Source organism: Pholcus phalangioides, unplaced genomic scaffold (assembly GCF_987345545.1).
Source record: "Pholcus phalangioides strain wild (caught in Gottingen) unplaced genomic scaffold, Ppha-v1.0 ptg000007l_1, whole genome shotgun sequence".
NCBI classification, from domain to species: Eukaryota; Metazoa; Arthropoda; class Arachnida; order Araneae; family Pholcidae; genus Pholcus; species Pholcus phalangioides.
This window is the reverse complement of record NW_028301600.1, coordinates 33,083,876-33,310,166: the sequence shown is the minus strand read 5'-3', so window position 1 is coordinate 33,310,166 and position 226,291 is coordinate 33,083,876. Positions and strand designations below refer to the sequence as shown.

General features: G+C 36.5%; 2 protein-coding genes and 4 non-coding genes across 7 annotated transcripts; 1 reads left to right on the top strand and 5 right to left on the bottom strand.

Moving 5' to 3' along the window:
- Nucleotides 1–1,360: 1,360 nt before the first annotated feature.
- LOC149085206 (PH and SEC7 domain-containing protein-like) lies at nucleotides 1,361–150,262 on the bottom strand. 2 transcript variants are annotated; one of them, XM_089233069.1, is made up of 15 exons: nucleotides 150,019–150,262; nucleotides 102,678–102,744; nucleotides 83,910–83,963; nucleotides 75,228–75,593; nucleotides 69,930–70,842; nucleotides 65,181–65,374; nucleotides 60,889–60,947; nucleotides 47,200–47,333; nucleotides 44,912–45,008; nucleotides 39,444–39,525; nucleotides 35,518–35,588; nucleotides 30,838–30,995; nucleotides 18,225–18,372; nucleotides 6,474–6,617; nucleotides 1,605–1,971 (listed from the first exon to the last, which is right to left on the bottom strand). In XM_089233069.1, the coding sequence occupies exons 1-15, from the start codon at nucleotides 150,199–150,201 to the stop codon at nucleotides 1,720–1,722; spliced, it is 2,922 nt and encodes a 973-aa protein (XP_089089195.1). In that variant the 5' UTR covers nucleotides 150,202–150,262; the 3' UTR covers nucleotides 1,605–1,719. The 2 variants fall into 2 exon arrangements, with proteins under 2 accessions (XP_089089196.1, XP_089089195.1); XM_089233070.1 differs by lacking the exon at nucleotides 102,678–102,744 and having other exon boundaries at nucleotides 1,361–1,971; nucleotides 150,019–150,198.
- TRNAT-GGU (transfer RNA threonine (anticodon GGU)) lies at nucleotides 88,222–88,295 on the bottom strand. Its single transcript has one exon. It is a non-coding gene; the product is annotated as a tRNA-Thr (tRNA).
- TRNAT-GGU (transfer RNA threonine (anticodon GGU)) lies at nucleotides 88,501–88,574 on the bottom strand. The gene has a single exon. It is a non-coding gene; the product is annotated as a tRNA-Thr (tRNA).
- Nucleotides 89,115–89,188, top strand: TRNAT-GGU (transfer RNA threonine (anticodon GGU)). Its single transcript has one exon. It is a non-coding gene; the product is annotated as a tRNA-Thr (tRNA).
- Nucleotides 150,263–194,792: 44,530 nt separating the features above from the next.
- Nucleotides 194,793–213,591, bottom strand: LOC149085204 (UBA-like domain-containing protein 2). The gene is made up of 3 exons (XM_089233068.1): nucleotides 213,163–213,591; nucleotides 212,891–212,971; nucleotides 194,793–195,572 (listed from the first exon to the last, which is right to left on the bottom strand). Exons 1-3 carry the CDS (start codon nucleotides 213,268–213,270, stop codon nucleotides 195,357–195,359), a joined length of 405 nt encoding a protein of 134 aa, XP_089089194.1. The 5' UTR covers nucleotides 213,271–213,591; the 3' UTR covers nucleotides 194,793–195,356.
- TRNAS-GGA (transfer RNA serine (anticodon GGA)) lies at nucleotides 202,485–202,558 on the bottom strand. Its single transcript has one exon. It is a non-coding gene; the product is annotated as a tRNA-Ser (tRNA).
- Nucleotides 213,592–226,291: the final 12,700 nt, after the last annotated feature.

The following is a 226,291-nucleotide window of genomic DNA, read 5'->3' as shown; positions in this document are numbered from 1 at the left end:
TTTTTCACTTTTAACTGCACATCAAAAATGCACTCTCTCTACGTCAACTTCAAAATTTTGTTTTCTACCAAATAGTGAAAAATTTTCCCATGAGGCTGCTCAAAAGTACAAACCAATTGTCATAGCAAATTCCTAAACTTTTATCAAACAAATTCTGCACATTTTTTCCCTGCTATAAAAAGTTATCATAAATCTTAATACTGAAGGCAATTTTTTTTATCATTTAAACCTTCAAAGCTGTTTGAAAACAATGATTTTCAAAAAAAAATTTCTTTAAATATATATACATATATGTAATTATTTAAATTGCAATTTTTAGAGCACATCCAGCAGTGAATTGCAAACTGCAATTTGTTGTTAATAATGATACAGTGAAACCTGTATGAAGCAAAATATCAAGGGACTGAAATATATAATTTTCCATTTTTGATAAAGGTGCATATGAAATCAATCATAGATTCTCTGGACTATTTTTTGATTCCATTCAAGACCAGTTTTTGTCTCATAGAGTGTCATTCTTAGACAGGTTTCACTACATATACCTGATTCAAAATATAAAAAATAGAAAGAGGAATATAAATTTAAAATTACACAAGAGATCACAATTTAGTCTACTCAATATCTAGGCATAATCATAAAAATACATGGAAGAAAAATTATGTGGTAAAGTCTCAAAGACAAGCAAAAAAGAAGAATAAGAAACTGAAATTAAATTGCTCAACCAACAATCCCCCAATGAAAACCCACACATGGATCTATATAATCATTGCAATTTAATTCCAATTTTATCGTTCTTTGTTTTTGCTTAACTTTTGAAAGCGAGATGATGTTCCAAATAAAATTACAAAATATTATGAAGTATAATTCAATATTCATCATAACCCCATAGAGTTAACCACGTTTTCTTTCTCATTTTATCTCACATTTATACATTGCTTTCCTTCATGGTTCTATGAAGGACAAATAAATCGTGCTTTAGGTTATGATGATTAATAATCAACTTGATGAATAAATGCTATTGAATTTCAGTTGCAGAAATTAGATGACTAAAAAATTTGATACTTATTTATTCATCATGCATATAATGTGTATTTAGAATCAGAAATAATCAAGGTAAATAATCAAAAAGTCATCTAATTTCATAGTTTTCAATTAGTTCATTCATAAAATATTATATAAATATTGATAGAGAGTAAATTTAAAAAAATTACTCCAAAATTCATTAGAATTCTTTCAACACCTTGAAAGAAAGTTGCACTGAGATTTATCGTGACCTATACAATAATAACAATGACATCATACAAAAACAAACAAAAGTGCGTCTGACTATTCAAGAAACTTTATGCTTTCTTTTTTTTTAGATTTAGCAACTTTTATTTTTTAAATCCTATTCAATCAAACATCAGTCATGCTTCTCATTTAAGCATTGTGAAAAAAAATTTATAGAGGTGAATCGGTCTCCCAAACAGGATTACAACAGCATGGCACAGCATCACTGGAACTGGAAGAAAATCTGTCTTATGTAAATTTTGGCACATTTTAGTTACATTCACAATATACTTTAAAATATACATAGCATATATTAAATTTTAGCAATTTCAAATACGGTCAAAATATCTATCTGCATTCAAAGAAATTTTTGAAGAGGTGGAAAAATCATGTGCTTTTACTACCGCTTTTCTGGAATCTGGTACATAATGTATTCAAATCACAGAAACACTATATTCCATCTTTTGATACACCACTTCTGTATATAGCTGCACGATAGCTGTAGCGATCAGATAAGCTACGTTTTACATTGCTATTGGAAACACTTGTAACTATCCCGCTTGGCAATGAACCTTGGGCATTATTTTTCTCACATGGCTCATCAACTTCACCAATGGAGGTTTGTAAAAGAGGTGGATCCAATTCAGTATACTGAGCCAATTTTGAATGAAGCAGAAAAGCATATGTCCTGTACCTCTTCAACTGCAAAAAAAAAGGATGGAAAATTAAGAGACTTCACTATAGCATTGCACTAAGCATTGGATATTAATAAATTCACAAAACATTAGTCCCCTATAATAAAAACTAAGTACAGTCAATTTGTGGTGAGTTTGAACATTTGTTTAGGTAATAATTTAAGGGAAAATTTAGAATTTCAATGTACAATAAAACTTGCTTAATGTACAATTAAGGACAATTATTTCATGTCAACTGACTTCGATGTTATTAAATAAATAAATGAGAAAAACATGTTACAGGGATCTGAATCACTGTGTGAATAGGGATAACAACCAGAATACACTTCTTTCCAGAAAATTTCTTCCAATCCAAGTTCATTGCCACTTTTTTTAGAGTTCAATTTGGGAGGGCCATAACCCTTTGAGGGGCACTATATAAAAAAAAATTTTGGCCAAACTAACTTCATATACTCGGTACATAGGACTCATATAAATGTATTTTGCAAATATACTTTTATTTTTATCAAAATCCAGCGAACAACAGGTGGTCGCATAGAAAGCTCTCCTAGGGGTGTAATGCAGGAAAAGCAACATTTTGTTTAGAAAATCCCCTTCCCACAGATTTTGTAGGCCAAAATGATCAACATAAGCATATCGATAGCTGGCACATCTCTTTCAATGGGATGGTAGTGTAAATTTTTCTTCTTTTGAGTGGCTTATAAATTTGTTCGAAATTCTAAATTTTCCATCAGTGGCACTGAAAAAAAATAAGAACATCAAGATTGCAGATGTATCTGACATTGATAGAATTTCCCGAGATGGTCCCACTTATTCCTTGAACTCTGGGTTTTGGTTCTTACTTTTTTCTCCCAAACCATCTGAAATTGTCAAGAAGATCCAGGCATTAGGGAAGTGTATTATCACCAGGATTAGGGGAGTGTTCATCAGCATCATTTTTGTCATCATCCATGCAGTAAGTTTTGTTTTACTTTCTTCATCTGGGGTATCATCAGATGCATTAGACTCCAGATTAGAGGGAAGCTCCGAAATTAGTATAATATTGCTTCCTGTGTACTAAGGAATTTTATAGGCATTTCATCACCAATAAAAGTAATAAATGCACAATATTCGGGGGGGGGGGAACTCAAGGCAAAAGAAATTCCAGAAAATAAAATTAAAATGGTAGAGAGAGAGAGCATATATAGAAAGTAGTCATCAAAAGAAAAAGCTGCTCTAAAACCACTAAAATGAAAGAATGGTTATGTGTGGGACAAAAAATAGCATATGTTGTGTCTTCCATTCTAACCCCCAAAACTCCTCCACAAATACGCATTTCAGATGTTTCAACAATATTGCTGCTATCACCCATTTTCTAGTAAACAAGAAAGAGGGGAGAAAATGAATAAAAACAAGGTCACTTCCCCTCTCAGAGTGGTGGTTTCATACTGACGACACTTGGAGTATCTCATTGCTCTAGGTGTGTGGTGTCCTCAATATGGAACCACCTTTTTAAAACTTCCATAATTTGAATTTAAACTATTTTTAAATTTATTCAATGGCTTGATTTCAACAAATAGGGCAAAATCTATAAAAAACTATCCACAATTTTTGAAAACAAAATTTTTTATTAGGAAATAAATTTTAAAACAAGTATCAAAAATCGAGAAAATGGCAGCTTTTTCACCACTTGCAAAACTGAATCAGTATGATGCTGCCATCTATGACCGAAAATCTAAATCTTAAGCTAGTAAATAGGATTTAAATTATTTCTGTGTGAATATATTAGTTATTTTTTGATGGAATTTTGAAAACATGGTTTCACTATGGGGACACTGTGTGCACCAGAAAGAGATCCAATCATCTGAGCATGCTGCCGAGACATGTATAGACATTATGCCCAGATCACTGGTTAAGGAACAAATTCATTTTATTGATACTAACCTTTTTGATTCTAAGCAATTTAAATAAAAATATACATTTATTTTAGTCTTTTTCCTCAAAGCTAAATTGTTTTTGCTAGTATAACTTCAAGTGCACAGAAGTTCACCCCCTCTCTTTTCCTACTGGAATGTTAACTTCAAAAATGAAGCACAAAAAATATCTAAAATGTTACTGATGAACCGGTTATGAATTTTCCCCACATACAACACACAGCTATGACCCATGCTAATAAAAGAAAGCATTAAAAAAAAACAAGTTTAAAATAAAAGATTCCAATTTTTGGTGACTCTTCAATATCAGACAGCGAACGCAAGGGTCTCTGCCACCGGACTTATCCCGTTGCCGAGATCTCTTCCAGCCCAGCTTCGTGGCAGAGTCTGGAACAAAGTGAGTGTACCTAACAGTCTGAGTGTGTAGCTAGTGTTGTGCCTGATATTTCAGTGCTGCCATCTATACTTCAAATTGTGAGTGAAGTGTAATGATTGAATATTTGTAACGTTGTAGGCCTGTTGTTCTCTGTGGCGAGGCTTTTTAACGGGGAGATCGGTTCGCATTCGTGCCTTGAAATTGGGAACCACAGAAAACCAACTTCAGCCGACCACCACTGTGGGGTTCGAACCCGGATCCTCGCATCGCGAGTCCGTCACTATAACCACTCGTCCACCACAGCGGCTTCAATATCAGACAATGTTCATTTTATTTTAATATTAGTATATACAAAAGGTTAATCACCTACTCTGAGCAGGTTTTTTTTTTCAGGTTTTAATCTATCAGAAACATAGAGTGGCTTCAATATTACCACAATAAGTCTAAAATTTATTTGATGCGATACCATTTCATGATTTACATCTTTTGAAATGAAAACATTTTCAAAATTTATGTCGGGTGTGGGGAATTTTCCCCTGTGGAACCATTCACACCCAAAATAACATGACGGAAAATAAGGTAATATAATAAGAAAATGCTTGCATTCCAATTCATTTCAGAATTTAATTGAACAACACACCAAAAACAACAGCGAATGTCTCGCAAGTGGCTTGATCAATAGTTTCAAAAACGAATTCATTTTAACGATTAAATTTTGAATTCTTTCACAAACTATATTATTGAACATTTCGAATTCAAACCATTTATTAGTGTTATTGCTAATCAAAATTAATTATTATGTATCACATTTTATTAAATGACCAATTTTGCTTATGTGAGAAAAGTAGGCTGTGATCACAGAATGCCCACGTGAAGGAAGTGCTACTTGATTCTGACCATGGCATCTGACTTGAAGCGACATATTTTTTCCAATGTGATTAAAATTCGGTAATCAACCCATGTGGAATCCCCGGTCAGTGTTGATATATAGTGTTTGTATTCATCCTTCCAAGATGGCACCCATAATGTATCCAAATGCTTTAAGAATTCATGGTGTTTTCCTCCTTGTTTGCCTTTATCATTGGTTCTTTCTTTGATTTACCAGGGAAAGGATTATTACTATTCCAAATTGTAAATGTATTTAATTGCAAATGAACAAGATTTGTAAAAATCCAAAGACAAAACTGGAATAATTTTTTGGCAGTATTCTAGTGTTTAAAATAAAAACAAAATAGCTGGGACTCGTGTCTCATCTCTGACCACTCCCAAGGGGAAAAGTCATAAAGCAGTAGATTGCCAGGTAAATTTGGTTTCAGACCCATGCTTCAGAGAGTGCAAACACGATTGCATATTTAGTGCATATTAAAACAACACTAATTCTAATTGGATAACCATGTGCACATATTTCTAAGATGGTCACTATACAATCGAAACCTCAGAGTCAATTCCATTAAAAAATATATATTAATTTCTAATTGAGCCAGGTGCAAGTGGCTTTGTTTGAACTTGAGTAATGAGGATTGGCTGAATTTTGTCATCAATGAAGGTATGCATTCATGGGAACTCAACTCATCAATGCCTTGCTCTATGCTCCATGTCAAAGTAGAACACTTGAGTCTAACATGCTTTGGTGGGAATAATTTTGTGTAAAATAAAATTTCTGGATATGTGATTTCATAAGAGTAGGTAACACATTAAATCTCGTTCAAAGTGTTTCAGGAATGTGTAAGGTGCAGTTGACAAAACAGATTCTGACGGTACATTTATTCAAATGAAATAGAATTACTTGTGAGCTTGTAAAATGAGTCTCAAATCCAAAAAAAATGTTTTATGTTGAGAGGTTAAGGCTGGGATTACACTATAAAAGTTTTGTAAAAGTTCTTTTATAAAACTTGAAAAATGCAGTCAATAAGCGTATTGGTTGTTAGATTAGAGCAAATGTAAGCAATGGGCTCATTGGTTGTTTTTTTCAGGTTTTGTAAGAGATTGTATATCAAACTTTTATAGCATAATTCCAGCCTGAGACTTGTTGAACTTACAAATTACATTAACGCACTAATGCTATTTAATGGGGGACCATAAGGTATATTTTCCATAAAACAGTATTCCTTGTTATGTGATTGCTGGTTAAAGAGGTTTGACAGTGTATGTAATTAAATTAATCCCATTGATCCTTGTTTGATATATTTATTAAAGTGTGAAATATGTAACATTATATACCTCGTACTGCATGTACCATTCTTTCTCCATGAAATCTTTTGAGGAACGTGATCGCTTACTTGTACCAGATGTAAATGAAAGATGTTCTTCCAGCTCTTTCTCCAATTTAGATATATTGCTCTCAATTTCTGTAAGCTGCTCACGCTAAAAGTTAGAAAATGATCATTACAAATATATTACAATATATGTACATGATATCATGGAAAGAATTAAACATTTAAAATGGAAATGGACTGAACATATTGCAAGACAGGACAACAAATGTGCCACGAGTATTCTGAATTGGCACCCCCATGGTGTTAAACGTCCGAGGTGTCCCCAAACAAGATGGATTGATGAGATCCAAAAAGTAGCAGGAGTCAGCAGGATGGCAAAAGCATCAGGCAGAGTAAAATGGAAAAAATTAGAGACCTTCATCCAGCAGTGGATTGAAAATGGTTAATGATGATGGTATGTACAGTAGGTGGTGCTTATTGGAATCACTGATAATTTTATCATTTTGGTATTATCTCTTGCAAAGTACAAGACCAGACATATATCATATTATATATATATACATGGGAAAACCTTGCTTACAACATTGGTGAAAATGCAACCACCTCAGATGTAACAATACTTTTTTTGTCCCTTTTGGCATTTTTCCATGAAATTCCTAGAACTGGAGCTCATCATATTAAGAGAATGTTTGTTTGTTGTTTTATCAGGGTGTCTACCATATACCAAAAGCAAAAATTCAGTGACTTTTTGGTGGCCTTTTCTCGTTTGATAAAATGAACCACAATGGATGTTTTCTTATATCAGTGGTTCCCAAACTATGAGTCATGACCCCCTAGGATGTTTTCTTATTAAAATAGGGAAATGTGAGTGAATTTACAAAATCAAAACATTTGATAAGAAATAAATTTAAATCTTTTGCAGCTTTTGTCTGAGCATGATGATGATGTCAATACATATATATTTTGATCAACTATACAAATCTTTGATGTTAGGAGGGGAAGGGGCCCCCCTTCATTCTCCCATGTATCTATGCTCATAGGAAGCACTATCTTACAACATGTTAGTCAAACTTCGTTACTGAGAAAATAAAAGGGACTGAGGAAATTATTTCACTTAGGCCAGGATTATACTATAAAAGCTTGATAAAAATTTTATAAAACCTGAAAAATGAAACCAATAAGGTTATTGTTACATTCTAGCAAATGTAACCAATTGGCTTATTGGTTATTTTTTCAAAACTTTGTAAAAGATCTTTTATAAAACTTTTGTAGTGTATTCCCGGCATTAGATGCAATTTCTTATTATCAGATAAAGTTTTTAAAACTCATTTAAATGAGACTCAAGACATGTTTCATACAAAGTGGTAAAGTGTGTTAAGCAAGTCCATTTAATGGCACTCAACTGTGCAATCTATTTGCAATTTGCTCATTTTTGCAGCACTATAGTCATTTTGCGCTTCACAATGATTTATTCAAATGAGACCTAGTAACGTGTAGTAAGTTTCTAGCCAATTACAAATGGGAATTATAACCCAGTCCTCAGTAGCATTGAAGCCGGGGACGCTGTGGGTGCTCAAGCACCCATGGTAATGAGGCTTTTCGGATCCCATGATTTTTCCCTCTTTCTTGAGGGACATACAAGGTAACCAATATGGCGACTTCCTGCTCGACTCATGAAAGACACAAATTTAAATTAAAAAACGTAGAAATGAATAGTTTTTTTATATTTCTAATGGGAGCTAGATATTTCGAAAATTTTCAAGTTATCGATCTGCCTGTTTTTGCTTCCAAAAATGCTGTGAAATTTCTGCAATGTAATTTATGGGCCCATAATTAATTTCAAAACATCCTAAACTATATGGATTGATGCAGTTGGATATTATAAGACAATAACTGAGACATTAATTTTCATTTTTGTACTTGAGAAAATATAAATAAAAAGTTGAAATCAATTGTCTGGCTAACTCTGTTGACAGATTTTGTTCCTTTTTTACTTTTTCTTGGCACCACTGGATCTATGTCACTTATTTCCGGGACATACTAGATACACCCCAACTTCATGAACTACCAATGCTTTATCAAGTAACAATTTTAACTCAATGAGGCTTTTTGGATCACGTGATATTTCCTTTTTCTTTGAGGGATATACAAACCATGGACAAAGTAACCGATATGACGACTTCCTGCGCAACTCATGAAAGACACAAATCAATTAAAAAAACATAGAAATAAATCTTTTTTTTTTCTTTTTGATGGGTGCTAGATATTTCAAAAATGTTCTTGAAGTTCAAGTTATCAATCTGCATGTTTTTGCTACACAAAATGCTTGAAAATGCTTGTTATGGAATTTCTTCAATGTAATTTATAGGCCCATAATTAATTTTAAAACATCCTAAACAATATAGATTGATGCAGTTGGATATTATAAGGCAATACAGACACATTAATTTTCATTTTCATGGTTGAGAAGATATAAATAAAAAATTGAAATAAATGTTATTGCATGAATATCCTACTGAAAAGTAGGTCCGGCTAATTATTTTATGTTTCATTTTCTGGGCTTCATATCTCTAATCAAACTAAATATTTCAAAAATCTATAATTCAATTCAATTTTTAAAATTATTGATGTGGTGGTAAATTTCAGCATTTCTACAGTAAAATCAGCAATTTTAACATTGATTTCTATGGGGACCATCCTGTGCTTGTCCCTCAAAGTGATGCTGATGATGATTATGACATCTATTCAAAAAGGCTCATGCAGAAGTGAATCAACACCCTATTGACTTTCCCACTTTGTACAGTTCTGATTGATGAATAATTCAATTATTTTAAAATTCATATTTTCTTTTTCAAACATATACATCAAATATGCTGAATTTTTGCCTAGATTTGAAAATTCCTTCTTTGTACAATAAATTTGTTAACCCTTTTGTGGTCAAGGTAGACTTCACATAGAACCGCATCAGGAAGCAACAGTACTTCATTATTATAACAATCCCTTACGATTGAGGAAGACTCCTGTGAATTCGGCTTCTTAACAGAACTTATAAGCTATACAAAAAAGGCAGTGTCAGACACTGCTGCAGCTATTTTCTTGGGAACGTATATCGTGTATAGTAAATTCAAATTAAATTACATTACAAACCATGGACAAAGTAACCGATATGACGACTTCCTGCGCAACTCATGAAAGACACAAATCAATTGAAGAAACATAGAAATAAATCGTTTTTTTTTCTTTTTGGTGGGCGCTAGATATTTCAAAAATTTTCTTGAAATTCAAGTTATCAATCTGCATGTTTTTGCTACACAAAATTCTTGAAAATGCTTGTTATGGAATTTCTTCAATGTAATTTATAGGCCCATAATTAATTTCAAAACATCCTAAACAATATAGATTGATGCAGTTGGATATTATAAGGCAATACAGACACATTAATTTTCATTTTCATGCTTGAGAAGATATAAATAAAAAATTGTAATCAATGTTATTGCATGAATATCCTACTGAAAAGTAAGTCAGGCTAATTATGTTATATTTCATTTTCCGAGCTTCGTATCTCTAAGTGAGTTCAATATTTCAAAAATACAGAACTCAATTCAATTTTTTAAATTATTGATGTGACAAAAACCCCTCTAAATTTCCGCATTTCTATGGTAAAATCAGTTTTAACATTGATTTCTATGAGGATCATCCTGTGCCTGTCCCTCAAAGTGATGATGATTATTATGATGTCTATTCAAAAAGCCTAATTTGTGACACAGGTCTTAGAATGCCCAGAATTTATTAGGAAACTGAAATTTTCTATAAATAAATCTCAAGACGAGTGAGCACTCACAGGTTAGAAACACTTCTGACACACTGTCAGTCCTCCTGAACTGAGGATGTTTATATATATAATAGCCACCTCAGTTCGTATATAGCACATATTACTCAATAAAATTCAATGCTTTTGAATAGTTTTGAAATTTTTTCTCAAGTTGGCATCAATTTCCTTACTTTTGGATAACCAAAGGCTGATCAATTAAAGTGCTTACATATGATCAAGTTCTATTTAGCACAAGTGTGTACACAAATAAAATTGTGATTCACATGATAAACTGAAATACCAAATGCTCTTGCCTTCTGGTATTAGATGCAACACATTTAAATAGGTCAGCATAAATCACACTCTGCAAATTGTACTCATCAAAGTTGTAACTGCCCTACTTTTGATAAAATCTCTTTGTCGAAATACCTTGAAATTCCTGTTGATGCAAATTTGAAATGGAAAATCCATATTGCACATCTAACTAAAAAGCTTAGATATTTCCTTTCTAGGCTTCATCACATACAAAATCTTGTTAATAATCCTTTTCTACATTCCATATACTATGCTTGGGTTCAATGATCACTGCAGTATGGAATAAATATTTAAGGATGCGACTATAAAACCAATCTACTTCCAATCATAAACATCCAACAAAAGTTTCTTAAAATTTTTAGCTATTCAATTTCAAATAATGATTCCACCGCGAAACATATCCTTGATATACAGCAACTGGTTTTCTACAAATTGATCCTCTTCTCCTGCACAAAAACAAATGTTTATGGTCTGCAAAAAATAAAATGTCTTTGAGAAGATTCAGTGAAATCTATGAAATTCCTTTACATAAAAAGGAAATATTCCATAAAATTTCTTCCATTTAGTGCCTAAACTTTTAATATATTACCTCTTATGATTTTTCAACTAACATACTGTGTTCAAAAGAGGATTGATCCAATTATATATCACTTCAAATTTTGACATTTTTTTTTAGACATGAATTGTATTCTAGATTTAGAACTTAAATCATAGATAAGATTAACTAGACTGCTCATCTTATTGTTTGGTCCTCTCTTCCCCCTCCCCCCTCCCATGATGAATTCAATAAAAAGAACATGGTATCCATAACTTGGCGTGCTATCTTTATACTTGGCAACACGCTCCTTGTTATGCACAAAGGATGAAAAAATTTAGATTACGTTATTTGTGGCTTTTTTTATAACTGGAAATAGAGCATACTTTATTATGCAAGAGAAATAAGTATACAGTGCCAACTTTCACTCATGAGATTCTTAATCAAAATTAGTGCAATAATTCTATTTTTTTGCATCATAAATTTTTTATTTTCCCTCTTATTTTTCACGGTTAAATATGTACGTAGTTCATAATACAGTACATGATTTTATAATGCATTCATTTTTGAGTAAAAACTATATTGGAGCTAGATTAAAAAGAAATACATAAACATTTTCCATCATAGGAATTAATTAGAATTCCTTGAAGCCAGAACCATGGTTGCTCCCACATCCTGCTGCAGGGTACAAGGCTGGAATTTTTGGTGGGCCCTAACAGGATTGACCTATGAAGGGGGGGCACAAAAATTTTCTTTCAGAAATATTTTTAGTTACAACCCTCCAAAAAGAAACACTGATCTAGGGTGATTATATGACCCACATTTCCTGTATTTTCATGTAATTTTGCAATCTCGACTTTTTCATGAAAATATAATTATTTTCTGTATATTTTCAACAAAGCCTATTGAAATTTCTATTCTTTACTGAAATTAAGTATTAAAATTATTTTCCCAATCCTATAAATTATAATAATTATGATTTTAAATAAGAGTATTCATCTCACATATTTGTCATGTTAACATTGATGGTGCATTTTCTGCTTCTTGTAATTTTTTGGCAATTTTAGCAATAATTAGCAATTTTGCTTACATTCTGCATCATTTTTGTTGGCAATTGGCGATTTTCCTGTATTTTTTGTTGAGGAAATATGATCAGCCCACATATATGCTACCGACATTATTAATTCAATAGTTAAAAATATTTTGAAGCAATATCTTAAGCGCAACATTTTGCTGCCAGATTTTAGGCAACATTTTTTTAAGCACAGAAATACCTCAGGTATGCATGACCATGTCCTATTTTGAACATTGTCTTGTAACTCATCATTGTTACTCTACACATTTTCGCCCAAGTGGAATATAGTTTAGAGGGGGTTTTAATTGAGGGGGGGACAAAATTTAATGGCAGAAATTCATACACAAAAAAAAATTCAAGCACTTATAAAAAGCACTTGAAAATTATTATTTTTTCACGGAATGCAATGATTTTTCAAGGACTTTAAGCCCAGTTTATTTGGGAAATAGAAAAAGTGGGTTTAATACCGCTTCAAGAATTTTCACCAATATGACTGCCCTCCATTTCTCTCCTTATGAAAGGAAAAAGTCATCAAGAGGGTGCTAGAACTCCCAATGCTACTGCAATATTGCACATGTAAACAGGGCTTTAAAGACTTGAAAATGAACTTTTTTTAAGGACTGTACAAACCCTGTAGTATGCCAAGCCTCTATTAGTAGGACACTTGGTGAAAAAAAAATTCACATAAATAGTAATACAAAAAGGAAAAGAAAATTTAATTTACTTGTGTGGAAGGTAATTTTGCCATCTTTAATAAAAGTTTCATTGTAACCTAAAGCACTGCAGGATTTCAGCATATCGGATGATTTTTGAAACACTCATGGTGTTCACGCATGTAGTACCCATTAGAATAACAAGGAATTCTTTCTTTCTACTCGTAAAAGTACCCACTCATCACATGGTTAGGTGCAGGAAACAAAAAGCAACCCTGCATGCATGATCTAGTGTTATATTATATCTATGACTCAAATATTTCTTTCTTGGCGTGTCTGGCAATCATGTTTTTACATGCACCATTTTCCCATTTTATGTAACACATGTTCCCATTAGCCGCTTCGGTTGTTGTCTATTCCAAATTTATAATCCCAATTTTCCATATTTTTCTGGCTAGTATTTATATACGGGGTTATTATAAAAAAAACTATCCTAACATATGGGCCCCTAACTATCATACCATTCACAGAAACTGAATGAAATTTTTGCATAAGGTATTTTGAGGTATGCACTCAAGAATGATATGGAAAACAACAGTGTCACTCTAACAGTTACGGTTACAGTGAGAAAATTTCGAAAATATCAAATGGCAACACCAAGTTTTTTGTATTGGAATGCGATCTCCATACTGAAAAACACTAAATAGCGTTGGAATGGCACCTGTAGCACGAAAATCCCCGGAGCTAGGCAAGGAAAAAGTAAAAAGGACTTTGCCATGCACCAGAGCATTAATGTTCGTTTCATTCGTCACACCGTTTCTTCGGCTGAGATCCCAGCCTGATTAGTCCTCCACAAGGTCATGTGGAAAATTTGTGAAACACAATAAAATGCTTTATTTTATGCTGCTTCTCTGTCCTTACTGGTTGTCCTCACTTTTAACCTATCTGCCGCCGGTGATTTTCATGCTACAGTTGCCGTTCGAACGCTATTTAGGGTTTTCCACAATGGAGATCACATTCCAATACAAAAAACTTGATGTTGCCATTTGATATTTTCGAAATTTTCTCACTGTAACCGTAACTGTTAGAGTGACACTGTTGTTTTCCATATCATTCTTGAGCGCATACACCAAAATACCTTATGCCAAAATTTCATTCAGTTTCTGTGAATGGTATGATAGTTAGGGGCCCATATGTCGGGATAGTTTTTTTATAATCACCCTGTATATATGGTCATTATAAACAAATGACTTCATTATCATGAAATAACCATAACTCCAATGAAATAACAACCTTATGTATAGTATTTGATTGCACATGACTATATTTTGCATATTTAAAAGGTATACCTTTTAAATCTTGGTTTATTTTGATCATTTTTGATCAAAACCAACTTCATTCAAAAAATTAACATGCATGCAAATGTAACGAATTAGTTTCAGCAACATCCCGTGATTCTTGCATCCATAATACAGTAGACATGTGGATAACTCGACTATCCGGATAACTCGACATCTATTATTCCCTTGGTTGGCCCAATACTAATTTCAATGAATGGGAAACTCTCTAACTCGACACATGTTTGGCTTAACTCCGCTTAAATCGACTACGACTTTTGTCCCTTTACTACAACTGGTTTTTACAATTGCTCGTATTTTACTATTATAAGAATTTTTTGACATTGTCCATGAGTACTTAGATCATCCTTTGTTTCTTTGTTCTATATGATGAGTCCCTGTTTTGGGCTATGGGTGGGGGGTGTGCGTGTGAAGAATGAATTTTTGAAGCCTCTTGGCTGGCCTATCATTTTAGTGGCGTTTCCAGGACAGGTCTTTCATTCTTTTCATGGTCAAAAGAAGTGTGGATGATCTCTAAAGTGTGGTATGATCCCTGTTGGATGTTGAAATTGTTAACATCCAATAGGGATAAAAATCTTATCTATTGTAAATTCTGATATTGTCTGCTGTGGAGAATGCTTTTGGCAGAACTCGGTTTTATGATTTCTTAGAAAAGGAGTAAAAGAAAGAGCTAAAGCCTGGTTAGATGCTGAATGTGTCATTTGGTTATCATTGTGAGTATCGATGGCCGTGAATGCAATGGCTCCACATGAACTTCATACTTTAACTTTAAAATCAAAAGTTGAAATTTTCAAAAAACTAGAATCGGGTAAAACTCAGAGTGAACTCGCCGAAGAATATGGAGTTGCATGGAACCCATTTCAACATTTGCTAAAAATGAGGGAAAGTTTTTTTCAGCATTTGAATCTTATAAACCAAGCAGAAAACATATAAGAAATCAGAATTCAGTGATGTAGAAGAAGCAACTCTTTTGTGATTCAAATCCCTCAATCTCACTCAATCCCATTATCAGGACAAGAGAAGAAAAGATTTTGCAAAAAATCTAAATTGAGGAAATTAGGAATTGTCCTAAGTATGAAAACTTTTTACAGTAAAAAGTTAATTAATTTTCTTAGATTATTTCTCTTGAAGATTCCTCCCAGATTAAGTGTGAAGAAAGCATAAATAGCACTATGGGTGATTGTATGAACGATGAATTTGTGAGTATTAACTCTGATCTTGTAACTTCAGGACTTTTAGCAGGCGACGATATTCTAGAATGACTCACCCAAAGCAAGTGCTTCATGTTTCGAAGAAATAGAATCAGAAAGTTCAGATGAAGAAGTACCTGCAACATTTCTCCATGATGCACTAAAAACTATAGATGTGATGCGCCACTTCCTACACAGTCAGGAAAAAGCCGAACAATCGCAGTATAAACTGAATAGTGTAGAAAAATTTTTGTTTTCTCTTCGGAAAGAAAAACAAGCAAATGTACTTGATTATTTTTCACAAGGTAAATTTTTTAATACGTTTTGATTCTATTTTGAAACAACCCCGAATTAAAATAAATGAGAATTAACATTCTATCTAATATAATTGTTGGAATGTATATAATTACGTACACAAAAAAGATCGGACAAAAATTTAGAGTGAAACCCTGTCAACTCGATATCCACTTAAGTCGACATGTTTGTCGATACTTTTGGGGTGTTGAGTTACCAAGAGTCCACTGTATAAGCCACAGGCAAACTCAATGAAACATTGGCAATTTCCAGATTAAGTCATTTATTAAAGTCAAAAACACAATTAAATTAAGTTACAATACTTTAATTGAAATACATCATTAAGCAAGAATAGCCATGATCTCAATGAATAAGATATGAACAGATCTCACCACTTATGTTGTTGACTATCCACACAGATTATGAAGATCTAGCTGACTTCTCAGGGGAATCAGACTGGGAATGGTGGGCAATTTGACCTGATCAATGGAAGTGCATGATCCCAGTTCATGAATCAGCACACGTTACTAGCGGGAAGGTCACAATTCACGAGACAGCACATCAATGACATGGCACACACCATCAGCGGGAAAACCACAGTTCATGAATCAGCACATCAAGACACAGCTTGCCAAGACATTGGAAGTTAGTAGAAGGGAAGATAACGTACAGAAGATGATTTCATCACACGAGGAAGATGACGGCCATTACTTTTCATTGTAAGCTCTTTTGAGCATCCCGGAACACTGTACTGCAAAAATGCGGATGTAAATCATATTACGACGATCATCGCTCACATCGAACACTTTGTCTGATTAGAAATATATGAACTCCTCAGACTAGATGAGTAAAATCATCATTAGAGGATAAAGACTATCTGGACCAGCCAGAGTAGTTTAAGCTCAGTAGGATTAGTCACACATTTTAGCGATTAACACAACATTGTAGGCTGTTAGGAAATTATCGTGAAGAGCCTCGTGGCTGCTCTTAGCACAGCTGGATGAACAAAGAAGAAATGCCATGATGTGATGTCTAGCTGAACTATTTATAGTGGAAGTGAACAGGTTTATTCTCTGACCAATCGTCGTAGGCAGGCACTCGCCGTAGGAAGAAACTGATGACGTCATTTAGATGATTTACATACGGACATGTGGCGTTGATTTATGTTCAACATTATTACGTTTTGGTGGCAACAGTCTCAATGAGATGGAGGAAGTTGATCAGGCTCTCCCCATATTATTTACATGGCTATTTAATTATGAGATCATGGAACTATTAAGACGCACAGGAACCTGTGGGTACCTCCACCCATGAGATAAGGCATTTAATAATACCACATATTTTCACTATATATATTTATATATATCAACACAATAAAATATCATGGCATTAAACATAAATAAAAGAAATATAACAAAGAAATTCTTGTGACTTGACCGGATCCTCTCCCGGAGGACTGCTTAGTGTTAATGGAATGTATGAGCCCATAGGGTGATATGTTACACAAACATGACTGTTTAGGATACGAAAAATCGAAGTAGCATTGAACCACACGTATGTGCATTTGAAGTTTTTAAATTATGTTTGGAGAAAACTGTGGGCTGATTGCATCATCAAACATGATTTTGAGAGGCTAGCTCATGAATAGGAGACAAAATTTGTCAAAAAGATTGCATCCTTGGAGAAAACCATGGGACTGGATGTGAATGAGGATGACATTCAAGAACTAGTAGTAGAACATGGCTAGGAGTTGACCATGAATGAACTGATGGATCTCCGTTGCATGCAACAGCAAGAGCTTATGGAGGGTATCTCGTCTGAGGAAGAGAGAAGTGAAGAAAAGTCCCTCACTTCAAATGAGAGTAGAGAGATGTATAGAATGTGGGAATCTATGCAAAATTTTGTAGAAAATAACCACCCAAATAAAGCTGTAGGGGTGCAAGCAATGAGTCTGGCTAATGACAATGCATTTTTTCATTTCCAAAGAATACTAAAAAGGAGGCAAGAGCAAGTGTCATTGAATAGGCTCTTTTTCAGCCACACAAAAAGAATAAGTTCACAGACAACAGTGAATGCATAAGTTATCCTAAACGATAGTCCTCTTCTCTCTCTCATCTTATTTATGTTCAAACAAGCCCTTACATTCTCCTCACCCATTTATATATATGGCTGAGGGGAATGTAAGGGCTTGTTTGAACATTTGACAACCAGTTTTGTGCAAACTGAGATGTTGTTTTTTTACACAAAACAAGATGTACGGTCCTCTTATTTTCCCTGAGGATTTATTTCAGATGTAGTTACAAATCTGTTATTGTTATCAGCAACAACTGGTCTCAATGTGATCATATTAAGCAGCGGGCACTGTAGGCTATAATTTTTTTTTTCATTTGCTATGATTGACTAAAATGAAAGATACATTAAAAAAAAGAAATAAATTTTAGGGCATTTAAACTTTTTTTTCTTCATACCAAGTCTTGCAGAAATTGATATGTTGACATTATAAATAATACAAACTAATACTTACTCCATTTAATCTACTATGTGAAGAGGGCAACAATGGCCTTTGAAATTTATTGTGAGATGAACCAATGCCTCCTGCCAGAGGAGGAGCTGAAAGACTAGCTGCCACATAGTTTATAGTGTCAATCCAACTCTGTAGTTCTTTGTGATCACTATAATAATAATGATAATGATGAGGAATGGTTAATCAAATAAATGGGGATGAAAAATCATAAAAAAATATAGGTTTGTTTTTTTTTTGTCATCATACAATCATCAATGATAAGATCATCTCATAATTTTTTCCCCAAGAAAGAAAAAAACGAAGACATTCAAGGCTGTAACACACATTTTTAATATTACAGCATTTGAAAAAAAAAAGCTATAGTTTTTGATAATACCAAATTAACATAAAATAATTGCTGCACATCCTTAGGGTCCTTCAGGTATTATATGGGCACCCATGGGGGTTTCAAATTTGCTGACTTTTGATGACAAGGCAGGAGAAAGGGTTGGAATGACTACATAAGCAATGAAATTGAAATGGGCCCATATGAAATTGAAAGATGATGTATGCCTTTTGAAAGCATGTATGTAAATTGGAAGGCCTTATCCTTCTGGTACTCACAGTAGAGGGGCCCCAAAACATCACTTGGCCTGGGAGCCACATGATGCTGTAGGATTTTACAGACATGGATTATATAGCACGATTGGAGCTAGACAGGGGCAATGCAGGTTACATGTTGTGGGTAACAATCTTGAACAGATAGCAAATTTTAGCAGGCGGGATGTTCTCAAGGTTTTCTTGGGGGGAAGCATACTTGTGGTGGAAGGTTTGGGGGGGGGGCAAGGGGAATCTTCCTGAAAAGTTTTAAGCTGCCAACTTTCAAAAATAATTTTTAATTAACAGAAATTGATTAAAACAACATACAGTAGGACCTCTGAAATCCAGACTCCTCAGGACCTAGGTTGTTGTATCTGGCAACAGGATGTAAAAACAGAGTCAAGACCGTCCAGTGTGTGTGTTTACGTCCTGTATCAATCCCGGTAGCTGCGTTATGTCTTTCACTATATTCTATACATTAATTATTAATCAAGTTAGTTCTCGTTATGTTTTCATTAATAAATGGTATATAATAATATCGCATGTCTTTCAATCAGCCTCACCTCAGATAAAATAATTGGAGACGAGATAAAGAAACTTCAATTCCGGTAAGCCGCTTTCTCTTTGTTATCAAACTAAGATGGATCCTGAACAATTCGACAAATTTTTGGGCGCGTTTCAAACTCAACAACGTGAATTATTTGACGCATTTTTATCGATGCAGTTAAAGCAACCGGCCATGATTCAAACATTCGATACTTTCGATCCAAAGAAAGAATCTTTCATAATGTATATACAGTGCTTCAAAAATTTTCTTGATATGGAAAACGTGTCATCCAACAAAGAATTGTGTGCTCAAATACTTCTGAACTCTGTAGGTGTCTCTAATTATAATACTTTAGCAGCATTGGTTTCGCCATGCCTATGCAACGTCCCTTATGGGAGTTGCTTGCCCGGTTCGAAATATCCAGTAATTGTAGTGGCAAACGACAAGTGGAAAATTATTACAAATAAACTTTAGCATGAAAATATTATTTATTAGGTTCGAATGTATAAGCTAGACAATTTTAACAGTAGATTAATTCAACATAGAGCCCTCTATTTGACATTGACAGAAAGATACGGTTTCACCGGTTTATGGTCATCAATAGTCAATCTTCTACGCCGATCGGACATCCGATGTTGATAGTCACTTCGGCGTAGTGTATCCCCGTAAGTATCAGTGGAGGTCTTTCGGTTGAGAGCCGGATCGCTTCGATCAGCACCAGGGGGCCTCTCGGTTGAGAGTCGGATCTATTCTAGCAGTGGCCTCTCGGTTGAGGGCCAGACCACCTCGATCAGCTCCAGGGGGCCTCTCGGTTGAGGGCCGGATCTATTCCAGCAGGGGCCTCTCGGTTGAGAGCCGGATCTCCAAGATGTTACTTACTGCACGTAGCCTTGACAAGGCCAGCTGCTACGTTACTTTCCGTCTATCATCAGCAATGAAGTATTTCGACTATGAAGATAAATTAATGCTTTCGATTCCGGACCTGCCGGGAAACAAATTCAGATACTATAAACTATTTCATTTTAAATAACTATTAGCTTATTTTCCCAGCCTAAGGCCAAATGATACGGTAGCAAGACGGAGAACCGTCCAACTAGAGGGCTTCAGTTGAATGAACAAAACAAAGGATGAGCGCCAAGTCAGACCTGTTACAACGTACGGCCAGTATTTAAAGGAAAAACTTCCGACCGCATGTGTCTAAACAAGCCAATCGGCTTCAAGGTCACCTCATCTGCATGTGATCGCAGCCACACGATCACCGCTGCCGATGAATAGTAACAATATTTATGACAACAACAGATTTACGTAACGGCGACTACAGACTTTTATACCGGGGGACCATCGGCACGTTACATGAGCGCAAGTGAGCGACAAAGAGGGAGGAATTTATACTCCCATTTCACAAAAAGTTTAAGACCACATGTCCTCGCAAGGCCTTTTCGCCAACAAAATATCTGATTTACATACTCATGCGTCACTAAATAATAAACATTACAAATAAAATATTACATCGGAATCTGGCAACATGACACAATCCAGAGAGCTGATCAGACTCTCCCAACTATGTAAACAATAACCAAACAAGACAAGCTCGCCTACCGAACGAGCTCACATATGACAAACTCATCAAAACATTCGAAGTCCATCTGTGTCCAAAGAAGAACATAGTAGTGGCACAACATAAATTTTTGTCTACCTATCAGACAGAAAATCAAACAATCGCGGATCATGTAGCAACTCTGCGACAGGATATTATCAACTGTGAGTTTGTGTCACCTTGCCAATGCAAAATGTCTATAGCGGATATATTTCTACGTGTGCAGTGTGTTTGTGGAATTTGGGACAACTCGATACATGAGCAACTTTTACAGTCTGAAATACTTGAATATGATGACATTTTGAAGAGAGCAATAGCTCTTGAAGTATCAAAAATCGACTGTTGCGAACTTTAAAAAAAATCAACAAGTGCAACTTTTGATGAAGTCAAAAAAGTTGTGAAATCCAGACCAGCAAAACCTTACTCGAGTACGTCGCGAAACACAGCTGTATCTTATCCAAGAAGCAAGAACCGCCAGCATTCCAAATCCAGTTCCAGAATAGACTTTGTAAAATTGGGTATACAAAATCTTTGTATTTGTTGTGGTCAAGATAATCACATTGCAAATGATTCAAAACTAATCCAAAATCTCTCAAGTGCAGTGCCTGCAAGAAAACGGGACACCTCAGAAAAGTATGCATTAAGACACTGCTAGGTGAACAGAGCGAAAATCCATCAGAATTCAAATCAACCAATCATGTGTCCAATGCCGAAGCTTTTCGTTGTTATAGTGTGCAACAAATTATCGACATATTTCAACACCACGAGCAACAAAAGTATATAGACAAATATTTCATCATGATCAACATTGAAGGCCGAGAGGTAAGATTCGAAGTGGACTCTGGTGAAGGATTTTTACATTTATTCCATGCGATGCATTCCATAAGCTGAACATTCGAACACAACTTCAAAATTCAACTGTTGCTTTCTGATCATACACTGGTAATGTGTTCCTGCCTGATGGAAAAGTGGATGTGAATGTGGAGTACCAAGAGAAAATATTCTGTGTTCTACGTTGTTCCAAAGGAATATGATGCATTATTAGGACGTGTTTGGATAAGGCATCTAAAAATAAGCCTAGAAGATATCGACTCTCAAAAACCAGCTGATTTGGGAACATTACAAGTTCAACAAACCAACTGCATGGATAACATTATTTCTAAATATCCAAAAATTTTTGAAGAAAAAGTTGGTTGTATCCCAGGTTTCAAAGTCTCATTGCAGCTACGTGAAAATTGCAAACCAGTTTTCCATAAGGAATGTGAAGTTCCTTATGCGAAAAAGTCAATCAAGAACTGGACATGCTTGAATCCCAAGGAATCATATAAAAAGTTGCAACAAGTGATTGGGGATCACCGTTGGTAGTTATTCCTAAACCTGATGGAAATGTACAACTCTGTGTAGACTACAAGATTGGTGGCAACGAGCGTCTTGTCAGTGCCAACTATCCAATTCGTTGAATTGATGAGATCCTGAACAGTCTCCGAAACTCAAAATATTTCTGCCGGCTAGATTTGTTCAAAGCCTATCTTCATGTTCCAGTAGATGAAGAAAGCAGTCAAATTCAAACTTTGTCTACTCATCGTGGAACTTACCACATGAATAGGCTATCTTTTGACATCAAAACAGCACCTAGTGAATTCAACCGAATAATCGACCAAGTCCTTCAAGGGATACCCAAGACTCTCTCGTACTTCGACGATATCATTGTGCATGGTACCACACGAGAAGAATATGCTGGGAACCTTGAACTGTGCCTCCAGAGATAACAGGAATATGATCTTCACCTGAATAAGAATAAGTGTTCATTTTTTCAAGAACGTATCGAATACCTAGGACATACTGTGGAGTTCAAGAAAATTTCCAAAAGTTCTGAGAAAATTAGGGCAATTATGGAAATTCTACGTACATCAAATGTGGAAGCATTACGTCGATTTCTCGGTATGGTCACGTATTATTCAAGATTTCTGCCAAATATTTCCTCTGTTACCTACCCCCTGCAACAACTCCTTCGAAAATATTCAAAGTTCTGATGGTCAGCATCATGTGAAGCAGCCTTTATCAAGTTGAAAATGGAAATATCAAGTGACCGAACTCTAACTCCATATGATCCAAACTTACCAGTTATCCCGATGTGTGATGCTAGTCATGTTGGTATCGCCGGAATCTTGGCATGCATTATTGATGGTCAAGAAAGACCTATTGCATATGCCTCAAGATCTTTGACGAAAGCCGAACAAAACTATTCACAGCTCGATCGTGAAGCACTAGCCATCGTGTTTGCAGTTAATCATTTCTTCAACTACTTGTTCGGAAAACGTTTCAAGTTAGCGACCAACAATCGTCCTCTAACAAGGATTTTTCATCCGAGTTCAAAGCTACCTCTTATGACGTCTGGCCAGTTACTCCGATATGCTAGTTTTCTTTCAGTGTTTGATTACGAAATTATGTTCAAGAAAGGAATTGAAAATTCAGATGCTGATTGCCTTTCTAGGGCTCCAGTTGTGCAGAAAGAGACATCTAGTGACATGGCTATCAACAACGAGATCAATCAAGTGTGTATGGCATCAATTAATGAAATATCGACAGAAGTATTGAATGCAGACTCAATCAAAAAAGCAACTGACTTTGATGAAAATTTATCGAAAATCAAACAGAAAATTCAACAAGATCCTGAACTTTCTTATGAATATACCTTAGAAGATGGAATCCTATTCAAAGAACTGAGAGTAGTAATTCCAAAGATACTACAGAAATCTGTTTTAAATGAACTGCATCGAACACACATTGTGGCATCACAAAAATGAAACAACTTCATCGAAGATACATTTATTGGAAAGGAATCGACAAAGATATTGAACATTTATCTAGATCATGCGAACAGTGTGTACAAATCAAGACAAATCCTTCAAAAGTGCAAGTCCATCCTTGGGACGAACCAAAGGAAAATTGGGATCGCGTCCACATCGATTACGCCGGGTCTTTCCAGAACAATTTTTTCTTGATCATTATCGATGCAAGATCCAAATGCGCTGAAATCATAATATGTCGAAATGCGCCTTGTACATCCTCAACCCTTCAAATGTTATCTGACATTTTCGCTGTGCACAGGTATCCACGCACAATTGTTTCAGACAACGCAACAATTTTTGTCAGTGACCAGTTCAAATCTTATTGTGCTAAAAATGGAATCTTTCAGAAGCTTATTGCACCTGGACATCCTGCTACTAATGGCTTGGTTGAGCAAAATGTACAGACATCGAAAAATCGATTGAAAACAATGTCTAATGAGCCAAATTCAATGCATGCGAAGGTGAGAGAAATAGTTTTTCGATATCTAGCCACTCCATTGTCAAATAGAAAAACTCCGGCTGAAATGTATTTGCAACACAATATCCGTATTCAGTTCGATGCTTTTCGACCCAGGAAACACATTAAGAACACTGAACACACAATCAAGTCTAGACAATTAGGCGTGGGAGACAGAATACAAGCCCGATGTTATATTAACAATCGAACTGCATGGAAACTTGGTACCGTCATTCAGAAATTTGGAAAGCTTCACTATCAAGTGAAGTTGGTTGATGGTTATTCTTTGAAAAGGCACATTGATCAACTGAGAAGAACAGAGGTTCCGAAAAAGTCTCATTCTTACCAACTACCAAATTTAATGATAATGAGAATTCTGATGAACACATTCAACACCAACCCAGATGGCAAGACTTTTGTTATCCAGGAATGTATCAGCAACAACCTCATTACTCCCAGAATTCAGATATTCAACCGCAACCAAGAAACAGCCAGCATGTACCAGTTACAGACCAACCTGATACCCAGCTTCGTAGGTCAACACGGCAATGCAGATTTCCATCATAACTGCTAGAGTATGTTACAGATTAACTGTTCAATTAAGCATGGGAGAACTGTTGTATCTGGCAACAGGATGTAAAAACAGTCAAGACCGTCCAGTGTGTGTGTTTACGTCCTGTATCAATCCCGGTCACGCTGCCGGTAGCTGCGTTATGTCTTTGTCTATATTCTATACATTAATTATTAATCAAGTTAGTTCTCGTTATGTTTTCATTAATAAATGGTATATAATAATATCGCATGTCTTTTAATCAGCCTCACCTCAGATAAAATACAGGTGATTCCGGAATTTTCTGGATTATGGATCAACTTTTGTGTATTTCACAAGTTTTCATATTTAAAACAGCAATATACCTCTTTGAGAACTTTAATTCATATTTTCCTTTGAAAAAAAATTACTTGAGCAATATATACGCACAGGGGCAGCTTTAGCTCACCTGCTGCCCAGATGCAAAACCTTGTGTGCCACTACTAAAGACCTTTCTGGTGGAAGGCTGAAAGGGCTGCAGCTGAGGGGACTCTGAGATAAACCTAATCTTTCACCCAACCGAAGCTGCACACCATTGGTCAACCAACTGTACTTGACCATACATCCTGCTTTTAAACAAACTGTCTTTTTTGGTCTAGAATATTGTTCTTAATTATACCAGCTAGAGTTGAACCTTGTCAATGTCAAAATGCCTACTCTGAGGCTGCCAAGGCAAAAATTAGGGGAATGTTTGGATTTTTGGTGCTTCAGACCCTAGACATGGACAAGTGAGAACCCAAATTCTTTCTCTGCCTTTATTTGACAGCAACAAAAAATTACTGGGTCGGGCTGACATGGCACCAGCCCAGGACGCTTCTCATCATTTTTTTGTTTTTCCACCCTATAAATTTACTATAGAGAGCCCCATGAAAAATCTAACCTAGTGGCCCACCAAAGATCCCAGCTTAGGGGAGCCTTGCCACAGAATGTGGGGACCATGACCAAACCAAAATGCACACTTGCCCCATGTGATAAGAGTCAATTCTTGTTTCCGGTATTATGGCCCCAGGCCCTGCCTGTTCCCCCAAGTTTTCTAAATGTTTACATTTTCAATGTATGGTTCAAAAGAGTAACAGTGTGTGGTGCCTTATGAATTTTTATTATTCTAAAATTTTAAAAATTTATGTATCTAAACAAAATCTTAGGTCGCTGCTCCTTTCAACCTACCGCCTGGGTGCACTGCAGCCCTTGCACCCTTGCTTAAGCCACCCCTGGTTTCAAATCACTTAGACTAACAAATATTTGTTGGAGTAACACATATGCTTCAATTGCGGATACTCAATGTCTAACCCTTCATTATTAAACACACAATATATATACATTATTGCCGATAAAACGCTTGAAATGAGCTGTAGTTATTGTCCTACAGAAAGACCAAACAGGAATTGACCACCTCAGATAAACGAAAGCAACCTTCTGAATGTCAATAAGAGTACATTCGTTTTTAAATTTGCAGAAAGAGAAAAGTAACAGGAATGTGTTTTATTTCTGTGGAACTTAGACAGATATTGCTTGGTTGTATTTTTACACAAATTTAGGACACCTATAAATAGTATTAAATTTTTTGTGAACATCATCAGCTATTATAATGGACACACAAATGACTAAGTAGGGGTCCCTTTCTACATTTTTTTGGAATACCAAATACAAGACAGCTGGTTTGCCTGAGAATCGTGTATCAATCATATCATGGGGGGAGATGGACCTGAAAGGCTGGGTAGCATAATAATAATGCTAATTCATATATATATATGCACATACCGGCTAAGTCATTGACGTTGGGCAACCCCCTCCCCCATCTAGCATAGCCATACACTGCCTATTTATTCAAATGATATTTTATGTTCTTATCAGCATTCAGTTCATCAGCTTTTCTTATTTTATTATTCACAGCAGGGTAACGACTGCTCAGTTAAAACTTCCTTCCTCCTCTGAAGTTCTACTTTCCCCCTGTTTTTTTCCTGGTGAGAGTGTCTACCTTTTCAAAGGAAGAAAAAAGTTTTCCCAGCATTGACAGCACAAAAGGAGTGTCTGCTGTAGGTTGAATCAGCAGATTGTTGACTAGTTTATTGCCCTATCCCCAAAAAAGTCCTATATATATGTTTACTATCGGTACATGTATACAACTATGAAAACTTCAAATGCAGACTCCAAAAAAAAAAAAAAACAGCAAGCAGAAAAAGCACAGATGGTCCAGAATTATTGGGGGTCCTCAACTCCCTCAAAATTATTGGGGACACAAGGGGGCTATATGGTTCTGGCACCTATGTAACGGCCCTAGACCCTGTCTGTTTCCTCAAGTTTTCTCAACATCTTTGTCATCTTTGTCGAGGCATGATCCAAAAGAGTGACAATGCAGGAGGTGTCTTGTGAATTTTATTATTAAAAACATTTAAAAAATTTATGTGACTAAACAAAAGCCTCACTGCCACCCCTTCGAACCTGCTGCCTGGGTGCATACCCCTTGCACAATGCACCCTCACTTGAGCTGCCTCTGGTTTAACAGATAATTGGATTTTAAAACAATTATTTTTAATTTACGTACCGTTACTAGTTATCCATAAAAAAAATACTTCTTTGAACATTTTTTGTAGTCACTGCTCAAATTTAAAAAAAAAAAAAAACTTATTTTTTTCTTCCCTTCGAAGGTTGTAAACGAAAGATTTTCTGATTTCGTGTTCTTCAAATGATATTTGTACTAGTGTTCCACGTTTTAGCTTTACCAAAAGTTTAACTTCCTCACACATACATGACGCATGATATTTCCGTTTCATATCTGCCACAACATTTGACGTTTTTGGCATGTTTGGAAATTCATGTACATAATCACAAGGAAAAAATAGAGTGCTAGGCAAGTTCAGATACACTAAGGTTAACTGTGCAGTGCAGAGAAATGAAGAAAGAAAAGTTCTTTTGATCAAAACTGACTAATCACATTCCTTGAGACATGCAGTTGCCATTGCTCTGGACCAGAGGAAAAGTTCATGAATTGGAGATTTGTAAAATTGAGTGCCGACTATATCAAATTTAGCATGGGGGGGGGGCCCTTTAGCTAGAAATCCTGGAGAACAACATGCGTTTACTTTTATAGGGGTGCTATGAAACATTATTAAGAATTGGCAGTGTCAATCGAATGAAGCAAGTGCATATTTTAAAAATTTAAGAAACAATTTTATGAAACATAATAATAAAGCAGTTAACATGTGAGAAATAAGAGACAGACATAAAAAGCATGCTCCAGAACCGCATAGCCCAGTTGAGTGTGTCTGGCTAACTCTGTTGACAGATTTTGTTCTTTTTTTACTTTTTCTTGGCACCACTGGATCTATGTCACTTATTTCCGGGACATACTAAATACACCCAAACTTCATGAACTACCAATGCTTTATCAAGTAACAATTTTAACTCAATGAGGCTTTTTGGATCACGTGATATTTCCTTTTTCTTTGAGGGATATACAAACCATGGACAAAGTAACCGATATGACGACTTCCTGCACAACTCATGAAAGACACAAATCAATTAAAGAAACATAGAAATAAATCTTTTTTTTTTCTTTTTGATGGGTGCTAGATATTTCAAAAATGTTCTTGAAGTTCAAGTTATCAATCTGCATGTTTTTGCTACACAAAATGCTTGAAAATGCTTGTTATGGAATTTCTTCAATGTAATTTATAGGCCCATAATTAATTTTAAAACATCCTAAACAATATAGATTGATGCAGTTGGATATTATAAGGCAATACAGACACATTAATTTTCATTTTCATGCTTGAGAAGATATAAATAAAAAATTGAAATAAATGTTATTGCATGAATATCCCACTGAAAAGTAGGTCCGGCTAATTATTTTATGTTTCATTTTCTGGGCTTCATATCTCTAATCAAACTAAATATTTCAAAAATCTATAATTCAATTCAATTTTTAAAATTATTGATGTGGTGGTAAATTTCAGCATTTCTACAGTAAAATCAGCAATTTTAACATTGATTTCTATGGGGACCATCCTGTGCTTGTCCCTCAAAGTGATGCTGATGATGATTATGACATCTATTCAAAAAGCCTCATGCAGAAGTGAATCAACACCCTATTGACTTTCCCACTTTGTACAGTTCTGATTGATGAATAATTCAATTATTTTAAAATTCATATTTCTTTTTCAAACATATACATCAAATATGCTGAATTTTTGCCTAGATTTGAAAATTCCTTCTTTGTACAATAAATTTGTTAACCCTTTTGTGGTCAAGGTAGACTTCACATAGAACCGCATCAGGAAGCAACAGTACTTCATTATTATAACAATCCCTTACGATTGAGGAAGACTCCTGTGAATTCAGCATCTTAACAGAACTTATAAGCTATACAAAAAAGGCAGTGTCAGACACTGCTGCAGCTATTTTCTTGGGAACGTATATCGTGTATAGTAAATTCAAATTAAATTATAAATTTTTTGTACAAAAGGCTGTGATGGGGATCTTAGTTTAGGTTTAGATACATCAGCAATGTAAAAAAATTTATAATCCATCCATACTTGACCCAGGTTTGTCAGATGGCCCCCAAGTTGCCACAGCGTGCTTATGCTGCTTACGGGGTGATGTCTCAAGTCCCTTGGTGACAAATAACTGGTGAACTGTTGATCCTAGAGGCATACTTCCAATTAAAAAAGCATAAAAATAATGTGCCACAACCTCAGATATGTCATTCTATTGCAAGGGGTTGCATTAAAATACAAATAATTAACTTTTCATACAGACACCATGTACTTGAAAAACCCAATTGAAAAGTTGTTGCCTTGTGTCTCCTGAGATTAACAAATGAAACTCCATGTTTCTGAGTGAAATATTTGCTGAGACATTCAAATTCAAAAATCACATAAAATGTAAGAAAGAACCACATTAACTAACAGGTATGCTCATTCTACCCTTCAAATGCTGTTCTTCCTTTCATTTTAGTGTTTTCGAATTAAAATATCGAAGCAAATATGAAATACATGTAATTTTTTTTATTGGCCTCAGGAGAGACAGCGCAACATTTTAATTTCGTTTTTTAGAACAGGGTCACCAAAAAGGCCTTTTTTTTTTTGTTTCAATGAAAAAACAAACAACTCCAATACGAATGAAGTATCTTAAATTCCCGCGATATTCAGATACATTTTGTAATTGGAAGTATGTCTCTAAGATTAACAGTTTAACAGTGATATGCAGCCAAGGGATACAAGGGAGCATCACGCTGTATATTTGCAACAGTACTGCACTTTGGTTTTATACTCAGCCTTCTGTTTTTGGTGCCATTCTCTTTGGAATTTTGTGCTCCATGCATTTGTGCCTGATTTTTGTTATTCTGCTTGTATTTTGCCCTTATATATCACTAAATTTTGAAAAAATCTGGAAGTTTTCAAACTTTTTCAAATTTACAGCCTTTTATTTAGTTTTTGAGATACAGATTTTTAGAATATAAAATGAGTTGCAACATATACACTCCTTCTCAAAATGACACTTGATTCACTCGGATCAGACGATTAGTCTCTGAGATATAATCCAGTTTATGGACATCGTGGGCTCACTTTGGGTGCATGTAGATCACGAGAACCTGCTGCCATAAATGTCAAAGTGGTACGAGCACAAACTTTCATTTTTTTCTTTAAAGTGATACCACAATGGCAACGCTATTTCTATTTTAAGCAGAATTATTGAAGTTTGAAGTTACTTTGACAAAAACTTTTGCTCTTTTTGGGGCGATTGCCTCCCCACACCCGACATCAATTTTAAAGATGTTTTCACGTCAAAATGCGAAGGGACAAACATCCAGGGGCCTTCCTCATTGTGACAGATGGCACTATAAAGTACGAACTCTACCAATGAAGTGCCGAAAAACATTTGGACCGCAAAAGGTTAAAGAATGTATTTCAATACTAGGTATCAAGTATAATACATGTATATATATTCACAAAAAAATGTTTGAACTTATATAGGCTATATGTATATATACCTTGTTTGAAACAAATACTCAGCCTGATCTGCTGTTTGAAGACGAAAGACATTCCTTTTTTTTGAATAGTCAGAGGCTTTAGTGGCCAGAGCATGGTGAATTCTTATAGAATTATGCAAGCTATCATACATTTGATTTTTCCTGAATCCATTTTCATCCTGGAAAAAAATATATCAATATGAAAAATGGTGGTCAAAGAATTCTGAAAAGATAAATGTTAAACACAATCAAGGGTTTAACTTACATAAATTGGAAAGTGCACCTTTTGACATTCTATAATACTGATGAAAAACAGACATGAAATTTTTAATTAATAGCATATAGTATTGAAATATTGAAAACGCTTTACTCAACTCAAATTCCACATCATTGGCCTATTTACTGCAAGCAATTTAATAGCATTTTGCGCTTGAAGAGGTTAGTGGTGTCTGGATAGTGTGTTTGTAATTCATATATGAATGTGTCATGCATGTTATGTATTCAGGAGGTGGTGATGCTATCTGTCTTTTGAATTGGTAGTGAGTAAATATTTTATAAGTGATTTAATGTTGTGGTTGCTGTCGCAAGACTATTTTGAATGAGGAAGACTTATTCATACCTTCAAAGTTGGAAAACCACAGAAAAATAAATAAAACTAGGAACTAAAAACTTCAAGCAATTGTACAAACTCATTTAACACTGTGTCATTGAAAAGATTAATTCTTTATATGATACAGAAAAGACAAAACAACCAATGACTGATCACAGCCAATCATGATTTAAAAATTGTGACAAGTGTAACCTACCCCTGTTCATAATAGTAATTTCAGATTATCTTTAATACTTTTTTTCCAGCGTATGTAAAAATTCTCATATCATTGAACGTATAATTGATGCAGTGATGGTTACCCAAAAATGAAGAACATATCTCATTGTCATCATATTTCTCAAAATAAATGCTTGCATATGTAGCGATTGAAGAATGTACAAAAATATTTGTGAGCTTTTAACATAAACACTGCACCTTTCCATGATTAAGTTTATATTACATGTAATAAAAGTTTATGCTCTACTTAATGTCATTCCTAATTCTTAAATTATTAGCCATATTTGAACATATTTCACTATGAAAACCACTTAAATGGCTTACAAACAATGTGCTAGTATTGCTATTATACATGCCAAGGTGTGATACCCCACACCTTGGCATGTACCTTGTAAAAATTCCTCTAGGAATTATTTTCAATGGTGCATGATGAAAAGTATTGTATGTGTCTTTATGCATGGTTCGAATGTACAGTAGAACTTGTAAATTCAAATTTGGTTTATTCAAATTTTGGATAATTCAAACTTCTATGAACGCCCCTTGAGAGAGCGTGAGTTTTCTAATTTAATATAAAAATTTCTTGTTTAATTCAAATTTTTTTAATAATCTGAAGTTATAGGGGAAAAACATGGTTTTTTCATGAGCAAATTTAGTTTGGAAAATTTCTACAAGAAGTCAGACTTTGATTTTTCTAGATAAAATTGTTAAACAATTTTTTAAAGTCAAATAAAAGTTTAAAAATTACATTTACTCTCTCACTTTAAAAAAAAATAATTTAATGCCCATTTTAATATTGTTCCACTGGAGTGCATTGAGAATGCATAGTACTTAATACTGATTATGTTTTTTTCAACATATAGATAGAGTATGCCATTTAATATCTGAATCTTTTTGTTGTCATTATGAGCATGGAAAGAATTGGGAAGTTCCAATCATAATACGTTAATGAAAGTATATTTATATTTCCTTGATAGCATAAGAAATGATAAGCAAAATTTGAGAAACAGTTTTGAAACTAATGATCATGAACTTTTTCTGTAAATCAGGCTTTGAACATGGAAATTCTGCAGTAATGCTGATTCCAGAACAGTGGAATAATGTAGCAGCTAGGACCAATTATTATAATTATAAATTACTAAAAATTGGGAAACAGTTTCATAACTGATAAAATTTTAATAATTGATAGCTGTTATCATGCGTGAATGTTGATGATTATGTTGCAATTTGAGGTCATTTTACAGATCCAGGATAGATTAATTGGATAATTTGAATTTCGGATAATTCCAACTTTTTCCAGTGACTTTGGACTTAGAATCAACCAAGTTCACCTGTAAGAATTTATGATGTTAGAGTTACGTGTACTTTATGTTCAAGAAGTGCGGCCATCTTCCATATTAGAAATAAAAGTGGAAGACGCCTGATCTGCATGTACATAGTTTCCCAAACTTTTTGTTCCATCACTTCTTCATCGCATACCTCTCATCTCTCCCCCTAACACAAGTGAATCTATAGGATTCTATGTTATATACCCGTAACTTCTATCGCCCCCCAAACCTTTCCATCGCCTACCAGGGGGCGATATTGCCCACTTTGGAAAACACTGTGCTAGAATAAAACACTCTTTTTATGCATGCTACTACCCCCCTCCCCCCAAAAAAAAATTGTCACCTCCTTTTATATATTAGGTACTTTTTCCATGCAAACTCATTTTGGTTACTTTATTTTTTTATGAAAATCTTTTTTCATTGTTATTTTAACCCCTTTACATACAGGCTTTTAGCAACAAATTTAGATGATTTTCAGTTAAACTAGAAGAGATAAATCTCAAAAATTGATATTATTGTTAATACATAGGAAATGAATGGGAAAAAGATTTCTGAGGAGCGGGTTTTTCATTCTTTTTTCCTCTCCCAGCCACCCCTCTTCCCTATGTATGTAATATTATATTTTTTACTCATAAAACTGCAGTGAGGAAGAAAAGAAATAACAATGCTGAGATAATGGAAAAGAAAAAAAAGTTTCCATTCACTGGTTTACCAATGAAGAGTGTCAAAAGAAGGGAGAGAGCGTTAAATATATATCTTCCATCCACACATGGCCAAATATCTCGTCCCTGTAAATTAAGGGGTTGAATTCAATTAAAGCTATATTTGTCTCATATTTAGTTGCTGTTCTTACAGGTCTAAATAATTTTATTCCATTAATTTCATTTCACTTGTAATGAATAATAAAGGCTTCTTTTCACCATTTCTCAGTTTCCTCGTCTCATCATTAAATACTTTTCCGGAAGTTGTATGTTACAGTAAACGTGATCAACTGGTTACTATGCATAATCGCCAATCCACTCAGTAAATTTGATAAATTTATCATTTGTACTGGCGATTATGCATAATACCCAAGTATCATTGGTGAATTTGATTAACCCTTTGCCTGTTTTGCCCATGTGCCGTACAGGCATTGTTTTCAGGCCTTCACTGATTTGCCCTTATCCAGTATGGGCAATCTCATTCTCTCATATATTTCTTCTATTTTAATACAAAATTAGTCATATAGATGGCAGTAGTTGTATAAAGGTAGTTTTATTTTTATATACACAACCATAAACTTCCCTGTTAGGTGCTCATGTAGAAAGAAAAGACAACTTCCAGGAAAAACATTATTTTATTTGCAGTAAAAAAGTTGTTCTAAATGCTTAAAATATTAGAAATGTTCATTTTTATAACTTTTTCCTACTTAAAAATGTAAAATAAACAAAAAATGCAATAAAAAAACATTTTTTGGATCAAATTTGGGGAAAAATTAAACTGTTAAGGGGTTATGCTAAAAAATTATCACTTTTACCAGTGATCATAAATAATATCCAATAGTACCCAGTAAATTTGATAAATACTTTAAATTTATTGCTTATACTGGTGATTATGCATAACAACCTGGTGTAATTTATGCATTTGATAAATATGAAAAAAATTCCAAATTGGTCTAGTATGTTTGATAAATATAGTCAGACCATGATATAACAAACTCCCATTTAAGGAATTTCATGATTTGAAATTTGTTAAATGGGAGTTTGTTATATCAGGGTACATTATTAAAATTTGTTAAATATGAGTTCATTATATCAAGGTCTGATCGTAGAATTCATCAAATAGGAGTGAATTATAGCTGAGTCTGATTGCAGAATTTATTAAACAAGAGTTTGTTACATTGGGATCAGATTGTATATGCACAAAAAAACTTGGTTAAATCAAAAAATTTGTTAAATGGGAATTAGTTATATCGGGGGTACAATTGTAAAATTTGTTGAATAAGAGCTCCTTATACCTTGGTACAAACATACAATTTGTTAGATTAGTTTGTTACATCAGGGTGATTTAAGAATTTGTGAAATAGGAGTTAATTATTGCAGTCATTTAAGGGATATTTAGAAAAATTCATCAAAGTTCATTATATCCAGTTCAGACTCTGGCTCACAAGTACAGTCATCTAAATAATAAATCTTATTTATAACAGCAATGGGACAGACTTGTCATATGATAATAACCAGCGAATATGATGAATTTAAGATTTATCGTGTTTACTAACGATGTTTGAGTATCATCCAAAATTGCTGGTAAAAGTGATAAATTTAGGGGAATTTATCAAATTTGCCAAAATAGTCGGCAATCATGTATAATAACCATGAGAGATAATCACATTTATCATAATATATATATCATTATCACAATTTGTAGTAAAGTTTCTCTCATTTTGATCACAATCTTTTCAGGATGTTTCAATTTTCAAAAACTATTATATGAACAAAAAATAAAATCTCAATATGAATAGAATGAAAAAATAAATAAACAAACAAAAACAAAAAAATTAACTGAACTCACTTTGTGCAGATATAAAACCAAATCTCTTAAAGTAGCATAGAACATCTTCCAAGACCTTTTCCCCATAGGGGCTGCAATACAGAATAACACTAAGTGTGAATGAAAGTATATTGACAAAAGTGTCAACAAAAATGGCAGATTACTTTTGAAGCATATTAAAAATGCTGTGAGAATTATAATTCAATTATGAGCCTAGCTCTCAACTGTTTCATTGAAAAAGTTATCAGCCTATCACACCAGGAACTTAAGGAAAGCACAGATTCATGCTCATAAAAACCAATATGCAATTGAAGGCTACCAGAAGTATGTAGCGTTCATAAAATAGTAATAATTAAATTCTTTGTACAGCATATATAAATTTGAAATATTTATTTATAACTTTGAGTATTTAATTTATTCACCACACAAAAATTTACTTTGCTGCAGAATGTTGTGTTTTTATCGTTTGCTATCCTTTTGAAGACACCCCTATGCTATCTTAGCCATGTTGAATTTAACTCACTTTAAGCTATTTAGTCTTACACAATTATTTTGTGTAACCAATTAATCATGTAAAACAATGGACATCTATATTGACAATAAATCATTAAAAAACACCTCATGTGAAAGTTTTTTAGAGGTGTGCCGGCAAGTAAAAGGTACAAAGGTTTTTAACAGCTGGCTGATACGAACATATATTTTGGAAAGAGAGAAAATTCAACTGCCCCTGTGGGGAATTGAACCCACATCCTTTCACTTTCTGGGTGAATGGCCTAGACCACTAGACTACAGAGGCAACGAATATCTCAATCCTTCCTTGGAGCTGGTGTGCACTGAATGGGACCGTACATGGATGGTCTGATCCAACTCAGGCCAAGGCTCACAAAGCTTTGTATGGATAGCGGAGAGTGACATCCTTGGAAAAGTCGCCATCTGGTGGCGTTGTCAGCAATTGTGAGCTTTGGCCTGAGTTAGGTCCAACTGTCCATATATGGTCCCGTTCAATGCACACAAGCTCCAAGGAAAGATTGAGATATTCATTGCCTCTGTAGTCTAGTGGTCTAGGGCGTTCACCCGGAAAGTGAAAGGACATGGGTTCGATTCCTCGCAGGGACAGTTGAATTTTCTCTCTTTCCAAAATATATCTTCGTATCAGCCAGCTGTTAAAACCCTTGTATGGATAGTGAGAGTGACATCATCCTCAACTAAAAGGTATCCTAACATCTAATTACTGTGTACTGTATGGCATCTCTGGGTGTATATATAATCGTCGATATATTTTCTTACGCATAAATAGCATAATCCTTTACATTTTCCTGAGATCTGTGTGATCTGTCTAGGGAAATTTAGTACAATTGTTAGTATTACTACACATCCATGCCTGAACCGAGATTCTGCATGCTAATTAGCTGACTAACAGACTAACATGCTAACCACTTGACTGCCATTAAGCTATAAATGCCTTTTGAAATGATTTACAATCAATATTCGAGAATACATCTAAAAGATTTATTTTTTATTTGACGCAGACTGTGTTTGATATTTTCCCTTTTGAAATACACTCATGAGTAAAAGGATGGCCATGTGTGAGGGAGAGAGAGTGGAATATTTTCTGACTTTTCAGCAATTACACATGTCTGTGTCCATTATCAGCTCTTAGAGAGCAGAATATAGATAAAAATTTTGCCATGATTTAAAAATGGAATAGCAGAGCTTGTATTATACAGTCAAGGTCCATACTTGGGACAGCGGACTTACTTGAGATGATTTGGGACTTTTTTTTAATAAGTTGGTAGCACTGACAGTTGTTGCAAGTTATGTTTATAGCAGATCACCAAGATTGTTTGTTGTGTTAACACTTCATGATTGTTTCAGTAGTGCAGAAAGTGTTTCAAATCTGAGCAACAAATTCAGGACCACAACCAAGTACAACCAAATCAACCAAAGTTTGAAACATTTATCATGACTGGGGACTTTATTATCAATCTTAACGCCAAAATTAGCACCTCTTCACTAAGCTTACCTGTGAAAAATGTTTTTAATCAAAACATTGCATAGTCTGCAATTTTGTTAAAATGTATGTCTTTATGTTTATGCCATCATCAAATGCAGAAACATTTTTCATTCATTTCTGATAATTTCATTTTATAAAATGAAACAATTGGAAAGAAAATATTTTTTGAAAATTAAATAAGATATAAGAAATAACTTTCTAAAGATTTCTTACTTGAGAGGATTTGGGACTTTTTTAATAAGTTAGTAACTCTGACAGTTGCTGCAAGTTATGTTTATAGCAGGTCACCAATTTTGTTTGTTGTTGTGTTAATACTTCATGATTATTTAAGTGGTGTAGAAATAGTGTTTCAGTTGAGAAAAGTTTTTCAAGTATTTTCTTGAAAATTGGTGAGTTTTTTCAGTGAATTACTCAGGTTTGCCTATAGTTACGTTTAGACATGGGGATTCCTCTGATTTAGGGCAATGTTAGGTGAGGTTTCCCCTATAGATTGCCGGCCCAATCTTTCTTTCTTTTTTATCACTGTTATTGTTAAGTACAGCCTGGCTTGAGTAGAAAAAAATCAAGTTTGTCTAAAATTGGGACATTGTCCCAAGGCACTGTTGTCCGAAATTAGAAAATGCATTGCCATTGTTATGTTTTCAAATGCTTACATGCAATGCATTATGTATAATCCAATGCCCCCATTCACACAACTTTTTTTTGCCAGTTTAGATGGGCAGCAGTTCCCAATGCATTTTATGAGAACTTACATGGGTAAAACAGATGTGTTCTCATTTCCTGATGTTGATGACATAGATGAAGTTTCAATAAATGAGATAAAGAGAATTGTAAAACCTCTTAGCACATCTGCAGAGATATCTCCACTTTTGTCCTCTAGCTTTTCAAACATTTCAATATTTTGTTTTTTTGTTCATTCGTGTCAGCCAAAGTCACTACACACATTAACGTTTTTTAAGTTTTCTACTTCGTAAGTCCATTTGTTCCTTTTTTGAATGTGTGCTGTGATAGGTGATATTTTCTTATCAGGGAACTTACTCTCTGATTTTGTCATAAAGGTTGTGACATTATTTCTGATGAATAAAATAATTTCTGAACTGTTTTCAGTCTGGTATTTCCTTAGGACATTTTTAAAAAGAGATTTAACCTCTCCCAAGTTTAAACTAAGGCACTTATACATGAGACAACACACAAAAACTATACCCTCCCAAGTTAGGGTACCCATCCCTAAATTAGGAAAAATTCAATTTTATTTTTTTAGGTACTAAATTGTACACCTAAAATTTTAAATTATCAGTACAAAGAGCTTAGTAACTCTTCAGAATGTATTTTTTCTTCTTCAAATTTTAACGTTTCGTGAAGAGGTTGATTTTTCAGAGCAAAGTTTAAAATTGTCCCAAGTACGGGACACTTTTATAGGAAGAAAGGTCACAATTTCATACCTGAAGTCCAACCTTATTGCCAGTCTTAGTTTAATGCATTGTTCTTTAATGACAATACACCTGGTATGCAACTCTCAATTAATTTTGGCCCATGGGTGAAGGTTATTTTCTTGCCTTCAAATACAAGCACCTTGTTTCTTTCAATAGACCAAGGCATTATCAAAAAATTCAAAGCGTTTAACAGGACTGATTTGCCTGGACTCATATTTTAAGGAATACTGACTTTTTTGAAAATTGGATTGCAGTCACGAGGCAATTTAAATTTTATGAAGTCATAGGGAAGTGCCATGGTGGTACTATATGCCTAGAGTAATTAGTAATTTTTGTCTCACTTAAATAATATTTACATGTATTTGTATGCAAAACCATATCCTGACTTACACAAATTTGACTAACAAAATTTTCATTAGTCCTACCTATCATGTAACTTTGGGGTATTTCTGTATTTCAAAAAACTTTTGAAGAATAAATAGAGTTTCATAAATTCTCACTTTTTTTTCCATGAGGATCGATGCAACATTTTCGCATGACATATCCCTTCTTGTACTCTGATGCACACTCAGGGTTAGGAATCTTGAAAAAAAATTTGAATCAGAAAATCACCAACAAATAAGGAAAATACAAGATCTCTCTTGTATTTGCCTTATTTGCTGGTGATTTTCTGAGTATTATTAGGCAAAGTTCATCTACTCTTCGATAAAATTTTACGCATGATGATAAAATTTTACACATATGGATAAAACATCTAAAATTGATTGGTTTTTTCAATCTTTGGCTTTTTCTGTAATAAAAAATTCCAGAGTTCAGCCAGTTAAGAACACAGTTAAGTAATAGAAAAGTATCCACATGCTATTAACTTAGGTTTTAAAGCTTTTGATACAGAATAAAAAAAAATCTTGTTAAAATAAAAAAGCAAACTGCAGAATAAAAAGTATAGAATTCTAGAGAATATGTTAATCTAGTGCAGGTTCTCAACATTTTTTGACTCACGGAGTACTTTCTGGTACATAATTTATATGGCGGAGCCCCATGGGAACATTTTTAATTTATTCATCAAGCTTACTGATTTATTTTAATTATTTAAAAATACTTATAATTTTTTTTTCAAATTTACTGTTTTTTTATTATCTTTGAATGCACACCAGTTAAGAACTGCTGATCTAGTGTTTCTCAGAAACACCCAGTAAGCGCTTCTTTGTAATTTTAATCTGCCTTTTTTTTTTGAAGGGGGGGAGAGAGGGGAGTTATTTAGTCAAGAACAGCATTTCGGAGGTTAAATAAAGGAATTTCATCATTCAGATAAGCATGTCATGAGTTATTCTTTCAATTTCTGAACAGGTGTTTTGTATAAAAAAAGTATCAAAATGCATCAAAGGAAAAAATTGAATTCTCTTATATTCTGGAAAAGCCTGTTGGCTGACACTGCATTGGGATATTTTATGCAATAAAAAAATGGTTACACAAGCAAAATAGATAAAAGTGTATAAAATAAAAGACATCAGTAAAAAATTGATCAAATTATTGAAAATTTCCTGGAGAAACACCAGATTAACAAATAAATAAGCCAACAAATAGCTGTGTTCTGTAATTTTTATGCTGCTGCTTGCTTTTTGTTTTGACAGATGAATGTAAAAATGCTGTAGTATTAATCAAAACAACAGACAAATATTTTGGTCAGCAGGCAGACATCTGGGTTTTTGAGTACAACAATGGCAAATAAAAACTCATGGATACAACAGGCAAATTGCCCAAACAAGTGGCTGATAGGCCCATAAACAAATATGGATGTCTATTGTAATTTAAGCAACCTAGAATTGAAACAACAATGAAGAAATAAAAGCAATTGAAAGACTTGCAGCAAGAATGGGGAGTTACATTTATTTTGCTTCCATTGAGCCAAGAAGGAGTCAGCCCCTTCCTTTTGCCCTCTTTCTTGCCCCAATTCTACTATGCTGTTGGCTATATCTATTCAGAAAAACAGGAACCAACTGCTGCAGTTATCTTGTCTAGCACCAAACAAAGTAAAATATTTATATAAAGTAAATGTTTTTTTAACAAGAAACACCTGTAGAAATTTCAGAATCATAACAATCAACAATAATTATCGCAATAACACAAGTCGACCACATTGCCATTGCTGCTGAAAAGTTGTCCTTGAGCTGAATGAGGGGTCTTAGCTCTCGTTCAAAATCGTCCTTCCCAGCAATCCGCATTATCATTCATGAAGGATATGGTCGCAAAAACTTCCTTTTTTATCACTGATAATGACAAATCGCTGGTTGAAGGATAGAATCATTCCCGGGGACAAGTAGATGGTCCTGCCCCTGGCAACACCACAACCTCAAATTGTCTCTTACCAATATATACTGGTATCCCTTTGTTAGAGCACTGGATTGACAATGTGTTAATACAATTGTGGTCCATTCTATCCCACTGAAAATTTAAAACAATTCAATCATATCCCTATGGCATCTAAGCTCTTCCAAAGAAAATGGTTTTTAAGTCTCATGTAGCTCTTCTCTGCACAACCCCCCCCCCCCAACCCAAGTCTATCTTTCTGTAGGTATAGCCTCTAAACCTGTGTGGTATACACCAGGCCAGGATGAAACACGACTCAGAAAAGCAGAAGGATCCCTTCGGAACATGAAGAGACCCTTTTAGGTATGGAAACCAAGCATTCTATTTGATTTTTTGACCACTGCAGAAAAATCAAAAAATCTAAACTGCTCATAAATGAGAATTTCCAAATTAATAAGTCTAGTTCCATTCAGAATAATTTTACCATTCAGCTCGTAAGTGAAACCAGAGTTATTTAAACCAAAGGGAGCAGCCAAGACCATTAAATGCTGAATGACATGCTCCATTCATTTATTATACTGCAGCCATATTCAAGTTGGTATGGAGCATCTCCCTATCACTTGGATTTCCAACTACACTCATTACTTTCATGCAGGGCTCCCACTCAAAAAATGAGAAAAAGTAGGAAAACGCAGGACTAAAAAGTAGGATGGGGGAGGGTAACCCCCCTAGACAACATAATCATAGCATAATGAAAAAAATCTCTAAAGAAAAAAAATTTGCAAAAAAAAAAAATCAAATAATTTAAAAAAAAATTATAATTTTGAATTAACTTTTTTTTTTCATAGCACTATTTCAGTTTCCTATAAGATTGACTCAAGCCAAAGCAAAATGATAAATGACTTGGTTACAAACAAATTTTTGGCCAAAACAGTGCACTAGCAACTTCTTTGCTAGTGCACATAATTCTTTGCTATCTCTCCTCATACATATTACATTCTTTTTTGGAGTCTTCTAAAGTGCAGAGCTTGTCAACTTTCTTCGACAATGCACAGCAAATTTTGAAGATGTACGTTTTTTAAGAATGACGCTCCTTCGAGACCACTTTCAAAAGCACAGTGCAAAATATGTCGATTACAAGATCCGATGTAAATAAGGCAAGATGAACCAGATAGTTTTACTGTGTTGTTCATAATTTTTTAAATTTTAAGGTTTTGTTCACATTTTACTGTTCAACGCCAGTGTAATCATTTTTGACAAATGAAGCACTTCTATTTCTAGCTCTTTGCTGAGCACATTGCAAATATCGTTTATGCCTCTTCATGCCTTAAAAATACAGAAGACAACTGAATGCTATTGGGTAGCAGCAGAATCACCAAACCTAGAATAGGCCTATGTATCCAACTGCTTTGAAATGCAAACTGTTGTTTCACCTATTTGCACCATAATTTTGAATAATGAATGTTAGTTACTGTCCAAAAGACCATGAAGTAATAAATACCAAATTATTTTTCCAACCAGACAGAAGTTTTTAATCACTAACCTACTTGTTGAACCCTCAAACTAAGCAAATGAAAAATTAATCAACCAAATGGTCCACATACACCCGCCCCCCCAAATAACCTTAAAAATGATACAATTTCTGCATTGGCAAAATCATTAATTTCATTCTCCAACATTTGTAATATTTGACAATATATCAATGATTTCCTGCTCAATTAAAATGAATTACACAAATTTTGTTGACAGGATTTGTGGTAAAAAAGTAGGAAAAGTAGAACCAAAACTAGAAAGTAGGACAAAACCGAGAAAGTAGGACATTTTACCAAAAAGTAGGAAAAGTAGGACGAGTGGGAGCCCTGTTTCATGTCATCCGTGAATTTGCTAACAATCCCATCAATACACCAATCAAGTTATATACAATACAAATCCAAAGGAAACAAGTAAAATGCCCAATGAGGTGGCTGAAATGAGATGCTCACAAAAATATGGATGACAAATATATCTAAATAGCAACCCAATAAAAGCATAATTATCTTGAAAAACAATAATTATGGTAAAATATAATACACTGCCCATAAAACATTTATGGTTGTCTTATCCAAGTATAGATAGCTTCTCGATTTATCCCAATAAGTTTATTGTATTTCTTTTTCAATGTGTCAATTGTGTTAGAATTCACAACCCTGAGGGTAATTTATTCTATTGTTGTCATCTTTGATGACAACCCATTACATAGATTCTATTTCACTCTTTCAATATTTTACATACATTTCATCTTGTGTTTTTTCTTCAAAAATTTCTTAAACTTTTCAATATGTATGGTGTATCATATATATACAGGGTGACCTGTAAGTGCTAGCACAGCTTTATCTCATCAACTGTCCATCATAGAGGTATGATTCCAATTTAAGAAAGTGCTCAACAGGCTTTCCAAAATTACCCTGTACCAGGGTTTAAGCTACGGTCGCATTTTTTACAAAATGCAAGACAAAATCTTAGAATGCGAAAGTAGTAGCCACTTTTGAAAAAAATGTGTACAGGGGGTACAAAACAAGAAGACATCCAACCATAAATCATTAGCATTGTAGCATTTTCTCAAGCTTCCCCTCCCCCATTTTCCCTTTTTTGCTAAAGAAATTTTCAACTAGCTTAAACCCTGCTCTGTACCAGTTTTAAGAGAAAAAATACAGGCTGTGCTCTAACTTCAATCAGGAAGTTGTTGATCTGTCTCTCCAGGTGCAAACAAAAAAAACTTATGTTTGTAAGTGCAATATTCAAAGAGATAGTTGAATTCAAAAATCTGAGGAAATTTGTTAAAGAACAGTGTTGAATGCGGAAAAAACGTTTAACCCACATTTAATGCTGTTCTTTCCAGAATTTCCTCCATTTTTCGAATTCAAATGTCTCTGTGAATATGGCACTAAAAACGTTAAATTTTTTTTGTTGACATCAGGAGAGACAGATCAACAACTTCCTAATTGGAAGTTGGAGCACAGGAGAATCATAAAAATTTAGATTTTTTTAATATTGTTACACACTGTATTTTCAATCTCAAAACTAGTTCCGGGTAATTTTTGAACGCGTTGAGCATTTTTAAATTAAAAAATATGGAATCATACTATTGATTGATACCCATCTTTGCATCCACAAATTGTTTCAAATTTAGTTTCTTGCCTCGAACAATAACTGATTGGAACAACCTCCCATCGGACATTATTGATTGTACAACAGTTTCCGATTTCTTTTGTAACATCTCAACTGTCTCTTCTGTCAAACTTCACCACCGCATTCCCTTGTATAGGCCTCGGCCAAGCAATACTGAATAAATAAATACCTCTATGATGGACGGTTGATGAGATAAAGGTGATAGCACTTACAGGACACCCTGTATATATATATATGTGTATATACAATCTTCATCTATCTACATCAATGGCCCGGTTCAAAAAGACATGTCAGAAAATTGCATTTTTGAGTTATGCATGCCATGAGAACAGTGGAAAATGCCTCTACATATTGCAAAACAGCAACAACTCCCACCTCTGCTTATACACTCCCTACTTTAATTAAATTGAGTTGATTCAGTTCCATACTAAGTGAATCTTTGAAATGGAGATATCTAAAAACATATAGCTTTAAGTTAAACAGAGATGTATACCTCCAAGAAAGGATTATGACCAATGAAATTTTGCTTTTCATCCTGATATGTTGCTGAATCTTCTAGTGCAGCTGATGATTCATCATCATTATCATCTCTATATATATACAAATATATAAAGTTAGTTTTGAAATGCCCTTTTCATTTAAAAATAAAAAATATTTCAAATAGAAAGTATGAACATTCATTTCCAAAAATCCTCATAGCATTTACACATTTTTTTCTCCAATTTGATCATTTGTTTTTAAATTATTGACATGGAGATTTTTACTTTGCTTTCTTCTCTAAAATTTTTATCTGATTTTGGATTTTTCTTTCCACATGCATTAACCTTACCCTCTTGTTTTCCCAAAAACAAGATGATTTTTAAATAACTTATTGGCCTCCTCTATCTGCCGTTAATGTAGAGATGGAATTTTCATTTCTACATTAAATCCAGCTTACTATGCTTAGTATACAGATTAGAGAGTGAACATCATTCATATATACTCCACACTATGATATTTGTTTAGTTTCAGATTTCTGGATGGTAATTTTTTCATCTCATGTTCTTACTCTTCTTACCTTCTCTTTGCTTGCGTAGGGATAAGAAACTGATCAAATTTTTCATCACAAACTTTTCTACAGTATCCTTATTTATATGCACTGTATATGCCTGTCTTACCTTCCAACCAGCAAATAAGTTCATACTTCCTTTGAAGTTTTCAGTTTGAGATCAAAAAGGTACATTCTGAAGTTTCTTCTTCAATTTTTGAAAACTAACCTAACTTTCTCACAGATCATTGCTTGAGTTAGAAGATCTTCCTTTATCTAGGTGAGAGTAATAAGCAATTATTCCATTACTTAACTGATTGAAAATATTCTTTTCAGAAATGTGCATTGCTCCAGCAGACATCCTACTATCCGTAATCTTCTCTCTCTCTATTCTGTCAGACAACTGTCACAATTGACCAGAGATGTCCAGCAGTCTCTTGCTTTTTTTTCTTTTTGCTGCACATACAATTTAGACATCTGTGCAGAATGACAAAACAGCATGGCACCACATAAAAAATGTAACTAATTGAATCTGTATGGCAAGAACTCTGTGTATATGACACAGAAGCCCATGCAATCGAGTCACATCAATAATTGTTTACTTCACCTATAATTTCTTTCTTCTCCTCTTCTATGCTCAAGTAAATGTGTTTCTTCCCTCAATTTTCCTGTTTCATCTCTCTTTGGACTCGTTATTTTTGAATGAAATTAAAGAATAATTACTCTTAATGTACATTTTAAATTTCTGAAAAATCGCAATGCAATCAAACACAAATGCAGCCCAATAGGAAATTACTAGTAACAAATAATATCTTAAAATGCAATGCGCAAGCAGGCAATCACAAGAAAATTGGGCATCAAATTGCAAGATGTTCAATTGTGAGGCACAACTGCATCAGTATGGTGTAGATGTACTACCCAACAATCTTGTCTAGTAGTCAATCTGAAGATAGCAACTGCCTTGTTTTGTAAGAATTTAAGAAGATGGGTAATGGTATTTCTCCAAGGATTAAGGGTTATGTATCAATCATTACAGTGAGCAAAGTGTTTCCCAATTCTTCTTTCTACGTAGGAAGAGACAGGCTAATATGACATATGCTCCCTACTAGAATGTGCAGTATAGTTGTGCTTTTACATAAGGATATCAATAGGCTCATTCCTCAGAATACAGCAATGAGATAAGATCCACTGCAGCACTACATCAGTTCAAGATAGTGCAATATAGAGTTCGTGAAATATGAGATATAGTTGACGCTTGTTACAATGAACCCCACGCTATAGCGACCATTCAATTACAACGACCAATATGATAAGTCCCAAATGTTTTTATAGAACGACTATCATATATGTTTTAATTTCGATATAATTACCTTCCCAATATAATGTCTATTTTTGACAGGATGAAAGGGGTTGTTATAATGAGCGTCAACTGTATAATAAATTTTGTTCTCATAAGTAGACACAGCTGTCTTCATGCTTGCATTTTTTAATATTATTTATTTCCTATTTTTTAGATATAACTCTTGTTGGTGAATTGTAGATAAACATCAAAATATCTTGCATTAAAAAATTTCTTGAATAGTCAGAAAGAATCAGAGTTCTATGGTTAATAATGCAAAGAACCTGGTATTGTATTGTAATAAATTGCATGAGGCTGACCATATAATTTTTTCAGGGCCTTTGAATATAAAAATGAAATTATTCATGACAGAGTGAAATCATGAAAATAAGGGCACTCAAACAATAACACTTACATAGCCCATTCCAATGGTGTTGACTTGATAGAATGATACAAAGATTTGAGAACATCTTTTGGATAATTTTCTCCATCATTTAGTTCAGCCAAGTTTTCTATGAATTCTGTACAAGTCATCCGTCTTCCAACATTCTTTCACAATAAAATAGTAAAAATGAAAAATATATTTAACTTGTATTATTATTAGTTGCATACAAAATCAAATTCATTCAAAGCTATACATAAAAATTTTAAAACAACATAATATATTTAAGTAATATACCAGAATAATACAAAAAAAATGCTATGAATGAAGCAATGCATATCTATCATCTGTTCAACTGTTTAACCTCTCTTTACACATTTAATTTCTAGTAATTTCATTTATCCATTAGCAGCACCTTAAAGAACTCCTAATTTTATGTCCTCAAATAAGAGAAATACAAAGAAAATGATATTGGTTAGATACAAATTTTTATGCATCCCCTTACTGAACATTGTTCAGCGGTGGTAAAAAAATCAAATAGAATGCTCAGTTTCATTCTCAAAAAGGTCTCTTCGTGTTCTCCTAAAGTGATCCTTCCACTTTTCTGGGGCTTAGTTCATCCTGAATTGAAGTATGCCATTAGGTTTTGGAGACCATAGTTACAGAGGAACATTTACTTGGTTGAGGGGGTGCAGAGAAGAGCCACGTGTTCTCTTGCAGGCACACAGGGCTTAAGCTATGAAGAGAGACTTGATTTTTTGAAAATGTTTACATTGGAAGATCACAGACAGGGCCGGATCAACCATTAAGCAAAATAAGCACATCCTTAGGGCATCAAAAAAAAAGGGAGGGGGGCACCACAAAAAGTTGCTAAAATGTTTTTTTTATGTACAATTTTTTTCCATCATCGAGCATCCGGCAGAAAATCCTAAAATTTTCGATTGACTGCATAGTTGAAGATATTCATCAAAAGGATGGCACAAATACAGAAAACTGATATTGCAAACCAGAGATCATGTTAATGATGAGTTTTTGGAAACAGCATCACGGGGCACGTGAATACTAAACTAAATTAATACAAAATGACAAATTTAAGAGTAATCCATGTTCTACAGAATAAGGATGTGAACTTGAAAATGCTGAAATCTTTGAGTCATAAGCGGATCGACTGCATGGTTTCAGGGGTGTGTTTTACCTTCTATTTGATTATTACCTGTGCGAGACAGTTTCTGCGCCTCTCTGGCATATAAGTTGCACCAGTAAAATAACCCTGAAAACTCGCTGCTGTGTTCCCAAACAGATGAAATGCATCAAAAATTGTTGCCTGGCAGTCAGTGGTTAGGGGAGCTAGTGCGAGTCTCGGTTCGAATCCTGTTCTTTGATGTCTACTAACACCAACAAATTTCCTGGACAGATCCTACGAATTTCTTGGGAGCGTGTGAGGATCACGTTTAAAAAAGAAATCACAGGTTTCTCTGCAAACTATTCAGTCCAATATGCTCATATTTTGAAATTTTGCATAAAAACATTAAAAAAATATATATATTTTTACTTCTGCATAGGCTACAGAGCCTAGAGAAACCCCTTTTGTGGTTCAATCTAGAATTCCTGGAACAGGGATTTCCAATGTAAAACTCTTTGTGGAACCCTTGATAGTTATAAGGCTGTTCTACCGAACCCTTGATAATTATAAAGCAGTTTTGCTGAACCCTTGATGATAATGAGGCTGCTACGAAAACTCAAATTTTTGAATATTTATTTTAAAAAAGTGTGTACCTATTGCCATCTCAACAGCATCATAGCTCCAAGGCAAAATGAAAGAGGGTTTAGGCACCACCTCTTAATTTGTATATTTATTGCCATAAATCATTGTGCCAAATCTTATTGTGGAAGCCCAGGCCTGTAGCCAGAAATTATGTTCGGGGGGATCACTTTCATTTCGAAGGGGACCAAAGTGATGGAACAATAGATTTGGCCATCTTTTTCCCTTTTTTTGGTCATTTTCTCACATTTCGGGGGGTTCCATGGTGTTTGATCATGCAGAACCCCAAAAAAACTGTCACGGAAGAATACAGTTGGAAAACCATGTCCTAGAATATAGGTATGAAGACGCTTTAGTTCAATCTACCATAGAAGTAAAAGAAATGCTAACAGATTGCAACTCAAAAATGCATCTGAAAGAACAGGTACCCAATGATTGATTCACCAAAAATAATGTAATATTGACTGTACCAAGGTTCAGTGGTTACGTTTGAAGCCACTTTATGAAATCTAACAAGCAGTCGATGGGAGAAAATATCTTTAAATGTTTTAAAATATTTTTTTTAAAAAAGTAAAAAAATTTAAGGCCTGTCTTTTTTGGGAAATGCGAAAGAAAAATTCTAAAAACTTCCAAAGATGTGAAAAAAATAAACAAAAATGAAAGATCTTATCAATGATTTGCAAGTTGAAAGTCTCTTCTTTTTTTTTCTATGTCTGTGTTAAAAAATATTTAAACTATTATTCTGCCTTAGATTAGTTTTACTTCTGAAATATAAAATTTCATTTAATGTTTTTCCCCCCCCCCCTTTATAGATTTGATAGTGAGTAAGCAACTGGGGGCACCAAACCCATTTAAGTGGTTAGGGCCTTCAAACATTTTAATCCGACACTGAACACAGTTGTTGGGGGAATATGATCGAAGTGTTTAAAATTTTCAACGGGATGGATAAAATGGACCAAGAGCTATTAATACAACGTCAATCAACTGCTTTGACAAGGGGACACCATTATCGATTGATAAGAGACAATTCTAGGTGGTGGTGTCACAGGGAATTTTCACTAATAGGGTTGTGAATAAATGGAATAGCTTGAATATGGAATAGGTTGTGAATCCTAAATAATTTGACACGTTTAAAAAGAAATACGATAAACTTATAGGGATAAATCGAGAAGCTATCCATACTTAGATGAGATAACCATAAATGTTTTATGAGCACTATATTTATATTTTATTATAATTATTGGATTTTTATTGCTCTTATTGGGTTACTGTATTTTTGATATAGTGTAGATATATATTCGATATCCATATTTTTATGGGCATCATCTTGTCTGTTGTGGCCTTTGTATTTGTATATCTTGGTGAAAATGATTAAATTTCCGATGCTGAAAATGTTTAAAATTCACAAAATTCTCAGATGTTTCATAACTCGACCAGTTCCAGTTTTAAAAAATGTTTTCTTACCCTTGTTTCACGTCCCAAAATCTATCGTGTTACAATATCTATAATAAAATTTATAAATTGAAAGCATAGCAGTGTGCAACCGAAATGAATACATACAAATCCAAATGATGAGGTGATAAATAAAATTTTGAAATTTCTTCAACCTAGGAGGTTGCTAGACCATTACAAATGAATATAACGCTCATAGTACATGGTTGTAAATAGGTGTGGGTCATAATCCCGACAAACGAAATCCCGACAAGTCACAATCCCGACAGACGAAATACCGACAGGTCAAAATCCCGACACGGTCGAATTTAAAAATTCAATTTCGCCGTATAAGCCGCACTTCGCGATTTCTGTCGGGATTTGAATTTCTCGCGGCGAGGGGCGTTGGGGTGCCGATGAGAATGATAAATTCAATCAAATAAATGTTCAAATTTTAATTTCGCCGTAGAAGTCGCACTTCACGATTTTTGTCGGGATTCATGAAATTCTGTCAGTAGTTTTATTTTGTACTGTTGAGACTCCCAAAAAAAATTCTTAAAATTCAACCTCTAAGTTGGTCTTAAGGAAGAATTTGCAGATTACCAAATCCACGCTAGTGAAGATGCGCGTGATAGTTAGTTCCTTATTCATGGATATTCCCCACTTTTTATCATTTCCCCCCCCCCCATAATCATTTTGTACTTCACTACAGACAGAACCCTTTGAACCCGTGCACACGGCAGTGTTGTTCTTGTGGGTCCAGCTCCCATGGCCCCACAGTGGGAGCTGGGGGATTTAGCACAGAGAGGAGAATAACGGTTTATATGTTACTGCCAAAGCCCGAAATTGCCCACTTCGCAAACTGACTAGCCCAATTGACCCTTCCAATGTCCGAAATACGGGCTTTGGCCAGCCTTTTGTGTGTATCTCTATATATCCCTATATCGATGCCTATGGTTGCAGGTTATCGCCGCATTGGAGTATTTTTTGTGACAATTATGGCCATTTATAATTAGCTATAGCTAATCACAATTCTTATGGTTAGCTGTGGCAACTCTAACAGTCAAAGGAATCTGAATATCGATATCTTAGTGATCCATATCTAGGGATCGGCATGTAGGGCCTAGCGAAAGCCCATAATTCGGACATTGGGCGGGTCCACTGGGCTGCCAGTTCGCGAAGTGGCCAACTTCAGGCTTTGACAGTAACATATATAGTGCCCGAGTGGCATGGTGGTAAGATGCTCATCTACCATCGTGAAGGTTGTTGTCAGGGTCCCAGGTTCGAACCCAAGGGAGGATATAGATAAGATATTTTCCCTAACGATAGACAGCGCCTTCACTTCAAACCCATATCACTAATGGCAGTAAATTGCAATATAGCGATATGGCCAGAGTTGGTGTTTGGTGAAGTACACTGCTCAAAACAATTAGGGGAGCACATGGTTTTAACAAAATTACGCAACGATGTATACCGATAAGTAACATAAAATGAATCATCCATAATTCAAAGCCTAGCAGGAAACGGAAGAAGAAAACTTCATATGCAAATCAAAGTTCATGACGTCAAAAACCAGAAAAAGGAGATAAGGGCAGAAATCGGGATGTTGCAGAAACGTCTGTTTTACTGCCGTAACTGTGAAATTCGATTGCGCAGTATTTTTTTTTGAGACAAGGTGACTTGAGGATGTCTCAACAATGTGATTTACTGGAATCCATGGCATGGCGTGTTATAGGCAGACTGGAATCCGGGCAAACACAACGTAGTGTCGCGGACGCTGTTGGAGTCGCCAGAAGTGTTGTTGCAAGGCTGTGGAATCGATTCCAAGAAACAGGAAATGTTAGACGTCGACCAAGGCAAGGTCGGCCATGTGCCACTACAGCAACTGATGACCGGTATGTACGGTTAACAGCCCGTCGAAACAGAACAGAGAATATTACGCAGCTGCAAAGACAGTTGCTCTTGGCAACAGGACGAAGGGTGTCCAGCCAAACAGTACGTAATCGGCTTCATGAGGGAGGGCTCTATGCACGTAGGCCAATGGTCTGCATTCCATTGACCCCACGCCACCGTGCGGCCCGAAAAAGATGGGCTGCTGAACATCAAGATTGGGAGCAACATGATTGGAGCCAAGTGCTGTTTACAGACGAGTCCCGATTCAGTCTGGAGTGTGACACCCGACATGTTCTGGTATGGAGGGACAGGGGCACTCGAAATAACCCTGCATTCGTTCGTGAAAGGTCACAATACAGACGAGCTGGTTGGATGGTATGGGGTGGAATCAGCATAGGCAGACGTACGGACCTGGCTATCATTCGGAATGGCACTTTGCGGCCCGAAGGTATGCAGACAAGATACTGCGACCTCATGTCATCCCTTACGCTGGAGCCATTGGAGATTCCTTTGTTTTCCAGGATGATAATGCCCGACCGCATAGAGCTCGTCTGGTGGAGAACATGCTTGAAGCTGAAACAATACAGCGTATGGAATGGCCAGCGTGCTCTCCTGACCTGAAAGTTAGGGACATGCTCGGACGACGCATTGCTGCGCGACCAAGGCCACCTGTTACTCTCCGAGACTTGCAGATTGCACTTCTTGAGGAGTGGAACAGTATTCCCCAAAGTCTGATCGATAACCTCATCGCATCCATGGCAAACAGGATGTGTGCAGCAGTCTTAGCTGTTCAAGGAGACCACACGCCCTATTAAAACTCATGCATCATCATATCTAAACAGTACTTTTTTTTATCGTTTACATGTAACCAAATTGTTGCCCTAAATCATCTTTTCATATTTTTTCCATATTTTCAAAGAATTAAAGCTTAATTCCAAATTTTTTTACGTCTTTTTTCTGTATTGCGCATTGATACGCCTGTACTATCCTTTGAATGGCAATACGTGGCTGTCTCGCATGGTTTTCTTCACTTTTTTGCTTGCTCCCCTAATTGTTTTGAGAAGTGTAGTAGTAACATATATAAATATATATATATGTATATGCGGTCATCGCTCTCTCGATATAACGACCCCCACACACACATATATATATATATACACACACACGGGGTGGTAAAACTATCGACTGGCCGATAATTACACGCATGATTCCTTGTGAAAAACTAATGTCAAAAAGTGTTTTCCGTTTTAGGATAGTCAGAATATTAAATGTATATAACATTTTGAACTTTTGTGACGTATCATTTTTATAACGGCCAGTTACGTGCCTCACAACCAACGGAAGTTAAATTCTTCCGCAGCTGAGTGTGGTAGGCTTTTTGAAAATGAATTAATTTCATAATGGATTAATGTTATAACCTTGTTATTACGTAATTATGCAATAAATTCGATCACTATATAGGCAAATTGATCACCAGATTTGTAAATTGTTTTGCCAAATGACTTTTTTTTACCTGCACATTGCATTATAAAGTATGCAGAACAAAAATTATGCACAGTCGTCCCGAGCACCAGGGCTGGTATCCTTGTAGGAGCCATGATGGCTCCAAAATACTCGAGGTCGTACGCATTGCCCTAGCTAGTTTATTTATTGAAGGAAGCTCTGACCAGGACCGTCTCAACCGCATGATACCCCCCCCCCCTCCCGGGGCAGGGCCACAACTAGTATTTTAGCCACCCGGGACAAACATGATTTTGATGCCCCCCCTGAACTTTGAAATTCAATAATTTTGCGAAGGACTGTCACCTAAAACTGCTCTCTCCCCCCCCCCCTAAATTTTTCAGCCCGGGGCAGTTGGCTCCTCCCACTTTGCCAAATCTGGCCCTGCCCCTGGCGAAGGGGTTTCGTGGGGTCTTTTATGGCCCCCACTTGATTAGAAACACCCGATAACCAATTTGCATTCTGAATGCCGAAAATTTTGACCAGATCTCATTGTGTGTGTATGTATGTGTCTCTCTCTCTCTCACACACACATGCACACGTGGCCCTTCCGTATATTTTTTTACATTATAAAATTGGTGAATTACTAATAAATGATGAAAATGCTCTCATTTTCATGATTTACGTACCGTAAAAATCATTTGAAAATTGACTTAAACTGAAAAAAAGAAATAACTTCAAACTAATAAAATGTTTTCAATTATTTTGGCCCTCTGATTTTAACCGGGTTCCCGTTGGCCCATTGTACGCCGAATTAAGCCATTGTTAATTGCCAGATTTGTTCGCCCGTGGGCTTCGTGGAGAGTTCTGGTTTTTCTCACAATGTTTGATAGGTTGAATACCCCTGGATTAAAACAGTTGAAATTTCTTTTCACGTATAAAACGGTAAAATTAATTTTTACAGTGCAGTTCGAGGATTGAGTCTTCATTGAAATCGCAAGGGACCGAGATTTTTTTTCCGTTGAACGCAGGTTTTTACTTAATAAAGGTTCAATTGATATAACGTGTGAAATTATGTAACGATCTCTTAGGTAAAATTGAAATAACATATAAAAACAATTTAATTGAAAATAAATAATTTAAAAATTGATGATTAAATTAATTATATTTAAAATAATTGAATGTAAATGAATAATCAGTCTATAATTACTAAATAATGTATTTAAGTTCTGGCAGCACCTCTATAAAGTTCCGACCTACATTGTGTTCTAAAATAACGACATTTACGTCATTTAACGACATTAACAAAAATTTTCAATCAGGGTGTCATTGTCTGTCGCGTCAGGTTCAGGTTGTACATTATCGTCAATGTTTATGTAATCCTCAGCATCAGAACCTTAACTAAGAATTTTGTAAGGAAAGAGCAACATGGTCTTGCTGCCCCTACCACTGTAAAATTCGAAGATTTTATAACGGTCCTTTTGTTCCCACCTAAAATTTGTCACCCCCTAAATTTTGCCACCAGTGCAGTTGTCCCCCTTTCCTCTCTCTAAATAATTCCGGCCCTGCTAAGCCTTGCAACCACGGAATGCACACAGCTTGCATACAATTTTGTAAGTCTTGCATAACATTTAAAAATTCAACCCTTACACTGATTTTTGCTGTTGAAAAGCCTGCTCTTCCGAAAAAATTTTGTTACAATTTCAGAAAGCAACTGCTTTACTATGGTTATGGCTTATCAAAACCACTGCATCAAGTACAGAAAAGGTTTATGCTAATCTAAGGTGTTGATAATGTATAACTCTCATTTGCGAGCATAGATTGAGATGAAAAATTTTACCTACTCAAAAATGTTTACTATTACTTCATAAATTATCCTCCGATACCAGTTTTATATCATTCTGATGGTTATCGTCCATTGATCACCGTGTGTGAAATTTTCCGTTAAAGGATACAATTTTTCTCTCCGTTTCCACGTTAGACAGGTTCCTAAACGGAATGGGCTAAACACCCATTTTTTTTTTTGCATCATTCGAAAAAGTGGAAAAAAAATTGGTCCATATCACCAAAATTTTTTTATTGTATAAAGTTAGAAATATTTCAAAATCATAAAAAGCGAAAAACAAAATGGCGTACACAAAGAATTTATAATTTTACTTAGTTCAATGAAGATATACATTGAAAATAATTTGAAAAATCAAATTTAATAGTTTGATACAGTATATGATAGTATTATAGTATTTTCTTCTTATGCATAAAAAACTGGAGCGCATATCTGCGCTTTGGTGATAATGGCCAGGAAAATTCCGCTCATATATGTGCTTATGATGCAAATGGGTAATGCAGGTTTCTTAATGTGTATTTTGGCAGTGAAGAAATGATGGGAGCATGAAATTTTTCCGTTGAGAAGGCAGGTTTTACTGCATTTTCTTTTTGCAACCATAGAGAAAAAAGTAAATCAGCAAGGTAAACGTGTAAAAGGCAGTTTTTATATAGCAGGGCCGGATTAACCCATATGAAGGCACTAAGCACTAAAGTGATTTTGGTGCCCCCCAATTTTAACTTCAACGCATGCTCCTCCCCCGTGATAATTAGATTTGCTTGCAATTTTCTACTATAAGTATGCAAATTTTGAAAAGCAGATAGTTTATGAGGGGTTCAAAATAATCATTTTGCCAGGAGCCTATGATGCCATGGCTGCTGAGGAGCCTCGAGTGTCAGGAAGATCTCGTGACAATTTGATCTGGTTAAAATTTTGAAGAGAGTATGCAAATAGTGTAGTAAAGGACATACAGGGTAGCCATTAAGAGTTAGTACAGCCTTTGTCTCCTCAACCATCTGTGGTAAACATGATTTCAGTTTGAAAAAAAGCTCAAAAGGTGTTCAAAAATTACCCTGTACCAGTTTTGAGAGTGAAAACACAGTGAGTAACAAAATAAAAAAAATCTAAATTTTTAATGGCCTCCCGTCCTCTAACTTCTAATTATAAAATGGCTGCACTGTATCCCCTGAGGCCAACAAAAAAATTCCAAGTTTACAAGTACAATGTTCGCTAAGATATTTGAATTCAGAATTCGAAGGAAAGTTGGAAAGGACAGCATAAATGAGGAGAAAGAGCGTTGTCGATTAATTTTTGCTGTCCTTCCATAACTTTTCTCTTTCCAGTTTTTGAATTCAAATGTCTTAGCGAATATTGCACTTAGAAACTTGCAATTTTTTCTGTTGGCATCAGGAGAGACAATGCAACAACTTTCTAATTGGAAGTTAAAGGACGGGAAATCGAAGAAAAATTTAGATTTCTTATTTTGAGACACACTGTATTTTCCGAGGATGGTATCACCTTCCGCTATCCATACGAAGGTTTCAACGGTTGGCTGATGCGAGATGAATTTAGGAAAGAAAAATTCAACTGTGCTATTAGTAGGAATCGAACCCACGTTCTCGAGCTTTCTGGATGAGCGCACTAGACCACAAAGGCAAAGAATATCAATTTTTCCTCGGAACTTGTATGCGATGAACAGTCGGACATAATGCAGGCCAAAGTCTGGCGACAGTTACACTGCCACCAGTCCATGCACGGTCCCGTTCAGCGCACACAAGCTCTAACGAAAGATTGAGATATTCGTTGCCATTGCAGTCTAAGGCGCTCACCCGGCAAGTGAGAGAACGGGGATTCGATTCCCCGCAAATTCGATTCCCCGCAAATTCGATTCCCCCGACAGTTTTGAATGTTTTCTTTCCTTCCTAAATTCATCTTCGCATCCACTAATCGTTGAAAAAACACTATTTCCACTCTCAAAACTGGTAAAGGGTAATCCTTGAAAGTATTTTGAGCATTTTTTAAATTGAAACTATACCTCCCCGACGGACAGTTGATAAGAAAAGGCTGCACTAGCATGTACAGGACACCCTGTATAGCTAGATAGGGGTCTAAGAAAAATTTGTTTTACCTGGGGGGGGGGGGATGATGCTGTGGAGATAGCTTTGGCTTACGTTATGGAAATAAAGCAAAATCTCTCAATCCAAAAACTGAGCATTAACGCGAGTTCTTGTTCGAAATTAACTTTGTTTCTCTGCTTTGTGTCAACCATGCAGGACATAATGTCACCTCTCGCACATTCCACTGCATAATACATTTGAAATTAAAATTTGAAAATTTATTTGATCACAATTTATCATTCTCATCGTCGCCCCAACACCCCTCGCCGCAAGAAATTCAAACCCCGCCAGAAATCGCGAAGTACGGCTTATACGGCGAAATTAAAATTTGAAAATTTATTTGATCACAATTTATCATTCTCATCGTCGCCCCAACACCCCTCGCCGCAAGAAATTCAAATCCCAACAGAAATCGCGAAATGCGGCTTATACGGCGAAATTAAAATTTGAAAATTTATTTCATCGTAATTTATCATTCTCATCGTCGCCCCAACGCTCCTCGCCGCGAGAAATTCAAATCCCGACAGAAATCGCGAAGTGCGGCTTATACGGAGAAATTAAATTTTTTAATTTGACCTTGTCGGAATTTTGACCGTGTCGGGATTTTGACTTGTCGGGATTGTGAACGGAACCGGTTGTAAATGCATAGAACAGCTTACCTTCTGTTGCAATTCCACCACAATTAACACATTCAAAAGTAATATAATATTCTGTTGGAATAAATTCAGAAGCTATCCAGCCTTTGATGAACATAACCATAAATTTTATGGCAATGTATTATTTTTCATTGTGTATTTTTTTCATTTTTTTCAGTTTATTAGGAAAATTGCTTTCATTTTGAGTTGCTGTATTTTAGATATATTTGAAATCTGTATTTTTATGGGCATTTCTGTTCTATTTATTTATTATATACAGGGTGCATAGATAACAGGGCGTATGGCACTTTACCAGCAAACCGTTCATCCTAGAGGCATACATCCAGTTAGAAAAAGTATCCAAATAACATACAGTACTTAGATATATGTCATTACTATTGCACAGAGTTGTATAGTTATCAAGATTAAAAAAATATATTTTTTTATACCGTCCCTGGGTGCCCAAAAACCTGATTAGAAAGTTGTTGCCCTGTTTCTCCTGATGCCGACAAAAAAGGAGATATATCTAAGTGCAATATTCACGGAGGTATTCAAATTCGAAAAACAGAGAAAAGTTTGGAATAAAGCTCTAAATGCATAAAATCTGTTTTACAAGCACATAATGCTTTTTTTCCAAAAAACTTCCTCCATTTTTCAAATTCAAATAGCTCAGTGAATATTGCCTTTAGAAACATGGAATTTTTTTTGTTGTCATCAGGAGAGACAGGGCAACAACTTTCTAATTGGGTTTTTTGGGCACACTGGGTTGGTATAAAAAGTTAATTTTTTTATTATAATAACTATACAACCCCTTGCAAAAGTAATGACACATCTGAGTACTACACATTATTTGGATATTTTTTATGATTAAAAGTATGCCTCTAGAATCAATGGTTCACTGGTAAAATGTCATACGCCCTGCTACCTATGCATCCTGTATATATATATATATATTTATTTTATTATTACTGTTTGTTTTATTACCTTTATTATGACCTCATTGGATATTTCGCCTGCTGAATTTGTATTTGTAATTACAATTAATTTCTGCCATTTCATATCAGTTAAAGCCTATATCAGTGATGCTGTAAAAAGTTCCAGTAACCAGAGCAACACTCAGACGATCCTCTAGATTAGCAAACAGGCTAATCTCCTACACCGACTTAGGAAGTGGACAGGATTCAGAGGAGGATGTAATTGGGTAGAAGGTGGCCGAATGCCCCAGCCGGCCTTAACGGGAAAAGAGGTAACTTAACCCACCAGACAACCTCCAAGATAGTGGTGTAAGTATTTTGACCTTTGATACAGGAGGGAAAAGAAGCTACGTAGCTCAGCTGGCCCTTTTTGGGAAAAGAGGCTAATATGCTCACTGGCATATCCTAAGATCTTACCTTGACGATGAACATAAGGGGAAAAGAAGATATTTAGCTCGGCCGGCCCCATAAGGGAAAAAGGCCCATAAGCCCACTAGTTTCCATTCGAGGATTTGTTAGGATGAGGGCCCTACAAGTGGAGAAGTTGGATACCCATGTAGTCAGGCCAATGGGGCCCTGCACGTTAAGAAGACGGATAACTGTGTAGCCAGGCCATAAGGGCCCTACACACAATGCAATGAATATCTGAGGAACTATTGGGAAAAAATTGACATTACTACGAAATGGATGCACCATAAAAGCCAGGGTCGTGAAGCATCCAGATGTCTGCAAATATGTTTTGCGTGTAACTATTTATTGTTTTGATTTACAATGAAGCTCTGGAAGGGGCGGGATGGTTCTGGAAATGGGAGAATTCGTTCGTGGGGAGTGATGTGGATTTTTGGGTGGTCGGGTGGTGGCTGTTGTGGGACTTGGCTGAGGATGTTTAGTTGGGGTTGGGGGCACGAACCTCCTGGTGGTGCCGGGCGGAGATGCTGGGCTATTGTTGGGTTGGGAATGTGAAGGAGGCAGGGTGACGAGAGAGTTGGCGAGGGGCGCCCTGGGGTAGCAACAAAAATGTCAAATTATTTTTCAAGGCATGTACCATTTCTGCTAATGATGAATTTAGTTTACAAGTAACTTTTTATATGAATTTTTTTCTTTTAAATTTTTTCCATTTTACGTTCTATACTAATGCTAATAGGGGATGCATAATACCATTCACATACTGAAAATATAGCAGAAATCATCATATCTGCAATAATGACATCAATCAGTCAGATTTTATTTCAGGTTCCATCCTGATGGGTACATAAAAAGTGAAATAAACATGCCAAAAAATGCCATGTTTCTGATCAGGTCAGATACTATTTGATCATTTTTCACAAGCGTGTCATCTCTCTCTCTCTCTCTCTCTTCTAGAAACTATAAAAAATTAAATAGACTAAATTAGGACTTAACCATAGAATTACACAAAAGAGTAGATAGATAGAAAGAATCACTCACAACCCAGGACTGATGCAAAGTATCCGTTACCTCAAATGAGGCAGGGATGTGTCAGACAAAAGAATAAATTAACTCAATTTTGTTGATAATATGCAACCAGAGGTGTGATGATATTTTAATTAGAAAATGAATAATATTAGAGCAAATTATTATCAGAAATGCAGGACAAACCAAATGCCTCAATTTGTGCATGCCTAATTACCTCTCCATGCAAATCTGTGTTCAAAAGTAAAATGGCACATGTGAGGGTGTGAACAGCATCTGCAAATGAATGAAATATATATAATTAGTAGGGATCAGATTTCTATGACCTAAAAATCTTGAAAATATGCAAAAAAATATGCAATTTATGACCTAAAAAATGAGAAAATATGACCTTTAAATTCAAAAATATGATCTTATAATTTTCCCATTATTTGGTGATTGCAAACTGCAGCCTTTTTTTATACCCACCGAGTGGTTGGTGCGCTAATCACTCAGTGTGGGATTCCCAGCATTAGCAATCTTTTCTGTGGTGATGTCGCCATTTCTGTTGTATCTCCAAGACAGGAAAGGAAAGTTCTGACAAGGACAAACCGGGTATCAAACTCTCATCACCTCTGAACATCCTTTGGTACTTTAGGTGAGTGTCTCATCAACTTGGGCTACCGTGCCCTATTTATCTCAGTTTATTTATTTATTTATTTTTTTTATTATAAAATTCAGTTAGGTGTTTCACCCTGTAAAGGAGTTTACTTGCACTACACTTTTCCGTCATGCACAGAAAATAGCAACACCAGAAAGTTCATTAATCCTTTAGCTATGTCAGTACTTTAAAGTACCACCAACTTTTTAACCCCTGTAATATCTCTTACATACGTTGTTAGGTATTAGTGTTTTGAAGTATAAAGGCTGTATAACCACTTTATGATTATCAGGTGACAGCACAAGTGTGGAACAGCTAGTTTTTTAATTATGTTAATTAATAAAATTCAGTTTGCCTCCGTAAAAGTGTTTATTGCCTTACACAACAGTGTAATGCGGTATAAGACACTTCTTTTGATAAAATGTTCCCTAACAAATGTGTATAAAACAAATTATGGCTTTCTTTGTGATAAAATTAAATATTCATTATTATGCATTATTCAACATGATTGGTATTTTTTTTCATTGTAAGCGTATAATGCTGACAAAACTTTTAAAAGTACTAGGTTAATAATTGTGTACTAAATAATTTTTTGAAATTTTTTTTTTGTTGTTGTTGTTTTAGGCCTTAGTTCTAATTAGAACTAAAATGATCTACCAAAAAATTTACAAAATAATTATTTCATTTTTCATAATGTGATAGACAAAAGGTTAACACTTTCAGTAGACAGATGGTGCTAAATACTGATGTCATCAGATGCTCTTAGAAGAACAAAAATGAGTGAGTTGTTTAAAAATATCTTGAAGATAATTTTGAGTGTAGAAAATATATTGTTGCAGCACACACACACAGTTCTGAAATTTCTTCAAAAAGTACTATTATAGAGGGATTTATCTAAGTAAAGGATATCATTGTACACAGAGACATTCAACATTAGATTAAAAGCAATTCTAATGAGAGATTTACAAGGGACTTCAATGAAGTAAAAGTGGGCAATGTGTGCAGTGAGTTCGAAAAATGTTTGGATGTTGGTAAGAACAAACTGATCAAATTATGAAGGCAGCCACTACAATCTTTCTTCGTGTAAATTTCAATTAATTAAATATGTAGAAGCATAGATGTTAGAACATAGGACACAGAATGGTCTCACAGTAATTTATGTAACATAACCGGCTCCCTTCATGGCATATTCCTTGAATCCTGTATATACAGGACGTTTGACAATCGTAGCCTGTTCATATCACTGGAACCTAGGCGCTGAGGCAATTTGAGAGGGGGCTGAGCTCCCCCCAATAATTAAAAAATATACAATGCACTACACCCTTTCTCCTCCTAGGTACACATTACAGTCCCATATATACGGGACTGGCCACTTTCAGCCCCTCAATAATTCCTTTAGCATCTTTGCCCCCGTCCTGATATTTTACTCATTTTAGCACCTCTGCGTAAAAGTATTGTGATAATATTTTCATATTACATTGTAAGTCAGAAATTTTGAAATGTAATGCCCACTAAATGAGGGTTTTAAAAATGTTCCAGTTTTTATTAATGGATTTGAGGATTTGTCTCGGTTTTGCAGACACCTCATCTTGCCACCCCAGACAAGTGGCGCCATCATTACTGGTCCTACTTTCAGCCAGCACGGCACCAATTCAAAGTAAGTATTTGATTGAAGAATGTTTTGTCTCCCAGTATCTATGAAGTGTGTTGCCATTGAGAGGTACCCATTTCTGCTTACATTTGCAATACTATCATTCATGATGAAATTGAAGTTATGGAATGGAACTAGTTTTTTTTTCTTTCAAAATATAGGTTTAGTTTAGGTGATGACAATGACAGTGTTTATGTCTGGAGGCTCTCTGGTGAGCTGCTTAACCCTGCTTTGGCTGGGAAACAATACACTGTACTTACAGCAGGTGAGATCATCTGAGGAACCATAGCATATGAAAACTAGTCTCCCCCAGTAGTGATCTGAGGAACAATAACGACAAAGTAATATGTTTAGAAGACACCAACGAATAAGGCAAATACACAAAAAATAATAAAAGTCCTAATGCATTTCAACACCAATGGATGCCGTCTTCAGAGGAAAAATTTAACCACTAGTTTCGCTGACCGAGTTTCCCATTTGGGTTGAATACCAAATCTTCACGCTCGGTTGCTCAGCGGAAGAAGTACGTCTGTTCACTTCAAACGTCGTGGTCAGAATGAAGCTGTGAGCCTGCGTGAGATACTAATGCAGCGTCCTGATTGGACATTTGCGGAATAGTGCTATCCGATTGGTCCATTCAAATTTTCTTGTAATACCCACTCGAAATGAATTTAAGCCATGGTGTTGCGATCGGGGATGTAGATTTATTATCGTTCACTAGTATATTTTTGAAGGCCCGAATATATGTGCCTTCATAGAAATCTAGATCAACTGTGGACTTGACTTTGTGAAAAACTCTCGCTTCTTGAAATTTGAATTTGTGGCTTTCTTGCCAACAGTGAGCGGCGATGGTCGATTTTTCACATTCCTGATTCTTAACACAGCGAGAGTGTTCATTTAATCTTGCTTTTATGGGTCTCCTTGTCTGTCCTATATAACCAAGAGAGCAATCACCACATGGAATGTAATAAATGCCCCATTGTTTATTCTGCGGTATAGCATCTTTAGGGGGCATGAAACCAAAGTTTTTAGTGGGCACATCTATGGTTGTTAGATTAAACCTTTTAAGAATCGGTTTGATCTTCAGTGAGAGTATTGGATCGTAGGGTATGACTACACTGCTAGTACTTCTTCCACTGAGCAACCGAGCATGAAGATTTGGTATTCAACCCAAATGGGAAACTCGGTCAGCAAAACTAGTGGTTAAATTTTTCCTCTGAAGACGGCACCAATTGGTGTTGAAATGCATTAGGACTTTCATTCTTTTTTGTGTATTTGCCTTATTCGTTGGTGTCTCCTAAATATTCTTGGGCAAAGTGGATCAACTCTTCCAAAGTAATATGTTCAAGAAATTCTACAGCCCTGTGTGTTCTCTCATGGTGGATCTGGAGACATTTCCTAGCAGAACAATGCTTGACATCCCACAGTAAGGGCATAGCAAAGATAGATTTGAAAGGTTGAGGAGGGGAAGCATGATGATCATGATATAAAGGCTGGGGGGGGGGGGCAGTACGCGATGATGACGAATTCAATCCATACATATAGGCATTGTTTAATACATAATGTATTGTTTTTAGTTTTGCAACTATTTTTAATTGCATTGCTGTATTTTAGAAATATATGGCATCCATACTTATTATGGACATCTTTTTCTCGGCCACCTCGTTGGGCATTTTGCTTGTTGTGGCCTTGTATTTATTTGTATGTGCATAAACATTAGTCAGATTCGTCATTCTTCATCCCCGTATCTCCATCTATGAGTAAGGTTGCTACATTGTTTCGGCCTGCCCAGCTCCTGAATTTATATTCAATAAAACATTTGTCATACCTTACCATCTGAAGTAACTATGAATTTGCATTGCCTAGAGGTTCAGTTGCAGCAACTGTGGATAGATATGACACAAGATACATTACAGGATCTGTATATCTCAATTTTTTCTCATATCTTACATTCAGTCTACACTTGGTCCAACAGAGCCTCTTTTCATGTACCCTATTTTCCCAATGCAGCGTTTTTTGTTTTTTTTTGCTCTGATAATTCTATGATTATTATATTAATTATACCTTATAATTAATATAATAATCACTTATTTATATTAATGACACAATTCTGACAACTCCCGTATGTAATTTTCTTTTACAATGAATATATATCAGTAAACAACATTGCACATATAGATGTATATATATCTTTGTATTACAAAAGGATAAAACTTACCTTGGGACTTGAATGATCCAGGATTGCAGTCCAAGTATCTTTTTGAAAAATGTGTTAGAACACGTTCACGTTCTTGTGTTTCACCAATTAGGTAGAACTGTTTGAGAAACCTCCTTAATGCTCCATCCAATGTATCCTCAGAAAAACTGAAGAATTTCAAATACTCCTCAGCTACAACACGGCTGAAATCATTACTAGAAAAACAAATCGTTATAATTAATATCGCTCTATCGATTTGAAGAAAGACTTAGTTTAGAGAAAATTTAGTTTGTTTTATTAAAAAGAGAACTAGCAAACAAATTTCATGCATACAAAATAATGCTATGAATATTACCAAACTTTATGGTACACTGTTCACACTTCACATTCCCACAAGCTTATCAATTACAGGGAGCCAAGTGTTCTACAAAAGCTTTTCAAGGTTTCCAGTATCAAAAGCTGTAAATGTTTTTATTCGTGTAGTGATCAAAATATCTATACAGTACCTTGGATAACAAAGATAATTCATTCTGGAATCACATTCATTAGCTGAAACACGATTTCCTACAGGTTTCTATTAAAAATTGTTCAATTTGTTATAGGGACTGCCCAAAATTTAAAGATAAATTTTATAAAATACTAAGAAAAAATATAGAAATATAAAAATTGGCTGAAGGCTGAGATGAACTTCACAACTGGTTGAAAGAGAATTTAAAGAAAGATAAGAAACTCTCAAGATACTTTGGCACTATATAAAGGCTGTTGTAACTTCATACATTGCTCGGTACATCCTTTGTCAAGCTCGACCATAAAGGCCAGCAGGCTTTCTAAATTTTCTAATTTGAATAACTCTGAACTTTGGAACGTTAATTGTTTAATAACATGTTAAATAAAGAAATAAAAAATAATTTTTTAATAATTGTTTAAATAAACTTGTTGAGCCCACTTTTTAAGGTGCAACATCTATTTCTTTTGACATGTTTTTATACTACGCCTAATTTACATTCGTAAGAAGGAAGAACAAGAAAATACAATTTTCTTCAAGAACAAGAAAATCTAATATCACAGTGCAACTCCGCCTAAGGTAAAGAGGTCCAAGCTAGATAGAGTTGCGCTGTGATATTAGATTTTCTTGTTCTTGAAGCCTAGCTGTTAATGTCTTGGAGACTGTTTCAACACCTGCTTTGGTGAGCAGTTTTGAAACTTTATTTTGTGGCAGTTTATAAACTGCTTACCAAAGCAGGTGTTGCAACATAATTATGTTATGAATTGCATTTGTTGTCTTAACGCTGATGTTTTCTAACTGTGTGATATATTTTTTTAAATTTTTTTGGAACTGTTGTTTGACTTCCTTTTCTTATTTTAAATAATAAGTGCATTTAGCATGATACAAATGGTCTGTTGTGTTTTATTGTAGTTTTAAAAGTATTTTTTTTATGAACCTAGTATTGCAACTGGTTTGTTGCACTATACTATTTGATTTGATGCTAAGAGTCTTATTGTGTGCACTGAAAAATTTTAAGTTTGACTGAAAAAATTTAGCACTAAAACATTTACTGTAATATATACATGAAAGAATAGATAAACTTCGCTCAAGAAGTCACCAATTAATAAGGCAAATATACAGAAACTACGAAATTCCTGATGCATTTCAACACACAGTGGGTGTCATCACCAGAGGAAGAATATATAATCACTAATCAGGCTGACTGAGGATCCCACTTGGGTTGAATACCAAATTTTAACTCTCATTTGTTCAGGGGGAAAAAGTACATCTGTTCACTTTAAACGTCATGGTCAGAATGAAACGAAGAGCCTGCCTGTGAGACTGATGCATATCCATTTTACAAGCATCCAATCAGGGTTCTGCATCAGTCTCACACGCAGGCTCTCAGCTTCATTTTGACAATGACATTTGAAATGAACAGATGTACTTTTTTCCACTGAGAAACCGAAAGTTAAGATTTGGTATTCAACCCACGTAGGGTCCTCGGTTATCGTGCGAGTAATGATTATATATTGTGTGTTGAAATGCATTAGGAATTTTGTATTTTCCATATATTTGCCTTATTCATTGGTGATTTCTTAGTAATATATATATATAAATGTTATGGCAAATGTAATAAATCAGTGGTTTTGCATAGTCTCTGGATTTGTATTGATGATTATGCATAATTACTGAATTTATCACATTTACCATAACACATATATATGCTACTGTAAATGTTAAATAACATTATTATTTTTTGGCTATAAAAGAAGGGTGATTGTTAAAAGGGGTTGAGCTGTATTAATACTATGAGCAGTGCATTGGGACCAGAATAATATTGCTATATATATGGGTGATTGAAGTTTCCACAGTGAAAAAAGGTGACAAAACGAAATCTTAAGTTGCACAATCCCATGCAGATCAGTGAAAGACTCAAAGGAGATGCTCAAAATGACATCCAAGGGTATCTCTGTATGATACACATCAGCAAATGAAGGACTAGTGTACCCTCCCGTAGACTTCTGATGTCATATTAATCTTGTCTGGTGCAACAAGAATTCTATCTGTACTGCTTGTTCTCACTAGAAACTTGCATATAGCAAGTGATTGAAGGTTAAGTTCTCCAGTAGAGCAGAAATGACGTCAGAAGTGAGGATTTGTGCTTGTTGGATATGTTTCTAAGTTTTACTTTTCTGACACTCTGAGTGGATTGCGGCCATAGGCCCCATTGAAATACTGTTCGTCTTAATGGGTACTATCACCTCTAAAAAATTTTCTAGACAGTTTATGAACACCCTGTATAGGCATTTCACTTTATATATAATATACATGAAAGTCTGCTTCATGAAAAACTTTATAGAGCTCCCTCTAACAATTTGTTATAAAAGGTTCCACCATAGCTTTAATTAAAGGTGATTGTTTTGAATACCATAATAAAAAAATCTTTGAACACCATAATAAAAAAATCTTTGAATACCATAATAAAAGATCATAAAAAAATCTTAATTAAAATATTCATCTCATGCTCTTTTTTAAAAATAATAATAGAACATTATTTAAATATCTGAAGAAATAGTTTTGTAAACTGAAGTGATATCATAACATAAGAAACATCGAAGAAAGTCAAGATGTAACTTCAAAAAAGTGAGCTTCAACAAACTTCAAAAAACTAATGTCAATGATAGGTTTGTGGTACATCAATTCAACAGATGTATAAAGTCTATAATTGCAGACTAAAAGTGGTAAATATGTTAAGTGCCAAAAGCAAAAATCTGGAAATCACAAAAAACTGTTTTCTCACATAACTATACGTTTCACACTAGTGCCCTTTTTTACATGCACTTTTGAACTACTTAGAGGACTACCAAGTACTTTCACATTTACCACGTTATAAAGCATTGCTCATTGGACACTTTAATGTGAAAAATGGTGTTTGAATTTTTTTTTTTTTTTGGCTCTTACATAATTTCCCACTTTGTCTCCAATTACTTATGATGATTAGAGCCCAGATTATATGCATTTGCATATTTTGGCCTTTTCATAGCATTGATGCATATAAATGCATAAAATCAAATAATTTTAAGAATAAGTGCATATTTTTAAGGTTCATTTAAGCTCACTTTTTTTTTTATAATTTTTGCAAATAAATATTACTCATAATTTCATATAACATCAGGTTTTTTTTGTTTTTTTATCTGGAGGTGAGATTTAGTGAATTAATAGAGATGTTTGTAATACTGTATTTTCCAGATGTCAATGATTTTGTTGTAAAGCTATTTCTAGAGATACGTCAAAAATGTTCAATTTTTTTTAGAAATAGTGTCAAAATTCTTTTGTAACTGGTATTTCTTTACTGAGCAGCTACAACAAACTAGAAATTAAAAATGCCTAAATAAAACATATGCAGAAGCAACTTGCATATGCAGAATATATACTGTTATAAAAATTATGTCAATATTGATAATGTTTTATTATTTATCATCTTCCACCTGTAAATAATCAATAATGCATTTTGTTGTGAACCCCTCAAAATGACAATAAACTTGCCTGGTGCGGTGCTGTCATGTTGCCAATGAAACAGAGTGGAGATCGCAAGAATATGCCAGACATTTTCAGAACCTTTTTTTTCTATATAAAGTGATGCCACGACAAATAGTCAGTTTGTTGGACTTCATTCTCAATGCGAGAACTCTTGTTTGTAGGCCACTCTCTGATTAACGTATTTCGTCAAATCGCTGTCTGTTAATACATGTAAAATAGCTGTTCTGTGAGAATAAATCTGTGATGTCCTGAATTTTGTTTCATCCTCTGCTCATTTCAAAGACTTGCGAGAAAAATTATCAGTAACAATACATATGTGGGGATATTTTTTTTGTAAATGCATTAATAGAAAATATGCATTTTTTTTTAAAAACATACTTGTTTTTTTTTTTTACATGGTGATTTATTTAATATATATTTTCTCATTTTTGGTACATATTTCGGAATTTTTAAATTTTTCAGGATATTTTGGCATTTTTAAGTGCATATTTCATCACTTTTTAGTGCATGTATAATGATAATACTTTAATACTATACCGAGCTCTATAATGATATACTTTAATACTATACCGAGCTCTATAATGATATGCTTTAATACTATACTGAGTTCTATAATGATATACTTTAATACTATACCGGGCTCTATAATGATAATACTTTTACAACAACTGATAAGCTATGTAAAAATTCAAGAGAAAAACTGTTGTTTAGTGTTAGAAAAAGTTTAAAAAATTCCTTACTTTTTGCAAAGATGCTTTGCAACATCAGATTTTTTGAAGCCTTCTAAATTATAAAGACGCTTTGCAAGTCGCAATGCAGATGGCACATCAATAGCTTTAGGGCTATAATGAAAGCTGCAAATACTCTCTACATCAGATTCTTCATCTGCTGAAGAACAAACACATTGACATTCATCATCAGGAGTCTGATTATTAATTTTCTGTTCACTGCTCCTGAAATCATCTGTAGCTGCAGATTGGGCTTTTGTGTTGACTAAAGATGAATCACTGAAAGATGAATCTTTTTCTGGCATTACTTTGACATAGACTTTATTTTCATCAATCATTATATTTGTAACACCAACCTGGTTTTTGTTATTAACAGAATTGCTGTTAGACATGTCTAAAACAGTCTGTTGAGCACAGCTATTTTCTAATTTATGTACATTTGTAGAATTATGAACCCATTCCTTTGAGTTCACACCATTTTCCACTTTACCAAAAGCATTAAATAAGCAAGGTAAGGAACTATCATCATTCTCTGCAGATAAAAGCATGCTTTCAGGCATGCTGCAGCTACTTTTCATTGGACTACTCCTGGAACTTGCAGCGCTGGAATTGCTGCCACTATTGACAGCAATTGGACTAGGTAAACACTTATCTTCAGAAGATACAGGAGCATTATATGTCCATACAATTCGTTCATTTGAAGGGCTGTTTGAGGTTGCATTAACCAAATTATCTAATGCAGAATCACTATCATCAATCTCATATGGTATACTAACTGATGAAATATTTGCTTTTTGAAGGCAGTTGTCACTTCTTGAAGTTCGCACATTAGCACTCACCAAAGAATGAGTTTTGTCAACAACTTTAGTATGCATGCTTGATACTTCTTTAACAACTTCATTTGACTGCTTCAGATTATGCTTGCCTGGAAAAAAAAAATATATATGCATATTTATAAATTTTATCAATCTTTTCATATACATATATACAGGGTTTCCACTCTTATCACTGTCCAATAGTGAATTCTTTAACTTTTTTCTTTCGAATGTTGTCACCCATTATCCTAGATGTCATAGATATAAAAAATTTGTTTTTAAAGAGTGAAAAAATTTGAATTTTTATACAATCCCTGGGGTCCTATAAGTTATATTTATTTTTAAAAATCATGCACTGACATGTTGAAGAAAACAAATCCATAATTTTACGAAAAATATTGACAGAGTTATGAAATGTGAATTTTTTTATGAATTTTAAGCATATTTCTTATCAAAGAATGCATCACTCTAGTCAAACTTTAATGCTCAGAGTGCTTCCATCATCCAGGGATGGTCAGTGTAGTAGAGCATGCTCAATCATCCAGGATTAACTATTTTTTAGGACGAAGTTTTTTAAATGACATATAGATGGCATACCCATCTATATTCATTGTTTTTTTCAAAATTAATTATTTCTTTATTTTCTGACTGGTTTGCTTGTACTGTATTAAACGAGTGTGCATTGGTGAGTAGTGGCAGAGTGCCTGTCTACTCCCAATTATTATTTTGTCTGAGATTATGGGTTCAAAACCAGATTACTTTCTTCTTTTTTTTCTTCTACTGTATTCAATTTGTAAGTCTATAAATTTGATTGCCATCTGCACTCATGTGCAAAATTAAGAGAATCAGCACATTATGTCGAATTTATGAAAAACTAGTGGATAGATTTTAATGAAATTTGGTACGAATACACAGTTATAACAAAGAAAGAGATGTACCATACAAAAGTCATAGTACACACACATGATTCTCAGTAAAGCTCAACATTGCAGGAATATCCAAAATCCGCATTGCGAGATAGAATCGAAAATGAATCTAATATGGGGTATGGTCCCCTCTCACAGTTAGACAGGTCACACAGTGCGACGACATACTGGACACAAGGCAGTTGAGCAGTCCCTGTGGTAATTTGTCCCACTCCTGCAACAACACAGTTTTCAGTTCTGGGATGGTTCTCGGAGGGGGATGGAGAGATGCAATTGCCCTCCCAAGAGCGTCCCAGACATGTTCTATAGGGTTTAGGGCAGGAGATCTGGCTGGCCAATCCATACGCCGAATATTCTCACTTTCCAGATAATCGTTCACAAGGTGAGCCCGATGTGGACGAGCGTTGTCGTCCATGAACAGGAACAGAGGGCCAACTGCGCCCTGAAAAGTCGAACATGGGGCTCTAAGATTGCCTCTCTATACCTCCTAGCAGTCACGGAGCCTCTGTCAAACACATGGAGGGGTGTGCTGCCGTCCAACATGATGCCTGCCCAGACCATGACACCTCCACTAGCATAGTGGCCCATTTCCCTTGTGTGGGAGGGATGGTATCAAGTACCAGGCTCTCTCCAGATGAGTGTACGTCGAGAATCAGTGTCCAGGATTAACTCGACCCATCTGTGAAGAGCACGGTGCTCCACTGAAGTCTGGTCCAAGGCTGATGTTGACTGTACCATGCTAAATGCACTCTCTTGTGTGCTGCAGTTAGCGGGACGCAAAAAGCGGGTCTTCTGGCATAAAGCCCTCTCTTATGAAGCCTTCGGGCAACAGTAAACCGTGAAACTCGAGTTCCAGTGGCAGCATGCAGCTCACATGAAATCTGTGATGCTGTAGCAGTCCTGTGGCACCGAACTGAAAGTGACAAATAACGATCCTCATTGGACGTCGTGGCTCTTCGACGACCATGTCCAGGTCTTCTCGATATGGATCCAGTGTCTTGAAACTGTTTCCACAAATTGCAGATGATCCGGCGTAATATCGAGCTCAGTAGCCACCTGCACTTGTGATTGCCCTGCCTCCAATCTACAGACGATTCTCCATTTCATTCCGTCATCCATACGTTTGTGGCTACTCATTTTACATGATAGCTTATAAAATTTACCAAACTCTTGCGAGAAACACTGTGAATGTCACAGAGGAGTATGAGCACACGAATCGTGGAAAACGCCTCGTGCCCTTATCATCCCCTCCATGGTCACAGTTCTGCCCACACGCATGTGCACGCTTACGTATTCGACACTGAATATTTGCATATTTTTTTGGTGGCATTGTTAATACCTTTGGTTCAATACTTTTTGTGAAAATAGTCAGTATGTGCAAATTCTCTTAATTTTGCACACGAGTGCATCTTTCACAAAAGAGAATTGAAACAAATTTTTTTTTTCAATTCTCTTTCAAAGCGGAGAGCAGCTTTTCTTTGACTATTCCTGCAGCCTAAGGGTTAACAGGCAGCATTAAATTAAATTTGAATCACCAACATGATTTTCTTGAGATTCCACTGAATGTTATAAGGAATAATTGCTTCAACTTCAGTTTCAGTTTTTGTCCTGAAATTACTGATTTCTTTAACATGTAAATGCATGACATTTTTTTTTAAAATCTACATTGGTTTTATTAAACAGAAAATTATTTTTTTTTCATAATAGCACTTGATATTTTTTCCAGAATGTTTGAGATTCGAACCTTAATTTACAAAAAGCAGGATATAAATTTATTTAATTTAAATTACCTATTCTTAAGGAAGAGTAAAATTTAATTTCTTTGTTTATAATTTTAGTGTTGTTTCTATAATTATGGGCAAATCCATAAAATATACAAGAAAATTTTTTCATGGTTTTTTTATTGATATGTCTAAACTGTAGGATTAGAAAGGAAAATAAATGAAAAAAAAAAGATAAAAATCAATCTAAGTCAGCATTCTGCCAGTATATGTTTAAATATTGCTTATCAGACCAAGAAATTATATAAATGATTAAATCTCATAAGTTTTCAGAAATATTTTTTTTACTTAACTTACAAGATGATGGGTTTAACATTTGAAACATTTTTTGAAATTCTAAGTTTTTTCGAAGACAAATGGCTATTGGACAATGATAAGAGTTGACACTCTGTATATGCAGATGAAAAGATTGATAAATTTTTTATACACACATACAAAAAGATTGATAACATTTATTAGGTGACAGAAAAATTCTAATGAGAAATTTTTTATGCTACAGTCAAGTGTCCATACTTGGTACAATTCTGAAATTTGCACTGAAAAATCAACCCCCCTCAAAAACTTTAAATATTGGGACACCCTCAACACATTAAAATTTGGAAAAAAAAAATACCTCCCAACTTGAGAGAGTATAGTTTTGTATGTTGTCTCATATTTTGTATGTTGTCTTATATATAAGTGCCTTAGTTTAAACTTGGGAGAGGTTAAATATTTTTAGAAATGCCCTTAGGCAATACCAGACTGAAAACAGTTCAGAAATTATTTTATTCATCAGAAATAATGTCACAACCTTTATGACAAAATCAGAGAATAAGTTCCCTGATAAGAAAATATCACCCATCACAGCACACATTCAAAAAAGGAACAAATGGACTTATGAAGTAGAAAACTTAAAAAACGTTAATGTGTGTAGTGACTTTGGCTGACACGAACAAACAAAAAACAAAATATTGAAATATTTGAAAAGCTAGAGGACAAAAGTGTAGATATCTCTGCAGATGTGCTATAAGAGGTTTTACAATTCTCTGTATCTCATTTATTGAAACTTCATCTATGTCATCAACATCAGGAAATGAGAACACATCTGTTTTACCCATGTAAGTTCTCATAAAACGCATTGGGAACTGCTGCCCATCTAAGCTGGCAAAAAAAAGTTGTGTGCATGGGGGAATTGGATTATACATAATACATTGCATGTAAGCATTTGAAAACATAACAATGGCAATGCATTTTCTAATTTCAGACAACAGTGCCTTGGGAAAATGTCCCAATTTTAGACAAACTTGATTTTTTTTCTACTCAAGCCAGGCTGTACTTAACAATAACAGTGATAAAAAAAAGAAAGAAAGATTGGGCCGGCAATCTATAGGGGAAACCTCACCTAACATTGCCCTAAATCAGAGGAATCCCCATGTCTAAACGTAACTATGGTGCAAACCTGTGTAGTTCACTGAAAAAACTTATAATTTTCAAGAAAATACTTGAAAAACTTTTCTCAACTGAAACACTATTTCTACACCACTTAAATAATCATGAAGTATTAACACAACAACAAACAAAATTGGTGACCTGCTATAAACATAACTTGCAACAACTGTCAGGGTTACTAACTTATTAAAAAAGTCCCAAATCCTCTCAAGTAAGAAATCTTTAGAAAGTTATTTCTTATATCTTATTTAATTTTCAAAAAATCTTTTCTTTCCAATCATTTCATTTTATAAAATGAAAGTATCAGAAATGAATAAAAATGTTTCTGCATTTGATGTTGGCATAAACAAAAAGACTTACCTTTTAACAAAACTGCAGACTGTGCAATGTTTTGATTAAAAACATTTTTCACGGGTAAGCTTAGTGAAGAGGTGCTACTTTTGGCATTAAGATTGATAATAAGGTCCCCAGTCATCATGAATGTTTCAAACTTTGGTTGATTTGGTCGTACTTTGTTGTGGTCCTGAATTTGTTGCTCAGATTTGGCCATATTAAATTCAGTAGAGCCACCATTGGTATTATCACAAGTTCCTTGGATTTCAGGTTCATAAATTGTTTGCTTTTTTTTCACTGAGGAATTATTTTCTATCATTTCAGATTCAACATGAGTCTTCAGTTCAAAAGATTGGGCCATATGTTCAAACAGACGTTCTTTAACAGAATAATCTGAGTAAAAAAAAAATGAGTGGAGTTTGTTTGTATAAGAGAAAATAATCAATTTTTTTGCCTTGCTTTAACAACAACTTAAAAAACTATTACAATGTTAGAATTTTTTTTTAATGTTGTATAAACTCTTAAATAAATAAAATTTTGAAAATATGAACTGACTATTACAGATTTGAAGGAATGCTATGAAATAATTGAAAATGATGCACCATACACCAATAAACTGAGAATATTTCCTCAGATCTTAGCCACAATTGTAATAAAAAATGTGCATAAAATGTATGCTAACTAAATTTAGTTAAAAACATTTAAACTTTAGAATTGTTATTTAACCCTTTCATGGGCTGTGGGATCTATACTTCCCACCTAATGCTTCTTATTACACACTCCTTCAAGAAGTACATATTCCACTATAATAGTTTTGTCTCGCCATTATACAGGTTGGTAACTATCGACTCCCAATAATTACAAGTGATTCCTTGTGAAAAACTGATGTGGGAAAGTACTTTCAGTTTTTTGATTTGACCCATAAGTTAATGAGTTATAACACTTTAAAAATTGATGGCATCACTTCAAAATCCTGCCAAATTCACCAAACATACACAAGCATATAACTTAACGTTTTTTAAACTGAACAATGATATAGCCCTAAAAATAGAGAAAGCAAACCAATTTTTTTTGTCTCTTGTTGAGTGTGTGTGCACTTTTCAGATTTTTGCAGTTTTTGAGGTCATCTGTAAGATGAATGCAATCGGAAATTTTGTAGAAATGTTTACTTGCCATGCGTTAGTAAAATGAACCTCAGATTTAGCAGTTAATCCAAGTATTTTTCAAAACAAATGTTGAATTCAGATTTTTGAAATTTATACCTTTATTCAAAGTTTAAAATTCATAAAATTCTAATGGATGATCAGATATCGGAGTTCACGGTTAATCTTACTGAAACATGCTATATAAACATTTCTACAAAATTTCAGAATTTTTGGTGTAGTAGGTGTATTTTATATCTTAAACAGATGAGCTTAAAAACTGTAATTTGATAAAATCACATTCAGAGCGTTTTTCTTGTTCACATTTACACTATAATTCATTAATTTTTAATTTCATTTTGAAAAAACAAACTAACCCAATCTGCACAAAGTTTTGCATTTGATTTTCACAATTGAATGAAATATTTTTCAAAGTCATGTTTGAAAAATCGACTTCAAAGGTCATAACACCACTTAAATGAATAAAGTATCGTCAACAATTTTGAGATTTTTTTTTTCTAGTTCCAATTCAAAAGTTTTAGAAGATTTCCATGCTACATCACAGCATTTGATTGTAATTCTGCAAGTCAATTGACTCGATTAACACAATAAGCATGTTGAATGAAATCTATCACAGTTATGAATTATCGTGAAGTCTAACAATTACAGTTTAAATTTTTACAGCATGTCATTTATGTTATGAATATAAGTATGAAACAGTAGACTCCCACTCACAACCATATTTAAAACAACAGACAGTAAAGACATGGCTTTCATTTTGAAAATTGAGAGCTGGGGGTGCAGGTAAGTATGATTTTTTGGGAAAAAATTAAGAAAGAAAATACATAAAAGAGCATCTCGAAGGGGCAACAAAATTAGTATTGCCTAGGGCGGTCACATTCTGAAGTCTGTCTCTGTTAAGATGGACCTGGGGCAACCGCCCCTTTCCTGGCATGACAAGAACAATTATTCTTAATTGGTCATTTGTTTTGGTGCAGTTTAACCTAATTGGTCCTTGTACCACAAAAATCACAATCCAATCCAATAATTACGCCCTAAAATAAACCTTCATCTGAAAAATGACCAAGTTCTGTGTGAGTCATGCCAGCTCTGGAATAAATTTCAAAATCATCCAAATATTTCTCATAAAAAGATAAAGTAAAAATTTATTAATATTCAGTGCAATAAAAATCAATTGTAGTCAAGAGGAAATGAAAATTTTTCATTGCAACATGCAGAAATCGGTATGAAAATGTGACTCGATGAATACAAATACAACGCCACAACAGGCAAAATGCCCAACGAGGCGGCTGAGAAAAAGATGCCCATAACAAATATGGATGTCATACATTTCAAAAATACAGCAACCCAATTAAAAACACAATCACAAAAATTATAAACAATATATACAATAGTCTAAGGTTTTCGCGGCCATCATTTGATAAAAATTGTTTTTTCGGGTTTGAAGACCGTCGTCCGTTTGAGTTTGTTCTCAACGTTTCCCCAACACTAGTGGTTGGCATCATCAGGAGAATTGATAAACTGGATCAAGGAAAACTTGACTTTGATCCAGTTTATCAATTCTCCTGATGATGCCAACCACTAGTGTTGGGGAAACGTTGAGAACAAACTCAAACAGACGACGGTCTACGAACCAGAAAAAACAATTTTTATCAATATATACAATATCAATAGAAAAATCTGAAACCAATAATTATTTTGAATATGTCAATTCACAAAATAATTAGTTTAACTGAAAATTTCTGATCAAATCATTGTTATTATTATACTGTTTCCACAAGTCACCTTCGTCAAGCTACCATTTTTGTAATCTTCATCGACGTTTTTTACACATAACTGTTTCGATGAAATATTAAAATAACTCAAAAAATATTGCCGTTTTATTGATCAACATGTAACCTGATTAAAATGACAGTGTAGAAAAACAATCGCATAGTAAACACTACACACTGTATGTACCTTCCCTGAAAAAATTTGACTTGACAGTGAAAGGGAACAAATTACCACATTTTGGCAAAAGTGTTGATTTGGTTAAAAAAATTTGCAAGTAGATCTCATTTGGCTAACACTTTACAAATCTGCTGATAAATTTACCAATATAGTGGATGAAACTAACACGCAGTTACATCTAAGCTACATGTAACAACAAGGTTATAATACCACACTACATAGAGAAATAAAGTGCCAATTGTGAAGGAAGAAAGCCGAACTTGGCTTCTAATGGGATTGAATATTTCATTCATTTTCAAGTGACACAATCCACTGCTGGCAGAAAAATTTACTTTCGTTAGGTGTTTGGCGCATAACTGACAGAAAAATGACACGACACAAAAATTCAAAGTATCACAACTCATTAATTATTCATCTGATCCTAAAACAAAAAACACTTTTCCACATTAGTTTTTCACAAGGAATCACATGTGCAATTATTGAGCGGTTGATAGTTACCACCCTATATGACTAGGACCAATGGTTGTCAGCTTAAGATTGTGAATTTTCAGGGAAAAGAATACTTTTAAGCCCACTCAAAAGTTATTGAATACTAATACATTCAATGAAATTGAAACCATTTCTTTTTATGGTATTATCAAAACTATAATAAATCACGACAAACATTGACAAATTCAAAAGAGAAAAAAAATGACAAATGAAAAGGTTAGTGAAGGAAATAATTTGAATAATTCTTAAAATTTTAAAACTTCTACGTTTAAAATATCAGTAAGAAAATATGACTAATAACTATGAAATATTATTAAATCATGCATACACCAAAACAAATAACTGAAAGTCTTGTTTTTATGGAATTACAACCAATCTGTTGAGTGCTAAAATGCAAATATCTTTACACTTTATGCAGTCAATAAATTTTTATTGTAAGTATTTTCAAAGAAAAATCATCTAGAGGAGAAAAGTCTATTGTTCAACCAAAATAGCGGTTGTGATACAGTGGTAGATACAATACAATACAAATACAACGCCAGAACAGGCAAATTGCCCAACGAGGTGGCTGACTTAAGAACATCATGGATCCCCGAGCCATTTTTTGGAGGCCCTACCTACTACTGCTACACCACACATGCACCCCCCCCCCCGCGGAACCCCCAACGAATCGGTACATGCAGGAATGTGCGTGTATGTGTAGTGAAACCTGACGTGAAGTTTTTTTTGTTTCTCTGTAATGCTTGTTATGTGTAGTGCTGCCATCTGCCACCAGTTTTTCTAACTACGAGTGAAGTATTATGATTGAATGATTTATCGTTGTAGGACTGTTGCTCTCTGGGGCGAGACTTTTTAACAGGGAGATCGGCTCGCATTTGCACCTTGAAGTTGGGAACCACAGAAAACCAACTTCAGCCGACCACCACTGTGGGGTTCGAACCCGGATCCTCGCATCGCGAGTCCGTCACCCGGGCACCCGGGTGACGTGGCAGTAAGATGCTTGTCTTTACCACTGTGAAGGTTGCTGTCATGGTCCCGGGTTTGAACCCAAGGGAAGATATACACTGAAGAGCCAAAAAAACTGGTACACCTGCCTAATATTGAGTAGGGCCCCCGTGAGCACGCAGAAGTGCCGCAACACGACGTGGCATGGATTCGACTAATGTCTGAAGTAGTGCTGGAGGTAATTGACACCATGAATCCTGCAGGGCTGTCCATAAATCAGGAATCAGTAGGAGTAAGAGGGAGTGGGGATCTCTTCTGAACAGCACGTTGCAAGGCATCCCAGATATGTTCAATAATGTTCATGTCTGGGGATTTTGGTGGCCAGCGGAAGTGTCTAAAGTCAGAAGAGTGTTCCTGGAGCCACTTTGTAGCAATTCTGGACGTGTAGGGTGTCGCATTGTCCTGCTGAAATTGTCAAGTCCGTCGGAATGCACAATGGACATGAATGGGTGCAGATGATCAGACAGGATGCTTTGTCTGTACCTGTCACCTGTCAGAGTCGTATCTAGACGTATCAGGGGTCCCATATCATGCCAACTGCACACGCCCCATACCATCACAGAGCCTCCACCAGCTTGAACAGTCCCCTGTTGACATGTAGGGTTCATGGATTCATGAGGTTGTCTCCATACCCGTACACGTCCATCAGCTCGAAGCAATTGGAACCGAGACTCGTCAGACCAGGCAACGTGTTTCCAGTCCTCAACAGTCCAATGTCGGTGTTGTCGGGCCCAGGCGAGGCGTAAAGCTTTGTGTCGTGCAGTTATCAAGGGTACACGAGTGGGCCTTCGGCTCCAAAAGCCCATATCGATGATGTTTCGTTGAATGGTTCGCACGCTGACACTTATTGATGGCCCAGCATTAAAATCTGCAGCAATTTGCGGAAGGGTTGCACGTCTGTCACGTTTAATGATTCTTGTCAGTCGTTGTTGGTCCCGTTCTTGCATGATCTTTTTCAGGCCGCAGCGATGTCGTAGATTTAATTTTTTACCGGATTCCTGATATTCACGGTACACTCGTGAAATGGTCGTACGTAAAAATCCAAATTTCATCGCTACCTCGGAGATGCTGTGCCCCATCTCTCGTGCGCCGACTATAACACCACGTTCAAACTCACTTAAATCTTGGTAACCTGCCATTGTAGCAGCAGTAACCGATCTAACAACTGTGCCAGACACTTGTTGTGTTATATAGGCATTGCCGACCGCAGCGCCGTACTCTGATTGGTTCCATATCTCTTTATTTGCATACGCATGCCTGTACCAGTTGTTTTGGCTCTTCAGTTTAGATAAGATATTTTCCCTAAATGAACTTGAGGCGACCACCAATGGACAGCGTTTTTGCTTCCAACCCATCTCATTAATGGCAGTAAATTGCAGTATAGTGATATGGCCAGAGTTGGTGTTTGGTGATGTAGTGGTAGATAGTGATTGGTGAAGATTCTGTCCCTCCAAAAAAGCATTGAAGAAAAAATATTTTCTTCCTGCAGGAAGCAGTTTTTCTAGCAGTGATTCTGTTTTCAAAATAGGTTGTCTTTCCTTAGCTATTTAGAGGATACTGTTATCCTTTACCACAGAAACATTTGGGAACAATGGTTTCACTGTTTTTTTTGACAAATTTTGACATTTCAAAAGTTTAAAAAAACAAATTTAAAGTAGCCTATTGTTTAAGTCATATTCAGTTTAATATACATGAAAGTTTCATGAAGATTGATCAAAAATTAAATATTTGTATTGAGGACATACACACAAAGTGACAATCCATTTTATATATAGGATGCATAGGTGACTAGGAATATGCAAAGGATACCACTCAAAAAATTAGAAAAAATAAGACGGGGGAGGAGACATACCCCCCCCCCTAGACAACATAATCATAATAAAAAGAATCCCTCAAAAAACATTTTTTTAATTAATTTTTTTTTTCATAGCACTATTTCAGTACTCTGTAAATGACAGAAATGACCTGGTTACAAAAACCATTTTTGGCAAAAACAGGGTGTTAGCAACCACAGATAATTCTTTCCTGCTCTCCTCACTATAAAAATACATTCTTTTTTGGAATCTTCCATAGTCCAGTCTGTCAATTCTCTTCGACAATGCACAGCAAATTATGAAGGCGTGTAAGTTTTTTAAGAATGACACTATTTTGAGCCCACTTCCAAAAGTACAGGGTAAATTACACAATCTGATGTAAATAAGTCAAGGTAAACCAGATGGTTTTTCTACATTGTCCATCCTTTTTTATAAATGGGATTTGTTTGCATTTTACTGTTCAATGGGGCTTGTGTGTACTACACCATTCAGTGCAGAATATCTCAAGTCTAGGGTGTTCACCCGGAAAGTGAAAGGATGTGGGTTTGATTTCCCGCAAGGGCAGTTGAATTTTCTATCTTTCCAAAAATATATCTTCACATCAGACAGCTGTTAAAAACCTTTGTATTGAAATTTTACCCTGAGCTCCACTTCATAAACTGATACATATTTATTGTTTTTCTGGTTTCCAGCTGGTAGATGCATTGCATCAAAAATTACTGGGTTTATTATTTGCAAATTAGTTGTTTCAATTACATCTCATAGTTTGAAATTTTATAGACAAAACATTTTTTAAATTTTTCTGCAATTATTTTTATCTTTTACTTCTGATTTGGCAAACTGATGGGGTCAAATAGATGATCAAGGAATTAATTCAAACACTGATAGACTTCGAGGAGTTTTATTATTCTGATGGAAAGCATGCCTAAAGCCAGTCGCGTGGATAGTATTAAGTATCATGGGTAAACCTGTGATGGTACTAAAATAAAATGAACTAATTTTGCATGGATCAGGCAGACGAACTGTAGATGTGAAAGAATGCACACATGCACTATTTCCTGGTGCTTTTGTATATATATGTGATTACACAGAACCAGAGAGATTTGTGATACACTTATTCTTATTACTTAAGTTACCTTCTTGGAACAGAATATCAATATTTTGGTTTGAGGAAAATGTTAGTCTGCTTCAACATGGAATGCCACCAACCTGCTATGTCGAAATTTAGAGATGACTTCTGTTTTCTACACAAAAAATCATTGTGTCTGGGTGTGGAACTCTGTTGTTCAATGCCACAATATGAACCTGAACATCCCATATGACACATTTTTGCTCTTTGGAATTATTAGGATCTGTGTAGCCTAGTCAGTTGTAATTTGAGGTGTCTTTGTGAGTTGGCATCCACTTTGAAAATGTTTCATCACTGTAAGCAGAACATCAAATATGCATTCAGCTACAAATACAGAGGCCACAAAAAGGCAACTTGCCCAATGAGGTGTTGGAAAGAAATGAGATAAAAGTGCTCATACCAAACTTTAAGAGCAATATGCAATGTGATGAGAGCATAGCTAATTATTATCATCAGAAATAATGAATGTAAATAGTCTGATAAGGAAATCAATTTAATACACAATAATTTTACCAAGTCGCGGGTCACAAAAAATCCCATCATGGGTTGCATGTGGCCCGCAGGCCAGCTGTTGGCCACCCTTGATGTAAATGAAATGTTATACCCATAATGGTCAACTCTACCAATAGAAAAGTTTTACAATATATGGCATCTGCTGTAGCAGCTCTTGAAGGTATGAACTGAGACAAGAAATGTCCAAAGCAAGTTGTTCTCACAATGCCACTTTTTGAGCAAATGATTTCATGTTACTGATGGTGCCTTGCAATTTAAGTCTGCAAAATGGAATGTATGATGATCAATATTAACTTCTAACTGCCCCCTACACTTTCTTGCTTTACCAAACAGAACTCTATTCTATCACCACAGATCCAAGGTACAACCATCTCCAAAAGGGATAGATTTATGACAATATTGACAGGAATAGTCTAGATGTGTCTAAATATATTTGTGATACAAAATGTGTGTCCACTCACTGATATACCAAAATACATAACAGTGATATGAAAACAAGAATCACCCAAATATCTACTTGCACAACTTTTGAAAAAAATCTTTTCTCTAAATGTATAAAGGGCATGAAAATATAGTAACAAAGGTGTGCCAAAACAAAATATAATGTTATAATTATTAATCAAAATTAGAGTGAAATAAGACATACCTCTTTTTACTTTTAAGGTAACATCATCATTTGATAACCTCAGACATTTCAACACTAAAATGAAAATTAAAATCAAATTTAATTGCAATATTAGTTATCCAATATGAGAGTTCAACAAATTTAGAAAAAAAAGTATTAACTATAAAACTACAGTAAAAAAATTTAATGTAAAATTGACTGCATTTTCAACTTCAAAAATTTTTTCATGGAATAGTATAATCCACTTATATTGAAATTTAAGTTACAAAATATACACTGAGAACATATTTTCATACCAATATCTATAGCAAAGGTACTAAGACAAACTCAGTTAATGTGAGTAGTGAAAAAATCTATGAGATGCTCAAAAAATAGAGCATTTGCTCATATTAATCACTACTTGTTATAACTGACAGAAAAAATATATAAAATTAATAAGTAATGTTACGCAAATTAGAAAAATAAAATAAGACATCTTAATAATAATAATAAAATGAATACGTAGCCACTCTTCCTGCAAAAAGGTCACTAATTCAGAATGTGTCTTTGGAGGTGGAAACCTACTCCACAGTTTGGCCTCCAAAATACCCCACAAAGGTTCAATTATATTAAGATCAGGGAACTAAGTGGGCCGTACAAGGTGTTGCAGTTCTCCGACAATTCCAGCAGTATAAATGGGCGAATTACATCTGGGAACACAGGTCGAGAATCAGGGAACTAATATTGCACCATTGAATGAAGATGGTCGGCCAGAATACTGACATAAACCGATGCTTTAACCCGCCCATCCAGGACAACAAGTGGGCCGAGACCACGGCGAGACATCGTGCCCCACAGCATCACTGATCCCCCTCCATGCTTAACAGTAGGAAGGAGACAGTCAACAACATAGGCTTGTGCTGGCGTTCTCCAAACGTAAACACGCCCATTAATCTGGAATAATGTGAACAACGATTCATCTGACCAGATGACATTCTACCATTGTTGTTGTATCCAATGCTTATGTTCATGACACCATGTTCATTGTTTCAAGGCATTGCATGGTGTCACCAATGATTTTGGAATAGTCGCTCTACCTTGTATGTTTGCTGCATGCAGTTCACGGCAGATAGTTTTTGTCTATACACCATCTTGTAGATGTGTGTTCATTTCAGATGTTATCTGGGATGCTGTTATCTTGTGCTTTCTGGCCACAATCCACTTCAAAACCCTTCTGGGTCTATCAGTCATCGTAGACTTTCGGCCACTGTTATGCTTGGCAGATGATGTCTTTCCCTGTTTGCTATAAGCTGTCATTGCCATCAACACACTACTTCTCCCGACACCAACAAGGGTGGCCGTTTTCATTACTGTGGCTCTGGCAAGACAGGCTCCAACAATCATGCCTCTTTCGAAATCTGTGAGGTCAGCCATAACGAAGTTTTAACGCCCCAATATACATCGTATCCGAACGCTATCACCGCTACGACTAGACTGATGTGTGCATATTATTGCCCACTAAGTGAAACTCTTCCACGCTAGAGGGTGGGCATATATGACAGGTTCCCTCGAGTGTTGTTTTTTGCGCAGGTGTTGACATTATTTTGTCCAACCCCTGTAGAAAAAATTCAAATGCTAATTTGTAAAAATTTTTTAGCTTTTAAAAAATGTAATGCTTATTTAAACATTGTTTGGCTGGAATGCATCAAAATGGTGTACCGCTTGATATGAATTGTGTTGTTCAACCTGTGGGAAAATTCCTTCTGAAGGTTTTTGTAATAAATTCTAATGAAAATATAGATTTCCCTAATACTACACAAATAATTAGCAAATTTTTTTTTTTTTCAAATTTCCTTTATTTAAGATTTTTAAACACAGTTACAAAACATTTAGGGGCAAAGCAAGCTTGTGAGCCCACAAAACAATATCCAATACATATCTGTCAGCATAAATAATGAAAGAAAAAACACACATATATATATAACACCAAGAAATAAGTGGCAACAGAAATGGAATTGATAAACAAAAAAATTTGGCATTTAGCAGAGTATGCAAGATAAAAGAAGATTACATTACAATATCAAACAGATAATTTAAATCTTCTTGAGTTTACCACCAAGACTTTAAATTGATAAAAAAAGATGTACATGAAGATTGTTCTTTTATTAACTGAGGAAGTAAATTAAATATTTTGGGAGCTAAATAAAGGAAAAATTTTTGGAAATGAGTTTTATTTGGCCTTGGTACCTGTATAGTATGACGTCTAAATTGCATTCCAGACTTATGTAATTTCAGATTGAGATGGTCACTTCTTTTATAAAACATTTTTAAACTTTTATAAACGTACAAATGTTGCAGAGGGAGTAGCTTTAATTGTTTGAAAAGTGGAAATGCATGCGTGAGTCTATTTTTACTCAGAATGATACGGATGAAGGACTTCTGTGTGACAAAAAGTGAAGAAAGATTGCTGAAGTATGTCCCACCCCAACATTAAATGCCGTAACTCAATCTAGATTCTACTAACGCAAAATAAAGAAGTTTTAAAATGGATTGGGAACATTTATTCCTGATAAAATAAAATTTCCTAATGTTCAGATTTAATTCTACACTCAAATAATTAATATGTGTTTTCCAAGATAGTTTGAATCTAAAAAAATCCCTAAATACTTAAAGGTGTCTACTCTATTTACAACTGTGAACATACAATCCAAGATACCATCTGTCATACTATGATATTTTAGGACACCAAAATCATCGAAAGTACCAGAACCAAATAACATATATTTAGTTTTATCTATATTTAATTTTAAATTATTATTTCTGAACCAGATGTTTATTGAGTTAAGATCATTTTGCATGTTATTCCTCAAGTTGATTGAAGAGCTTTCAGAGAAGAGCTTTCAAAGAGCTAAATCATCAGCAAAAGCAGTGATTTTTTTTCCTTTCATATTAAAGTTACACAGGTCATTTATATATATTAGGAATAAAATAGGTCCAAGTACTGATCCTTGAGGTACACCAGATGTAATTTGTCTTTTAGAACTCAAAACGAAATTTACTTTCACACTTTGAACTCTGTTAGTAAGATATGTTTTGAAAAATTTAAGTGGCACACCCCGAATTCATGCATATTCTAGTTTGGTTAAAAGAATACTATGATTAACGGTATCAAAATCTTTGCTGATATCTAAAAATAATGACGCAACTTTACAATTACTATTATCTGCTATATACACATTTGAAAGAAAATTAACAAGAGCATCCTCTGCACTTTTTGCCTTTCTGAATCCAAATTGGTTCTCACTAAAAAAATTAATGCTGTCAAGAAATTTAATTATTCTGGATTTAATTATTTTTTCTATGACCTTTGAGAAGACAGATAGTAATTATTAACATTCCTTTTGTCCCCTTTCTTGTGTATTGGAGAAACAGTTGCAAGTTTCAGGCACTCTGGAAATTTGCCAGTGATAAAACTTAAATTAAAATAAACGATAAGACATCACTTAAATATGGTGCAATGCACTTCAATGTTATGGAATTAATTTTGTCAAATCCTGACGATTTTTTGGAGTGTAAAGAATTTATTATACTTAATACTTCATGACTATCCGTAGGGTATATGAAAAAGGATTTCTCAAAAAAATTTAAATTTGAACAATTTAATGAATTACAATTATTAGGAAGATCATTGTTACAAAAATTAGAAAAAAAGTCATTAAAACACTCAGCAATATCAATTAGATTCGTTATTTCACCAGTTGTTTCAGTAAAAACCGTGTCAATGCTGCTATATTTATCCTCACCAATTAATTTGTTAATTAAATTCCATTGAGATTTTGAATCACTGTTTGCTTGAATAAATGCTGCAGTATAATAGTCATTCTTATTTTGTTTTATCTCATTGTTTAACATATTTCTAAATGTCTTGAAATTATATCGCAGCTCAATATCAAACGGTTTCTTTTTAATTTCTTTCAATAATCGATGTTTAATTTTAATTTTTTCATAAATTTTTTTCGTAATCCAGGGTTTTCTTATTCTTTTATTATACTTTACTCTAGTAGAAACATCAACACAATTCTTAATTAAATCCAAGAAAGTATTCATTGCCAAGTTTGCAGATTCACAACTTCAAAATTTGAGAAACAGTTTCATAGCTGATGATCAGTAACAGTTTAAGTAAGTCAGGATTTGAGCATGGGTCAAGAAATTTTACAGTGATGGCGATTGTAGAACAATGGAATAATGTAACGGCTATAAGATCAATTATTAATACCATGTGAACATTGCTGATTAAGGAAACAGTTATTTTCCGGATATTATGCTGAGGTGAGCTCGGAAAGAAAAGTCATCACGTCTCCGCCGGGACTCGAACCCAGGCCCTCTTGCATACCGGGCAAGCATGCTACCATCTACACCACTGGAGACACATGAATTTGCCTTCCAAATTTCACGCACTGTGTTGTGAGGCGCTGAAGTAGAGGCATTAGTAGCCTCTCTTAACTTCAGGAAATGGCCCCCGGGTGGGACGGTTTAGAGCGATATAGATGGCTTTTTTCTCAGCCAGAGATATCAAGGAAACAGTTATTTTCCGGATATTATGCTGAGGTGAGCTCGGAAAGAAAAGTCATCACGTCTCCGCCGGGACTCGAACCCAGGCCCTCTTGCATACCGGGCAAGCATGCTACCATCTACACCACTGGAGACACATGAATCTGCCTTCCAAATTTCACGCACTGTGTCGTGAGGCGCTGAAGTAGAGGCATTAGTAGCCTCTCTTAACTTCAGGAAATGGCCCCCGGGTGGGACGGTTTAGAGCGATATAGATGGCTTTTTTCTCAGCCAGAGATATCAAGGAAACAGTTATTTTCCGGATATTATGCTGAGGTGAGCTCGGAAAGAAAAGTCATCACGTCTCTGCCGGGACTCGAACCCAGGCCCTCTTGCATACCGGGCAAGCATGCTACCATCTACACCACTGGAGACACATGAATCTGCCTTCCAAATTTCACGCACTGTGTCGTGAGGTGCTGAAGTAGAGGCATTAGTAGCCTCTCTTAACTTAACCTCAGCATAATATCCGGAAAATAACTGTTTCCTTGATATCTCTGGCTGAGAAAAAAGCCATCTATATCGCTCTAAACCGTCCCACCCGGGGGCCATTTCCTGAAGTTAAGAGAGGCTACTAATGCCTCTACTTCAGCGCCTCACGACACAGTGCGTGAAATTTGGAAGGCAGATTCATGTGTCTCCAGTGGTGTAGATGGTAGCATGCTTGCCCGGTATGCAAGAGGGCCTGGGTTCGAGTCCCGGTGGAGACGTGATGACTTTTCTTTCCGAGCTCACCTCAGCATAATATCCGGAAAATAACTGTTTCCTTGATATCTCTGGCTGAGAAAAAAAGCCATCTATATTGCTGATTAAGTTGGTGATTTGTAGTCATTTTATGGATCCTGATTAGATTAATTGTATAATTGAAGTTTTGCATAATTTGAACTTTTTGCTGCCCCTTAAATTTCAAATTAATGAAGTTCAGCTATAACCAGTTTTACATGTTTTTTTATTGTAGAAATTTTTATAGAAGGCCCGCAGCCAGTAATCCCTGGACCTGTTTGTCGACCTCTGCCCGATATGCCATTGGTATCCTGTAGCAATTGGGTTTCTGCCTCGTCGCGTCGGGTACGAGTTCAATTTTGTGTTTTCCCACCCTCGCTGGCCGAATGGGTCTTGTGAATAGAGACTTGTGTTTCATAATAATTTGCTTCAATTTCGCTGCTTGTTTTTGACTGAGGGTTTGTGCCCGATCGCCATTCCTAATGCGATGCTTAAAAGTGGGTATTTCACAGCGGGGCTGAAAATTCCCCTCAAGAAGATGGTTGATTTTCCATGTGTTGGAATTCTTGGAACTACATCCTGTCTCACCACGGTAATCTCGGTGCCAGAGTCCACGAGAGCCTTAACCAACTTCCCATTCACGTTAACTGAAATCCTTTCAGCTTGCAGAGATGTTCCCGGATGGAACTCCCCTCAGTTGTCTGCCCAAACGATCAAACCCTTGCTACAATGGCTCTTTCTTTTCCTTCTATTTCTGTCTCTGATGTTTGTGCTCTATTTATATTAGCCCTTCTTTGACTACCTCCAGCTTCAGCTGTGTTGCGCTCCGCAAACACAGGGCAGTTGCGCAGAAAGTGAAACCTCGAGTTGCATTCAAAACAGGTAGGCTGCCTCAGATTCTCCCTTAATTGCATCCCTTTTCTACTACCCTCATATGATTTGTTCTCACTGCCGTGTGGCTGCCCTGGTCCCTGTTTGTTTGATATATCTCTCCAGTTTAACCCCCCTTAGTTTCTTCCTTTAGATGCAATAAATGTGTTGCATTCTCTCCCGAGGTCTTAGCCAACCTTCCCCTTGTCGAATACCAATGTAGGACGCTGTCTCTGGATCCAATGTTTGGAACATTTTATCGGCCACCACTAACGCATCGATGCTTTCGACATCCTGAGCCCCTCTCAAACTAATGTAATGCTGCCATTGTGACGCAAGTCTAGTAGCAAACTGAACAAACGTCTCTTCCTTGTTTCGCCTAGCCTTCCTGAAATTTTCCAGGCAGGTCTGGGGAGAGGGTTGATATTCCCTTAGTACAATTGTGTGTTTTAAGTTCATCGTAATCATCATACTGGTCGCTGTTCATGCATGTAAGTAGATTCACTGCCCTTTCTCCAAGCATGCAAATCATAATCTTTGCTTTTGCTTCCTCCGGCACCTTCTCACTAAGAAACGCTTCTTCTAGGCTGGTAAAAAAATAACTCCAGCCTTCGGGCTCTGAGGGGACCTTTACTGTCAGCATTTTCACTACCCTCAAAACCTCATCTAGGGCTCTAGTCCCCCTATTTCCTGTCTCGTTTGGATTACTCCGATTAGCTGAGTCGATGTGCGACTTCTCCATTGCTAACCGCTCCTCGCTTTCCAGCCTAAACTGCCATTCCCTCTGTTTAATCCCCCTCTGGATTTCCTCCCTCTCTAATCTTTCATTTTTTATTGTGTCTAAAAGCACTCTAGCCGTTTTTTCCTCATATGCTTTGCTGTTCAAAATGATGTTATTCAACTCCAATACCTTTGAATCTGGTGCTACCTCTTCTCCTAGCTCTATGGCCAGTACCCTAAGCTCTTCTTTTCGATACTTCAATAGGTAGGACATTCTGCTATTGTATGTATACATATATGCATATATGTCTAAAACATTCATGCACACAAAAGAAAGGAAAGATAACAAAATCTCGATGGCAAAACTGACAAACCAACGATTGAAATTATTCAAGTACACTGTACATATCTAATTATAACGAAGATCAATCGTTGCGATCAACCTTCCCACTTGCCAACAGCAAAAAAAAAAAAAAAAAAATACCGCTTCTCATTTCATAAGTGCTCGTTCTTGTGAATCACTGCTTTTCCTTCATTCACACCTTTCAAAAACGGGGAAAAAAATCTCGCAGAAATTTTTATATATGTTATATATCAAAATCTATTATACCGTCTAAAAAAGCTTTGTGCCTGAATTCCAACATCTAACTTATAAGGAGAGAGAAAAGACTTACTCGACCAGCGTTCCCCCACTGAAGTTGTGCTCCCTCGTTGCTTTCAGGAACTCACTGCCGCACTGACCTACTCAACCAACGTTCGCACCACTGGATACTGCAAAGTCCACAAAGTTCAATGCAGAACCACGATCACACCACTCGATCCTCCGAAGTTCACGAAGTCTGATGCCAAACAATCTCTTCAGATGTGCCACCGCTGCAAGGTTTCACTGTTAATCGTCAGCGGAACCCTTTCTTCAATGAGAGTAAATACTCTATTTCATCATACCAACACGCTGTACTTTTCTTTCTGAGATTTTAATAACTCAGACCAGATAACAAAACAAAACTCATGTGTACAAAAAAAACTACCAACACATTTTAGCCACAATTTCATTGACCATCGCCTTTCTCTTTTTTTTTTTGCTACTTCCAGTAACCTCTCTCTTTTCCTACGTCCGCCCCTGGCAGATTCCGACACCAACTGTCAGTTTTCTCTCGTCTCTTTCTTTTCTCTCCCATTACTGTTCAGTTCCTTTCATCACCATTTCCTTCACCTCCCGGTCGGGGGGGGGGGTGTGGTTTCTCTCCCTCATACCTCACAGTAAGCATTAAGTAATGTTTTCGTTTTTCTTTATAATAATTTAAATTAATTATGTCAGTTGTTTTGTGCTTCAAACTCTGCTACACTTTGCATTTTTGAATCTCGGGAGTTAGAAATGATTTGCCTGTAAAAATTTTTCTCAGGCTTGTGGTTTAAATCCAACTTCAAAATTACTTTTGAATTTTCATTTTAATATATCCTTGCATTGCAATTGTGTTTAACTCATCTGCATCTCCAGCCATTTTGAGCTTCATACCTTTATAAAATTTAATTTTGGTACACTGATAATTAATGTCTTTTCACTGTACATAAATTTCATTTTCCAAACAAAGGTAAAGCTTAACACATAGGTCATGTGAGAAAAATGACTATGCTAAAGGCTTTAACTAGTACATACTACTTCTAAGACTAGTACTTCCAACACCATCTACTAGAGATTAGATAATGTGATTAAATGAGGTTCTGTGAATCTTATCTATCCCCCTCTTCCATGTAACTAACCCATCTGACAAGAGGGGAGTCCAGTGCAATCGACCCTCGTATTCGATCGACAGGTTTTACTAGCAGTGCAACTGACCCTTGTCTGTCGACATAACCTGCATTGTTGACTTTTTCCTGCAGAGATAACATACATTTTGCAGACTGAGGGAAAAGAAAAATCAAACAGGCAAGAGGTGAAATACCTAAACCTGTGACTTGAGTGAAATGAAGTTTCGTATAACATAAATTATCTAACTATGACCCAATTTTTTCCAAACTTGTTATACAGTCAAACTGGCCTCTTTTTTATGTGCAGTTGAACTCAACTATAATAACTGGTTGTAATGACAACTCAGTTATAACATCATTAATTGGTGGTTCTGACTAATTTATATGGAGAATAATGCTAATGGACCTCGCTTATAATGGCAAGTGAAACGCAACAACCTTGGATATAATAACACATTTTTGTTATTCTGTTTTATCATAATTAGGGTGATAATATGACACATATATGGAAAATTTCATAATTTTGCCCTTCTTGACTTTTTCTTATTAAAAAGGCCCTTTATTTTTTAATTCATAACCCTTACTAAAATAGGGAATGGATGTGTGTGTGGTAATTGTGGTTATAAATATCAATTTCACATATTTGTCATGTTAAGTGCTGTCTTAATGCATGGGCTCATCCGAGTGCAGTCAGAGGGCCTCAAGTGCAGAAAGGGTGACAGTGATAATGAAATTGGTTAGCCACACATAGCTATCTCTCTAGCCACATAGGGAGCTCCTGAAAAATCACTTTGCTAGTGGGCCTGCAATTCTGTTAAGTCGGCCCTGGCCATGTTCAACCCTTTTTTTCCTGTGAAATACATTTTAAATCACTACAGATTTGCTGTAGCACTGTATTTTTTGCCAATGGTTATTTATAAGAAATTATCAATTTGTCTGACAATTGGCAGCATTTTAGAGAGAATTGTGTTGATGTCCTGTATTTATGATTTCGATTTCCAGTATATTTCCTGATCAAATATGATCACCTCAAATATGATAAAACAACTTCATGCACACTGTTTAATTGCATCTGAAAAGATTTTTTTACACTTGAAAGGCCTTGAAAACATTGATCTTGGTTATAACGACAGACTTTCACAGAATCTTCAATCTCATAATTGAGTTTCACTATTTATCAAATTTACTGATTTATTTTATTTTTCTCGAGCGGCCACAAAGCCCTTGGAAAATGCATATGGAGCACTGGTTGAGAACCGCTGACCTAGAGGATTCTTCACCATGTGTTAACTTCAGGACTTGACAAATCGCAAAAAAAAATTGAATGGCATCCAAATTTTCTAGGAGCCAAACATATTCTTATTCAAGAAGAACTGCCAAAAATTTTTTTTGACTTTTCTGACATTTGATGACTTTTCTTTATGCTGGTGGAAACAGTTTCATAAATTCTGTAAGTTTTGCATTGTCTCAGACTCCAATTTAACGATCACACATAAAAAATTTCAAGCTCCAATGCTGATATTTTATTCACCATAGAAACCTACGCCTGGGATTTTTCAAGCACCTGCTATTGTAACAAAATGTATTGCACTGCATGGTTCATGTTAATTTAAATTTAAAGTACTTGCAGACAGCATTGATTTGACAGAGAACTATATTCATTAATAAATGATTTATAATTCATTAAATTTTTCGGGCAAAGAAAATTAGCACAAACAAAACTTGAATTAAACACGTTGCTCTCTTAAGAAACTGAAATTACTGAATTTCACATTAGGAATAAAATATATCACAGTTCAAATAGGAGCTTACCTGACCAGAAACAGAATATCCATCATAACGCATTAGATGTTGGGAGTCTGAAATACACATCGCCAACCCACCGAACTGCAGTGTTATGCAGTTTGCTGCTGTTGTGGTCAAGTGGTTATAATAACGGACTCAGATTGTGAGGACCCAGGTTCAAACACAGAAGTTTGATCATAGAGATGAATGATACATCAGGCCTAAATCAGTGGTACCACGAAGGTATCTGCAAATCCTTTTTACAGAAATCCAGTCATCTTTTCTTGGTTTACAAAAAGCTTGAGATTCACTGCTAGATACTGTAAACCCCTAACTGCTTCTCTATAGGGAATATCAACAGGATCAGCTCCCTCCTGAGCTTTGGTGGTTTCACATGGAGTAGCTACTCTCCTCTCTCTCTCTCTCTCTCTGGCTTAGCTTGCTCCATACCAAAACTATGCAGGATTTTCCAAGTATACAGGCCTTGAGATATGAAAATACCCCATTTTCTTTCTGTTGAACTTGGATACAAAAGAACGAGTCTAATGGATCATCAATTATCTTGAACTCTTGTTTCAAATCAATGATCAGCTTGTCTATCTCTGACTTGCTTGATCCAACAACCAGTCTGTCATCAACATAGAAAGTGATGATAAGCATCTCTTCCTCAGTCTTTCTAATAAACAGACATGGATCAGCCTGAGACGGTTGAAAATTCACCTTCGTGATGAACTGCACGAATCAACGGGTGCGCGTGATTCCATCATCATATCCCTCTGATTCTTTCATGTAAATCTCCTCATTAAGAAATCTATACAGAAAAGCTGTTTTCACATAAAATTGATGAAGATACAATTTCCATCAAGCTGCAACACTGAGAACAGTACGCAGGGCATCAAAACAAGCAACAGGTGAAAACAGGTCATCATAATCTTGACCTTTTCTGAGCAAAGCCTCTTCTGACAAGCCTAGGTATGAATTTTCACTAGCTTTCACCTTGTCAATTGATCCGTCTACTTTTGTTTTGATTCGGTACACCCACTTGTTGTTGAGAACTCTATTTCTGGTTGGAAGTTCTGTCAGTTCCCAGGTTTGATTCTGTTCATGAGACATCATTTTTTCATCCATAGCATGGTACCACATTTTTGCTTCAGGTGAACTTACTGCTTCACTATAACTGGTAGGAGTGCTAACACCAGTCAAAGTACTGAACAAGAGCACATAGTTTTCTGTAAGAAAAAAGGTGGTCTGCATTGTTGAAGAGAATACCAACTTTCAACAATTTCTGGCTCTTCTTGGCATTCATCATCAGTCCTCAGGGACACTTGGATGTTGTCATCTTCATGACTGTACTCATCACAATTTTCGATGAAATCCAGAGTTTCTGGTTTGAATGATGATTCTTCACAGAAAATAGCAATACAGTTCAATTCTACAGCATTTTTAGATGGTATGTATACAAGATATCCATCTTGAGCCTGGTAACCCCAACAAACAGTCCTTCCACAGACTTTCTGTCCCACATTCTATGCCTTTGTTTCGGTTGATGAGTAACACCTCACACCAAACACTCATAGACTTTTTAAATTAAAACCATCTGGCTTATCATACCATAACTCATACTGTGCTTTACCATCTACTGGAGTCAGACCTGTGTGGTTGAGAACAAACACAGCGGTATTGAACGCCTCTGCCCACAGTTTCTTAGGAAGTTGCTTATGATGAACCATGGTCCTGGCTGCTTTCACAACAATGCAATTTTCACATTCAGTTGCCCTATTTTGTTCAGGTGTTTCAAACCATACAGGGTTGATAAAAAATCACAATTTTTTTTCAAAAAAAATTAATTTTTTTTATTTAAATACACTCATGTCCATAAATTAAGGATAATTCAAAATCGCACGGAAATCGAAATCTAAAGTAAAAATTTCACCTGTAGAATTATCACACACATCTGCAAGAGTGATATGCAAATTTCAGGAAGCCACCAGATGATGCCGATAGTACGTCACAATGACGAGAGTGTAAGAGAGGGTATATAAGGAATGGTGGCAAAGAAGTGAAATTGTTCACAAGAGTTCTGTAAGGCGCTCAGTGCCATAAGCGAATAATTATGACACAGAGGACGCATGTGGACGATTTTTTACGTGGTAGAATTATGGCCGCCTGAAATGCGGGCGTACCCAGATGGAAGTATCCGAGGAACTTGGAATTGCCCAAAGTGTCATCTCTAGGCTTTGGCAATGATTCCAAGATAACGGAAATGTCAGTAGACGTTACATTACAGGTCGCCCCCGAGTTACAACGCCGAATGAAGACCAGTATTTGGCAATAACTAACAAAAGAAGCAGATGGAGCACAGCATCCGACCTGTCCCGTCAGCTATCTGCAGCCACGGGTACCACAGTTTCAAGGCAAACCGTGTACAGACGTTTGGGAGATATTGGTCTATATGCTCGCAGGCCTGTCAGATGTGTTCCGTTCACGGCAACTCACTGTCGGCAGCGATTAGCCTGGAGTAGAGAACATGCAATGTGGACATCGTCACAGTGGGCTTGTGTGATGTTTTCCGACGAGTCCAGGTTTAGCTTGCAGTCTGATTCACGTCGGACTTTCAGAACGCCAGGTACCCGTTATCACCAAGACAACATCATTGAATGACACCGTTACGGTGGTGCAGCATTGTTCGTTTGGGGTGGAATTATACTGGGTTCTAGAACAGATCTGCATGTTCAAACCAGAACCATGAAAGCCCAAATTTATCGGGACATCATTCTGGAACAACATGTACGTTTGTTTAGGGGTGCCATGGGCACAGAGTTTGTGTTTATGGATGACAACGCCCGTCCTCACCGAGCAAACATCGTAAACGAATGCCTTGAATCTGAGGATATAACCTGTATTGAATGGCCAGCATTCTCACCTGACTTGAATCCGATAGAGCATGTGTGGGACATGCTTGGCCGACGAGTTGCAGCCCGTCAACCACCTCCTACATGTGTACCCGAACTTCGGAGAGCATTGCTTGCTGAGTGGAGATCTTCCCCAAGATCAGATCAATAATTTGATACTCAGCATGCCTAAGCGTTGTACAGACTGTGTTTCATCCCATAGGAGACATACAATGTATTAACCATCATACCAACCATGTAATAGTTAGTTTTTGTAAAGGAGATATTTTTTACAATTGCTCCAGGGAGCAAAAATCATAGTTTTTATGAATGGTATCATACATACACCATTGTTTTTGTTCTTTATCTTTTGTTTAATAAATGGGCTTTATGAATGAGTAACGTTTGTTTTGTTTCTGAACCTTTATTTGCCGGAGCTGGCATGATCCTTAATTTATGGACATGAGTATATATATATTTTTAAATATTGTTTCTTCAAAATTTAAATAATAAATTTCAAATTTAAATATTGTGTCTAAATATGACTGAATAATATTAAATCTTAAACCATATTTTTTAAAAATATAAATCAGACTAACACCAATTTTTTAGATAATATTGAACTTGAAAAATAAAATAAATGCATAGTCATACATGGAACAAAAATGTATTTATATGCATAAGGGGAAAGTTATTGTTAAAAAATTTCTGCTAATTTTATCCTTTATCATGTCCAGGGTTAATAAAAATAGTGATTTTTTTCCAAAAAAATCAAATAATTTTTTTTTAAATTTAAATTTAATTCTTTTTTAAATTTAATTTACTCACACATTTTTAATTAAAAGTTTGAAATATTGACTTATTAGGGGTATTAAATAGTTTTCGTAACAGGTTATGGTTCTCTTATGGTTAGAAAATGAATTACCTTTTTGGGTTAGATAAGACAATTGAACAACCAACGTTATTTGGGGATCCTTCTTTTGCAATATAAACAAATAACGTTGGTTGTTCAATTGTCTTCTTTTATGGTTCTTATAATTTGACTTAATACACAATATTAAGCTCTAAAAATCTTGCTTTAAAAAAATTGCATTAGCATACTAAACTACTAAAAATCCTATTTATCATACCAATGATATCTAAGAACACATCATTCTATGTTTAAAACAATATTGAAATTTGTACTTGATAAAAGAATTCAAAAGCACATATATAGTTATATATGCATCTAACATTCATAAATTTAATCAATTTTAATATTCTGGAGTAATATCTTTATAAAATATCACTACAAAATCATAAACATTTCTTTGAAAAAGAACCACCTTGAATGAACAGAAGTCCTTATTATGAGCCATGAAAACTTTCTCTACGTTGTAGCATAATCGAAAAAGAATGGAGAGGGGATTAGAGTTATGTAAAATTTTAAGTTTTTATTATGACTTTTAAAAATTATTTACTATTTAATTTGAAGAGAAACATATCTTATCTCCCAACTGTGACAATTATTCCCATAGATAGAGATATCCCCCTACTTCCACAAAGCCTGTAGTAAATTTCATTGCAGGGGATAAAAATCTTGTCTATACACACTTAACACTCTCTTTAATGACTTCACTTTCTCTATGGAAGAGAAAGTTCTAGGAAGAGACTTAAGAGACCTCTTTCTATAAAATCTTATGATCTTCTGAGAAAAACTGAATTAATTCTAGCATGAATTAATTCTGACTCTTCACCCAAAAAAAACAAATATCTTTATCACATTTATTTAAATATTAATTAAAGTGTAATTAATTTAAATATGTGTGAATATCTTATTATCTGTTATATATGTGTATCCCATCATAAAAGTTAAAAAAATATATATTATTCAAAACAGGGCCGGTCTTAGACCTAGTGTCACCCGGTGCAAAAACAGTAGTCAGTGCCACCCCCCCCTCTCCCAGGCGCAAATCCAGAGTGGTCAGAGGCAACATTTTTTGCTAGTCATTACTGTCCTGTATTTTATGGGACAGATTCATTCTACCATATTATCAGATTCTTGGTGTGGTGATCGTCCCCATCCTCCCACACCTCTTGGTTGGATATTAAGGGACGAAGAAGTCGGGGAAAACTTCTTCTTGAATGGGATTACTGCTAATTAACTTGTAAACAAGCATAAAAACCCAACTTGTTTGATTTAATTAAGATATTTAAAAACATTAAAAAAGCAAAACGTCACACATTTATGCAGGATACTCATCACAAAAGAACTATCTTCTTCATACTTATTTAGAGTTTTATGGTAAAATTCGTGTAGTGCACGCATCATGTACGGGCTAAGATGATAATAAAAGTGGTTAAATTAAAGTGATATTTCCATATGTGTGTGATTTCTTTCATATTTATAAAACTCATGAACTTCATTTGAAATTATCCTTTTCAGACCCAGTACTGAGAAACAGAAGGGGCAGGCAAACACCAGCTAAAGCACCGGGCCCTGCAATTTGGGCGGTGCAAAGAGCCGAATGGAAGGGGCACTTGTAACTCTTCCTTTTTCTGAGCATAACCATTTCAAGGAGACTCCAAGAAAAGACTGCCCCCGGGAAAGCACGCTATGGCCTGAGGAAGGGGCAGGGCCATCTTAAGAGCATCATGGGTTCACGGGCCAAGTGGTTTTTCTGAAGCCCTACATAGTATATTCTAGAAAATGGAATGGAAATGAAAAATGAAATTTTAACTAGATCTCATTTTCATGAGGCCCCTCTAATCTTGAGGCTTCCAGGCCGCTCCCGGTTGGGCCCATGCATTAAGACGGCACTGGGAAGGGGTTGTTTTTTTTCTCTTAACCTCAGGGACTTCAGCTTTAATTTCAAGTGGTGGTCGACTGAAGTTGGTTTTCTGTGGTTCCCAACTTCAAGGTGCAAATGTGAGCTGATCTCCCCATTAAAAAGTCTCGCCACAGAAAGCAACAGTCCTACAAACAGTACAAATATTCAGTCATTACACTTCACTCACTTCACTTCTGAGATATAGATGGCAGAAAAAAGATGGCATAGACTAAAAAAAAAAAGAATCATACACAACACTAGATACGCACTCAGACTGTTAGGTACACATACTCTCACTGGTTCATTTCATAATCATGGAATCATAATTTACTGCTGTTACTAGAGGATTTTATCAATGTTATTTGATGTTAATATATATTGTCCATTTTGAAAGGTTTTATTAGTTGTATATTTGAATAAAAAGTCCTTTATTTATGAATAAACTTTAAATTATATATTCATTGATAAGAAATATAACAGTTTTAAAATTATTTTATCATTTCAGCACAACATGGTGTAACAAAACCTTTTCTATTATGTTCCAAAGTTGAGTGGTTAAATATAAATAAATAAATAAAAATATATATATATAATTTTTTTAAACCTGCTGACAACTGAACTGCTTTAAATCGAGACAACTTAGCAATTTCCACACAATCACAGCTTTTTGAGAATTTCAGATATACATTAATACATTCTTTCTCACAATAATTACTAGATTAAAAGTATTTTGAATGGTATAACTGAAGTTTTGAACTTGCAGTTGAAAAAATCATAAGTTAATATACTTTGCCAGAGCTCCTTTTCAGAATTTAATTTTTCACCCTAATATTCAGCATCAATAATATGACAGAAATAAGGCATCAAGTGGCATTTTGGAAAAAAACCCCATTCATTCGTGACAAGAATAACCACTATTTGCACAATCTCTCTGTAGCCAATATACAGGGCTGGATAAATGACAAAAAAAATCTAGGTGGCACAAAAACATTTTTAGGAGCCAAAAATTTTTACCCTAAGAAAAGGCTCAAAATAAAGCTTCTTTTGACATTTTCAGAACATAGTAACCCTCTTTTATGTTGGCAGATATGCTGCTATAAATTCCAAGCATTTTGTGCTGCTCTCAGCCTGCAATTTAGTAACTACACAAAGAAAAGGTTTAAGCGCCAATACCAATATTTTTTTCTCTCTCTCTCTCTCGAAGAAGAAGAAATAGGTTTCTTCTGGAAGAAATCGACCCTGCTTTTGACGGACCACGTCTGTCCCATATTATGGGACACATGTATATATGTATCTCTCTCTCTCAAAGAAATAGGTTTCTTCTGGAAGAAATCCAACCCTGCCCCTGCATTTGATGGACCACTTCTGTCCCATATTACGGAATACCTGTAACTTTTGTTGCTCAGATTTTTTTAAACAATTTGTCCTGTTTTTTCAATGATACCTATATACCTATCTGAATTTTCAATAATTATCAAATTTGTAATACACAGCATTTTCATAATATAAATTATATTATAATTTGGCAAGAATTATAAATATTTATCTCGCATATCTGTGATTGTGCCAACTTTTGGCAATGTTTTTTTATGATGTTTTTTTATGGCCGATGTTCTGTATTTTAAGGATTATTATTTAATATCCCAGTCTACTGCATTTTTCTCAATGATATATGGTCATCAGATCATTTGAATATTCTTTTTGTGAAATACATTTTTGTTAACTGCGATTTGTAGCAGCTATTTATTTCCATACCCTTTAGCAATTTAAGCAGTAATTAGCAAATTGCATTTAAAGAAAGAAACTGCAATTTTCGGCAAAATTTAGTGATATCCCATATTTAAGATCACAATTTCCAGCATTCTCCTCGATGATGTATATGGTGAACCTAAGTATGAAGGTATAATTTTATTTAAACCCATATGAATATTACTAATATCAGTTACAACAGGTAAATATTTCTTATCAAGTACATCAGTGGAACACCTCTGATCCATGGATCATAGGTTGAGAAACACTGCTCTAGTGGAAATGAATTATCTTTTGGGTTAGATAATACCAGGGAAGACCAACATATGTCGACCCAAAATTGCAAAAAGGAACCACGGCTAAACACGTTTTTGAACTATATGAAGTTCCTTTATCAGTAGCAAAGAAAGAATAGTGAAAATACTCCTTATAGTGGGAGTTACTCGCTGTTGTAGACAAAGAGTCAAATTATACTGATCTAGTACATTCATCTTCTACAAATTATGCTATGTTTCTTTGAACTATCATATTTTATTTAATGTACCTCATTTATGCAAAACTTTATTTGGTTACCAGACATGAACTCATTTATGAATACAATTTAGTTATGAAAGACAAAAAAACAGCAGAGAAGACGGAAAAATGGGTGTGACAAAGAAAAGTAAAGACCAGATATAATTATGTGAATTGAAGTTAGGAACAAGCAATAGAGATAGAAGCCAGAAAATATGGAAAAAGATTTGCAGAACCAAAGGAAGTAGTACAAATTGGTGCAATGGATTCTTTGAGGCTTCATGCTTTTATGATGAGAAGCTACTAAGCAGCAAGTGTGATAGGAAACAGACTTCTCCTTCAAGCCTAGAGATGATATTAAAAGCATTATGAGCACTAGAAATAATTACCCTCCTTTGTGGTCATTGACAAAACATTCTTACTGTTGACTTCTACAATCACATCACCGGGCTCTAACTGAAAAAACAGAAAAATCATGCATTAAAACATAGTGGGCTAGCTAATTTATGTTTCAAACACGATGCAACATTGATAAAATTTAAAAAATAGCTATGGAATATTTCTTCATCAGCAGTGAACAACCTTGCATCAAATTATGCAAACATAACTGTAGGAGACCAAATTAATGTACAGAATGACTGTGTCACTAAATAAATTGCAAAGCATTCCTCAGATATATATACTCTTCAACACTAATCAATTCAATTTCGATGCATAGAAATTTTCCAGAAAAGAAGTTTGGTAAAAATCAGAAAGATCTTTTATGCAACTGATCAAATGAATTAAAAGAGCAAGATGCAATAAAAAATGAAATGTGCCCATGAACCATCACTTGAAAGAAAACATCTTGGAACAAAGAAGAGAGATGCTGTTTTTGAAAATACTTTGAAAATCAAAGTTTCATAATAGTTGTAAAAAAATTCATATTTCAATAAAACTTATGAGAGCAGTGAGATAATTTTAAACATTCTTTTAAAATATGAAGATATAGTAAAACTTTGTGAGCTAGATTTCAGGTGTTTCGCAAGATGAGAAAAATTTTTAAACAAATTTTGATTTTATAAACAAGCAAAGTCTTGCAATATGTGAGTAGTCATACACTTCTCGTTGCAGTAATACAGTCGATGCTCAACTTTATGACCTTCCAATGCACGAACTGCACGTTTTTACGAACTAATCTTCTGGTCCTTAACAATTTATATCACACCTTTAAACATCTCTCTCATTTACAAACTTTCGATTTTACGAAGTATTTTTCATGTCCACAAGTGTTTGTAAAAACAAGTGCCAACTGTATAGTAATATAAGTATATAGTTAATTTTATACATTAAAAAACTAACAGTAATTTTAAAACATAAGTTTTACTACAGTCTTTTAAATGGAGGCTAGTCTAGGAGGATTTGTGAATAAACATTGTCTGCCAAAAGCCACATGATCACGACTGGGTGTGGATGGTTCTTTTTCTCTCACTGCAGGCAGGGCTCTCTTAAGGGGTTCAGAGATGGGGTGTAAACTTTTTTTGGGAAATTTTTTATTCTTTTAACCCTCTCAATAACAATTATGAGATATCTTGCCTAACTTGATTCTTTGTATTTTGTCCATTACAAGATATCTCGCCTCCTTAAATTATTTTGGCAGTGACAAGCCCAGATAGTTTTTATTATTAGATTCATCTTCGAGCATGTTTTTCATTCCCCCCAATCTGTCGATCAATGGCCAGCAGGCAGAGTTATCTATTGTTTATGTTTTGATAACAGGAGAGGAACGTTTTCGAAATATAACTTTTTTTCCCTTCCCTTTGGGGTAGCATAGGAATATGCAAACAGTGTAAATAATAAAAAAAGACAGTAAGGGAATGCGCCCATATACTATCTATCCCTCATAAGCAAAATTGTTAATTCTGAAAATTTTTTGGGTAAAAATAATTAAAAAACTGATTTAAGTAACTCAACTCCATACCCAATAGTGTTGCAGGTGTGATTGTACTAAATAAATTTTTTCTAACCAAAAAATAATCAAAACAATGCAAATTTCAGATTTTCATCAAAGGTGTCCTAATTTCATCCTTCCTTTCCAGTTATTATCTACACATTTTAGTTGCTTATATTTATTAGTTATATTATATGTGTAATTAGTTTAGTTATAATTATATTGCTTATATATTTATTACTTCATTATATTTATATAATTAGTTTTTTTAATGAGTAAGACATAGAAGTGTTAAGCACAGCGTAAAAAGGTCGACAAGTGATCATACATCAATCGAAATGAATCTAAGTAGTCAGGAAAAAACACACAAGGACGAAAAAACCATAGCCAGATAAAAAAAGTTACTCAAAAAATTCAACTGAAAAAAAAAATTCTATTGAAAGTTCATTTAACTACAGCAACCTACAGGCACTGAAACCTAGGGGATCAGACCACTTGAGAGCCCCCCCCCCCTTCCCTAAGACAAGTCCCTCAGCAATTCATGGATATTGAATGCAACCCTGCATACGCAATTAAAGGTTATATATATGGAACGTAACATAAACCTACGGAAGTAACAAGGATTTTTTTCAGATGTGGGGGAAAAGAGGGTACAAACGTAATTTTGCTACCTTCTACCTTCTTCACACTTATAAAGAGAAAGATTTTTTGGTGTGATTTTTCTTTAACCAAAATTTGCCCCCCACCCCCAAGATTGTGGCCCGGGTCAACTGCCCTGTTCCCCTTTCCCAAATCCTGGCTCTGCTAGACCTCCCAATGTTTTATCCGTATCAGAGCTCCTGAGGCACCCACAACAAAACGATCTCTTTAAGATGCAAGGGTCGTCCTGGGCATGTAAACTATATGCATACAACATGCATACTCTACTGGTACATATGACAGATTGCCTTATAATACACAGACAAAAAGATCGGCACAGGTAAAATAAAAAAATAAAAAATTAGAGGGCGCTTACGAGTGGCAAAATCATCGTAAAGCTGCCATTCTGCGATGCATTTCCGTCGTTTCCTTTCAATAGCTTTCCGTGCTTTAGTGGAACTTAGTGGTGTATTTACAGGGGTTTTAGCGGGCTATAGCTGAGGGTGGCAAGTTCAAGGGGCGGTAAATTTGGGGAACGATTGGTCAAGAAAATTAGTAGAATGAGAGAAGGACGACAGAATTTGTATAACGCTCAATAAATCCGTCTCTGCCCACACAGCTAGAGGCTAGGTCAGTGAGTGACCAAAAAAGTGACCTAGACAGTTTGCAACCACGTGAGAGAGAAAAAGTGTGACTTTTTTGAAGCATGAGCAAACATGTGAATGACCAAAAGAATGACCTACAGAGCGAGGGACCAGGTCAGTGAGTAACCTAGAGAGTGGAAAAAAGTAGTCAAGAAAATTAGACTAGAATAGGAGAAGGGCGGAAAAACCATAAATACCCCCTCTGGTGGCACTACGCGTTTTTACGATTTTTACGCAAATAAACACTGCCGATTTTTTTTAACAGTCGTGTTAAGTCAGGTAAACGTTTACAGAATTCCGCAGTGCAAAAAATAATTTTGGAGTGTGTGGTAACGCAAAATCGACCAATTACTGAAATTGCCCACCCTGTACTTCCCACACCTCAAAACAGGTTTTTGTGCTGCGGAATTCTGTGGGTTTGGACCCGGTTTTAAGCAACACGAAATTTTCCTTCACTCATTTAAATTCTCCGTTGATTTGTACTAAAACCGGTCGTTATTGACATCGTGGCAGTGGCGTCGGAGCCGGGAATGTTCGAACACCCACGGTAATTTGTGGCATTGGGTCCTTACATCCCTAAAATTTATTCAGAAATTAAAATATCCTTCATAAAATTAAACACGAGCACCCACAGGTTCGAAACATTTCAGACGCTCCTGCATCTTACCAGAAGTGGGGCTCAGTTGAAAAATAACCACGGGCACTTGAGCCAGCCTAATTTCAGATTTTTTTCATATCCCAATATTATACCTGCATACCCTTAGGGGTGGGACAGGAGTGCATCAATGAGATATCCCGATATTAGACGTTACCTGACCCTGATATTATTGTTTTTATTGTCATGCTCCGTTGTCGTCCTGCATCGTGTGCTTGTCGCCGTTCATATTCCTTTCAATTAGATAAAAATGTTGCGTCGCAACCGAAATCATTGGTGGTCAGTTGGTCCTAGACCACTGACAAAACATTTGCATCATCCAGAAAAACATGGTAGTCCGCCTAACCAATCGGCGAAAAAAAAAAATTTCCCCGCGGTGATGCATTGATTTTAAAAGAATTCTCCTATGAGAAAAACACCGATCAATCGGTCGTTTCATGTTTTGTCTTAGCCGTGTAAATGTCGAACGATGTAGATGTTTATTGAGGTAAAAAAATATTTAGAGAGCCCACCTCTCTACCAAAATTCAAATATTTATGAACGAAACTGATTGTCATATGCTGCATTATAAGTATGTGCACCAAGTGGTGGTACACCAAAATCCTTTCATTTGATGAATCAATATTTTTCCGACATTAACATGTCAATCTTATGTTCTCATGAGAATTGAATAACGTTTTATTTAAAAAAAAATAAAATCCCGCCCCCGAGAAAATCCGTGTCATTCGGATTTTATCATGTCCGAAGTATAAAATTACATACATTGTTGTTTACACAAATTACATTTTCATTGTTGATTTATTCAGGGCCGGGAATTTTCATCTTAAAAATAACGTTGTATTAGACAGTGGTTCCCAAAAAAATATTACATATTGACTGATTATTCAGGAAAATTAAATAAATGATGATAAAAATTGAATTTTTCAATTCCTAAAAAAATATTTTTTTAATCATATCAATATTTTGACGTCTTATCTTGACTTCTGCTGGCAGAAATGCCACACGAATTTTGCGTTGTAAAAGTTTTTTTTGTGTTATTAGCATGTCGTGCTCAGATCTGATACTGTCGTCATGGCCTCCACATCCTAGAGCAGGGCCCCTAGGCCGAGATCTTTTACGGGCCCCTTTATGATAAATTTATGGCGTGAAAAAAAATGATGAGAATCATCCCGGGCCCTGTCAGCCTTACCCTTGTGGGGGCCATGACTGTCGTGAACACACGACTCAGGAAAAACGTCAAAAAATTCAGTCTATTGTGAAAGAAACATTAATTTTATAGTTGTTGCGGCTGGAATCAATAAGTGAATAACTATTCAACGATTTTTTTTTTCCAAATCTCAAAAAAAAAAAGTAAAAAATATCAAGTTTTCCTTTTTAGTTTCTCTTTTGAATCAATTTAAAAAAAAATGAAGCCAAAATTAAATATTAGCCATAGCCGAAAAGACATTAAACTATAAGCAAAGAATTCATAGAAATTAATTATCGGAAAAATTAATGTAATCAATCACAGAAAATAAACCTAACATATAAAAAACGTATTATCCAATTGGGTGCGGGAAAGTAAGTCGCATTGCTCTGGGGGTGCGGGAAGGGAAAAAGGTTGGAAAAAACTACTATAGAATATCATTTTTTGAGTTATGAATATCAGCTGATTCTCAATCTTTTATCACCCATATGAATTGTTATATTTTTCTGTCTAAACGTGATTGCTTTTATTCCTTACTCCAGTCTTTTTTTGGTATGTCTGTCTTATGAACTTTGTGCTGTTCTTCCTGTAAATGTCTTATTTTTTGCTGAATATTTGCTAAAACAAATTAAAATAAAGGTACATCCATTTATGAGGATATTTTGCTTTAATTATTTCTTTATTAATGTTGCCGTTTCAATGACCAAAAAATAAAAAAACGTATTCCATAATCCCCGCACTTCCTATACCTATTAATCAGTGTGTTGGTTTTTTTTCCTTCCACGCGCTTCGAGAAATCGCAATTCGTAGAAAAACGAAAACTCAAGTTAGGGTGCGATTGTAGTGCACGCGGGTTTCCAGAATTAGAAACACGCGTGCACTATAATCGTACCCTAACCTTGAAGCCAGACAGGTGGTTTTCTAGCCACAATCCTGCATACTCCATTATACTGCAGTCGAACACTCACATTTAGGAATTCGAACGGATTTCAACAATTAGTTCGTAAAATGGAAAGTTCATGAATAGGAAAGATGTTCAACACCAAATGGCATATTATTCGGGACCAGAGGACTAGTTCCTAAAAACTTGTTGGTTTTTGAAGTCGAGCAACGACTGCGGTATGAAGACCACAAGGAAGAAAACCACCATCTTAAGAATACCATTGTTCTCTTAGCAATAGGACAATATTGTGCACTGAGAAGGAATTACTCACCGCTGCCTCAATAACATATCATGGGGGGAGATACGGGCGGGGGGGGGGCAACCCAGCGTATATTTATTCAGGGTGATTCTACACTTGTGTGCAAAGTTAAGAGAATTAGCACATTATGTCGAATTTCTGAAAAACTAGTGGACAGATATTAATGAAATTTGGTACGAATACACAGTTATAACAGAGAAAGATATGTACTATACAAAAGTCATAGTACGTACGCACGCACGATTGTTAGTACAGCTCAATTGGACATTGCAGGAATGTCCAAAATCCGCATTGCGAGATCGAATCGAAAATGAGTCTAATATGTGCGACCTGTCTCTCACAGTCAGACAGGTCGCGCAGTACGACGGCATACTGGACACGAGGCAGTTGAGGAGTCTCTGTGGCTATCGGTCCCACTTCTGCAGCAATGCAGTTTTCAGTTCCGGGATGGTTCTCAGAGGGGGATGGCGAGATGCAATTGCCCTCCCAAGAGCATCCCAGACATGTTCTATAGGGTTTAGGGCAAGAGATCTGGCTGGCCAATCCATACGCCAAATATTCTCACTTTCCAGATAATCGTTGACCAGGTGAGCCCAATGCGGACGAGCGTTGTCGTCCATGAACAGGAACAGAGGGCCAACTGTGCCCCTGAAAAGTCGAACGTAGGGCTCTAAGATCTCTCTATACCTCCTAGTCACGGACCATCGGTCGAACACATGGAGGGGTGTGCGGCCGTCCAACATGATGCCAGCCCAGACCATGACACCTCCACCAGCATAGTGGTCCATATCCCTGATGTGGGAGGGATGGTATCTGGTACCAGGCTCTCTCCAGATGAGTGTATGGCGATAATCAGTATCCAGGATGAATCTCGACTCATCTGTGAAGAGCACGGTGCTCCACTGAAGTCTGGTCCAAGGCTGATGTTGACTGCACCATGCTAAATGCGCTCTCTTGTGTGCTGCAGTTAGCGGGACGCAAACATCGGGTCTTCTGGCATAAAGCCCTCTCTTATGAAGCCTTCGGGCAACAGTAAACCGTGAAACTCGAGTTCCAGTGGCAGCATGCAGCTCACGTGAGAGCTGTTATGCCGAACTGAAAGTGACAAATGACGGTCGTCATTGGACGTCGTGGCTCTTCGACGACCTTGTCCAGATCTTCTCGATATGGATCCAGTGTCTTGAAACTGTTTCCACAAATTGCAGACGACACGGCGTGATATCGAGCTCAGTAGCAACCTGCCCTTGTGATTGCCTTGCCTCCAATCTACCGACGATTCTCCATTTCATTCCGTCATCCATACGTTTGTGGCTACTCATTTTACCCGATAGCTTATAAAATTTACCAAACTCTTGCAAGAAACACTGTGAATGTCACCGAGGAGTACGAGCACACGAATCGTGGGAAACGCCTCGTGCCCTTATCATCCCCTCCGTGGTCACAGCTCCGCCCACACACACGTATACGTATAGGCGGAGATAGACTTGGAAGTCTGGGGGGAGGGGGCACGGTCATTATTTCTGGAGAGAGACGATGATGATGATGATGTCAATTCATATATGCATATATACATTAGATCAGTCAACCTCACCTTTGACGCTGGGGGGAGGGGGTGTCCCCCCTGTGTCTCCGCTGCGGTTAATTTTTTTTCATGTTTCCAAATGCAATATTATTTGAGATATTCCAATTCAAATCACTGAATACGAGGGAAAGAACGACATAAACTGACAAAAAATCTCTCGCTCACATTGTTATCCTTTTACACCTTTTCAGCGATTTTTTTATTTCAAATATCTTAGCACATATTGGGCCCTTACAAGGAAAGGGTCCAAAGGTATCATCCAGAAAAAATTTCGAAAAAATTACCGCTAATTCTACAGATTAAAATGTGCACAAAAAAATATAAAAATATCTAGCGGAATTTTGTGCGTCACTGAAAAAAATTTATAAACATTAGTATTTTGAACGCCAATAGAGGCCAAAAATGAATTTTAAAATCTCGCAACCGTAGTCTCCGAATGACGTCATTCAAACAACACATGATTAGGTTAAGACGCCTTCATAAGTGTATTAAGGAGTTCTAGATTAGGTACAGCACTCCCTATAGTCACTATAATAAGGGTCCTTACCAAGTCGCCTTAGGCCCCTTTCCAGTGCCGTCTTAAGGCATGGGCCCACCCGGGCACCTCAAGCGAAGAGGGGCCTCACAAAAATCAGATCTGGTTGAAATTTTCGAGAAGTTGTTTGGTAGGGCCTCAGAAAAATCAATTGGCCCGGGGGCCCAAGATACTCTTAAGACGGCCCTGCCCCTTTCACACGGAGCGGATGCGGGTCCGCATACCCTTTCACACGAGCACTGGTTTAAATTCGCGCATAAAAACTTTTTCGCAATTTTTGTAATTATTTTTCTCCTTCACCCCTGATTCAGTGCCCATAGGCAGCCTAGAGGCATTCTTTGGTAGTTTAATCTTGAGCCCCATATTTCAAATATTTATATTTTTTAAATAATTTTAAAAATTTAAAAAGAAAAAAAAGTAAAATTTTTAAATTAAATTTAAAAGTTATTGAAGTATGTAGTCAATTAAATATTCGTAATGAACAGAACAGCTTATAATTTTGGTCCCGTCAGTTTATTATGGTAGGTTTTATTGTATAAAATTGTGAAATATGGACAAAAGGCAGTTAAAGTTGCATCTCCATCTCAGAAGGAAACGGAGGGATAGACGTATGTAGGTACATTATATTAATGAGCAGGGACCATCATATGGTGTTTTTAAGGGTATTTATGGCAAATAATTAAAAAAATTCCGTGAAAAATCACTTTCAAAAAGTAGCCAAAGCTGCGGACGAATTCGCTCCGCATCGTGTGAACAGCTCCGAATAAACCTATTTTCAAAACTTCTATGTGCGGATGCGGAGCCCGCACTTAGGTTTTGACACATGCGGACGACGTCCGGACCCGCATGAACATTTCCTAGGTGCGGAGATTTTTCGGTTCGTCTGAAAGGCGCAGTATATTCCAATTGTTAAAACTTCTTCCGGACCCGCGTCCGCATCCGCTCCGTGTGAAAGGCCTCTTAGGTACAGCTAACACCCTGCTCCAACTGGTGTTGGTACAGCAGACAGTGAAAGAAAAAAAACAAATAACTAGAGATATTTTGTAGGAAAAAGAAGATGGAGGAAAGAACAATAGTCTTATCTCCTTCTGAGGAAATAGGGGAAAGTTTTTTTACAGATATCGCCAAGAAGCACTAAAGGTGATAAGTAGCCAACTGTTGTCATTTTTAATAATTGCATTCCGCCGCTAATTTTGTTTTTGTGTGTTTCTGGGTGAGATGAAAAATGTACTTTAATTTTTTCATAATTTTTGGATGATGATACCTTTGGACCCTTTCCTTGTTAGAAATGGAATTGAATATGGAATTATAATACACTTATGGAATTCTTTGTTGGTTTCAGTGAAGACAGGGCAACAACTTTCTAATTGGGTTTTTAAGGACTTTTTTTATTTTATATTTTATTTTAATAATAACACCCTTTGTAATATGAATGGCGTATGTGAAATCAACACGTTATTCGAATAATTTCCCTAATTCGGTTCGCCAGTAATTTGCGGCCAAAGTACTTAAGTAAGGCTAGGCGCATTTTGAGCCAAAATATTTTAATATCAATTTTATTTACATAAACACGGTATTATCAATTATATTTCTCTGATTCCGGAATTACTTTCTTTCTGAACTTTTATTAATTATTGTTTTTTCATCAGTTCCAAATTTACATTCAATGTGGAATTCGTTACGGGATTCATTAATTTCGGAATTTTCATTGATACACTGAATTTTTATTAATAGTGCGATTGTTTTCAAATTTTGAAGTGCCATCAATTCTGAATTTACATTAATTTTTATCCATCCAAAATTTTCATTAATTTTAATAATCCTAAATTTTTATAGATTTTTAGAGAAATCCATTTTTATTTTTCTAATTAGCCTACGAAATGACTTCCCTTAAATTTCTAAATTTGGCTTTAATTTGAAATATTCATTAATTATGATATTTCATCAATTGATGGAGGAATTATTTTTCATTAAATTTGCATTTTAATTATTAATTTCACTAATTTATGTGTTCCACTAATTTAGTTATTTTTTTATTAAATATGAATTTTCAGAAGTTTTGGAATTATTCATTAATTTCAAATTGTGATCAATCCTTTCGTTTGTTTTGACTTTTCATCAGTTCCAAATTTTCATTCATTATGGGTTATTTTTCCATTAATTTCGGAATTTTCATTATTCCAATTTCTATTAATTATGTAATATATAATAATATTTATTACATTTTATCAATTGTGCGATTCATTCTAAATTTTGAATTTTCATGAATTCTAAATTTTCGTAAATCTTCAATTTGTATTAATTTTTATCCCTCCTAAAATTTGCGTTAATTTTATCCATCTTCAATTTTCATTAATTATGTAGATCTTTAGTTTTTTTTAATTACGAAATAATTTTGCTTTACTTCTGAATTTTCATTAATTATGATATTTCATAAATTAATGAATAATTTATCAGAAAATTTGAATTTTCAATAGCTTAATTATTCATCAATTTCGAATTGTCATCAATCCTAATTTTTGATTATTTTTACTTCATGTTTTCATATACAGGGTGATTCTGAAAAGATGGGAAAAACTAAGAGGTAATAGTATAGACCAATACAAACAATTGTCATAAAAGAATGCATGGTCTAACATCAAACGCAAACGCACTAGCGCGTTTCGAAACGGCCGCTCCGCATGACCAAACTCAATCCTTAGGCCGGAGCAGCATGGGTTCCGGAGAGAGCATTCCTGCGTTACGCAGCTCCTCGGGAAGACGGAGTTCTTAATGGACGCAGTCAATAACAAGGAATATGTTTGTGCGCTGGCCCTGGATTTTTCCCGGACATTTGACCGGACTGATCATCCCACATTGCTGGCAAAGCTGATAGAAATGAGTTTCCCTCCGGATATGATTTATTTTATTGAGAGCTATTTGGAAAACAAAGTTTATGGTGAGGGTTGGGGATTGCCTGTCCTCCTCAAGACCGGTGCGGGCCTCTGTTCCTCAGGGGAGTGTTTTGGGCCCCCAGCTTTTTTCGCTTTATGTCAATGATTTCCCTGGTCCACAGCGTGGCTTAATTTCTCAGTACGCAGACGATGTTCTGCTGTTGACAAACTGTCGTGACCTTCAGAAGGCATATGACAATTTGCAAGAAACTGTGGAAGATGTGGAGGATTATTGTGCTGACTCAGATATAGTGCTGAACTCAGAGAAGTGCCACTTCATGTGGTTCCATAAGCGGAAGAGTCCCCCCTCCATCCCAAATCACCAGCTTGAGGTGGGCAGATCGAAACTGAGACCAAAACCACAAATAAAATACTTGGGGGTGATCCTGGATCGAAAATTAAATTTTAAGGCACATGCGGAGCATGTGAAAATGAAGGCTATAAAAAACTTGGGGATGCTGAATAGGGTATACTTTCCGCAGAGTAGATTATCAATCAAAAATAAACTAATTCTTTTTAATAGCGTAATTAGGCCAACCATCACTTATGTCTCCCCTGTTTGGGCATTTTCTCGTAAGGGTAATCTGAGCCTACTGCAGATATTTGAAAACAAAACTTATCGGAGACTCACTGGTGCATGCGCAATGCAGACATACGTAGAGATCTGGGACAAAATTTGCTCCTCGAACAGATTAGGAAGTTAGCGGAATCACAGTATGAGGCATTAAAAACCTCTGAGTTTAGACACCTCTCTGAAATAGTAAATTACGACCCGGCAATTATTATCAGGTACGGGAGACCAATGAATTTGCTCTTTCGTCCCTTGTAATCCGAATGATATGGTGAAAGGCCAGTGGAGCCGTGGTGAAGAATCGTAGTGTTGAAATTTAATATTAAGGCTCTTGATTGAGAAGAGATGATTTTTTGAAAAATGCTGAGAAAATTGCCGTACTCGCGATCGGGGTTGTGGGACTGCTGAGACATTAGTAAGGAATTGTACACGGGAAGTTGAGGGATCCTTTTGGGATTTCAAAATTTTAATATGAAACTTTTTGTGGATTTTTAAAATTTTAATATGAAACTTTTTGGGGATTTTTAAAATTTTTAATGGTTCTCTGATTTTTAAGTGGGTTGTTTTTTGAGAGGGTCTGGTTTCGGTAAAATGTGTTTTTAAATTTTTGGTGTTGACCGTTGGTTTCAAATACTGGTTGGCCCTTGGGGGGGCAATATGGGCATATGGCTGTCGAGTGAATTTGATGGGTTTTTCCTCCCTCGTTAATTGGGGGTTTTTTGGTGACGGCTGAATGGTTTTAATTGGTTCTTAATTAGTTTTTTAAATAAATTACTGGTTTTGTCATTTTAACGGTTTTTAAGGTGCGGTTTTTCCCTTGTTTTTTAAGAAATACCATGGTGTTTGATAGACTGGATGTACTCATAATCTGTTTTGTATCTGATCTCTGTGTACCGGAGGTGTCAGTTTTGTCTTCCACTTACATTGCACACACATTGCACATTCACACACTATACATACATATTAGATCCCCTACGTAGGGCATCCGTGTCTTAAGTCTGGAAGAATGGCCTAAGGATTAGTGCCATGGAGCCGGCGAGCAAATTTCAATTCAGGTCAGGTCGCTCCACAAACGTTAAAAATTCCTGTTGCAATTTATCGAGAGAAAAAGAACACCATGCATGCAAATGAAATCTGGGGAAAAGAAACCGTATGCAAATCTGCGTCAGTGAATAAAAGGCGCGGACGCCGGCCCTGTGATGTTATTCCAGCGTGCAACCACATTCTAATAGTTGTAACGTACGGGATGGCGTCCGCTCCTTTTATTCACTGTGACGCAGATTTGCATACTGTTTCTTCTTCCCCAAGTTACATTTGCATGGATGGTGTTCTATTTCTCCCGATAAACTTCAACAGGAATGCCGTTTCAACGTTTGCGGAGCGGCCGTTTCGGAACGCGCTAGCGCGTTTGCGTTTCATGTTAGACCATGCATTCTTTGATGACAATTGTTTGTATTGGTGTGCACTATTACCTCTTAAAGTTTTTCCCATCTTTTCTGAATCCCCCCGTATACGGTATTTTAATAAATATTTTTCAGCATTCCCGTACTTCATATTTTAATTAATATTATTTCTTCATTTTAATGCCGACTTTCCTGATTAATATAATATCCAGGCTCCGGGAGCTTCCAAAATGCCAAGGTTCCGGGCCCCTGAAATCGTTTCCTTCCACTCTGGGGCCTGCGTCCAGAATTCACGAATGTTTATATAAGGGGATGCGCATCCCCTCGCTCCGCGTAGGGCGTGTCGACGTCATCGCGATCGGATCCGGTCCACTCGCGAACGCTGCACAATTTTGCACCTAGCCTAAGCAACGTAAGCACACTCGGACAACTCAGGTGGTATATGACCTGGGTCAAGTATGAATGTGGATTAAAAAAATTTTTTACATTGCTGACGTATCTTAACATAAGCCAAGATCCCCAACGCAGCATTTTATACGAAACAGACATACAAAATGCTGCACGTTCGAAAAAAAAAGTAAGAAAATTTTAATTTCAATTCACTATAGGCCTACACGATTGACGTTTTCGTGAAATAACTGGGGCATTGTCCGACACTGCCTACTCTTCAGACAAAGCTGTCTCGTCGGAAAACACTCCTGTACAGCTTTGGGGGCTTCTATAGCACTCTCTTTCACAACACCATACATGAAATACATATGCCCACCTTCCCATCCGTGCTGCAATTCACCATAGAAATGATTATAATTGCCAAAATTGCGTTCAACAACAGCTCCGCCTAGCAGTTTATCGCTTCCGTTATGACAACGCATTGTATGACGAAAATCACTTGTTTAGGTATGTTATACAGTCGACGATCGAGTTTATGAATCTCCAATTTACGAACACTCTTTTACGAACTTCTCTTTTACTCTTCTGTCCCGAACAATGCCATAGAGCTAATATCAAAATCCGCTATTTAGCGAACTCTAATTTCTATTACCTCTCTGTTTTACGAACTTCGTTTCCCGTCCGCAATTTTTTTTTTCCATTATGTCATTTTCCCAGCTGCTTCCGTGTTCGTTGTAATCAAAAGTAAACATCAATTCGGACATGTTCTAAGACGAAATGGAGGGGGGGGGGGTGTTGAGTGCTTACCAATCTGTCATCACCAACATGCAGTTGTTTTGTAAATTTGTGTCGGGGGGGGGGGGGTCGAATGTTTCGGGGTGACCATGAAATGAAGATGCGTTGACAGCGAAAGTCAATTCACCCTTTATGCATTGATTGAGAAAACTGGGGGTTGAGAAATGGTATGCATTAGCTTATTGATAAGGCCATTTCCGAGTCGATCGAACTCTACTTTGGTAAACTGTTGGACGTCCGCCTTCCTCTTCGGCAATGTCAAAAAACCGGAAAATATTGTGCTTGACGAGTGAATGAAAAAAAGTAAAGAAATTAATGCGTGAACTCTTACAAAGGCAAAATTTACAAGAAGTGCGGCATTTACTAATCAAAGATCACCAAAAAATCGTTTCTGTGGCCATTGGTTCTAGCAGTGTTCCACCATCCCAAAAATGTTTCAGAAAAGGGAGATTCATGCGAAATGTTATTCTTTCATGGAAACCCAGTTACCAATTTTGCAATGAAGCAAGCAAAAATAAATGTTTTTTGGAAACCTTCAATAAAGGTGAGATGATTAATTTTTATTTCCCGCACTTTTTTATCGTCTCCCATTTACGAACTTTCGATTTCACGAACTAATTATTAAATCCTTACGAGTTCGTAAAAACGAGTTCGTATACATAATATACTCGTTGTAATATTGACTATATTACTCTTTTAAGTTTTGCCCACGAGTGCTGAATCACCACGTATAAAGTCACGTTGAAAAGGAATGAATCCGCCGGGATACGGAAATTTCACCTCCAACGTTTCGTCCCCATTACATTTCACCACCTGACAGTTCGCTTGCCCTGAAAGTAAGAGTGACTGACTATGTGAGTGACCAAGTGATTAGATAAGTGTGGAATTGACTGTTATGAGTGATGACCGTATGTGTGAGTGACCCTACGAATGACCAAAGGAGTGACCTTATGAATGCTTAAGTGAATAACCGAATGACTGACAGCATGAGTGACCATCATTCATATGCTCGCTCATATGGTCAGGGCAGGCAAAATGTCACAGGGCAAATGTCCAACTCAGTTGATCATTCATACGGTCACTAACTTGGTCACTCATACCATCATTCATACGGTCAGGGCAGGTGAAATGTCCAACTCACTTTGGTAAACACTTACGCTTTGAAACTACACTTAACTCCCATGCATCCGTTATTCTTATGCATACGAACTTGTACTCTTTCACCTTTATCCAGGAAGCAGACATTATCGGTGTAGAGCAGTGGTTCTCAAACTTTTGTCACCAGCGGCTCCCTTGCCCGATTCATGATTCATCTGTGGCTCCCCGAAATAGTGTGTATATACACCAGATATATTCCCTTATAAAAGAACCACATTAAAACAAAAATAGGCACACAAATCAGTATCTCCAGCTCACCGCAACGCAAACTTCGGGAACCACTGGTGTAGAGCTTTGATTTCTGGAGAGTATTCGGAAACAGTGCATCTAATTTGATATTTGATGCGCATCCTCCGATGAATGTATAGCTCGGCAGGTGACAGTTTACAGGCAAGTGGTTAACTTCGGTATCGAATGACAGTTACTAACTTAGTCTGCAAGGGCACCACGTTAATTTGCAACTGACGTATGTGTTTAAAAGTCTGTACATTCCTTTCGGCAAGAATCACTTATCATTTTCGTCGCACCACGGTTATTTTCTGCCCATGAGGGCTAATTAGACCGGGACCTACAATTTATTGCCGATTCCGAACGGCACCGGGAGGTTGGTGAGCTAACCCCTCGGTGTGGGACTCTCTGCGGTAGCAATATTTTTCTGTGGTCATGTCACCGTTTCTGATGTACCCCAGCGGCAGGAAAGTTTCTGACAAGGACGAGCCGGGTATCGAACTCGCGACACCTCTACACATCCTTTGGTACTGTAGGCGAGTATCCTTTTCGGAAAGAACGTTTGTTGCTGGGTATCTTAGCGCTATCCATCTTTGTAGGATCCCTCTTTCTGAGCAGTAGTTTGAAAATTCTTGGCTTTTGAAGATAGATGCATTGTCAGATACGAACAATCGTGGGTAACCATGGAAAAACGAATTGCCATTTAGTAGCCTGATGGTTAAATCAGTTGTTGCAGCATTTCTGAGAATGCGAATTTCTGCTCATCTTGATTTTGCATCGATGCAAAATAAAAAATTATGACCTTCAAATGGTCCAGCAAAATCAATATGTATGCGCAGGGGCGGGTAAAGCTAGGGTGCGAGGGGGTGTGGTGCACTAGGGATACAGGTTGTAAGGGATGGCAGCCTAGGCTTTAGTTTAGACACATACATCTTTAAATAATAAAAATCCACAAGACACAATCGCTATCACTCTTTTTGAGCTATACCTTGACAACGCAAACTTTGAGAAAACTTCAGGGAACTTAGGGCCGTAATATTAGAAACAAAAATGTATTCTATCCCAGGGAGCAAGTGTGCACTTTGGTGCCCCACCCAGTAAATTTTTTAGGAGGGGTCAGACACACACGGTCAACGAAAGAATTCGGGTTCTCACTTTTCCACGGTCTGAATTTTTTCTCACCCACTTAATTTCAGCCCTGAGAACCTTGGAATAGGTATTCTGGTGTTATCAAGGTTCCACTCTATTTTGGAGATTTGAGAGTAATTAAAAAAATTCAACTCCAGAAAGGATGAGAAAATATGATGGTTTACCAATGCTGTAATGTGGAAAAAATTATCTGGCATAATCAGGAACGATGAAATAGTTACGGGAGACAGTTAGGGTTTTGGAAAGCCTGGGCATAACAGAGCCACCTGTCAACGAAGAAGTTATCGCCAAGAACAACGACAATCAGAGGGGGAACGGGTGGTTGTAGATGAGGTAGAGGGTGATGGTGGTGCAATTATTGAGGATTCTATGGTTGGGAGAACAGGGTGTGTAGGGGTTTTCGAATCCTGCTGTCTTTCGGGGGGGGGGGGAATAAGCGACATCCGAAACGTTTCTAATAGGCTAAAGGTCCATCTTGTGGGTAGGAGCGAATATTAGTGAGTCTCTGTCAGAGTAAGAATCTGAACTCATCTCCAAACTTCATGAGGAAATTTCCTACATGTGTAAGCATAAGAGGGTTGTCATATTAGGGGATTTTAATTACCCGGGTATCAATTGGGAGAACGCACCCTCTCGATAGAAGGATGTAGGGTAGATAGCAGTGTAGGCTCAATGATTTTTTCGGATTAGTTTCCAATAGGGAAGGTGATATCCAAAGTGCAGGTGTATCATGGGGTAATAAATTCTTCAACGATATTCAAGTGTGGATGATGTGGTCATAAAATTTCTAAAAATTTACGTGCAAGCAAAGCAACAGGACCAGATGATATTTATCCTATGGTCCTAATGAATGTGCTAACGAACTGTTGGGGTCAGTTGCACAGATTTACAGAAGTAGCGCTGCTGAGGGGTATCGTCCCAGCGGATTGGAAGCTTGCTAATGTGGTTCGGATATGGGAAGTAGAGAAGCAGTTTTGAATTACTGTCCAGAGAGTTTGACGAACTCCCTCTCGAAAATTCTCGAAATTATCATCAAAAGGCAATTGATGAAGTGGATAGACGAGAATAACGTCTTATCGGAAAACCAGCATAAGTTCAGGAAGGGGAAGTCTGGTGTAAATAACCTCGTTTGCTTCCAAGACTAAGGCTTTGGGTAAGGGCAAAAATGCCGATGTAGTTTATCTTGATTTCCAGAAGGCATTCGGTCTGGTCCAGCATGGTAAACTCTTGAAGTTTACACGAGATTGGGGGCAACTAGTTGAATTGGATAGAATCGTGGTTGAGAGATAGGTCACGACGAGTTATGATGAACGGGGAATTTTCTAATTACACAGGTGTTAAAAGTGGAGTTCCTCAAGGAAGTGTCCTTGGACCCATACTTTTTCACTTTTTATCGACAAACCCAATTAGGGTATCGACGGAATTGTCAGCAAATTCGCAGATGACTTGAATATGATTGCAGCATAGGTTAATGAATGGAATATGACCTTTAGTGTTGATAAGTGCATGGTTGCTCATTTTGGTTCGAACAACCCACGTTTCACTTATGAGTTGAATTGTATTGGTATACCGGATGCAACCAAGGTCACCGATTTAGGGAATTCTCATTGACGAGCGGTTTAGGTTTCCTGAACATTGTCCAGCGGTGGTGAAAAAAGCGAATAGAATGCTCGGTTTCATTCTTGAAAATGTCTCTTTGCATTTTACTAAAGACATTCTTCCGCTTTTCCGAGGTTTAGTTCATCCTGGATTGGAATATGTCGTAAGGCAGAGGTCTTCAACCTTTTCTTAGTCGCGAGCACAGCCTGTACTCATCATCAAAAGAAGAACGCCGCACTTACAGCAAGTTTGACATAAGAATGCATGAAATTAGGATGATTTCAATCCTTGAATGTAATGTGTACAAGTTGTTCAATTAGAATTGTTGACTAAGTGCTCACGAGCACGAAATCGGATACGAGCATCGAGCACTATGGGTGGTTCGGGGAGCACCATGGTGCTCGCAAGCAACGGGTTGAAGATGCCTGCCATAAGGCATACCATGGAGACCATATCTAGAGTGCAGGGTTTCCCTGACATTTTATCATTTGTAGCAATTTGGCTAATCGGATGAAAGAAGTTGTAGCCAAATGACAGAGAACCTCAGACACATTGGCGCGTCATGTGTGTGTGTGTGAAATGCAGATTCCAAAACACCAGTATCAAGTTCAAGATGGAAAAATAAATAAAAATAAAAATTGTTTAATATAAAATGTAAATTAGACTCCAGAAAATATTTAATTCTCAAGAATTCGCCGAGATTTTTTTGCTGCCCACAATTCAAAAGCATTTTTAAAATTGAATTTTCGCCTGCTGGGACCATTAACAGAAATACTGTTATTTGTATTTTTTACATCGATTTTGTTCCGCAATGGTGTTTTAATGAGGTTCATGATACTGAGGGAAGGACTATCGTTGAGTAAAGGGTTTAAACAATAGGTTGTTTTTCGCATGTAGAATCTTAGGGGTGCGGTATTTTTTGTCTATATGTTAGAAAGGAATGCATATTATTATGGATCAGAATATTAGAAAAAAAATATATTTTTTGTATTAAGTCAGACATTCCATAATTACATAAGACCATGTTTCAAGTTTTTTCAAATTGCAGAAATTACAATCTTTGTCAGGAGATATTTTAAAATTTTTACCTTGTATAAATATAGAATTTTGCAATGTTCTTAATTGAAAGAGGACCCTTTTTAATCGACAAATCAATTTTCGAGAGTATATAATTCTCCGCAAAGATCTGAGTTAATAAACTTGCAGTGAGAATTTCTCGTGCTATTATTTTCCATTGCGCTCAAATCTTTTTGAATATTTCGGTCAATATAAACTTGTAAAATTTGGGGCAGATATTTTGCAGCTATTTTAGGGTCTTGCGAAAACCATACAAATGCAAATCCAGAGTTTTCCAAGAGAAGTTTGAGATCTCTCTGAGGCCCAGTTAAAATTATTTTCCGTAATTGAGTTACTAAAAAAATGCAGATAAGAGATCCTACATAAAATCTAGATTCTGGCATCCTAAGAATACCTATCCAGTATTTAATTATCAATTTTATGAACGTCATAGATAAAGCAGTGTAACAGAGTTCTAATATTATCATATAACCTGGTGTGTATTTTGAGAGATTGAATAATTTTTTTACAAAGTTGCAGAAGCATTATTCTAAAAGTGTTTCTCAATCTTTCTGAAAACAAGGACCAGTAAAATGTCTGAAACAAATTGACGGACCACTTGTGTCCCTTATTACAACAAATTGACGGACCACTTGTGTCCCTTATTACGGGACATTCCTGTAATTTCGTTGTTCCGATATTTATATTACATTATAAATTGGTCCCGTTTTTTCAACGATACTTATTTTAATTTGTGATACCTTGTGTAGTGAAGATACAGCATTTTCATAGTATAAATTATATTATGGCAATTATGGAAAAAAATTATAAATATCATCTCACATATTTGTCAGTTTAATGTTTTGTCCATATTTTTTTTTAATTTTAATTACGATTGGTGATTGTGTTTTCAATTGGCGATGTTCCATATTTTACGGATTACTATTTAAGATCCCAGTTTAACGAATTTTTTCAATGAAGTATGGTCATAATATCATTTGAGTATTTTTTCCTGAGGAAAAGAAATACATTTTTGTTTACTGAGATTTGTAGATCATTTGATAATTTTTGTCGCACCACGGTCATTTTCTGCACACGAGGGCTAATTAGACCGGGACCTACAATTTATTTCCGATTCGGAACGGCAGGCTTGTTTTTTATACTCATCGAGGGATTGGTGGGCTAACCCCTTGATGGGGGACTCCCTGCGGTAGCAATTTCTTCCTACGGTCATGTCGTCGTTTTTCTTGTTGTACCCGTGTCAGGAAATTTTTCTGACAGAACGAACCAGGTATCGAACTCGCGAGTGACACCTCTAAATATCCTTTGGTACTTAAGGCGAGCATCTTATCGTCTGGGCTACCGCGCCGGAGATCGGTAGATACCCTTTATTTCCACACCATTCAGTAATTCTAGTAGCAATGAGATAATTGTATTTAAAACAATAAATTGCAATTTTTGGCAAAATTTAGTGATATCCCGTATTTAGGATCGTAATCTCCTCGATGATGTATGATTACGCTGGCCATATTTGCTCGGGAAACTAGAATTCCAAATACGGGACATTACCAGTTATCGCTAAAAGTAAGCGAAGTTGCAAACTCGTGCTGAAATCACAGAAAAGTCGCCAATCGCGGAAATGAATCTCCACTTGAGATTGCAGTGAATTAAAATAAAAAACACATGACAAATATGCGAGATGAATATTCTGATAATTTGTTGTCGTAATATATTTTTTTTGAGTTGGGAAAATAATTTTATATTCTTTATACAATTTCTACAAATTGTGATAATTTTATATTCGTTGATTTGATGAATAAAATGAATAAAAAGTCAAGTTGGCTTCGTTGAAAATACGTGAATAACTGGGACATTTTTGCAAAAATGTCGGAACAGCTAGAAAAATCTAAGGATCCGTTATGCTTAACGGATCCGCGGCTTTTGCGGTGTCCGGAGCGTTCAAGCCGGCCCTTTAAAAGGCGAGAGAGGTGTGTGATTTTCGTGCCCGGCCGTACCCATATCTGCAGCAGGTCTCCGAGGTGAACAGCTTCTAGTCGACGGGACAATGTAGGTAAGGGAAGTCAGCAAGACGGATCCGTAACTTCGGGAGAAGGATTGGCTCTGAGGGCTGGGCCCGTCGGGCTGCTGTCAGAAACGGGTTCGGCGCTGCACCGGGATTGGGCGAGACCGTATGGCCACCCTATGTATAGTGAAACTAAGTATCAAGGTATAATTTTATTTTAACCCATATGGATGTTATTAATATCAATTACAACGGGTGAATAATTTTATCAAATTTGCGTGCGGACCATAGGTTGAGAAACACTGTTCTATGGGGTTGAGATAATGGATTGACCAGACGGGGAACCATAAGAAAAACTGAGGTTGTCATGGTACTGAACAGATTAAACCAGTCAAATGGAAAGTTAATTTCAGCTCCTGAAAGTAAGGGCCACGGTGCGTTTATTGCGGATGTACCTTTGGCAAGAAAGTGATATTTTGCTTTATAAAAAGTGCCGGAAGAGGAAAAGGGGATTCCAAGATAGGCATAGGAACCAACTGTATCCAGTTTTTTATTTTGATAAAAGACGACATCGAGCTTTTTTACCACCTTTACGGTGTTTTACCAACGTTGACTGAGAGTTTGAAGTCATTGCTGAATTTTTCAAGGATATGAATTTTTATCCTCAAATTTTACTGGTGAATCCACCAAAAATACTGTGTCATCCTGTGAAAAAAGTACAGGACTCAAAACTTCTCCCTGAAGTACACTTGTGTTAATTTCAAATGCTTGTGTTAAGTCTTCTGAGCGTCGGACTCAGGCGGAAGCTTTTTTTGTAAAGATCTACTATAATCAACGCAAATTTTTCACTCCAGATTAACTTCTCGGAGTACTGAGCACAAAGTTTGATGATTGAGTCAAAAACGCCCTTGAAATCAACGAAAACGGTATAAAGCTTTCCCCTCTTTCTATTAAGTTTATTTTCCACAAAATTGTTTAGAACGAACGCCTGATCCATGCAAGCATACCCTTTTCTAAAACCAGCCTCTTCTTATAAAAGGACATTGTATTCACTTAACCAGATTAAGAGTCTTGAGTTTAAAATTGATGTAAAAAGTATGGTGATCACGGGTATTAATGAAATTGGTCTATAGTTCGAGGGGTTGTTAAGATCACCTTCTTAGGGCCGTCTTAAGAGCATCATGGACGTCCGAGCCAAGTGATTTTTCTGAGACCCTAACAGGCAAATTCTTGAAAATTTCAACCAGATTTCATTTTTGTGAGGCCCCTTTTCTCTTGAGGTCCCCGGACCGTGCCCGGGTGGGCCCATGCCTTAAGACGGCACTGCACCTTCTTTGTATATTGGGCAAATAATTATTTCAATCCAGGAGTCGGGTACACTGCTTGCACTGTAAATTTTATTGAATATCATACAGTAGACTCTCGGTAACTCGACACGTGGATAACTCGACTATCCGGATAACTCGACATCTATTATTCTCTTGGTTGGCACAATACTAATTTCAATGTAGGGAAACCTCTCTAACTCGACACATGTTTGGCTTAACTCCGCTTAAGTCGACTCTATGATTTTTTCCCTCCACCACTACTGGTTTTTACAATTGGCCTTCTGTTACCAGTTCTAAGAATTTTTTGACATTGTTCATGGGTACTTTGACAATCCTTTGTTTCTTTGTTCTCTATGATGGGTCCCCCTTTTTTGCATTGGGAGCGGGCGTGTATGTGAAGAATAAATGTTTGAAACCTGTTGGCCGGCTTATCATTTTAGTGGAGTTTCCAAAAAAGGTCTCATTCTTTTCATGGTCAAAAAAAGTGTGGATATTGTCAACATCCAATAGGGATAAAAATCTTGTCTATTGTGAGTTTTGATATCATCTGTTGTAAAGAATGTTTTCGGTGGAACTCAGTTTTACGATTTCTTGGAAAAGGAGTAAAAGAAAAAGGGTTAAAGCCTGTTAGACGCTGAACATATCATTTGGTTTTCATCTTGAGTATCGACGGCCGTGAATACAATGGCTCCACTCAAACTTCACACTTTAAGTTTAAAATCAAAAGTTGAAATTTTGAAAAAACTAGAATCGGGTAAAACTCAGAGTGAACTCGCCAAAGAATATGGAGTTGCACGGAACACTGTTTCAACATTTGCCAAAAATAAGGAAAAAATTTTGTCAGCATTTGAATCTTCTTATGAACCAAGCAGAAAACGCATAAGAAAATCAGACTTCAGTGACGTAGAAGAAGCAACTCTTTTGTGGTTCAAATCCGCTCGATCTCACTCAATCCCATTATCAGGACCAATAATTCAAGAGAAAGCAAAGGATTTCGCAAAAAGTCTCGATAAAGCTGATTTTACTGCGAGCAGTGGATGGTTGACCCGATTCAAAGAGCGCCATGGCATTGTTTTTAGGAAAGTTTGTGGAGAGAGCATATCTGCATCTCAAGAAACTGTTGAAAATTGGAAGAATGATATTCTGAGACCAATGATAGAAGGGTATAAAGATGCAGATGTGTTTAATTGTGATGAGACAGGTTTATTTTTTCGCCTTTTACCTAACCAAACGCTTGCCTTCAAAGGCGAAAAATGTGAAGGAGGTAAAAAACACAAAGATCGTTTGACAGTTCTTTTGGCTGCAAACTCAGACGGTTCTGAAAAATTGAAACCGTTAGTTATCGGAAAATCAAAAAAACCCGCAGTGCTTTAAAAAAGTTAAAACTCTTCCTGTGGACTATGATGGCAACAAAAAGGCATGGATGACATCAGATATTTTCGAACAATGGTTGAGGAAGTTAGATAGAAAATTTTCAAGTGAGAAAAGAAAAGTTTTATTTATTTTGGATAATTGCACCGTTCATCCAAAAATAACGGACCTTTCTGCAATAAAAGTATGCTTTTTACCTCCTAATTCAACAGCAATTTCACAACCACTGGATCAAGGAATTGTCCTAAGTATGAAAACTTTTTACAGAAAATTACAGACCAAAAAAATTTTTGAATTTGTGGATGTTGGAATAGACGCAAAAATTTGTTTTAGATGCTATTGAAATGATTGATTCTGCGTGGAAGTCAGTCACGAGTGCCACGATTCGGAACTGCTTTCGTCATGTTGGTTTTTGTTCCGAGTCTTTGGAAAACGAAAATTTAACCGAAGATTCCACTCAAATATATTTTGAGTTTATATTTTGAGTTTTAAGCTAATTCATCATGCACCGTGTGGGAAAATGTATTTGAGTAGTCTGAATTAAAATCATGCATGTTTCTGTGGAAAAATTGGCAAGTTTTATTTGTTTATTTATTTTCTGTGTACCGTCAATATTTCCATACTGGAAGCGTACCGACTGTTTTTATGCTGGATTTTTTTGTGTCAATAATTACGTTTCTTGTGTAAAAAAATCAAACCAACAAATATTTATACAAAATAAAGCTATTCGAGCGGGGGGAATTTTCCACTTCTATCCTCCCGCCTATGCTAATAATACAAATTTAAACGGTAGGGAGCTTTGATAAACTTGATATTTTTCTCATTTTTTGACTCATAATTTGATAAAAAATATTGATCTTTCGAGAAGTGATCGCACTCAAGTGCCGCGGGGAAAAGATGTAGGGAGTAAAGCGACAAAAATATGAGGAATATTGCCGTAGTTATATTTAAAAATGGCGATATTCACACAACACTATTATTTCTAAACTGTTGTCTGAGCAATGGTTTTTATAATTATGAAATTTTTAATCATTCTTTAATTTAAAAAAACGAAGCTGATTGCGAGTTTCTATTCGATACTCTCTGCTATATTAAACGCCCCCACTATGTATGCTATGTGTTCCTTACTCGCAGCTATATTCTCATCTCGCTTCTCTTTCTTCTCAGTCGTCGCTTTGCTCGCCGCTCCCACTATGTTATTATACTGGTTTTTTTTCATTTGTTCCCCCCCCCCCCTTCAACTTCTTTACCTTTCTCTAAACGTGCGGTTAGGTTAAGACGAGGCTACCATATTTTTCGCCCATTCGTCAAATAGAGATCATCTGAATTTCTTGCCGAAATGTCCCATGGCTTTCGGAGCAATTTGTCAGTCATATTTAGAGTCGCTTTAATGGGAAAATGATCGGAGCCTAATTTATGGATCACCTGAAAATCGACCGTATGAACATACACATTTTAAGACACAATTATATAATCAACTACGCTGGTTCCATTTTGGCTCAAAAATTTATAATTACCTGAATCATCGTGGGTGAAAGCACCAGTTAAGAGAAATAGGTTATCTAACATACAAAACAGATTGAAAAGTTTACCTCTGTGATTTGTAACAAAATCTTTGGAATTACGAGGAATAAAATCATCATTTATGAAGAAGCCGAACGGACACTCGCGATTTGGCGAATTCGATCTTTTATTTATTTGCCAAATGAAACATTTTGTGGCGCAATGGCGATTGGAAGCGCGAACCCTGCTACAGAGGGACACAGACTTGGTTGAACGGATGCAGCTCTTGCTCTACGCGTGCTCTTGTTGGCACACAAGGCTTGAGAAAGACTATCTCTTGAGAGACTCTCTCTTGATCTATGAAGAAAGACTTGATCTCTTCAATACGTTTACATTGGAAAAACACAGGTGTAGGGGGTGGATAGAATGGAAGTGTTTGAAATTTCTAACGGGATGGACCATGAGATACACCATAATCGTCAACTGCTTCGACAAGAGAACACCAGTATCGTTTAGTAAGGGGCAATTCCAGGTTGTCGTAGAAAGTTTTTCTCTAAAGGGTCGTTAATAAATGGAATAGCTTACCACCGGAGTCGTGAATTCTAACACAATTGACACTTTTAAAAAGAAGTATGATACACAGTGGGATAAATCGAGAAGCTATCCATACTTAGATAAGACAACCATAAATTTTTTTATGGGCAGTGTATTATACAGGGTGAATCCGATCTATTTTCTCAAACGAAAGGAGGTGATAGACGAACCCAAGTGGATCATGAAACAACCTACCAACCGTCCTATTCGAAGCGTTTTTGAGTTATGGTGGGCAATCGATTATGGAAAAAAATGCACGAGGTCTGAAAAACCAGAATTTGTGAAGTTTTTCAGAGACCTACACGCAAACTAAGCACATATTTGGAAAGCGCAGAAAAAATCATATAAGGTCACACCAATTTCATTCAAATATCTGGATTTAATGACGAGCTACAGGCGCTGAAAGATTGGCGAAGTTCGAAATCGAATTGTCGCCAAAATTTTTAATCGAAAATTCTGCAAACACCCTTCTAGCTACAATCGGTCAGATTTGCAAAAAAACTTGTCCATTCCACCAGCTTTCGAAAGAGCCTAGAATAAACCAAAATAGTCATCTAGTTCAGGAGAAATTTAGTCGTTTGCTTGCAATACATCACTGAAATCTGCGTTCGTCGTAGTAATTTTAGTACGTTTTTGCGACAATTCGATTTTTCACTTCAACGATCTCAGCGCTTGTAGCTCGTCATTAAATACGAATATCCTGTAGATAAAGATAGTGTCACCTTATAGGATTTTTTTTTCAAAATCAAATTGTCGCTAAAATCTGTAACCGATAATTCCGAATTTTCGTCGAATATCTACTTCGACAAACGCTGATTTCTGGGATGTATTGCAAACAAAAGATTCAATTTCTCCTAAACCAGAAAACAGACATGGGGTTTATTGCAAGCTCATTCGGAAGCTGGTGGAATGGACAAGTTTTTGGCAAATTTGACCGATTGTAGCTAGATGGGTGTTTGCAGAATTTTCGATTAAAAATTTTGGCGACAATTCGATTTTGAACTTTGCCAATCTCTTGCAGCGCTTATACCTCGCCATCAAAACCAGATATTTAGATGAAATCGGTGTCACCTCTTATAGCATTTTTTCTGCTCTTTCCAACTGTGTGCTTAGTTTGCGTACGGGTCTGTCAGTAACTTCATAAATTCTGGTTTTTTCAGACTTGACGCATTTTTATACCATAATCGATTATATATCTCCACCATAAATCTAAAACGGTTTGAAATATGACAGGGTGTTTCGTGATTCACTTGGGTGCGTCTACCCCCTTTCGTTTGGCAGAATCAGATTCACCCTGTATAGTATTAATTACAGTATTAGTTTTTTCTACCGTGATATATGCTTTATATTGGATTGCTGTATTTTGGTTATATTTGAAATCCATATTTTTTATGGGCATCTTTTTTCAGCCACCTCGTTGGGCAATTTTCTCTGTTGTGTGCTTTGTATTTATTTGTAATATTTACATGTTTTATTATACCTTCGATCCAAAAACGGGACATTTTTAGAAGCGGGGCGTATGGTCAATGTCACTTTTTAGAGAAGTGTTCGGCTTTTTATGGATAAAAAAAAAAAATCAGGTTTATCCCAGAGAACTTTAGTCGATGGCGTTTCAGCCTCCCTCAACCATCTTCAGGGGCGGCAGGTAAGCTAGAGCCGCTCTGCGTATGCGTTCCCAACTCAAAATAGGCAGGACGAATACAATATGCAAGTAAAGCTTTGTAGAAGTCCCCAACGTGCAAAAATATTTTGAATTTCGTAAGCTACTTATAGTACATCTTCAATCATCTGGATAGGAAAATTTGCAGATACTAGTCTTTTATTCAAGCCGCATTTGTAATCGACGCACAATTTAACTCCACCATTACTTTTTGGAATGACGACTAATGGTGATTCCCAATCCCTAGTAGGCACTGGAGAAATGATTTCCCCCTCTTTTTGAGATCAAGTTCTTTGTCAACACGGGCTTTGAGTGCATAAAGAATATCACGGCTACTTGTAAAAATCGGTTTTGCATCGGGTCGTAGTGACACATTAGGGACACAACCGAAATTGTCCAAGGCTTAAAGTGAGACCTCTACCGACTCACTGAAGCCAAAAAAAAAAATTCATTCCATAATCAAGACTCTCCAGAAGTTCCATGAACGATTCTATTAGGACAAGTCCAGAGAGAGAGAGAGAAAATGGTACAAGAGTTGCGATGCCTGCGTCGCCCTCAAAGCGCACCACACCCGGGCCCACCTTCAAAGCTACAACGTTGGTGTGCAGTTCGAGAGAATCACCCTGCACATCTTTTTACCGTTACCCAGAATCGACGATGGTGACAAGTACACATTTTACCAAGTGGCCGAAAGCGTATCCCGTTCCTGATCAGATCAAGAAGCAGTGACACTGACTGAAGTTTTAGTGTGAAATTCAGTGTCTCGATTCGGATTCCCCATGCTGATCCATTCCGACCAGGGAAGAAACTTCACTTTAGCAGTTTTCGGCGGCATGTGCAAGCTTCTAGGAAGAGAAAAGACGCAAACACTACGCCGCTAAATCCGAAATCTGACGAGATGATCGAGGTATTTAACAGAACTATTCTGAATCATCTCTCGCTCTCTGTATCCCAGAACCGACAAGATTGGGACTCGAAGTTACCGTTTTTACCACCCTCCTTACCACAGTGAGGGCATAGAGCGACCGGCTGACTTGCGGATAGAACTGCCAGAACGAAAAATTTTAAATGACGGGGCAGTGTTACGAAAATGTATATAAATAGTGATTATTTATCATTTATGTCATTTTCCCCCTGTAAATAACCGATAACGCGTTTTTTTGTAAACGCCTCGAGGTACCGCCAAGTTCGAATGTTTGGCGATAGCTCCGATTCAACAACGTGATGTCAAACCAGAAATGTAAAGATGTCTCTCTCGAATCATCAAGATCATTCTAGAAGGTCTGTTTCGCCCTTATAAGTAGCGCCGCTGAGACGGAACTAAAAATGTTGGGAAATCGTATACGGAAGATACGTTAATTGTAGATCGCATTCCATCTGTAGGTCACGTTCCAAGATCTCTGCTTGTAAATACGTGCAAATACAGTAGACTCTCGGTAACTCGACACCCCAAAAGTATCGACAAACAGTTGAGTTAGCGGGGTTTCGCTCTAAATTTTTGTCTGATCGTTTTTGTGTACTTAATTATATACGGGGTGATTATAAAAAAACTATCCCGACATATGGGCCCCTAACTATCATACCATTCACATAAACTGAATGAAATTTTGGCATAAGGTATTTTGAGGTATGCGCTCAAGAATGATATGGAAAACAACAGTGTCACTCTAACAGTTACGGTTACAGTGAGAAAATTTCGAAAATATCAGATGGCAACACCATGTTTTTTGTATTGGAATACGATCTCCATACTGAAAAACACTGAATAGCGTTGGAATGGCACCTGTAGCACGAAAATCCCCGGAGCTAGGCAAGGAAAAAGTAAAACGGACTTTGCCGTGCACCAGAGCATTAATGTTCGTTTCATTCGTCACACCGTTTCTTCGGCTGAGATCCCAGCCTGATTAGTCCTCCACAAGGTCATGTGGAAAATTTGTGAAACACAATAAAATGCTTTATTTTATGCTGCTTCTCTGTCCTTATTGGTTGTCCTCACTTTTAGCCTATCTACCGCCGGTGATTTTCATGCTACAGTTGCCGTTCGACCGCTATTTAGGGTTTTTCACAATGGAGATCACATTCCAATACAAAAAACTTGGTGTTGCCATTTGATATTTTCGAAACTTTCTCACTGTAACCGTAACTGTTAGAGTGACACTGTTGTTTTCCACATCATTCTTGAGCGCATACATCAAAATACCTTATGCCAAAATTCCATTCAGTTTCTGTGAATGGTATGATAGTTAGGGGCCCATATGTCGGGATAGTTTTTTTTATAATCACCCTGTACATTCAAACAATTCGATTAAATAAAATGCTAATTCTCTCATTAATTTTGATTCGGGGTTGTTTCATAATAGAATCAAAACCTGTAAAAAAATTTACCTCATGAAAAATAATCAAGTATATTTGTTTGTTTTTCTTTCCGCTGAGAAAACAAAAATTCTTCTATACTGTTCAGTTTATCCCGCGATTGTTCGGCTTTTTCCTGAGTGCGTAGGAACCGACGTATCACATCTACAGCGTTTAATGCACCATGGCGAGATGGTACAGATACTTCTTCATCTGAACTTTCTGATTCTATTTCTTCGGAACATGAAGCACTTCCTCTTTGATTGATTGATTCTAGAATATCGTCGTCTTCTAAAAGTCCTGAAGTTACAAGATCAGAGTCAATGTTCACAAATTCATCCTCGATGAAATCACTCATAGCATTATTCATGCTTTCTCCACACGTAATTTGAGTGGAATCTTCGGTTAAATTTTCGTTTTCCAAAGACTCGGAACAAAAACCAACATGACGAAAGCAGTTCCGAATCGTGGCACTCGTGACTGATTTCCACGCAGAATCAATCATTTCAATAGCATCTAAAAAAAATTTTTGCGTCTATTCCAACATCCACAAATTCAAAAATTTTTTTGGTCTGTAATTTTCTGTAAAAAGTTTTCATACTTAGGACAATTCCTTGATCCAGTGGTTGTGAAATTGCTGTTGAATTAGGTGGCAGAAAGCGTAATTTTATTGCAGAAAGGTCCGTTATTTTTGGATGAACGGTGCAATTATCCAAAATAAATAAAACTTTTCTTTTCTCACTTGAAAATTTTCTATCTAACTTCCTCAACCATTGTTCGAAAATATCTGATGTCATCCATGCCTTTTTGTTGCCATCATAGTCCACAGGAAGAGTTTTAACTTTTTTAAAGCACTGCGGGTTTTTTTGATTTTCCGATAACTAACGGTTTCAATTTTTCAGAACCGCCTGAGTTTGCAGCCAAAAGAACTGTCAAACGATCTTTGTGTTTTTTACCTCCTTCACATTTTTCGCCTTTGAAGGCAAGCGTTTGGTTAGGTAAAAGGCGAAAAAATAAACCTGTCTCATCACAATTGAACACATCTGCATCTTTATACCCTTCTATCATTGGTCTCAGAATATCATTCTTCCAATTTTCAACAGTTTCTTGAGATGCAGATATGCTCTCTCCACAAACTTTCCTAAAAACAATGCCATGGCGCTCTTTGAATCGGGTCAACCATCCACTGCTCGCAGTAAAATCAGCTTTATCGAGACTTTTTGCGAAATCCTTTGCTTTCTCTTGAATTATTGGTCCTGATAATGGGATTGAGTGAGATCGAGCGGATTTGAACCACAAAAGAGTTGCTTCTTCTACGTCACTGAAGTCTGATTTTCTTATGCGTTTTCTGCTTGGTTCATAAGAAGATTCAAATGCTGACAAAATTTTTTCCTTATTTTTGGCAAATGTTGAAACAGTGTTCCGTGCAACTCCATATTCTTTGGCGAGTTCACTCTGAGTTTTACCCGATTCTAGTTTTTTCAAAATTTCAACTTTTGATTTTAAACTTAAAGTGTGAAGTTTGAGTGGAGCCATTGTATTCACGGCCGTCGATACTCAAGATGAAAACCAAATGATATATTCAGCGTCTAACAGGCTTTAACCCTTTTTCTTTTACTCCTTTTCCAAGAAATCGTAAAACTGAGTTCCACCGAAAACATTCTTTACAACAGATGATATCAAAACTCACAATAGACAAGATTTTTATCCCTATTGGATGTTGACAATATCCACACTTTTTTTGACCATGAAAAGAATGAGACCTTTTTTGGAAACTCCACTAAAATGATAAGCCGGCCAACAGGTTTCAAACATTTATTCTTCACATACACGCCCGCTCCCAATGCAAAAAAGGGGGACCCATCATAGAGAACAAAGAAACAAAGGATTGTCAAAGTACCCATGAACAATGTCAAAAAATTCTTAGAACTGGTAACAGAAGGCCAATTGTAAAAACCAGTAGTGGTGGAGGGAAAAAATCATAGAGTCGACTTAAGCGGAGTTAAGCCAAACATGTGTCGAGTTAAAGAGGTTTCCCTACATTGAAATTAGTATTGTGCCAACCAAGAGAATAATTGATGTCGAGTTATCCACCAGAAGAGTACCACCTAGCGGGCGAGAAAGTGCACACATCAGTCTAGTAATAGCAATGATAGCGTTCGGACGCGATGCAAATTGGGGCGTTAAACCTTCGTTATGGCTGACCTCACAGATTTCGAAAGAGGCATGATTGTTGGAGCTTGTCTTGCCGGGGCCACAGTAACGAAAACGGCCACCCTTGTTGGTGTCGGGAAAAGTACCGTGTCGATGGTAATGACAGCAAACAGGGAAAGACATCATCTGCCAAGCATAACAGTGGCCGAAAGTCGACGATGACTGATAGACCCAGAAGGGTTTTGCAGCAGATTGTAGCCAGAAAGCACAAGTCAACAGCATCCCAGATAACATCTGAGATTAACACACATCTACAGGAAAGTGTATCGACAAAACTATCCGCCGTGAACTGCATGCAGCAAACATACACGGTAGAGCGGCTATTCCAAAACCATTCGTGACACCATGCAATGCCTTGAAACGACGAACATGGCGTCACGAACATAAGAATTGGAGACAACAATAATGGGAGAATGTCATCTGGTCAGACGAATCGTCGTTCACATTATTCCAGACTAACGGACGTGTTTACGTTTGGAGAACGCCAGCACAAGCCTATGATGTTGACTGTCTCCTTCCTATTGTTAAGCATGGAGGGGGGATCAGTGATGCTGTGGGGCGCGATGTCTCACCGTGGTCTCGGCCCACTTGTTGTCCTGGATGGGCGGGTTAAAGCATCGGTTTATGTCAGTATTCTGGCCGACCATCTTCATCCAAAGGTGCAATATTTGTTGCGATTCTCGACCTCTGTTCCAAGAAAATAATTCACCAGTTCACACTGTTGGAATTGTCGGAGATTGGCTTGATGAACACGATGATGAACTGCAACACTTCGTGTGGACCGCTCAGTTCCCTGATCTGAATATAATTGAACCTTTGTGGGGTATTTTGGAGGCCAAACTGCGCAGTAGGTTTCCACCTCCAAAGACACGTTCTAAATTAGTGACCTTTATGCAGGAGGAGTGGCTATGTATCCCTGCGACTTTTGTGCATGACTTGTATTTGTCCATCCCACGACGGATACAAGCTGTAATTAATGCAGGAGGGCCAACAGCCTATTAACAAAGATTTTGTCTCATTTCGCAGGTGCCCATATTATTTTGTCCAATCCCTGTAGTTGGGGCCCTGTTAATCGATGTACAGTGCTATTTTGGCATCCTAAAATTTAGGTTCGCAGTGCTGAGGTAGAGCACAATAGAAACGACTTAGCGAAAAAAAAAAAATATGAACTAAGACAGTGTACCAGCAAACCCCAAATAGTTCTTTATTCCCACCCACGATCAACTACACCAGTGTTTCCCAAAGTGGGCGATGGAATGGTCCGGGGGGGGGGCGATAGAAGCTACGGGTATAACATAGAATCCTATGGGTTCACACTTGAGTTGAGAGAAAAATATTTCTGAAGGGGGCGATGGAACAAAAAGTTTGTAAAGACTATACATGCACAACCCACGGGCCAAATCATCACCACCTAGAGATAGAAGGCCTCTGCAGTGTTTGCCATAAAAGTCATTCAGACTACCTAGCAAGTTTGCCACATTTTGAAACACAGCATCCTATTTCGTTTCTTCTTATTTTGGCATAGAATATACCTGATTGACTCACAAATACCGCATAGTGATTGGATGTGGGGCATAGAAATCGCTAATTCTGAGCCCGATCATTTCTTTTCCTCGCAATGATGATACTGGCACGAGCACAGGGTTGGTAAAAAAACCGGTTTTTTTGGTTTAAACCGGTTTTTTTGTTTTAAATGGTATTAACATTAAAAACAATGAAATTTCTGAAAAATCATTCAAACTTCCAATAATTAACAAAAATAAAATGTTTATTAATGTAATTAACACTATTCCCACGCTAATTAATCAATAAATATTTATTAAATTTTAACAAAAACCAACTTTTGCCATTTAATTATTTTTTGCTTAACTCAATGGATTACTGTGTGTTTGAAAATTCTTTTAATGTTATTATTAATCATATAATATATAAAGGTTTTTCTCCAGTTACTTTCAGTATACTTAATTAGGAAGCTATTTTGCAAAAAGTAATAAAAATTAGGTGAATATAATGCATTTAATGATGCATAAATAATGCGGATTAATTAACGATGATTTACGATATACAGGGTGATTATAACTAAGGTTCTGATTTCAAAACACTAAAAAAAGAGCGATTGTCAGAATGACTTGAAAATTGACATGAATATTCCTGAAAAAATTCAATTTTATTTGATAAAGGGGAAAAAATACTTAAAAATGTAAAATTAATGACATCATCCAACATGTGGGAAATTTGCTCGCAGAATGGAAACGATAGCCAGTCAAGGCAAAATTATAACTTAATTATAGCATTGCACGAGTCCATAATTCACGGGAAACATCACAAAAAAAATGAAGTAATTGAACAAATAACTACAACTTACTCAAAAAATGTTAAATATGTTGTCCACCGCGTGTTCTGGCTATGAGGTTGAAAGCACAAAATTTTTTGTTCAACAGCAGAATCGGAATATGCCATGGTCATAATGTGGATGTGCTTGCAATTCAGCTTTATTAAACCAAACGCGCCCCCTTTCCCCCGTTCATATTGCTGAGGAATGAGGAACTTCTAACGTATAGGGAATGTGCTGGAGATTACAATTCATCAAAGTTTGCAATCTGACCACTGTTTATAACATTTTGAGGTACCCCCACAGCCAGTAGTTACAAGGGTTAAGGTGCATCCTGTCAAAATGGGTCTTCAGCAGCTGCTTTGCTGGTATTGCAATGTGCATCTTGATAGAAGTTCTATCCCCACACTGATGCTGTGGAAGTGCCGAAATGATGTGGTTGCACAAAATAGATTATACTGCTGGCCAAGTATAGCATCATCTACTTGCACATTTTGCACTTTTTTCTTTTGCGAAAGAAACTTCCATTGCTTCAGGAGTATCCATGCAAATTTTCAGGTCATTCCGATCAGTACTTATTGTATAGTTTTGGAATCAAAACTTAAATTATAATCACCCTGTATATAGCTGATTATTTTTTATAAATTTGTTACTACTATACAGTAGAACCTTGATTAACTGGGCTTAACAGTGTGTGTGTGTGAAAGTATAAAAAAACAACTATTGAATATTAAGACTGGGAGATATAGAGTAGGAGATGTGCTACTTCTTATGGGAATGTATGTGAGGTAATGTAACAACTAGTACACTAGTCTTTGTCCTTTAAGGACAGCTGGTGTCTTTATTGGATTATAGGACCACCTGCCCCTAGCATGATGGTGTCACTACTGTAGCTGCTTCTTTGTGAAGGGAAAAAGAAACCCTGTGAGATATGTAATACACCACTACATTTAGATGTGTGATGCAATCTGTATTCATGAATTTGCTAAAGATAGAGCATCAGAATGTAGCCAAAGGTTAGAAAATGTTGTAAGAATGAGAAGTTTTGGCTTTTATATATAACTTTAAATGACTAAGATACTTCATATGAAAAATATATATATATTCTGGCCACTTTTATGAGACTTTTTGAAAAAAACCACTTATAAAATCTTATGTCATTTAAAGATATACAGTCAGAATGTACCCCAAGGATATAAAATAAGGTAAATATGAAACATTTTGGCTAATAATGAACAAATATGATATTTTTCAGGGAAAAAAATAATATTTAGGCCACTTTTATCTGATTTTTTGAAAAAAACCAAAGTGGTTTTTTTAAAAAAACCAGTTGGTTAAAACCAAGGTTTAAACCATGGTTTAAACCAACATGGTTTAAACCAAACAACCCTGCACGAGCAGGAAATTTTTTTCCCAAAATATTCTGAGGGAAAATGGACTATTTACTTGACGTCACAAGCAGAGTGCGAAGGCCTTCTATCTCTAGGTGGTGATGGCCAAATGTGGGACACGGGCCCTAGGAGTCATCTGATGTGCCTGCGATCTCACACCTAATTTTGTAAGAACGAATCACATTCTCAGATCAGTTCAGTGACTCGCAGCAAATTCACTTAAATAACCTGGGCGTTGTTCCAAATCACTTAAGTGATCCACGGCACATTCCCTACTTCAATTAAGTGGTCCATAGCACATTTTAAGATCACTCAAGTGACCCGCCCTACTTAAATAGATCACTTAAATAGCCCGTCAAGATATGAACATTTTAAATATTTTTGTAAGAAAATTCAAATATTGCAGAAAAAATACCTTAATATTCCATGTTTGAATCATTCTCCATTAATTAAAATGATTTTGAAGGCTAATAACAAAATATTTTTCAGGAAAAAGAGAGACTGACTCTATGCCCCTCACCCAAAGGTAGATCCTGCGAACAAACCACAAAACTTTTAGTAAGATGCCAGTAACTGGCTCTTGGAGAAATTGAGGAAGGTAGTGGAGCATAATAGATCATATACTACTAAGTGATATAATATTTATTACACATAGCATTTTTTAATCTTTTCATCTTCATTTTTTTCTCTTATCTTTTGGCGATTATTTAAAACGGTCTTTCAATTTTAGTATCTGCATTATTATTTTATATACAGGATTCCATAATTCCCCCTTGTTGCATTTTACTGGCCAACCGTTGATCCTAGAGGCATACTTCCAATCAGAGAAACATAACATGTAGAACTCAGATACAGCACACAAGAGATTGTATAGTTATCATTAGAGCCCGGATTACATACACTAAAAAAGTGGCAAAATATGCTCTAAAAATATGCAAATATGCACTTAAAAATGCGAAAATATGCACTTAAAAATGCAAAAATATGCACTTATAAATGCAAAAATAAGCACTTAAAATACAAAATGTGCACTTAAAATACAAAATGTGCACTGAAAATTCCAAAATATGCATTAAACACCCCAGAATATGCATTAGAAATCTTGAAAAAGTCAAAAATTCCGAAATATGTATAAAAAAAGGGAAAATATGCATTAAAAAACAGAAAATATGCATTTAAAAACAGAAAATATGCATTAAAAAAGAGAAAATATGCATTAAAAAAGAGAAAATATGCATTAAAAAAGAGAAAATATGCATTAAAAAATACACCATGCAAAAAAAGCGAATGTGTTTTTAAAATACATGTTTTCTATTGGTGCATATGTATTTCATTTTTACCAAAAAATATCCCCTCATATATATGTATACAGCATATGCAAATAACTTCTACATATTTTTTATTCAGGCATTTTTTTAGTTTTCAGTTTGTTGTAGCTGCTCAATAACGAAAATAGGAGTAATAAAAGAATTTCGACACTATTTCTAAAAACAAAATTAACATTTTGACACATCTCTAGAAATAGCCTTACAATAAAACTGTTAGTAGTCGTAAAATACTTTATAAATATGTATTAATTCACTAAATTTCACATACCGGGAAAAAAAATCGATGTTATGAAAATATTACGAACAATATTTATTTGGAAAATTATAAAAAAAAAAAGTGAGTTTAAGTAAACCTTCAAAAATATGCACTTATACTGGAAATTCTTTGATTTTATGCATTTATATGCATTAATACTAAAAAAGGCCAAAATATGCAAATGCATATGCACTTGCATATAATCCGGGCTCTAGTTATCATAATATAAAAATCAACTTTTTATATGTACATACATCCTCAAAAATCCAATTAAAATGTTTTTTCCGTCTTTCCAAGGGCCAAAAAAATTGCACGTTTCTAAATGCAATATTCGCTGATATATTAGAATTCAAAAATCTGAGAAAAGTTGGGAAGGAATAGCATAAATGAGGTAAAGAAGCATGGTTCATTAGTTTATGTCATTCTTTCCTAACTTTTCTCTGAATTTTGATTCAAAAATATCTCAGAAAATATTGCATTTAGAAACATGGATTATTTTATGTTGGCCTCAGGCGAGGCAGGGCAGCGACTTTCTAATTGGGTTTTTGAGGACAGGGTGTCTGCATAAAAAGTTAATTTTTCTATTTTGATAATTATACAGCCACCTTGCAACATAAATGACATTGATATATATATATATCAAAGTTCTACACATTATTTGAACACTTTTTCTCACTGGAAGTATGCCTCTAGGATCAACAGTTTGCCAGTAAAAGGTGAATTATAGAATTCCCTGTATGTAGGCTACAGAGGCACTAACATGGCCCCCGCATCCTGAAGCAGGGCCCTTAAGCTGCGATCTTTCACGGGCCCCTTCATGATGAATTTATAGTGTGAAAAAACAAAAAAATGATGAAAATCATCCAGGGCTGGAGCCTTGTCAGCCCACCCCTTGTGGGGGCCATGGGCACTAACATGAAGAAAATATTGGTAGGGTTTTAAGTTGGCAGTCGTCCTGTAAATACAGGACTGATGCACAGGAGGTGGAGGGAGTGTGTTGCATTGATATTCATGAATAAGTGGGGGGGGGGGCTGAAATAGCCAGAGCTTCCCCCCAAGGCACCTATGAATATATATATTTGTATATTCATTAGAATTTACATATGTAATATCTATTTATATTCAGCATAGACACATTTTTTGAAATATATATATTACTTCTCTATATTCTTCTCTCTTATAACTAAGATTGCCTACATATACGCAGGACCTAGTATTTTTGATGAGGCCACATGCATCGATTAGGGCATATAGGGAAATGTATTTAAGGAAAAACTTTGAATAAGTATTTTAAATGGACCAAAATGATAATTTCTTCCATTATTTAAATTTTTTTATGAGAATATTTTAAATTTTTGACTGACTTGGGTTCCCCTCTCTGGGTACCCCTCTGTATGTGCAATGGTAGTGCAATGAGTTGCATTTTGAGATTTATACATAATTGCATAAAATATTCTACATGTTTACACTAATAAAAAAAGTTTGGAAAAAAAACCGATGTGTTAAAATTTTTGCTATACTCTTTAATTTAACAGTCTTTCTTTGGGAAATATTAAACAAATTATATCAACATATGTATCTTTGTGTTGTAGTAGTAAACAATGGGAGGAGAGTTAAAACTAATTGAGATCAGAATCTTGAAAAGGGAAACTGTTAAAAGATAGTTGAATAAAGATATTAAAGATATGTCAAAAGTAGATTTCCAAACATAGCTCTGCCACAGAAGTTGCTCTAATGAGTTTAAAACATAAGATTTTTTTTTGTTGCTATGAAAAATATTAAATGATCAATTTTTGTCAATTTCGTATTAATATTTTATGTCTGGAAACTATTAATTTATTACATAAAACCTTTTTGCTGCAAAAATAATTTTATTATGAATGAAGATAATAATTGAATGAAGCAATATAAAGAGACCACAAACAATGAAAGAAAACATTTCAATCAAATGTTTACATTCTTTTTCTAATGGTTAAAAGCATCTGGCGCTGGTAATGTAAACCAATTTTTTGGCTCATTGAGAAAGGTAATCGAGCATAATAGATCATATCACTAAGAAATATAACACAAACTTGATATTGCACGTAGCTAACGTTTTAACAATTCAAAAATAAAATGTTTCTCATCTTTTGTCAATTATTTATGAGATCATCTCAATTTTATTATTTGTCATTGCTTTTGTATACAGTCGAACCCTGATTCAATGTTGAACTCCTTGTTTTATTATATCTTTTTTTTTTAATTCTGATGAAAATAAAAGTAAAACCCCTTTTGCTCGATTTAAAAAAAAAACAAAAATCGTTGATATAATGAATTATTTTTGAATTATCACTAATTCTTTTCTTCTTATTTCTTGTCACCCGAAACCGCAATCCAAAGATTTTTCTTTCCAGGATTTGACCTTCAGCTTTTCTTCAGAGACAAACAAAAAAAAGGGAGACACGCAAACCTTTTTTTATTTTTTAGTAAAAGGAAGCAATAAAGACATTTAGAGTGTACGTGAGAGTGCTTCTGGCAAGCAAAAATGGCATGTCAGGTGAAAAGAAAATCTTTTTCAATTAGCAAAAAAATTACAATTTTGATGGAATTTGATAAAAACGTTGGATCTCATAAAGCCTCAGCTCAATGACTGGGTGTTTCTGCATCAACATCAATGGCAATTGTAAAACATTGCGAAGAAATTGAAAAATCAAGGTGTGGAGAAAGTTCATAAAAAAAAGAAAATCTCTCAAAGCAACCCTCTTTCTGAGATGAAATCTGAACTAGTGGAATGGCTTCACTCTCTCCGTGTCAAAAATGTTGCTGTGAGTGGTTCTCTTATCAAACAAAAGGCCTCGCAACTTGCCACATGACGTAAATAATTTTGCTGCTTCAAATTGATGGATTTACTGATTTAAAACTTGTTACATCGTGCAGAAAGCAATATGTGGAGAAAAGTCCAGTGTTCATGAAGAGTTAGTAACTATTAGAGTTAGTGCAATGATTGGAAAAAAAAAATTGTTGCATGAAATAATTGAAGGATATTCACCTGCCAATATTTTTAACGCAGCTGAGACTGGGCTATTCTATTATATACAGAAGAACAGAACTCTTTGCTTTCACAATGAAAAATGCTATGCGGGAAAAAGAAACAAAATGAGAATCAGATTACTTGCGTGTTGCAAATGCTGATGGATCTGAGAAACAAAAACCATTTGTCATAGGAAGGTCCCTCAATCCACTGTTTTAAAAACATTAAAACATTACAGACTGAATATGATGCAAACTAAAAATCGTGAATGACATCTTCAATATTCATGAAATATATATGAAATCTCTCAATAAACAAATGTTAAAGTTGTTTTTCAGCCTGCTAACTGCACAAGCGCCCTACAGCCACTTCTCTTGGGAATCATACGTTCATTTAAAGTGAACTAACAGAAATTGTTGGTGCAGAAAATTATATTCTCTGTAAATGACAATGAAGAAATACAGCCTAAAGTGAACCTACTGGAGTCTGTACATTTCATTAGGGTATCTTGGGATCTGTAACAAAGCAAATTGTAATGAAGTGTTTTAAGGAAGCTGGTTTCCTGTCGTCAGCAAAATTGAACAGTTTGTTGAAGAAATTATCACTGAAGAAGCTGAATGGGAAACGATTGGCTCTGGAATGAGTTTCAATGATTATATAATGCGTGACGAGGACATACTCATTTGTGATAGAGAATCTACTGAACTCAAATCTTCAAGAACCAGCGGATAGTACTGACCTCGACAATGAAATGGAGTATTCTTCAGATGATGCCTTGAGGGGCATTCAAGCAGTAAAGAAACAACCTGATGCAGTATGATATAGATGATTTTATATTTTCATACCTCCATAAAATTGAAAGCAAAATTTGTGAAAAATCAACATACCAAACAAACTTCTATCAAGCAATTTTTTCATGTGTCCCGACTATTCTTAGCTTTATATATTTTTGCTGATATTCTCAGAAATTGATCGTAACAGCAACCCAAAGAAGCGGTTTCACTAAGGGTTCTTAATGTTTTCTGTTCCACGAAAAATTTTTGACAGTAAGATAATTTCCACGAACCGCCTGCACCAATAAAATGAAGGCCACAAATTCCTTTACAAAATAATAATCTGTATACCGCAATGTACAAACAATGAGTTGATTTAGAATTAAGGACTTACCGGCTGTTAGGCCATGGTCTGCTATTTTTTTTTTATGCTTTGTCCGCAGCTGTGTTGTGCATCTTCAGAGGTGAGTTGGATACTACAGAGTGTCCATGAGATGCCCTTCTTATCAACTGTTCTGGCTTTACCAGCTATAGATTGTTATCACCGGCACTCTGTAGTACCGGACTCGCCTCTAAAGATGGCTGCCTCAGCTGCGGGTGAAACGTTTGAAAGAAATAGCAGACCATGACCTAACAGCCCGATAAATCCTTATATGCCGGCCGACAAAGCCTATGCTGAAGCAAAGAGTTAATTGTTTTCTCATCCAAACTCACAGACCCAAGAAAGTCTCTCCCAGAACCCCTGCCTTTGATTAAGTAAAATAAGTGAAAGTAGACAGAAAAATTAACCAAAGTATGGTCTGGGTAAATTAAAGTAATTTTTTGTTTCTTCATGCTATGAAGTCATTATAGAAGGGCCCATGAAAAGTCTGGCTTGAGGGCCTGCCAAAGATCCCAGCCTAAGGGCCTGCTCGAGAATGTGGGGGGGGGGGAAAGACTCTGAATTTTGAAATTTAAGGAGGTAAAGCAAAAAAAAAATGGTTTTTATATATAAAAAACATGTTATGGAACATTATATATAGAAAATATTTGGATGTTTCATGGGGGGGGGGGCATCAGGATTTCAGAGATGGTTTGATGGGGCATGGCCTATAAAGGTTGGGAACCACTGGTCTAATCAGTTTGAACTCGATTTAATGAATAAAAATGCCTGATATAACTGATTCATTAAATCAGGGTTCGACTGTATGTATATTTCAGGACTTGACAAATGCTAGGTCTTGATTTGCCATGACTAAAAAATTGGTATAGGCACCTAAAATTTCCTATGTGTGGTTATTACTTAAATCAGAGTCTGAGGCAGGGCTGCATCTGGATGCTTTGTCAGCAGGGGAAAGCACACATTTTGGACCTCCTTGTAATGTTTAGAGAGAGGTTAAAAATGTGAAAAAAATTTGTGCTCCTTCTAGTCCAGCATTCAGGGCATCAGAACCGCCTGCTCCCCCCAGTTGCAGCCCTGGTCTGAGGACAATTTTGGAATTTACATTAGAGTATCCACCAATGGGAGGGGGGGGGCACTATATCCTGAAATAGTCAAAATATATGTTACTTTGGACACATTTTGCTCAAAAAATAAATTTTTAGCTCGTAAAAAAATATTCAGAGACCCAGTTTTTTGTGATTTGCCAAGACCTGAAGAAATTGTGTGTATTCATCAGAATTTGGGTCTGTAATATATGTATATATCCAGTATATTCACATATTTTTATATGTGTAAACACTCATATCTCTTATGTAAGACTACCTATGCACTGATTTTACACTCATGTCCACAAATTAAGGATAATGCCAGCTCCGGCAAATAAAGGTTCAGAAACAAAACAAACGTTACTTATTCATAAAGCCCATTTATTAAACAAAAGATAAAGAACAAAAACGATGGTGTATGTATGATACCATTCATAAAAACTATGATTTTTGCTCCCTGGAGCAATTGCAAAAAATATCTCCTTTACAAAAAACTTACTATTACATGGTTTGTATGATGAATAATACATTGTATGTCTCCGATGCGATGAAATACAGTCCGTACAACGCCTAGGCATGCTGAGTATCAAATTATCGATCTGATCTTGGGGAAGTTCCGGTACACATGTAGGAGGTGGTTGACGGGCTGCAACTCGTTGGCCAAGCATGTCACACACGTGCTCTATCGGATTCAAGTCAGGTGAGAATGCTGGCCATTCCATATGGGTTATATCCACAGATTCAAGGCATTCATTTACCATGTTTGCTCTGTGAGGACGGGCGTTGTCATCCATAAACACAAATTCTGCACCCATGGCACCCCTAAACAAACGTGCATGTTGTTCCAGAATGATGTCCCGATAAATTTAGGCTTTCATGGTTCTGGTTTGAACATGCAGATCTGTTCTTGAACCCAGTATAATTCCACCCCAAACGAGCAATGCTGCACCACCGTAACGGTGTCATTCAATGATGTTGTCTTGGTGGTAACGGGTACCTGGCGTTCTGAAAGTCCGACGTGAATCAGACTGCAAGCTAAACCTGGACTCGTCGGAAAACATCACACAAGCCCACTGTGACGATGTCCACATTGCATGTTCTCTACTCCAGGCTAATCGCTGCCCACAGTGAGTTGCCGTGAGCGGAACACATCTGACAGGCCTGCGAGCATATAGACCAATATCTCCCAAACGTCTGTACACGGTTTGCCTTGAAACTATGGTACCCGTGGACGCTGTGCTCCGTCTGCTTCTTTTGGCAGTTACTGCCACAAACCGGTCTTCATTCGGCGTTGTAACTCGGGGGCGACCTGTACTGTAACGTCTACTGACATTTCCGTTATCTTGGAATCGTTGCCAAAGCCTAGAGATGACACTTTGGGCAATTCCAAGTTCCTCGGACACTTCCATCTGAGTACGCCCACATTCCAGGTGGCCAATAATTCTACCACATAAAAAATCATCCACATGCGTCCTCTGTGTCATAACTATTCGCTTATGGCACTGAGCGCCTTACAGAACTCTTGTGAACAATTTCACTTCTTTGCCACCATTCCTTAAATACCCCCCTCTTACACTCTCGTCACCGTGACGTACTATCGGCATCATCTGGTGGTTTCCTGAAATTTGCATATCATTCTTGCAGATGTGTGTGATAATTCTACAGGTGAAATTTTTACTTTAGATTTCGATTTCCGTGTGATTCTGAATTATCCTTAATTTATGGACATGAGTGTATATATGATTTAAAATAATTATGTACTTCTCTTCCTGTCACAATGGTAGTAGAATGTTGTGAGTTGACCTGATATCTATAATTGATTTGTACGTTTTAAAACCAAAACCAAATAATAAAACCACTAATAAGACCAAATTTATAGGACAATAAAATTTTTGTGTAAAAGTGTTTGCTATACTGGTTTCCTTTAAAGTTCTTGTTTGTGAAATATTTGAAAAAGCACTATTTTGATGTATGCATCTTTGTGGTGTACTTGTAAATGATGACAGTTCACACAAAAACAAATTTATATCTAGTTTTCGAAAAGAAAAACTGTTGCAAGAGATATAATAGAACTTCCTTTATCTGAAGCAAGAGGGACTGAAGTAGATGCTAATTTATGATCTGGTCATTTATGTGTAATACCTCCAAGTTTTATAGTCTGATTTTCTTGACCACATATTCCGTAAATTTGATACCCATTTAAACTTGTAATTCTATACAAATCAGTTTGACAAATCAAGAAAAAATTTACGTCAGTCAAATTTCTTGGGAGCCAAGCATGATTTTGTTCTCAAGGAAAATGGTTAATTTTCTAATTGCAGTGGTAACCTGGTACATCTGGGATTTGTCAAGCCCTGTTACAAATCATTTACACTATTTCTTTGATCACTGATCTTGCCTACGTTCTTTCAGCCTGCTCATCCTGTTGAATAATTATTTTTGCTCATGAGAAAAATTATTTTGGTTGTTCCTAATATATTCTTTCATAGTTCTTGTTTGTGAAATATTAAAAAAAAAAGGAAAAAGTCCTATTTTGATCAATGTATCCTTGTGGTGTAATTGTAAATGATGTCAGCAGCTCAAATTAATTTATACCAAGCTCTTAAAAAAGAAAAACTTCTAAAGCAGATAGTTAAATGAAGACATACATGAAGATTAAAGTAATTTTATGCATATAGCTCTTTCATAGAAGTTACAGTTAATTGAAGAGTGATTTGGAGCTGGATTGAATTTCCAGGTATTGTGTGTGTTCTTTCATTATATAAATTTTTTAAATGAATATGTGAGAAAAAAAAACTGTATTCCCACACACAGCCAGAGTTGGAAAAATCTACTGCCTGAGACATGTAAAAATTCTTACCAGGCATGTATTTTTTTCAACCACATGCCCAACGCGGGCACATAAATAACCAAAACATTCAAACTCTTCTTTTTTTGATTAATCAGCAGCAATGCAAGATCAGTCATTTTATGACTCGCTACAATAACTGTATGGGTATGCAATAAGGTGAATAAGATTTTTTTTGTCATAAAGGCTAAATAGAGCATATTCAGGAAGTTTACTGGGGTGGGATAGTAATATGACACACAGTAGAGTCTTGATAATCTGAGGTAAACGAGATTATTGTATTATATTATTATATTATATACAGTAATCTCGGATTACTGTAAACTCGAATTATCTGAAAAACTATAGAAAATAACTTTCAGGAAGAAGGAAACTCCCTATATTTATTTTAAGGTAAATATACCATATACATTATGAAGTAAAAAATTAGGAAAATACAAGGTCCATCCCTGGGCTGGCCGGAACTTATCCTTCTTATCTGATGAAATGGTTGTAACTTGTTTGCTTCAATGTAACTATTCATAATTACTCTCACCTTTTTTCAATTTTTGATTCACAGGCTTCATTCATTAGATTAGGGCTGCCAAGATCCATGTCTTTATAACAGGGGATCCAGCCGCAGGGATCCCATATGAAAATATGATTTTGTTTTTCACTATAAATTTACTATAACCTGCAAAAAATTCTGGCCTGAGGTCACACCTAAGCCACTGGCATAGGGATCAAGACCCCTCCTCACCCCTTTATTCATAGACGAACATATGGGGCAAAGTCCTCTTAAATATAAAACTACTGAGATTCCTAAGAAAAATGAAATAAAATGCATTCTTGGCAACAAACAGGAAGAGTGAGGTTTTTCAGAAGAAGTTTTGCAAAAATTCTAGCACCTCGGATTATCCGAAACCTCAAACTTTCGGAACTCAAATTATCAAGACTCCACTGTATGTAAAATGATCATATTATTTGAATCCTTTTCAGTTAAAGGTATGCTTTAATAACAGGTTGAGAAGAAAAAGGCTTTAATGATTTCCTGGAAGTGCTATATAATAAGGTTTGCTGATGGTACTGCCTAAATCATCGTAATTTAGGAGCTATTAATAGAAAAGCATGCCTTATCTTGATGAATGCGTCTGTGGCATAATTGTAAATGATGCCAGGAGCTTAAAAAAATAATTTATACCTAAGTTAGTACTTAAAACTTCTAGAAGAAATAGTTCAATGAAGATAGCCTTTACACAAATGAATTAAAAGTGATTTTCTAAATATAAGCTCTTCTTTAGAAGTTGCTGTGTTTAGTTAGTTAAATTCACAGGAACTGTTCTTTCATTTATATATAATTCTTCGTGGGATTTTAAATAAATTTTTGAAGAAAAAATGTATTCCCAGCAAATGATTAGATTCACTCCCCCTTAAAGATAATATTGAAGTTTTATATCAAGTAGATCTTTTACTATACCTTGAAAAATTTTCAAGCCTGTGATATTTTTAGAAAATGTGTATATATGTTAATGCCACAGAACTCTGTGGGTTTATAATAACATATGATTTTGATCATATATGGTAAATTGAGATCTATGACAGATCTAGGTGATATTATTGAATGTTGCACGTATAATATGACTCACCAAGCCACAAATATCTGCGGGTGAGTTTCTTAGGACTTCATAAATGACCGGCGGGAAATCACAGTTTTCTCCTCCACAAATGCTAAAGCCATAACCGAAAGAGTCACTCCGGCGAAGTCTCACCTCCTTCACATTACTCTCCATCTCGTAAAGAGCAAACTGTGAAACAGTATTTACCTTCATTGTTGTCCCCCTTTTCCTCCGCCTTTTTAAACCCCCTCCTCATATCTATACATTGAAAATCGGCGATTCGAGCAGAGAATAGCCAGGTAGTTCAAAGCCCTGTATAAATGAACTGACGTTTGATTGATATGTTATGATTATACTTTTATTATTCTTGTTATGTATTTATTTTGTAAATATTTAATAAAAAATTTTTTCATGCAAGGATTCACCATAAAATTGAAATTTTTTTTTTCCCCCTGTATACATCTGCAGAAAGAAGTAGATGTTTTTGAATTTTATGATATTGGTTCTGTTTCGTGACCTTTATTCATGAGTTCCCATGAGGCTTTTCGGATCACGTGATTTTTCCATCTTTCTTGAGGGACATACAAGGTAACCAATATGGCGACTTCCTGCTCGACTCATGAAAGAAACAAATCTAAATTAAAGAAACGTCAAAATGATTCTTTTTTTTTTCTTTTTGATGGGCTCTAGATATTTCAAAAATTTTCTTCAAGTTCAAGTTATTGATCTGCCTGTTTTTGCTTCAAAAAATGCTTGAATAAAGCACTGAGCTATAAGTTTGCTTAGTGGAATAAAGCTACGGAATTTCTGCAATGTAATTTATAGGCCCATAATTAATGAAAAACATCCTAAACTATATGTATTGATGCAGTTGGATATTATAAGACAATAGGGAGACATTAATTTTCATTTTCGTACTTAAAAAGATATAAATAAAAAAGTTGAAACCAATGTTACTGTATGAATATCTAACTCAAAAGTAGGTCCGACTAATTATTTTATACTTAATTTTCTGGTCTTCGTATCTCTAAGCGAACTCAGTATTTCGAAAATCGAGAATTCAATTCAATTTAAAAAATTATTGAAGTGGCGGAAAATCCCAGTAAATTTTCGCATTTCTACGCTGAAATCGACAACTTTAACATTGATTTCTATGGGGATCATCCTGTGCTTGTCCCTCAAAGTGATGCTGATGATGATCATGACGTCTATTCGAAAACGATTGGATATGGATGTGACTATGCTGGTAGGTTTTCTTACTTCTCAGTAGTATAGGCCATATTTCCTCGAGAAAAATACAGTAATTTAGGATCCCAAAGAAAAAGTGACAAATGTTGCCAAAAATTATGCCAAAGATGAGAAAAGTTGCCAATTATTGTTCATCGTTTAACCCCTTTCGAGTACAAGCTATTGACGATAAATTTGAATGATCTGTATCAGATGTATTGGCGATAAATGTGGTAGCCTTGTTCCAGGTTAAAAAAAAAAGAAGAAAGGGAAAGAAAGAAAAAAGGAGTAAGGGTGGGGAGAAACAGTACAGAGATAATTAGATAGAAGAGTATTAGTACACTGCCTTGTTTTTTCGCCCTCACCTAAAAACTTGTTTTGTAGTTTTTTTACTTGTTCTCTTTCTCATTTTTATGTACAGTATATGATAGAATGATTAGTTCTGAGAATAATCCTTTTTTATCATATACTAATCACGTCCTAACTCTTCTCCCCTCTCATGTAATGCCATGGAGTACGAGGAAGGAAAAAGCTGAGGAGAACCACCACCATCGTTATCTCAGTTGCTCGTATCTATTGATCGTTATCTCGTTGAGATATCACGATGGTGTTGGGAGAATGGTGGAGGGGGTGGAACATACACACAGAACTTTGTTTCCTATGGTTACAACAAACCTTCGCGCTGAAGGTTGAAGGAAACAGTCAGATAGATTGAATTTTTTCCACTGGCGTTTGGACACAATATTACGTCGCTGATCGTAAAGGGGTTAACTACTGGTGGGATATAATATGCCACGTTCGAATATATATATCGTATTTTAACGTGTATGAGGAACCCCCTTTTCCAAAAACTGAATCCCAAAAGTACGAGGTTCTTATACATGGATAGCATTACGGTTATTAACAAATTATTCAATTCCTTTCAATTTACGGTGAGAGTGACTCTGATGATGGTAATGAATTAGTTGATATAGCTGATTTGGATGTATCAGATGAGAGAGATGAAGACTGTAATGGTTTCTATGATGAATGAAAGATATCTTTTCTCATATATCTTAAAATAAAAAATACCTTGGAAAACTTTTTCCCAAATTTTAAGCCCAAAAAATCAGGGGGGTTCCTTATACACGTTTAAAATAACGATATATCCCACGAGCATCCCCCCGCTGACTACGACTGGGACATACATGCCCCAGACCGTGGTTCAAAAACTGTTCGATTAAAAAATTCCAAATGCTAATTGTCTCATTTGTGACCTATTTTATTCATTTTCACAGTAAATAGGGGGGGGGGGGTCACATTTTTTAATTCGTAGTCAAAGGTATTGTAAAAAAATACGGGAATTATGATTGTTCTTAAGTCAGCCACCTCGTTGGGCAATTTGCCTGTTGTGGCGTTGTATTTGTATTTGTATTTGAATACTGAAAGTTGTAGTTTTTCACATAGTCTTTCCATAAAGACGTCATGTAATAATCATCAGCACATCACTTTGAGGGACGGGCTACAGACAGGCCTCATAGAGAAAATGTTAAAATTTGCCGATGTTACTGTAGGAAATGCGGAAATTTAGTAGGGTTTTCCTTCAAAGCAATAATTTTTAAAAGCTGAATTTTTTTATTTTCGAAATATTGAGTACGAAGCCAAGAAAATCGAATATAAAATTATTAGTTGGATTATTCTGTATGTTATTATTGTTAATATTATAATATACAAGGTGTCCTGTACGTGCTAACACGGCCTTTATCTCATCAACCGTCCGTCGTAGAGGTATGATTCCAGTTAAAAAAATGCTCAACAGGCGTTCAATAATTATTCTGTACCAATCCTTGTGTTCTAGTTTCCAGACAGAAAGTTTTTGCCCTGTCTCTCCTGATACCAACCAAAAAAAAAATCCATGTTTCTAAGTGCAATATTCACAGAGATATTCAAATTCGAAAAACGGCGGAGATTGGAAAAAACAGTGTTAAATGCGGGTAAAACGGTTTTTTCGCATTTAACTCTGTTCTTTCCCAAATTTCCTCCATTTTTCGAATTCGAATATCTCTGTGAATATTGTACGTAGAAACATGGAATTTTTGTTGGTATCAGGAGAGACAGGGCAATAACTTTCTATTTAGAAGTTAGAGCACAGAGGAACCGTATAAAAATTTAGATTTTTTATTTTGTTACACACTGTATTTTCACTCTCAAAACTGGTACAGGGTAATTTTTGAACGCCTGTTGAGCATTTTTTAAATGGGAATCGTACCTCTACGACAGACGGTTGATGAGATAAAGGCCATGCTAACACTTACAGGACACCCTGTATTATATTATGCATTATAATGAGTTGAATATCCATACAATAACATTGATTTAAACTTTTTATTTATATCTTCTGAAGTATGAAAATCAAAATTAACGTCTCCGTATTGTCTTTCAATATATTCAAGTGCATCAATTCATATAGTTTAAGATTTTTTTGAATCAATAATGACTCATAAAAATTAAATTGAAGAGATTACGCAGCTTTAATTGAAGCATTTTTTTGAAACAAAAACGGGCAGATCAATAACTCAAACTTTGAAAATGAAACATTTTTAAAATATTTGGCTCCCATCCATGGAACCCCACAAGGGCGGGGCTCTAGCCCTGGGTCCCGGGACAATTCTCGCAATTTTTTGCTTTTTCAAGATATAATTTAACTATAGAAGAGCCCGTGAAAAGTCTGACCAGGGGCCCGTAACAGATCCCAGCCTAGGGCCCTTCTCCGGGATGTAGGGGCCATGCTCCCATCACAGAGAAAAAAAAAATCGATTTCATTTCTACATTTCTTTAATCTAGATTTGTTTATTTCATAAGCCACGGAAGTCATCATGTTGGTTACCAGATTCGAAAACTGAGAAAGGGGGACGCCTGCGCGAGCATCCTTTTTAACGTCACTTTTTTTCCAATTTTCACAGCAGATGGCACCACTGTGGTGATTCTTATAAGAATCAGCATTGAGTCTTGTTTGCATCCTTTTTTCTTTGTATCTGTGTGTGTGCAGGGCAGGTAGAATAGCATCCCCCCTCCCACCAGTACACGGCGTTATGCTAGGATTACACTATAAAAGTTTTACAAATGTTTTATAAAACTTGAAACAACAACCAATAAATGCATAGGTAGGCTGATCATATTTGCTCAAGAAAAATACGTGAAATTGGGCTTCGAAATACGGGAAGAAACGGGACACTGCCAATTATCACCAAAAATTATGGCAAAAGTAAGCAAAGTTGCCAACTCATGCTAAAATCACGGAAAAGTCGCCAATCGAGGGATGTGAACATCACTGAGCTATGAGGTTTTTCGAATACACGTCATAATCATCATAAGCATCACTCCTGAGGGACATACACTGGATGATCCCCATAGAGCATAGAGATCAATGTTAAAATTGCCGATTTGAGCGTAGAAATGCGGAAATTTAGTGGGGTATTCCGCCACATCAATAATTTTAAAAATTGAATTAAATCTTTGGTTTTCGAAATATTGAGCTCGCTTAGAGATACGAAGCCTAGAAAATTAAATATAAAATAATGATCCAGACCCACTTTTGAGGTGGATATTCATGCAATAACATTGATTTCAAATTTTTATTTATATCTTCTCAAGCATGAAGATAAGAATTAATGTCTCCGTATTGTCTTATATTATCCAATTGCATCAATTCATGTAGTTTAGGATGTTTTGAAATTAATTATGGGCCCATATAAATTACATCGAAGAAATTCCGCAGCTTTAATCAAGCATTTTTTGAACCAAAAACAGGCAGATCGATAACTTGAAGTTAAAAAAAAATTCGAAATTTCTAGCTCCCATTAAAAAGAAGAAAAAACTATTCATTTCTATGTTTCTTTAGTTTAGATTTGTTTCCTTCATAAATCGCACAGCAAGTCGCCATATTGGATACCTTGTAGGTCCCTAAAAAAAGAAAGAAATATCACGTGATACAAAAGCCTCATAAGGTTTCTCTCAGTGATGAACATCGAGCTTATATCAGTAATGTAAGCTCGATGGATATGAAGCACCACTTCAAACTGCAGTGAATTAAAAAAACAAAACCATGACAAATACAAATACAACACTACAACAGGCAAAATGCCCAACGAGGTCACTGAGAAAAAGATGCCCATAATAAATATGGATGCCATATGTTTCAAAAATACAGCAACCCAATTAGAAACACAATCGCAAAAATTATAAACAAATACACATGATAAAATATTATACAATGCCCATAAAGAATACTTATGGTTGTCTTATTCTAAGTATGGATAGCTTCTCCATTTACCCCAACATGTTTATCGTATTTCTTTTTAAACGTACAATTTACTACCTCCGGGGGTAAGCTATTCCATTTATTTACAACCCTATTAGAGATAATTTCCAACGACACCATAACCTTGCATTGCCCCTTACCAATCGATACTGGTGTCCCCTTGTAAAAGCAGTCGATTGAGGTGTACTAATAGTTCATGGTCCATCCTATCCATCCCGTTGAAAATTTTGAACACTTCGATCATATCTCCCCGACACCTGCGTTCATCCAATGTAAATATATTCAAAAAATGAAGTTTCTCTTCATAACTCAAGCCTTTCCAGCATGGCCCAGCCGCAATGTAGCCTGCTTATATTCCACAAGGGACAGAGCGGGGGACCATGTTTGGTGTTTGCATAACTCAAGCCCGTTCATTGGACCTGAATTTGTACATGTATCCTTTCTTTTCATGATCTATTTTCAGATTCGGGCCCATGAAAAAACCAACAGCGGACAAGATGAGAGGAGTTGGTGTTGCAGATCGCCTGATGGTTAGGGACAGAGTACGGTGATGAAAGCGGATGGCTCGGGATGCTTTCGTTGGTCTGTCTCTTGCGGGCGATCCACCCGGGCTCCTTGGAGGCCGACGGGAGTTTCCGGGGACTTTGGGGGTGTGATTGCCGCGAGTCGGAGGCGATGGGGGCCTCGGCGGGGTTGGGCCCTGTGGCTTATGGGCCAGGGATGCCTTCTGGGACCGGACATCAAGAGAGTTTTTCCAGCATGGCCCAGCTAGTAGGTAATCTGCTTCAGAGCTGTGCAATGTTTGGTGTTAGTATTTGTAGTCCTTTCCGTCGGAGGTCGGCCCGTGGTCTTGGTGGCTAGCGGGGCTTTTTCTTTTTTCCAGCATGGCCCAGTCGCAAGGTAGCCTGCTTATATCCCACAAGGGACAGAGCGGGGGTTACGTTTGGTGTTTGCATAACTCAAGCCCCGTGTGCCAATAAGGACACGCGTAGCTCTTCTGTGCACCCCTTCAACCAAAGTCTATGTCCCTCTGTAGGTATTGTCTCCAAAATCTTACAGCATACTCTAGTCCAGGACAAACTAAGCCTCGGAAAAGCCGAAGAATGACTTTAGGAGAACGCGAAGAGATCTTTTTGAAAATGAGACCAAGCAATCTATTCGCTTTTTTATACCACCGCTGAACCTTGGGACGATACCCTCAGCAACATTACTCCTGTATATCTGTGCGAGTGGCCCCAACAATTCATTAGCACATTCCCTGAGGACCCTGTGATAGATATCATCTGGTCCTGGTGCTTTGCTTGCACATGCATTTTTTAGAAGATTTAGGACCTCCACGTCTTCCACTTGAATATCGTTGAGGATTTTATTACCCCCATGCAACACCTGTATATTGAATATCATTATCTCCATTAAAAACCGACGCTACTTGAAAGCACTACGCATGCCTACATTGCTGTCTAATTTAGACCCTCTTATCGACAGGGGGGCCAACTGTTCCCTTACATCCATTATTGACGTATCTAAAAAATGATTTTGGGTCAGAGCCAATGTTATCTGCCAACCTATATTCAACTTCCTAGATTCCTTTTTACTATCCCTTATCGCTTTCTTCAGCGCTCTTCTTTTATCAGTAAATAATGATATGTCACCCCGTCCACTTTTATACTCACTGAATGCTCTTTTCTTTTCAAGATAAAGGTTACGCACGCTATCCGTGAACCATAGAGGGTGCTATGTACAAACACGCTTTTTTCGAACAAAGGGTATGACGTCTTGCAAAACAGAGGACAGCTTCGTACTAAATTCTTCACATTGACTTACCACCCCGACTGATTCCAACTGGTGTTTGAAAACTTCCGCTAACCTTCCTCTCAAATCATCAAAGTTGGTTCTCCGAAAACAAGGAACCAGTCTTTTGTTATCAACTTTACCCGAAAAAAAGTTACAGTGAAAACAGACGACACGATGATCACTGGAAGAAAACTCGTCCCCCACCGAAACATGTTCAACAAGATCCTCAGAACTAAATAGGAACCAAATCCAAAATAGCAGTACCCCTAGTGGCTTCTGATACATGCTGATGCAAAAAATTATCGAGCACAAACTTAAGAAAGTCCCCTTCATATTGATCTGTAGCTGAAAGATTCTCCCAATCTATACCCGAGTAATTGAAATCCCCAAGTATTACAGCCCTCTTACGCTTACACATATAGGAAATTTCATTATGAAGTTTGGCGATGTAGTTTTGGATGGATTCGGTGGATTGTTTCAATATCACTTCTCTGTACGTTACACTCTCTAGCCTTCAAACATGATTTCACGTATATCAACACTCCACCCAGTTTCCTATCGTGAAATTTTCTCTAAATGGTATCGTAATCTATTTCTCAAAATGGTATCGTATCCTGAGATGTATAAGAAAGATTCATCCCCATCGTGCCCGAGATTCTGCAATGGCTATAAGATCCAAGCCCTTAACAACTGTCATAGTTTGTAGAAAATCTTTCTTATTACCCAAGTTCCTGGCATTAATTAGCACACATTTCAATTTGCCCGGTGATTCAGTGTCAATCGAGAAGCCATCCAAGTCAGAAGTGGGTAATTCCCCGTCATTACTGTTGTAATTATCATTAACTATCATTAAATATATGAAATAAATATTCTTATTTGTAGTCGTAGTTATCATATAATTTCTGAATAGTGAAGATAATTTTAATCGTTGATATGAAGAATAAAAGTCAAGCTGGCTTCGTTGAAAATACGTGAAAAATCGAGACATTTTTACAAAAAAGTCGGGACAGCCAGAAAAAGAGAAAAAAATCGGGACTGTCCTCCTAGAGATAGAAGGCCTCTGCAGTGTTTGCCATAAACGTCATTCAGACTACCTAGCAATTTTCCACACAGCATCGTATTTCGTTTCTTCTTATTTTGGCGTTGAATCTTCCTGATTGCCTCACAAAAGCCGCATAGTGATTGGATAGAAATCGCAAATTCTGAGCTCGATCATTTCTTTTCCTCACAACATTGATACTACTTCACCAAACACCAACTATGGCCATATCGCTATATTGCAATTTACTGCCATTAGCGAGATGGGTTGGAAGTGAAGGCGCTGTCTATCGGTGGCCGCCGCGAGTTCGTTAGGGAAAATATCTTATCGATATCCTCCCGTAGGTTCGAACCCGGGACCCTGACAACAACCTTCACGATGGCAGACGAGCATCTTACCACCATGCCACTCGGGTAGTATAACATTGATACTGGCACGAGCAGGGAATTTTTTTTCCCTGAATATTCTGAGGGAAAATACTACTACTGACGTAACAGGCAGAGTGCGGAGGGGGGGGGGGCTTCTATCTCTAGGAGGTAATGGACTGTCCCGGCAAATCAGGATGTGTGATCGACGTGTTCTCCGTACGCACGATGCTAAAACCCGTCTTATTATTCCTACAGATCTTTTTTGTGTTACACGATTATGACTTCTCGTATTTTCTCTACTGTTCCCGTATCGGAAAAAACGACGCCCGATTGTCAACAACCCGAGATTGCTGGTTTTCTTTCTCCCTCTTCCCGATGCAAGCAGTGATGGTAACCCCGTCAAGCAAAATTTCCCACAAAAATTTCCCTTTTGACTAAATTTTTCCCACACATCCCGAAATTTTTGCTGCCATCTATCGGTGGAAATATGTAGTCAATTATTTTACACTAGAAAAGCATTGTTTGGCATTTATATATTTTTTTCAACAGAAATTCTTTTGTTTGACCAAATTTCAAAATTTCCCACAAACGCCAAGAAATTTCCCATATGGACTAATTTTGGCCAATTTTTCCCACGAATATGGGAAATTTCCCACGAGTTACCATCACTGGATGCAAGCCATGTACTACGTTCTCGTTCACAGGTCGGAGTGCCTCCCCACACTCAAAGTGGACTCTCTCCATACCACCTGCTGCTGCCACCTGGAACCTGTTCTCTTCCAAACATGGGGCGTTTCCCGGCTTCTATATAACTGGCTTTCTTCAGTGTCTCTCAGGATGTGTGATCGACGTGTTCTCTGTATGCACGATGCTAAAACCGTCTTATTATACTTACAGGTTAGTCTCATTTTCATATATATGTTACATTCCGTATTTTTATTTTTTTTCTTTACAAGTTTTTTAAGTCCATTTCTTCCACGTCGATCTCGCATCCTTTATTTGATTATTTTCTTTTAATATTCAACTGGTTATCTCAGCGATTAAGTGCGGTAGAAGATAAATTTCTCTCTATTGAGGATCTCCAACACCAAGTCTCCGACCTCTCCTTGGACCTCTCTGAACTTCGCTCGCCTCCAAAGTTATCGACCTAGAGGGTCGCTCCCGTCTGTCAAACCTAATTTTTCGTGACATCCAGGAGGAGGCCTCGGACATTGAATCTACCTCGACTCTTGAGTCTAAAATAATTAAATGCTACTCCGATCTTTTGGAACTTGAAATTTCTGCCTAGTCGATTCATAGAATTGGCTCTAAAAGAACCTCCGGTCCCAGATTTTTAATAATTAAATTTACTAAATTCAAAACTAAAACTGAAATTCTTAAAAACGTATTTAAATTTTAAAAAACCAGTATTTCAATCTCTGAGGACTTTCACCTGAAACCCGCAGTCTTCGTGGGCAAATTTGGAGGGCCTCTCAAAAATTTCACGACTTCGGATTGAAAGTTAAACTCTTTCACAACTTTGCCCTTGTCAACAACATCAAATACATTTAGAATCCCAGCATTAGTCACATTATCCCGTTTTCCCAAACCCCTTCCAGCATTATCCCTCCCTCTGACCAACCTCTGTCCTCACCCGCTCTCCCTTTAGTCCTCACCTCACGAACGGCCCCTCCTTAAATTCACGTTTACCCCTCTGAAATAATCCCATCAGAATCGGAACTGTTAATACAAGAAGAATAATCAATAAAATTTCCTCCTTCGAATCCATCCTACTGGCTCATAATCCCAATTTCCTAGCGGTTATAGAAACATGGTTGCATAGTAATATCAGCAACTCCGAATTCCTGCCACCAAATTTTTCTGCCTTTCGTAAAGATAGAAATACCGGTGGAGGGGGCGTTGCCCTTGTTTTTAACAGTTCTATCCCCTAACTGAAATTCCCCTCGAATCAAATATTGAAATTGTCGGTGCCGAATGGCATCATCCTAGCTGCACTCCCATTGCAATTTTTTCCCTTCACATACCCCTACCTCGGACTCTCTCTACCTCATCGAACTTGAAACAATTCTGGACCGATTTCATAATTCACACCTTTTACTTATAGCTGGCGATTGGAATTTACTCGGCATAGACTGACATAATATGCAGTCCCTCTCGAGAAACCGTGATATTAACAATAGAGTTCTCGACATTTTCTTCAAATTTAACCTCGTCCAAACTATCTTGGAACCTACTTAGGATAGCCAATCACTCAATCTCTACTTTAGACTTAATAGCGGTTTCCAATAAAATCCCGGTTTCTCATTTTTCTGTTTTTGATGGCTGTTCCAACCACAACATTCCCTTTTTAGATTCTTCTTCCATCATACCATTCCTTCTTTTAAACTCGCCAAGAAACTCAACTTTAATAAGGCCAACTAGCATGCAAAATATCTTTCGTACTCCCTTTCCTGACTTCATCTCCTCTTCCTCTTCAAACGAAATTCAACGTCTCTGGAGTAAATTCAAAGCTGTTATCGAAAAATGCAAAGCCACTGTTCCTACCAAATGCTCTTCATCTAAATGTCACTTAAACCCTTGGATCACCCGAGACATTATCCATCTGAAAAGAATTCGGCGTGACGTCTCTAAACTCAAATTCAACGACTCTCCTATACTCAGAAACAAAATCTCTGTCTCCACTCGTAACCTAAAAGTCCTCATTTTTCCCCACAAATCCAATTACTTATCCAACTCGTTGCCTACCTATCTAATAACAAATCCTTCAAAATTCTGGAATGTCCTCCGCCCCAAATCAGCCGGCACCTCCTCACTCATAACTTCCCACTCGGACCTAACTTCTCCCCTTGCTATTGCCTCAGAATTTAATCAGGCCTTCTCTTCTGTTTTCTCCTTCGATCCCACCTCCCCCCAATATTTCTTTTCTGATTCACTTCTCAACTCCAGTCCTGTATCTTTTTCTAAAGCTGGTCTCCTTGAATCTTCTAAAAAAACTAAAACCCCACTCTACTGACTCCAATGAGACAGGGGCGTACCAGAAATTTCGTTCGGCGGGGGACCACTTTCATTTCGGGGGGGGGGACCAAAGTGACAAAACAATGGATTTGGCCATCTTTTTCCCTTTTTTCGGTCATTTTCTCACATTTCGGGGGGGGGGACCAGACCCCCAAGTCCCCCCCCCTGGCTACGCCCTTGCAATGAGATCCCAAATCATATCCTCAAATTCTGCGCAGATGAAATTTCTAACTATCTCCTCGTTATTTTCAACGTCTCACTGAACACATTTAACCTACCCTTTGGAAAATTAATAAGATAATTCCCATCCATAAAACAGGTTCAATGTCCCACCCCCTTAATTTTAGACCTATTGCAATCACCTCCTCTTGCTGTAAGCTCTTTGAACACATATTTGCTCGATTAACTTTTTCTTCCGTAATCAAGATGGATTTAGATCATCGTTTTATATCTGTATCTACCCAGTTAACGCTTAACAAACACCATTGATGACAACAAACACCATTGACCAAAACCTTCAATCCGATATCATTTTCCTAGATTTTTCTAAAGCATTTGACAGGGTGCCCCCATAATAAACTTCTACTAAAACTTTCAAATCTTGGTCTAAGTGTTCAACTGCTTAAATAGGTGGAGGCCTTCCTCATTAACCGCAGCCAGTTTGTTTCATTCAAGGGCCAAAACTCCCCATTTCTTCATGCCAAGTCTGGCACACCCCAGGGTTCGGTCGTCTCACCATTAATATTTCTAATTTATATAAATGATTAGAATGATTTTTTGATTTTTTGAAATGAATGAATGACCCGATTCCATAAACTGCCGTATCAGACTTTTCGCAGATGAATGTGGTGGGAAAGTTTTTGAAGCGCGACCCTTTTTTGACCAAAAAATTTATCGGCGACCCCTACATAGGTTGACCATATGTCCCTCCACATTCCCACACGGCTGACCATACGTCCCGGTTTTCCGAAACATACCGATTTTTCTTGCCAGTAAATATGATGTTTTGGAATCCCTTTTCAGAACGCTTGTTTCGATTTTGATTAGGCGATATTGACTTGCAAAGACATTCAATTTTTTTTAATATCATATAAATATTTACTTTGTTTTTTGATGTACTTATTGTCCTTTATGCAAGATGGAAGTGTAATGAGGTGTATGGTCCTGGATTTTCGTATACAGCGTGATTAAGAAAGAACGATCCGATTTCAAAATGATTATACACTTGAAATCGACCATTAAAAAAAATGTTCATAAAACGTAAACACATTTCCCTCGTATATTCATATATCACTTATCATTCTATTATGTGGAATTAATTAATTAATTAATTAATTTTTAAGAAACATACAATTTTGAAATCGAGTGATTCTCTATAATTCACGCAGTAAAAGTGCTAACTTGATATCGTCCGCCACATACCAGAGCCACGAATGTACAAAAATTTTCCTCTTTTTTTTTTATCAGCTGTTTCGATACCTTGTTTTGCTATTTAAGTTGTGCCTGAAACTCGAATGTAACACACGTGTTTCATTAATGCCCTATTGAAACACATGTTACAAAACATTTTAGGAAAATAACTTCCACAGAGTAACATGGGTAGAGTAAATATTCAAACGTCATTTCCCACGTTTTTTTTTTTTTTCTTTTGCAAGGATATTGCACATCGGTTATTCTGGCATGACGGAGCCGATAATATTGATTATTGTATAAGTAGAAGCCGTTAAAATTACATTGTCTGATACACGGTAGTTAGCTCAGCTGAATAAAGGCATTCTTTAGTTTTGACATATTTTTAAATAATAATGAATTTATTTGGAAATTTTTATTTTTGAGAATCTATCGCAACCCGCTAGTTCATTGATGCGACACCCAGTGGGGGGTGGTCTAGTGTTCTAGGGCGTTCACCCGGAAAATGAAAGGACGTGGGTTCAATTCCCCGCAAGGGCAGATGAATTTTCTCTCTTTCCTAAATATATCTTCGCATCAGCCAGCTGTTAAAAACCTTCGTACGTATACATTAGCGCGAATCATGCAATGAAAGCATTTGCAGTTGGTTGTTCAGTAATTTGTAGGTGTTGTGAACGATTCTTAAGGCGCGTATACACTAGCGCGCCGATCTTGCAACGCACAACCCCCTGCAGCAGTTCTAATCCGCTTGTGGGTACACAAACTTCCTTTGTGTTCGTTGAAAAAACCGATCCCAGGTGGGTCCAGTGAAAACAGGTCAAGAATCATTCACAACACCGTACAAATTACTAAACTGAATTGCTATTACTTACTAAACTGAATTTCTATTACTTACTAAACTGAATTGCTATTACTTACTAAACTGAATTGCTATTACTTACTAAACTGAATTGCTATTATTTACTAAATTGAACAACCAATTGCGAATGATTTCATTGCATGATCCGCGCGCTAATGTATACGCGCCTTTAAGCTTTTTGAACTGGACGTTGGACCCACCTGGAATCGGTTTCTTCAATGAACACAAAGGAAGGAAAGGAACACAAAGGAAGTTGTGCACCCACGAACGGATTAGAACCGCTGCAGGGGGTCGTACGTTGCAAGATCGGAGAGCTAATGTATACATCTTCAATTGCATGCCTTCCTGGGAACCTCTGAACTGTCATGATGTTTCCCTAGGGAGGTGAGAACTTCTTCGAAATTTTCAGTCACAAATACCACCATCTGAATCATTCTCTCATATATTCCGGAAGACGGTAGTGAAAATTGTTAAAATTTAGAATTTATACATTGTATATCCGAACTTCCGAAAAAAAAAGTAAGACGTTTCTCTGATTTTTTTTCACAATAAAATTATTCACCTAGTACCATAGTTAGCATGGCCTCTAGGCTGGGATCTTTGGTGGTCCCAAAGTAGTGAATTTATTGCATGAAAAAAAAAGATAAGAATCGTCCCGGGCCCCCCGGCTGGAGACCTGTCAGCCCCACCCTTGTGGAGGCCATAGGTGTTGGACGTGTTATTTCAGATGAACGCAGCCCATGCTAGAAAAAGCAGAGGAAAATTAGAAACTTTGCTTCTCCATATGCTTCACATTATGTCTCTGATGAAATACGTCACTCTCCCTTGTTAATACGACAGATACGGAAAACTGGCTGAGTGAGGAGATATCGATGTTTCAGAAAAGGAAAATTTATCTCTGCCTTCACCGGGACTCGAACCCCGGTCTCTCGTTTGCCTCGAGCACTCTTCCGGTATCTTTCCTGAAACATCGATATCTCCTCACGCAGCCAGTTTTCCGTATCTGTCGTATTATATGTCTCGCTCAGGCATTGTATATGTATAGCTGATCGATGACAGTTTCCAGAAGTCATCAGTTGACGTCATTACACCCAAGGCGGAGTAGGAGAAGACAGAGCTCTGGGGGCCCATGTTGTTTTGATTTGTTTTTTTTTACACCATAAATGCACTGCAAACAACTATTGCTATTTATTTTACATACATATTTTTTTGGTATTCGATTCATTCAATTGAGTCGCCCTCAGGAATTTTGTTACGGATGCGCCACACAGGGCAACGCATATGTGGGAATATAAAAAAAAGTAAATTCTTTTACAACGATAGAACACAAAGTAGCTATGTTTCAACTATAGAAACGATAGTGATTATTTCAAATAATACATCAAATAAACGAGAATTATTCGCAACTCGAAGGAGCCCCACAGATCATTTTCTCTTCTGGCTCCGGGTCTGTTAATGGTGGCCTTGGAACTGACCTGAGGGACCTCAAGTATTTTATTATGGGCTTGAAATCAATTTAACTCGGATAATAATGCAGTTATTATGAACTCTAATTGAAACAGTAGATGGATTGAGTGCAAACAATTTTTCAGCTATTTTTTGGCACCCCCCCCCCCCGATACCTTAGATTTTAGTTATTTTTCCTTTCTTCCATACATTATAAATGCCTTTTTTAGTACCTATTTCGACCATTTTTAGTGCCGAAACTTCCGAGCTCTGTTGATTACGATCTCGACTATCAACGCATTCCATGAAATAATAAAAAAAAGGAATGCAATATATAAAATGAGTTCTTTCTGAACAATTTTTTTCCCTTCAAGATTTATATATTGGTAGGGAAATAAGTCGGATCAAACCAAGCAAAATATAATATTATTTTTGAAGCATCGTGAAGATCCCGTGCTGAAAAATGACATAGAGCTAGCGACTTTTTATGGCACCTTGTTTGTAAGAAGAGGAGTCCGTGTCAGATGATTCCGATAACATACTCAAGAACAACTAGTCAACGTTCATCCACGGCTTCCCAGAGCAAGTTAAACAAAGAATCACTTCAAAGCAACGAACAGTCACATGACTATCCCAAGCTCACCGCGACGCCCCTAGGAGCCGCAATGTGCACTTTGAAAACCACTGGTATATAAAAACGAGCAGTCAAAACATTTCTGAGCTGAAACAGCACCACGATAGAAATAGGTCTATCTCTGGTATTGTATTGGCTGAAAGGGACATTTGACGTAAGATGAACAAGGAATCGAAACATGCCACAAGGAAAGTTAACTGAAAAAATGTTGATAAAGAGTGAAAAGTTCCTTTAGAAAGAAGAAAAGGAACGCAATTTTCAGAAACCAGCTTCTGCAAAGACCTGAACGTGAAGAACCAAATGCATCACTTATGCGATTTCGAAACTTCCCGAAGGATGGATGCAACTAGAAAAGTTAGTCCAGCTATATATGCGTCCGGCCTACCTGTAGAGACCGGCGGCACATTTTCGAAGAGCAGGAAAGAAGGTGTATTGAGATGAATTGAGCATTGAATATAGCAAATAGCAGAATAGAGCATTTCAAAAGTAATGTACTTACTTGCGCTTTTATTTATCCACTCATGCTTCCCCTCAAAGTTATTTTGATATGTAAAAATCTGCGAGAGTGAAAACACCGTCGTAACAAATCTCATAAAAAATGCCGCCCTATGCGGTTGATTCGTCGCTTCATGCCTGATGCCGGTCCTGGGTTTTTTCCACTGTATTATCATCGATCTCGGTGTTTTTCAAACTCTGGTCCACGGGATGTTTTTATTTACTTCCATTACATAAATGACGCTTTTAAAGCTATAAAATTACAATTTATCACTTCGATTTTTGTGACAATTATAAAAAAATACGTTTTCGATTTTATGGGGTTGGGACGGTGGTGAATTGAACTTAACTAGAGGGGGTCCACGGCAACAAAAAGAATGGGAATACTGATGAATACTGATACTATGACTGATCAAAGTCAAAGCACTTTTATGTAATCTTCGTACGATCGTCAATCCATAGAAACTTTGATATACAGGCTGTCCCACATTGTTTGCACAGCGTGTATCTCTCTGCGACCGTAGATTTTAGGCCGGAATTATAAAAATTATAAAAGTTTTATAATATTATTATAACAGTTTGATAAAAGATATTTTACAAAACTTCAAAAATACAACCAATGAGACTATCGGATGCATTTCCGCGAATGTAACCGGTATGATTATTGGTTGCATTTTTCAAGTTTTATAAAAGAACGTTTATCAAACTTTTAAGGTGTAATATAACAGCCTTTCACAGAAATATATAATTTTCAATTCCAATTTTTTTAAACGATTATTTGAAATGTCTTAGGGCGGATTCACATCTACAGATACTCACTGCGTAGCCACGATACGATAGATATGAATATGTTGATTGATTTTATGTAAAAAAATGTTTGTCATGTCTGACACGACACGGCGAGTGTCTGTAGATGTGAATCTACCCTTAAATATTTCGAGGAGCCATGTTCGTAAAAAAAGAAATAGCGAAATCAACTTTTTATGTACATTCCCATGTGGAGTGGCGGATTTAACGGCTGGCGCACCGGGCACATTGACATCTGAAGGGTTCCGAAAAACCCAAACTTTACACTTTCTTCTAATTTAAGGGGCCGAATACTTTTTCTGCACCAGGGTCCTCAACCGACTTTAACCCTTACAGCGGCAATCCCGAGATATCTCGTCAAACTTGGTCTGCCTTATTCGGTCACCCCGAAATATCTCGGGTTCTTATAACACGCTTCTATTTCCAATGTGGCAGTTATAATGCTGACCAGGAAATTTTTAAAAATCTCTTGAAGGGTTGGCCCGTGCGCTAAAACTTCCAATTAATGAAATATGAATCCTGCTTTGAAAAAGTCACGTTTACATAAAACTCCATATTTTCAAATTGCAATATTTGCTGCGTTATTTGATTTTCAAGTTTTCAGAATTTATTGCGATTGAGAGTTGTGGTTCAAAAATTGCGAAAATGCTAGTTAAACTCTCAGTTTTAAAAATGTAATTGTCATTATGACTGAAAATATAAAATAGTTCCACACTTTAATAATTTCGATAATGAATCCTTTCCAGTCAAGTTGTTCCACAACGAAACCATCTTTTCATTTGTGTTTCTCATGTGACCAATGGTTTGAAGATGAAACCGTCACAATATGTTTCCTGCGTTTACTTCTATCTGTCAAAGAGATGTTTTTCACAGTATTTTTCCACTTCTTGGTCTTCAAAAGGTTGAATAATTACTTTTTTTATAGCTTTGTCCAATATAAGGATAGGAAGTGTCTGACAGTGAGCAGTGAAAAGAATTTTTATTTTAAAAAATGAACAATATAAAATAATTTGAAAGAAATAAAAACCTATCCATTTGTGTACAGTCACTATTAATGAGAAAAATTTTAAGCCAATTAAACGTTGCCAACATAGCAATAAGCCACCAGAACATGGTAATTTTTCATCTTCAATATCTTGGTAAATTATGTAAATATATTTTAAGTTACTTCTCAGAACCATAGGTGAAGATAGATTTGAAAGACTGGTTTAGGGGGCTGGTAATGATGTCAATTCATATACAGGGTGTCCTATCAAGACCGCCCAAACTCTGCACAGCTAGATTCCTCCCCAAAAAATGCCCAAAGAACTGTACCTGTACGACCCATAGTTTTCGAGAAAAATGCGAAAGAAAAGTATGACGTCATATCCGGTGCTATATCAAACGGCGGCTTGACGTCATTCCACGGCGCACGCATGCATGGCTCGATATTTGCTGTGAACATTTTGAACAGCTTCCTATGTAAATATATGCAAATACCGATGTTCATGTTTCTATTAAAGTTCTTTTTCTTGCACCACCAGATATGCCGTCATACTTTTCTTTCGCATTTTTCTCGAAAACTATAGGTCACACAGGTGCAGTTCTTTGAGCATTTTTTATGTATTCCAAGCGAGGAATCTGGCTGTGCAGAGTTTGAGCGGTCTTGATGGGACGGGGACGCCCTGTATATGCATATACATCAGATCAGTCGGCTTCGTCGTTGACGCTGGGTATCTCCACCCATGCTCAGAGCAGGATTCATATTTTATTAACTGAAGTTTTAGCATACAGGGTCTACATAAAAGTTAATTTTTCTGTTTTCTTGCGCATACGACCCCCTGAAAATTTAAGAAATTTCGAGTAATCGCACGTCATTTGAAAAAAAATTTGTAATTGGAAGAAAGTTTCTAAAGTTGACGGTTGTCGAGATCAGGGCTGCAACTACATGCTTGGTCAGCCGGGCAAGCATGCATTTTGGCGCCCCCTTGTAATGTTGAAGGAGAGATGAAAGAATGAAAATTGAGCCCTACTCTGGTTCGGCGCCCGGGGCACCAGATCCCCTGCTCCTTCCTAGTTACGACCCAGGTCGAGATATACACTGTGCAGACAATTTGGGACAACCTGTATTGGTGCCCCCCAGGATTTCAGTGGATTCAAAATGGGGCCTCTAAAATGGTGATTGACGTAAGAAGGGGGGGTTGATAGCTAATTTAGCTCTACAATCATTTTGATATTTCAATGTAGCAACAAATGGAAAACTAACAAAAAGAAAAAGAAAAAATATATCAAAAAATTGCTTTATAGCGCAAAAATCTGTAAATTTTACAAATCTACACAGGCATCATGGGCAGCATCATTAAATTAAAACCATCATGGGCAATGTGATGTTCTAGGACTCTCTAGGCTGGTAAGCTCTCTTCTGGCTGGAAATACGTTCTACTAAAGGAAAGGATCCCCTACCATCAGAAGAAAAAAAATTTTGAACACCCCATTGAGAAAATCCTGTGTGTACGCCTATAGAAATTTATATACTTACTCTTAGAACAAGGGTCATCGACTTTTGCAGTGGAGGGTTAGAATAATTACATTTGCACCCCCCCCCCAACCCCCATGACAAAAATCCTAGTTTCGGCTCTGAGAAGTATTGTAGTTGCTTATGATAAAATCTTACACTTCACTGATGTTTTTCTGTAGTGTAGACCAGCGGTTCTCAACCTTTTTTGACTCACGGAGCCCTTACAAGTTAAAAAATTCTATGGAGGAGCCCCGTAGGTAAATTTTTTAATTATTCATCGAAGTTAGTGATTTATTTTTACTATTTAAAAATATTTATAATTGTTTTGTTTTTTTTAATTTTACTGTTGTTTTTATTTTCCTCGAGCTTTCGCGGAGCCCCTGGGCAGCACACAAGGAGCACCAAGGGCTCCGCGGAGCACCGGTTGAGAACCGCTGGTGTAGACAAACGCGGATTCGGGGAGGAGGATGATCACCCCTCTCAAGAGCCGAAAAATGTGGAAAAAAATCTTTCTCCTAAAATACGGGATGATTCAACGCAACTACACAAAAAGTCGCCCCTTCCGACACATCGCCCTGAGTGTGGGGAGTTAACCCCCCCCCCCCCCAAAACGATCAAAAATTTGAAATATTTTCGTCAGAAAAATTATAACATCGGAAGAGAAACTACCTTTATGTGTGCAATTTCATTCAGTTTTTATCAAGGTACCAGACTACGTTGAACAAGTCACTTTGGAAGATGTAGATTTTTATTTTTTATGAAACCTCGTTTTTTGTTTATATGACGCTTAGAATCGAAACTACGTGTACTTTAGTGTTGCATTTTTACATACAAGTAACAGTGAATGAAAACTTAAAACGTGTTTTATACGAAGAATGCTATTTTTGACATTTTACTTGAGTTTGAAACATGATTTCTAAAAATCCTTTCATTGTATTATTATGAAATTTTAATATGATATTTTGCTACATATTGTTGAAGTTATGAACTAAAATCTAAGGTCTACTACGTATATTTGTATAATTGCAGTGTTTTATACACGATATATCGAATGAAATTTTAAAAAATTAACACGTCCATTTACAGATTTGAGTGTAACTTTTGAGCATACCATCCAACCCTTTAACTTTTAGTTCATAACCTGCACCATTACTAGCTAAATGTACTGTAAAAATGACAAAACGTTGCATTTGTAAAATTTTTTGCAATCGTGCTTCGAATATTACATGAATTTTTCTTAAAATTTGACATAAAAATGACTTTTTTATAGAAAATGACGTAGGTAGTCCAAAATTCATTTTTGTTTTCACCATTTTGAGACATTTTATATCAAAAAATATCATTAAAGTTCACTCTAGTACCATTTTAAAGGATAGTGACACGAAAGGTAGCCGGATACATAAATCTCTAACCCTTACAGCGGTAACCCCGAGATATCTCGTCAAACTTGATCTGCTTTATTCGGTCACCCCGAAATATCTCGGGTTCTTAACACGCTTTTATTTCCTATGTGGCAGTTATCAGGAAAATTTTAAAACCAGCTTAACGGGTTAAATGCTTCTTGATTATAATAAATCCAAATTTCTCTGACACCCCCCCCCCCAAACCTTTTGTGCCCATCTCAAATGTCAATCCAGTGTTACGGAGTTGATTTTGAATGGTTTTATATTGTATTACGTTGCTTCATGTCACAGCGGATTCTTTTGCAATTGAAAATAAGTTTTCAGTTTTCTTCCACATAAGCGAAAGGACTTGAAGGTGCGGTTTGGAGGGCACGATGATGATTACCGAAAAAAATTCGTGATATAAACACACATTTTTTCGGTCACCCGCAAACATCTGATGCATGATTTCCCCCCGTATCTCCACCCATGTTTTCGTCTCATCACCAGTGATGTTTGAAAAAAAAACTAAATTTTTTTAAACCTCTCTTAATGACTATTTTTCAGTTAGTACTCAAATTTGCAATTAAATACCGTTATTAACTATTGTTTTATTGGTTTTAGAATCACTTATATGCTCATATGAGATAGTTTGATCGGCTTTCTGTTGTGTGTATGGAGCAGAACTGAGAATTATATCTCTGGTGCATTTTATTTTCTTGAAATATATATTTGATAAATAAAGAGTCTGACATCCAAAGGGATGCCCGATGGAAAATTGTTAGTGTATTTGCTCATCACTTCAAATTGGCATTCTGCCCTGACGTCGGTATCATAAAAAGGAAACCATTTCACGCTCTACTACGGATGGGAAGCAGACATCAACGTACTAGTCTCCTTATAGATTCCCAGAGTGATTACATCCAGATACTTCTAGAAGCGTAGAGCCGACACGACTTCTGTAATAAGTGATTTTTGCACAATCGCACTTACGTATATCCTTTCCATAAACTTTAACTGCCATTTTACTACATTTACCCATCACCCCTAAGGTTGGTTTATTGTCAGCTCTTATTCATTATGAGAGAAAACCTCTTCATTATAACTTTATTAAAAAAAGAGAGAAACTGGTACTTTTTTTTTGAGTTTAGAAGAAAAAAACGTTCTTTTTTACCTTAAATTGTCATTTTAAAATTGCCGAATGATTTAGAACTCTTCAAATGGAAGAAAAATATATTTATACCTTTGCGTTTCAAAAAATTAGAACCCACACATCATGATGGAAAATTGTAAGTGTATTTGTTCATCACTTCAAATTGGCATTCTGCCCTGACGCAACATCATGATGACTGACCCACACATCGTTCCACAAATTCTCAAGTTAAAAAAAAACTGTTTTACTCACGTGACACTCCTTCCCCACTAATACCGTATACATACAGGTTCTTCTGTAATTGGACCAACAAACTCAGAGGGTTGATAGCAGGCATCCAGAGGAACAAAAATTGCAATGGGACATAGTGTCGCAAACCCCGTTGAGAGGGTGAAAATCGCGAAAAACGCATACAGGTTTCGACGTCAAGCTGGAACGACAAAAAGTACAATAATAAGGACAAAAAGATTTATTTGGTTAATTATTACAAGAGTTGTTGGAAGTGGCGGCCGCTGACGTCATTGCACAGTCTACAACGACGTAAAAGCTACGCGCTCGAAGATGCCAGGTATGCTTTTGATGCCGCAGCGACGACAATCCGCGCTATGAGATCCTTCGGTATGTCCACAGGCGTCGCATAAACGAGTGATTTAAGGTGACCCTATAGGAAAAAGTCACACGGATTGAGATCCGGTGAACGTGGAGGCCAGGCAACGGGTCCCGCGCGTCCAATCCACCTCCTTGGGTATATAACATCGACATCTAATTTACGTCGACCGCAGCGCGTGATCCTACTCCAGCGCATGCTTACGTTAGATATGGTTACCTCTAAGCGGCCCGTAGTTTGCCCATCTCTAGTGAGTCTATGCCATAGGCTGCACAATGGTGGGGCTAACAGGTACACAGTCCTAGGCCTCGGGACAATTACTATCATTTTTTATTTCTTCATGCTATAAATTCACTATAGAAGGGCCTGCTAAAGATCCCAGCCTAGGGGACCTGCTGCAGGATGTAAAGGCCCATGGCTAATAATATCTAGAGAATGAGATGTCATACTAGAAAAAGAAGGTATCCAAATGCAAGCCAGCTAATACAACACCAGCTGCAGTAGATATAGCTCTACTACAGCTAGTGTTGGCTAATATCGCTTGGCATCAGTGACAATGGGAGTTACGGTCCAATCCGTGCCAGAGACTTACCGATTCGATGCAGCATCATTCGATGGAGAGAGAGGGGAGGGTGCACGAGATTTGCAAGGAGGCACAAATAATCTTCTCCAGAGAAATTTTGAATTATTAACCTTGTGAAAAAGCATTTTAATACAAATACAAATGCCACAACAGGCAAATTGTCCAGCGCGGTGGCTGAAAAAAGATGGCCATAAAAAAAATGTGGATGTCAAATATAACCACAATACAGCAACCAAAAAAATTTTAAATTAACAGAAATTGATTAAGATAGCATATAAAGGTATTTCTTTTCGGCATTTTAATTTTTTTAGAAGAATATTCAAAAATATTTTTAATTTTTGATCGTCCTGGGAGGCTCATGGCAACACCTCCTAAAGATGAGGTGTTCTTTGGGGGTGTTGCCCATGCCCCCTATGCCTCGCCCTGAGTACACATCTGATTCGATGCAGAAAATTTTAATAAATTTTGGGTCTTTTGAATTGATTAAAACAGCATCTAAATCTACATACAGGGAGTTCATAATTAAAAGACCCTATTTTAAAGTAGCCTACAGGCGAAACCAGTCATCAGAAAAGTGTGAAATTTTGTGGAGGACTTCATGAAGTGTGATGGGAATTTGTATCGGGGGGGAGGGGTTAGTTGCATATGTCGCCACCAGATGGCGTTTCACTCTGAATACCTGTAGTAAACATGTAAATTTATGTGATGTCACGCAGCAGCTGTTATAAAACCTAGAAACTTTCGCGGAGATCTTGTTTCTCAATGTGTTTGCTGCTCACAATGACGATAGGTTTACGAGATCGTGATTTCTTGGTCAAATTGTTTTACCAAAACAGCAATTCCGCAATAACTGCTCTACGGAAATATCGAACTTGGAAGAGGATTCGAAAAGGTTCAATGAATGTTAAAAACCTTCGGAGTATGATAACGAAATTTGAAACCACAGGATCGTTGGCTGTTCGTCCTGGAAGAAGAAACCCCGTTTCTATAGACGCAGTAGTACAGAAGGTTTCGCTTCAGATGGAAGAGGACAGAGCTTCAAATTATCGTGGTAGCACTAGTATCAGGTGTGTAGCACAGGTGTTGGATAGGCCACGTTCAATGTGACCATAAGATCATGCGGAATATCTTCCGATATTATCCGTACAAACTTTTACTTGTGTAGCGGTTGCTTCCACACGATTATGACGCTCGACTTCGGTTCTCACTGCAGTTTCTAGCTCGCGTTGAGGTCGATTCAGAATGGCCTTGGCATATCCTCCGGACAGGCGAAGCGCATTTTCACTTGGACGGTGTAGTCATTATTCATAACTACCGAATTTGGGAACCAGAAAATCCGCACGCTATCTTAGAGGTTCCCGTTGCATTCATCAAAAGTGACGGTATGGTGTGGACTTACTGCATCATTTATTCTCGGTCCCTACTTCTACGAGGAGTTAGTTTCTACAGGTCCAGTGACATGTTCGATCACAGGGAAGTGGGGAAGTGATATGCATTGCTGTTACAGAACGAAATTGTTCCGTCCCTGCAAGCACGTCACTGCCTTGCAGACACAATCTTCATGCAAGACGGAGCTCCTCCACACGTGTGTGTGTGTGTGTGTGTGTGTTTTTTTTTAATGTTTTTAAAACACATTTTACAGAAGAATGTGTCATCAGCCGGCACTTCCCTAAACTATGGCCTCCCCGATAACCGGACCTTAATCCACGCGATTTTTGGTTTGGTGCATTTGAAACGTCTCGTAAGTCGTGATAATCCAAGAACTTTACCTGACCTTAAAGGCAGTATTTCACGCCACGTGCTGAACATTTCTCCGCACACACTTCGGTCAGTTGTGAAACACGCCATCTTGCGATTTCACATGGTATCTGAAAATGATGGCCATCATGTGGAGCATGTTTTGTTGCAGTAACAATTGTAAAAGTGCTTAAGAATTGTTGAAATTGCAAACGTTAGCCTAAATGTGTCATTTCTTAATAAAACTTCCTCTGGTGATGACATGTGCAACTAATATCCCCCCCCCCCAGAAACAAATTCCCATCATACTTCATGAAGTCTTCCACAAAATTTCACAATTTTTCGATGACTGGTTTCACCTGTACGCTACTTTAAAATAGGGTCTTTTAAGTATGGACGCCCTGTATTTTTTTATGTTAAACAATTTATCAGGGCCATAGTGTGCCTTCTCGTGGCCCCGGAACAAACTTTTCCTTGGGACTCTTCTTAAAGGATTATTATTATTGTGTGAAACAAGTGTAAACTTTTGTGGGGCGCCCCATTTAGCTCGGAGCCCAGGGGCAGTGTCCTGGTTGCCCCAGCCTAGTTACGGCCTAGTAAGACTGATCCATCAATTAAAAAGGAGACACTATCTGATGCCATTGTTTTGGAGAATGCATCTTCCTTCAGCAATGTCTTCAATTTTGACTTTTTTTTACGTATCCTCATTTCACCAGAATCGTCAAACAAAGCTGTTGGAACTAGAGATAGCTCACGAGACAGAGCTTGCTCCCCATTTTATATCACAAGAACTTGCTTGCAGACCAATTAAACGAGAGTAAATTATTTGGGTGTCACATACCTTTGCAGTACCAGCTTTAACGTGCTTCTTTGTAGCAACTATTATTACTTTTTGTAGTATTCGGTCATAGAAACTTCTTGGGCCATTCATTCTCAAAATCTCTCATTTGTGTTGGACCAGTTTCTACTGCATCATCGATATTTATGTTGTCTGGACACAATCTATCTGTAACAATATTCAAAAGTTGTAAAGAGTGGGACTCAGGTTTCAGTGGATCTATGTAACTTTGTAGCTGATGACGAAGTCCTTCTCAATCTTTGCTATCCGTTTCAATTCGTGTTCCCATCTCTTCTTTGAGCTGGTGTTGCTCAATCTTCTGCTGGCATTCCTCTTCACTGATGTTTACAAGATCTTCCAGTTTAGTGCTAATATGTAAGCTCAATGCCCATGTCTTCAGAGTTTCTGGCTTCAAAGTTATTCCGATATCTTTAAGTCCGTGGCTAAAGTGCATGAATGTGGTTTAAACCTACATGTCACTCCAGATTCCATCAAAGAAGCCAGACAGGTGTCGTATAACGCGACCACCTGCAGAATGTTCATCACACTGACAGGCATTTTTTCCATTGCTCTTAAATAAAACAGACCATACCGCGCATAGTTTTATGACCTGATGAAAAAAAAGTAGGGTAAATTTTTACGAACAACTTCAATATGTAGTGGCCAATTTCCTTCTTGTTCGGCTCTCACGTATAACATCATCAGGAGGCAGGCTTTATTAGACAATCAAGCCACAGCTTTCTTGTTTTGCTCTTTGGGGCTATATTTTCTAGAGGTGCTGTAAGATCGTTGCTGTTGTTTGACTGATGAACATCAAATATACTCCGCAAGACTTCTGTAACGATCCTTAAAGCTTTCATATTTTGAGAAAACTCTTTCCCTTTCAGCATCTTCCTCCTGGTACCTTTTACGCTTGAGACAACGTTTCGTTAAGCCACAGTCATCAGAGAAGGATTTTTTAAAGATTTTAAAACTTTTTTTTACATTTTTCATAATTTTTAATAATTTTTTTGGATTTTTATATTTTTCTTTCGAAGGAAAATACAAGAGAGTGCCTGTTAGTGTTTTGTGATGTGCTTGGCTGTGTTAAGAGAAAATTATAAGAAAATAAGAATTGATCATTTATCTGGCGATTTAATTTTTCATTTTACCATTATTTTCAAGGAATATTGAGTTATTCTGTTCGAATCATAAGTTTTTAGCCTTTGAGATTAATTTCTTTGCTAATTTCTTGAGTCATTCATCAGTCAAGAAGGCATTAATTAGCTCCCCCCTTTTTTTTCTTTTTATTTATTTATTTTAATATTTATCAGTTACTATAATTTTAGATTATATGTTATTTGTAACAGATGTTTCCTTAATTCCAGAATTTCCCATTAATTTTATTCGATTTGTTTTCGTTACAGTTTTGTTGACTTTTATTAAGTTTTTTAACCGATAGGTGTCGCTGCATATTATTGCTATTTTCATTATTTATTACGCTGTTATTTTTCCCAGCAATTACAATTTTATCATTAATTTTATTTGAATTTCACTTTTTTATATTAATGGGAGTTGAATTTATATCGTTATTTTGCGACCGCTGTCTGTTATGATATGCTCTTTTGAACTTTAGCGGATTTTTATCACATCCGATCCAATTTGCTATGTGATTATTATCACAATTTGGACATTTAATTTCACTTTTTGAATTTTTTGAAAATTTTAATGAGCATTCATGAGTCTAATGTTCTTTTCCACAACGCATACAGCATATAGGAGCGGAACAAGAGTCTTGGAAATGATTCCAACTCTGACAGCCGTAGCATAGCGGGACAGAGTTCGGTTTTCTATATTTCACAATTTTAACGTCCAAAATTAAAAATTTCTTTAACATTAAAAATTTTGTGATTTTTTTCCGTTTTGTGAAGCTGAACTTGATACATATTTAGTGGTTTTCTAGTCCTAAAGCTTTTCATTCTATTTATTTTGATTATTGAAAAATTTTGCTTTTCGAGTGTTTCTTGAATTAAATTTGGTTCACATGAATGATGCAAATTTTTTATAACTACTTTTAGTATTGGTTTTCTTTTTTCATTGACAACATTTATTTTTTCGCTTTGTAAGTATTTAATGGCTGCCTGTGTGTGTGTGAAAATCCTTTGCATTAGTGAAAGTAATTTGCAAACAGTCCTTGAGTGTCGTTCCTCTGTACGGGGACTGACATAATTTTGATAAAGTTTCATTTAATATAGGCCAATTTTTAATTTCTTTTAGAAAAATCGTGTCGCTGTCATTAGGCCTTTATGCGGTCCTTGGCATGTCTTCTGGTTTGCCATTGGCTGAATTTTGGTATTCGTCCAATGAGATTTCACTTGTTATAGTGCAATTTGGAAAACACATTGAAATTTCATTTTCAGTTTCCGAGAGAGGAATAACACTTTTGAATGTTTCAGAGACATTTTCTTCATTAATTTTAGACCTCTTCAGAAAATCCTGATTTTTAGAATTAAATTGTGTTTCATTTATTTCTTCTTCAGTTGCACTATCACTATTATTTCCCTCACATTTCTTTACATTAGTTTTCTTTTTTTTCTCTCTTTTTTATGCCTGCATTTAAGCTCGAAAAATTCTTTTGCATTTTCTATTGCTAAATTTAGCATTTGTTCTCTGATATTTTCATCATAATCTTTTTCTCTTTTAAAGATACCTGCATTCTGCTTACAAATTATGTTAAACATACTTTTCCTATAGCAGTTACCCTTCAAAGAATTTATCGGGATATCTTTTTCTAACGTTTTAAGAATGGCTAAAAATTTTTGTTTGTTTTTCTCTGAGTCGAGAGCCACCGAGGCTAACTTCGAAATGCTGTCCCATTTTTTAAGAGCTGTCGGCTCTAAATTACTCAAGAGAGTACAGTTGTCCTTGGCCATCTTGCCGAAGTCCCCCAAAATTATATCGGCAGGAAAAAATCATTTACCCTGGTACTCCAGAGTCCAGAATCGTGATGGTTTTCGGCTTGGCCCCTTAGGCTTCCGTGGTTAACCAAAACAATTGCGACAAGGACCTGGTTCACCGGGATAATTGCGAGATCAGCTTGTTCATCGATGCCTTTGCTCTGCTGCTTTTCTTTTAACGTTTCGAGTGCCGGATTCGATGCTTCAGCTCTGCCGGAGGTATATGCGACAAGGTTTTAAGGCCTGGTTGCTGCTAATTCATGTACGTGCTCTCTTGCCCGTGACGGAGCTCTTCGTGAGCGTCTGTCCTGTCAAGTCACTGAGAGGGAAAAGGATTTGCACAGGGTTAGCATCACTAGGTCACGGGAATTTTTTCAAGACGGGGAAAAATAACTAAAAAAACCAGCCGATAGGTGGCGCTGATGTATCGATCCGGTCCATCCAATCCGTCGGAACTGAAAGATGCGATCCGCCGAGAGGTGCCATGCATACATACAGGGGAAACAGTAATACCCTTCAATGTAGGACATGTCTTAGGCTGGGGCACTCCACGAGGACGTGCTACGACAAACAACCATCATGTTCCTTTTGTGCGGGACAACATAGGACGGTGCAATGCCATATAAAGGAGACAATGAAAAGAAAAAATGCTCTGTTATGTGACTCAAAGGAACACACTCCCTTTTATGGCAGGTTCTCAGTTAAAGTCGAGAGACAGAAAGCGGCAAACGGGGGCAGGGTCTTTATCCCATCTTTACCGAGTGTGCTTACAAACAAACCTAAATTGGCATTTGGTGGTACCTTTGCTGACATTACACGCGGAGCTGACGTCTTGAGGGATACGGAGACCTGTGTCGATGGAAACCCAGAGGATACCCCAGAAGGGTTGCAGGACAAAATGATAGTCCCAGAAATTACACCCTTGACAAATCGCCCCAACTAAGTGGCATTTTCTCTTAATGAAATATATAGACAGAGAACATGACCTGACCTGAATGGAGCCTATTTCGGCGGTAACGTTGCATCTAGGCAACTCTGCCGCACTTAACGAGTGGGCCAATGTGGTGGCCTAAACTGTTTGTGTAGTGCATGTCTGACGTTTAAAGTGTGTGTAAGGTGTCTGTGTAAAAAGAAGTCAAATCCGAGAATGTGGAGTTCGCTTGCTGTCGGGTATTACTGGGGGGGAAAGGCTAAGGTCTAGATAGCTGCCGCCACAACCTTTGATGTCTGGAATCTGGAAAAAAGAGCTGAAAAGAAATCCATCTGCTGGAACGCCATTGACCCAGGGCGGCCTTCGTCTGGATTGGCTTGGGTTGACCAGGGCTATCTGGATACCTGAAAATGAAAGGTTCGAAGGTCCAGAGATGAAAGGAAATAGAGAGAAATAGTGAGATTTTTATTTTTTAAGAGTTTTTAGTTTTTTTGAGATTTTTTGTAGAAAAATAAAATAAAATAAGACAAATATGAAAGAGGACATCACAAAAGCGAGAGGGAAAAAAAAGGAAAAATTTGCTGCCGGAGACAGGAAAGGCAAAGAGAATTACAGCGTCTTCTCTAGGGCTAGTGAATTCTTGAGCAGCGTCATCGACTTGTCTATGCTTTGCTGAATTTTTTCTGCAACTTGTTCGAGACTGAGTCCTTCTTTTTGCATCAGCTTGATCATGGTAGCCTGAAGGAAATTGCCAGCTCGTCGACCGCATCTGATTGGCTCTCGTCCGTACTGATAAGAAATAAAAAGAAATCTTTTTCTCTTCTGGGGCTGGCGTCCGCTTTTTCGTCGCTGCCTCCTTTTGGATTCCTCGGGCGGGCTTTTCAGTCTTGGGCCTCTCGTCTTTCTTGCTTTTCCTGTTGTAGGGGGAAAAGATACAGTTCTTGTAGTTAGCAGTATGGTACTGCAAGCAGTTCACACATTGGGTGTCTGTCCACACCGCGTATGTTCGGACAGTCCTTTGTGGCATGTGGACGGATGCATTTGACGAATCTTACGGGAGCCGTGCAGCTAGAAGAATGATGTCCCCAGGACTGGCAGCGATAGCACATTGTGTGCTTCGGGGCTCCTCGGGCTCGGTACTTTTCGACTTTGACGCGGAGTCGGTCCAGCGTGGTCAGCTCCAATGTCTTCAATGATTCCGGGATGCTTGGCATATCCACTTTCCATAATGGTAACTTAACACCGTCCCGTCGTCGGCTCATCTATTGGACTTTAAGCACCTGGAGGCCTTTCTCCTGTAAAGATAAGAGTACATCCTCATTTGAGGATTCTGGATCTAGTCCTCTGACTACGTAGCTTTCTGGTTTTTCTGAGTCCAGAATGAAGGAGCGGAAGGTAATTTTCTGCTCGTTGCAGTATGGTTACGGCTCGATGGTCAACCTCCGAGGCAGGAAAGGTTGTCACCTGTCTTCTCAGAAGTCTTGCCTTGAAGTCGTTTGTACAAACGTTGGCAAGTTCCCGCGACAAGGTCCTCCATTTTCCCTCTGAAGTGATGAATATTGGCGGGATTCTTGGTCGTCTGGATCTAGCGGTGTTTTTGTCATGAGTTCCTATTGGCTCGTCGTTGCTGTTGGGCGGAGTCATCCTGCCTTTGTTCAGAGCCTCTGGGAGTGCCTCCAACGTCTGGTCTGACGCCATTGGCTCTTTTTTCTCAGGAGGAGTGGCATGTCTTTCTGTGGGAGTAGCCATGGGTTCCTCTATCATCGTAGAATTTCCCGAGGGCGGAAATGCACGGGCGAGAAGAGGGGTTTCTCGGGCAACTTCGCTGTGGACTCCGGCTCCATCTTCTTCTGCTTTTTTCTCTTCCGCACCACGTCACAGGAGTCCTCCGGGCAGTCGACGGTCAGGTGAAAGATATTTTCCACCAGAGTCTGTCTGGCCCATCGGAGTTTCGCTGGATCCTTTTCGGTCATGGCATCCTGAAAAATTTGGAAAGTTTCCCTAAAAAGAGAATCTGTTTTGCAGGTACGTTGAGTCGTTTGCGGCTCCAGAATGTGATCTTTATGCCCTTCACTCCAAAACATGAAGTAAGTAATCTCTTTGATTGCGGAGTCCTCCGTGACTTCTTCAATGTCGGCAAAATCTTCAAGCTTCTTTCTCAGGGTGGCCCATTTTGATGCGTATTTCGGGATCAGCACCGTGTGAAGGTAGCAGCATTTCAGAACGCTACAGCTTGGAATTTTTCCCTGGAAAGAAAAGCTAAAGTGAAGAGAAGCAGGAAAATGATTTGCACGCTATAGCTAATACTTCAGAACATGCTCAAGGCACGTCCGTTCGCTATGGAAGCACGCTCCAGAATGGTTGATAGACAGAGAATGGGGAAACACCCCCTTGATAAAGGTGTGGAACTGTTTAAAGAAAATTTCGAGAGCGAGCTCTAGAGAGCCAATAGTGAACTTGCCCTGAAAAGGAGTACTGAAGCAGAGGCGATGGTCCTGAATGGTCAACAAATAATAAGAGAAAATTTCGATGAAGATCTGAGCGTCCAATCGCGGACTGAGGAGGAGATTGCGTCGTGTCGGTAACAAATAGGGAAAGGGCAGTGGACGAACCAATAAAATCCCTGGTCTTCTCTTGCCGAGAAAATGATATTGGGACAGAGTTGCAGACTAATAAACTCCACTCGAAATATAACTAGGCTAACTAATCCTAATGAGGAAATAAGGGCCAAAATCGAGGAACTCCTGAATGGGTTAAAATCAGTTTTAAATTTTTTACTAGAGCAGCATAAAAATAGATACGAGAAATAATAATCTTGCCCCTCTCCCTCGGCCGTTTAGGTTGTTCTCATGGAATGCCAACAGCATAAAAAATGACACAAGAGAGTTATCTGAAATGCTAGTGGAATATGATATCCAGGTGACCCTCATTCAGGAAACTTGACTTCTTCCTGGAGATCGGGTTTGGATTCCGAGGTATTCCTGGATTAGGCGGGACAGCTTTCATAATAGAGGTGGAGGGGTAGCGTTACTCGTGAGGAACGATATCCCTTTCAAACCGATGGACTTACCTCATTCAAATGACATGGAAACAGTTGTAGTTACGGCAAAAATAAATAATATGTTTGTCAACATAGTCTCACTGTATAAGGCCCCCCAGAAAACGGATGGACCTTCATATTCTCGAGGTTGTTTTTGATAGGGGGAGCCCACAATTATTGCAGGAGACTTCAATGTAAAACATCCTAATTGGGGCTCCAGAATTAGTTGCAGTCGAGGCAATGCATTAAACAGATTTTGTTTAAATAATGGTGTGAATATACATTCTGCAAATACTTATACCCACTACCCTGCTCACCCGTTCCATAGACCAGATGCTATAGACTTTGCGTTGTCCAAAAATATTGATACTGCTATCTCGGTCCACTCACCTGCAGTTCTGACATCTCCTCATAACCCTCTAGTCATAAAGTTGGATTTTCTTATCAGAACAGAGGTCCCATATATATCGGGAAAACAAACTGGGAACTATATGCTTGGATATTAGAAAACATACCAGTAAGACGCTGGTAAATACTGATGAAATAGAGGTGGAGATTGTAAATTTAACAAATACTGTTCAGGCTGCAATGGATGAGGCAACAACAAAAACTAGGGTTGATACTCATAGATATGGGCTCTCTCGTGCACTCCTGTTCCGCATAAGGGATAAGTCTATTAAATAGAATGGAGAGAGAGATTAGGTCTTTTGTAAATGAGAGGTTCACTGCCTTTTTGGAGGAGGTGGACATCTGCGACGGATCTCGGAGCCCTAAAGGCGAACTAATATCAAGGCTACACAGTGCGAATAATGGTCAAGACTCAAAATTTAGCGATGGTGACTGGCCCTTAAAGCGGGCCATTAGCCAACAAAAAGGCTGGGGCCCCTTGGGGACCCCCGGTGAAGAGAAGGACAAGTGAGTAATGTATGTGAAGTTGTGTACGTGCATGTATGAGAAGGGAAGGTTTGGGAATAAATCCTCTTTTTCAAAAATCAATGGTCAATTAATAATCTGTCGGTTATTAAAAGTTAAAAATTTAACGTCGGTACGAATAATGGTATAGTGTTTGACCCAACTGAGGTAGCAGAGGCCTTTGCGGACTCATTTGAACAACAATTTACACCTAATAGCATACAGGATGCTTGGACAGCAATGCAAAATTGCCAGAAAATTAGCTCTTTCCTGGAAAATAACCCTCCAATCCTCTCTGAGACTGAAGTCGTCCCCCTTATTAACATTGATGAGCTTAACTTGGCTATAAAGAATTTGAAATCCAAAAAAGCACCCGGCTTTGATAATATTTCTAACCTTGCTGTTAAGTATCTCCCCCGTGCAGTTCGTCTCTCCCTGGTTAACATCTTTAATAATATGATAAAGTTAAATTTTTTCACAAATATCATTGGAAAAAAGCTATTGTGAAACCAATCCATAAACCTAATACTGACCCACTCTTCCCCCAAACCTTCCGCCCAATCTCCCTCCTTTCCGGTATAAGCAAACTGTTTGAACGCATCTACATAACCCGCTTTAATAATTATACTGCCACTAAAAATTAGATTTCACCAGAACAGTATGGTTTCGGGGGGAGCACTCTGTGATCACCCAGTTGCTGCGTACAACGGAGTTCATCATGGATGCGCTGAATCACCGTGAATATGTATGTGCTATGAGTTTGGACATAGCTAAGGCCTTTGACAGGACAAATCATGATACGTTACTTACGAGAATGATTGACTTGGGTTTTCACCAAAACTTCATTTATTTTGTGAAGAGATATCTGGTGGACCGTGAATTCCGGGTGAAGATAGGCGGGATACTTTCAAGAAGCCATCCAATAAGAGCATCAGTCCCACAGGGAAGCGTAATTGGACCACAACTTTTCTCCATATATGTAAATAACTTCCCGGGCCCGCAGAGGGGCCTCAAGTGCCAGTACGCGGATGATTTTGTGCTGCTGGCAGTGCCGTCTTAACGCATGGGCCTACCCGGGCACGGCCCGGGGGTCTCAGAAAAATCACTTGGCCCAGGGGCCCATGATGCTCTTAAGACGGCCCTGGCTGCTGGCTCATTGTAGGGACCTTAACAAGGCGTTTGAAAATCTTCAGGAAACCGTTGACATGGTGGGGGAATACTGTATCGAGGCTGCCATAAAATTAAATCACGATAAATGTGTATTTATGTGGTTCCATAAAAGAAAAAACCCTCCCACTGGCTGAGACTTGTTATGAGACAATTAGAAACTCCCCCCACGGGCACCTCCGACAGATTCTGGACTATGATCCTAGGATTATTCAGAAATATGGCCGGCCAATGAATATCCTTCATCAACAGTGGCCAGCATGAGAAAACTCGGACTACATGGACACTGTTTCGGTGAGGTGGGTCAACGTGCCTCCTTCCCTTTACCGATAGATGATGTAGAGACGAACATATAAGAATTCATTAATTTGTGATAAAGCACAATCTGACAACTGCCTGTTGGCTAACAAGTGCGGCTATGACGGTTCTACCGCTATGGAGGATATAATTGTAAATGTCGTCTTTTAGTGTACATTTTTATTTTAATTCCTTGGATTTTAATGATAGTTTTTAAAGTTTTTAAATCATTTGGCCCTTGAGGGAACCCCTTTGACCGGATTCCTATGTTATGGGTCCAGCTATGAAATTTTATTTCCCACGTATTTTAACACTCTTGTGATAGTCGGCGGACTTCTACACCGAAACTTCAGTGAATTTTACCCCCTTTTTTTTTTAATTTTTTATTTGTTCCTCCAAGATGAGACTTGCCATGCCATGAGTGCGGATAGGCGACATCGGACGTGAAACAAAAGAAACTACCATGGCAGAGGGGAGTGCCGTAGGTATACCGCCATTCAACGTGCGTGATGTTTCGTTATGGTTCGTGATGTGTGAAAGCACTTTCGAGTTAGTCGCTCCAAAACCGATAACAGAGTCAAAAACAAAATACAACTACATCGTTGCAAATCTACCTCCAGATAACGCATCTCTAGTACGAGGCATTCTCATGAACCCGCCAACTTCGGAGCCATACGAGAAACTAAAGCGCGAACTTGTTACACGTTGCAGTGAATCCTCGTCTACACAGCTTAAGAAACTTCTCGCTTGTGAGCCATTAGGAGATCGGAAAGCGTCTAACATTCACCGTGAATTAAAACGAAGAGCAGAATCTCACAACGTTTCGGATGAACTATTGACAGTACTCTTCCTGCAACAACTGCCAAAATCCGCTCGATCTATACTGGCTGCCGTCAGCCCACTAACCCTTGACAAAATGGCAGAGCTGGCCGACAAGATCCAAGAAGCAAGCCCACCTCATGTAGACGCCGTGGAAAAAAAGTCAACAATCGGACATGATCGCACAACTCCAAGAAGAGGTTGCCCAACTACGCCGCGAACTGAAAACAGTTTTGCGTGTGCGTTCCCGCAGTATTTCGCGCTCACGTTTCTCCCGTTCAAAGAGATCAACATCACCACCTACGTTGCCGGATAGGCAATTTTGTTGGTACCATAAGACATTTGGCAATCAAGCCAGAAGGTGCACTTCACCATGCAGGTTTACAAAAAACGACGAAGGCGGAGAGTAGTAGTGACATGCTCCCTGCCAACGACATCTCGTCGCTTATTTCTAGTCGATCGAAGCACCAACATTTCATTCCTTGTGGACACTGGATCTGATGTTTCAATACTGCCAGCATGCAGCACTGACAAACGTCAACCACTTCTCCAACTTTCCGCTGCAAATTCGTCTCCAACAAACGTCTATGGTGAGCGAACAGTCACTTTAGATTTTCAACTAAGCAGGGTCTTCCGGTGGACTTTCCTCTTGGCTGCGGTACCGAAACCGATTCTTGGAGCTGATTTCTTGTACAACTTCAATTTGTTTCCGGACTTACGACGACGATGTCTCCTCGACATGAGAATGAAACTCACTGCATACTGTCAACTAAAGAAGTCAGAAGTGCACTCAATCAAACTTTTTGACGGTGACGCAACTTATCAAAGCCTGCTCAGCAAATCTTCGCGGAACTCCAAACCATGCTGTGAGCATATCATCGAGACAACAGGTAGGCCAAGTTTTGCTAAAGCTCGCCGTCTCTCTCCAGAAAAGTTATCTTGCGCCAAAAAGCAATTTCTGGACATGCAAAAACAAGGATTATGTCGGCCGTCAAATAGTGCATGGGCCAGTCCAATTCATATGGTCAAGAAACCTAACGGTGCGTGGCGTATCTGCGGTGACTACCGTCAGCTAAATAAGATCACCACACCAGACAGAGATCCCATTCCTCATATCCATGACCTAACCCACATGCTTCTTGGGACTGCAATCTACTCGACCATCGACCTCGTCTCGGCGTATCAACAAATTCCAGTGGTAGAAGCTGACGTGCCCAATGCTGCCGTCATCACGCCTCCGGGCTTTATGAATTTCCTTTCATGCCCTATGGACTTTGCAATGCCGCCCAGACATTCCAGAGGTACATCGACCAAGTGTTGGCTGGCCTCAGTTTTTCAGCGGGATACATAGATGACATCCTCATCGCATCAACGAACTCTGAACAGCATAAACAGCACCTGGACATAGTTTTCAAACGACTGGCCGAGCATGGTCTAAAGATCAACTCTCTGAAGTGCAAATTCTTCCAAGATGAAGTCACATCTCTTGTACACAGGATATCATCAAAAGGGATTTCTCCTCGTCATGATAAAGTGAAGGCGATAAAAGATTTTCCAAGACCGGCAACCATCCAAGAACTTCGACGTTTTCTGGGAATGTTGAATTTTTATCGAAGATTCCTTCCTGGGTTAGCAGAAACACAAGCTCCACTATGTTCATATCTTCAAAAAAAAGTCAAAAGCAACGCGAAGATCGAGTGGACGGAAACATCAAATCAAGCTTTCGTAGATTGCAAGCAAAAACTCGTTTCTGCAACCCTTCTTGCTTTTCCACATCCATCAGCCGAACTCTCTATCATGGTAGACGCATCCAACACAGCAGTCGGTGCCTGCCTGCGACAGCTTGTCAAATCGCACTGGCAACCTCTCACTTTCTACTCCAGGAAGCTTATCAAAGCTGAGATGAATTATAGCGCTTACGACAGAGAGCTATTAGCAGCGTAAGCGGCAGTGAAGCAGTTTCAACACATGATCGAAGGAAAAAAATTTATCCTCTACACCGACCATAATCCCTTGACGTTTGCGTTTCGTAAAAAGCCTCACAAGACATCTCCCAGACAAACACGACATCTAGACTTCATCGGACAGCATACCACCGACATACGACACGTATCAGGCGTACAAAATCAAGTCTCTGATGCTCTTTCTAGAATACAAGCCATTGCATGTCCTCCATCAATAGACTATTCCAAGATCGCAGAAGCTCAAGCGACCGATAGCGAACTTGACTCTCTCAAGCATTCCTCCTCATTAAAACTCAACATCTGCAATTTAGTTGGTATAGACAAACCACTCTGGTGTGACACATCCTGCAATCGAATACGTCCATATATACCAAATACTCTTCGACGACACGTTTTCGATGTTCTTCACAATCTATGCCACCCAGGCATCAAAGAAACAACACGTCTTGTCTGCGATCGCTTTGTATGGCCTTCAATTCGGAAAGACTGCACCACCTGGACTCGATGTTGTGTGCCTTGCCAAAAGTCAAAGGTGCACAAACATACTGTTTCCGCTCCAGGAAAAATAGAAATGCCAGACGTTCGTTTCAAGCATGTTCACATCGATATCATTGGTCCACTTCCGTCATCCCAAGATTACACATATTGCCTCACCTGCATCGATCGATTCAGCCGTTGGATCGAAGTCTTACCGATGAAAGACATGACAGCAGCCACTGTTGCTTCAACATTCTATTCTGGTTGGATCAGTCGTTTCGGAACCCCAGAGAAAATAACAACAGACCAAGGTCAGCAGTTTGAAAGCTTCATCTTTCACGAACTCACCAAACTCCTTGGCATTCAGCACATCAGGACGACAACTTACCATCCTCAAGCTAACGGGATGATAGAAATTCATAGACAACTGAAAGCAGCTCCGATAGCTAGGTCAAACATGAACTGGGTGAACACACTTTCAACAGTCCTGTTAGGGCTACGATCCTGCTACAAAGAAGACCTCAAAGCCACACCAGCACAACTCGTATACGGCACAGAGCTCCGATTGCCTGGCGATTTGATCACCAACAGTAGCAACAACATACCGTGTCCCACAGAATTTGTCTCCATTCTAAGAGACCAGATGCAGCAGCTACAACCAACTCCTGCAACGGCGCATGGTGAAAAGAGACTCTACGTACATTCGGAACTGAAGAACACCACCCACGTCTTCCTGCGGTCCGACACAGTGAAACGAACACTCGTCCCCACTTACAAAGGACCGTACGAAGTGCTGAAACGTGGTGAGAAGACATTTAGCCTTCTCATAAAAGGAAAGCCTTCCATGGTATCGGTCGACAGGTTAAAACCTGCCTTTCTGCTCACCAGCAGTGTGCCTCAGCCAACCAACAAAAAGACAGATGCATCCGTGACAAAAACTTCCTCCGTCGTTCCGAAAAGCATCCTGAAAAAGACAACGACCAACAAAAATATTTGGGAAAACCGTCTACGTTCATCGAAGTACGTGACTTTTAAAATATAATTTTTTTTTCTCTTCTTTCCTCGTCCTTCGGAGTGCGAGGGGGGTACTGTAGTGCTGCCCGCACGATGGCGCTGGCGTATCTTCGCAGCTTGTATAATGATTATTCTATTTTCTGCTCGTGGCAACGCAACAGAAAATTGGGAGTCAAAGGCGTCTGACTCTGCTTGTTTGTGGTTGATATTGTCCTACTCACCGACGCGCGTCTGTGTCTCGCCGTGCACGGGCCACATTTTTCTCTACCAGCATTCCCGTTTGTATTATGTAAATATTATCCGTTGTAAATAAAGTGTAAATATATAAACGACATCATGTCATGGATCAACTAAACATATATCACGAAAGAAAAAACGAATAATTAATACTATACACAGGCTGTCTTAATTGTTCAAACAGCGGATATCTCTGTACATAGGCGTACGCAGAATTTTTTCTTCTCAAGGGGAGGGGTTTTACGTTTTTTCTGGCAAAATAACACTAACCTCGGCTTGGGGGGGGGGGTTAGAACCCGAAAAGCCCCCTTTGCATACGCCAATGATAAGGAAGAATAGATTTTATTTGCAGACTGATAAATATATACATTATACAGGGTCCGTAGCTGGCCCGAGGTAGTCAGTTGGTGATTCCGCCGTTCGGAGAAAGGAAATTCTCAAATTCGCTCACGAAACTGACGGGTTTGTCATCTGGGTCATAGGAAGACCGGATAGCCTTGTCGTTTAGGTGGGATGGCTTGTTAGCTAATGTTGAAAAAACTATGCGAGCCATGTCACATGATTGTCAGATGCATCGGAGAGTGAAGGTTAAAGATAGAGTACCCAGCTGTAGGAAGGTCAGTTACCATTTCAGGTGGTTAACGCGGTTGTGTTAGGGCCCATTGAGTCGTCGGGAGGGCATAGTTGTGTGTGTTGTGAATTATGGATTAACACAGTATAGGATTGGAACCGGTTCCACTTTTTAAGTCTGTAACTGCTAAGGACACTTGTGCTGCTTTTATCCAAGTTTTCATGAGCACTGGGATACCGGGAATTATAGTGATGGATAATGCACACACCGAATGTTTCGGTAAATATCACCCAGAAGTTTTTGGATATATAGACTGGAGTTCTACACCAAGTCTTCTACTTCGAGTGCACAATCGAATGGGGTTACGGAGCGTTCCTTTGGAACGATGAAAAACATGCTGCATCACCTGATTTGTAAGAACATGGGATAAATAATTACCATTTGGTTGGGGGCAGAGAAAAAAAAAAGATGTACGTTCTGTAATTATCTGCATTTCATGTATTTCGGTATTATCTGTGTATTTTATATTCTGATAATGTCTCAGATTAACATGATGAATGACCTTTGGTAATTTTGGGTGATGAGTCAGGGCCATAGCCAGAAATTTGGCTGGGGGGGGGGGGGAGAGAACCAGTAATAGAACAATAGATTTGGCCATCTTTTTCCGCTCATTTTCTCACATTTCGGGGGAGGCAGACCTCCCAAGTCGTCGCCCCCCCCCCCCGCTACGGCCTTGTGAGTTTACGAATTATGGACAATGGTCCAGTCATTGTAAACTGGAGGGGAAGTGTCATTTAAAGGGGCCCTAAAGAACTGATCAGGAAAAAAACTGTGGGAGAAAGAGAAAAGGGAGACACATGGGGGGTTGTCATGGGGCTATGAATCACAATCACTTTGGGTGCTTAAGGGGGATTGCAACCTTCTTGGGTGCTGGTGGTGATGAGTGCAGGAGGGTTTTTTTAAATATTATTATTATTAGGTGTTTTTGTATTCAGCCTTTCCAATGAATGATTAAATGTTGTGTTTAAAAATATGACTGGACTTACGTTATTCCATAAGTGAGATATATATATTCGTAGTTCTTCATGGAGTAGTTCATAACCATATCTAATGAATCTAACCACTACGGAACGAATTGTTATCAGTGTTTTTCATCGCAAAAACCACGATCCTGAAATTCTAAATTCCGGAATTCATAACCATTACTGGATACAAGTTTCTCGAATGGATGGGGCGAATCACTGTGGGTGTGCATAGTGAAGGGGGGAATGTCCACCTGAATAACAACCTATGACAATAATACAATTTTTTTCACTGAACGGGGGCGATCAGACATCTATAGCAGAAGGCCTCAGCTCGTGCCGCCACTGAAGGAGGTCATCTCACCTAGACATTGAATATACTACAGAAAAGGGTAAAGATGGCGCACAAGTCGGCCTGCTATATCCAATGGCTATAGGCGAGATGACCTTCAGTGACCTCACAAGTTTCGCACGGAGGCCTTCTGCTATAGATGGTGTTGGGCGATTGCATGCATCGCTCTCCCCCATATCCACCTATGACCAGGGCCACAACTAGATGTTTGGTCAGCCAGGGCAAGAGCGCATTTTGGCGCCCCCATGTAATCCTGAAGGAGGGGTTGATTGGTGAAATCTAGGCCCCCTCTAGTTCAGCGCCAGGGGCACCAGACCCGCCTGCACCCCCCCCGTAGTTGAGTCCATGCCTATTACTTATAGCGATAGTGCCCTTATGAAAATAACGATTACAGGTGTCAAAGTCTGGAAAAATCTGTTTGTTTTTCTTTTAATAACTGAGTAAGCATGTGTTCCATTTAACGCTACCTACTTTGAGAACTACTGATATATAAATTATTGAATGATAATCATGTTCACCCTTTTGAGTCAAGAAACTTTCTTGAATTAATCCGTCTAACACCACAAAAAATGGCAGATCACAAAAAAAAAAAAAACTAATTTTCAGTTAGGGGGGAATTTTTTTTTAAAGGGTTCAAAACTATGACATTAATATCACAAAGCTTCAGATGAATGAATGTGAGCTTGAATGTTCAACTTGGAGTGTTGAGTGACATGCTGAATAAAAATGTTGCTCAATAGTAAAGTTAATTTACAGACACATACTACAAGAGATAGATTTGATTGGATTTAATTCAAAATTCTGAATAGCATTCACAAGAGAGCACCTTTTTTATTTGCTAATATATAAATCTTTCGTGGTGCAGCAAAAATATCTAAAGCTTTTGAAATAATTTATGCCTATTGGGGGGGGGGGGGGAGAGACTTTGTCAATAACAATCACAACTTCCATTGGCTTATCATGAGTTGATATCCATTATACTTTCTTAAAATTATCTTTACCAGAGCTTCTAATTTTAAGATAGTAATTTTACTTAACAGACTTTCATATCATAATGTGTGTTATGTAGTTAATACATAATTAAAATATAAGTACTTTGCTTTATAATATAATCCGCATAAATAAAAGATTCAACTTATCGACGTATACTGTATACATTTCTTTCCTCTCCCCATAAAATCGACTGTAATCGAGATGTTTCACTAGACAGTGGCAATCAAACAAAACATGGTCATCACTTTTTCAAATTTTTTGAAAATGATGGCAATGCAGCTGTTAAGTATAATTTAATATGCTAACACTTATTGCAAGATTTGAATGCGATCCAAAATTTACAAATTTTTACTGAGCAATTATTTCTAGAATGTGAGCACAAAATGCATGGTTTTTTTCTTTTTTTTATGAAATCAATGAGGCAAGAAAATGGCATACTAATAATTATAAGGCACTGTACCCAATTTAAAAAAGACATACAAATTCATACCTTCAGTTCATATGGTTTATAATACATAAGCAGAAATGTTAAAATTTCTAGATTTTTCTCATAAAATTTTACAGGAAAAAGCAAAAATTTTAAATGATGGAATGAAGTAGACATGGAACTAGAGCCAAAAACAAAAAATTTTCAGACCAAAGTAGTAGACTGACGCCAAAACTAAGATTTCATAGAAATCAACCAGTCAGACTGTTGAATAAAGAAACACATATAAAGTACATGCAAGGGCCGAAAAATAAAATTATAATGTAAACAAATTTTCGCTTTCTAACCTTTAGCATCAAATTCCAGCTTTTGCTTACTTGAGATTCACAAAGTCTTATTTCTTTAGAGTAAAACATATTTTATTGAATATATAAATTAAAACATGGTAGTTTTTTTCTGCATCTAATCTATCTCATTTTTATTTCATCATTGAAGAGGATAAGCATATTCATTAATGAAAAATATATAAGCTTAAATCCTCCTTTCAATCAACTATCTGTACAAGATGGATTAATTTGTTTGAATTGTTAAACTGAAGTCTACATTTATGAGGAAAACAATAGTCTTCAAGAAATCAAGCTTTCTTGTGATAGAAACTAAGATGGACCCAGATCTATTTTGATATTCTTTATCAAAAAAAAAATTCTTCTCTCAATATCACTAGAAAAGTTAGACATGGTTGATATTATGCTATATGTCTCAGGAAAACTTCTAAACTTTCCTATAAATGTGACAAGTTACTTCTGAAAAATTTTAATTTCGTTTTCTACAACACATTTAATACAATTTATATTCTTTTCTAACCTTATATATATATATTTATTTATATTATTTACATCTGCAAAAACAATCCCTAACTGGTTTCGATGTTGAATGTATTTACTGAATATATGTATTGCTTGAATAGTTGACATTTCTATTTTTTATAAATGTTAAAATATTATACTTCTTACTTATATACTTTTATACTTCTAAACCAAACTGGATTAAATCTACTTAAAAATGATAAAATACGGATTTAGAAGATTGGGGTATGATTTGGGAATATAAACTATCACACAGGTTTTATGTTCACACTCTCTCACACAAAATACAAGAAAATATGATCACCTTATTCGTAACAAAACAAAACATTATCGCCTATACAGGCTGCACAAAAATATAGTATACTTTTGTGTTTTTATACATATTATATACAGCATTTCAATATTTTCCTAATTCTGGGTCTTCTCTAAATGACTCAGTCGCAATAAGATGTGTTATAGTCTCAAAATTTACAAGCAAAAACAAAAATGCTTCTATCAGAAGCATGCATTATTTTTGGCAACAACTTCATTAGACAACCTTTTATCACTTGTGATAAGAGTCTCATCAATTTTTTTTTTATTTTTTTTAAATAACGTGATCCTCACGTATTCCCAAGGGATCGGCATGATCCGTCCAGGGAATTTGTTAGTGTTAGTAAACATACATGCCCGAACCGGGATTCGAACCCAGACCTGCACAGTGAGAAGCTAGTTCCCTAACCACTCGACTGCCAGGCGGCTCACTTTAATAGATGGCTCACACAAGTCATTTGAAAGTATGTACATATTTTCATTATGACCTGACTAGGTACAGCTTTGATGTAGAATGATGAGATGATACTAATAATGATGAATGGTGATCACATGCACGAATGCAAAAACCGATTATAATGTCAATAAATTGCACTTTGTGAAAATCACTTTGTTACAGCAAAGTCATTATGCTTCTCAAATCACAGCTTCCTGTGCTTCATAAAATACCTTAGGAAACATTTTGCAGCACATGTTTTCTTCATTTTTAGAGATGTCATCTGAAGTAAAAAAGGTATAGTTTTCCTTATTCTGCGCACACACCCCTAAAAAAATGACTAAAAAATTTACAAGAGATCCACTACAGGTTAATGAAAACAAGAATGAAAAGTATTTATGATTCTATCGCTGTGATTGCATTTGCCCAGTCACGGCTGCTGCAGTGACTGCTGTAGGATGGGTATGACTATTGTTATTGTTCAAGGGTGGTGATGTAGAATACGCAAAACTTGCTGCTGGAGTGCCAGATGTTTTGTCAGTGGCAGACATTTTTGAGAAAGCAAGTAAAGTGTCTGGAAAATTGGGCGGAGTAGCTGGTGTATTGGCAGGTGTACACATCTAAAAAAAATGAATAAACACATCAGAAAATATACAGAGTAACTCAGAATTTATGATTCAAATTTAGTGAGAAGACAGGAATAGCATAAGAACACAATTTCACATAGGAACGTATGGTCACAAACGTATGCATGATGTAGCAGATAGAACTGTATTTTCACAACTTTTGTTCAAAAATATATTTTTTCCCTCCTTTATCTCCAATTGATTTCTTTGTGTAGGAGTCCATGAAAAACCTTTACAAGACTTCTGTTGACAATGGCATGCACCTTGTACCACGAATATCAGTTGCTGCTGGCAAATGTCTGAAATGCTGGAGATTTTCCAGAATGTTGACAGTCTATGTAACACAGCTTTAAATCTGGCATTCTAGCGAATGGTTGCAACTTAGGGTACCTGCTGTAACTCTGTAATATAATGCAGGGGTCTCAGCAAAATCTTTTTGATCATTTCACTGATCAAAACTTAAAAATTTCCCAGACTTTTTCTGACCAAAACTTCCCAGAAGAAATATAATTCAAAATCTTAACCTTTCAAGTTCAATTTTTTTTTTTTTTTTTTGAGTTTCTACTTTTTCCCTGACTTTTATCAAATAATAGCTATAATACCCGGCGCTACCCAGATTTTCTCTATATACCATTGTAAAGGAGTAAACATATCTGAAACACATTGTTTGGGAACCATGGAAACCAAAGTAAACAACCCAAAGGTCATTATTAGCTATGTCTACACTGGTGCGTTTTTTCTGCGTCAATGCGCTTTCCACTGGCACACCTGTCATCAAGCGTGTCGTAAATCACTCAGGCGTGACTCAAACTTGTTGAAAGGCGGTCATTTTTTAAGAGGCATTCCTTTTCCTTCTGCTCCACCAGGTTTGGATTTTTGTTCAATTTCCCTTTCCTTTTCGTGAAGATTCAGTGTTGTTTTCATAAGGTTTTTCTCGATTTTTGATGTCAACAAAAAAAAATATTGACACTTTTGAAGGCTTCAGGTCACGTAGTGCATTACGTGATATTATTGAAGGTAAATTTAAATTAACGGTAATTATAATTGTAAAATTATAAATTAAATGATTATCTTGAAAATTATTTTTTGGTAGAATTTCATGTTAAAATGCTGGTCGATTTCTTTTTCATGTTTTGGCGAAGAGCTTGCGTTACGGAGGTTTGCTGTGTAATTATAAAATAATTCACGAGCTCTTCGCGGGGCCACCCAGACACGGCGTTAGAACTTTAACCAGATGTGTTGGGGGGCTATTTATGATAATAAGATCTAATGGTATGATTTTTCAAAGTATATAAATTGGTACGCCCTCCGAATATCATTTTCATCGGAGGTCCACCGTGCTGTTGAAACTCTTGACTCCACATTTTTCTAAATATTTCGTGGAGGCACACGAATAATACTTAGTCAACTGTTGGAGGATCACCCTTACCGGATGCAAGACCCCTTTACCAGTGCCTGCTTCTTGCATGGGCAAACGGGGGCAAGTGCCCTTCGCCCTTGCAATTTTAGGAGGCCCACAAATTTGGATTTTCTTTCCTTTATTTTTTTTAACCTTCCTTTCCGTAGAATATTTCCAAACGTGGAATTTAATTTGAGAGTAATTATGTAAACTTTTTACATAATTGTAATCTGTAGCAGACATTCAACCTGCTGCTCGCGGGCACTGTGGTGCTTTCAAAGTGCTTGATGCTCGTGTCCGATTTCATGTTTGCGAGTACTTGATTAACGTCCCAATTTGAACACTTTGTACAAATTACATTCAACGATTAAAATCATCCTGATTTCAAGCAGCCGTATGCCAAACTTGATAAGGGTGCATCCTTTTTGATGATGGGAACAAGCATTGTGCTTGAGACTGGAAAAAAGTTGCTTCAAAGAACGTTATATAAAAGGGTGGGGGGAGGGAAAAGATTAATGTTTGCACAGGGCCCGAATTTATGAGGAACAGACTGTGCCCTTCAGCACAATAATACAAATACAACGCCACAACAGGCAAAATGCCCAACGAGGTGGCTGATAAAAAGATGCCCATAAAAATATGGATGTCATGTTTCAAAAATACAGCAACCCCATTAAAAATGCAATTAACACAAATTATAAACAATATATACACATGATAAAATACTATACAATGCCCATAAAGAATACTTATGGTTGTCTTATTCTAAGAATGGATAGCTTCTCGATTTACCCCAACATGTTTATCGTATTTCTTTTTAAACGTGTCAATTGTGTTACAATTTACTACCTCCGGGGGTAAGCTATTCCATTTATTAACAACCCTATTAGAGAAAAATTCCCTGCGACACCATAACCTTGCATTGTCCCTCACCAATCGATACTGGTGTCCAAATTCTTCGCTATTGAATTCTTCGCTCGAAATCTTCGCTATTTTCTCAAAAACTGTACAGTTTTATGCAGATTTTATTTTCATGAATATTATTAGAGCTGCAACCAGAAGCGTACGCAGGACCAACCTTTCGAGTAGCACGCCGAGTTTAGGGATGAGCGTACAAGAAACTCTCTTCTAGGGAAATTTTCTGTTACTGACTGTCGAAAGTACGGTATTTCAAGTTTAAAAATTGTTTGAAACAACATATTAAATAATTTCCTTTTTGATATTCGAATTGTGTGCGAAAATGTTTTAAATCTGATCATCTTGGGCTATCATATTCTGCTACTTTTTATTATGAAAAATTATTTAATTTGGAAATTTCAAGTTTTTCACTTCTATTACCACGGATTTAGTGCTTTGATGTATGAATAAACACTTGAGAAAAATAATGCGCTGATTATAATTTTGAACGAAAAAAATTATTTAAATACGTATTAGATTACGACTTGGCAAAATAGACGCATACAGTTTTCTTAATTTCTTTGACTCGACTATATTCGGGTAAAGTTGACGAACGACTTGATTTAATTTTTAATTTATTCCGAAGTTGAGAAATTTTTTTATTTTAATTCAAGCATCAAAAGTGTACATATACAATTGATAGAGTATACCCAAGGAGCCAGGAATGGCTCATACTGGATATTTAATACATAGACAAATCGTCTAACAAAGTGAAAATAATACACAATAGAATTATAGGAACGGAAAAAAAAGGGGGGGGGATTAACAAGATATATAATTAAACAGTGACAACCATGGTGGTGGTGTTTTGAGTAATTAACATGGAGGAAAAATTTACAAGGAAATAAAAAGAAAAGTGCTGAGGACGTGTAAGCTCAAGGTGAAGAGAAAAAAAAAATGTATATACACACAAATAAATTCAAAGGTAAAAAAAAAAAAACAAATTAAATACATATACACCATAATTAAAAAAAAAAGAAAAAAGTTCAAAAGTGTTTTTCTATGTTAGTCTCAGATAAGAGATAGGATTTAATTAATTTTTTGTAGGTAGGCAGAGACACATTCGTATCTAAATTTAAAGGAAGTGAATTATAGAACTTTGGAATAATATATGTAAAGTGTTTTCTAGCTATTGTTTTGTGTATTAGTGGTAGAGTGTAAGTACTATTTATTCTTGAGGACGAGCGAGTGGTATTAAAGTTAAAGGAAAACTGATTTTTGCGAATGAGCAATAGTGATTTGTAAAAATTTGAGAATGACTTCGTCTATATATTCCGTCTTTTATAGAGCAATTTTCCCCTCACATATTTTCACATTAAAATGTGGAAATTGCATCCACTGCGACAGTTGCATCGGCATCTGAATTGAAAGGTTTAGCCGTATAGGTGAAGACAGAAAAAAGGCACGCCACTTGAGGCATGCGATAGAGTTCAGCGGTAAAGAAAAAAAAACGAGATTGAAAGTTGAAAGCTGTTGAAAGAAGACGCACCAGTGAGGACATACCTATTGAGGTCTATAAACCATTGTTGCCAGACAGTTTTTGCCCAGATCTGACAAAATTTTAAAGTAGCCTATCATTCAACTCCTGTTTGCTATATATGCAAAATTTGGCAGAGATTGCCCCAAAATTGTAGATTTGTATAGAGAACATGTACACTTATACATATAGATTTGCATATTTCCGACTTTTGAAATTTTTTAAAAATTTTCCCTGACCATTTTTCATTTCCTAAACTTTTCAGGTCGCTGGGAACCCTTTAAGTAAATGAAGAAGAAATAGATTTTATTTGACCTACCACTTGATTGTACTGTATCCTTTCTCTCACAATTTGGGCATATTTTGCTCCTCTACATAACGTTTGCAACAATACTTTCCTATATGATGTGTTCATATGCTGGTGAATGTTTATTTTTCTTTTTTGTGTCATCTACTGTTTTGTTTTGCGTTGTTCACTGTAATTTGTAATTTTCTTTTATTATGTATGTCTTTGAAAGAGGGTTGGTAAAAAAAAAAGTTTTTTTTTTTAAGAAAAACCAAAAAACCTGGTTTTTTTTTGGTTTAAACCAGGTTTTTTTTTGGTTTAAATAGTATTAACATTAAAAACAATAAAATTTCTGAAAAATCATTCAAACTTCTAATAATTAATTAAAATAAAATGTTTATTAATGTAATTAACACTATTCCTATATTAATTAATCAATCAATATTTCTTACATTTTAACAAAAACTAACTTTGGCAATTTAATTATTTTTTGCTTAACTCAATGGATTACTGAGTGTTTGAAAATTCTTTTAAATGTTATTCTTAATCATATAATATATAAAGGTTTTTCTCCAGTTACTTTCAATATGCTTAATTAGGAAGCTATTTTGCAAAGCCTAATAAAAATTAGGTGCATATAATGTATTTAATGAAGCATAAATAATGCAGATTAATTAGCAATGATTTACGATATACAGGGTGCTTTTAACTAACGTTCTGATTTCAAAACTCTATAAAAAAAGAACGATTGTCAGAATGACTTGAAAATTGACATGAACATTCCTGAAAAAATGTAATTGTATTTGGTAAAGGGGGAAAAAATACTTAAAAATATAAAATTAAGACATCATCCAACATGTGGGAAATTTGCTCGCAGAATGGAAACAATAGCCAGTTATGGCAAAATTATAACTTAATTATAGCATTACACGATCTCATAATTCATGGAAACATCACAAAAAACGAAGTAATTGAACAAATAACTACAACTTACTTAAGAAATGTTAAATATGTTGACCACCGTATTCTGGCTATGAGGTTGAAAGCACAAAAATTCTTGTTCAACAACAGATCAGAGTATGCCGTAGTCATGATGTGGATGTGCTTGCAATTCAGCTTTATTAAACCAAACGTGCCCCCCCCCTCCGTTAATATTCCTGAGGAAATTCTAACATATAGGGGATGTGCTGGAGATTACAATTCACCGAAGTTTGCAATCTGACCACTGTTTATAACATTTTGAGGTACCCCCACAGCCAGAAGTTTCAAGGGTTAAGCTGCATCCTGTCAAAATGGTTCTTCAGTAGCTGCTTTGCCGGTATTGCAATGTGCATCTTGATAGAAGTTCTATCCACATACTGATGCTGTAGAAGTGCCGAAATGATGTGGTTGCACAAAATAGATTATACTGCTGGCCAAGTACAGCATCATCTAATCTTGCACATTTTGCACTACTTGCACTTTTTTTTCCTTTTGCGAAAGAAACTTCCATTGCTTCAGGAATATCCATGCAAATTTTCAAGTCATTCTGAATAGTAGTTCTTATTGAATAGTTTTGGAATCAAAACTTCAAATTATAATCACCCTTTATATAGCTGATTATTTTTCATAAATCTGTTACTACTGTACAGTAGAATCTTGATTAACTGGGCTTAAAAGTGAAATTATAAAAAAAAAAACAACTGTTGAATATTAAGACTGCGAGAAGAGATGTACTACTTCTAATGGGAAAGAAAATCAGGGCTCCCACTCAAAAAATGAGAAAAAGTAGGAAAACACAGGACTAAAAAGTAGGATGGGAGAGGGTAACTCCCTTAGACAACATAATCACAGCATAATGGAAAAAAATCCCTAAACATTTTTTTTTTTAATTTTGAATTAATTTTTTTTTCCATAGCACTATTTCAGTATCTTATAAGATTGACTCAAGCCAAAGCAAAATGACAAATGACTTGGTTACAAAACCAATTTTTGGCCAAAACAGTGTACTAGCAACCACAGATAATTCTTTTCTGTCTCTCCTCATATATATATTACATTCTTTTTTTGGAGTCTTCCAAAGTGCAGAGCTTGTCAACTCTCTTCAACAATGCGCAGCAAATTTTGAAGACATACGTTTTTTAAGAATGACACTCCTTCGAGACCACTTTCAAAATTAAAGTGCAAAATGTGTAGATTACAAAATCCGATGTAAATAAGGCAGGGTGAACCAGATAGTTTTACTGTGTTGTCCATCATTTTTTAAAGGGATTTGTTCACATTTCACTGTTCAATGCCAGTGTAATCATTTTTGACAAATGAAGCACTTCCATTTCTAGCTCTTTGCTGAGCATTGTAAATATTGTTTATGCCTTTTCATGCCTTAAAAATACAGAAGACCACTGAATGCTATTGGGTAGAATCAGAATCACCAAACCTAGAATAGGCCTATGTATCCAACTGCTTTGAAATGCAAACTGTTGTTTCATCTATTTGCACCATAATTTTGAATGATGAATGCTAGTTACTGTCCAAGACCATGAAGTAATAAATACAAAATTATTTTTTCCATCCAGACAGAAGTTTTAATGACTACTATACTTGTTGAACCCTCAAACTAAGCAAATGAAAAGTTATTAAACCAAATGGTCCACATACACCCCTTAAATAACCTTAAAAGTGATACAATTTCTGCTTTAGCAGAATCATTAATTGCATTCTTCAACATTTGTAATATTTGCCAATATATCAATGATTTCAACAACTGGCTGTTGCGAAGATATATTTTGGAAAGAGAGAAAATTCAACTGCCCCTGCTGGGAATCGAACCCACGTCCTTTCACTTTCCGGATGAACGCCCTAGACCACTAGACTACAGAGGCACAGAATCTCTCAATCTTTCCTTGAAGCTCGTGTACACTGAAAGGGACCGTACATGGACGGCCGGACCAGACTCAGGCCACGCTCACAACTGCTGATGCTGCCACTAGTGGTCTAGGGCGTTCACCCGGAAAGTGAAAGGACGTGGGTTCGATTCCCCGCAGGGGCAGTTGAATTTTCTCTCTTTCCAAAATATATCTTCGCAACAGCCAGTTGTTAAAACCTTCGTATGGTAGCGGAGAGGGACATCATCCTTATATCAATGATTTCCTGCTCAATTAAAATCAATTACACAAATTTCGTCGATAGGATTTGGTAAAAAAATAAGGAAAGTAGAACCAAAACTAGAAAGTAGGACAAAAGTAGGACATTTTACCAAAAAGTAGGACGAGTGGGAGCCCTGAAAAATAAAAATGTATGTGAGGTAATGTAACTACTAGTACACTAGTTTTTGTCCTTTAAGGACATGCTGGTGTCTTTATTGGATTATAGGACCACCTGCCCCTAGCATGATGGTGTCACTGTTGCTGCTTCCTTGTGAAGAGAAAGAGAAACCCTGTGAGATATTACATTTAGATGTGTGATGCAATCCTTATTCATGAATTTGCTAAAGATAGAGCATCAGAATGTAGCCAAAGGTTAGAAAATGTTGTAAGAATGAGAAATTTTGGCTTTTATATATAACTTTAAATGACTAAGATACTTCATATGAAAAATATATATATATTCTGGCCACTTTTATGAGACTTTTTGAAAAAAAACCACTTATAAAATCTTATGTCATTTAAAGATATACCATCAGAATGTACCCCAAGGATATAAAATGTGGTAAAAATGAAACATTTTGGCTAATAATGAACCAATATGATATTTTTCAAGGAGAAAAAAATGATTGATATTTAGGCCACTTTTATTTTATTTTTTGAAAAAACCAAACTTGTTTTTTTAAAAAAAACCACTTGGTTAAAACCATGGTTCAAACCAAACAACCCTGCTTTGAAATAAAAAAAAATTGCCCAAACATGTGCACGTGCACCATTCATTGGTAGCGCAATTGGTATTCAATTGTTGAAGTATGTACAGCAGAACTTCAGTTTCCAAGCATAATTTGTTGCATGAACATGCTCATAATTTCAAAAATTTGTATATCAATGAAAACTTTCATTAAAAAATAATGGAAACTCAACCGATTTGTTCCACAACTGCTAGCCACAATTAATTTCAAAGATAAAAAGTTATATAAAATAGATCAACTTGCACTTTAATTATTTTGTATTGAAGAATCCAGTTTTTGAAATAATGTAAAAGAGCAGGAAAATCTCCACTGACATAAAACAAGAGCGAGACAGTCATTTTATATGCTAATAATTATGAAACTTATGAAAACTGCCCAGAAAAATGCTTGGACCAGCCCCTTAATTAATTAAGACAGCCTTGTTCTGCAATGACAGAAAGCAAATATTCGCCTTTTCAGTAGCAATAACAGGAAGCTCAGCATATAGGAGGCTCTGGCATAACAAAGCCTACTTATAACTCATTTTGTGAAATATCACTAGTTTACCAAGTCAAAATTTGTTTAACCTTCTCAGTGGCATCTCTGCCATCTTGCCTCCTTAACCCTTCAAGCTGGTTCAGAAATTTAAATGCCAAAGCCCTATTAACATGGGCGGAGATACGGGGGCATTGCCCCCCTCCAGCATCAAAGGTGGAGTCGACTGATCTAATGTATATATGTATATACGAAATGACATCATCATCACTGTGCCCCCCCCCAGCAATAATGACTTTGCCCCCCCAGACTTCCAAGTCAATCTCCGCCTATGCCTATTAGCGGTATTTAAAATTTAAAAAAAAAAATCAAACTTTGTGCAGCTCTGCTGAAAATAATTTATATCTTTTTCAATTTTAATTCTACAATTGTAAAAAAAAAAGTTATGTCATAGTAAAATGTCTATGCAGGGTTGGGCAGTTTCTTCCAGAGTGGAAAAAACCAGCCGGAAAAAACTAATTTTCCTTCAATAATTTATCATATCTTAGAATTTATGCTTTAGATATATCAAATGTATATTTTTTATAACATTAAGTAAATTTACTAATTTAATTATGTATGCAAATTAATAACTACATCAATCTTTTTCAGAGTTAAGCAGTTTGTGAATCGGAAGCATAGATTTGTTGGCGCATGATGAGGAACTATAATCCCTTCACAACCATGATTCCCAATGTGGGACAGTTTGAGAATATGTTTTTCTATTTAGGGTTGGAACTTTCCAGAAACCTTCTCCCCCCCCCCCCCCCATCCATTTATTATATCAAGTTCAAATGAATACTTTCTAAGAAATTTCTTGGCGGCGACTTTTGTTTTTCGCTTTCAGTGTTTCCTTTTGAAGGGGTTTGAACAAGGGTTCTCAACATTTTGTGTTTCCCAGACAGTTTGTGCCAGTAAGATAAAATCCACAGACCCCCTGTGCCAATAAAATGTAGAAAAATGACGGCCACAGACCCCTTTATAAAATATTCTGTATATAGCAATGCAAAAACAATGAAGAGTCAATTGTTTTTTCATTCAAGTTCACAGCCTCCGAAAGTCCAGAGATGCCATTGACTCATTATAACAAGCTCATTATAGCATCACCACCTAGAGATAGAAGGCCTCTGCACTGTTTGCCATAAACGTCATTCAGACTACCTAGCAAGTTTGCCCCATTTTGAAACACAGCATCCTATTTCGTTTCTTCTTATTTTGGCATAGAATATACCTGATTGACTCACAAATACCACATAGTGATTGGATGTGGGGCATAGAAATCGCTAATTCTGAGCCCAATCATTTCTTTTACTCGCAATGATGATACTGGCACAAGCAGGAAATTTTTTCCCTGAATATTCTGAGGGAAAATGGACTACTTACTTGACGTCTCAAGCAGAGTGCGAAGGCCTTCTATCTCTAGGTGGTGATGGTCAAATACCCGGAATTTCGGAAAAGGACGCGTAAAAATTTTGTTCATGCGTCCTCCGGGAGGCGTTCTTTCCTAGTTCTAAGAAAAAAGTAGAGAGAAAAAACTCCCTAACTTTTTCCCCTTTCTTTTTACCGTGGATCATGATCACGCGACCTTGAAAAACTGGTTTTACTACTTTGTACACTACTGTATTGATATACACACGGGTTGTTGAAGAATAAGATGAGGGATATTTGGTTGTTTCCCTGAATGAGGGGCCTTGTACAGAATTTTTAAATTTCGGATTTTTATTATCCTGCATATTTTCTCCCTTCCGGCTATATACGGGAAATTACGGTACTTTCGCGGCTATCGGCCGACATTCAAAGACCGTGTTTATACGTCGTAAATTCGTCTTGCTCCTACAATATTGTGAATGCTCGTTTTTGTTTTTTTTTAAATCGTAAAGGATTGGAACGCCCGTTCAAATTGTAAAACCTTCCCGATATCGTGGAACCGAATCTGTAAAAACTCGACCTTGAATATCCAGTTTTGTCATCTAGCTGCTATGCGGTAGTCACCGTTTCGCATCGCAGAAATCATGGGTGTGTAAGGAGAATCGGCTTTTGGAGGGGCACAATGATCTAATTCTTCACAGATAGTATAAAATAAATTATATTTTATTCAAATATTTTAATTCTCTACAAAAATATTTTTAATTTTTGATCTCCGGGGGGGGGGGAGAAAGGAAAGGAAGAGGCCCCTTATAACCTCCCCCCAAATTTTGCTTTTGCTGAAAATCCGTGTTTGGAACTTGCGATTGCGCAATGGTAATCGGCTAAAAATGTGATTTTCTAAAGATTTCAAATTTTGAGTTGGCTATTCCTTTGAAAAAAAACTTCTGGTTGCCACGGCGATGACACAGACCTACAACACAAATATGCGTACATTGAACTTCAAATGCACACATTACCAGTTTGGAGAATAGATGCAGGGCCGCAACTGAGAGGGGCAGGCGGGCCTAGTGTCCTGGGCTCTGGACTAGAGGGGGCACCAAATTCACCCTTTATTACTGCTTCTTCTACATTACATGGGTGTGCCAAAATGTGTACTTGCCCCATTTGAGAAAGCATCTAGTTGCGGTGCTAGATAGATGGAACCACCTACTGAACACAACACACGCCAAATGCTGGGGGCACACGCATAAGCACACTGTTAAGTTTCTCCAACACAAATCTGACATAGCTCCCATATTCAGGTGTTAAAATATGTGGCAGTTAAATGGCGACAGATCAGAATGGTGGACCATCAGGGAAGGAAAATAAAATCATTTTACTAGGATAACCAAAGTATGAATAAGGAATGAGAAGATAAGTGTCTGAGAGAGAACCTGATTTGCCTTAAATTTGATCAGAAGATATTGAAAATGCTAAGATATTTTTAACGAAATGTAAAATCAATCAGAAGGGAATTTATAGATTGATTATTAGTAAATATATAAATGTGTGCCTTCAACTGTTAATTAAAGTGGATCCTGCTTATAACGTTTTTCAAAAACCATCATAAAAAACGTTATAAATAGGAAAACACTTTAAACAGGAAATCGCAATGAGAATTACTTATTTTTAGGACCATGAAAATAAGTTGTACTAAGTGGAAAAACATTCTAAATGGGAGAAACGTTAAAACGGGATCAACTGTATATTTGTTTTAGATTTATTACATGTGCGGAATTCCATACGTTAAATTCTCAGTGCTAATGAGCTTCTTTGCAAGCTTTTCCTACTAGTAGACAATGAAAGTAAATAAACCTTTTTGGATAGAACATGTTTTTAGAAATGATTATACTTGATTCACAGATACCTTTCTCCTCTTACCCATAACATGACCCACCACTCAGTCTCAACGAAGAAATATAAGCAGGTGATCAAAGACCTGGAGCATACTGGAAGAAAATTCATAGAGATACCAAGGAATTATGGGGGAGGGGGCATAATTGTTTTCAAGATAAAATTTTTTTGAGAGGGACCCACTTTCACTCATAAAGGGCCCAGATTTTTCAAATAACCTGGGTCCCGGGACCCAGGTAAATTAGAGTCCAGTGGCATCTCTGAAGTCTCTCCAACGATTCCTGGTTAAAGACCATCACTTTTGACAAGTAAGTAAAGAACTTTTTTTTGGCTCCCTCAATGTGAATATGAGTAGTATATACAGGGTGTTCCGTAAGTTCTAATTTGGCCCCTTTATCTCATTTACCATTCATCATAGAGATATGGTTTCAACTTAAAAATGCTCAAAATATGTTTAAAAATCACTGTGTACCACTTTCGAGAGTGATATGCAGTGTGTAATTTAATAAAAAAATTAAATTTTTGCATGGACACCATCCTAAAAATCCAATTAGAAAATGGTTGCTCTGTCTCTGCTGAGGCCAAAAAAATACAGGTTTTTAATTGCAATATTTGCTGAGATATTTGAATTCAAAAATCATAAAAAGTTGGAAATAATAGCATAAAGGAATGTACAATGTTACTTTCCCTCATTTTTGCTGCTCTTTCCGAACTTTTCCCTGATTTTCAAATCAAAATATCTTAGCGAATATCAGTATTCTAATTCGAATATCTCTGTGAATATTGCACTTAGAAACATGGGATTTTTTTTTGGTGGCCTCGGGAGATACAGGGCAACAACTTTTTAACTCGAAGTTACAAGACAGGGAAGCCATATAAAAATTTAGATTTTTTTTTATTTTGACACTCGAAACTGGTACAGTGATTTTTTTAACACATTTTGAGCATTTTTTGAATTAGAACCATATTTCTACAATGAACAGTTGACGAGATAAAGGCCACATCAGGATATACAGGACACCCCATATATGTTTTGAATAACAAGAATTACGAGAAGAGACAGAAGACTAAGGTGGAGGGGGGGGGGCAAAGCCTGTGTTGCAAAATGTAAGGATGCAAAGTAAAAAAGAATAGTTTTTACATAACAAAAAAAAAAATCTTTGCTGTAGACCTTATGAGGTTGACAAAAATAAAAAAATTCTAGTTCCCTCTTGTCAAAAATTCTAGTCACAGCACTCCTGATATGGAAGAGGACATCACGATTTCTGGGGGCACCTAAATAAGGTTGGGAATTACTGCCCTAGTGATTTTTTTTTTTTTTTGGTGTACAGAGTATTATTTCATCTGGGTTTCACTGTGCATCACATAAATTCATAATTATGGGAATATCCAAGGTCCTCTTGGTGAGTATAAAAAGGTTGCCATTAGAAATCTGTAATAAATTATAGGTCCCACCAACCCTTTTTTTTGCATGTTAATTGATGGGGATTTTGCCCCACTAGCCTATCTATTTGCCCCACCAGTGAAGATAAAAAAATGTCCACTGGTGGAGCAATGCCCTTTTCTTGTTTTTCTGAAGCAGTCAACTTCAAACCCTACCAATATGAAGAAGACAAACTGATTGTTTTTTTTTATGCTCATTAAAGTGAAAACGATTTAGTTATATAACCCTGGTAGTAGAAAGGATCTAAAGTTACTGGGTTTTCATCAGATGCCTGGGTTTCTATTTTAGAGCAATATAGATAGATAAACATCAGTGTAATAGCTCAAAACCATTTAAATTCGGACATTGGGTGGTCGGTCTCCAGATCTGGGGAGGGGAATGAAGAAAACAAGAAATACAGAATGGAGAGAGAGAACCCTGTTTATACGACTTTCGAGAGACTAAATCAGGCATATAAAGAGATGGTATTTTTTCTGCCTGAAATATACTGAGAAATTGAATTTTCTGGATGTTATGCCGAAACTGATATTTGGAAAGAAAAGTGATTTGCCTCCTTTGGGAATCGAACCTCGGGCTCAGTATATTTCAGGCCGAAAAAATACCATCTCTTTATACAAAACACCAACTGGGCGAAAATTGCTGTAGTTAAGAGAGGCTGCTATGACTCCACTCAATGCTTCACGCTACTAATGCGTGTTATAAGGAATTGAAAAGTGTGTCTCTGGTGTATTAGCGCACTTGCCCGGTATGCAATGGGACTCGGGTTTGATTCCCGGAGGAGGCAAATTACTTTTCTTTCCAAATATCTGTTTTGGCATAACATCCAGAAAATTCAATTTCTCAGTAAATCAGGCATAGTTTTTATTTAGCCCTGATTCTCCCATATTTATTTAACTTTCGGATTATGCTTAAAAGTTATCTGAATATGAAGAAAAAAAGAAAGGTCATGAGATTATCATTCTTTGATAAATTTAATCCAATGTTGACTTTGCCTTTACTTTAATCCCTCTCTTCCGTATTCTTACGATTATTTTACAAATGACAAAAAAAAAAAGAAAAATAAGAAAACAAATTTGTAAGATTTTCTGTGAGCAACACTGTTTATATTTACAGATTTATTTTTATTGTATTTTTTTTTTTTTTTTTTTTTTTTTTGCAACCGTCCCTAAAAGTAACTCGGCATATTTAATTTCCTCACAAGTTTCACTCTTTGATAGATCCAGATTTTTTTTGTCGAAATTTTCATTTTACGTTTAAGAGAGAAGGGGAGGGGAGGGTTCTCTCAAAAGAAGCTTTTCTTTTTTTCAGAAATTAAGAAAAGCTGATTCCACGCTTTTCTTAGCAAGATACCACAACCAAAGGAAATTCTACTGGAAATGCAAGAACGAACAATATTGTACTTTTTTCTCACCAGCACACCAGTTGCAAATGCTTCAGGAATAACACTGGGAAACAAAGCACTAACACAATGGAAAAAACTCGGAAGGAACATATAGTAAGCGAAGTAGTAGTATGGTCTGTACATCCAGTGCCGTCTTAACGCATGGGCCCACCCGGGCCTCAAGCGAAGAAGGGGCCTCACAAAAATTACATCTGGTTAAAGTTTTCAAGAATGCCTCATAGGGCCTCAGAAAAATCAATTTGCCCGGGGGCCCATGATCCCCCGCAAATCTCTTAAGACGGCCCTGTGTATATCTAGTATAGTTGCCTTTTGACAAATGTAAATTATTTTGTTTATGGCTCGCCGCATTTCTGTATTACTCAAAAACTTACAATAAACAAACCATTTTAGAGCCCACTTTAAAGGAAGTCATCAGCTTGCTGAATGTTTATGTATAAGTTTACAATCAGACTAAAATTTATGGCTTTTCTAGCGATAATATTCGTAAAAATATTCATTTCAGTGAAGTCTTTTGCTACCTAAAAAAAAATTGAAATCCTATTGACAGAAATGAAACTTTTACAGAGTTTTAGGGTTTCCTAACGTTAATATGTATAGGAATAAACTGCGACCGAAGCCAAATGTGTATAATGAATGAGTAAATTAGTAAAAGTCGTATAAATGAGATTCGTATTAAGGAATGTTCCACTGTATTGTGGTTTTATGAGTGTTTCTGTGTATACTGAACCCCACTATGTGAGTATACAATACTTGAAGAGTGATTCCGTCACTATTGAATCTCAAATGTTTGTAAAAATTAGAGATGGGGAAAGGGGGAGAATGGCATGGCGTCTGTCTTTGGGGATGTGTTGGTGACAGTATCTCTTTGTGATGAAGGTAGCCAATGGTCACTCTCAAGCGGGGCCATACAGTAATAACAAACCCTATACAAACCATAAAAAAAATACTAATCAAGACCATATGTCAACGCCTTTTTAGGAGAAGCTATACGACGTAAGATGGAATTTGAGATGTGATTATAACCGGGAATTTTATGTTGAGAATTTATTATTCGCAAATGCGGACTTGTGTAAAATTACTTTTTGTTCAGATTTTTTTTTTAAATGGAATATTTGTTCTTCATCTCTTGTTGTGTTCTTTTTGGATTGTTTTCTTGTTATCAAACGTTATAATTTTTCTGCATGTACTATACAATGTCATCTTGCATTCTTTTGTACATGCAATAATTTTCTACCTCACATGTTTTTTATATTGTTTTGAATCAGTGCCAATGTGTCATTATTCCCATAGTGCATAATTTTTGATCGAGGTTGGTCTGTAAACTTCTGATAGATTTCTTATGCTTTTTTTCAAGTTTGCACATTGCCGCCCTCCCTGTTTTGCATATGTTATGCATTAACAGAGAGAGTTATAATTAATTAATGAGTTTAATAATTTCATTAGTTACTTTTATTAATTAATAATTTATTAATATTTTTATTAATTAATAATTTTACTAAAATTTGAAATTTTCACCTGTTATGTCATTTGTACGAACAAACTGGAGCTTACTCAGCTTCGTGAGTGACCTTTTTTTCTAGTGCCCCACCAGTTTAAATTTCTTATAAAATGGTCTGGTCCTGGTCTATTTAGCACTAGTGTGCAGAAAATGACAGTGGTGCAATATGTGTCTCGCTTTCTTTTGTGGTACTACTAATCATGTTTTATGTTTGACTCTTTATATCATTTACTGAAATTTAAGACTAAAACCAGATAAGTTATTACATCCCTCGTAGTAGCAAGATACTTATTAAATCAAGCTTCTACTGCATATTTTCCCAAACTTTGCATTCCATCGCCCCCTTCATCAGCAATTTTTTCCTCTCATCACCCCCCAACTCAAGTGAACCCATAGGATCCTATGTTAAGTCTGTAGCTTCTATCGCAAGCCCGGGACCATTCCATCACCCACCAGTGGGCGATATTGCCCACTTTGGGAAATCACTGTATAAGAATTTTTTGAGACAACTGAAATTCAACAAAAATTCTGTACAAATTCCAAGAAATTAATTTTCTTTTAAAGCATGTCATAAAAAAAATTTGAAAACTGCAATCAGAGCGGCCATTAAGGAGTGTGCAACAGGTGTAGTCGCACCGGAATTTGTGCTTTGTGAGGCCCCACACCATAGGCGGAGATAGACTTGGAAGTCTGGGGGGCATGAGGATGATGTCAATTCATATATAAATTTATACCCCCGAAGCAGAATATGCCGAAATGTGCGACGTACATCGCAGAAGAATCTGGAAGAATTTTAAGAAAAGTATAGAAAAACTCTATTATGTAAATGTGAATTTTTACCGCAGAACATTTTCAGTTAGCTGAGGGCTCGTTGCAGAAAATCGCAAAACATTCTGCTTTGGGGATTTATACATTAGATCAGTAGATTCCACCTTTGACGCTGGGGGGGCATATCAGATGATATAGTTATATGTGGCTCCACTGTAAATGATTATTATATAATATTAATAAAAATAAATAGGTGTTCCAAACAATTGTGAATAATTCTAATTTTACGTACCTCAAACATGGAAAACTATGCCGGGACGACGTAGAATCCCGGACCTCATGGATTCAAAAACTACAATGTTTTTTTATAATTATTTCAGGGGAGCAGTTATAGTAATAATTAGCACACAAAAAAAAAAAAAAAAACACTTACATTTACTGAACTGAAACGACTATTTGGCGGATATTGGCAACTAGGCACTGCAGCTTCCTGGAAGAATATACTAAGCGCCGTCTAAAAGAATGAATAAGCAAAAACTAATGTAAAATAAAATACAGAGAAAATACAAATTAATTCATCGAGGATTAATAACACGAGCATTCATTTCATCAATGAAACGCTCACACCATTATTATAGAGCGCGCAAATTTCAGTGAGGTAAATAGAAAATAAAATGTAAACAAGGATTCTCTTGTTGAACTTACCTCAAACTGCCAATGTGCCGCTTGCAAGAGCTGTTTAGCTTGCTCACGAGCACATCCAGCAGCTAATACGAATTGATTGATCATTACTTGCTCACGAAGAGATTCCATACCTCTGTACAATAACAAGGAGGGAATAACAACACTTGAGGAGGTCAGCAGCGTGTTGATTGTTGTTAGTGTGGCTGAATATTAATGACGTCACGTTTTCGATTGTAGAACGCACATTTAAACAATCAAAAATCAATATTGTTGAGGGATTTTAACATACATCACACGACATTCGTCAAATAATGCACACAAAAAATGTTCCAAAGTAAACCGTTAACATGTAACAACAACAAAACAGAAACAAAAAAATACGAGGTTGTAACAATTAACCCGCCGTCTATAAACAAACACTACGGGTTACGTTAAAGAACAACACAGGATGTGAAATGCGCATGCGTATACTACATGTTTATGTTTTGCACTGCAAGTCTTTAGGTCACGTGAGGGGTTAAATTCTCGCTCGTAAAATGTTCATTTCATCTATTTGTTCTATGCAAAACAAATACGAATGGGGGGGGGTGAAATGTGGTTGCATTTTTATTCGCCAGATGTCACTCTTCTCGTGTAACATGACGTAATATCGAAAAAATTTGCGATAGCTATACGTCCCGCACTGAATGGGACTGTCTTGTTTGTTTAAAATTTTTTAAGCCAACCTTAGCGGAGGTAAAGAGTCTATTATATAGGCAGCGTTTCTCTAAACCTGTGGTCCGAGGACAGACCCTTATGATTGTGAATAATTACAATTGCATTGTTTCAATTGGGAATAATGTTTCGCAATTGAAAAATTATTCAATTGTGAAAAAACATCAGTTATATGTACTCTTAAGTATGGTGACCATACGTCCCGTACTTCCCGGGACAGTCCCGGTATTTTCTGTTTTTTTGGCTGTCCCGACTTTTTAGCAAAAGTGTCCCGGTTTTTCCCGTATTTTGCACGAAGCCTACTTGAATTTTTATTCTTCATTGAAGTCGAAGATTGAAATTATTTTCAACTTATAAATTATATTATGATAACTGCAACTATAAATGAGTATATGAATCTCCCACATTTGTCTTAGTGAGAATTTTTTTTTGTGGAATTCATTTTAACCCACTGCAATTAGCAGTAATGCTGCATTTCCCGCCATTGTGATTTCTCCGTTATTTCAACAATATTTGGCGACTTTTTTTGGTTTTGGCGTCATTTTCGGCAATAATTGGCGATGTCCCGTATTTTCCCTAGAAGCTTCCTAGAAGGACATAGTATGCATTCTTTAGTATGCATTCAATGGAGTGTCATACTGAAAAGCAACATTTTTTATGTTGCTTTTTCAGTATGCAACTTTCCCCACTGTAAGGAGGAAAAAGTTATATTGATAAATATAATATTCGATTAATTTTTACTTGATTAGCAATAAGCTTAGTAATACAATCTGGTTTTAATTTTTCTTAGTTAACAGTTTTCTTAGTGATTAAGTTCATTCATCTGCTAAATCCAATTCATGAAATCTTGGAAAACTAAATAGGATACGTAGAAAAAGATTCACTTTCTTTTGCAACTTACCTAAAAAATAGTTGATCAGATCCAGTTGATTTGAAGTTTTATGTTATTGAATCCATATTAAATAAATAAAATGAGTGAGAGATATGTACAAATTTTGAACTGAATGGAAAAATCCAAGTTCATCAGCACTGATGAAGCTCTTTATAGCAAGCACTTTTATAAGTCTGCAATTCGAATTCACTGAAAAGTTTTCTGATAACGTTTCCATATGTTAGTTTTCCTATCAACACACTTTTATTGGTGACAAAAAACATTTTTGTTGTCAGGAAAAGTTCTAGAAGTACTTTTTACTGCCTTTGCCTCCTCAAGACTATTGATATTGACATCCCATAGCTTGGTGTCCTAGGACAACATTCCCCCCTTCCCCCAGTGCTCTTGAAGGATTTGCTGAGCTCCCTTTCAATGTGAAGGGAGTGATAAGTTATGATGTAGGAAAGAAGCCAGGAAATGGGCCTACAGAGCATCAGTAAGACATCAGTAAATCAAAGGGACTTGCATCCCTCCTCCTCTGTGATCTTGTACAGTGGCTGGAACAGCAACTTCTCACTGTGTGGGTGGAGGCATGGCCCCCACATGCTAGTGGCGGGCCCCCAAGCCAGGATTTTTCGCGGGCCCCCCCCCCCCCACCGAAAAATGTTGTGCACCTCCCTTAAGAAAAGATTATGATGTATTTTTTCAGTAAAAAAAAAGAACCTCTTTCGGGAAGAAAAAAATGTTAAATGCCCCCCCCCCTCCCATGAAAAAATCCTGCATATGATACGGCATTTGTATATGCAGCAAAATATCGCTACAACGATAATCGATAATAAATACATCTACAATGATATTTTTTTCAAATCTTGTTTGGAATTGTCTAGCTTAATGTTAAACTCTCGGTACAACGACATCATCTACTATGATAAACCTCTCTATAACACGATATTTTTAGGAGATTTTTGAAATCGCTACAACAATATTTTTTATATTTTGTTCAAAATCGTTTTGAATTTAATTTTAACTTCGCCACTTGTTCTCGTTCTTCTGAAGGCGTCTGATAACATCAATATTTTGCACTAAATGATCACCGAAAGCTAAAGTTATTTGTATTGCTGCACTCGGTGTACGACCCAAAAGCGCTATGCGGTAAGCTTCTTTACAGGGTCAATACACATATAAGTAGGGTGACCATACGTTCCGTATTTCCCTGGACAGTCCAGGTTTTTTCTGTTTTTTTGACCATCTCGACTTTTTGGCAAAAGTGTCCTGGTTTTTACCGTATTTTACACGATCCTACTTGAATTTTTATTCTTTATTGAAGTCAAAGATTGACATTATTTTTCAACTCATAAATTATATTACGATAATTACAACTATATATGGGAATATTAATCTCCCACATTTGCCTTGAACGTTTGTTTTTCGTGGAATACATTTTAATCCACTGCAATTTGCAGCGATGCATCATTTCCAGCCATTGTGATTTACCGTAATTTCAACAATATTTGGCAACTTTGTTTGGTTTTGGCGTTGTTTTTGGCGATAATTGGCGATGTCCCGTATTTGTAATCCCAAGTCCCGTATGTCCCTCAAGGGAATATGGTCAGCCTACATATAAGTGAATTTTATAAATAAACTAATCAATTACAGCGAAAATCAATTACTCTTAATGCTCAAAATAAAAATTTAACAAAAATTTACATTTTTAGCTTTGCTTACCTATTTATCTTTTGGGCTAGAACCGTAGGATTCATCCACGTGGGAAAAAAAATAATCCTTTATGTACACAAACTCGTTCAACTATTTTACTTAAAGATTTCGAACAACTGTATTTTTGCAGACGCGAACCGTAAATATTTTTCTGTTCAATCGATCCAACAAAATGTCGTCTGTGAATAGAAGTTTTGAGGAGAGATAATTCTAGATATTCTAGAAACCTTGGGGAGATGTGTCCTCAAGACAGTACAGCGATTAAAAAAGGCCGATGCGAAAAATGTAGCCTTTTTTTCCAGAAGCAAGGAAAAAAACCCTTGATTTATTCGGACTGGGAGTGGGAGGGGATTATTTGAGGGGACATGAGCGAAATCACGTGATCCAGTACACACGTCATTATAGCGATTTCGTGCAATACTTTTTTGCGGGAAAACGCTTTAAACGAGAAATCTCGATGAGTATCAATCAGAGTTGGCACCAAAGAGTCGCAAAATAAGTCGCACTAAGGAGGAAAACGTTATATGCGGGATCCACTGTATTTTGTACAAAAGCTTGCAGCAAAGCTTTTTCAGTATCATAACGAGAGTGGGGCCTGGACCATTCTTGTCATTTTTTGTCTTTTTTTCACACTATTAGTTCACTATAGAGGGGGTCCGCTGAAGAGCGCAGCCTACGGGGTCCCTGTTCCAGGATGTTGGGGGGGGGGGGGGTTCACGTGCTTTATCGGCACCCAAAGGCAATTTCGCTGTGGAATACGATACGTGTGTTCACGCCAATTTTCATTCTATCCAGACTTTATGGCCGCCTACAAACTGAAACAGCAGGGGTCGCGCGGTCTCCCTGGGGGCACACACAAAATGCTGGTGTCCTTGACCATCACAATGCCTTTTTTCCTTCCTAGGAGAACGACTATATATTCTAGAAACCTTGTGCCATCCGAGAGTGGAGGTGGGGCCTTGTACAATGTTCTTTTCTTCGTTTCCGTTTTTCTTTTTTTTCGTTTACTTGTACATGTGTATAGTTAAAAAAAATTTCAATGCGAATAGAAGGTACGTAGTTCAAGATATCCGTCCATACGACTACAAATTGATATGATTGCTATGAAAGTCCTGTTTTCCTATGGAACATATCTGAAAGAAAAAAAATCGGAAAGACCTTTCCACGGGCCCCCCCCCCGACTCCCGGGCCCCAGGGCTAGAGACCTGTCAGCCCCCCCCCATGTGGGGGGCCATGGGTGGAGGATAAAAAAAGCCAAAAGTCAGACCAACATATTATCCTACACCCTGTTCCCTCAGCACTTGAGACTCCAGATCTTGAACAATGACTGAAGCCGTGTCGTTTTATTTGCGACCGAATCGAAAAACGTAGTGTTTGCGACCGAAACCACAGGGATCAGTTAAGGGACGATGATGGGGATCTACCTTTTACCGGCCGAATTAAGATTTGAATTCATTTTCTAATTTTTTTTCCTGATATTTCCTGTCCTGATCCTTTAATTTAAACCATAAAATTTATAAAATAATTTTCTTTTGTTTTCTGAACTTGCCCATGCCCATAGAAACAACATTGAGATCAAAACAAAAAAATAAATATTTTATTCTTCCTTAAAAATAGGCGATTAAAAAGATTAAATTTATGACATAGTTTGGAATCTCATGCATTCAGGAAAAAAAAAAAAATCAAGTGCTTTCATGTAAGAAAAATATTTTTTTTGCAATTAATAAAACCGATGTTCCTAAGGCCGTTAAAAGGTTCTAACGGGTAAAAAGAAACAGGATTTTTTTTTAATCTTCTGTGTGCCGAAACCTTTCAGTGGATTTTTCTGACAAGAAAAAAATAAGCAGAAACTGAAAAAAGTTCTTCCAACAGAGAGATTTACGATCCTCCTGAATTTATTTACATGTATCGAATGTATAAAAACGGTTTCCGTAATATCAGGGGTTCTTTCCTTAACTCCGTAATTTAGTAAGTTGAACTGTAGAAACTACGCACAAACCGTAGCAGTTGGCAACTCTGCTTAATGAGGAAAAAAATTAAATTTTAATCGAAAATTTCCAAAACATCTGCAGAGAAAGGAAAGGGTTTCTTTTGGAAAAATTGCGGCCCGGTACGACTGCCCCTTTTACACTCCCCTTCAGTCCGGTCCTGAACGTGACTAGTATTTCCCAGTACATTCTCGCAATTTAGGCTATCCCGACTTTTTTTCTTTTGAAAATGTCCCGTAATTTCCTTATTTTCAACTAAGCAAATTTGAATTTTTATTCTTAACTGAAATCAAGAATTACAAATTATTAACTTGTAAATAAAATTTACTATAAACAGTCTCTCACATTTGAATTTTGATTGGTTTTTCCCAGTTGGTTTTCCGGCAATTATTGGCAACCTTATCTTACTTCAGGCATCCCTTTTTTTTTAGAGATGTACCATATTTTTCTCTAGGGAACCCTAGCGGACATGCACCTTGTAAACATTCCGCTGGAGGAATTACTAACGAACTGGGGCATGCCGGAAAGTGTTTATATGGATGTTTGGGTTGTGCGTGATTTTTCGAATTCACTCAGAGCACGACTCCAGTCTATCGCCATGGGCAATTTACTACCGATTGCGTTGTGCCGCAAGTATGCGCTTGTATAAGTACCTAACAGTCTGAGCGCATATCTAGTGTTATGAATTTTCAGTGCTGCGATCTACGAGTGAAGTGTAATGATTGAATATTTGTACCATTGTAGGCCTGTTGCTCTCTGTGGCGAGACTTTTTAAAGGTGAAATTGCCTTGCATTCACACCTTGAAGTTGGAAACCATCAGTGTGGTACCAGTGGGGCTCTCACCTGGGACCACAGTGACTTGATTTTTTTTGAAATGCTGCCACCTGTCTTGTAAATCTGTTCAAGTTTTTAAGTTTGTAAACTGAATTTATCTGACCACCACCATCTCACCTACAAGAATCAAATTCGGGGCCATTGTGACCACCATGTAGTGGCACACAAGACAGCTTAGAAAAGGTAGTCCGATAAAAAACATGTTTTCTTTGCACTGAAAGTGTTTGCAGTGATGTTTTATTGACAGACATAGCTGAACGAAATGTGTATACACTGTTTACTCAAGTTGAAAGGGGAAAAAAAACCTGATAATTTATAGCGAAAAAGAAATCAATGCCTGCAGCGAAAAAACTTAATATCAAGCACTGACGTGAGCAACCTATGTTTAGACAGTGTACTTTGGCTGATTCTTAGAACATTCAACGTTTGGCCCCTGAATGCTTTTCCCCATTGATCAATTTTATTAAAATGAGCTGTTTACACAGTTCACTTTGCTTTAATCACCTCCGTTGATCAATGCAATGTCAATCAGCAGTAAAAACCTGCCTTTCATTATTCTTAGGCTTATTCAAACTGTGATCAGCGTTCATTGTGCCAAGATTATAGTTAAATCAGAGTTTTGTCTGTACTTTAAAATAACCTAGAAAGGAATAAAATACTGTAATACTCCCAAACCACTGTAAAGTATTTTTTTTTAAATTTTCTATTAAATTCATTAAAAAATAACAGATGATTATTCTTGTGAAGATTTTTTCCCCCATTTATAAGATGTCTGTGAAATAAACTGAAAAAAACTTCTTAAATCAATGTTCATAATAAGGTATAAAATTTGAAGTCCAAAGATGATAGTTTCTGCTAGCAAAAGAGAACTCAATAAAAAAAGACGCATAATTTAAAATATACTTTTTATCAGAAAAATAAGAAAAGCTAGAATATTATGAAGAATATAGTTTTCTGGTTGACAATTTCAAAAGTTACACCAATTCATATATCAATTACAATTTCATTTGTGTGTAATATATATAAACAAGTGAACATAAAAGCAAATTTGCAAACATATAATTTAAATATTGTATAATCATTTTTCTCAAATAAAAAGTATACAACCAATTTCATTCAAGTTACTCCAGTTCATATATATCAATCTTGAAATTTCTCTTATTTTAGATCAATAACTATAATTTATACTATTGAGAAAAAAAAGAGTTATAATTTCATTCATGTACTACTATATGTATATAAAAAAAATACAAAGGATCCGCAAGTAACAATAGTAAAATGTGATTCAAATAATTTAAGTTCATTTCCATATAATGACAAAGTACATAAACAAATTAATATATATATGTACATACATTGCATGCTTGTGTTCTTTTTTCTGTAAAAAGCTTTTTCTCTTCTTCGCACATCTCTTTTAAATACTTATAGAAACAATTGAATAATTCAATGTTTTATACATACAAGGAGCTTTTTATTTTCAATCAACAATCCACTCCATTATAATTTTCAAAGAATAAAAATTCAGTCAATTTCATTAAAATGAAATAACTGATTAATAAGGAAAAGTTATTGAAACATATAGGAATAGCTTCATTCACACAGTACAATATTTATCTTAATACATCAAGAACCTGAGAGAAATAAAAAAAACCTAGGTATTATAATTCTATGAAATGTTTGAAAATTCTGCCTTTTCGTACACAGATAAACATGATATTTAGAACAGTATTATTCTTGTTCAACAATTTTGTGAAAGCTTACACATAGTTTAAGTCCCCTTCTAATTTTTCCTGCACCACTTAAATCACTTACATCTCTCTATACAAAAGTAATCATTTCATTTTTTGTTTTTAAGGCACCACAATCAGAAGTGCAGAAAAATATTTAGGTCATAAAGCTATTATACAGTAATTAGATAAAAATAACCACAGAATTTAATTCAATTTAATTACTTTCACAGGTTCTGAATACACCTAAATACAGTAAAAAGACATGCAGCGCTACTTATTTTGTTGCACCAGTTGTTTTATGCAATTAAAAGCAAGCTATATAGACAGGGCAATAAACAATTTAAATTTTATTTTAAAAATTTACAATGCCTTACAAGAATTTGTTTTATCAAAACAAGTTCAAGTCAAATTAATTGTTCTACAATTTTATACATTACAATGAATCAAAGTAACTTTATTACCTAAAATTCAAGCCTATCGAATTTAACTTAATTTCAAGCTGCCATTTAGTGTAACAATCATGAGGTATAAAAATGTGCATTATGAATTTAATTTAAATCTTGGATTTTTAAATAAATTTCATTTTGCATATAATATCAAGCAAATCATCAATTACTAATATTTTTTTATACTGCCAAAAAAAAATTAATCTAGATAATAACTTTTTGAATAGAAATGAACATTCATTAACAAGCTTCTCACACAGATTCCCTCTCCCCCAATAAAAAAAAAGATAACATTAACCAAAATAATTCAAATATTTTTCTTTGAAACTTCAATTTTAAGCTTATTTTCCTTAAAAGTCTGTTCTGAATGAGAAAATAAACACTGGATTCAAGGTGGCTACCATTAATAATTCGAAGTAATGGTTTTAAATAAATCAAAGTAATTGCAGTAGATCCTGCTTAACGTTTTTTAAAACACTGCCATGAAGAAAATAAGTCGCATTAAGCTGGAAAATGTTTTAACCAGGATCAACTGTACTTGTAAATTAATAAATACAATAATTTGAGTAACAATGCATAGGTAATGCATTTTAAAATAATATGAAACTTAATCATTGGATAGAAAGAATATGTTATAAATATGAGAAAAGCTTTTTACAAGAAAATGAAAACCATTATCACTAGTCTTCATAATTGAATACCAAATATTTGCATTTAAATTATACTTTGATTTCTCTCTCTCATTTCAGAAAAAAGTAATAAATTTTTCAGAACTTTAGAGTTTCAAAGATAGCATCAAAGTCCAATAATGATGTCAGTTAAAAATGAGCAATAAAATTTTACGAGCTTAAATTTATTCATAAGTACTGGCATACATTCATAATTATTCCGATGACACATTCTGTTTGCAGTCATAAGGCAAGAGGGGGATATGTATTTATCAGTGTGTCCACATACTGGTGATTTATAAAAAAAAATATTACATAATTTTTTATACAAGATATACAGAAGACTGGATGTTGTGAAGATATTTATTATTTTAGATGTTAATTTTTTTTTTTTTTTTTTTTTTAAGGAAGGAAAAAACTCATCTCTGCCTCTACCGGGAGTCGAACCCGGGTCCCTCGATTGCCGGACGAGTGCTCTGACCACTAAGCTACAGAGGAGATAGAGATTTTCCTTCACTAGAGCGTATATATGCCGAACGGAACCGTGCAATGGACGGTGAAACCGATCAGCTAATAGCTCATGGATGACGAGCCACCAGATGGCTATCTGGTGGCTCGTAAATTAACATCTAAAATAATAAATATCTTCACAACATCCAGTCTTCTGTATATCTTGTATTAACAAGTGGAGAGCGACATTCATGTCATATAATTTTTTATATAGTTGTATCCTTTGTACACATGAACCTAGATAAGAGAATTTTGCAGATATATAATGAGACACATTTTTTTAAAGTTAAAACTTCATCTTTATGTATCCACAGTCAAAAAGGCAATAAAATCAGAAGAATTAATCTCATAGCCCTCATTTTCTGAAACAGCCCCCCCCCCCCAGCTGAGATCTTCAGTGGGCTTCCAGGCCAGACTAGGTCATATGGTTGTCATCCTCGACAACCATATAAGATGTGCAACTTATTTCTTGCTTTCCTGACTGCAACCAATGGTAATGCTCTATAGCAGTGTTCCCAAAGTAGCAATATCACCCCCCCCCCCCCCGTGGGAAATTCAATGGTCTGTGGGGAGGGGGCGATAGACGCTACAGATTTAACATAGGGGTAACATATGGGTTAACTTGGTGGTGGGGGCAAGAGAGAAAACATTTATCAAGAAAGGGGAAGATGAAATAAAAAGTTCAGGAAACTATGAACTATAGGATTTTTAAATCACCAGTAGTGGTGAAAAGATATCAGGAAAACAAGTTTTGGCACTGCCTCTTTCTCCACCTTTAACAGGCCTAGACAGAAAAAATTAAAAAAAAAGGAAAAATAGGAACACCAGTGACAAAAAATAAGAAATTTGAAGAAAAAATTAAATTTCCAAATTATTGTAGCATTTAAGAATGTTCTGTCGTTCAGATTCTCACACCTTAAATATTTTAATTATAGTGTATAACCCTATTAATATTTCAAGAAATTCAAGTTTTAACAAATTTAGAAATCTTATCTCCACAGAATGTAGTATCAAAAACAATGTATAATAGCAAAATTAAAAAAAAAAATTTCTCTTATAGTTACTTCAAAAATCAAATTAATGATCATGATCCATTATTTCTCCTAGTGTTTTTCAGAAAAACCCTGTCTAAGCGCTGTAAGAATGTAATGCATGCATGCTCAACCCACTGCCTACAAGCTGAATGTGGTCCGTGACTTCAATCCTAATTTTGAAAAAATTAACCAAGCAACACATTTCCAGATTGCTTAAGAGACCCGCGGCACATTTTCAAATCATTCAAGTGGCCTGAGACAGTTTCAGGTCACTGCAGCATATTTACATATCACTGCGGCATGGTTCCAGATCGCTCAAGTTACCCGTGGTGCTGTTCCACTTCAGTAATCTGTGAGACATTCATAGATCACTTGAGTGACCCGCAGCACTGTTCCACATCACTGAATCAAGTGGCCCGTGACACATTTCCAAATCAATGAAATGGCCCTCAATCAACTGAAGGTCGATTACCCCTGATGTAACACCTCCTGGATTTGTTACACACGAATGATATAATGATCATTAATGAATGACCTACATATGTTCATGAATATTTTTTTCAAAGATGATGGGAGTCACCAATAGCATAAAAACGAACATATTGCGCCTTAAAACAAGAGTGCCAAACATTTTGAAAAGTGCGGGCTACTTCACTGATTTGACTACTTAATTAAATGATCTAAAACAGCACCATAGGTTACTTGTGTGATTTGTAATTGTGCAGTGGGCCCCTTGAGTGATCTAGGTATATGCCACTTAATTGAAGTAAAAATACTCTGCGAGCCACTTAAGTTATCTGTAAGTGTGTTACAGGGCACTTTAGGGATCTGGCTACGTTCTGCTAAGTTTATTTTTTAAAATTAAGTTTGAAGTGGTTGGCCACATCAGATCACTTCGAGGGCTGCATCTGGCTCATGGGATGCCTTAAAACGGGCTATCAAACTATGTGCCAAAAACGTTTGTCAGGGGCACAGTGGAGTAGCAGCCTTAACGGTTTTTCAAAGAGATTCTTTGTTACACCAGGGTTGTAAAAAACCCGGGTTTTTTGGGCAAAATGGTGAAAATTGAATTTCCTATTTCCACAACCTCAACATATCTAATTTAAACATGTATGTACATCCTTTATGTGTACATCTTATATTATGTCTGAATATACATTTTTGGTGCATGTTACTGTGTATTTGATTAATAAAATTGACCATACAAGAGAATAATTTTTCAGACACAAACACATCCACTTCTGCATAATTGTATCTGAACCTTGAGATGTATGCAGAACTGTAGCCAGAAAACTGTTTGTGGTAAAATAAATGAATTTGGATAATGAAAATCCTGAGAAATCAGGATGGTGCCTGAATTTTTTTTTTTGTCCAATTTTTTCAATCCCTGCAGAAAATGTATTAAAAATTGTCTTGATTCGTCTAAAATAAAACCTTTAGCTATGTAACCAGAACCATAAAGTTTTGTTTTTTTTTAAATTGAACCCAAACTTTCAAGACCTAAAGTCACATACTTCTCTTTTTCTTGAATTCCTAACTGTTGAATATCCCTGCTTCATTAAATTAAATTCTGAAATATTTTTAAAAGAGCGGTAATAATTAAAAAATGATCTGGTTAAGAGGAGGAGGTAGCAGTCATTCTGAGAATTCATTACTCTGCAGGTGCTTTCCACTTGTCCAAATTAGCCAATTTTGGGAACTTAAAACTACAGAATAACTTGAATTATCATTAAATACAAATGTCAATAACATTATTGTATATTAATATCACTTTATTCAAGACAACCTGTCATGTATAGCAACAGAATGCCTTCACCTGGCTGATGATTTTAACAGGTTAATTTTCGGGGAGGGGGGGGGGAAAGTTGGATTTATGAACATCTGGGGAAATCAAGCTAAGGCTTATTTTCTGGTTAGGTCTTATTTTCGGAGAAAAACTATACTTTTTGTTCTGTTTCACTTAAAGGTGTTCGTTACTAATGTTCAATTCGAGAATCTCAGTTATTTTCTTTTCGTTATGAGATAATGTTATTTTTGTCTCTTGATATTTCAGGTATGAAAGTCTGATGTACCTGCATAAAACTTCTAAAAAAAGTAATGCAAACATGTAAATATTTTTTGAATGAAAATTCAGTTTACATACATTGTTTACTTTTTCACTGAGGCTTCAATTTATTTATACAAGGATTTGTTGTGTGAGTGTGGAAAATTATCAAGGTTGTTCGGTTTAAACCACCTTGGTTTTAACCTATTAAGTATCTTGGTTGCTTAAAGTTATAAATATAAGAAAAAATTTCTCATCCTTGCCAGATCTTCTAACTATTGGCTAAATTCTGATGCTTCATCTTTAGCAAATTCACGAATAAGGATTGCATTACACATCTTGATGTAGTGGTGTATTATCGCACAGGGTTGTTTTTGTTTTTTCTTCACAAAGCAGCAGCAAAGACCAGTGTACTAGTTAGTAATAACATTGCCTCACAGACATTTTCATTCCCACAAGAAGCAGCACATCTCGTACTGTATATCACCCAGTCTTAATATTCAATAGTGTTTTTTTTTTTTACTTTCACCATTAAGCCCAGTTAATCAAGGTTCTACTGTATAATAGTAACAGCTTTATGAAAAATAATCAGCT

Excerpts from the sequence above, each read along its gene's own strand:
- LOC149085206 (XM_089233069.1), bottom strand. The coding sequence starts at position 150,201 with ATGAAGGTAAATACTGTTTCACAGTTTGCTCTTTACGAGATGGAGAGT. Across the intron at positions 70,843-75,227 it reads GTCTGCAGTTTTGTTAAAAG|GCAAGCATAATCTGAAGCAG; the intron begins GTAAGTCTTTTT and ends TTTTTTTTCCAG. Across the intron at positions 45,009-47,199 it reads ACACCATTGGAATGGGCTAT|AGATGATAATGATGATGAAT; the intron begins GTAAGTGTTATT and ends GTATATATATAG.
- LOC149085204 (XM_089233068.1), bottom strand. The coding sequence starts at position 213,270 with ATGGAATCTCTTCGTGAGCAAGTAATGATCAATCAATTCGTATTAGCT. Across the intron at positions 212,972-213,162 it reads CGGCACATTGGCAGTTTGAG|ACGGCGCTTAGTATATTCTT; the intron begins GTAAGTTCAACA and ends TCATTCTTTTAG. Across the intron at positions 195,573-212,890 it reads GTCGTTTCAGTTCAGTAAAT|ATGTGTACACCTGCCAATAC; the intron begins GTAAGTGTTTTT and ends CATTTTTTTTAG.